The 288,358-nt window shown below is 41.4% G+C and overlaps 1 long non-coding RNA gene across 1 annotated transcript; it reads left to right on the forward strand.

The window, feature by feature from the left end:
* Window positions 1–832: 832 nt before the first annotated feature.
* Window positions 833–109,880, forward strand: LOC128101961 (uncharacterized). The gene is made up of 7 exons (XR_008215259.1): window positions 833–993; window positions 47,419–47,572; window positions 91,146–91,240; window positions 100,182–100,342; window positions 107,928–108,088; window positions 109,088–109,241; window positions 109,676–109,880. It is a non-coding gene; the product is annotated as an uncharacterized LOC128101961 (long non-coding RNA).
* Window positions 109,881–288,358: the final 178,478 nt, after the last annotated feature.

Here is a 288,358-nt window from a genome sequence, read left to right on the forward strand (position 1 = left end):
TTAGTGCAAAGGGTGCCTGCTATAATCTCCACTGTAAAGATGAAGAAACTAAGACTTGATGAGATTAATTGGCCAAGGTCACTGGGAGGGTTTGAATGACAAGCGTCCCACATAGCCTCCGGTATTTGAACACATGGTTCCCAGTTGGTGATGCTGTTTTGAGAAGTTTGGGGACTTGCTAGAAGAAGTACACACTTCACATTCATGGTTGAGGGATGTGATCACTCTGCTTCCTGCTCCAGCCACCATGCCTGCCTGCTTCCCTGCCTCTCTGCTATCGTGGGTTCTCATCTTTCTGGAACCCTGAGCCCAAATATGCTCTTCTACCTATAGGTTGTTTTTGTTCATGGTGCTTTATCATAGCAATAGAGAATGAACTAACGGAGTCACCTAGAAATGGAGTGGGCAAACCTGACTCCAGCTTAGGCCCATCTCCCTCAGAGGAACCTGTAAAGGAAATGATAATATATGTTTTCTGCCTCGGAGAGCACATTTTAACAGGGAAGGAAGGTGGAAAGTGTGAGAGACAGTCCTCCAGTTAAACTGGAATCCCTTGAAGGACCCGAGGGGACTGAGAGATGAGGAAAAACAAGGGCAGAGGTGAGCGGTTACACTAGAAAGTGCTAGTTTCGTCATTTTGCTGACCGGAGACATGGGAAACATTGGCTTAGCTAATGCTTTTGAAAGGTTCCAGCAATTAGGGTGTTAATACTCTGTGGAGTCACAATTATGTTGTAACTACCAATCAGGAGACAACTCATCATTTTGCTGTAATGTAATTACATTAAATAGCCCCAGTCATGTCAGTGCAGAGACTGGGGCAGCCGCTAATTACCCACTGCACCCAGGCACCTCAGCTCGGATCAGGGAGAATTGGTGGAATCCTGGTTAGCGTTTCAGGGCCGGCCCCGTTTTCCTCAGCACAGCTTCAGCAGCTCTCGGATCCTCTGCTGTGTGCGGTTCAGCTGTGTTTGTCATCTGGAAGCAGATAAGGTATTAATAATATCCCTGATCTTGCTCCTTAAAGAAAGCTCGAGAGGAAAATATCTCCGACAGGTGGAGGAGAGCCCTGGGAGGATCGGGGCTGTGTTGATTCATCTCTCCTCCCACTGTTGCACACGGACAGAGTGAGAATAATTAACACATATGGAATGTCTCCCATATGTCAGGGACTGGGATAGGTACTTTACAGGTGTTTAAATTGATTTTCAAGAACATTGCTCTAAAGTGATACAATCCCATTTACCAGACGAGAAGCTAAGGATCAGACAGATGAGCCATTGGCCTCAAGGCATAGAGCTGGACAGTAGTAGAGATGCACATTATACTTTACAGTTCCAAACTCCTCTTTTCCACTCTCTCTCCCTGCCTTCCAGTACTAACCTAAGAAAGGGTGATAGAGATGGATACCCATATTCGTACAAGAGGATGGCCCTTTACTTTCTTGTTTATTTCACCAACTTCTTTAGAACTAAATTTCTATAAATCCATCTACTTTCCTACTAGAGAATCTAAATCCCATTTCCAGATCCTTTCAGCATTTGGGAAGAGAGAGAGAAAGAGACAGAGAGAGAGAGAGAGAGAGTTTTTAAAGTCAGTCAGTTTTGAAGTGTATCTGAGTTTAAGATTTGTGTGTGTGTATGTGCATTTTGCACACGTGTGTGTGTGTGTGTGTATGTGCATTTTGCACACGTGTGTGTGTGTGTGTGTGTGTGTGTGTGTGTGTGTGTATGTATGTATGTATAATGACCTCATAGGAGGTTGTTAGATCCCCTAGGGCTGGAGTTACAGGCAGTTGTGAATTACCCAATGTGAGTGCCCGGAACCCAGCTTGGATCCTCTGCAAGAGCAGCACATGCTCTTAGAACTCCCGGGCCACCTCTCCTGTCCCTACAGAGTGTATTTGAGTGATATCAACTGAGGAACTGTGAGGTGAAGACACCCAAAGTTATGATAAAGCTGAAAATGCTCTTTTCTTTGCTGTCTGAGTTTGGCAATAATCTGATTTACAAACGAAGGGAGAGCAGCAGATGGTTGATTTATATTCACGTGCAAAATGCTTTCCCCAAGTGATTTGGAGACCCTGACAGGTTTTTAAGGTTATAATAGCTATGATTATTTCCTTGTATTTTATTGACATGCAGTGTTTTGCTCTTTCCTGATTGATATCCTTGTATCCTAAATGCATCTCATTTACGTGATGGGGGAACTAGACTGGAGTAGATGATGAACAAAACAGAGTCATGTCTGAAGACGTCAGTTACAGACCTCTGCCGTGAAGCCCTGGCTAGTGAAATTTAGTTCATGCTTGGTGGGAACAGACGCCATTACTGTGGCCGCCTGCACCAGATGCTCACCAGCTGTGGGATTTGTGGCTCCTGGAGGACTGATTGGTCCTACCTTTCCAAACGAGTTTTCACTGTTCATATTAAGTCCCCTCTGGGAGGGTGTGTGTGTGTGTGTGTGTGTGTGTGTGTGTGTGTGTGTGTGTACCTATGTGTGTACATGTAAAAGTGGAGGTCAGAGGGCAACTTTAGACATCATTCCTCCAGAGCCATTCATCTTTTTTTTTGTTGTTGTTCTTTTTTATCTTTATTAAGAAAACTTGTATTCATTTTACTTACCAATCACAGATCCCCCTCTTTTCCCTCCCCCCACTCCCCCCAGGCTTCCCCTCCCCAGCTCACCCCCATTCCCTCCTCCGAAAAGGTAAGGCCTCCCATGGGGAGTTAGCAAAGCCTGGTACATTCAGTTGAGGAAGGTCCAAGCCCCTCCCACTGCATCAAGGCTGTGCAAGGCATCTGACCATAGGCAGTGGGCTCCAAAAAGCCCAGTCATGCACCAGGGATGGATCCTGATCCTACTGCCGGGGGCTCCTTAAGCAGATCAAGCCACAAACTGTCTTGCTTATGCAGAGGGCCTAGTCCAGTCCCATAGAGGCTCCACAGTTGTTGGTCTAAAGTTCATGAGTTCCCATTAGCTTGGTTCGTTTCCCCATCACGATCTTGATGTCCCTTGCTCATAGAATCTGTCTTCCCTGTCTTTGACTAGACTCCTGGAGCTTGGCCTGGTACTTGGCTGTGAATCTCTGCATCTGCTTCCATCAGTTACTAGATGAAGGCTCTGTGATGACAGTTAGGGTATTCACCAATCTGATTGCTGGGATAAGCCAGCTTAGGTACCTTCTCCACTGTTGCTAGTTTAAGCTGGGGTCATCCTTGTGGATTCCTGGGAACTTCCCTCGCACCAGGTTTCTACCTATCCCCATGATATCTCCCTTTATCATGGTATCTCTTTCATTGCTTTCCCACTCCATGCCTGTCCCAGTTCAACCATCCAGTTCCCTTATGTTCTCATCCCCCACCCCCTACCCTCTATTGCCCCCATCTCACCCCCAGAGAAGCTATCTAACAAGGAGGACCTTAAGAGGGACACATGGGTCTCCTGGGGATGGGGAAATAGATTAGATCATCTTGTTTTTGAGACAGCTCTCTCATTAGCCTGGGGACTTGCTGATCCTGCTAGGCTGGCTGGCCATCAAGCCCCCAGGATCTGCTTCTCTTCAGCTCCCCGGTGCTGAGATTACAGGGGTGGCACTCTTGGCTCTTTTACATGGGGTCTAGGTCCCTCATGCTCGCGCAGCAAGCACTTTACAACTGAGCCATCTCCCCCAGCCTTGTTCTGAGACGCTTTTATTGATCTCTGTGGAGTTGGCAAAGTCTGACTCTGTTTGGCTCTGGCAATAGTAAGTTAACTTGCACCCAGGCTTCTTAAATCTTATCCAGAAGGGAGAGGCATGACTTGGAAAAACCCTCAAGCTATTTCAAGGAGTGGGAAAATCAGGACAGGGAGGTGGCCAGTTTTCTCTGGGGAGAAGTGGAGGGTGAGACATTTCAGGAAACCCCAACATATAAAATCAACACCAGTGGGAACATCCTCTGCAAGGCTATAGACCCTGGGAGAACTGATAAAAACAAAACAAAACAAAACAAACAAACAAACAAAAAACCAATGTGAGGATGTCAAATGGCTCAGTGGATAAGAGTGCTTGCTGCCCAGCCTGACAACCTGAGTTCAAGCCATGGCCCAGCAAGTTTAATTCCCTTTTTTGACAGTGAAGAAATAGGCGAGACAGAGAAGAAACTCAGCCTTCTCAGGATTACACATTCCATTATGGTTCAGGCACATACAGAATTCTGGGCTGGGTCTGGTGGGCCAGGCCTATGATACCAGCTACTTAGGAGGCAGAGGCAGAAGGATGAAAAGTTCAAGACTAGGGGCTCAGTGACCTTGCAGGGGACCCAGGTTCAGTTTGCAAGACCCAGCTGTGGCTCACAACTGCCTATAACTCCAGTTCTAGGGGTTTCAGTGCCCTCTCTGGCCTCTGTAGACACCAGGCACACATGTGGTGCACATACATACAGGCAAAAGCATGATTGCTGCTCCAGGGCTCACTGTGGTTTCACAGTGAAATGTTTTCCAATAGCCTCACGTATGTGAATCCTTTGTCCCCAGCTGGCGGCACAGTTTTAGAAAGGTTATTGATTCTTTAGGAGATGGGACCTTATTGAAGGAAGTGTATCACTGGGGTTCTGACTTGAGATGGCATAGCCTGGCCCCACTTCCTGTCCATTTCAGGCTTTTTGTTCTGCCAAGATGTGACCTGAGGAGTCCTAGACAGACACTCCTGTGGACATGGCTTTGCTGCCATGATGCCAACGGGGTGAATATATTATTGACTTATTTTGCTAAATGGACATACTATCAAACCATCCTCTAAATCTGTATATCTATGCCCATAGATGATTAAGGAAGGTCTCAGACCTCATCAGAGAAGGGTCTTTGGGCGGTGGACAATGGTTAACCCAGAAACTTACAACTGACCAAAATGCAGAGAATGATTGTCAGTTGAGTGCTCAGTCACAAGTGGGATTTTATATCCTTGCTGCCCCAAGGCTCAGGAACCATGATTGTCAGTGGAGTGCTCAGTCACTAATGGGAATTTATATCCTTGCTGCCCCAAGGCTCAGGGACCATCTTGGGAGAAGGGGTAGAAAGACTGTAGAAGCCAGAGGTCAGGGAGGGCTGATCATAACTGGAGCACTGCACTTTGTAAGCTCACAGCACAGCTCGAGATCGCAAGATCAAGCCAGTCACCATTCTAGCTTTGGAACAGGAACAAAAGCATGTAATAGAATTGATGTCAGCACCAGGGAAGACAGGAGCCAGCTCTGAGGAAAGGGAAAAGTAGGGTCCGAGTTCATGGGGATATTAGGGGCTGGGGGAAAGGTGGCTTAGACGAAACAGGAAGCCAGGTCTGAATTTTGCTTTTTCAATAAGAAAGAGAAATGGGAGAGGCAGAGCTAGAGTCACATAGACACATAAAAGCAACAGAAAGGGAAGAAAGAGGGATGGAAGATACAGAGACTAAGAAAGAGAAAGAGAGGTAGATACAGAGTGAGAGAGATGAAGAGGGAAAGAGAGGGGTAGGGACGATGGGAGAAAGAGAGATACAGAGAGAAGAGGAGGGGGGAGAGGAAAGAAGAGGAGAGAGCAGAGAAGGAAGAGGAAGAGGAGGAGGAAGAGGGGGAGGAGGAAGAAGAGGGAGGAAGAGAAGGAGGATGAGGAGGAAGAGAAAAACTACCAATAGCGGGACAAAGAGACACAGAGAGTCAGTGACCACCTCAGCAACTCCGATGAGAGAAAGCTGTGACGGAGCCAGGAGCAAAGCCTGTTAAGAAACTGTGGAAACTGTGATGGTTTGAAAAAAAAATGGCCCCCATAGGGAGTAGCACTATTAGGAGGTGTGGTCTTATAGGAGTAGGTGTGGCCTTGTTGGAGAAAATGTGTCACTGCTGGGGTGGGCTTTGTGATCTCCTATGCTCAAGCTTTGCTTAGTGTGGGACACAGTTGCTTCTGCTGCGTGTGGATCAAACACGTAGAACTCCCAGCTCCTTCTCCAGCACCATGTCTTCTTGATTGCCACCTGCCGTGACAATAACGGACGAAACCTCAGGAACTGTAAGCCAGTTCCAATTAAATGTTTTCCTGGAGTTGCTGTGGTCATGGTGCTCTGCACAGCAATAGAAACCCTAACAAAGACAGAAGTCTAACTCAAGGGTGGGCCTTCCCAAAGCATCCTCTTCTGCAAAGGGGCATGTCGGCTTTCAGATCTCAGCACATCTCGGTTCATACTCTCTCCAACTGACTGGCTGCATAGACCTCAACTGCAGAGACACAAGCCAGAGAGGGATGCTCAAAGGAAGCAGAGATGTGAGAGGCCAGGGAACTATGGGTTTGATCGTAAGAGGGAAAGCACACAAGATGTCAGTCAGTCAGAAAACCTTTCTTCCTTTATGGAGGTGTCAGGAGGGCTACCACTTTGAAAATGCCCTGAAGCCCATGGTGACATTTCTTTTCTCTGAGATTTTCTATTTTTTTTAACTAAAAGTTATTATTAAGGCAGACCGATGTACTGTCTTTCAGGGTGTGGATGGGTTCTTCCTGCTAAATCTTGAGGGTCTGGTTTTTGTTTTTGCTTTCTGCTTCAGTTGCTACACCAGATGCCCTCCTTGCTGCCTCTACAATGACAAACAGGAAATAATGTGAAGTGGGAGAATTCAGTAATTTACTCTGTTGGGATATGGTGGGAGCCATTGTGATGAGAGGCCCTCCCAGGCTCTGGCTGGGGGAAGAGACAGAATATTGTCCTCCTATTCCTACACTTCTATTGAGTGACTGCCCAGGACCCCCACTGCTTCCTCTCTCCTGTGCTGAGACCGAAGATTGTGACACTAACCCCACCTCCAAAGTGTCTTCCTGAAGGGGCCACTAGCCCACTGGAACATGTGGCTCTGGCAGGCCTTGCCCTTCTCCCCAATTCCCTCTGCCTTGCTAAAAACTGTTAGATTTCATTCCTGAAGCTAGCCCCCACAGTCCATTCCCCATTTGACCATTTCCTCCTCCTGAGGCTGACTACCAAGGGCCAGCTATCCAAGTATTAAAGTCTAGCAATCACAAGCTCCCTTTGGCTCACTTAATTAATATGCCCAATTAAAATGAAAAAACCGCATTCTCATACAGAATGTACCTTTGTACATTGCCCCTTGTACCTTTATAAACTGCTGTTTTCCTGTAGGCCATGTCTGTCTCCTCTCTATCCAGAGGCAGTCCTTTGTCCCTCCAGGACAAATACCCTTGCCCCTTTCCCTGGCTCTCTTCCCCTTCTCCCATGTCCTCTGTCTCCTGTGTTTGTCTCTTAGTCCCTGCCCCCTGTCCCTCTGGGGCAAATAAACCTCCTTTGTGCTGAGAACTTGGCCTGAGAACTTGGTCTGGGGGTCCGGAGCCCTCTGCTTTCCCTTTCACCTCCACTTCTCTTATATCAGATAAAGAACGGTTAATGGCTGTAGGTTTTATGAAAGGGAGGACCTTGCTCAGAAGCTCATGTTGTTCGTGTATGCTACTAAAAATGGCTACAAACTAGTTTGTCCACTCTTTTGAGTCCAGTAGACCCCCAGAGACTCACTCAACTTGGCTAAATAAAAGCATGTATTTCTACTCTGGTCTGAAAGTGGCAAAAGGTTATTTTGTTTTCCATGAGGCCAGGAGTCAGCTAAAAAAAGATGCCCTTTATAACTCACACCTATGTATCTTCAATTTCCATTATCAATTAAAAGACAGTAAACCCTTATCCTGAATAGAAGTGCAATTAGATCCAATAATGAAATCATCAAGCACTACTGAGGTGGAACTTGGCAGTAATTAGTTTTTTGATACATAAATACAATTTCCAAATGCAATTTGTCCCTAGGCCCAGGCTGCTGATTCAACTCAGGGTGCTTGCTATCATCAGGGACTGTGGGGTGAAGTATAGTCATGTTCTGTTTTCTGTAGAGAATGGAGGGAGTTGGTTAACTCTGAAACAACTAGATAGAAATGGAAAAAGAGATACATAGGTCTTCTGGGATCAGGAGTGGACTGTGTGCCTCCAGGATGTCACTGACCTATGAGTTACACTGTCAGGTAGCAAACTGGTCCTCTCTGCCCTTCCCTTTGCTGTGTTTGCTTATGTTTCCTCCCCCTTCCCACTAACATTTCCCCTTTATTTACCTGTGTTTGTATTCACTGCATTTTCTCTGAGAGTAGACTACACTGGGTCAGGTGCTGGGGTAGAACAGTAAAGGAGCATTCACTACTGCTGCTATTGTGGGACAGGAACCGCACATTTAATTTTAATTGTTGTAGTGCCACCAAGGTCTCATGAGAGAGCAAATGAGGGCTCTATTCTAGTCTACGAGGTTCAACAATAGCTTCCTTGTGTTACTGACATTGTAGCTTTGATCAGAAACATGAATAGAAGGGAGGCAAAGAATTGGGAGAAAACTGGTTAGGGGGAGAGAGAGAGAGAGAGAGAGAGAGAGAGAGAGAGAGAGAGAGAGAGAGAGAGAGAGAGAGAGAGAGCTGTAAGGAAGCAGTGCTAGCTACAAAGAAATGATAAAAATGACTGTGAGGAAAGAGGAAACAGTAGAAGCATCAAGGAGTGAGGGAGTTGAGATAAGGCCATCTGGTAGACCTTGTTCAAGGTTTTAGATTTGATTTAAAAACCCACAAGGAATTCTCTGAAGATTTTACAATAGTGACATGATACAATCTTGTGCTTTAGTTGCCAGGATCCTGTAAAGTTCAACATTTGTGGGCCTCTTACCTCAGAAGTTCAGTTTGATTATGCCTTAAGCCAGTTTCCACTGTTTCTCAGAGCCTTCAGAGCTCACTGCTGGGAGGGACATGAAGCTCGTGGCCCATCTTCCCCAATGACTTGCAATGCCAGAGCTTCAGTGTTCCTAAGCTACAAAGCCATAGCAACGTAATCAGAAGTACTCTAGGAAAAGGTTAAGGATTTGTGACAGATTAATCTGATGAGAGAAAAAGCAACAGTTTCCACATGAATGAGCCTATTTGAAAGTGCTGGTGGGGAGTGAAACCTGCCTCGCCTTTCTAACCCAAATCTGCCTAACAAGTAGTACCCAGATCATTGCTTTATATCCCCCCATGAAGACTTGAAGTGTGTTGGGGGAGAGGTCTTATGGCCTCAAATTACCAGAGTGTAATATCTATTGACCTAGTTTTCTCAATGAATGGAGATTTCATCTTTGTTTGCTTCAGGATATGGGTTAGGTGAAGGTAGACTATTGGAACAGAAACCCCAGCAAAGCAGTTGAAGAAATGAAAAACATTAGTTCTTTTTCATGCAATATTCTAGAAGAGAACATTTCAGATCAAAGAGAAAACTCTACTTCTCTTTCATACTGGAAAACCTGAGTTCCTTGCAATTTGCTATGCCTCAAACACCCCCCTGGATATTGCCATCTACTGCATAATAAATCCCATGTGTTTGCTACATTGAGATCCTCGCTAGTGAAATGGTAGAATAGAGTTTCACATAAGACATTTCTAGAGATCTCAATTGGCACATATCACTTCTGCCTTGACTTCACTGGGGAAGACTCAATCCATGGTGAGGACTTTCTTACCCATGATTGTGGTGATAGTGTCCCCCAATATATTGTGCACCATAATAAACTTATCTGGGGTCAGAGAACAGAACAGCCACTAGATAGACATAGAGGCCAAAAAATGGTGGCACACACATCTTTAATCCTAGCCTTCTGGAGGCGGAGATCCATCCGGATCTCTGTTAGTTCAAAGCCACACTGGAAACAACCAGGCGTGGCGATACACACCTTTAATCCCAGCACTTGAGATATCATGTCTTGCTTGGGAAAGACACATGCCTTTAATCCTAGGAAGTGATGGCAGGAAGCAGAAAGGTATATAAGGCTTGAGGACCAGGAACTAGAGCCTTTGTAAGTGTTTGGATTTTAGCAGCAATTCAGGTGAGATCCATTTGGGTGAGGACTCAGAGACCTTCAGTTCTAGGAAACAAGATCAGCTGAGGAATTGGCAAGGTGAGGTTGGATGTGGCTTGTTCTGTTTCTCTCATCTTTCAGTGCTCACCTCAATACCTGCTTCCTGGGTTTGTTTTCATTAATAAGACCCTTTAAGATTCATGTTACACATGATCACACTTGTTGCAAAAGAGACTGAACTATAATGGATATGGATGGTTGCAGTTATGTCACTGAGGAAGAGGATGGCTAGATGGATGGCTAGAATTTTCTATACCCAGTGTGATAGATCAGTTGCACAAAGATCATAGTTCTTCATATCTCCATGTGTCCACACTTAAAGTGTGATGTTGAGGCTCCTTATAACAAGAATAGGAGTCCATTTTCCTTTCTCTTGAATTCAGGCTTAGTTCTTGTTTTGAATGATCAATACTATATGGTAGATGTGGCAATGTGCTCATCTAGGCCTTAAGAGGATTTGTGCTCTGTCCTAGTCCCCAAGCCAGAATTTTAGAAGGTAATAGATCAGTGGAAAACTGTCTAGTTGTTCTGACTGAGGTCATCCTAGACTAGTGCTGATAGCTGGTTGACTCCCAAACCTGTGAGAATGCCAAGCAAAGATTCATAGAGATGTGAACACACTCATAGATGCCCACACATGCATCATTATGTTCAGTTGAGATCAGAAGAACTTATCAGTTGATTTGTGAATCCAAATATATGTAACAATAATAACTGGGGGAGAAGCTATCAACTTGAGAGGGGGTCTGGAACAAGTTAGATGGAGAGGTTTTGGAAGGGGCTGGAGGAAGTGAAGGGGGAAAGTGTAATTATATTTTAATTAAAAATATATCAAAATAAAATAAATCTTAAAAGGAAAGGAAATGTAAAGAAAATGGCACAAAGATAAAAGGCCATTAGATTGAGACAATGAGATTAATATAATAAATATATTATAATAAATTAATATATAAATATATAATTAATATATAAATTAATATATAAATATATATAATACATTAACATATAAATAAATAATATAGATTTCAGCTTATGTTTTAGTTAATAACCTGGAGAAACAATTTAAAAGGAGGAGAGGTTACTTTTAGCTCATGGTTTCAGTTCATGGTGAGACAGAACCATCATTTCCTGGTAGTGTTAAGTCAGATCTTCACAATGGAACATTGGAGTGTGTGGGAACAAAGTTACTTACCTCATAGTGACAAGAAAGCAGAAAGGGAGACAGGCCGTCAAGATAGACCTTAAGAGTTTGAACATAAGTCAATCTCTCTCCAAGAAGACATATTGGCATGAAGGTTATGGGGTAATAAATTGCTTTCTGATTGGATTTGAGTCCTATGGATTGGCTCTGAGGTGGGAGTTCATGCCTGGTATCATAACTCAGTCAGAAACCCATGATTCAGTAGGTCATAGGCCCTATTAAGGGAAAATCACCACTGTTATTTTGGGAAATAGTCATGTTGTCGAACAGCTTTCAAAATATTGACATTCACAGCCATAGATTAGTGCTGCTCTCAGCCTCAGTCAGAGAGGCTTCTTCCTGCAGTGAGTGTCAGTGAATACAGTGACTCAGAACTGGTTGAAGTGCTTAGAATAAGTGGCTGCTGAGTGCTCAGCCCTAAATGGGACATTTATATTAACCCTTACCCCATGCCAACACTCAAGGAATATCACAGAAGAGGAGTAGAAATAATGAAAGAGCCAGAGGATATGGAGGCATACTATGAAGTGCTGTGTTCTGGACACGACATGACCATGGGACTCATGAGCTCACTGTAGCTGTGGTTACCTGCACAAGATCAATCCAACAAGATCAGTCAACATCCCTGTAGGAAGGACTAATTTGAAACTATCTGCTTAAAAAATAAATAAAAAAATAAAATAAAACAAAACAAAACACAAGTCACCTTTCAAAACTGCATCCTTAGTAATCTACTTCCTCCAGCCAGACACACTTCTTGAAACTTCTATCTAGTTGTACTACACTGTCTGCTGTAGCTGGTTGCTTTTACTCTTTACCCACCATCCAGCTCCCAAATAAATCACACAGAGCCTTATTCTTACTTATGAATGCCCAACCTTAGCTTGGCTTGCTTTTAGCCAGCTTTTCTTAACTTAAATTATCCCATCTACCATTTGCCTCTGGGCTTTTATCTTTCTTCATTCTGCATACCTTTCTTTACTTCTTACTCCATGGCTGGCTGTATAGCTTGGTTGCTGGTCTCTGATGTCCTCTTTTCCTTCTCCTTTTTCTTGCTCCTCAATCTTCTTCCCAGATTTCTCCTCCTATTTATTCTCTCTGCTTGCCAGTCCTGCCTAACCTTTCTTCTGCTTAGCTATTGGCTGTTCAGCTCTTTTTTTTTTTTTTGGTTTTTCGAGACAGGGTTTCTCTGTGTAGCTTTGCGCCTTTCCTGGAACTCGCTTTGGAGACCAGGCTGGCCTCGAACTCACAGAGATCCGCCTGGCTCTGCCTCCCGAGTGCTGGGATTAAAGGCGTGTGCCACCACCGCCCGGCTGGCTGTTCAGCTCTTAATTAGACCAATTAGGTGTTTTAGACAGGCAAAGTAACACAGCTTCACAGAGTTAAACAGATGCAACATAAAAGAATGCAACAAATCTTTGCATCATTGAAACAAATGTTTCACAACATAAACAAATATAACATATCTTTAACGAATATTCTACATTTCTCCCTTTTTGCCTAAATAAAAAGGAAAGGTTTTAACTTTAACATGCAAAACTATATACAACAAAAACAGTTATCAAGTAAGAATTACATTTACAATATTTAGTCCATTTGTATTTAGCAAACAGAGAAAATACTCCATTAGCTATCTTATCTTAGTGATTCCAAACTTTTATACCTAATTTACTTTCCATCATAACTAAGGAAAACTGTAACTCTAATTATTTAGTCTTTAACTCCATCAAAGACCCTAGAAGAAATTAATACTACCTAACAGAGACATCTGGCTCTCTGCACAGTCACCCAAAGTCCCTGTACAACGTTGGTGCATTTGTCTTCAGCCTACAGGCATAGAGTATCTGGCAGACTCTTCTATGAAGTAGGAATTTTGGAGGACTGTCTTGCCTTGTTTAGGCAAAGTTCAGCAGTCACTTTCCTGTGTGTTCTGCTGAATGTCTGGCAGACTCTTCTGTGAAGAAGGAATTTTGAAGGACTGTTCTACTTTGTTTAGGCAAAGTTCAGCAGTCATTTTACTGTGTGTCTGCATGTCTTTATGCAGCATAATGTCAGCAGTCAAGGCAAAGCAGTTTTTCCCCCCAAATAGCTAGCCTTGCCATTTTGAAAGCAAACTCCATAAGGAGTTCCTTCAATGCCCATCATCTTCTCTGAAGTAAATTGGTGCTGCCAGGAGCAGATGTGTCCCATTGTCATGAAAAACCTTATGTTAACAAAACATTTAAAATGCCACATTCTATAGGTCTTTGAAGTGTGTGAAGACCATCTATCTATCTATCTAAAATATGTCTCTGTATGATCTTGAAAACATGCCTAACATATCTACAAATTTGATTATAGATGACTAACTACTAACCTATGTTTCTTGATTATTCCAAATAGTTTATAATAATGGCTTTCAATAGCTAGAATTTTACCTTACATTTTTAAATGAACTGCATAGGTACAATTACCTTAAACAAGAGTAGAAACATATATACAGTATATCAAAATAACTTCAAATTTGTATCAATATGCCATATTTCTCTAAATGATAACAAACAGCCATAACCCACCAAATAACCAACAGTCACCCATACCATTTATTGAGAATATGGGTGTAGTTTTCTCTAGACTGTTTCCTGTTGTCTGTGGGTGAAGCATCTTTTGGTGTCCCTGAGAAAATTGAGATAATGGCCAAGTTCTGGGAAGACAAGTGGTAACCTTTGTTGATATATATCACTTGTCAGGTTTCAGGAGGTCTCCCTTGATCAAACATGATCCATATTAACCCTGAAGGAATCCACAGCCTCTTGTTTCCTGTGGAAATACAAGCAAAACCTCGTCTTCAAAGCATTTTTAACTTCTGTTTGCAAATACATCTTTTGACTTCCATTTTAAAGTTAAGGCATTCTTAAAATATATAGGCTGGTTTATTTCAACAGTCCCTCTTTCAATTCCTGGTCTATTAGCAGCTGTCCTTTGCTTATAAGCAATCAAAAATTTCAAAATCAACACAATAACATACATGATTCAGACTCCCTGTGTATTTCCCATCTTCCATGACTTTTTTCTTCTATATTACTTTTACTCTCTCTTTAAAGACTTTATTATTTTTAAGCTATTTCTTTCTTTCTATGACTGTCAATATCTTTTCATTTCTTTCTTAAGCCTACACATTGTAAAACACACTGAAACCTGTTTAAAGGTTTTTCCATCTGGACCTCTTTTATTGCACATCTTTTAGCCTTTTTTGACCACATGAGTGCTGTGTTTAAATTGCTGAGCAGCATGGCTCAGACCTCTGTGCAGCTTTGGTGGTTTTTCGGATCACCAAGCCTAAAGCTCATGTCCAGTTCAGAGGTTCATTTGACTGAAAACTGCTTTTAAACCCCTAGCTCAGGAATGCCAGTGCCCTGCACTGTGGTGGGCATTTTTTTATTACTTAGGTTTTTTTTTTGTTTCTATTTAACGTGAAAATGTGGAAAAAGCAGTTTAAGTGCTCTACTATTGGCAGAGTTTCTTAAAGGAGCTGTATCTTTTTTTATTTTTATTTTTTATTTTTCAGCTTTCTTAGGCCCTACCTAGGTGGATATTCAAGCCTCACATTGGTATACCAAAATGTAGTTGGTTATTTTAATTCTTAGACTCTTTACTCCTTGGGAGGCCACCACCCAGGTTTCTCCAAAAATACATGGACGCTTATTCTTACTTATGAATGCCTGGCCTTAGCTTGGCTTGTTTCTAGCCAGCTTTTCTTAATTTAAATTATCCCATCTACCATTTGCCTCTGGAATTTTATCTTTCTCTATTCTATATACCTTTCTTTACTTCTTACTCCACAGCTGGCTGTATAGCTGGGTAGCTGGCACCTGATGTCCTCCTCTCCTTTTCCTTTTTCTTATTTTTTGATCTTCTCTTCACAGATTTCTCCTTCTATTTATTCTTTCTGCCTGCCAGCCCAACCTATCCTTTCTCCTGCCTAGCTATTGGCTGTTCAGCTCATTATTAGACAAATCAGGTGTTTTAGATAGGCAAAGTAACACAGCATCACAGAGTTAAAATGCAACATAAAAGGATGCAACATGTCTTTGCATTATTAGACAAATGTTCCACAGCATAGACAAATGTAACACACCTTTAACTAATATTCTACAACAGTCTGTGGTCTAAGCCTTTAACATATGATCTGGTGGGGGGAATATTTCACATTTAAAACATAAATTACCAAAATTAAATATAGTTTAGATCAATTAATAAAGAGTTCCTAGTAGAGGTCTTATAAAACCATTTTAGATATCATAAAAAGAAACTGAATAGAGGTTGAGAAAACTCTGGGGGAAGATTATTTTAGACAGCATGTTGTCCAGGGGAAAGGTTAAAACTGATGGCTGCTTCCAACCTCAGTCTAGTGTTAGGATTTGAACTGGGTCCTCTGAAGAGCTTAATACTTACTTGCTTTCTGAACCAGGGGTCAAGAATTAAATCTGTGGGTGCTTCAGCATAGTAAGTCCTAGAAACTTGCTGCCTTTTGTGATTGATATTTACTCCAAAAGACATTTTAAAGGAAAGTCATGGGCAAATATTTTTCTTCTTCTCAGACCAAATGTGTTTTGTGTCTGGGAGAACAGTATAAGGTTCATTTTAGGTCCTTATACCTCAGCAGAAAGGGAACAGAAGCTGGAGAGATGGCTATCTGGGTAAGAGTGTTGGCTGTGGAAGTAAGGACCTGTGTTCAAATCCCAAATACCCATGTAAAAAGTCAATATTTATAGGCTCCTCATGTAGAATGAGGATGACGATGTTGATGATGATGATGATGTAGTTGGAGGAGGAAGAGGATAACAAAGTTCCCAGCAATAATCATTTTAAATATTTAATTCATCCATTAGTTAAGAATCACAGGGCATTTTGATAAATGATGCTGTCAAGGTAACATAAGTGATAAATAGTTATGTATTAGTCAGGATTCTCTAGAGGAACAGAACTGATAGAATGTATATATGTATATATATATTATTGTATACATATATATGTATGGAAATGTGAATAGATGTATATAGAAGGGATTTTTTTTAGAATGGTTTGCAGGCTGTGGTCGAGCTAGTTCAACAATGATTGTCTAGCAATGGGAGGTCCAAGAATCCAGTAGTTGTCCAGTCCTGGAGGCTGGATGTCTTAGTTGGTCAACAGTGTACACTGGAATCCAGAAGAGGCAGGCTCTAATGCCAGTGAAGAAATGGACTTGCCAGTGAAAGCAAGAGCAAGCAGGCAAAGAGAGCAAGCTTCCTTTTTCCATTTCTTTTATACGGGCTGCATGTGTATTTTTGCATTTTTCCCCACCTCAAAAGATCCAGACTAAAAGTGAATCTTCCCACTTCAAGTTGATGAACATGTGTTACATTTGTTTATGATGTGGAACATTTGTTTAATGATGCTAAGATGTGTTGCATTCTTTTATGTTGCATTTGTTTAACTCTGTGAAGCTGTGTTACTTTGTGTGTCTAGAACATCTGATTGGTCTAATAAAGAGCTGAACAGCCAACAGCTAGGCAGGGCTGGCAGGCCAAGAGAATAAATAGGAAAACTCTTGGAAAAGAGATCGAGGAGCAAGAAAAGAAGGAGAGGAGGACTCCAGGGTCCAGTCACACAGCCAGCCATGGACTAAGAAGTAAAGGAAGGTATATAGAATAGAGAAAGATAAAAGCCCAGAGGCAAATGGTAGATGGGATAATTTAAATTAAGAAAAGCTGGCTAGAAACAAGCTAAGCTAAGGCTGGGCATTCATAAATAAGAATAAGTCTCCGTGTGTGTTTATTTGGGAGCTGGGTGGCAGGCCACCCAAAGAACCAGAGTTAACAAACAAACAAACAAACAAACAAACAAACAAACAAACAAACTCAACAACATCAGTGATTTAATTAAGAAAAAAAATCCTTCATAGGTGTACCCAGCCTCTTGGGTTTTAATTAATTCCAGATATAGTCAAGTTGACAACCAAGAACAGCCAACAAAAGTTACAACCTTCAAAGAAACTAGGCATTGTTCAGGAAGAATGCATGCAGAGGAATTTTTTTTAAGCCAGCCATTATCTCAGACCAACTCATCTGCATCTGTTATGGGCTGCATGAATGGTACTGAGTCATCTCAACTCTAAACAGTGGAGTTCCAGGGTTCTCATCTCTCCTCTTCAGTCATTGCATCTTTTCCAGCCCTCGCCTCTATCTCCCTGTTCCCTGTACATTTGGACATGTTCCACACCACACATGGAGCCCTACCACAGCATTTCATTGACTCCTGTTCTTCCTCTGAACTATCAGACCACAGTAGCTGTAAAATACACAGACTATCATATGTGTATGTGCTTGTGTGCGTGTGTGCGTGTGTGTGTGTGTGTGTGTGTGTGTGTGTGTGTGTGTGTGTATGTACATGTGTGATAGGTGCACACACTACTGTGTACAGAGTCAGTTACATGTTCTGTTTCATCACACTCTGCCTTATTCCTTTGAGATAGGGTCTCTCACTGAACCTAGAGCTGGATTGGCAAGACCCAACTTTCCTGTCTCCATCCTACAGTGTTGGGGTTACAGGCATGTGCAGTTACATCCAGCTTTTTTTATGTGAGTGTGGGGATCCAAACTTAAGTGCTCATGTTCTTTTACTCTTATCCACTGGACAAGCTCCTCAGCCCCAAACATAGGCTGTCTTCTATCCGGTTTTTATTCTGCCTCTTCAAATCAATGGCAAATCTTCTTCCAGGGGAGAAATTCTAAGACCAGCACAGCACATAGAAAGGTTTCTTGAGTAGTGGTCCTTCACAATCCATCTGAGAAGTGTTTGATGTAGTTTAATTTCATCTCTACTATTTTTATCGAAAATAGATTTTTTTCATATAATGTGTCCTTATCATGGTTTCCCCTCCCTTTAGTCTCCCAGATTCTTTGAATTTCCCCTTTCATCTGGATCCACCCTCTTTCTGTTTCTCATTAGAAAACAAAGAGGTTTCTAAGGGGTAATGGTACAACAAGATATTACAAAGACAAACACATTGGAATAGGAACAAGCAAGCAAGCAAGCAAGTAAGCAAGCAAACAGAAGGAAAGAGTCCAAGAAAAGGCACAAGAATCAGATACAGATGCAGAGATCCACTTTTTTGCACACCAAGGATTCCCCCAAACACAAAACTGGAAGACATAATATATATGCAAAGGACCTGTAAGGTAAAACCAAAACAAAACAAAAAATAAAAATAAAAACAAAAACCCAAAAAAAGAAAATTAAAATCAAAAAGTAAAAAATATGAAATTAAAAAAAGAAAAGAAAAAAAAAAAGAAAGAAAAAGCCCAGACATGACATTATGAGACAAGGAATCTCCAAAGATTCCTTTGAGTTCATTTTCTGTTGGCCATCTACTGCTGGGAATGTAGCCTATTCCTAAGAGTAGTGTATTTCCCCAGTGAGACTCTCTTGGAGAAAACTAAATTTTCATTTAGAAGTGATTATCAATGGGAGATAGCTTCTGGGTTAGGGACAGAGGGACAGGGGCATATATGCTCACCTTCCTCATCTCAATGCCCACTCCATGAGATGGAACCCATATCTGACACTGCTTTGGGTGACCAAGAACCTGAGACCAGATTGCTCAAGGAATGCAGGGGAAAATCACATACTACTGGCCTAAAAAAAGAAAAATTAAAGTAGTGGTTAAATGACTCCCAGTGATATCCTGCTCTACTCATAGATCAATTCCTTATCAGCCACCATCAGAAAAGCTTCCTCCTGCAGCAGGTTGGAGCAAATATAGAGACCCACAGCCAGACACTATGCAGAAAGTGAGAGACTTTGGAACACTCAGCCCTAGAGTGTTATTGGGTATATCAGTCACTCCAGGACAGGCCTCATGTTCAGGAGTAGTTGACCAACATGTAATAGACTCCACAGGTTTTTTTTTTTAAATTTTTTTAAAAATGTACTTTTATTTGGTTACAGTTTGGTGTTGTTAAATTAGGGTTTTGTTTGTTTTTTGAGAAAGAATTTGAAGTGGGATGGGTAAGGAGGGGGAGAGGATCTGGAAGGACTTGGGGGAGAGGAAGAATGTGATCAAAATACATTTAAATTAAAAATTGATTTAAATAATAAAAATATAATAAATAATACTGGCAAACTGAATCCAAGAATATATCAAAAAGATCATATACCATGACCAAGTAGGCTTCCTCCCAGAGATGCAGGGATAGTTCAACATATATAAATCAATAAATATAATTCACCATATAAACAAGCTGAAAGACAAAAATCACTTGATCATCTCATTAGATGCAGAAAAGTCCTTTGACAACATTCACCACCTCTTCATGATAAAAGTCCCAGAGAGATTAGGGATACAGTTTCATATCTCAACATATTAAAGGCAGTTTACATCAAGCCCTTAGCCAATACCAACTTAAATGGAGAGAAACTCAAAACATTTCTACTAAAATTAGGAACAAGACAAGCTTTTCCACTCTGTCCATACTTATTCAATTAGGACTTGAAGTCTTAGCTAGAACAATAAGACAACTAAAGGAAATTAAAGGGATACAAATGGAAAGGAAGAAATTAAAGTATCTTTATTTGCAGATGATGTGATACTATACATAAGTGACCTTAAAAGTTTCACCAGGAAATTCCTACAGCTGATAAACACTTTTAGTTAAATAGCAGAATACAAAATTAATTTACAAGCCGGGCAGTGGTGGCGCACGCCTTTAATCCCAGCACTCGGGAGGCAGAGCCAGGCGGATCTCTGTGAGTTCAAGGCCAGCCTGGTCTCCAAAGCGAGTTCCAGGAAAGGCGCAAAGCTACACAGAGAAACCCTGTCTCGAAAAACCAAAAAAAAAAAAAAAAAAAAAAAAAAAACAAAAAACAAAAAAACAAAAAACAAAAAACAAAAAAAAACAAAAAAAACCCAAAATTAATTTACAAAAATCAGTAACTTTCTATAAAGAAATGGCAAATTGACTGAGAAATAAATCAGAGAAATAATTCCTTTCACCATAGACTCAAAAATATAAAATGTCTTGGGGGGTAACTCTAACCAAGCAAGTGAAAAACATGTATGATAAAAACTTTAAGACATTGATGAGAGAAATTGAAGATGGAAAGATCTCCATGCTCATGGATAAGTAGGATTAATATAGTAAAAATGGCCATCTACCAAAAGCAAGCTACAGATTCAATTCAATTTTCGGATATCCTGCTGTTGCCCGGAGTCACGGACATCGTGCAGCTATGGTTCCACAGGGCCAGCAGGTCATAGATGGACATTTGCAAGAAAAGCTGTCTGGACAAAGGATAGACTACATGATACACAGCAACTCCCAAGGCTGCTGGAGAGGCAGGAAAAATAGAGCAGTGAAGTGTTTTTTGTTTTTTTTTTTTTTTGCTTTTTTCTTAATTAACATTCTTATTTGTGTTTTTTAATTTTTTAAATTCAAAATCATTTTATTTTAATTTTTTTAAAGTTTTCCTTTGTGTGTGTGGGAATGTTACAAGAGTGCAGGGCAGACACGAACCGATGGGAAATGAGTGGGATTGGGGTACATGATGTAAAATTCCCAAAGAATCAATAAAAAATTATATTTAAAAAAACCCCATGTACACTAAAACTGATAGAAGAGAAAGTGGGGAATAGCCTTTAACTCACTGGCACAGGAAAAGACTTTCTGAATATAACGCCATTAGCACAGGCACTAAGATCAACAATTAATAAGTGGGACCTCATGAAATTGAGACGCTTCTGCATGACAAAGGACACTGTCATTTGGACAAAGCAGCAGCCTACAAAATGAGAAAAGATTTTTTTCACCAACTATACATTTGGTAGAGGGCTACTATCCAAAATATATAAATAAAAAACAGGATATCATGTAAACAAATAATCCAGTTAAAAATGGGGTGTAAATCTAAACAGAATTTTCAAAAGGAGGAACTTAAATGGCTGAAAAACAGAAATGATCATCACCCTTAGTTATCAGGGAAATGCAAAACAAAACTACTTTGAGAGTCTATCTTATACTCACCAGAATGGCTAAGACCACCTCTACTCTTTCCTGTAAGTTTGATTTTATCCATGTTAGGAAAAACAGGGAGCTATGAATCCGATGGGGTAGCTTATTCATTTTCTAGCACAGTTAAAATCCATTAAAATGGTTGGGTCTTGTGTCATTTCAGAGTGACACAAGGAGAGGGATACAAACCACTGCCTCTTATCCCATAATACCCACACCGTACCCCAATCCAAAAATGCTCAGTACCACTTCAAAACGATCCAGTAGTCACATATAGCCTGTATGCACACTCCCTTAGTACTTGAACCATCTCTTATTTGTTGTACGCAATACAATATAAAAGTTATGCAGCTGGTCATGTTATTTTGGAAATAGTGACAAGGAAATTCTGTATGTGTTCAGTGCAGTCCACCACCAGATCTAGGTAGTCTATTGGTCAAACCCTCGGCTGTGTAACCCCCAGAGGTTGAGCGACAACCTTTTGGAGACACTGACCTAGTACCTCACTGCCAAGGGTACAGATTTGTCTGTTAGAAAACAAGACAACAAATGGATGATTAAATCGATCAATCACTCTTGTAGAAACCAGGTGGACCATTGTTGGGGCTCAGATTAACTTTTGAAATTCTTTCCTGAGACAATTATTGTTTAACTAAATTAATTGATCAAGTAATCCCACAGCTAAATTTGAATTGAGATGGAAGAAAAGGATGGATTTGGCAGTTTCCAAAGGTGTGTGTGTGTGTGTGTGTGTGTGTGTGTGTGTGTGTGTGTGTATGTGTACATGGAGGCCATACATCTATGTTGGGTGCCTTCCTCTATTGTTCTCCACTTTGCTTTTTGAGACAGGGCCATTCACTGAATCCAGAGCTCATGGATCAACTAGACTGGCTGATCAGTGAGCCCAGGATCTTCTTGTTTCCCTCCCATATGCTAGGGTTACAGACCAGATGGATACCACAACAGCTGGTTTTATGTGGGGGTACCTTAGTTAGGGTTTCTATTGCTGTGGGAAAAATACCATGACCAAAAAAGCAAGTTGATGAGGAAGGGGTTTATTCAGCTTATGTTTCCACTTGCTGTTCATCACCAAAGGAAGTCAGGACAGGAACTCAAGCAGAGCAGGAATCTGGAGGCAGGAGCTGATGCAGAGGCTATGGAGGGGTGTTAATTATTGGCTTGCTTCACATGGCTTGCTCAGCCTGCTTTCTTAGAACCCAGGCCCACCAGCCCAGGGGTGGCACCATCCACAATTGACTGGGCCCTCCTCAATTGATCACTAATTGAGAAAATGCCTTATAGCTGGATTTCATGGAGGTATTTCCTTAACTGAGGCTCCTTCCTCTCTGATGACTTTAGCTGTGTCAAGCTGACACACAAAACCAGTCAATAGGCTAAGGATCTGGACTCAGGTCACGCTTGTGCAGTAGGTGCTCTCTTAACTGAGCCAACTCTCCAGACCCCAAACAGTGTTTAAAAGGAGACATTTGTTGTCACAGACAGAAGTTTGGGAGCATCTTTTTCAGCAGCATCTATATTTGTGGAAGGACCAGCATCCCTCTCCTCAAGGTCCATTAGCTTCCAAGAAAAAAGCAAAGGGTCTGGCAACTGCCTTTTACCTGATCTTTGATTCCCTCAAAGGTTGTAAAGTGCTTTTAGGCTGAGCTCTAATGGAGCTGGAAACCATCTCTGCCTTGATCATCTAGTTATCATGCCCCTACTCTTCCAAATCCAACCATGGTCTGGACTCTGGGCCTGGCAGTCACTTGAGGGGAGGAGAGGAACAATAGGAAGCCAAGAGAGCACTCTGACTTATTTCTTCCTGCATGAGTAACCCCGTGTCATTTATATCCTGCATCTCAGTGTTAAATTAAAATGATCTCTTTTTCTCTTTTTTGCTCACAAATGTGCATTCATTAGTGAAGGGCAGACCTAAGAGCCATTTGCCCTGGTCCACTGGAAAGAGTGTGACTGCAAAATCAGAAGATCACATTTTAATCTCCTTTTTATCATTTCCTCCATTTGTAGTCTTAGGTGAGTAATAATGCTGCACAAGCTTCAGTTTTAGCTCCTTGAAAGGAACAAACCAGGACCCATTCAAGGGAGGACAACCCATTCTTCCCACAACTCCTCATCCTCTCTGGAAGGAAAGATGTTCTTCCAGGGATGTGAGAAAGCCTAATGTTTTATTGTTTGCTTGCTTGAAGACTGAGGCATTTTCCTCAGGTGCTAATGATGCCAGGTATTCACAGCTATGCATGAAATTGGAAAAGTGTGTGTGTGTGTGTGTGTGTGTGTGTGTGTGTGTGTGTGTGTGTGTGTGTGTGTGTGTGTGTGTTTCTGTTGGGGTCAGGGTGAGGGTTTGGGGGAAGAGCAGGGAACATTCTGTATCTGGGGTGGTCTGCAGTGCTTAATCTGATATTGGAACATTCAATAAGCCCTTCTCCCATTCTCACTACGCAAAGCTATGTTCTGCAAAGGTGTAAGTGTGTGATGTGAGATCCCAGGGGCTATGCTGGATGGAAGTCTTTGTTGAGCAACCACCTTCCTCTGACTCAATAAAGACCTTCCCATTTTATCACAGGAGTGCTGGTATCAAAGGTAGTTTCTAAAAGAGAGGTAACTTTGTTTCATCTGCAGCAGCTCCTTGCCTGGTGACCAGGCAACAAGAAGGATGAATGGCCATTTCTATAGGATTTAATCTGTTGATATCCACAGATCTTCCAAAGGTAGGTGAGTTCCTACAGAGTCCTTAAACAACCACCCATCTTAGGAAGGAGACTTGCCTGAATTACAGAGCTGTCAGTAAACATAAAGATGATATCAAACGCCTTCTGGGTATTTTCAAGATTTTAAATAAACACGTAGTCATGGATCACAGCATCTAGTCAATGTCTAAGTGTCCTGGTCAGTGTACTAGTTGTCCCATTGATTTGTATTTATTCCATATTTTTGGGCCAGCAAGATGGCTTAGCAAGTAAAAACACTTCCCCCAAGTCTGATGATTTGAGTTGAGTCCCTGGAATCAACATAGCAGGAGAGAAATGATTTCTACAAGTTGTCCTCTGACTGCCACACACATTATTGTGAGATGCACACATGTGCACATGCACATGTCCGTGTACACACACACACACACACACATACACACACACACACACACACACACACACACACTAAATGGATCAATTCAAAATTAAAAGAATATTTGTTCTATCTTTAGGACCTTCTATATTACTCTCAATGTTATATCTAAGAAATAATATGTACTTATGTGTACATTGATTTAACTCTGAATTTTACCATGGTCAAGGAAACAAGTTAAGTTCAACTGATTCACTCTCCAGTATTAAGCAGTGATTTCTATAAACAAACCGGGCATTTCTTCTCTCTTCATTGGAGAAAAGTCAACCCAAAGCCCCAGCAGAGTTTGTTTAAAGTTGAAAGTTAACTGTGCCTAGAGCAAGTTTTTTGAATGTCTTGATGGTTTCATTAGGATACATTAGTAATACTGAAACTATTCACTTTAGGGATGAGAATATCTTTGAGAAGAAAAGGAACTGTAAGTAAATATTCACTGGAATCTTGATTTTCTTCACTTTGAAGAGATTGAGGGATGTATAGAAATCTGGGGGATGACTCACTTGAGAAATATTGCCCAATAGACGCTGAACATTTCTAGATATAAAGTGGAATCAATCTTAAGGCCACTCAGGAAATTGTGAATCATGGGTCACAGGGCTACTGTGCTGGCCAGGACACTAAGTGGATAAGATTAATTGCTCATTACCCTCTCCATCTGCAGGCTACCGTCTCTACTCTGTATTCAGCGTTTCTCATGAAGTTATAGGAGAAAGATATTTGGTGACCAAAAAAAATGCCTTAAAAAGTAAGACTTACAGATAAATTACAGAGTAGATGGAAATAAGAATGGATTGGCATCAACTGCAAAGTAGATATTCAGATATTCTAGAGGCATTACTTTTAATTCAATTTCTATTTCAATTTCCCACTAAAATTAGTGATAAAACTAAACTTAATATCATAACATCTTGAGTATATTAGGTTGCAGGAAAGGTTTTATTAAAATTAAAGTTAATTTCACCCGTCTGCTTTTACCATTGCTAGTGTGACTCTTTGAAAACTTTAAATCACACATGTGGCTCAAATTGTATTTCTATTGGGCTGTGTTGATCTACGTTATTTGGAATCTATCACGTTTTACTTTTCAATAATCCAAGGTGATGATGGTATTTCAAGCTTTGATCAAGGATTAATTCCCTCCTGAGCACTGGGAAGCAAGTCATCTGAAGTTGAGACACTCAGTCCTGAGTCTGCCACTGACCAACAGGGCGATATCTTGAAGTTGGTTCTGTTTTAGGACTCGGATTCTCATAAAATAATGCTGCCTTGCTGTTGTTTATGACTCTAAGCTCCACAGAGTCCTAAAACACTGGCTTAAAAGGCATCTGGGAGAGCAGTGATTCTTGAGAAAAGGGAACCAGACATGCAGAAAGAGGCTGGGGATGGCGTTAGTATGAAGGTAAGAGAGACAGGATCCAGGTTTATAAAAGTAGAAGGCTGGGGGCTTTGTAGCCAAGCTTTGCTTTGCTTCTGGCTTCTTTTCTAGTGGCTTCACCTCTCTCCACGCCATCCCTGTCCAGCTGCAATGCCAGGTGTGTAACCAAGAGACCCAGATGGAAGGCTTCACCTGTTCTACCCATTCCATTGCATTCCCAAATGCCCCATCTCTGCATTTTCGCCCCTCCCTGACCACTCTGCATCCACTGTGGATTGTATATCATCTTTATAGGCGTAGGTACTAAAAACCAGGAAGTTTTTAAAGCCACGTCTGGCAATTCCACAGAACTTGACAGCTCGTTAAGAAGATTCATTTTAAAAACATTTCGATCAGCTCTGGCACCTTCCCCAGATCTGAAAGACAGACAATAGCCACACACAAAAAAGGGAAGCCTGGCTTTGTCATATCAGCCTGCCTTTGTCCCCAAGACTCCTAGGGCTTCCCTAAATCTTGGAATCCAGCCCTGTGACCCTAGGACATCTTGTCTGCAAATGAGTTTCAAGTAATTTCATGCACATATGGTTTGCTTATATTTTTATTAGTCTGCTAGTTACTGTGAGTTCTTTGCCATGGCTCAAATTGATGTTTTAGTACATTTTTTCCTTTGTGCATTGTATATCTTAAATTCTTTCCTTTAAAATATTTTTCTCTTTTATTAAAACTACTTTTTTCTCACATAATATATCCCAATTACAGTTTCCCCTTCTACTTCTCCCAGTTCCTCCTCTCCTCCCCTCCCATCTGAATCTACTCCTTTTCTAGCTCTCATTAGGACACAAACAGGCTTGCAAGAGATAATAATAAAATGTAACAAAACAAAATATAATAAAACAAAATATAATAAAATGAGATGAACAAACAGAAGGAAAAGAGCCCAAGAGAGGGTACAAGAATCAGACTGTGCATTATAAAAGAATTCAAATATCTTTACATCAAATATAATTGGGCATGGTGGCTTATGTCTATAATTTAAGAACTCAGAAGGTTGAGGCAGGACAACTGTCATGAGTTTAGGGTCAGTCTGGGCAATAGAATGAGACTATCTAAAAAAAATGTAAGGAGCAGATGTTAAGAGCACAAGGCCAATGAATTTTTAAGACTCTGTCTCTCTCCCTGCCAAGTATATAGTAGGGCACGTAACTGTTTGGTTTGTTAGCTGCTTGGCTGGATAGTTGGTTTGTTTTGGAACAAAGTCTGTAGCCCAAGCTGGCCTCAAACTCATTACAATCCTCCTGCCTCAGCTTCTAAGCACTGAGATTATAGGCATTGTTTTATGAATGACTGAGTGAGCAAATCTCACTCAAAATGTCTAAATGATCCCTGGCTGTAAGCCATATCAACCAATGGGTGCAGTTTCCACAGCAACAAGCATTCCCATGTGATACAGCAAGGGTTTATTAGCATGTGTCTGGCTGTGCCCAGTGGAACCCACTCTGGGGACCAGGTTGGAGGATCAGCAGTGATCTATCCTTCTCATGGCTGTGTTCAGAAGCTCCCAGAAGGAATAGTAGAAACAGCATTGTCTCTTTGGAGGCAAAGATGAAAAACGGCTTTTTGTCACATCTGCGTACACTCCACTACTAAAGCAAAACGATGGCTAAGCCTGACTATGTGTGTAGGGAGATGTTCTCCATGGAGGTGGATGAAAGAAAATAGTGAGTCCTGGCTGCCAAATAACCTAATCAATCCGAGACTCCACATGTGAGACAGGAGAACTGCAGTTGCCCGAGTGGATGCTTGCAACGAGCCACCCTAGTTTTCTCTTCTGCCTCCTGTGGGGGTTTCTGGGGCACTTCATAGAAACGCGGGCCCCGAAGGATGTACTTTCACGGTGAAAACAAGTGCTTGTGTTTGCCTTGGATGAGACAAAGTACCAGCAGGGAGGGAATCCTAGTTAAACGTTTTGCCTAAAAAGATTTTTATTTCTAGTTCAATATATATATATATGTATTAATTCGTGCTTGAAAACATGAACGAAGGAGGGGCGGCTCTATCAGTAAAGGGTTTGTGGCGAAAGCATATGGACCTCCCCCGCACTCATGTAAAAAGCTGGCTCCAGCATTAGACACCTGTAATCCCAGGAATGAAGTGCTGGAGGCATAGGGATCTCTGGAGCTCCAGGACTAGCTACTTTCATCAAACCAGGAAGTTCTTGGTTCAGTGAGAGACTGCATCAAAAAAAAAAAAAAAAAAAAAAAAAAAAAAAAAAAAAACCCAACAAAGTGGTGACCAATTGAGGAAGGCACCCCAAATTGACCTCTGACCTCATTATGCCTGTGTACGTGTGTGTGCATACCCACATGCATAAGTTTACACATACACTAGCATGCACATAAACACATACCACACCTACAGGCAATAAACATAAAGAAATAATTTAAAGATCGCCGTGAAGACATGGTTTAGCAGTGCCTTGGCCGAGCAGAATGCTGTGTAAATTTTTCATAGTGATTTCTAGTTTAAGCACAAACTTCCTTTTAGTCTTTCCCTTCAAAGCCATTAATGGAGTCAAGGTAACAAGAGATGTTGATGCGCAAATAGTCTGAATCTTGTGCAGGGACCACAGATCGCTTTAAGGGGAGAACTTCATACCTGGTTTGTTGAAATGGGAGAGGGGCCGGAGGAGGGAGGGAGAGAGGGAGAGGGAGAGGGAGAGAGAGGGGGGGAGAGAGAGAGAGAGAGAGAGAGAGAGAGAGAGAGAGAGAGAGAGAGAGAGGAGAGAGAGGAGAGAGAGAAGAGAGAGAGAGAGGAGAGAGAGAGGAGAGAGAGAGAAGAGAGAGAGAGGGAGAGAGAGAGAGAGGGAGAGAGAGAGGGGGGAGGGAGGGAGGAGGGAGAGGGAGAGAGAGCGAGAGAGAGCGAGAGAGAGCTGCTTTTCAGGATCCTAAAATGTATCTGGGAATCACTGAAGTGGTGTGGTACAGAAAAGCACAGCAGTACCCTTAACTGCATATCATCCTTATGCACCACCTGATTCGAATCCAAGGCCCGAGTCTGCTACTCAATCATTTCACTGCGTTTCTTTTGACTTCAGAGCCTCCAAGCTGGCTGACCCACTTTCCAAACTACATACTAGCTGGTTGGAACTTTGTTCAAGCAAGCAGGCCAAAGAGCCTTAAACTCCACCAGCAGCCCACTCTTCCTAGGTATGAATGAATAGGAAAGAGGTGGACTGCATTTATCACCTGCAAAATGACTTCCAGGTAAGGGAAGCCATTGCTGTCAAATTTCCCTCCCAGTTTTAAAAATCTGGACCATTTCCCCAAATCCGCACGGAGCCACTTATGGTTTATCATCTGCTGATAGGAAAAGTTATCTGCACAGCTGTGGAACTGCATTAGTTATGCTCTGAGCAGGACAACACTGTAAATTATTTGCAATATGCTGGAACTCAGCACGGACTGAGTTTATAAATATGATATTAAACTCTTAAGAGGGAGTTGCAGACCTTTTATAAAGCCATTAATTTTTAAAGTGGTTTAGGAGTCCAAATTAGCAGCAGGGTGTGGGGGCCAGCTTCCAAAAAAAAAGACAGATGGTGTTGACTTTTCCAAAAGTGACGAGATCCTGAGATCAAATGGGATGGTCAGGACTCAGATACCTTTTGGAAATTGAGTTCAAAGCCTGGAATAATGAGTAAAATTCAAAGCCCTTCTCCTGGCACCTTTCCCATCCACAATCCACCACCTGGAGCTTCACCTGAACCCCTATTGTGCTTGCTGTACACTGACTCATTTCAAAATCAATCATATGCAACAATGAAGCTCCTTCCAGGCAGGGAAGTTAGTTTCAACAAATTATTTATTTCATGCTTATTTAGTATCTATTATGTATCAGGTGCTATCAGATATAAAATGAATGAAGTAAAAAGAAGCCTCAGATTTTATGAGTTTACCTACTAGGCAAGAAAAAAACCGTGAAAAATTATTATTATAAAATAGTGTGATGGTTTCTGTAATCCAGGGTAACATAGAGCACCATGGAGAAGCCTTTCAGTTGGCCCTCTGGGCAAGGAGATGCACATCTGTCTGATTGGCTCAATCAGCTGCAACGAGATTCATGTTGGGCTATTAAGAAGATGGATATTATGGACACTACCTCCTTACTAGAGGTACCACCATTCAAACCCCTCTTGATCTGCAATCAAGGTTGCTTCATGTCCCTCAGCCCAGATTGCCTCCCTGTGAAGTAAAAATAATCATGCTGCTTCAAACACCAAGAGACAAACGTTTAGCCCCCAAATTCTGATGATTAAATGAGATAATACATAGGATAGCTCCTAAGTTTTTACAGAGGCTATTCAGGATCTGTGGAGGTAATGAGACTATAAAACCAACAGGACCCAGGGAATAAAATCAGCAACTTTATTTTAAGGTTCATCTCAATATCTCTTTGGAAAGCTCTCGAAAAAGTTTCATATATATCCCAAGTCATTTCAGGTCACTTCAGGGAGTCCTAAGGTTATTACAGGGAATAAAAACATGGCTTTAACTCTAGTTCTAATGTCCACTCCTGTGGAACATTGTAAATTTCAAATATGTTTAATAATAAATATTTTTCAGTAGGAAAAGGTGTTGTGGTCTTTCTGTGTAAATCCTTCCCACCTTCCTGTCTCGCTGTGGTTTCAGAGTCAATCTTCAAGTGGCACGGCAGTACTGAGACAGACAGTGGAAACAGGCAGACAGCAGAGTCAAAGAGGTTAGAAACACTTGGATCTGAGTGCATCTGCAGAGCTCTCTGCTCTCTGGGCGTAGGTGGTTTTAAGTTCCCCATCCCCTCTCCTTCTGTAATCCTTAGGGGAGCTTCAACATCACTTTGACCTAAGACAGGGCTCCCAGTCTTGACACTACTGATTGACATTGGGTTTAGCCATGTGTCCTAGTTAGAATTACTATTACTCCAATGAAACACCATCAGTAATCAAGTTGGAAAGGAAAGGGTTTATTTGGCTTACAGTTCCACATTGTAGTCCATCATTGAAGGAAGCCAGGATAGGAAACTCAAACGGGGCAGGAACTGGAGCCAGGAACTGTTGCAGAGGCCATGGAAGAGTGCTATATACCAGCTTGCTCCCCTTGGCTTGCTCAGCCTGATTTCTTATAAAACCCTGGACCATCAGCCCAGGGATAGCTCCACCTACAATGGGCCAGGCCTTCCCCCATTAATTACTAGTTAGAAAAAATCCCTACATCTGCGCCTTATGAGGTATTTTTCTCAAATGAGTTTCCCTCCTTTCAGATGACTCTAGCTTGTGTCAAGTTGACATAAAACTAGCTAGGACACTGGGTCTCTGCTGTGGAAAGCCATCCTATGTGTCAAGCAGAAGAATCAGGTGCCAGCTGTACCTCTTTCACTTATAACAGCCCCAAACATCTCTAGTCATCACTAAGTATCTCCTGGCAGAGAGGAGAATAGCCCTGATTGAAAACCACTGAGCATGCAAATATATTTTATTTCAGTAGTTGCTTCCCCTATGCTGTACTATGCTATAACATCCACCCTCTTTACAGCTCTTTGTGTGTGCGTGACCATGTGCATGTGTGTGTTGTATACACATGTGTGTAAGTGCATACCAGTGCAATGAGTGGATGAATATAGAATCAAATATTTATCAACGCAGTACTTGAAAATGCCATTTCTATTCCAGGATATTTGGTGTTCATTAAAAGAATGCTGCTAATGTTGGGTTAGTAGTTTCTTGGTAATTTAGCCTAGACAGGTACATGGCCAAAATTAGGAAGCCACGGGAAATGGGCATAGATATATTGGTTACAATGACTGTACCAGGGATTGGAAAATTTCTATGGAAGGCTAGATGGAAGATATTTTAGACTTTTGTGCTGGCTAGTTTTCACTATTAACTTAGCATAAGCTAGAATCATCTACAAAGAGAATCTCAATTGAGGAATTGTCTGTATTGGCTTGGCTGGTGGGCATGTCTGCGCAGGGTTGTCTTGACTGTTTCCTGATGGAGGAGGAACCAACCAACACATTGTAGTCAGCACCATTGCATAGGCTGGGCCTTCAACTGCCTATGTATAGAGGAAGCGAGTGAGGAGCAAGCAAGCCAAGTTCCAGTTATTTATTCTCTTTGCTATTCACTGTAGACAAGGTGCTTCAAGTGCCACCTGCCTTCACACTACCAAAATGATGGTCTGCAACCTGCGATTTCAAGCTGAGTAAACCCTTTCCACCTCTCTGTTGCTTTTTGTCAGAGCAACAGAAACGAAACCAGAACGGCTTTGCTTGCCATATCTTCATTGAGAGCAAATATTCAATTACATGTTGTAGTGCAAATTTAGCCACTAAGGAATTAGATGTTGCTACCCTAGCACTCAGTGTCTTCCTATCCCCATGATATCTCCCTCTATCATGGTATCTCTTTCCTTGCTCTCCCACTCTGTCCCTGTTCCAGCTCGACCGTCCTGTTCCCTTATGTTCTCATCCCCCACCCCCTACCCTCCATTGTCCACCCTCACCCCCAGGTTGCTCATGGAGATCCCATCTATTTCCCCTTCCCAGGGTGATCCATGCATCCCTCTATGATTCTCTTTGTTAGCTAACTTCTCTGGAGCTGTGGGTTGTAGTCTGGTTATCCTTTGCTTTACATCTAGTATCCACTTATAAGTGAGTACATACTATGTTTGTCCTTCTGAGTCTGGGTTACCTCACTCAGGATCATATTTTCTAGTTCCATCCATTGCCTGAAAATTTCATGATGTCATTGTTTTTTACTGCTGAGTAGTACTCCATTGTGTATACATGCCACATTTTCTTAATCCATTCTTTGGTTGAGGGGCATGTAGGTTGTTTCCAGGTTCTGGCTATTATGAATAATGCTGCTATGAACATAGTTGAGCATGTGTCCTTGTGGTATGATTGAGCATTCCTTGGGTATATGCCCAAGAGTGGTATAGCTGGGTCTTGAGGTAGATTGATTTCCAATTTTCTGAGAAACTGCTATATTGATTTCCAAAGTGGCTGTACAAGTTTGTGCTCCCACCAACAGTGGAGGAGTGTTCCCCCTGTTCCACATCCTCTCCAACATAAGCTGTCATCACTGTTTTTGATCATAGCCATTCTGACAGGTGTAAGATGGTTTCTCAGAGTGGTTTTGATTTGCATTTCCCAGGTAGATATTTTTAATTGTCCAATCGTAATGTCAAGCCAAGCTTTAGAGAGGCAAAATGGTTTTGCTAAGCTGTTAAGTGAGGTCAAGTCCAAATCCTGGTGTATTTTGCCTAAAAGTTTTCTATCATAATAGTAAGGGAAAAAGACCAATCAGGAATGGAATAGGTAAGAATGTGTAATAGGGTCTTGATGAGTGGAGGGTGGATCACAACAATGAGGCTGCTTGTCAGTATAGGACTAATTGCAAATATTTGATCATGGGCTTTGGAAACCTACTAATGGTAGGGTCTGTTATTTTTGCTACTGTTGCTAAAAAAATGAGCCAAAATAAACATTTCTTCTCTTCATGTTGCTTTTCTCTGGTGTTTGTTACAGTGACAGTAGACAAACACATTCTGAAAGACAGATGTTGTATCCCTTTGATGTAAGGTGTTCTTTTGTCTAAAAATAGCTGGAAGGCAGAAAGTATATAGTCATCTTTCCTATCAGGCCTTGTAAACTGGGGAAGGGCTATGGAGCTCTGATGTGTTAAGACTCTGAAAGTTCTCTTTGGTTTAGGCCTGTCTCCTAAATGACTTCCTGCTGCATATAATATAAAAATTCCTCTAAGTAACACTTTACATTTGATATAAATCTTACTCATTTTTCTATATTCCAGGAATCCTGGTTTCATTTGTGTGGGTGATTATTGAATTGTGGTCCTCAGCCACATTGGTGTCATTTGTGACACTTAGTATAATGCCTGGCACACAGTGTGTGGAAGAAACGTTTTTCTGAGTCCATGGGCCTGACAACCATGCTAGTGAGCTGAAGGATCTCCTGCTTTATGCATATAACTTTCCTTTCCAACTTCCTATTTGCTTTCAAATCTTGAACTGCAACACCACCTTGCAATTTCTGCAGAAAGCATCCAGAAGTTTATATATTAATAATAACAATAGCATTTTTGACAGTAAAAATATGTTTACTGAATGTCTCCCATTTTCCAAGGATTGCTTTGTGTGAGAACACACATCATTTCTAATTTCAAATCAAACAACTGTGACAAAGGTTTCTACACTCTCATTTTATGGACGAGAAAATGTAAGCTCCTATGGGTTAAAATCACTCAGCTGCATGTGCCACAACAAGAAATAGAACCCTGGGGCTGGAGAGAGGGCTCAGTGGGAAAAGTGATTGCCATATAAGCTTGAATTCTGAGTTTGGATCACCAACAGGAGCTGGGGTGAAATAGGTGGATGCCAGGGACTTGGGGACTCTCTGGACTACCAGGATATCTGAAACAGTGAGCTCCATCTGGATTCAGTGAGAGACCCTTTCAAAAGTAATGAAGAGAGATAGAAGAAGACACCTGGTGTTGACCTCTGAATACACACACACACACACACACACACACACACACACACACACACACTCACACTCGAGGCCATCTGTACACATACACAGGTGATGGCATCACACATACAGGTGAGGGCATCTGCACACAGACACAGACACAGACACAGACACACAGACACACACACACACACACACACACACACACACACACACACACACACACACACACAGGAAAATCAGCCTGAGCTGTCTTTATGAGGTGTTCTGATTGTGGGTGTCACATTAAATTTCCTCTTGGAGCTCAAACTAAGGCAATGGGAAGAGCAAGAAAAGAGGCAAGACTAAGAGATTTGTTATGGTTTTGGTTACCATTTGATTTCAAGCAAATTTTTTTAAAGCTACAGCTAGAGCCAATGGTCTTGCACATGCCAGGCAAGTGCTCTACCATTGAGCTACAGACCCAGACCACCAAGAATGATTTGGAATCATTTCTTGTAAACAGTAATGATCTTGTACATTGTAGGTTATTATCTAGACAGGATAATAAAGGTTTTCTGGGATCTCAGTAGGTTCTCCACAGGACATCCCATGAGTATTAACTATTTTTATCATCCAGACACACTGCACCAATTCAGTGTAGACTTAGATCTACTAGCTCAAGTCAAGCAATCAAAGGCTTCTCTTCATGGACGTGCCTGACATCATCATGTTGGTCCCCTCTTTATTTTCCCAGTTTTCATTTGTACTCAGTAGATGTCCAGAAAAGTCCCCAGGGATGAAGAATCAGTTACCTACAGTGCTGGCAAGACATGTAGCTTTATCCTGTGTGGCTTTCCATCTATTCTGTCCTATTCCCACACTCCCTATCTCTTGACCCTTTCTCCACCTAGTGATGACATTTCAAAATAGAATATATATACCCTGTGTATCCACTTTAATGGGGTATCTCAAGTAAAGAAGTACTCAGAGTCATAACAATGATTGGCTGAAATTTGCACAGCATTTTTACAATGTATTAAAGTTCTATTCACAGTTCTTTTTCTTATCTGTACCACAAATGTATGTAGTATACTGTACTATTATACCTGTGTTCTAAATGTGTCTGTGGAGATTCTTGGAGTTCAAATGTCTTACTTCATAGAGGAGTTAATAGAGCTAGAACAAGAATATTGTTTCTTGAATTCTTGAGCCTAGTTGATCTTTCCATTCTGACTGGAAACATTCTTAGAATTAGGTAAAATGGAGTCACATTCTAGAATTTTACATTCACTAGACTTTAGTTGTCAAATCTATGAATATATATGGTATGTACATATACAACAAAGCACTCAATGATGTATAAGCCTATTCACATGTAATTATATATTTCTCAAGTCTTTTCTAAGTGAGAACGTATAGAGGCTTTGATTGGAGGGCCAGCCTGCTTCATACTGTCCTTCCCTGGAAAAACAGGTAGAGAAAAGCACAGCAAGAGTAGGTACAGTTGCTAGGTATTAGCCAGCACTCTAGCTTCTTTCCATAGCTATCTTATTTAATACTCACAATGATCCTGGGGGCAAGTGCCATTACTATCATTTGGAGAAACTGAGGCACATGAAGATTAATTCACCCAAGGTTTCATAAGCTAGTAAGTGGTATAGTCAGAATTCAAATACAGGCAATCCGACTCTAGCTGCCAGTGTCTGAGACATTATGCTATCCTTTCAGTCATTTTATGCTAAATCTTAATTCTACTCCCTGGCACTTTGAGTCTGGGAGAGGGTGATGTGATGCCAGCTCCACAAGCTGTGTTTTAAATACAGCAAGCCATGGCTACACTGAGAGGATTACTTAGCATTAATGTTCACTACCGAGCAAAGGGGAGGGGTGGGGATACAGAAAGTAGAACACTTGTTTAGCATGCCCAGAGCCCTAGGTTCAACCCTACTGCAACAAACAAAAACAAAACAGGTAAGCAGAGTTAGGTGGAGGGTTGTTTGTGAACTTGCTCAAATGAATGAGTTTCTTTCTTTTTTTTTTTTTTCCGAAACAGGGTTTCTCTGTGTAGCTTTGCACCTTTCCTGGAACTCACTTGGTAGTCCAGGCTGGCCTTGAACTCACAGAGATCCACCTGGCTCTGCCTTCCAAGTGCTAGGATTAAAGGCGTGCACCACCACCGCCCGACTGAGTTTCTATTTTTTAAATGTAAAATGGAAGCAAGCTTTGTCAAGGGTGTTTACAAAGTTGTGAGTATGCCACCACACCTGGCTGACTTTCTGTTGGGGTCCAGCCCTGACAGGGTCTAGCCCTGACCTGTCAAAGGGTCCTTGAAGTGGAGAGTGAGGAACTGAGAAATGCCAGATAGGAAAAAATAAAGACATAGATGAAGAAAAAGGCAGAGACACAGGACAGCTTTGGGAGGGCGCTGGGTCAATATCCAGTCGCCTCAAATTTATTCCTAATGGGCTTTTTATACACTAGCAAGGGGAGAGGCAAAAGACCTCCTCCCTTTAGGATCAAAGTATAAAGTACAAACAAGTATAGACTTTTTCTTAATTCTCTAAACACCTGCTAACCATGTGACTTACGGCAAAGCATCTTGTAATTAGGCCTTGAAGCACAAGACACCTGGTAACCATGCCTTTGGCCAAAACATCCTATTATGCAGCCTTGCTGGGCAAAGCAAACTCTGACTCTCTGACCTTGGGTCAAAATGGAAACAAACCACAATTTGGAATCTTTATGGGCACCCACAACTTTCTATTAAAAAAAAAAGGATTCATTTATGTGTGTGTGTGTGTGTGTGTGTGTGTGTGTGTGTGTGTGTGTGTGTGTGTGTGTGTGGTGCAGAAGAGGGCCATAGAGCTGGGATTACAGGTGGTTGTGAGCCTCCAGACATGGGTACTGGCAACTGAACTTGGGTCCTCTGGGAAAGCAGTAAGTGCTCTTAACTTCTGAGCCTTCCTTACAAGCCCTGTGTGGTTTCTTATAGATGTAAGAAAGTTATTTTATGAAAAATACAGGCATTGCATTAAGACATTATTTTATCGACTCTGAATCTTCATTTGTATTAGAAGTAACTTCTAAAAAGGCTAATGGTTTTATATGTTAAAAATCAAATATGAAAGTTATAATGGATTCAAATTTAAAAATTAGGTATAGTATTAATGGATAGCTACAGGTACATTTTAAACATTAATGAAGAGCAATTCTTAGGTAGGGTTGGAGAGGTGGGCCAGTGTTGTATGGTGGAGGGTCACTCTCGAAGGTGATTATAACTAATTTGTACTCTTTTCACCCATGTTAAGGCACACTTACTGCTCCTCTGTTATAGTGCCCCATTCACCCAGCTTTAAAATGGTACAATCCAATAAGCCTAAAATGGAGCTCGTTACTATTGTAGAACAGAATTTCTTAAGAAAGTTGTTTGTGAAAGACACTTTGACCGTAGGAGTTTAATCATGAAGCCTTCTTTTTCTTCTTGTATGTCTATCACTTTGGTTCACCCACTCCAGTGCTACAGGAGAGAAGAGGGCAGGGCTGTGTGGAGCTGCATCTGCAAAGTAAAGATCTTTCAAGATGAAGGAAGGTGTGCACTCAGGAGCCAGGATAGCTAGAACCTCTCCTCTCAGAGATTTGAGGGGAAAAACACTCTTCCATTCCATATTTCCATAATCACTGATGGCAGGAGGCCACCTGAATGTAACTATCCAATACAAGGAAACTGATGTTTTCTCTGCATATCTGGTTTTCTCTGAGTACAAACAGTAACCTTGACTCGTCATGTCAACTACCTAAGTTCTATCTAATCAACCAGGCTTTAATATGGTGATGGGGCTGGTGAACACACACTTCTTTTGTGCTGTTTCCTCACATCATCCACACTGTACAAGAGAAGGTGGGACATTGCACATTTTTCTTTTACTTTTTGACATATGGTTGAAATGAGGTTAGTGATGTAAGGAGCCTGCCTAAGTCACCTTGGTAATAAAGAATGGAGCTTCTAATCCAGGGAAGTATGACTGCAGCTGACCCTGAGTGATTCAGCCTGCACCCGGAGCACCTACTGCTTCTGGTTTCATGGGAACGTTGTGAGAACTGTGAAGATGGGGTACATTTGAATTCTGTCATCGTCATATTTTCTGCTTAGAATAGCTTATAGAGCTTTGAAAATAAAAGAGTGTACATTTCAGCAAATGTTGCTATTGTGGTTGGCATGACAACAGTTGGTTTAGATAGAGGCAGGCTTTATACCTTAGCGCCCCTGGTAGATTCAGTCATGAGGGCAAGGGCAAAGAGATGGTATAGCATAGTCATGGAGAACCCAGACTCTAGAACCACCTAGACCAGGTTTTGAGTCCTGATTTCTTAGGCAAGCTACAACTCTTTTTGAGCTCCTTAGGGTCTAGAGAAAGTGGATTACGACACAGCAAATAGATCTGTGCCATTCTAAATGCTAGATGTTTTGATTTTGTTCTTTTAGGTGAAATTAAAAAAATTATTTTTACATCCCAACCAAAGTTTCCCCTCCCTCCCCTCTCCTCAGTTTTCCTCTCAACCTCCCCCCATCCACTCCTCCTCCAGTTTTCAGATACAGGTGGGCATCCCATGGATATCAGCCAACCATGGCATATCAAGTTGCAGTGAGACTAGGCACCTCTTCTTCTATTGCAGCTGGAAGAGGCAATCTGGTAGGCAGAATGGGTTCCAAAAGCAGGCAACAGAGCCAGAGACATCCCTTGCTCTCACTGTTAGGAGTCCCACACGAAGACCAGATTACCCAACTGAAATGGTCTAGATCTTGAAGGGGGAATGAGGGAGGGAACAGAAGGTTTCAGGTAGGGGCTAGATGGATTTTTGGATTGAACGAGAAACTGCACATAAAGCCTCCGGAAGTGCCGGGTATACAGCAAGTATGGTTACTGGATAGCAGTAGCTGTTGCATAGAGTGGCAGAGGTCAGCTAGTAGGCAACACACCAGAAGAGGTGCCCAAGAAAACTGCTACTGACTTTTGCAGTAAAGGATCCCAGCAAGGAGAGTTTAAGATACACAGTCAAGGGACAGGATTTTGGATTAAAAAAAAATGCCTGTTACACTGGCAGAACTTCACCTCCAGCACAAAGCTCACACCCACCACAAACAGTTCAGTTACTGTGCTCACAAGGCTTACCTCAGAAGGGAGGCACAGGCTTAAATTACCATCTTTAATTTCACTGCTGAGAATATGTCCGTAAGGACACCCATTTCAATGGGCCTTTCCTGTTGGATTCAGAAAAACTTGCAAGTGAGATCTTTAGCTGTTTTGAAGGTTTGTTTTATGTGGTGATACATTCTCAAGTCTTCTAGGGGAAAAATTCAGCAAAAGAAATCCAAGACTTCAGTGACTAAAGTCATAGCGTTTTCACTGGGGTGAGGGTAGGGGAGAAGGGTTCCCTCCACCCCTTTCTTTTTTTACTTCCTCCCCACCTCCCATCTTCCTTCTCTCCCTTTATCCCTCTCTTTTCAGTGTTGGGGATTGAACTCAGAGCCTCACACATGCTAGGCAAGAGCTTTTACTTCTGAGCTACATCCCCAGCCTTAGAGAAGGGTGTGACTTCTGAATGGAGGAGCAGGCATGATGTTTGCAACAATGATCTTTCAGATGATATCACTCTTGGCCTGCTTCCCATGGACATGCTGTTTGTCCTCAGTGCTTGGTTGGATTGGTACTGTGCTTCTGATGCAGTGGAGTGCCTATCGGAGGAACCACTGTCCATTCCTCCACCACAGAGGCAAGCTAACCAACAGCATTGACTAACATCATGATATGTTTTTTTCATTCTGGGATTGTGAATGTATGACGGCTATTTCATAACATGGCAATTCTCCGTTCCCCCTAAAAATCAAGCCCACGTGCGTCAGAGGAAGCAGCTGCAGAAAGAACAGTGGCAGAGGCTTGTGGGGCAGAGAAGAATGGCTGTCAAGAGGAGATGGTTGTTTTTATTCTGTCTGCCTGAGCAGAGAGCCCTTACGATACATTAACTCACACAGAGCAGGCGAGACCTGATGCTCAGATGGGAGATGAGCAGCGAGCAAGCTGCTGCAAGGTCAAATGCCCATTGTCCCCGTGCCTTAGAGAGCTTGATATTGACTACACAGTTTCTTCAGTGATTCCCCTTCCCATCAAACTGCTTTTATTTGAGAGCTACCAGCTTGAGTGCTTCTTCTCTGGGAAGGACCAGATGGGGCTTGGTTGCAGCCGCCACTGGAAATGACTGCTTCCGTCACTCTGTGAGGTGTACCAGGAGGGGGAACAAAGCCTTGAGTCCTGTTGTGAGGGGAAAGGTTACAGTGCCACCCCCCACCCCAGGACTAAAGAGTTTTATGTCTCTTCAGTCATATCCCCCTTTCTTTTCTTTTCAATTTTAAGAAAGAAAAATGGCCAACGCCTAACTTCTACCACAAGAATCCCACCCATCTACAGGCACCTGGATACTCGACCCCACATTGGCCCTTTAGAACCCTTGCCATCTTCAGAACTGTCCCTCAAACTTTTCTCCCTCAGCAAAAATGAACTTTTACTTTTCCACCCTGCTCATGTCCTCCACTTTGCTGAAATCAGTCAGTCTAGTCTTTGTCTGACTCAAGCCCAGCACCCTCTGTGAGTCCAGAGCGACATTTAAAGAACAGGGACACTGTGATGTAATTTGTGCAGCTGGCACCTCTAAAAGGTGGTCAATCTTATGATAGCTCCTTTTAAAACTGTCACTAAAATGTAGAATTCAATTGCTTTTACATACGGCTTTGTGAAATGCTTCTGCTGTCAACTCCATTTCTTTCTCCTGTGCGGAAATCCACAGATGAGGACTGAAGGAAAGATGAAGCAGTTTAGTCCTCAGAGATCAGTTCCCAAATTCTGGACTTAAACCTTTCCCAGAAACTGTTGAACCTAAGGAGTGGGGAACAGGTCTCAGTGTGTGTGCGCAACTCAGGCCCCCAGTCAGACCTGTCCAAACCATGAAGCATAATTGAATCAGCTGAAATCGCTTTACCGGAGAAGGTAGAATTAGACCCCATCTCTTTGTAAGTCACAACAGCGTTTCGCTGAGACATTTGGCAAATGTATGGGGACTTCAGAAATCTAGTGGTTGCTGCATGGTGAGGAGAAACACTATGGGGAGATTCCTGAGGTGAGGACTTGGCATTGCTTAACCTGCCTTCACAAATTCTCCCATACTCAGGATCCTTTCTCCTGTGTGTGGAAGTTCGTTTTCCAATATCTTTTCTTGGGATGGTGTATATTTAATCAGTTTTGCCGAGTAACGTATCATTCCAAAACATGGTAGCTTAACTATCATTTATTTGCCTTTTAATTCTGTTGGTTGGAAATTTGTGCTTGTTATAGCTAGTTGACGTTTTTGGTCTCCATTAAATTCATTTATCTTAAGTCAGTAGCCAGGCAGCGTTGCCACTGCTTATCAGGATTGTTTCAGAGGAGACAGCTTTCTCATGTGCCATACGGATTATCATGCAACTCGGATCAGCCAGGCTTTTTCACATGGCCACTGGACAAGATTCTGAGCAGATGTGAAAACTGCTAGGCTTCTTCTGGCTCATCTCCTGCTGCCACATTCTATTTTTCAAAGCTAGACTATTAGTCAGCTTTGATTGGTGGGGTAGAGAAATATTCCCCATCTCTTGTGAGAGGAATTGTAAAATTCCATATCAAGGGGTGCAAATAGCAGGATGGAGCAATGAAGAGCATTTTTAGTAGTTCTCTTAAAATTTATTTTGAAAGTTTCATTGTATATATTGTTTGTGTGTGGTACTGTTTTACATAAGGGCAATTTCATACAGTTAACATATTTTATGTTGAGCATCTTCCCCCCCCCCACCATTAGCCCCTATTTGTTCCTCTAGAGAGTTTTACTTCTATTATGTCACATATGCATACATGATACATATATGCATGCATGCATGCATCAGAACCACAAAAGAGAGAAGCAGTGACATTATCTGGAGGCTTAATTCCCTTAACATGCTGACTCAAGTTGCATCTATTCTCCTGAAAATAACATTACTTCCTTCTTCCTCCTTATGGCATAAGTCCTCTTTTACCTTTTTTTTTTTCCTCCAAGTTTCCTGGACTAGTGGCTTGGTGTCTAGTGGGATTTAGAGGGAGATTCACAACTATTATTACTTCAAATATTTCTTGTTTTTCCTTTTGGAGGTTCCTTTTAAAGCCAGTAAAGGCTTAGCGTTATGTCTGTAGACCCAAAGAAAATGCCAGGCTGATTTTTTTTTTAGGAGCTCCAACACACAGCTCTAGTGTTAGTCTCCACAGGAATGAATGAAATGCTTTCTTGATCTCTGATTATCAGCTCAATCCTCATCTCCGGTGCTTTACAGAGCTGTGTTCCTAGGCCTATGCAGGTCCCTTCTACCTCTATCTAGGCTTTCTGTCACCCTCAAAGTCATATTATCAGCTGCTGCCAGGAGGTCAACACACTCAAACTCCATTATCTAATTCCCCACCTTTTGATTTACCTGTGGTGACGCCTGCTTATAGGCTCTATTCGTACGCACTGTGCTTGGCAGTGCCGAAAGTATAGATAAATAAATAAAATAAACTCGACAGCACCAAAGCTGTCCCTTGGAGTGTGTGAAGCTTGGCTTGCACTGCTCCCTAGACCGGATCCATTGAGGGGCTGTTTAGTGATTATATAGGAAATCTGTTGTCCTACGTCAGGATTCCTCATGGAGAATACATTTAAAAACTCCCCAGATGTTACATACATCTGAGTTCAATGCAAATGTCAAGGCAAATCTAAGAGATTCTTTTTGAATCATTCTCTCACTTGGGCTATACCGATCTGCTTTCCTGCCTTACATAAATAATTGAGAATTGACTGCATAATACATGTGTGGTGGCTTATTTATAGTCTTTGATAGAACCCCTTGCATGCTTCATTGTGCTTTGTAAAACTCTAATATATTCAGATCATAAATATTCTCTTCTTTCTTGGAGGAGCTTCCTACAGGACCCCAAATGTAGTAAACGTTAAAATGGTAATGCCTGGAAAGCATAGTGTGTGGTCTAAGAGCCAATCTCCCATTGGGAAGATCCTCTGATGAGACAGGCACCGCTTAGGCACTTCCAGTGTGTGAATAATGCTCACCATCACCTTCAAAGTGTATTTGGTGATTGACCATTATTTTATATATGAGGAGAGTAAGGCTCTGAGCAGTTAAGTAACTTTTTTAGAAGAGCATAGAGCCACTATGTCATAATCCAGACTGGGAACAAAGGGCAGCTCCAGACTCAATCCTTTTTATTAAAATAGAGTTCTTAATGCTAATACGTTTTTACTGCAGTGCCACCACCATTCTATAGGAATGTGTTTGCTTCCTCCTGGAAGACTTCATCCCACTATGTTCCCTTCTCCATAGCTTTAAGCTAGAGCTACAAAGTAGAAGTCAGCTTTTAAAAACTCCAATGGGATAGGGATGGCAGAGATTGTAGACATCTAGGGGAAAGACATTGGCAGAGTCAGGGACACAAGAAGGAGTCTCCTTGCTATGCACTTTTCAAATTGAAGTCAGTTACTGTGAAAGCAGCTATCTGCAGGGGCCCATCTTCCTCTACCATGTTTGTGCTTCTCTGTGTACCTTACCTGCAGGGCAGGCCAATCGCTTCTATTAGTTCAGTTGTTGCTGAAAACATAGATCTTGTTTTACAAACTATTGGTTCCAATACAGCATCTCCCAAGGGCATTAGTTTTAGAACATGTCTGGGAAATGTTTAGAAATTAACCTGTTCCGGCACCTATACAAAAGGCACCCAGAAGCACTGCATTTACATACCCACTTAATTGTTTGATTTTGGGCAGAATTAATCACTGACATATGAGCAGATTTTAGGAGACTTGAAGAAGACATCATGCAGGGGTCTAGAGGGAATATGCTGTATGATCTTTGCTAGAACACAGGGCAGAAAAAACTTTTCACCTAGAAGGAATAAAATGTTAATAATGACATTTTAGATGGCAATTAAGATTGGGGAAATGCTTTTGGTGACAAGACCTACTGGAATCCTGTGAATCATGTCATAGAAGTTGCTATCCACATTTTTGGAAAGGCCAATCCAGGAGAGGGTTTCTGAGTCTTAGCTTAGAACAGTGAAGCCTCTGCTCCTTAGAGATGACAGCCAGGGGAAACTTTTGTTGTAAAAAACCAAAGACTACCACCAATATTGTAGTATGTCAGGAGAAATTTGATCATCATCATCATCATCATCCACACACATCCACACAGAGAGAGAGGGTCGGGGGGGGGGGAGAGAAAGAGGGAGAAAGAAGGAGGGAGAGGGTGGAGACAGAGATAGAGACACACACACACACACACACACACACACACACACACACACACACACACACACAGACAGAAAGAGGGAGAGATCCTTTTTAATCCTCTTAACTTGTTTCACATGTAATGCCTTCTTAGACCTTAGAAACTATGCTGGGTTTTGGCTTTCTTTGGTTCCCTGTAGCTGTAATAACAATCCCAGGTCCTTACAAATTAATTCTGATGACACACATTAGGGTTATAACTAAAGGCATCTGCTACATTGGGCTGACTTCCAATATTTCTGAGATACTATCCTTTCTTCTTCTAGGTCTCATTTTCTTCATGAACTTGGGGTAGTCACTGCCTCTGACACCAAGGAAAGGCCAAGAGATGACCAATGTTTCTGTCCTCCATTGGGCTTGTATCTCAGGATGGGTTCATCAGCATGTGCTCTCTGAACATTGTGTTACAGAGCATCATGCCATCTTCTAAGTTGACTAATCTCCAAGGCAACTGGATATTACAGCTGGGGTCACTGCATGCACTGTTGAGTTGTGCCTTCAATGAGAGCACCTAATCAAAAGTCAAGAGAGAGCTAACTCTGTGCCCACACACAGAGCCCTGGACTGTGTCACAGAGCTGTCTTCATCTGTATAGAGAGGTGTCCTTTCCTAATTTACTCCCAGGTAACTAATAATAGTCTAGCAGTGTTCGATTGTTGCTGCAGTTCCTCTAAAGGGATCCCTTTCTCACTCATGCAGTAGAAACTTAGGGCTTGCCATGGCCCTTCCTTTTCAATGATGCACCTTCAAAGTAAACCTCTTTTCTCTGTCTTCCTACATACATGAACAGGCATGCCCATCAGCTTTCGTGGCATCATGCATATATGTATGTTTATTGTATGTAGTTAACAAAACCTTATTTTATCCTCAAATTTTGTTCCCCTGGAGCTGAGTACTGTAATTTCACCTGAAATAATCCAAGGTTGTTCTTGAACCAAACACTTCAGAGTGACTATTACTGAGTAAAAGCAGGTTGATTCACACTTTTGTTTTAATGTTGGACTGCAGAGGGTCTTACCAGGATCCTCTTCCTCCAGGAAGTTATTTATCTAAATCTCTGTCAACAGGATTGTTTATATCAGTATTATTATCATTACCACCCCTACCATCATTATTGTCATCATCAGCATTATAGCCACCTCTACCAGGATCATCACTGCCATCAACAACATTATCACTACCATCCTCATCATCACCATCATCATCAGCATTATCATCACTTCATTCTTGTCCTTATTCCTTTAATGACTTTATCATACAGCCAGGCACTAAAGACATTTTGTCTGCAGCCCTTTCCTCCCCTATATGATCTTTAACCTGCCAAGTTATTCTCAAGCACCAGATTGGGCTTTCTTTGGTGTCTGGGTTCCTCCTGAGTAGACATCCTGGATTTCACCTGCATACAGGCTGTTTCAATTTAGTTGAATCCAAAGTTAACAGATGGCGTGTTCTACAGGAGGAGAGAATTGGAGCTTGATGTGTTCAGGAAAGTAAATCCATAGATGGCAAAAAATAAAATATTGTTTCTATTTACCATTATAAACTGATTTGGATTTGAATTTAAAGAAAACATAAATAAAAGCTACAGCTATTATTTTTCAATATGTATTTGGCTTTAAGCACAAGGCTAGATAAAAAAAAATTACAAGTCTCATATTCACCTTGCTGGCAGGTATTCTGATGAGGAGATATGAAGAAACTGTAATCACAGTAATGACAAATTTGTAAGGGGGATAGCTCATGTCCTTTCTCTGGGATAATCCCCCCCCCACCCATGCATTGGTTTTCAATGACCTCTGGATATCCTTACATGTGTATAATGCATATCTCAGCCTTAGATATAAAGGCATTTACAAAAATCTTCCAACATTTTTTTCCCCGCCATGAGAGTAATAAATACTCAATATACACAATTTTGTAATAATAGATAAAGTGCCCAAGGTCATGCTGATTTGATAAGTGGCAGAGTCAAGGCTCTCTACCACTGTTTGATATGAAATCATTGTCCTAATCTGGTCTTTTTTTGGCTGACTCATCTATGGGGTCAGATTCATTACTGTTTAATACACTGGCACATCTCAGTGCAGGGCTTTTGTTTGTTTTGCATAGTTCCATCTGTATTTAACATAGGTTAACAGTATGGAACTTATCTTGGCCAAACAGGCAGCCAATTTGGGGGATAGAATCATTCTCAGGATAAAAGCATCCCTGGATAAGCTGGTGCTGCAAATAGAATTGATGTCTATACATGACATATTGGCTCCTTTTAAATAAGGTTTTGAGATAAGGTCTTGCTATGTAGCTCCAGCTGGCCATGAACTTGTGGCAATTCTCATGCCTCAGTCTCCTGAGACATGGAATGACAGACATGTACCACCATACCCAGCAAGTTGGCTTCTTGTAAAGAATGCCCAGTGATCTGTAAAGTCATGTTGATCTGTAAATTCTGATGACTGTGATATCATATTGTTTCAGACTGACAAGTTTGCATGTTGCTTGGTGGGGTAGATTCCAGGTCACCTCTCGTTTTCCTCTTGTTTCCCAGACTCTGCCCCTGCCGGTGGGGGTTGTTTGCTGTTTTTAAGGCACAAGTTTTTGCTGTTTTTAAGACACAAGTTTTCTTGGTTTATTTTTCTTTTAGTTATAAATGAATGCAATGGAAGGCCTACAAAGTGATACATAAATATGAATCAGGTCTTTAAACCTTTATGAACTTAGAAATGGTTAGATGGTAGACAAAGCCTGTTCCATCTCTCAGATTCTTAAAAACCTTCCATCGATCAAAACAGTGGGAAAAATCAGAAGGGGGCCTAGACCATGAAATATTGTTAATTCTTTTCTTGCCAGTTGCAGCCAGTGGAAGTTTATGATCTCCATCAATTGATGACTTCAAGGTAACAGGACAGCCTGGAAGCAGAAAGGAAGCTACTTTTTACCAGAGGCATCAAGGTGGCATGCTGTTAGAGGCGGAGCTTATTTCTCATGACTAAAATGGAATAAGGTAAAATCCCCTGCCATAACCACAGTCTGGAAGGTTCAGCAATCTCCAACTACCAGTTATTTTGGCTGTGAGAATAATATTGCATTTGTTTTCTCTAATCTATGAACCTGGATGGAATAGAGACAGGAGTCATGCCACAGTGGTGTTCCTTTGGGAAGAAGCAACAGTAACTGGAGTCATAGATGGGCAGAAGAAGAAAGGCTTGCTTCAACCGTTGGTTACACCCTCGCTGATGCATAGCCTAACTCATGTTCTTTAATTTCTTTGAGCTTACATTTGCTCATGTATGAAATGGAACTAATAAAATGTTCCTGAGAGCTTTAGTGTAAAGATTAAATTTTAATGTATGCAGAATGCCTCTTGCTCAATAAATCTAGCTCCACAGTCTCATATTCAAAGTCTAGAGATCCAAAGATCAGGAAAACTGTTTTCTTGGGACCTACCTGGTTCCTTGGAACTTTCTGTCTGATCTGACCTCATCTGAAATTTCCACCGCTCTTGAGAAGCTACTCATAGTCTTTGTCCCAGTCAATGTGAATGTTAGCGCATAAATAGAAATGTGTTCGATTATTTGTGATAACTTAATCCTTTTAGGGGTGCTATATAGTGTACAATTTAGTTTTTGTTCTAGAGTGTGGAACAGTGCCCGGGAGATAGCTCGGTTGGAAGAGGATTTGCCCTATCGTGCATGAAGCACTGGGCTCAATCCTCCCAGTGTAAATGAGGGATGCTGCAAACCTTAATGCCAGAACTTAGAATGTGGAAGGTTGAGATACTCAAAGTTATTCTTTGTTAATAGTGAGCTCTAGACCAACCTAAGCTAGATGATATAATTTCAAAAAAATGTAAAACCATTCTGGATTCTGAGAATTAGGTCACTGATAATTTTTGATAAGGATTTTAAGCCTACATTCTTACCCTTCATCCAAAATGGGCAAATATGAAATTTTTTTTGTGCTGGATTATTCCCTTAATATCATAGAGTGCCAGTGTGGGAAAGCTGTCTTTAGAATAAATGCTTATTTTTATTGTCCTTAATTATGTATGTGTGCAAGTGTCTGCATGTGTTTATGTGCATGTGAGTGCCCATGGATGTCAGAGTCACTGGATCCTTCTGGAGCTGGAGTTACAGGTGGCTGTGAGCTGTCTGGCTTGGATGATAGGTGTTGACCTGGATGCTCTGGAAGAGCAGCAAGTACTCTTAGGCACAAAGCCATCTCTCCAGTCCTAAGAAAGCAATCTTTGGGACCTTTCTTTGGTCTTTCTTCATTTTATAAAAAATATTTTAATTAATTATTTGAGAATTTCATGCAGTGTATTTTGACATTTATTCCCACAGCTCCCCCTAATTCCTCACAGATCCCAGATCCTCTCACCTCCTTACTTCTAAAACTTGTGTATTCTTCTTTTTAAAAGTAATCAGTTTGTCCTGTCCATACTTTCCTAGGTGTGAGGCCAACTATTAGAACATGTTTGATCCACCAGAAGCCACTCCTGTAACTGGAGGCTTTTCTCTGTCCTGCCCTATCCCGTAGCTGTTTTCAAATAATCACTCAGAAGCTTATATTAATTATGAATGTTCAGCCAATGTCTCAGGCTTATTACTAACTAGCTCTTACATTTAAGTTAACCCATTTCTATTAACCTTTGTATCGCCATGTAGCCCGTGGCTTACTGGTGCTCTGGTGTCTTGTTTCCTTGGCGGCTAGCTGGCATCTGCCTGACTCCACTGCTCTCTTTCCTTCCTTAGTTTGGTTGTCTCACCCATACTTCCTGTCTGGCTACCAGCCAATCAGCTTTATTATTAACAATGAGAGCAACACACATTCACAACATATTGAAGGATATCCCACAGTATTTCCCCCTTTCTGTCTAATCAAAAGGGAAGGTTTTAACTTTAACATAGTAAAATTATATATAATAAAAACAGTTATCAAGTAAAAATCAGTTACAATATCTAGTCTATTTGCATTTGGCAAACTTAAAGAAAATACTCTATCATCTATCCTGTTTTTGTGAACCTAAAGTTTTATATCTAATTTACCTTTTATTATAACTAAGGAAAACAATAATTATAACTATCTAGTCTTCCACCCATCAAAGACCTGAAAAGGAAAATAGTATCACCTAAGTAAACAGGAAGTGCATTGCAAGCAACTTCCAAAACTCTAGAAATGACAGAGACATTTGGCTAGGAGACTGCCTGGACAGTCACCCAAGGTTTTTCTGTAACATTGGAGCATTCATCTTTAGCCTATGGGCCTAGAGTATCTGGCAGACTTTTCAGTGAAGCAGGAAATTTGAAAGACTGTCTCATTTATATTGGCAAAGTTTATCAGTTGCTTTCATCTGTGTCCTGCAGAATATCTGGCAGTTTTTTCTGTGAAGCAGAAACCCTGAAGGACTATCCAGCATTGTTTTGACAAAGGTTAGCAGTCACTTTACTTTGGGTTCTTCATATTCAATTTATACAGTATATTGTCAAGCAGTCTAGGCAGGAGCAGTTTCTTGCTCAAATGGCTAGCTTTGCCACATTGAAAGCAAATTCCATAAGAAGTTTCTTCAATGCCCATCATCCTCTTTGAAGTAACTGGTGGTTCCAGGAGCAGACACTGTGAAGAAAAGTCTAAGTTCCTAAAATGTTTTAAATGCCGTATTCTGTAGGTCTTTGAAGTGTTTGAAGATTACCTACCTAATTGAAATATATCTTTGTATACCTAAAAAACTTAACTAATATGGTTATCAGTTTGACTACTATAGATGACTATTAATCTGTACTTTTTAATTATACATTTAATACATACATTACATACATAAAATGAGCTGCATAAACATAATACCTTAAACAGGAGTACAAATATACACACAGTATGACAAAATTGACTTTAAATTTGTATCAATAAATGAAAATCCATACTAACGTACAATATTTTGAGATTAACAGTTGTATTTTGGATAAAAGTAGATTTAATGATCTACCCTGATTTTCATTATAATCTACCCCTTTACCCATCATTTCTGTATCACACACCCTGAAAGACAACTGACTTTCCCTCTTCCATTAGCGATCAGTTGCTGATTGCTCCTCAGCTGAGGGTGGAACTTCATGCTCACCTCCTCCCCTTGTGCTGGAATTTTCCCGGCTGGGTTTTCTTGTTTGGGTTTTCTGCAGATATGACAAACCCACGATGTCACAAACACTGTGAGTTCATGGGTGCATCTTCCCTGTTGTCTCCTTGTAGTCCTCTCCTGCTTCTGGTTCCTACAGCCCTTTCACCCCTTCTCCCACAATGACCCCTGAGCCTTGGGTGGAGAGAGTGTGATACCAATGTCCCATTTGAGGCTGAGCACACTGGCCTCATATTCTCAGCATGGTGGCTAGTTGTGGGTCTCTGTGTTAATCACCATCTACTGTAAAATGAATCCTCTCTAATGAGGGCTGAGTGATGCACTAATATATAGCAATAAGTCACCAGAAGTCAGGTCACTACTATGTCCATTTAGTAGAATAGTAGTAGCAGGTTCTCTACTAGGATCTATTTTCACATGAATTATAGGTTTATGACCATAACCTGGGTCTTGCCTTAGAGTTCTTTAATTTTTTAATTATAGTTTTACTTGTTTATTTTATGTGCATGTGTGTTCACCTATGTGGGCATGCATGACATAGCACATCTATGGAAGTCAGAGGATATCTTGTGGGAGTCAGTTCTTCCCCTGCATAATGAACTCACTCAGATCATCAGGCCTGGTAGCAGGGACTTTTACCTACTGAATCATCTCACTGACTAGAGTTCTTGGCAAAGGTCTTGAGACCTAGAACTCAGTGAGTTTTAATAAACGGGCTGGGGAAATAGCTTAAATGGTAAAATATTTGCCTTACAAGCATGAATTTAGAAGTCCAATTCCCAGCACCCATGTAAAAATGCTGGGCATGGTTACACACATCTGTAATCTTAGCCCGCAGGAGATGAATATAGGATCCCTGGGGTTCACTGGCCTATTGGTTTAGTCGAGCTAGTGAGCTCCAGGCCACTGACACATTCTGTCTCAAATGAAGTGGATGACATTCCTGAGGACACTGGAAGTTATCTTCTGGTCTCCATATGCAAACATAGACACAGACACAGACACAGACAGACAGATACCCATTTATTGTTCACCTGCATACACATATATAAAAAAAGGTAAAATAATACACATAAATATTATGATAGTATGACAGTAAGGGGAGAAAAGAAATTCAGCAGGCTTACAGTATCTATGAATATCCTAATATCACCTATAAAGATATTAGATGTGCTTTCAGAAGAGTATACATTTTTCTTCCTTTTTTAGTAGGCTTGACTCAATTTTTGGATTCCCTTCTGAAACAAAATAAATCAAGATTTTATTATTTACAAAGACAGGTCAGTTATTTCCTTGATTCTTAGCTACTCACTCAAATACATGCTAATTAGTCTTACCTTCTTAGTGCGGGAGTCTAAGACAAGGATTATGAAACCAAAGGGGAGAACAAGGCTCTGTCCACGGTGCTGAAGTATCCTGAGTCTATCTCCAAATCCAGATGCCCCGGCTCAGCTGTAAGAGAACAAATAATTGGTTGCTTGAAGTGCCAGTAGCTCATTTAAAACAAAACTCAAGTTTAATGGGTCCCATATCAAACAGATCACCCTGCACTGAGAGAACATTTTGTATTTTCAGGGATCCTGATGCGTGTGGTGCACAGGCCACCATAAGTCACAGCCTACTAAAGAGAAATTATTTTGTAAGATACATATCTGCGAAAAATCTAAAGTGACTTATTTAATTTTCCTTTGGAAGGCTCTCTACATTATTTTTATGTATGCATTAGAAACAATGAGAAGCTGAAGAAAAAAACTCCCAACAAATTAATGTCCATGAAAGTTGGCTTATTAATTTTGCTTTTGGGCAGAAATGTGTTTTATAGTGTTTAGAACAATGTAATTTCATAGGCAATGAAAGTGTCTCAACTCACAGAAGGAAGCAAACAAAAAAGAGATGAAAGAAAACATATCCCAGGAGTTTGAAGAGGTGAGGGCTTTGGCCTGCTAAGGTAATTTCGGATTGTTTCTTCTAAGCTAGAGAAGCCCATATGGTCAAAGGCACCAGAGCAGGCTTCGTGTCCAACTGGGAGGTGGTTGGAGTGGGATACCTCCACTTCATCTTTTCTTTCTCACCTGTGGAGCACAAACACTTCTCTCAGCCCTCTTCCTCCTCCTTTCTCAAGCCATCCTGCCAGGAGTGTTTGAACTGGGAACTTTGTATAAAATCGCAGAATGAAAGGCCTTTGTGCTTAATATGATTACAGACAGTTTAGAAGAGGAAGCTTTCTCTTGGTGCCCATGAAATCACCCACTGAACTTGCAAGGAGCCTGTCAGTGGTGACATGGAACTCCATGAATTCCTGCTCAGTGGAAAAGGTCAGCAATGACTGGAAGCTGACAACCTTTTTAAAAAAGTACATTCAAAAATTTTTTGAGATTATAATGATTATGCCATTTTTCCCTTCCCTTTCCTCCTTCCAAACCTTCCCATGTTACCCACCTTATTCTCTTTCAAGTTTGTGGCCTATTTGCCCTTTAATTTTTGTTATATATTTACCCCCACATTTATAAATTCAACCTGCTCAGTCTGTATAATGTTATTTGCATGTATATGTTTTCGGGGCTGACCATTTGGTATTGGATAATTGGTGTGTTCTTTCCTGGGGAAGACTAGTCCTTCTACTCCCAGCATTCCTTCCTTGCTTTGTAGTTCTTTGTGTAGGGTTGAGGCCATGTGGATTTATGCATTTTGGACACAGAACCCAGAGGACTCAGGCTGGCAACCTTTTCTTCCCCTCCAAAATCAAAGTTTGTCACAATGATTCAGAGGAACCTTTTACAAAATACAAATTAAATCATACATTCCTTCCCTTTATTTAAGAAATGTTTAAGAGATTATTTTTTAACCTCAGGACAAAGGCTCAGGATTGACACATGTCTCTGAGGCTCGTCATCACAAGACATCTGTGTCCTCACTATTATTTCCAGCCCAAACACAGTGGCCTGCCTGCTTTTCCTTCTATTTCTCCTTTCTCCCTCCATCCCTTCCTCCCTTCTCTCTCCCCTCCCTCCCTCCCTCCCTCCCTCCCTCCCTCCCTCCCTCCCTCCCTCCCCCCTTCCTCCCTCCCTCCCCCCTCCCTCCCTCCCTCCCTCCCCCCTTCTTCCCTCCCTCCCTCCTCCCTCCCTCCCTCCCCCCTCCCTCCCTCCCTCCCTCCCTTCCTCATTTCTTTCCATCTTATTTGTAAGTAACATTGAGTCATGACTCATGTCCCTAGAAACAGGCATCACATTTTGATATGGCAGTGTTTGATATGCTCATATTTGTTTGTAATACTGCTCACTTTTATTCTCCTGGCTAGTTCATTTATTTTCATTTTAATTAATATCTAACATGTGCATAGACTGGGGCACAGTGTGATGTTTTAGTACATGTATATTTTTGTGTATGAGCAAATCTGGGTAGCTAGCTTTCCCACCCCCTTATCATTTCTCTGTACTCTTTTGAGAGAGTCTCACATTGCTCAGGCTGGCCACAAGCTCACTATACAGTGGAAGATGATCTTGAACTTCTGATCCTCCAGTTTCCTCTTGCTGAGTGCTGGGATTGCAGGTGTGCATCACCAGCTCACTGAGCTCATCATCTCCATGTTTGCTTGTTTTAGGTCTTTAAAAGCGGTAGGTTGGTAGGGACTGTTTACTCATGGCTCTGTTTCTAATGCCTAATACAGTGCTGTTGTCACTAAGTATTCCTTAAGTACATGAATAAAGAAGAATCTAGTTATCCTTGGTGGCACCACTCCCGTTTCTGGCATTGTCCTTTATTCTGAAAACCTACACTAAATCCTATGGGCAAAGCCCTGCACAAGGTGATGTCATAATCACTTTTTTTTTGTTTTTTTTTGAGACAGTGTTTCTCTGTGTAGCTTTGCACCTTTCCTGGAACTCACTCTGTAGCCAAGGCTGGCCTTGAACTCACAGAGATCTGCCTGTCTCTGCCTTCTGAGTGCTGGGATTAAAGGCATGCACCACCACTGCCTGGCGCCATGATCAATTACAACACACAAAATTCAAACTGTTGAGTTCTGAAGGTGTCTTTCAAATGTAGCCAACCGATTTAGATTTGTAGTTTTTGGTGCTATGGATGTGGCTCAGTGGGTAGAGCTCTGGGCCTAACACACCCAGGACCCTGGGTTCGATGTCCACATCATCCAAAATGCTGTCATGGAGGAATATGCACACACAGGTAATATAATTTTTGTTACTCTAGGAGGTTTTGGAAGCTGGAAGAGCAGGACCCCATTCTCATCCTTAGCCTCAGTCAGCTCAAGGCCCACCTTGGTTACATGAGACCCTGTTTCAGAACAACAAGAGGAAAGTGGAGTTAGATTTGGAGATCTAGATATGCGATGATGGTGGGATTATAACCACAGAACTTCTTTCAGACTAGAGCAAAGGAAATATGCAGGGAGTAGAAACACTTAACGTGGAGGTGAAACATGCTGTTTCCTTCCACGAGGAAGATGCTAAAGTCAGTTACTAAGTACGATTGAAGGATGTTGAGGTCTGTGAGGCAGAGCCCTTTGTGGGACTTCACCTGATTCATTTCCTGGTCATTTCATCCTGGGCATCACAGGGCATCACAGGGCATCACATGATGCTCCCAAAAGCCTTTTCCAAGTAGGACGGCATGAGGTGCCTTGCCATTATTTTATAAACACTCTCTGGTGTTCAGAAATTCTTTGGCAAAGACTCCAAATTACCACATTTAAATATGTATTTAAGCATACCAGAGAAAAGGAACACTAGAAAGAAGTTACATCAGAGCTGATACATTTCTGTGAGGGAATTATTATGGAAGAACAATTTAATATTTCCTTTGGATCAGAGAAGATATGTGTGTTGTATGACACAATCTAATTTGGCTTATGGGAAATTTTTTATTTCTCCTTTTAAAAATTAATAGTGTGCACAGGCAACACATGCTTATAGAAATGCTTTGCAAGTATAGGTGCTGTTTGATTTGTTTGCTTTTTTCTAAATGATAATTTGAGTTGGCTATCTGCATACACAGTTGTTTTCTGCTAACAATGGTGTGTGTTGTCCCTTGCTTGATGTCTTATTCATTTTACATTGCTATCACAGAATACATCACACTGAGTCATGTATGAACAATGGATATATTTGGCGCACAATTCTCATGACTGGGAAGTCCAAAGACAGGACATGGCTCTGGTGAGAGTCTTCATGCTCAGTCATTACGTGGCATAATGTACCACATGGTGGAAGCGTGCATTCATTTCTGCTGTGTGATAAAACACTCCGACCAAAAGCAACTCAGGGGAGCCAAGGGTTTATTTGGCTTCTACTTTTGGGTTGCAGTCTATCACTGAGGGAAGTCAGGTCAGGAACTCAAGCAGAAACCTCAAGTAGAAGACGTGGAGTACATCTGTTTGGCTGTCTTGCTCTCAGCTTTCTTATACGGCCCAGGAACACCTTCCCAGGGAGCAGCACTGCCCACAGTGGGCCAAGCCATCCTTCATCTACTTGATAATCAAGTCCACCTCCCATAGACACGCCCATAGACCAGTCTGATCTAGACAGTTTCTCAACTGAGACTCCCTTCTTAAGTGACATTAACTAGTGTCAAGCTGACCATCAAAGCTGACTAGGACAGCATGCAATCCTGGATACTGTCTCTTCTTGAAAGACCCCTAGTCTCATCAGGAGGGCCACATCTCACTGACCTCACAAGAAAACCAATTTAAAGGAAGAAAGACATACTTGGGTGCATGATTTTAGGTCATTGTTAGTGGACTCCACAACTTTCAGGCCTGTGATGAATTAGGACATCATGACTATGGAAGTACTTAGCATATGAGACTAAGAGGAGAGAATGGAGAAGGGGCCAGGGACAAGGTATAGGCCCCAAGGGAACTTCCCACCTCCTTAATTTCTATCACCTCCCAGGAGCCTCTCAAACGACAAACTCATTGATTGATTAATCAATGGATGAGATTAGAGCCCTTATGACCCAATCACTTCAATAATGACCCATCATTGAGTGTCCTGTTTTATGTTTGTTTTGTTTTAGTCAGTTTAACAAAGCTAGATTTATCTGAGAAGAGGGAACCATAATTGAGAAAATGCCTCTATAAGATTGGCCTATAGGGCATTTTCTAAATTAGGGATTGATGTGAGAGGACTCAGGCAGTTGTGGGCAGTGTCACCCCTGGGTGGGTGGTCCTGGATGGTATAAGAAAACAGGATGAGCAAGTTATTAGGAGCAAACTAGTAAGCAGCATTCAGTCATGGACTCTGTATCAGTTCCTGCCTCTAGGTTCTTGCCTTGACTCCCTTTAACATAAAATAACTTATTTCTTCCCCAGGTTGCTTTTGGTCACGGTGTTTTATCACAGCAAAAGAAACCCTAACTAAGAGATTACGTATTTTGTATTGGGACCAAATCTTTAACTCACTATTCTTATAAGACATTTTAAGTCTAAACCCATAATATTGAATCTGATTTTAATTACCTTTTGTGGATCCCACTTCCACTTGCCAGAAACATATAAAGTTAAGGGTTAAATTTCGAATGTGAACTTTTGGGAGACACATTCAAACACAGCACTTGTTCATTTCCATTGGAGCTATATAATTCAGATTTAAAAGTTTAAACCTTAATTTGGAAGTAAAGTTAGGGAAGAAGGATGAGAGCTTAAGGCATGATTGTATTTTGGTTGGTCTCCTGAAAAGAATAATTTGCCTAAAATAACTTTATCATGAACCATGTCTTCATATTTTTTGCACTGCACACAGCACTATTTCATCAAAGAAGCCTTCAGTCTAGTAGGTATTCTAAAAGTAGGCCCAATCCATCCTCTGTATTAAAGGCTGCAATTTCCTGTACCTTTTAGTCAATTTCAGATGATTTCAAATTATAGTTACAGTCTTTAAAGCTGTTCTCACAATTGAACTACCTTTTGTTCAAATATTATGCTATTTTCACCTGACACATCAACAAACATTATCAACCACAGAGATTATAGGGATAAAAGTCCTCTTAGCTCCTGTCTTTTCATATATATATATATATATATATATACACATATATATATATATATTTGCCAATGAATATTGGTCATCATCTGCTATTATATCTATTGTTAAGTGCAAATTTCAAAAAGCCATTATTCTTTTTGGATCATGGGCATTCACCTCTGAGAAACTTATTTGAAAAAATGTCTCTATGTTAACAAAGCCTCCAAGCATTTGTTTGGAAAGTTCTGCCTGATTTCTTAGTACTCTGGGGAATCCATAACATACACGATCAGTCTGTAACATACACAAACAGGCCATAACATATACAAACAGGCTATAACACATACAAACAGTCTACAACACACATAAACAAGCTAAAGTGTCTTAGAAGCACTTCCCTGAAGAGCTGTTCCTTTTCTTCCTTAGCTTAAAATTTCCTGAGCTTAGATGACTTTTGAGCATTTTCAGTAATACACTATTCAATACAGGTTCTTCCAACCTTCATAAATCATCTTGGGACTTGGTGGAGTGAAGGTGTCTATCACCCATGATGGCTGTCACCCCATAGTAACCACAGTGGCTGCTTTACTTGATCTGAGAGCTCAGGTAGGCAGTCGATTCTTTGCATAATACTTAGATGGAACTTTTCAACAATGTTTACTATTATTTTATGTGTATGGATTCTTTTAACCTACATGTATGTCTGTGCACCAGATGCGTGCTTGGTGCCAAGAGAAGCCAGAAGAGGGCACTGAGTCTTTTGTGACTGGAACTGCAGACAGTTGTGAACCACCAAGTGGGTGCTGGGAATCAAAACTGGGTCCTCTGGAAGAGAAATCAGTGCTCTTAACCACTGAGGCACCTCTTCAGCCTCTTGTAATTCATTTTTATTCCACTGAGGAGAATGACTTTCTGAAAAAAGAGGAAGACTTTTCTTTGGAAATAGCAGTCAGATTGTTCCCTTTTCCTAATAAGATACAAATATCCCATCACTTTTGGGAAATATGGATTCGATTCTGAAATACTTCCCTAAGCTTTTTAAGAATGTGAAGGTCATAGTGCCCTTTCCCAGTAAAAATTATCTTCTTAAAGAATAGTGTAAGCACAGGGCAAGGTGACCTGGCAAAAGTTATAGAGCTGAACATCACAGAGTGGTTCAGTCACAGTGAATGTTGGAATCCGTCAGCATGTGAATATTCAAGAAACTTCTAAATGGATATGCCTGTATGCTTTTAAAATTTTGTTTATTTATTCTTTGAAAGTTTCATCTATATATACATAGATCATATACTACTCCCCAGTTCCATCTATTTCCAGGGAGCCCAACCCCCTACTGTTTCTCCTTCTCAACTTCATGTCTTTTTTTTAAACCCATTGAATTCAATGAATACTTTTAGTATGTGGATGGATATATTCTTACAAGTATGCAGCTTAGCTTAACAATAGGTTGAATGTATTTATAAAATATTTAGTAAATTGATATTATACACTATTCCACACTGTGACATTTTCATGTTTGTCTTCAAAGTGTGTTGTACGAATCCTAAACGGTCTTATAATAAAACCTGGAGCCAGATATTGGGGTAAATGTTGAAAGATTAGAGAGACAAAGGAACAAACCACTAGAAACTTCTCACAACTACCGAATCCTCAGACTGAATGGAAGGCGAGATTCTCATCTCCATGAATCCTCAGATTGAATGTCTCTGAGTCCTCAGCTGAAAGGGCCTCTCTAGTTCCTGCCTCCTCATGCCTTGTATGCCTTTCTCTGCCCAGCCATTTCACTTCCTTTCTAGTGCTGGGATAAATGGCATGTGTGTTTCCCAAATACTGGTAGCAAAGGCATGAGATGTCAAGTGCTGGTATTAAAGGCATGTGACTCCCAACTACGAGGATAAGTACTGGGATTAAAGGTGTGTGCCACCATTACCTGGCTTTGTTTCTCTCCTAGACTGAATCAATCTCATGTAATCCAGGGTGGCTTTGAACTCACAGAGATCCAGACAATATATTACTACAAAAGAGTATTCTTGTACAATGTACATCACTGTCTGATTGTAAGGTACCCCTAGTTCACAATGCTTTTGCTCTTAATACCTCTTTCTCAGGGTCTGTCACTCCATGGCTGTTTCAATAACTTTATGAAGAATGTAGATTCCTAATGAGATTTCTTCAGAGTCCCCATTTCACAGATTGAAAATTCTCCCTGAAATAGTATCTGCTTACATAATTGTCATGCAATTGAGCCTAGCGCTGTCTTCTCTTGGTTCAAGGTATGGCTTCCTTTGCCAGAAAGAAGTGGTCATGCCTATCAAATGCTTCTCGCAGGAGCAGTGTGACATATAGATGCCACAGTAGAAGCTAAACAAACGGGTTTGAGTCCCTTGGAGGAAGTGGCTGGCACTGTCAAGTATGAGCGAGAATGGCTTTTCTGCAGGAGGAGTCCAGATGGCAGGAGGAAGATAAATAGCCGTGAATGAAAGGGTGAATAAAACGCTCGACAGTTTCAAATTCCTGTGGAGGAACCTGGGAGTTAAGCATTTTCTTTCTTTCCCCTTTATCTCTTGTCTGTCTCATATTTCAGTTTTACAACCCCTCTTTTGCTGCCCATGGTGCTGAATTATGATGAGCCCCAGACTTAGTTTAACCTTAGCTATTTCCTGACCCATGCTTTCTTTAAGGTAGAAAATGACTAGGATTCCTTCTTTCTCTGCGGTCATGACTATTATTAAATCTTTTACAATAGTTATATCTAATTTCATAGTTTGCTTCCCCATTTCACCAAAGCACCATGCCAAAGGGTTGGCAGGGCAAGCACAGGCACCGTCTTTGAATAAAATGACATCAAAAACTGGAGCTAAGAGCCAGTGAAGATACTTAATTAGACAAGTGTGCTGGGGTGACTGAGAGTACTCACGACCTTTTCCACATAGGCCAGACTCTGCAGAACACACTCTCCAGTTCTGCCTCCACACTTTACAGTCTGGGTCACCCAAAGGCGATTGCCTCAAGTTGCTCTCTCTTGCTTGTCTGCCAGCTGAGGGCACAGTGGTTCCTGTATCATCAGGTTATTCTGAGTATAATGTGAGATAATAGACTAGATTGTGTGTGGTGCTCAATTAACGACAGCCTCTTTTCTTCATTTAACAGCAGTGGTTAGGCCTCACTGTTGTAATGTTGGAAACACTTGATGACCAAGTTAAGAATCTGCTTGCTTTCTTTTGTCCTTCCTCCCTTTTTCCTTCCTTCCTTCCTTTTTTTTTCTTTCTTTCTTTCTTTCTTTCTTTCTTTCTTTCTTTCTTTCTTTCTTTCTTTCTTTTCTCTCTCTCATTTCTTTCCTTCTTCCCCCTCCCTCCCTCGTCCGTCCCTTCCTCCCTTCTCTCTGGCCTCCTATACACATGGTTTATGTTTATTGATTTGGTTCTTTCCCTTGTAGTGAATTATTTCTTCATGAGATTTGTAGAATGTACATTCTCCCTGATTAATAAAAGGCAGAATGATTTACTCTTTATCATTTAATCATGAACAATCTTATGAACACATAAGAGGGTCTAGAATGTTTCATAATCAACATCAGAAGACCTGGAGATCCTTACCCTCTAGAGTTAATTTACATTCTTCTGAAAAACAAGTATGGCAAAGCAGACTGGGAAAGGCAAACATCACATGCTTCCTTCAGGATTAAAAAAAAATGTGAGCAGAAAGTAGAAGGAAGACAATTTGGAGGAGGGAAGGGGACCAGTGTTGTGGAACAAGAAAGGCCAATGAGTGTGACTATAAGCAAATGCATATTATGTGCATATGTAAAGATGATGCATTATTTTGAACGCTAATAAAGAATAAGTAGGGTGAATGATTTTCTAGCTTGACAGAATGTAGTGCAGTTTGACATCTGAGAGCATCTGTCCGACTCAGGCTGCTGGCTTCAAACATGAGATACTTTACTCCCTGCAAGTTTTGTTTTGAGTGTATTACTTTCTTCCACTGCAACTAGTAGGCAATTGAAGCCCTGACTTCCTGGGGTTGTTTGGAAGAATCAATGAATTAATAGATGTAGTGTTTTGGAATAGGACTCAGGCCAGAGAGAGCAGTCACTGAGGGTTATTTCCAATAATTATTACTAACATATCTTCTTTAGGGCTTTGGTATTTCTGAGTGTTGGATGTAATTCACATTTTAATGCCAGCATGACTTCTTACATTCTACCGCATGCTCTTCAGTGGCATTTTCATATCAGTTTTCTGCTTTGTCCTTGCAGTAACCTGTCAGCTAGCTAAAACAGAAATAATTATCTCCACCTCTATTATAGTAATTATTTAACTCTATAGCACTTCCGTCTGCCTCCTCTTACCAGATGGAAGCCTCCCATGAGTGCAGTGTGTAAGTTTGGAATAGTTACCTGGGGGTAATAGCTACCTAAGTAATAGCAGTTTAATCATAATGACATCCATTATCGAGGAAAAAGTTCCAAGGTAGCAGCTAGTGACTGGATGATATTGTTGAAGACCTATTAGCATTTTCATAGTCACAAATGGATTGATTCATCTTCCTTGTGCGTTTGTAACCTTATGCTCACAAGATGACTGCCGCAGTTCCAGACAATGCATCTCCCATAGCCTCTGAACAGGAAGAATGTGAGCAGTTATGCCAGAAGCCCATCAGATGTTCTCTGTGTCTTACTAATCACAACTGAGTTGGAAAGAGAGTATTTGGCAGAGGAAAAGGAAATTTTCCCAGTTCATTCAGTGAAATCAGGATTTATTTTGTACATCTGGACATATTAAAGTCTGATCAGAATAGGTAGAGGTGTGTGTGTGTGTGTGTGTGTGTGTGTGTGTGAAATCTGAAAAACTTTGGGAACAATTTATAGGAAAAGAAATTATTAATGCTGTTTATGGGTAGGAATAGTGCCTTAGTCTTTTAAAATCATCAGAACTTCACACACACACATCCATAAACTTTAAAATGAACGAAACTCTTTTTGACAGATAAACTTAGGCATAGAAAATGAAAAAAAGTATGATTTACCCAAGGTCTCACTGCTAGTTAGAAGATAAATGGACCTGAACTAATCTGTGTTACACTCTGGTGTAGCTGAAGTTTTCCTGTGACCTGCCTGGTCCTCAGCCTCTCAGACTCAAGTCAACACACAGAGGCTTATATTAATTAAAATTGTTTGGCCATTAGCTCAGGCCTACCACTGATTAGCTCTTAAACTTAAACTCAGTCCATTTCTGTTCATCTATATGTTGCCACATGATCCATGGCTTTACCTGTGTGCCATTACATGCTGTTCCCTGGATGGCAGACTGGCGTCTCCTGACAGCCTTCCTCTTCCCAGAATTCTCCTTGTCTGCTTATCCCACCTATACTTCCTGCCTTGTTACTGGCCAATCAGAATTTTATTTATCAACCAATCAGAGCAACACATATTCACAGCATACAGAACATCCCACAGCACCTCTCCTTTTCTGTCTAATCTGAAAGGAAGATTTTAACTTTAACATAGTAAAATTACATATAATGAAACAGTTATCAAGCAAGAAATACAGTTACAATATCTAGTCTATTTGTATTACACTAGGATAGTGAATATTATATCCTAGTTTACACAGATAGGATAGATAGAATATTTTCTTTAATTTTGCGTTACTATAGGGGTTAGGGTTAGGGTTAGGGTTAGGATATGCCATATTCTGTAGGTCCTTGAAGTGTTTGAAGATTATCTAACTAATTGAATTATATCTATGTATACCTAGAAAACTTAACATGACTATAAGTTTGACTATCATAGAAGATAATTATTAATCTGTAATTAACCCTAACCCTAACCCCTATTGTAACACAAAATTAAAGAAAATAGTGTTTCTATCATATCTTTGTACACTAGGATATAATATTCAGTAGGATAGTGAATATTATATCCTAATTAATGCAAAATTAAAGAAAATATTTTATCTATCCTATATTTATGAGTCTAAAGTTTCATATCTAATTTATCTTTTATCATAACCAAGGAAAATTATAACTATCTAGTCTTCAGCTACATCAAAGACTTCAGAAGGATACAGTATTACATAATTAAACAGGAAGAGCATTATAAGCAACTTCCAAAAATCTTGAATGACAGAGACAGCTGGTGGCCTGGACAGTCACCCAAAGTTCTTCTGTAATGTTGGGGCATCCAATTTTAGGTCATAGGCCTAGAGTCTCTCAGTTATTTTTTCCTGTGTCCTGTAGAATGTCTGGCAGTTTCCTCTGCAAAGCAGGAACCTGAAGGACTATCTCGCCTTGCAAAGCTCAGTGGTCACCTTCCTAAAGGTCCTGCATATCCAGTTGGTCCAACATTTTGTCAAGCAGTCCAGGCAAGAACAGTTTCTTGCCCAAATGCCTATTTTTGCCAAGAAGAAGATAAAGTCCATATAGAGTGTCTTCAATGCCTATCTTTCTCTTGGAAGTAAAACAGTGATGCCAGGAGCAGACATGTCTCACTGTCCAGAAAGTCTAAGTTTTTAAAACATTTTAAATGCCATATTCTGTAGGTCTTTGAAGTGTTTGAAGATTATCTACCTAATTGAATTATATCTATGTATACCTAGAAAACTTAACATGACTATAAGTTTGACTATCATAGAAGACTAATTATTTTGTATTTCATAATTATCCATTAAAATTTAAATGAGTTACATAAACATAATACCTTAAATGAGAGTAGAAATACAGCATAACAAAATTAACTTTAAATTTGTATCAATAAACTAAAATTTATACCAATGTAAACCATTTTAAACAAGTTGCTCTTTAAAAGTAAGTTCAACAATCTATCTTTTTATCCTGTCATATATATGTCCTATATTTCCATATCATATCCCCTTTTCTTCTTTTAGAAAGATATTGACTATGACCAATAACAATTTGTAACCAACAACCTAAACAAAGACAAATATCCATAATCCATTTTTTGAGAATGTGGGTGTAGTGTTCTAGGCTGCTTCCTGCTGATAAAGGGCACTGTATTCTTATGGGGACAAAAAGAAAATTTTAGGATTATTGCCAAATCCTGATTGGAGTATTCTGTGAGGCTGTATTCTCTGAGCCAGTTGCCTTGAAGTTGATTTTGGATGCTGGATGGTCTGGACCATAACATCCCATAGCACTCCGGCTTGGAGTTCTTCCTGTTAGCAAAACCATATCCTGACTTATCTCCTGTAGTCCATGCCTAGATAGACCAGCTCAGCTCATACAATCTGGTGATTTAGCTTCAGGCTTAGGTAAGGGAGATGTCTTTTTATGTTCCAACCATGATCCTTGATTGAGTTAGCCACAATTATGGGTAAATTGACTGATGTATGACACACAAACCCACTCTGATCTTGGGAGTTTCTCCTATTTATTGGAGTTACTAAATATGAAAAAGAAGCACTTTAGAATATAAGGATTGATGTTAAGGCCCATCACATGGCAAGTACAGTACCAACAATTTAACACATATTTTATATATTGTGTTTTCATTTTACAGGTAAGAAAATAGAAGATAATATAAGTTGAGACTTGCTCAGGGTCGTAGAATTATAAAGTGGCTGTGCTGGGATTAACTCCTGGCAAAAATGAACTTCAAAATTTGTGCTTTTCCTATTAGCTCAAATTCCTGTCAGGATTGGGGCAGCCTTGTTGTCAGACTTCAGTAAACACCCACCATGGTCTAAGAAGCCCTTAATAGTTAGAGAGGGGCATATATGTCTGAATAATGTTTTGTTAGAGATTGTTTGTGAATTAGCATTTTAATATTTTGCATGTAAAAGGGTTTATGTGTTTTTATAGACAAAAAAGTTTTGTATAACTACGTGTTATCATTATCCTTATATCAAAATTCAGGTTGGTTTCCTTGGAATTTCAATGCAAGGCTTTAAAAAAAATCTTTGTATAGAGTTTTGAAGTTTCTCTGTATTAGCATAAAGAAGTAAAACATACATTATGAGTTGTTTAAAGATTCCAGTGGCTATTATACATCATAATGTGCACTGAAGTTAATTCTAAAGCATATCTATAGCTCATTTTATTTTATATCATGGCATCTTGTTTATAGTGTAGTATATTTATGGGCTAGAATGCTTTTAAATATTCTGGTCTTATAGAGCTGTGTTTTCTTAGCTGATAAAATTTTAAAATGACATTTAATGTCTTAAGAAACATTGTACTTGAGGTGCAAAGCTGTTTTATTGTTTCTGTTACAGGTTAACCCCCCCCCCCCCGCTATAGTTGTTAGTATCTTACTGACCTAGCTTGTAGTAAAGTTTCATTCTTTTGATTTTATGGTTTCAGCTCATAGAGGTCTGTGGTCAAACAAAACAAAACAAAACAAAACAAAACAAAACAAAACAAAACCCCCAAAGTCCTAAGGTGAACGAGAGAGCTTTAAATATAGAACTTTAACATTGCCACAGCAATATCAAAGGGCCAATTATTACTTAGGACATAAGTAATTGGTCTGTGACACCACTACAACACTGGCCACTTCTTCATATACTGAAGTATTTATGTTCGGAGATGTCTCTCCAAAGGCCTCTGTTTTGAAAAATCATATGAACGAAGTGCTGGCTACCTTTATTGTGGACTGCTTCTCAAGCATGCTTTATATTCTGTGATCAGATTGGGAAGACAGCTATAGTCCCCAGGAGCAAAGTACACAATGGCCTACAGCCCTGGGGGACAAAGGCAGTGTCAGACTATAGGCCAAGCAGTCTTACTGCCTGTTCCAAAAGATTTAGATCCCATCAGCTCAACATGACTGTCCCAGGAGTCACCCCTTCCCCTTTATTGCCCTCTGGGAATTAGGTCTTGGGAAACTGGCAGGGATGCAGCTACTACTCGTGGCATGAATAATAAAGCATTTGTTCCTGACCCAGGGTTCATGCCTGCTGCCAGCACTCATGAAACCACGCCAGCGTGTCTTGATAGCTTCAAAGAAGACAAAATGCCAGACCCTTCATAGATTTAATAACTCCCAAACCAAACTGCTTTGGATCCATTACTTAAATTACTTGTCTTAAGATAAGCTAATTGTTAATTTTTTTAAATTTTAAAGATTTAAGCTTCAGAAAATTTCAGGAACAAATATAATAAAAACGCATCAATGCAGGATAAAGTTTCATCACATTTTTATCAACTTAAAAACTAAAATACCTTGAGTATGAGATATGGAGTTGAATTCTACTTTGTCTTTTTCTCAGAACTCTCCCTCTGCTCTTCCTAGAGCCGTTACTCTCATGATTTTTCTTATGTGTCCTTATCATCTACAATGTAATACTTTATTATGTGTATTCTCAAAAGTATTTACTTCTAGTTTGTATTTTTTTAAGTTTCCATATGTACATATTATACATTATATAAATAATATATTATTGACAACATCCACCCAAGACTGTGTATTACAAGTTTATACAGATTTACAACAAACACTTACAACTACAAGATTAATAATTGCCCCCAAAAAGATACAAAATATGACTCCTTATCAATATTTAAGATATACTATAAATTCTATAGGGATATTTCCACAAAAATTACAATTTTATATTACAAAATTAAAAACATTACATCATTAACAGAGGTTTTTAAAAAAAATTCATTTTTATATTTTAAAGTTATTTTAGCTGATTTGTATGTATTAATGGGGCACATGTGTAAGTATAATATATGATATTTACACATTAACTTCTGTGTGAGTGTATGTACAAGCACATGAGGGGCTAGAGTTGGACACTGGCTATTTTCTTCAGTTGCTTTTTTGTTACTTTTAATATTTAACTTTTTAAGTTTAAAATATAATTACATCATTTTCCCTTCCCTTTCTTCTCTCTAACCCTTCCCATGCATTCACTCTGCTCTTTCTCAAATTCATGGCCCTGTTTTTTAAAAATTGTTATTACATATATACATACATTCATTAAAATACCTATATATGTATTATATGTTTGTATGTGTACACTCCTAAATATACAAATACAACCTGCTCAGTCCATATAATGTTAATTATATGTATATGATGTCAGAGCTGACCACCAACATGCTAATATGGAAAGGGGAGAACTCATGAGACCTCAACCCTACACAGAGAACTGTGGGCAGCTAAGGAATGCTGAGATCAAGAGAAACAGTTTTCTCCAGGGAAAAGTATCCAAATTGGTTATCCAGATAGCTTTTTTTAACATTAATTTTTCTTTATTCTTGAGAATTTTATATATGTACACAATGAAACAGGATCATATCCACTTTCTACTCCCCCCAACTCTCCTCAGATTTCCCTGAACACATCTCCATTCTGACTTCCTATACTCTTTTTTTTTGATAACCCACTAAGTCCAATTACTGCATCTTGTATGTATATGAGTCTGTGTGTATATAAGTATACATGCATCCCTATGTATATAAGTATATAAGCACCCTGTATGTATTTTTGTATATGTGTGGGGCCATCCACTGGAAAATTCTAGAGGCCTCACATTAAAGAAGGAATGATTCTCCTTCAGTAATTTATCAATTGCCAGTAGCTCCTCAGCAAGACATGGGGCCCAGAGAGCGCCTCTCTAATGCCAGAGTTCAGCTAGTTGATCTTGCTCTGGTCTGGTACACGTCACCACGTCAGGTTCAGAAGACAGCATTTTCCAGCACTCCTCTCCTCCTCTCCATCCTTTCTGCCTCATCAAAAATATTCCTGCTTTTAAATCAACATATCATTTAAAGAAATTAAAAGAAAATATAACTTTTGAAACTATATTATTTTACTATTATTTTCTTAACTTCTTTTTTTATTTATTTGTTGTGTCTTTCACATCATGCATCTCCATCCCATTCATTTCCCCATCCCTTCATATCTGCCCTTGCTACCACCCTGCCCATTAAAATAAAGTAGAATAAAATTTAAGAGAAAAAAAAAGAAAAGAGAGAGAGAGAGAGAGAGAGAGAGAGAGAGAGAGAGAGAGAGAGAGAGAGAGAGAGAGAGAAGAATCTGTTATGGAAGCTGTAGTGCGACACAGTGAGTCACATAGTAAACCCTTTTATCCATATATCTTTACTTGCAAGTGTTCATTGCATAGAGTCACTGGTCTGGTTTGAGGTCTCTGGTTTCTGCTATAGTATTGATACTGGGCCCTCACTGGAACTCCTCTTGGTTATTCTGCTGTTGCCCTGTGATATGGAAATCCTGCAGCTTTGGGTCTGCAGGACCGGTCCCTTCACATGCTCCAGCAGATCACAGATGGGGTTGATGTTTGGGTGGGCCAGTGCATAAGCCTGGTTCTGGGCCTGGGTAGTTGCAGGGAGGGTTGATCAGCCCACCAACTCTCTGTTGTCCTTACCACCAGGATGAGCTTTCCTGCATTGCCCTGGCTAGTTCACCCCTTGCAGCCATGAGCAAGGGGCGGGGACAGTTCTCCTGCTTTCATGTCCTCAGGATGGATTCTCCCATATCTACACCTTCAGGGCCAGCTCTACTGTCTTGCCCAGGCATGGCACAGGGACTACTTTCCTGAGTGCTGCAGCTGGTGAGGGGCAGGGACAGCTTTCCTGCTCTTATGACCTTAGGGCCAGCTCTCCCACCTGCCTCAGGCACTGATGGGCAGGGAGTGGGATGGAGTGGAGGAGATCATCTCTCCCCTTCCCATTCTGCCACATGACAGATACGTAATGGGGACAGCACTCCCATGCTCACAACTTTGGGGCTGGCTCACCCATATCTCTGCCAACAGGATTAGCTCTATTGTGCTGCCCAGGCAAGGTGCAGGGCCTGCTCTCCTGAGTGTTGCAGATGGGACCACAGCAACGTTTCTAAAGGAAAACATTTAATTTGTGTGGCTTAGAGTTTCAGAGGCTTAGTCCATTATCATCATGGCAAGAAACATGGTGGCATACAGGCAGGCATGTTGTTGGAGAAGGAACTGAGTTCTACATATTGATCCACAGGTAACAGGAAGTGAACTGTGACACTGGGCATAGCTTCAGCACAAGAGATCTTAAGGCCCACCCACACAGTGACACATTTCCTCCAACAAGCTATATCTCCCCTAATAGTGCTCCTTCCTTTGGGTGCCATTTTCTTTCAAACCATCACATTCCCCTCCCTGGCCCACAAAGACTTGTAACCATATTATAATGCAAAATGCATTTAGTCTAACTTCAAAAGCCCCCATAGTTTATCATAGTCTCAATAATGTTTTAAAGTCCAAAGTCTCTTCTGAGATTCATGCAGTCTCTTAACTGTAACTCCCTGTAAAATCAAAATGAAAAAAGCAGATCATATACTTCCAATATATAATGGCACAGGACAGACATTACTGTTCCAAAATAAGGAAGGGAGCATAATGAAGAAATACTGGACCAAAGCAAGACTGAAAACCAGCTGGGCAAACTCCAAACTCTGTATCTCCATGTCTGATGTCAAAAGCTCTTTAGATGTCCAACTCTCTTTTGCTTTGCTGACTGCAATGTACTTCTTTCTCTTGGGCTTGTTTCATGCCTTGTTATTAGTTCTCCTTTGCAGCTTTCCCATGGCTCTGGCATCTCCAACATCTCGGAGTCTCCAAGACAATCTAGGCTTGAACTTCACAGCTTCACACAATGGCCTCTCCAGGCTTCCATTCAAGGACACCCCTGACACATGCCTTGCCTCAGTTTAGGCTTTCTTTAGTTTCAGAGGAAGATTCCATAATCTCTTTCTTTTATCCTTGACTCTAAAGCCAGAATCCCATGCCCAAATCTGCTAAGTTCTGCTCCTTGCTGCCCCCCTCATTCAATTACATCTTCACCAGCTTTCTGTTTTTGATGGTTTCTTTCACTGCCTATACTTGGCTGCTGTGAAACTGAATCTGTAGACCAGGCTGGCCACAAACTCAGAGATCTGCCTGCCTCTACCTTCCCAGTGGTGCCATTAAAGGCATGCACCACTATACCTAGATCTTAGACTTTTTAAAATTCATTTTTTACAAGTTGGAAAGTTATCTGGGTAGGATCTTGCCCTGAGGTCACCACTCCATTTATTCCATTTCTTAATCTGCTTGTCCTTGAACACAGGACTTAGCTCCATCCCACTTCCTGGTTCTCCTTTTCTCTTCAAATTTTACATTTTGTACTTTTCTTTGCTCAGCTTGGTCCTTTTCATTATAAATCTTCATTAGAGTTACCACTAATAACCACATAACAGAGTCTATACTAGGTTGTTTTGAGATTCCCTCTGCCAATGGAATTAATCCAAATTTCTTCGCTTTAGCCTCAGGCAGACTCTTTTGACAAGGGCAAAAACTAGCCACATTCTTCACCAAAATATCACAAGAGTGATTTCTAGGCAACATACTGAAATCTCATCTGAAACTTCTTGATCTAGGCCCCCACAGTTCATCAGATCACACTCAGCACCACTGTCTTCCATGTTCCTACTGGTATGGTCCATTAAGCAGCATTGAAAGCATTGAAATTCATGATCCCAAGGTCCATATTCCTGCAAACAAAAGCATAGTCAGGCCTATCACAGCAATATCCTAGTCCCTGGTACTAACTTCTGTCTTAGGGTTTTGTTGTGAAGAGGTGCCATGACCACAGCAACTTTTATAAAGGAAAACGTTTAATTTGGGTAGTTTATGGTTTCAGAGGCTCAATCCATTATCATCATGGCAAGAAACATTGTGGTGTGCAGGCAGGCATGTTGGTGGAGAAGGAGCTGAGAGTTCTACATCTTGATCCACAGGCAATAGGAAGTGAACTGTGACACTGGGCATAGCTTGAGCACAGGAGACCTCAAAGCCTGCCCCCACAGTGACACATTTCCTCCACCAAGGCCACACTTACTCCAACAAGCCACACCTCCTAATAGTGCTGCTTTGGGAGCATTTTCTTTCAAACCATCACAGTCCTTGAGCCTTGGTAGTAGTGGGAAGGGAGAGTTGAGAAAGATGTTCCCTTTAGGGATGAACACCCTGTCTCTTATTCTCAGCATTTTGACCAGTTAGGTGTCTCAGTATTGACAGTTGCTCACTGCAAAAAGAATCTTCTTTGACTAAGGTTGAGATCAGCCCAGGTCTATGAGTATAAATACAAGTATTTAGACGGCCACTTGACAATGTGGCCATTTAGTAAAAAACAAGAACATGTTCTCCCTGGGGATACATGACCTCGTCATCCTTGGGTATTTGACCAGGATTATAGCACCAGGCATAAAATTCCCTCCTGTGAAGCAGATCTCAAATACAATAAAAATCCTGCAAAATTATCCCATTCAACTTATGACACTACTGTACCAGTGGTGCATCTTTCCTGGAAGGATCATATTGCAGCACGCAGGGTCCAGCATTGGGTAAGACCACCGATACTTTTCTCCTCCAGAAGCCTGCACAGCACTTTCTGGCATGATGAAAGCTATATAACAGGGAAGATGTCTTCTGGTTGGTTCGAGATTTTTCATTTTTCCATGTCCTGCAGCCAAAAGTGTGTGGTGTCCTCAGCAACAGAGTCTTGCCAGGTAGTTATAGTGGGCAACTAAGGGCAATGGCAAAGACTTGTGTTGTTTCAGAGACCTCAGGAACCATTAACACCTAGAGAGGCATCCTATGCCCTGCACCCTGATTTTCATTAAATAATCCTTGTCTTCTGGGAACAGCATGGGCATCTGTAAAGTTTACTAACCATTGTCTTGAGTCCTTAATTTCCTCAGTTTTTGAAGAAGAAGGAACCTTTCTTTTTTTTCTCTCATAGAGAGAGGATAGGATGGGAATAACCTAATTTACAAACAAAAAGCCATCTATTAGAAGTGCTAATTCTGCTGAAAAGCCCTCTCAGCAAGTTTTCAAGGGAGAGAGAGCAGCCTAGACAACTGATCATAATGTGTAGTTCTCGAGCCAGATTTTCTTAGCCTGGCTATTGTTTTTCTATGAGTGTCTTCTCAAATAATTAATTCTTTGTTGTTTATGTTGCACAGATCTATTAACCATCTGTTGCTTTGCTTTAATTTTGTCCACTTCAGCTTTGGTTTTGCATATTAGGTTAATTGTGCATGCATATGTGCATATGTGTGTGCCGTGTCTCTCTGTGTGTGTGTGCATGCACACACACACACACACATGCATGCATGCCCATGTGTGTATATTCATATATGTGTACATGTATTCACTGGTGTGTGGGAATGTTCACGTGTATATACGTGTGTGGTGGCTATCCTAACCAGTGTTCTATTGCTGTGAAGAGATACCATGACCAAGGCAACTTTTGCAAAAGAAAGCATTTAAATGGGGGCTTGCTTATAGTTTCAGAGGCTTAGTCCATTTTCATCATGACAGGGGAGCATGGTGGCATGCAGGCAGACATGGTGCTGAAGAAATAGCTGAGAGTTTTACATCTGCACCCAGAGGCAGCAGGAAAAGAGAGTGATACAGGGCCTGGCTGGGCTCTTGAAACCTCAAAGTCCATCTACAGTGTCATTCTTCCTCCAACAAAACTACATCTACTAATCCTTTCAAATAATGCCACTCCCTGGGGAGCAAGCATTCAAATCCATATAGGGCCATTCTCATTCAAAGCAGCACGATGGCCATCTGTCAACATTAGCTTACCTTATCTTTTGAGACAGGGTTTGTCATTGAACCTGAGATTGCCCATGGCTAGGCTGACTCAGTGAGCCCCAGAGATCCACGTGTCTCTACCTTCTACCCAGTGTTGGGGTTACTCATGTACTTTTTATACTGGATGTCTGAACTCAAGTCCGTGTTCTTGTGAGGCTAAGACCTCAATGACTGAACTGCTTCTGCAGGCCTCATATATATATTTTGCCTAGAAAGCCAAATAGTCTCCACAATGTACTGAATAATTTGTGTTTTTCCAAGAATCAGACATAGTGGTTTTGTCAAGTTCCCATATGTAGCTGACTGTTTCTGGCATCTTCCTTCTGTTCCATGAAGATATATAATACTGAGGTAATTAAGACAGTATGGTTTTCCTGCATTGCTTTTTGAAGCAAAACTATACTGTCCTAATTACTACTGCTTTGTATATCTTAATTTACAGAAAGGTGAACCTCTTGTCCTTCCTTTGTGCTCTTAGAATCATCTTGCCTATTCTTAGTCTTTTTTATGTTAATTTGAGACTTGACTTATAAGTTCAGTGAAAAATTATGTTGAGGTTTTGATTAGTGAAGTCTCTTCCTGTTGTTATGAAAATACTGTGACAAGTGGTCCAGAGAGTGCCTGGACTGGTCTACTCTGGTGACCGATCTAGTGAATAACCTAGCTGTCATCATAGAGCCTTTGTCCAATGACTAATAGAGACGGATGCAGAGACCCACAGCTGAGCTCCGGGAATCCAATTGATGAGAGAGAGGAGGAATTCTGCAGGCAGGGGACATCGAGACCATGATGGGAGGATGTGCAGAGATGACTGGCCACACTAGTGGAAATCCATGAACTGTGGACTGGTGGCTGTGAAACCCCATGGGACTGGACTAGGCCCTCTGGATACGAAAGATGGTTGCTTGGCTCAAACTGTTTGGGGGTCACCCAGGCAGGGGGATCGGAATCTGTCCCTGGTGCGTGGGCAGGCTTCTGCGAATCCGGTGCCTGTGGTGTGACGCCTTGTGCAGCCTTGGTGCAGTGGGAAGGGGCTTGGACCTGCCTAGGCTCAGTGTGCTGGGCTCTGCTGACTCCCCATGGGAGACTTTGATTTGGGGGATGTGGAGATGTAGGGTGGCTTGGGAAAGAGGGCTGGGGGGTGGGAGGAGGGAAGAAGGGGGTCTGTGGGTAGTATATGGAGTGAGTAGAAAATTCCTTAATAAAGAAAAAAGAAAAAAAAAGAAAAAAAAAAAGAAAATACTGTAACAAAAGTGACTTAATGGAGAAAGGGTTTATTTTGGCTTACAATTTGAGGCATAGTCAAAGTAACTCTTTTTTAAGATTTATTTTTATGTGTATGAGTATTTTGCCTGAATATATGTCTGTGTATGACATGCATGCCTGATCTCCATGGAGGTCAGAAGAGGGCACTGTGTTCCCTAGAACTGGAATTACAGACTATTTTGAGCTGCCATGTGGTCCTGGAAACTGAATCCAGGTCCTCTGCAAAAGCAGTAAATGCTCTTCACTGCCACCTCACCATCCCCACAACTAACTCTTAAAAGTTAAAATGAATCAGGTAGTTTCACACCAGTTTAAATGCATAAAGATTTCCAATTAATGTATAACTAAGATATCTCCATTGCTTTCCCACATTTTAATGTAAAGCTGTCTGTTGCCATGACCAACACCTAATGCCAGTATCTCTTCCTAAATATTTGTACAATTAGCTAATGGACCATCTGTGGATACTTTTAGACACTCTCCAACTTAGAATGTGTTTTGTGAACTTCATTTGCTATAAAATTTCCAAATTGTAAAAATATTCTTCATGATTTGGTATGAAACTCTAGTCTCACCACAAGAATTTAGTTCATAATTATTAAAACCAAAACATTTTGGGTTTTATATGCTCCTTTGTTATGGATCACGGTCATATCTTTTCCTTTGAAACAGGGTCTCATTCTCCAGATCATGCTGATCTGGAACTCGTTTTGTGACTTCAAATTCACAGTAATCCCCTTGCCTCAGCTCACTGTCATTTCTTCTGTTGTTGAGAACAATGGGACATGTCTTCAGATGTAGATGCTTTGGGATTTGTAATCATAAAATTTCTTTCTTGAGACAGGGAGATGGTGATGGGAGAATGTCTTTCTGCATGCTGTGAATATGTGTTCCTCTGCTTGGTTGATAAATAAAGTCATTTGGCTTATGGCAAGGCAGTTTAGAGGCAGGCATGAAATTCAAAGTGAGAGATACAGGAAGAAGGTTAGGAGAGACACCAGTGAGCCATCCAGGGAGCAGCATGTAATGGTACATAGGTAAAGCCACAGAACACGTGGCAACATATAGATGAAGAGAAATGGGTTAGTTTAAGTGTAAGATCTAGTCAGTGGTAGGCTTGAGCTAACAGCTGAGCAGTTTTAATTAATATAAGCCTCTGTGTGTTTACTTGGGTCTGAGTGGCTGTGGACCAGGCAGGACACAGGAAAACTCTGGCTACAAGATGGCTCAGTAGATAAAGACTCTGATTGCTAAGTCTGACAACCTGAGTTCAGTGCCCAGGACCCACATGGTGAAAGGAGCGAACTCTTCTGGAAAACTGCCCTCTGACCTTCACACACATGCTGCCACATGTATAGAAACTGCCCCATATAATAAATAAATAAAAAATGTAAAATCTTCTCAGGAAGAGAAAATCTGATATTATTGGCATTCTCTTCCATTAACTACTTGGAATTTGCTCCTATTTTATGTGTTTATTCTGGTTCCACATTTCAGTTTCTATGCCATACATTCATTTACTTATTTATCAGATACGACGGATCCTTCATTATGTTAGGCTTTTGGGTCATGGAGAACAATTAGATGCATGACATCTACAGTGAATCTTAAGTTGGCTTTCTAGAGGTTTCCTTTGGCAAATTTTCCTTTATCTTTTCCTGCATTCATTTCCCTCTGGAGGGATGCATTTGCTCAAGTAGTAGTTTACACACATGTCACTGAGAATACCCTCTCTGAGGTTGCCTCTTTATATTCACAGGCATAATGAATTCTTCATTTCCATGTGTTAAGAGAACATTTGACCTGTGTATTTGTATCATTTTTCTAGGCCCTTCACTAGAAAGTACCACACACTGAGTGGCTTAGAGAAGTATATATTTATTCTCAAATAAACATACAGAGGCTTATATTAATTACAAATTGTTTGGTCTATGGCTCAGTCTTATTATTAACTAGCTCTTTCATCTTAAATAAACCCATTTCTATTAATCTATGTATTTCCACATGTCTTGTGGCTTTGTCTGTGTTCCATTACATCTTGTTCTCCTGGTGGCTCTCAGCATCTGTGCTGACTCCACCTTCCTTCTCCCTGTAGCTCTTTTGGATTTCCTACCTGGCTATAACCTGTCTTACCATAGGCCAAAGCAGCTTCTTCATTAACCAATGGTAGCAACACATACTCACAGCATACAGAAAGACCATCCTGCAGCAGGAAGTGACTTGGCTTATGGCTTCTCCACCCTCATGTGCATGTGTGTCTGTCTCTTCATGTGGTATTTCTTTTGCTGTTGCTTTGAGACAGAATGTCATACAGCCCAGGCTGCGGTCATACTCATTTGTAGCTGAGACTGGTTTAGAACTCCTTCATGATCTTTCTGCCTCTACCTTTCAAGTGTTGGGATTACAGTCACATGCCTATATAGCAGGCATGTCATTCCTTTAATGAGAACAGTAGTCCCTTCGATGAGGAGGTCCACCCACCCATGCTCCTATCTGACCTCATCTTAATGACATTTTTAGTTGAACCTACTTCCAGTAAGGCCAAGGCCTGAAGAAGTATGGGAGTTGGATTTCAATAGAAGAATGAGGGGTAGACTCAATTAAACTCGTAATACATTTACTAAAGCACCAGTTATATCTTATATTTAATATTTTTTTTTGTGCCAGCATCATGCAATAATCCTATATAGGATATAAAGACCTTAAGGGACGACCTTCTTCTTGTCCTTTTTTTATGTTTTTGAGACAGGGTTTCTCTGTGTAGCCCTTGCTAACCTGGAACTTTTTCTGTAGACCAGGCTGGCCTCAAACTCTTAGAGAAGGAAGACTTTCTTAGACATATAAAAACCTCAGTTCTTATCACATTGCCTGACATAGAGAAAAGGAAAAAAGTATTAATTATGGCTATTTTTTAGGCAAGTCTTTGATAGCCCAGAGGCATTTCAAGTCTGGGGTTTTTATCCTTCCTTTATTATAGTGACATTTCAATGTCCACTATTTTAGACATTTGATTGCCTCCATATAAGAATACTTCTATTATTTTTGACAAGTAGCTAATATTGGTTTAATTTAATCCAATAAGACAGTACAGAAAGGAAACAAAACCAGGCATTTCTTTGTTGATCATATCATTCAAAATCTATCTTTACAAATTTCTGAAGGTAAGTGTATCGGAGGAGATGGCTCAGTGGGCAAAGTGCTTGCTGCAAAAGCATGAAGACTTGAGTTCATCAGATCTGTAGGATCCACCTGAAAGCTGAATGCTGCATACATTTGTAACCCTAGTCTTGCAGAGGCTAAGACAGGTCAGTCCAGGTACTCTCTGGCCAGTCAGTTTAGTTGACATTGCGTGCTCCAGATTTAGTGTAAGAGCCTACCCCATCTCAACAAGTTAGATAGAGAGTGATAGAGAAAATGTGAGCCTCTGGCCTCCACTTGTGCAGGCAGGAGTGAGGGCATCTGCACACATGTATACATGAATATAAAACATACACACATCCCCCCTCCCTCCCTTCTTCCTTCCCTCAGGGCATTTTCATTACATCTAGAGATTGACAAGAACATATTTAACCTCAACAGCTTCCATATTCAGTTACCTGCTTTAATTTGAATTTAGAAGTGATTGAACACAGGAGGTCATTAGATCCATGACTACACATTCTAATTTTGTGAATTCAGGTGCTTGAAAATGAGCTCACTGTAACCTTTGGCTATGATGGCAACATGCAGTCATCTCTTGTTTCTCATCACTTCAAACTTTCCTTCCTGCATTTAGATTATCTTCCCTGTCCCCACTTAAGAGTCTTCTTAGCAGAATGAGCTACCTCTTGCCCATGCTCAGCCCTTACTTTTTCAACCTTTGCAAGAAAATCCAGCCACTGTGCAGCAGGAACATCAGCTGCAGGAGTGACACTGGGGGCAGCCAGTGCTCAGTGTGGGCTCTGTGTGACAGTGCCATTGGTACTTTCTAGGGCCAATTACATGGCATATTTTGTGCATAGCTGAATAACTTCTACAGGGCTACCATGTTGCAATGTACAACATAAATGGCTGACCTTGAACTTGATTCTTATGTCATCCTGGCCAGCTTGAGATACCCATTATTCCTCAATCTTTTTTATCTGCTTAATAAAATAGTGAAAACTCCTTTAGTTCCCAACAAAGAAACTTGCTATCAACTCAGTGGTATGATGAACAACTTAAAGGAGTGTTTAGCTTTGTGAACCAAAACAGATTACTCAGATGGTATTTATTATGAAGACTTCTCAAGCTTCAGCACCTGTGACTTGACTTCTAATCTTTCTGACATTTGCATATGTGTGTGTATGTGGATGTGTCAGTGTGTCTGTGCAAGTGTATGTACACTTATGTCCACTGAATGCATGTGGAAGCCAGAGGACAAGTTCAGGTTTTGCTCTTCTTGTGTCAACTACTTTTTCTTTTTTCTTTTTTTGAGCCAGGGTCTCTTCCTGGCCTGGAACTTGGCAAGTAGGGTAAGCTGGCTGCTGGGACCTGCGAATCTCTGCCTCCCCAGCACTTGGATTAAAAGTCCATGCCGCTACACCTGGTATTTTTGATGTGAGTTCTAGAGATCCAACTGAGGTCTTCATGCTTTTAGAGAAAATACTTTTGCAACTGATCCATCTCTCCAGTACCATTTCTGACATTTTGTGTCTCGTTTATTTATTCAATAATTAAAAATACTAGCATGTATTACATATGATAGTGAATTTCATTGTGATATCAAACATTTTCTCAAGTGTCTATGTCTTTTGAAACAAATTATTGCACATTTTATAACTTAAAACAATACTGATTTGTTCTCATACAGTTCTGTAGGTCAGAAATCCAGGAGCACTTAAAGTGGGCCAATGTCATTGTGCTGTTCATGTCTTAAAGGGTCTAAGGAGGAACCAGTGTTTCCCTTTGTTCAGCTTCTAGAAACTGCCTGCATCCCCCAGTCATGATTCTCCCCTGATGTTATTCCAGTTCTTGCTTTTCTCATCACACTGCTTTCTCTTTTTCTGTAGTCAAGTCTCCCCTGCTACTTCCTTCCTACCAGGAACTTAGGGATCAATGGTGAGGTCCATTTGAATAATCCAAGAGAGTCTTCTCAGCTTAAGGTCCTTAATTTAATCACATCTTCAAAGTCTCTTTTGTCACTTAGGGTAGCATTCATTGGTCCCAGAGGTTAGGAACTGGATATCTTTGGGGACCACTCTATAACCACCCTCTTCAGATGTATGCTCTGCATTGGGAATACAATCTAACGTTACACATGTTTGCTTTGCTGTTATAGAGTGAGTGGCACACACACATTTACATAAGAGTCATATAAACACACCCATAACACACATAATGGGATAAGTACGTTTGAATTAAATCATAGTGTAAGTTCACATGTAAGTGCTGGAAGGAGAAATGTGGTGGCTTGAGTTGATATATCTATCTGTACAGTCAGGGAAGTCATAGAAAAATTTCCTAGAAAGCACAGTATCGTAGCACTTATTCTATGTAAACTCAGCGTGCATTGTGCACAGTGAGATTGGGATGTTCATTCGTTTAATCCCCACCACTATCCTAAAAGGAAGCTACTTTTACTATCTTAAAATGAAAGAGTTGAAGCACAGATATTGTAAGCAACCTACTCAATGGCCATGGCTACTAACTGGCTGAGGAAGAAACTTTGAATTGAATCCTCAAACTAGTGGGTTTGGGTTGTTTTGTAAGCCTTCCAGTATGGTGCTAATTGTGTTCTGACTTTTTTTGAGGAAGTTTTACTTCCTTGTGGCACCCAGATTCTAAGTCTCTTCCCAGCTAGGAGTGGATGTGTATGCTGACTGTGGATTCACTGTCCCTGAGTGAGCAAGCAAAGCAAAATAAAATACTAAGGATGGCATGCCCTCTGGAAAAGCCCCATTGTATCCTGTAATTTTAACTCTATGAGCTCTCTTGGCTTCTATTCTTAACAAATCCGTTCCTAAGGAATTATTGTCTTACACTTGATAGCATGAGCTACTTAGCAATTCCAAGGCAAAGGGCAAAGTCTGTGCTTCAGATGACAGACAGTTCATATTTTTGAGGAGATGCCAGAGAGCCACACTGACAAAAGAAACACAGTCCTCACCTCAAAGGACGTATGAGATCGTCCATTCTGGAGGGACCATGGCCTGAAAACACAAATTTGGGTCACCTCAAATTTCATGTTCTCAAGTGGTAACTGCTTCATAAAGTTTTTATAGTCACAAAACAAAAAAAGAAGTGTCATAAGTCAAGACACTCTTCAAATACAGTTGTGCAAACATCAGGTAGGCAAGTTACAGTAAGGTAGATCAGTCCCTGCTGGCGTGCTCAGATGCTGTCTGGCTCATTCTCAGCTCTTGAGTTGGTCTGTTCATACATTCCAAAAGGACTTACCCAAGACTCACAAGAATGGTAGGTGACACACAGAGGTGGGCAATAACGGCTACCAAGAAACTTAGAGATAGCTCAAGATAAGTTGGCTCTGGACCTGCAACATTCCAACCTCTCCATGTTGTTGAGTTCTAGTTAGTAGTTAATCATTCATGTAGAATGTTTAATGTGATATGAGGCTTATTTCTGGGAACTTTTGCTCACAGCAGCATAGCTGGAGTTAATGAGGGGGCAGGGAAGGAGGTGAAGCTTAGAAGATTGTCAGGGTCCAGGTATACATGCACCTGCTGTGTGAGCACTGTGGGCTTTAACTTAGAGCAATGGTCTGTTTCTGTTATGTTTTTAAGTGAGACATTTGTTACTGACACATCTTAAAGCTGGACTCACTGGGACACTGTGGAAATCAGCTTTATTCTTTCTTAACACGTCTTCCTACAGAGTCGCTTCCCCTAAATTCTACATGAGATCTTAGCCGGGTCACATTCTTTTTTGATCCTTCTTGTAGAGGTAAATGAATGTTTCTCTCTTTTCAAGGTTATGAAATACCCAGCTTAGTCAAACACTGAAAATGTACACATTTCCACCCAAATAAAATATTCTGTCTTGGGCCTGGAGAAGGAGTGTAGTGGTAAACCACTTGCCTAGCATGCTGGAGGCCTTGCAGTCAATCTCCAGCACCAAAACCAGCTCTCCTTCCTCTAAGTCTTTGCACCTCCTTTTGGGGAAAGGAAGGAGAAGGCCATTTGTTTCTGCACACTGCCCTTCTCCTCTTTGCCCACTGAATGTACTGTACTGCAGGGGAGAGGTGGGGCTGCCTCTGTCTTGGGAGGTTGCTTAGATGCATTCGCAGTTCCCAGCAGGTCACCTCTGGCTGGGCATTGATAATTCTCCTGTACACAATCAGTTCATGTTTAGCTTCTTTCTGGTGGGCTCATCTTCTGCCCGAAGGCCATTTTTGGATGACATCATTTTCAGGGAAGCTTGGGGCTGTGGAAGGAAGCAAGTGGATTGCAGGAGGAGGCAGATTACTAGAAGTCTCAGCAAACTTCAGTAAGGCACTGGTTTTCAACATAGCCTCAAGTTATTCACTCTGCCATTATGCTGACAAGATTCTTACTTTTAGACTTGTTTTTCAGGTCCCATTTTGCACTCTTCTAAATTCCAAGGCTCAGTGACCACACTCACAAATGTTTTCTTTAAAGCTGCCTTGTACATGGACATGCCTGAGAAACCACCAATGGTTTCCTAGTCAGTCCTCCCCTTGCAGCCCCAAAGCTAAGAAATGCAAAGATTCTGCAGACTCAGTACCTTGCTTTATAGGGCTGATGTTATTGGTATCCACTGTTCTTAAGTCCACAGTTTCAGTTCAAACTAAAACAGTAAGAGAAGCGTGTTTTAACATTCTTTTGGAAAGTGATGAGACCAGATGCCCTTATTTGCATAATCTTAATGAATACAATCTCCAATCATATTACTTCCCCAGCTCCATACAAAATAATAATTTGTCATTATATTAAAAAGGTCAGGCTGTCTTGCACATCTAGCCTGGTTTGAGTTCCTTTGCTTTGGGCAGTATTGAGTTAGTGATACAATTCCTTCCTCAATGGTCTCCAGGAAATGTGGGACTCTTTATCTTCTTTTTTTTTTTTTAAATGAAAACTCAACCAGCTGTCAAGTGCTTGAATGTGGACTGAACATTTAAATATTCAGTGAAAATTTGGATGTGTTGTATAAAGAACTCAGCAAAGTGGAAGGCTCCGTGACCACTTTCAAAATAACCCAAGCAAACATCAATCAGGGATATATTCTTCTTCTCTCCATTTGTCCCCAGCTCCACAGGACATGATGTGAGCCCTCTTGCACATTGGGAGGGAAACGGACAGCACTTAGACCGGTCTTTACTTTGATATGTGACTGTCAAGCTGGCAGATTGTGTGTCTGCGCAAGAAAATTGCCTCCCAGTGCACCCGAAGATGGAATTTTAAAGAAATGTTTCTGCCACCTTCCTTTTCTCTTTCCATTTACTCAGCAGTACGTGACTGTGCTGTTAAGCACCTGTGGGGAGGAAGGGATTGTTTATGGTGGCCCCAGTGGAATGAGCCTGACCAAGAGAAAGTAGGCCACACAGCAAAGAGGTGTTTCCAGCCTTTATTTAGCATGTGCTCATTAAGTATCTACTGGGCATAAGGAACATTAGGGAGGTGACCGCCAGCTAGATGCACCTAATCCAGCTGTGGTAAGAGGACACTGGGGCACGGTGAGTTAAAGTTAACAACTGTGGTACTGGAGGGAGCATCAGTCCGTACTATGAGTTTGCAAAAGGCAAAGCTACATACAAGAAAGGGATAGAAGGTATAGAGAGACAGACCTGGGCTGAATGCAAGATTATATATATGCAATAATATACATACATACATATACATATATACATACGTATCTATCTATGTTATTGAGAGAGGAAGAGGGAGGTTTGTGGAGGCCAAGGGACATCTTTGTGGTGCTGGTTCTCTCTTTGCGCCTTTACATGGGATTTTGGGGGCTGAGCTCAGGTTACCAGGCTTGCAGGCCAAGTGCTTCCGCCTGCTGAGCTGTCTCACCCATCCTACATGTATATTTCCTAAAGCTGTGGCTAAAGGTAGGCTTGGACCACATTTCACAGGGAGTGGGTTTCTTGTCGTGGTCTGTGTTCAAGCCAGTGTGGGTGAGCACTTGTCAGGTACATTGGCAGAGGACAACATTGTATTTTGTGAATAATTGCCCTCAGATAATCTTTAAAACACAGTAGTCCTGCTTACTTGCAGTGATGTTTTTAAAGACCCCGAGTGGATGTCTGAAAGTGCTGGCGAGCAGCTGGAGCGATAGCTCAGTGGCTGAGAGCAATTGCTGTTCTTCCAGAGGACACAAGTTCAGTTCCTAGTACCTGTGTCAGACAGTTCCAGCTCCAGGGGCTCTTATGACTCTGACATCCATGGACACCTGCACACATGTGTTATATGTGCATACTAATGCACACACACACACACACACACACACACACACAAAACAATTTTTTAAAGTGCGTGTAGTACTGAAATCATACATGTGTACTATCTTCCCACCTGCATACATGGCGCACATACATACCTGTGACAGCTATTAGCTTGCAGATTAGACATAGTAGGAGGTTAGTACCATAAAATAGAGAAATTTTTGACTATGCTTTTTCTCTCTCTCAAAATATCTCATTACATTGTTCTGTTCTTAGGATGATGATATGAGATGATGGATGCCTGTGTGGTCAGATGAACTAATACAGTGAATGATAACCCTTGTGACAGAATAGGTTACCTGGATTTAAGCACCATAATCCCTTAACAGGAGATCTGGTAACCAAGAAGTTCATATAGTAACTAACGGGCAGGTAGTGTGTAGGTAGGGGTATACCAGACAAAGGAATGGCTCACTTCCGGGCAGGATGAAGCGGGGCAGAGCAATACTTTATCACATTGTTTGGAATGGATGTCTCCTTTAAAACCCATGAATGGCTTGTCTCTAGAATTTTCCATTTAATAGTTTTAGACTATGATTGACTATGGATCACTGAAACCATAAAGTGAAATCAAAGGCTGAGTAGAGGACTCGATGGGTAAAACACTTGTTGAACAAATACGAGGACCTGAGTTCAGATCTCCAACAACATAGAAAGTCATGCATGGCAGCACACATCTGTAACCCAGAGCTGGAAAAAAAATAAACCCTGGGACTTGCTAGCCATCCAGTTTAGCGAATTTGTGAGTTCCAGGTGCAGTGAGAAACTGTATCTTAAAAACAAGTTGGAGAGTGACAGAGGGAGATGCCTGAGACCCGCCTGATTTCTGGCCTCCACATATCCAGGCATAGGAACATACACTTGTACACCCACGTCCCCCACAACAATATAAAAGAAAGTAAAATTGTGGGGCTGCAGAGATGGCTCAGCTGTTAAGAGCATATACTGCTCTTGCAGAGGACCAGTTTGCAGTACCCAGACACCCAAACACAGACAAACATACATGTACATAATTAAAAAGAAAATAAATCTTTAAAAAGTAGGTGAAATCATGGACTAGGGTGAATCACTGTATGCAGGTGATTCTCTGGTGCCTCTGGATTATTCTGAGTTTTAAGGACAGTGAACATAGTTTGTAAAACGGCCATACAAAGACCCAATGAGGCTAAAAGATGCAAGAAAGGTAGGAGATAGCAGAGGGTAGCTGTGAAATTACTGAAAAGTTTGGGGCCTTTCCTTGTCTTTCTACTGCAAGATAAAATCACTTGATCTTTAGCCATATTTGAATTAGTCATGGTGTTCCAGAGTAGCAGGAGGGAGAGAGGGAGAGAGGGGGAAAGATGCAGTCAGGGAAAGGAGAGAAAAAGGAGGAGGAGGGATGGAGGGAGGGAAAGAGCAGGGGAGGGAGGGAGAGAGAGAGATGAGATAAGAGGAAGTGAGAGAAGAGGAGAGGAGAGGAGAAAAAAGGAGAGGAGATAATGGAATGAATCGTTTTTTTCTTTTTAAAATTTATTTATTATTTTATACCCTGGCCACAGTTTCCCCTCCCTCTTCTCCTCCCAGTCTGTCTCCCACCCCCCTCTCCTCCCCCTTCAATCCACTCCTCTTCCATTTCTGTTTAGGAAACGGCAGTTCTTCCACGACTATCAACAAAACATTGCATATTAAGTTGCAGTAAGACCAAGCATCTCCCCATGTTTTAAGGTTGGGCAAAGTGACCCACTATGAGCCAGCAAAAGAGTCAGGGACAGCCCCTGTTCCCATTGTATGGAGTCCCACAAGAGGACCAAGCTACACAACTGTAACATCTAAGCAGAGTGTCTAGGTCAGTTCCATGCAGGCTCTCTGGTTGTCGGTTCGTCTCTGTGAATCCCTATGAACCCAGGTTAGTTGATTCTGTGAGTTTTCTTGTGGTGTCCTTGACCCCTCTGGTTTCTGCAATCCGTTCTCTCCCTCTTCTGAAAGATTCCCTGAGCTCCACCTAATGTTTGGCTGTGGGTCTGCATCTGTTTTCATCAGTTGCTGGATAAAACCTCTCTGATGATTCTTGGGCTAGGCACCAATCTATGTGTATATCAGATATTATTAGGCATCATTACATTGACATTTTTTCTTCCAGTTATGTTTGGTTCTATCCTAGATCCCTGGCTCATCCACTTTGTGGGTCCTGGTGCTCCAGGCAGTGTTAGGGGTGGGCTTATTCTCCTGGCATGGGTTTTAGCCTCGATCAGTCATTGGTTGGCCACTCCCTCAATCTCTAGACCATCTTTGCCCCAGCACATCCTACAGGCAGGACAGACTGCATGACGAAGGTTATGTGGCTGGGTTGGTGTCCCACTCCCTCCACTTGAAGTCCTGCCTGGTCACAGGAGATGGTCAGGCTACATACCCACTATTGCTAGGAGTCCTAGCCGGGGTCATGCTTGTGGATTCTTGGGAGGTTCCCTTGTGATAGGATTTCACCTGGTCCTTGAGGAATTGGCTCACATGATGGTAGAAGTCAAGTTCCGCTATCAGCAGGATGGAAACACAGGAAATGCCGTCCATCTCGGATTTTGAGACACTGTTGGTTTCTCTCTCTCTCTCTTACACCTGGAACTTACTTAGTAGGGTAGGTTGGCAGGCCTGCATGCCCCGGGGATCTTCCTCTCTCAGTCTTGAAGTACTGGGATTATGAATGTGTGCCACCACCTACCCGTTTGGTTTTTGTTTTTTGTTTTTTTTTAAATGTGAGTTCTGGGAATCAAACTCAGACTGTCATGCTTACACTGAAAGAGCTCTGCAGACTGACCCATCTCCAGGCCCTCTTGTTATTTTCATATGAATGGTCCCCCCCTGTAGTTTTCTCTCTCTTTCTCTCCTTCCTTCTCTCCCTTCCCCTTTTCTTTCTTACAAACATTCACTCACACACACACACACACACTCACACACAAATCTAGATCTTACTCAGGAAGAAAACACTATTTGTCTTTCTGAGTCTTGCTTATTTTGCTTAACATAACGATTTCCACTTCCATCCATTTTCCTATAAATGATATTTCATTTCACTTCACAGCTGAATAAAATTCCACTCTGTAAATGCACTACATTTTTTTTCCCATTTGTTCCTGGACATCTAGGCTGATTCCATTTCCCAGCTATTGTGAATAGAGAAGCAACAAATGGATGTCCGAGTCTCTGTGGTATGTTGAATTAGAGTTCAGGTATATATCCATGAACGATCCAGCTGGATCATGTAGTAGTTCTATTTTCTGTTCTTTTGAGAAATCCTCCTCATACTGATTTCCACAGTGCTCAGGAAGTTTACATCCCCACCAGCAGTGAATGAGAGTCTTCCTTTCCAGCATTCTCTCCAGCATTTGGTGCCATTGACTTTCTTCATGGTAACTATTCTGACTGGGGTGAGATGGATTCTGAAGGCTGTTTTATTTTACACTTCCCCGATAACCAAGTTGTTGAATGCTCTTTGAAGTATGCATTAGTCACTTATTCTTATTTTTGAGAATTTCCTATTTAGTTCATTAACCCATTTATTGATTGGGTAATTTGAGATTTCAGGCATTTAATTTATATGCTTCTTTGTATATTCTGGATACCAGTCCAGTCTGATGTCTAGTTAGCCAAGATTTTTCTCCCATTCTGTAGATTGTTTTTTTCTGGTGACTGCTTTGTGCAGAGAAGTTTTAATTTAATGGAATCCCATTTGTCAGATTTTGGCATTATTTCTTGTGCTAAATAAAAGTCATTTTCAAAAAGTTCTCATTGGTTCTTTTCTCAGGGTCTCAGCCATCACACGTTTTCCAGTCTTAGCAGAATCACCCTTACCCACCAAGCCATCTGGTTGACCTCAGCATTGCTTTTCAGCTCACAACTGACCTGGCCCATTCAGGGTCTTCTCACAGCAATTTCAGAATTGTTTGTTCTCATTCTGTGGAACCCATCTCTGAAATTTTGATGGGAACTGCATCACTTTTGGTAAATACGCATGTTTGCAATACTAATCCTGTCAACCCAGAAGCATGGGAGGTCTTTGCATCTTCTACTGTCTTCCTCAATTTCTCTCCACAATGTTTTAGAGTTTTCATTATGGAGGTCACTTACTTCCTTAGGTTTATTCCTAGATGTTTTATTATTTATTTTTAAGCTGTTATAACTGGGGTTTCCTTCCTTCCAATTTCCTTTCTCGGTACCTCCATTGTATGTAGAAAGGATTGTTTTTTTGTATGTTGACTTCTCATTCTGCTGTATTTATTAAAGGAAGTGTTTTTTGTCAGTTTTAAATGTTTTCTTGTGGCATTTTAAGGATCTTTTAAGCATATGACCACCTTATCTGCAAGTAAGGATAATTTTTCTTCTTTCCCTAGTTGTATAGCTTTTGTTTTTTCCTTGCCTATTTGTTTCACTCCTGATGTTAGAGACAATGCTTTCAATTCCCCTGCTCCCATGATGTTGGCTCTAGGTTTGTTTCATATAGCCTTTATTAAGCTGGGATAAGTTCCTTTTGTTTCTAGTGTGTTCAGAGCATTTATAATGAAGGAATGTTGAACTTTGTTAAAGGACTTCTCTTTATCTAATGTGATGATAATGACTTTTCTGTCCTTAAGTCTGTTTATATGCTGCATTACATTTATTGATTGTGTATATTGAATTATCATTGCACCTCTGGGATAAAACCAACTTGGTTATGGTCCCTGAGTTCAGATATTTTTATTAAGAAATTTTGCACCTGTGCTTATCAGGGAAGCAGGTTTTTTTTTCATTGTATCTTTCTCTGGTTTTGGTGTCAGCACTGCTGGCTTCATAGAATATGGTATTTTATTTCCATTTTTATGCCGTGGAGTACTGAGATGTATTAGTATTAGCTTTTCCTTAAGATTTTGGTAAAAATTATCAGTGAATCCATTCTTGGGCTTTTCTTTGTAGAGAATCTTTTCCTACTATTAGAATATTTTTTGAAATATATTTTAAATTTATTCTTCTCTCATATATTACATCCCAACCATAGTTTTCCCTTACTCCACTCCTCTTAGTCCCACTCACCTCTGCTCTCCCTGAGATCCACTACTTCTCCATGTCCCTTCAGAAAAGAGTAGGCCTCCCAGGGATATCAACTGAACATGGCATAACAAGTTACAATAAGATCAGGCACAAACCCTCATGTCAAGGCTGGGCAAGGCAACTCAGTAGGAAGAAAAGGGTCACAGGACAGGCAAGAGTCAGAGATGCTCCCCCATATACACTCCCACTTTAGGAACATCATAAGAATATCAAGCTACACAACCCTAATATATGTGCAGAGGACCTAGGTCAGAACCACACTGTTTCAATCTTAATGCTTGTTTATACATTCTTGATTTAATTTTGGTAGGTCATACATATTTAGAATATATCCATTTATTATAAATTTCCAGTGTTTTGAAATGTAAGTTTTCAAAATATTTCCTAATGTTTGTCTAGATTTCATTGGTATCTGTTATAATATTCATTTCTGATTTTATTAAATTGGGTCTTCTTTCTTGTTCTTTTGGTTGGCTTAGTTAGGGGATTTTTCAATCATATTTGTCATTTCAAAGAATCATTTGATGGATTGATTATATACTATTCATGTTGTCTCAACTTCATTAATTTCTGCACTGGTCTTTTACATTTCTTGCTTCCTAAGGTAAAATACTTTATTATCACTGTTTTTAAAAGGGGAAACTGAATCTCAGAAAGGATAAGCATATTGCCCAATATGAGTGGATACCCAAATAGAAACTCCAACAATGGCTAAGCCCATTGCTTAGCAACACATTCTAGGTCTTATACCAGATTCTAGATACACAGTGTCTTATGGAGACTTTCAGCCATTGGAGAAGAGATGTACTATTCTTATCTCTATCCTAGATCTAAGAAAACAGAGGACTAGGGAATCAAACCCATTGCCAGAGTCACAGTCAGTTCATGATGAGCAATTATTCAGGCCCATCCTGCTTACATCCAAAGCTAATATTCCATAAGCACCATGCTACCCTCCTTCTCACACTGCTGTGTTTTCCACAGTCTAATTCTGTCGCTGATGTCCATATTTGATGGGTTTCTCCTACATCTCTTTTTCGCTTTACCGCAAATCAAAGTCAATACCCAAACCATTTCAAATATCTTCTTGAGAGGGACAGGAGTGAAGCAGCTGGAAAGAGAAATTCTCCTTAGAATTCTCAAGCTGGGCACACAGTAACGGCAGCAGCAAAGTAGAATGCCATGCTAATTATGTAATTCATGATACTCATGTTTAAAACATGAAGTTGCCTTTGCATGAAAACTCCTGGATTACATGTCATTCTTCATTTTGTCTTGGTGCATGGTAGGTACAGTGTTGAAGAAATTCTAGTTGGAGAAATGATGAGAAGGCAAGGACTCCTCATTTGTTACTTCTTTAGATTTTTAAAGATAGCTTTTAATTGCTTGAAAGTTTCATAAATTTATATTATGAATTTTAGTCATTTTATGTCCCCTTCCCTTCGTTCATCCTCCCTTCCTTCCTGGAACTTTTCTACTTAAGCACTCCTCTGCTTTTCATGTCTCCTTTTTTTATATGGCCCATTTTACAACCCTTTGGAGATACAATGGGGGAAATTTTGACTTAGTACTACAATGGCTAATTAGAGCTCTTCATCTTCTGAGTCTGGTATCATTAGAAAAATATATAGAATGGTCAGGGATTCCTATTTCAAGTTTATTGCTTGGATTGGATGTCAGGCTAGATATGTGGCTAAATCCCTTCCTTCACACTCAGCCACACCTTCACACTCTGCCAACATCACTGTTGGAGCTTGGTGTTAGGACCTGTGTTTGGAAAAGTTTGAGTCTGTGAGAAAGGTCATCACCATGCAACAACTGAATATAGAGAGTGAAGGAGAAAGAGATCTTTCAGTTCAAGGGATGTACAGAACATTCATATCCCTCAAATAAGGGTATGTGAAAGGTGCTACTGAGGTTTGAAGGAGAATGTCTCCCATAGGCTCCGGCATTTGAACACTTGGTCGCCAAGCAGTGGTGCTGTTTGGGGAGTTTAGGAGGTGTGGTGTTGACCAAAGAAGTTTGTTACTGGGATAGGCTTTGAGAGTTCATAGTCTCACCCCACTTCAATTCCCTGCTTCATTTTTTTTTTTCAGAAGAGGAATGTGATCTCTCAGCTTCCTGCTTTGGCCACCATACCTTCTGGCTGCCATGCCTTCCTGGTATGATGAACTCTTATCTGTCTGGAATGGTAAGCCAAAATAAACTTTCTCTTCCTTAAGTTGCCTTTGGTCATTGAGTTTTATCACAGCAGTAGAAACTTAACTAATGCAAAAGACTGCCTGTTAGTTACCATGTCCTGTGATGTATGATTCAGATCTCATCTGTGGAGAAGCCAAACATGCTGGAAAGGTGGTTTATTGGCTGACAAAGACACAGGGAGGAGGGACACACAGTTGTCACTAGGAAGTTTCATTTTGCTCTTTTTAGTCCATTGCCATCTCTGGACTTGACATTTCCAAAGTCATCTTTTTTTTTTTTTCAATACAATTCAGTTCTACATATCAGCCACGGATTCCCTTGTTCTCCCCCCTCCCGTCCCCCTCACCTTCCCCCCAGCCTGCCCCCCATTCCCATCTCCTCCAGGGCAAAGCCTTCCCCGCAGACTGAGATCAACCTTGTAGACTCAGTCCAGGTAGGTCCAGTCCCCTCCTCCCAGGCCGAGCCAAGCAATCCTGCATAGGCCCCAGGTTTCAAACAGCCGACTCATGCAATGAGCACAGGACCCGGTCCCACTGCCTGGATGCCTCCCAAACAGATCAGGCCAATTAACTGTCTCACCCACTCAGAGGGCCTGATCCAGTTGGTGACCCCTCAGCCATTGGTTCATAGTTCATGTGTTTCCGTTCGTTTGGCTATTTGTCCCTGTGCTTTATCCAACCTTGATCTCAACAATTCTCGCTCATATAAACCCTCCTCTTTCTCGCTAATTGGACTCCCAGAGATCCACCCGGGGCCTAGTCATGGATCTCTGCATCCAGATCCCTCAGTAGTTGGATGAGGTTTCTAGCACAACAATTAGGGTGTTTGGCCATCCCATCACCAGAGTAGGTCAGTTCGGACTGTCTCTCGACCATTGCCAGCAGTCTGTTGTGGGGGTATCTTTGTGGATTTCTGTGGGCCTCTCTAGCACTTTGCTTCTTCCTATTCTCATGTGGTCTTCATTTACCATGGTCTCCTATTCCTTGTTCTCCCTCTCTGTTGTTGATCCAGCTGGGATCTCCCGCTCCCCCAAGCTCTCTTTCCCTCGACCCTCACCCTTCACTACCCCCACTCATGTCCAGGCTGTTCATGTAGATCTCATTCCATTTCTCTGTCATTGGGTGATCCCCGTGTCTTTCTTGGGGTCCTGTTTTCCAGGTAGCCTCCCTGGTGATGTGAGTAGCAGTCCAATCATCCTTGTTCCACATCTAGTATCCTCCTATGAGTGAGTACATACCATGTTTGTCTTTCTGAGTCTGGGTTACCTCACTCAGGATGATTTTTTCTAGATCCATCCATTTGTCTGCAAACCTCATGATGTCATTGTTTTTCTCTGCTGAGTAGTATTCCATTGTGTATATGTACCACATTTTGTTTATCCATTCTTCAGTTGAAGGGCATCTAGGTTGTTTCTATGTTCTGGCTATTACAAACAATGCTGATATGAACATAGCTGAACAAGTGCTCTTGTGGTGTGGTTGAGCATTCCTTGGGTATATGCCCAAGACTGGTATAGCTGGATCTTGGGGGAGATGGATTCCCAATTTTCTAAGAAAGCGCCATATTGATTTCCAAAGTGGTTGTACAAGCCTGCATTCCCACCAGCAGTGGAGGAGAATTCCCCTAGCTCCACATCCTCTCCAGCATAAGGTGTCTTCAGTGTTTTTGATCTTAGCCACTCTGACAGGCATAAGGTGGTATCTCAGAGTTGTTTTGATTTGCATTTCCCTGATGATTAGGGATGTTGAGCAATTCCTTAAATGTCTTTCAGCCATTTGAGTTTCCTCTGTTGAGAATTCTCTGTTTAGTTCTATAGCCCATTTCTTAATTGAACTGTTGGGCATTTTGATGTCTAATTTCTTGAGTTCCTTATATTCTGGATATCAGTCCTCTGTCAGATGTGGGGTTGGTGAAGATCTTTTCCCATTCTGTAGGCTGTCGCTTTGCCTTGTTGACCGTATCCTTTGCTCTACAAAAGTTTCTCAGTTTCAAGAGGTCCCATTGATTGATTGTTTCTCTCAGTGTCTGTGCTGCTGGTGTTCTATTTAGGAAGTGGTCTCCTATGCCAATGCGTTCAAGACTACTTCCTACTTTCTCTTCTAGCAGGTTCAGAGTAGCTGGATTTATGTTGAGGTCCTTGATCCACTTGGACTTAAGTTTTGTGCACGGTGATAGATATGGATCTATTTGCAGCCTTCTACATGTTGATATCCAGTTTTGCCAGCACCATTTGTTGAAGATGCTTTCTTTTTTCCATTGTGCACTTTTGGCTTCTTTGTCAAAAATTATATGTTCATAGGTGTGCGGATTAATGTCAGGGTCTTCAATTCGATTCCATTGGTCCACATGTCGGTTTTTATGCCAGTACCAAGCTGTTTTTATTACTGTAGCTCTATAGTAGAGCTTGAAGTCAGGGATCGTGATGCCTCCAGAAGTTGTGTTATTGTACAGGATTCTTTTGGCTATCCTGGGTTTTTTGTTTTTCCATATGAAGTTGAGTATTATTCTTTCCAGGCCTGTGAAGAATTGTGTTGGTATTTTGATGGGGATTGCATTGAATCTGTAGATTGCTTTTGGTAAGATTGCCATTTTTACTATGTTAGTCCTGCCTATCCAAGAGTATGGGAGATCTTTCCATTTTCTGACATCTTCTTCAATTTCTTTTTTCAGGGACTTAAAGTTCTTGTCATATAAGTACTTCACTTGCTTGATTAGTGTTACCCAAGGTATTTTATGTCATTTGTGGCTGTAGTAAAGGGTGATGTATCTCTGATTTCCTTCTCCGCTTCTTTGTCCATTGTATATAGGAGGGCTACTGATTTTTTGAGTTGACCTTGTATCCTGCTATGTTGCTGAAGGTGTTTATAAAGCTGTATCAGTTCCTTGGTGGAATCTTTGGGGTCACTCAAGTATACTATCATGTCATCTGCAAATAGGGAAAGCTTGACTTCTTCCTTTCCAATTTGTATCCCCTTAATCTCCTTATGTTGTCTTATTGCTCTGGCTAGAACTTCAAGTACTATATTGAATAAGTATGGGGAGAGTGGACAGCCTTGCCTGGTTCCTGATTTTAGTGGAATTGCTTTGAGTTTCTCTCCATTTAATTTGATGTTTGCTGTTGGCTTGCTGTAAATTGCCTTTATTATGTTTAGGTATGTTCCCTGTATTCCTGATCACTCCAAGACCTTTATCATGAAGGGGTGTTGGATTTTGTCAAATGCCTTTTCTGCATCTAGTGAGATGATCATGTGGTTTTTTTTCTTTGAGTTTGTTTATATGGTGTATTACATTGACGGACTTTCATATGTTGAACCACCCTTGCATCCCTGGAATGAATCCTACTTGATCATGGTGGATAATTGTTTTGATGTGTTCTTGGAGTCCGTTTGCCAGTATTTTATTGAGTATTTTTGCATCAATGTTCATGAGGGAGATCGGCCTGTAGTTCTCTTTCTTTGTTGTATCCTTGTTTGGTTTAGGAATCAGGGTAATTGTAGCCTCATAGAAGGAGTTTGGTAACGTTCCTTCCGTTTCTATTGTGTGGAACAATTTAGAGAGTATTGGTATTAACTCTTCTTTGAAGATCTGGTAGAATTCTGCGCTGAAACCATCTGGTCCTGGGCTTTTTTTGGTTGGGAGACTTTTAATGACTGTTTCTATTTCGTTAGGGGTTATTGGACTATTTAAATAGTTTATCTGGTCTTGATTTAACTTAGGTATGTGGTACCTATCCAGAAAGTTATCCATTTCTTTTAGGTTTTCCAGTTTTGTGGAATAGAGGTTTTTGAAGTATGACCTGATGATTCTCTGGATTTCCTCAATGTCTGTTGTTATGTCCCCCTTTTCATTTCTGATTTTGTTGATTTGGATGTTCTCTCTCTGTCTTTTGGTTAGTTTGGATAAGGGCTTGTCTATCTTGTTGATTTTCTCAAAGAACCAACTCTTTGTTTCATTAATTTTTTGTATTGTTCTCTTTGTTTCTATTTTATTGATTTCAGCTCTCACTTTGATAATTTCCTGGCATCTATTTTTCCTGGGAGACTTTGCTTCTTCTTGTTCTAGAGCTTTCAGGTGTGCTGTTAAGTCACTAGTGTGAGATTTCTCCATCTTATTTATGTGGGCATTTAGTGCTATGAATTTCCATCTTAGTACTGCTTTCATAGTGTCCCATAGGTTTGGATATGTGGTGTATTCATTTTCGTTGATCTCTAGGAAGTCTTTAATTTCTTTCTTTATTTCTTCCTTAACCCATTGGTGATTCAGTTGGGTATTATTCAGTTTCCACGAGATTGTAGGTTTTCTGTAGTTTTTGTTGTTGTTGAAATCCAACTTTAGACCATGGTGGTCTGATAGAACACAGGAGGTTATTCCAATTGTTTTGTATCTGTTTAGATTTGTTTTGTGGCCAAGTATGTGGTCGATTTTAGAGACGGTTCCCTGGGGTGCTGAGAAGAAGGTATATTATTTTTTGTTAGGATGGAATGTTCTGTAGATATTGATTAAGTCCATTTGAGTCATGACATCAGTTAAGTCTTTTATTTCTCTGTTAAGTTTCAATTTGGGAGATCTGTCCAGTGGTGAAAGTGGGGTGTTGAGGTCTCCCACTATTAATGTGTGGGGTTTTACATGTGATTTAAGCTTTAGTAATGTTTCTTTTACATATGTGGGTGCCCTTGTGTTTGGGGCATAAATGTTCAGAATTGAGACTTCATCTTGGTGGATCTTTCCTGTGATGAGTATGTAATGCCCTTCTTGATCTCTTTTGATTGATTTTAGTTTGAAGTCTATTTTGCTGGATATCAGGATGGCTACACCTGCTTGTTTCTTAAGACCATTTGATTGAAAAGTCTTTTCCCAGCCTTTTATTTTTAGGTAGTGTCTATCTTTGAATTTGAGATGTGTTTCTTGTATGCAGCAGAAAGATGGGTCCTGCTTTCGTATCCATTCTGTAAGCCTATGTCTTTTTATAGGTGAATTAAGTCCATTGATATTGAGGGATATTAATGACCAGTGATTGTTCATTCCTGTTATTTTTTGGTGGTGATGTGTGTGTGTGCACTTCTCTTCGTTGGGGTTTACTGCTGTGGCTTTATCTATTGCCTGTGTTTTCGAGGGTGTATCTGACTTCCTTAGGTTGGAATTTTCCTTCTAGTGCTTTCTGTAGGGCTGGGTTTGTGGATAAGTATTGTTTAAATCTGGCTTTGTCATGTAATTTCTTGTTCACTCCATCTATGATGATTGAAAGTTTTGCTGGGTATATTAGTCTAGGCTGACATCCATGGTCTCTTAGTGTCTGCATTACATCTGTCCAGGTCCTTCTGGCTTTCAAAGTCTCCATTGAGAAATCGGGTGTTATTCTGATGGGTTTGCCTTTATATGTCACTTGGCCTTTTTCCTTTGCTGCTCTTAATATTCTTTCTTTATTCTGTACGTTTAGTTGTTTAATTATTATGTGGTGAGGGGACTTTTTTTGGGGGTCTAGTCTGTTTGGTGTTCTATAGGCTTCTTGTATCTTCATAGGCATTTCCTTCTTTAAGTTGGGAAAGTTTTCTTATATGATCTTGTTGAATATATTTTCTGTGCCCTTGAGTTGGTATTCTTCTCCTTCTTCTACCCCTATTATTCATAGGTTTGGTCTTTTCATGGTGTCCCAAATTTCTTGGACATTTTGGTTCATGACTCTGTTGGCTTTAGTGTTTTCTTTGACTGATGAATGTATTTCTTCTACTGTATCTTCAACGCTAGAGATCCTCTCTTCCATCTCTTGCATTCTGTTGATTATACTTGCATCTGAAGTTCCCAACCGTTTACTCAGATTTTCTATTTCCAGCATTCCCTCTGTTTGTGTCTTCTTCATTTTTTCTATTTCCCTTTTCAGGTCTTGGACTGTTTCCTTCATTTGTTTCATTGATTTTTCTTGATTTTCTTTCAGTACTTTGTTTTCTTCCAGGACTTTATTGATTTCTTCTAATTTGTTTGCCCTTTCCTCTAGTTGTTTACAGCGTTCTTCACATTTTTTTGTCTTTTCCTCTACACAAGCCTCTAGCTTCTTCATGATGTCATTCATAAGGGTGTTTTCTTCTGCTTCTTCCAATTTCTGATGTTCAGGTCTAGGTGTTGGAGGAGGGTTAGGGCCTGGTGATGCTGTATTGCTATTCATTTTGCTGTATGTGTTTCTGCCTTGACATCTGCCCATCTCCTTGTGGTTCGTTTTTGGCCTTATCTGCACACTTGGTTCAGACAGAGCTGACAGATTCAGGAACTCTCTCTCTCTCTCTTTTTTTTTTATTTGTAGAGAAATTTTTTTTATTTTAATTTATTTTGCAATACAATTCAGTTCTACATATCAGCCACGGATTCCCTTGTTCTCCCCCCTCCCGTCCCCCTCACCTTCCCCCCAACCCCCCCCCCCCATTCCCATCTCCTCCAGGGCAAAGCCTTCCCCACAGACTGAGGCTATGAACCAATGGCTGAGGGGTCCCCACTGGATCAGGCTCTCCGAATGGGTGAGACAGTTGATTGGCTTGATCTGTTTGGGAGGCATCCAGGCAGTGGGACTAGATCTTGTGCTCATTGCATGAGTTGGCTGTTTGAAACCTGGGGCCTATGCAGGATTGTTTGGCTCGGCCTGGGAGGAGGGGACTAGTCTCTCTCTCTTGTCCAGATGGGAGCTCTCTTGTCCAAATTGGAAGTCCGGGGCAGGATGGGAGCTCTTGTCCAGAAGGGTAGTCCGGGGCAGGATGGGAGCTGGGGGCCGGCCTCTCAGTCTCAGGAAGAGGCTTGGGGCTCGGGCGGATGGGCTTGGGGGCAGGGCATGGAGACTGCAGGGTCTGCCAGGGGTCTTGGAGAAGGGGATCCTTCCCGGTGGGGCTAGAAGGGAACCTTCCCTGTGGCCAAAACCTGGGGCCAAGTTGGGCAGGTCTTTCCCGGAGTGGCTGGTGCCCAGGGATGGGGTCCGGGGCAAGCTAGGACACTCACCTGTGCTCCAGAAGGGAAGTCCGGGGCAAGATGGGAGCTGGGGGCCGGCCTCTAAGTCTCAGGAAGAGGCTTAGGGCTCGGGCGGATGGGTGTGGGGGCAGGGCATGGAGACTGCAGGGTCTGCCAGGGGTCTTGGAGAAGGGGATCCTTCCTGGTGGGGCTAGAAGGGAACCTGCCCTGTGGCCAGAACCTGGGGCCAAGTTGGGCAGGTCTTCCCCGGAGTGGCTGGTGCCCAGGGATCCCAAAGTCATCTTTTGATGACAAACCTTGGCCTAGACTCTGCTGGTGGAAGGCTGTTCTGGAATATTTGTACACTGTGTAAAAATATGTTGCTGCGATTGTGTAATAAAGAGTTGAATGGCCAATCGCTAGAAAGAGGTTAGATGGGACTTCCAGGGACAGAGAGGACTCTGGAAAGAAGGAAGTCAGAGTTGCTAGCTAAATGGGGAGTAAGCAGGATGGGCAGTACAGAGAGATGTGGTAATGAACCATGTGAAAAAAAATGTAGATTAATATAAATGGGTTGATTTAAGTTATAAGAGCTAGTGGGACAAGCCTAAACTAAGGCCAAGCTTTCTCTTCCATGTCATTATTTGGAAGCTGGCTGGGTGGAACAGAGAAGCTACTACTACATATGGTGCCCAACATGTAGGCTTGAATATCCACAAAGGGCCTAAGAAAGTGGTCCCTCAGATAGGCTTGGTATATAGAGGCATGGCTCTTTTAAGAGTTCCTGCTGTGCCACTGAGCACTTGAACAGTCAGCACTGGCTATAAACACCTGCCACAGGAAAACCCAACAAATCCCTAGATCTGGGCCAGGTAACTGCAGCTCTGCTGGTACTGGCTGGCATGAGGCTAGACTCTCACAGAACTGAGGGGGGCAGAACCAGCTGCTAGCATGCCATATGTTAAGTGGAGTCATATGGTGGTAGCCTAGCAGTTTAAGATTTGGCTCATCTGGTCAGAGAAGGCTGCAGGTGCACAGTCAAGCAGTCCAGACAAAGAAAACCTTTAAACAGATGCAGTGAAAATGGGTATAGATAGTCATAGAAAAAATAGTTTAAAAATAATAAAGTCTTTAAGGAGAGAGTAAAGTAATATAAAATAAAAAAGCCATATAAAGATGGGTAATACACAGTGCATCTGGATCTTGTATGGTGTTTTGTTGACTTTGAATTTTTAAAATGTTAATGTACAAAAACAACAGCTGCTGAGAGACATTGGATTATAAAAACTGCTAAATTAAACCAACCTGTATATTTTAAGAATGTCTTAACTTCAAAATGGAAGTAAAAACATATGTTGTGTTCGGGGAGAGGTTATGCCTTTGTTTTCATGGGAGACAAAAAGTTATGATTCTCTTAAAAATTAGTGAAGAACAAATTTGATTGGGGGAATAGACCTCCTGAAAATCTTGGCTACAGACATTGAAAAAGAAACCAAGAAAGACTATAGGACATGTGACATATATGTTGATTCCTCTACATGGGAACAGCTCTGAGACTGAATGAGACATGATAAATTTTGTTCACTACAGAGTCCTCATGACTTATTATTACATGCCATCCTTTCATATGGCATGGATAGAGGTTTGGTTATACAGTCCATAAGGACTTATAAAGTTAACAGATGCCTTTTACCGTCTCAAACATAGAACCAAAAATCATCTTTAACTGATTTGTGCACACTGCATATTCCATACTTGGGTTAGTGCAGAGATGTATGTTACCTTTAAAAGTTTGTATGTTGGGGCTGGAGAAGTGACTCAAGGTTAAGAGCAGCACTGCTTTCTATTCCAGAGGACCCAGGTTCAATGTCCAGCACCCACATAGCAGCTCACAACTGTCTGTAACTCCAGTTCCAGGGAATCTGATACCCTCATACAGGTATACATGCAGACAAAACACCAATGCACATAAAATAAAACTTAAAAGAATTGTGTGTTTTCAGAAAGAAAAAAGGATGAAACACCAATGAAGACAAGTAGCCCAACTGATCCAGCCTCCCAGAATGCTTCTGTTGCAGCTTCCTCAAAATTCTGCATCCAGAACAACTTTAAAGCTGCTAGCTAAGATGGTCCAACCTTGTAGACTGTACAGCCAAGACTTCAGGTAAGCTCTACACTTTCCCATCACACAGAGACTAAACAAGAAATAATACAGTTAGCTCTCCCAGGACTTGACTATTATCCCAAGTTTTTCAGGGTCCCCTAAAGATGCCATCAACCTCAGACAACAGGAAGAAGTCTAGAGAACACAACACCACATTCCCAAGAGGTGGGGTTGGTGGTTTTTGGTCATTTTCTGGGTTATGGATATTTGTCATTGTTTGAGGGGGGGTGGTTACAAGATGTTATTGGTCATGGTCAGGAAAAAAGCTGAGCAAAGATTTGATTCAAGGATCTCTTTCAGAAGGAAAAAAGGGAGGATATAGTATAGAAATGATGGGGTAAAAGGGTGAATTGATGAGTCTACTTTTGAACAACCACTAGTCTCAAATATTTTATATTGGTATGGATTTTTGTATATTGATACAAATTTAAGGCTCTTTTTTGTTATACTGTATATATGTTTCTACTCTTCTTTTAGGTATTGTACCTATGCAGCTTATTTAAAAGTGTAATGTAAAGTTTTAGTCCTTGAAAGCTATTTAGGATAATAGAGAAAGACAGGTTAGTAGTTAGTCATCTATAACAATCAAACTTATAGACATGCTAGGTATGTTTTCAAGGTTAACATAGATATATTTTAAATACATGGATGGTCTTCAAACACTTCAGAGATGGACAGAAAATGACATTTAAGATGTTTTAATAACATAAGGCTTTTCATGACAACCAGACACATCTGCTTCTGGCAGCAACAATTTACTTCAAGAATGGATGATGGGCATCAAAGAACCTCCATATGGAGTTTGCTTTTTTTTTTTTTTTTCAAGACAGGCTTTCTCTGTGTAGTTTTGGTGCCTGTCCTGGAGCTCACTCTGTAGACCAGGCTGATCTCAAATTCACAGAGACCTGCCTGGCTCTGCCTCCCAAGGGCTGAGATTAAAGGCATGTGCCACTGCCGCCTGGCCTGGAGTTTTCTTTGTGACAAAGTTAGCCACTGGGCCAGTAGTCTATAGTGGAGGTATCTTTATGGATTTCTGGGGACCTCTCTAGCATGGTCGAGAGAGTGCCTGAGCTGACCTACTCTGATGATCGAATGGCCGAACACCCTAACTGTCATGATAGAACTCTCATCCAGTGACTGATGGAAACAGATGCAGAGATCCACGGCCAAGCCCCAGGTGAAGCTCCAGGAGTCCAACTGGTGAGAGAGAGGAGGGATTATATGAGCAAGAGATGTTGAGACCATGATTGGAAAAAGCACAGGGACAAATAGCCAAACTAGTGGAAACACATGAACTGTGAACCAATAGCTGAGGAGCCCCCATGGAACTGGACCAGGTCCTCTGGATAAGTGAGACAGTTGATTAGCTTGAACTGTTTAGGAGGCCCCCAGGCAGTGGAAATGGGACCTGTCCTTGGTGTATGAGTTGGCTTTTTGGAACCTAGGACCTATTCTGAGACACTTTGCTCAGCCTTGGTGTAGGGAGGAGAGGACTGGACCTGCCCCAACTGAATCTACCAGGCTGGGCTGACTCCCCAGGGGAGACTTGCCTTGGAGGAGGTGGGAATGGGGGGTGGATTGGGGGGAAGGCTGAGGGGGTGGGAGGAGGGAGGACAGGGGAATCCATGGCTGATATGTAAAATTAAATTAATTATAAAATAAAAATATTTTTAAAAAGATTCAAATAAAACAATTACACACACACACACACACACACACACACACACACACACACACACAAAGTTAGCCACTAGGCAAGAAACTGCCCTTGCCTTGACTGCTGACAGTATGCTATCCAAATTGGACAAGCAGGATACAAAATAAGGAGACTGCTGTACTTTTATTTAGACAGAAAGGGGGAAATGTTGTGGGATATTTGTAAACTGTGTAAAAATGTGTTGCTGTGATTGGTGTAATAAAAAAACTGAATGGCCAATAGCTAGAAAGATGTTAGGTGGAACTTCTAGGGACAGGGAAGACTCTGGGAAGAAGGGCAGAGTCATCAGCTAGATGCAGAAGAAGCTGGATGGTCAGTACAGAGAAATGAGGCAACGAGCCTTGTGAAAGAACATAGATGAACATAAATGGGTTAATTTGAGTTATAAGAGCTAGTGGGACAAGCCTAAACTAAGGCCAAGCTTTCATAATTAATAAGAAGTCTCCATGTCATTTTTTGGGAGCTGGCGGGCAGGATAGAGAAACTACTACTACAGAAGACCTTAGAGTACAGGAAGCCAGACTATTTCATAAACAGGTCAAAGTGTTAACAGTAGACATGTGGCATGCTCAAGATTAGAGTGTTAGACTTGGAAACTTAAGTCTTTGGACTCTTTCTGGAACTCTTTTCCATTCCTTATAGACTTTTTCCTATCCCAGAGGTATTTGTACTGCTGGAAGCATGATCTACATTGCTTATTTAAGTGAATTACTTGTTGGAATTAGACATATAGAACCTGGAGCCTTTCCTCATCTTCAAAAGAGGAGAAAGAGAATCCTCTTTGTGAAAACCAAATGATTCTGTGCCTGTAAATGTCTGGTGTTTGAAACACCCTATACAGATGTCAGAAGAACTTTGAGGTTGTTGCTCCTGTGGCAGACCTCTGATGGGCTCCAAGTTGAATAACATGGTATAAACATGGCTCAGATGGAACTGAGAACTAGAAAAACAATCCTTTAGTTTTGTCTGTACATCAAAATCCCATGGACAGTTTAAAAAAATACTTATTCCTGAATATTACCCTCAAATGACTATAGTGAATCTTTGAGGGAGAATGTATATTACTACTTTTTAAATGAATTTATTTTGAGGTGTGTTGTTAGGACTGGTACCATATTCATGAAGTCAAATGATGTCCAAATCTCTACCTCTGAGGTATCTGGGGGTACGGGCATGTATCATGGCTGGCTCACTGCAATCTTTAAAGCTTCACAGATATCCTCACACAAGGAAGTCTGAGAGCCTTGGCCCTGGTGATCTCTTTGTCATATTTTGTTCTTCTAGGACATGAGATGAAGGAAGATATTTTCATGTGGTCTACTTGTCTATTGGGGCTGGGTCCATAAATCTAGGCCTCAGAGAGGCCCTCTGTAAGTCTCTTCACCTTAGTAATGACAAGTCTTTGCCTGTGAATAGATTTTGTGCTGTCTTGATGCTATTTGATTTTTTTTTAAACAAAAGACCTGTGAGGTCAATGATTATTGACTCCATTTCACAAAACCAATTCTTACCTAACTCTGCATAAAAGCAGACAGCTTTCTGTTCTATTTAGAAGAGGGGTTCGCCCAAGTAGACTAGAAAATGATCTATTTCCTACCTTTACCAATGATACTTTATCATGAGCAGTCACAGGGAAATCCATTTTAATTTGGTGTTAACAAGCTTGACCAGACCTGCCGTCATTGGTTGTGAATGTTGTTCACTGCCTGAGCCCAGCAAGTACCATTGTGTGACAGTTTATATGAATGGTGCCACAAACAAGTGTGCAGGTCCGTGGCTGTGTGATTATGTGCAGTGACTCCACACATACTTAAAGCTCATCTTAATCAGTGACTATCTCTTGTCTTCAGTGTGAAACATCCTTCACAGGCTCATACATTTGAATATTTGGCCTTCAATATGTGCTACTGTTATGGGGGTTGTGGTTCCTTGGAGGTAGAGGAGGTGGAAAACTGGGGATAGGGCTTTGGGGGGTGATAGCCTGGTCTGGATTCCTGCCATGCTTCCTACTTCCTGGCCAGCACCATAGAATAAATGGTGCTATAATTTCCTTCTACTAAGGACAGAGCTACCCCAGCCACCATAAAAGAAAGCAGCCTCTTAAACTGTGAACCCAAATAAATCTCTTCTTTTTAAAGTTGCTTTTGCTAAGTATCTGGTTACAGAAATATAATAGTAAATAATACACTCACCACTGTGATCTAATGTGTGCAGGGACAACCCTCAGATGCTGCCCCATCACTATAGGTTAAATGCTGAAATAAAATCTGTGTGTACAAACACACATTTGTAACATTATCATTGCAGGGCTTTCTTATTTAAAATACATACACCCCTAACAAGAAGAAACTGTTCTAGATTCTTTTAATGCATTAAGGATTGATAACTTATAGAACAGGGTTTATACTTTCCTTTGCATTGAGTCCTGGATATAGGAATAGTATTCTTCACAATTTACAGATGAGCAAAGGGAGACAAAAAAATGTTCTCTTTCTTGGGGTTTGGAATGGCTTACTTGATATAGTACCTGTGCTAGGGAGGTAGAGACATGAAGGATCCAAACACATACACAGACACAGACACAGACACAGACACACACACACACACACACACACACACACACACACACACACACACACATACACACACCAATTCCTTGATCTGAACAGCCCAAATAGTTAAGAACTGAATGTATTGTGTTGTTTGCAAACTCAGACATTCTTCACTATCCTCTATTGCTGGGAATTAGGCTTTGTTTATAGTCTTTGTGACTATGCTTTTCAGAAATGTATTCGCCAAAACAAGCACTGACTAGGAGCTCTGATCCTGCAGTCCTGTCAGAATGTAGTAGTGTCCTTTGGGGTAATTCTTCCAGCTCAAGAGCTTCTTCACTTGAATCAGTTCTACTCTATTTTCCAAACAGGAAAATTTGTACGATGGACAAGGTTTTATTTCCTTTTTCTTTTTAATTAGTGTGAATGCAAGGAGATAGCATGCTGTGGGATAATGCTTTTGTACATTGGTTTAATAAAACACTGATTGGCCAGTAGCCAAGCAGGAAGTACAGGTGGGGTAAGTGGACAAGGAGAATTCTGGGAAGAGGAAGGCTGAGTCAGATAGATGCCAGCCTGCTGTCCAGGGAGAAACATGTAATGGCATACAGGTAAAGCCACGGAACACGTGGCAGCATATAGATTAATTGGGCTGAATTTAAGTGTAAGAGTTAGTCAATAGTTAGCCTGAGCTAATGGCTGAGCAGTTTTAATTACACAAGCCTCTGTGTGTTTACTTGGATCTGAGCAGCTGCAGACCAGGTGGGACACAGGGAAATTTCAACTACAATGGCATGTGTCAAAGTGTGTTAGTTTTTATAGATACACACATATATTAAAAAATGGCTAGGCTACTTACACAATCTCTTCCTCCACAAAAATCACAGCCATTGTTTAATGAAAATGGGAGTTGTCACTCACAGAATATATATGGTAGAACAGTTGCTACAGTGTGCATTGTAGAACCAGAGGCCTGAGTTTGAAGAGACTTCTCCTGGTTGATGTCTTGTGATCCAAAGTAGATTGCTTGGCATCTTTTAGCCTCAATTTCTTTATCTGCAAAGTAAAGATAATGAGGCTTAGCATAGAAGACAGCAAATCTTAAGTACTTAGCCCATAAAAATCTGTCAAAGGTGTTCACTTATTTTCATCTTTCTCTCATTAAGGATCTATTTTTCTTTAATCAATATAGCTAATTGGTAAAGGATGGGTATGTACACTCACCCAGATGGAATAATAGGGAAGTCAGATGGGTGGGTTAGAGTAGTGTGTGCACATTCACAATCTGGAGAACAATCTTGTTGTTGCTCAGGTACCATCTACCTTTTTTTTTTTTGAGATAGTCTCTCACTGTCCTAAAACATGCTAAGGAGTCTAAGGAGTCTAGGTTGACTGGATAAGGAGCCCCAGAAGCCTGTCTCTCTCACTTCTCAGATCTGGGTTTAAAACACATGACATCTTACCCAGCACCTTTTCCTCCCAACATAATAATGTTATTGATTATTTGGGAATTTGATATAATGTACCCCGATCATATTGACTTTCTAGTCTTCCCAGGTCTGCCCCCAAACCTTGTTACTCCCCAACCCCCAAACCCAAACAAATCCAATTTGTGTTGCCCATATACTTACTGGAGCATGGTCAAACTCCTAGTAGCCAGTCCCTTAAAGAAAACCAAGTTCTTCCCCACACACACCCCCTCTAGAAGCCATATACTTCTATGTGGAGAAGTGGAGAGATATACTTCAGCATCCAAATCACAATTTTAAAGAGTTCTCTTCAATGGCTTTCTGTTTAGGCTGTTACTTTTTTTGGGGGTGGAGTGGGGTGGAGTAGGGGTTGTCACAGAAGCTTTCTATGTCTCTCTTTCTCAACTGCAGTCATCCACACCACTTTAAAAGGAGCTTCCTTGCCCTTTATAGTCAGCAGGAACAAGGATCATAGACTTCCACATGGTTTCTGGTGACAGCATAGACCATTGATATCCACATGACCTTCGGCATCAGCATGTGCCATAGACCTCAGCATGGTCTCCAGTGGCAGTACAGACCACAGACATCGACATGACCCTCTGCCACAGCATGGGGTGTGACATCAACATGGCCTCTAGGGCAACATGGACCTCAGATACCAATATGGTCCTCAGTGCTAGCCTGGACTATGGACATCAACATAGCTTTAGGTGGCAGCACAGACCACAAACATCCACATGACCTTCAATGGTAACATGGACCTCAACATGGCCTCTGCTGCAGCAGAACCATGGGCCCCAACATGCCCCTCAGCAGCAGCATGGACCACAACATCAACATGACCTCAGGTGGCAGTATAGGCCACACACATCAACATAGTCTCTGGTGGTAACTTAGGCCTTATACATCGACATGACCTCCAGGAGCAGCCCAGACCATGGACATCAACACAAACCTAGGGCTTCAGCTCGGCCTAAGCTAGCAGCACAGAGCACAGTTACCAACATGGCTCTGAGGGCAGCACAGACCAGGGAGGTCTTTTAAGGAAGTCCAATCCAGAAAATGAACCATTCTTCATCTTGGACATACTGTCATTGTTCCGAGCCAGGGTCATTGTTTGGCTGGGCAGTGTGTTTGAAGGCTGAGTCTTCACAAGTGGCAGGCTGCTGCCCACCACCCTGATGAACCAACTCAGCACCAAAATGGTCCCCTGTCTGCCACAACCTTCCCTTGTACCTGTCGCCACTGTCACATCTCTAGTTCCACCTGTCTCCACTGAGCATGCACCTTTCCGTTTCTCAATCTTTCCCAACTCCCCATCGCTTATTCATTTGTCTTAGCGGCACTGGAAATTGCAGTGTGTCACACAATATATTTTTTTCCCCAAACATCTTTACATGCAAACATTCATTGCAATGAGTCATTGGTCTGGTTCAAGGTTTCTGAAGCACCGTAAATATTGGACTATCACTGAGACTCATCTCAAATATCCTGCTGTTCTCCAGAGTGTGAGCTCTGTGCTCCTGCACACCTCCCTGCCCTTGAAGTCAGCTGCCCCCGGAGGCTTGAGGCATGCAACCTTTGTCCTTGTAGCCCCATCCACACTGATGCCCCACACTCTGTCTCTCAGCAGGGTGCAGTGGCTCCATGCTTCATGGCCAGACAGCTGGCCTTGAACTGGCTCTATTCAGTAACGGCATGTTTCTGTGGGAGCTCCAGGCCACCATCCACCCACACCCTATCCTTGACCTGGCAGGACTGTGGTGCTCGTAGCCTGTGGGCAGTGCTGCTGACCCCTGTTCTCCATCTCCCAGGCCCTATTCAGTGATGACCTGTTTCTGCAGGAGCTCCAGGCTGCTGAACATCACATGTGTGACTCGCTTCTGCCATCTTTCCTTCCAATTTTGCGAGTCCACTTTTTAAAAACATCACCTGCAGCCACCCTTACCCAACCCTTTTTACGTGGGTTCTTGGGAGATCAAACTCAGACCTGTGTGCGTGCAGGGTAAGTACCTTATCCCCTGTACCATCACCCCAGTCCCATAGCTGTATTTCTTAAAAGGCTGTCTAAAATCCTAAGTCTGGCCTGTGTGTCAGAGTAAGTGTAGCTCGGGAGGGAGTTGCCTTTTCTTTAGACCGGTTAAGTCTCAGGAGTAGACTGGAAAGGCAGCTGTGGACACAGTGGGCCATGGACCACTGCAGGGGGAGGTGGGAAAGGGGCCTCTCTGGCCACTCTCATTCTGAACCTCGTAAGAGGCAAAGCAAGAACTTTGTGGCTTCCTGAGGGCTTCACTAAGTTTTCTCAGAGTTAATTTACAGCCAGCCAGTGAGTGGAGCTAAAGTTTCATGCGACAGAGGCTCATCCAGTGTACCTGCTCAGGAATTCCTGCCTTGTGTCTTATGTGAGTCCAGCTTCTCCCTCACCTCACAGAAACAGCTCATGGAGGAGCTTATCTCAGCCTGGTGGAGCAGAGGGTCACACTTCCAGACCGTCTCTTTGTGCTATGCCTCACCCCCCTTCCTCCTCCACCTTGTTCTGCTTTCACAGTCATGGCCCCTGGCATGCTTAGGGCTAAACCCACACAGTGTTAGCTGGGTTTTATTAAACTCCCTAGCCTGGAGATAACGGGGCTGCAGACGTCTTTCATTCTTTGGTGCAAAGAATGAGCACATACAGGCATTTTGACTCTGTAAACCAAGCAGTTTGTTTAAAGCAAGCATTGAAAACTCAAGTGTCTATAGGGCCAGGGGGAAGCATCCTAGAAGAGATGAGCTGACTGAAGACAATAGAAACCAGGGTCCTCCACACTGGAGAGCACAGGGCTTTCTCACTATGGACCAAAGCTGTCGAGCTGCAGCTTGGTGGGAATGCAGGTTGATAGTGGCCCGATTCCTTGATATTTCAAGGAAAAAAATGTACGGATGAATTTTGGGGTGGAATTTTCCAAATTTTCAAACATTTTCTGGGTCTAAAACCACATCTCTGTTTTGTTTGCTTCCTCAGTTTGAAGGTGGAAAAGCAAGAGAGAATGAACCTGATTCTGCAGCCCCTTTTTAAAATAACATTGATCCACACCTGAGATACCGGAGATGGAGACCGAAACACATCCTCAAAGACCGATCTCAAGTAGCACTTCACTGGGGATTTAGTTTCCAATGTGAGTTTTGGGTAGGGGAACATATTCAGAATGCACGAGACTGGTCCTGTCAACAATCAGTCATGGATGGGGAAGGTCTCATGAGGCCTCACCCCTCACTGCTGAACTATTGCCTACTGATAGATCCTGGGGGATAGGGATCACTATTGTTGGTTGTGCACCCATGGATGAGCCTACCGGGTGCTACTGGATAGCACCTACCCCAAGGTCAGGACACAAGACATCCCTGGTTATCAGTCAGTCATAAAACAAAAAAGACAAGAATATGAGAGATATTTGTAGGGAAGGGGAGGTATAGATAAGGGTGAGGGGAGGTAAGAGAGGATAGAGAATGAGAGCAATCAGCATGCATTTTTATATATGTGAAATTTTCAGAGGAAAATCTGATTTTGAAGAAAAGTAATCAATAAATAACTTGTGCTTATCACACACAGGAGCCTGGGATTTGAAGTCAAATGGATTTGTGAGTTTAAATCCTGTCCAAATTATCATCAGATACAACATATTGGACATATCAGTCCTTCCCTCTCAATCTCATTTTAAAATTCTTCTGGGACTTTATGATGGACAGAGGTAAAACAGGGGAGAGAGTTAGTTCTCCAACTGCTTCTCCAGACTGTCTCCTTGCACTTATTTTTATTACATTTATGTATATGTGTGTGCGTGTTCGGTTTGTGTGTGTGTGTGTGTGTGTGTGTGTGTGTGTGTGTGTGTGTGTGTGTGTATGCATGTTTATGGAGCTCAGCACACAACTTTTGGGAGCTAGCTCTCCCCTACCATGTGGGTCCTATGTTCCAACCCAGGTCATCAGGCTTGGTGGCAAACACCTTTACTCACTGATGTACTCTACTGCTTCCGCATAAAAAATTGTTGATGCTTTCTTTAAAAAAAAATGTTTTAAGAGTGGCTTACAGTTTACAAGAATTTCAAGAAATAGGGCCTGTTTCTGTGTACTTCAAGCCGAGGCTCCCTAATCTGTAATGTCCCATGTCACTAAGACTCCATCTTTCCCTCTTCTTTCTCATCCCCTCCTGCTGCCCTTTTTCTTTTGAACGTCCACTGCTGTGATTCCCCTTCTTCTTCCTTAACACTAACAAGTCTACTCACTTTTTATTACTGTAAATTAATAGCCAAGGTGTATTTCAATGTTTCTCCTGTATGTCACTCTAATTGGAGTAGTTTCATTGCTACTGGACTGGCGAACATATTCCAGCTGTGTGTGCCTTGTGCTGTCGTCACTGGAGTATTACGACTCTTTCTAGATGCAGGTTCCTTTCCTGAGGCTAGATTACTGAGAATGAGCTTGCTGGATGGGAGGATCTGAATGGGTGAAAGGTTTTGGGTTGCTGTATTTGCACAGCAGCTGCTGAAGGAGAGAGTGAATGGATGAAGCTGGTGTTCTAGAAGCTGATGGTGGGTCCAGGAAGGACTCTGTAGCAGAAAAGGCTCAGATTGCTGCTGCATGTCTGCACATGAGACTTGGCTGGAGCAAGGTGCCTGCAGAGACTCAATCTTGTGGGAGGCCCACTCAGCTTCTGGACAATAGTGCAGGGCCCAGGGCTGTGGGTGTTTCTGAGCAGACAGCCTGCTCACTAGCACCTGAGTCATGCACCCCTCCCTTCTGTACCCAAGCTTGGGGTTCTTGTTTTCTTCTTTTAGGCCATTTCACTGAAATCTGAGAAAATGATTGATCATTTTAGAACAAGAGGCAAATGGACGTGCTGGGCAATCAGACCTCCTTCCAACCAGTGTGCATTTATGCAGCTCATTATGGTTACAGTGCCGTCAGCATGCAATGCTTGGCATATTCTGTGTTGTGACAGGCAGAATGAGCCAGTAGTTTATCAGAGTTGCAGCTAAAGGGAGTACAGGAGCACCTTCAGACTCAGGGCTGGATGTTTAGCTCATTTAGAGCAAATAGAAAGAAGGCTGTGGAGTGGCAAGTGCTGAAGTTGGAAAAGGAGAAGTGGACCAAAGTGGTGTTTGGTTTCCCTGACCCAGGTTAGAACCTGTGACTTGCTTGTTCTTAGAGAATTATAGGCAGATTGGGTGCCAAGGTTGGATTACAGGTCTGTTTTTGTTCTTTGGATTTAAGCTTGTTACTGCATACAACACACTGTTCCACAAATGCACTTATAAAAACCCAACTTTCACTGGGCATTTAATTCTAGCACTAGAGATGCAGAAGAAGGTGTATCTTGATCAATTTGAGGTCAGCTGGTCTATACAGCAAGTCCCAGGTCAGCTAGAGTTACACAATGAGACTATTCATTAAAAAAATTCCAACTTTTCATCAACAGCTGCTGTTTATCAATCCACATTTCTCTCTCTCTCTCCCTCTCCCCCCCTCTTTTACACATGACTGGACTACATTTCCCAAATTTTCTTGTGGTTAGAAATTGACAAGTGAGCAGAAGTGATGCCCATCACTTCCCAGAGCGCTTTGCCTTGTGCTTGACTAGAATCGAGTTTCCCTGGAGTGATGAGATCACACCTGGAAGTGGCAGCATCTCTGGCCCTGAGGTATGGAGCAAAAGCACTGTTAATATAGTCCTCTACTTATCTTGATGTCTCCCCGTGGACAGTAGTTGTAACCTCCAGCCCTGTCCTTTGCCCTGAGGGGACTCCAGAGGACGTGGTTGTGGATATTTACAATGTGCCTTTCCTAGAAGATGGCCTGTTGCTGGTGTGTCTGCCATGCTTGCTTGTCCTGGCAGATGCTCTAGTCGCTCTTGCCTCACTTGTACCTGTCCCCCCAAGCCCTCCCCCAAATAGACACTTTCTAGCTTTGCACAGCAGAGAAGGTTCTGTTGTGTTGGTGCAGTGCAGTGGGACAGAGCATCTGAACACTTGACACAGCAGGGGTGGTCTCTTGACCCATGGATTCCAGAAAGAAGAATGAACTTCAACAGGCTGTGGGAAGGGACAGCCCTCTTGGACCAGCATGCTCCAACAGTGGGTGGGGATCAAGAGACAGTGAGAGCAATGGGTCTGTGGGCCGAATCCCTTAGGGTGACCCAAGTGGGTTTCCAAGAGGAGCTCTTATTGGTGGACTTATGAATTCTCTGGAATCATGCTATGGCAGAGAGGTGGTCACCATAGTGTATCTGCATGATGCATAAGTAGTGTGGGGACAGTAGGCAATTTAAATAGGCTGATTCAAGCTGTCCCACAATGAGTCAGTTGAATAAGGCAAATATCTGGCCCAGTTGTCTTGAGGAAATGGAGGACTGTGCAAGGTTGAATAAGCCCTGCCTCTGCTAACAGAATGGTAAATATGCTTAAAACGAAGTCTGAGACAATGTAAACTTGTGAGAAGCCACTAAAATCCTGCACACTCCCTTATCCATGCTCTGCAGTCCTGTGTATATACAGTTCTATAAATAGCACGTAGACTTCATTTGTATTCAGCCACCATATTTTTTAAGACTTTTGTTTTTTCTTTCTGATATTCAGTCATCCAAATGATATAGAATGACAATATTCTCACTTTAAGAAAGCACAAGTGGATCCAGCAGGGCTTTTTCAGTTGCACTGGGAGTTGGAGAAGGAATCTACAGTTGAAAGAGAGCAGTTTCCCCAGGTCTGCACACCAAGCAAGTAGTGGGCACCCTCCCAGAGGGGCTGATGTTTCCAGGTACCCATAGCCTAATGAACTCAAAGCTGCAAAACAACTATGGAGCTCCTGACCCTTGGCCCTTCATCTGGAATTAGCTTGTCCTTTTTTCACCTTAGAAATATTCCCTAGCAGCAACAGTCAGATTTCTATTCCCATTTAGGGAATCACTGACTTTTATGTTGGCAGACACTTAGGTTATGGTAATTCATAATTGTTATAGGATTCTCAGGACTTTATGTGACTGTGTACTTTGAAAAATGTTCTGCACTATTCAAATGGAACCAGAAGGTCATTTTGTATCTCTGGGAATCCTACTGTGTGGCATATAGTAGTTTAAGAGGTCCAGGAGAGCATACGCTCCATTCATAAGATTGGTTCTAGAGCCAAGTTCCATGAAGCAATGGATGGTGCAACCAGATATTGGATTGGAATTCCTTCTACATAGCTTAACTACTAGCTATATGGCTTACCTACTTAGCCCTTAGAGGGGCTAGAAGTTGGAGGCCCTTTTCTCCATCTAAAGATGTCAGAAAGACCACTTCCTGCCTTTGTTTCTGCTTATTCTCTAGTGTACAGATGGCATTAGAAGGTATGGTCATGGTGGTGGGAATGTTAATGAAATGAGGAGAGGAACAGAGGCCAAGTCGTGTTATATGGATGTGAAATTATTTGGAGTAGATTTTTAAAAATTTTATTTTATGATGTGTGTGTAATAAATGTGTGCACATGTTTGTGTGTGTACAGGTGCATTTGTACATGTATGTGGGTACCTGCTGAGGCCCGAAGTTGATGCTGAGTATTGTCTACTGCTGTTCAGCTCTCCACCTTATCTTCTGAGACCAGGTCTCTCACTAAGTCCACAATCAACGACAGTCTTCTTCCCAGTTCCTGGGATCCTCCTATCTGCATCTCCACAGCACTAGACTTACAGATGCATGTGAGCATGCCAAGCCTTTATGTGGATACTGGGGGATCTGAACTCAGGTCCTCATGCTTGTATGACAGACACTGGACCCACTGAACCATCTCCCCAGGCCCTGAAGCATATTTTAAGAATCACAATTCTAATTAAGTAATTGTGGTTTAAATCTCTATAACTAGAAGATCCCCAATTTTCTCAGGAATTTGCTCTTCATCATTACTTCTAGGATTTCCTGATAAGCTCCCTATCCTTCACAAGAAGCTTATTGTACCCCGTGGTATGCCTGAACCACAACCAGGAGCACACTTAGAATAGCACAAAGCCAACTAGTTATTGCCTTCACTTATTTTATTTATTGGTCTGCCAAAAGTTTGTTGAATACCCACTCTCCGTTAGGCAAAGTAGAGGACACCAGGGATACACCAGTGAATCATATGTAAGTAGCTCACAGATTGGTAAGAAGACAGATTGGATCATTTGAGAGAGGGCCTGGTGATGGGTCACATGGCTGAATAGTGTCCAGGGTGGATTGAGAGTTTGTAGAAGCCATCACTGTTTGGGTTTGAGAACATTTCTGGGGAAGTGATGACCCCTGTAAGAGTTTAATAAATCCACAGACAGAAAAGTCTGTTTAAGAGAAAGGTACCCAGCATGGGAAAAGTCATAGATGAGAGAAGTAAAGAAAGAGCAAAATAAAATAAAATAAAATAAAATAAAATAAAGCTTCAAAAGAAACTTAAATAACTCTGGGGGAGCTGAGGGCGGCAGAAAGACAGGTGACATGTCTAGCTTTCCTATTTTCTTTTCTTATGTGACTTACGAATTCTGGGATCATGCTTTGCATTTCTCTGTGTTTCTTGATGTTATTTGGGGATGGTGAGCTTCAACTGTCAACTTATTGGAGTGCCTAGGAGACCAGTGACCTGCACCTCCGAATGTCTTTCTCAAGAGGGAACTAATTGAGGAAGATACTCCCTGAATGTGGCAGCACCATCCAATAGGATGGTGCCCAAGTGGAATAAAACAGGAAAAAGAGAAGCCCCAACAAGGTTCTCTCCTCCAACTGTCACTCCTGCTTCCTGGTTGCCATGACACCACCTTTTTGGCTCTATCTACCTCACCCTGCTCACAGAGTCGGAGTGAAATTTCTGCAACTATGAGCCAAATAAATAACCTCTCCTTTAAGTTTCCCTCAAGTATTTTGTCTCATCAATGAAAAGTCTGACTGATACATGCATCAAAATGACAATAATGTTCTGTTGAATGAATGAAAGCTGACTCTTAACCAGTTACAAATATGTCTGCTGGTCTCATCTCAGAGCTGTTGGTCTGATGTCCATCCCCTTGAACCCTTGAGACAAAAATGGGTGACATGAATTCTTTCTGCTTTCAAAGAGCTGGAAGATTCTTTGCAAATGGCAAGAAAGGAGCACTAAATATTTAATGCTCCAAAGTTAAATATTATTACAAAAGTAATTTAATATAAATGTTTCAGCGACTCCTTATCCATATTTCATGTCAGCAATGGGTATCCGATTGCTAATGTTTGTGTGCAATTAATTTTAATGGTTACATACTCTCAATTCCTCTCAAGTTTTCTCTTTAGAAGACTTCAGGGTCTTCTGGGGAAAATGAAAGGCTAGACATTAGATGTCACCACGGACAGAAAAAAAAAAAGACACAGACTCCTGAGTGGAGGTCTCCAAATGACAAGTTAATAGGAGTTGCTCAGTGATATGTAGGCAGGGATGCTGTAAATCTCTGCTGCACAGTGCTAACCACTGACATGATGCCTTCATGTCTCCACGGTGGTAGGTGCTTTTTCTCTGTGGTTTCACCATGCTTTCTTTGCATTGCTTCATGGCAACCATAACCACCACAGTGACAGTACTGAGTGCCTACAAGGTGCCAGATATTACAATGAGACCATTATATCTCTTTTTTTCAAGACTCTCATCACACTAACCATGAAAAGTTGGCATATATTCTGTTTTTCAGACATGTAAACAGGCTCAGAAAATGGAATTGCTCAAAAGCCAGGAGGATTTTGTTGTTTTCTGACTCTGGTTTGTGAGTCCCCAAACAACACAGCTATCATCATGTTTTTCTTCTATAATTCCAGGAGCTCAGTGAAGGGGTAGGGCACCCAGTCTGTGAAACATAAATGCTTGTGAAATGAATGAGCAGAGACAAGAATCAGTACTATAAAATTATTAATAGATGAAGGACTTGCCATCTCACATTTTTTTTTTTAAACAAAAACCTCTCTGTGGTTGAGGGATGGTTGATTTTTCTGTAATGCAAATATTTTTAAACTAAAGTTTAAGAACACCTTGCATGATACTTTGTGGGGTTTGATATATAAAAGAAAACCTGTATCTTCTTGCCTGTAGCCATCAAGACTCACAGAGTGTGAGGGTGCTGTGGGCATACTGATGCTAAGTCTTCACTTCTGTAGCCCCATTCTCTTTTCATGCTGACAAATGTCACCTTGTGAAAATCATGGATTTTTGTAACATCTGTAAAATCCATAATACACCATATGGAAATACTCTTAATGCTTGGTATTCCACATCCATCTTTTTTGATTGAATGAATATATTATAAATTGGTATGCATAGTTATTCAAATATAGTTATATCTCTAAACTCTAAATGAATTACTAGGGTCACATGGACAGAGTGTTTTTTTTTTTCCAGTTTTCCATGTAATGCCCATGACTTCATTATATAAGACTTTAATAAGGGCCACTGTGACTCTTATGGGGTGTTTAACCCAACACCAGAGAACATGACCCAGATTCCCAAATTAGGTGTCATATCACATGGGGAGGTCATAACATTCAGTCTGTACACATTGGCTGTTTACTTTGGGCCAAGCTATGAGCTGGTTGCTGGGGTCCTTGGCTTAAAACCTGAAGGCCATGATGAGATAACAATGACAGATAGAGGCCAGACTGGGTAACAGCAAGTAACAGTGCTTCCAAGAACTAAGAATTCTTAGCTGAAAAAACATGGGTCAGAAACCTGGTCACAGAAAAGGACTTGGGCTTCTGAGAGGTTAATTGCACATCCAAAGTTACATGGCTTCTAAGGGGCAGGGGCAGGGGTAGGACTGAACCTTTGGCTTTCTCTAAGAGACAGTTTTAGAACTGTTCAGTGATAAAGAATGTGGGCTTTGGAGCCATTAGACCTGGGCATGAAGTTAGCTTGTCTGATTACATATATGTCCCTGACAATGTTACATAACTTATCTGAGCTGGAGTTTTCTCAGCCTGTCTTGATGCTCATCTTCAGAGAGAGGCTGAGGATAAATAAGGCACAGATTGCCTTGGCTGACACTTTGTGACCATCAGCTAAGTAGCAGCTGTTGGAATCTGCTGGCTCATATTCCTTTGTCAAAGACAAGTGTAGGATTGAAGGCTGGAAAGAAGGTTCTACAAGGCCCTATGTGATCAAGAGCCCATGACATTCAAACTGCTGCCCATTAACAGTACCCAGTAACTTCTGAACTCTGTGTTCATCATACTCTATTTTCTCTGCAATGTTTTCCAAAAGTTAATAGTGATTCTCACTGAGAATCACTGGATTGGATGGTCCTAGGAAGCAAATGGTGAAGCCTTGTCCTTCTCACCTGTGTTTCTCAATGTAACCAGGTCCCCAGCCAATGAGCTATCAGCAATGGCCCTTATAGAGTAGTATAGATCACTTCAGAGTATCTACAGTGGGGTCAGATCCTAACTAACTCAGCAGCCACATGCTGTGCCCTCAATGGACATGACAAAAATGTCATTGCTGAGGTCAGGTTCAAGGTTGACATGTAGTGTCAAGCAATGGGAAATCAACCATAGACCAGGAAGGGGCATCCAAGCAGTCATGGTAACAAAACCACCAGTGCATACATATAAACCCAAGCTCCTGGGCCTCTTCCTACCTGACCAACTAGAATTCATTCTCCAGAACAAAAGTTCACAGACATTACATCACAGCACACTGTATGCTCCAATCTTTGTGATTTACACTTTGTTACAAAAATGAAGACATGTCTTTGCAAATTGTTTAAATCTTTACTAAAAATAAATCTTAGAATAAGATGAGGTTATCTCTATTTTTTGTCTTCACCTTTGCAACCAGCTGAGGACAAGACATGAGTAACCATCTCTTGCTCAGGTATCTGAAAAGACCCCTTCCTACTTTTTCACATGGATCCTGACCCTCTTTTCATCTCCCAACAGCAGCTAGAAAATTTTCTTTTATTTTTCTTTCTTTCTTTCTTTCTTTCTTTCTTTCTTTCTTTCTTTCTTTCTTTCTTTCTTTCTTTCTTTCTTTCTTCTTTCTTTCTCTTTCTCTCTTTCTTTCTTTTTTCTTTCCTTCTTTCTTTTTTCCTTCCCTCCTTTACTCTTCCCTCCCTCCCTCCCTCCCTCCCTCCCTCCCTCCCTCCCTCCCTTCCTTCCTTCCTTCCTTCCTTCCTTCCTTCCTTCCTTCCTTCCTTCCTTCCTTCCTGTGTATGTGCACATAGAGGCCAGAGGAGGATGCTGGCTGTCTTTTTTAAGTCTTCACCTTATTTCATTGAGACAGAGATCCTCATTGAATGTGGAGCTAGACTGATAGCAAGCAAGCCCTAGAAATTCTCCAGTCTCTTTACCTTCCACAGTGCTAGAATTGTAGGTGCATTGGCCACACCTGACTTTTAACATGAGTGCTGGGGATTTGAACTCAGATTTTCATGCTTGTGCATCAAGCAGTCTTGCACACTGAGCTACCTCCATAGATGTTCTTAACATGTAAATCAGATCATGTCATTTGGATTAAAGCTTTTGGTGTCCCCCTTTTCAATTCACTAAACATCCCCACTGGCATCTTTCATACCTTCATACCAGAATATTTGAATCCCTGGGAGTACTGAGTTCTTGCCTACCTCAGGGAGTTTGCATCTTTTGTTCTTTGCCTAGAATTCATTTACCTATCATCATAGACCAGGCTCACTTTATAGGGCCTTCCCTGACCACCTGAGCTGAAGGAACTGCCCCCTCCTCACTTCCCTCAGTCTTTCATATCATCCTCATCCTGGCTTCCTTCCTAGCAATGATGACCATCATAGACAAATATTACATTGTCTGTATGGTCCGTGTACACAAGCTATGCTCACTCCTATAATGGAGGTGACACAAGGTAGAGAGGCCTTGTCTGACTTCTTTACAATTTTACTGTTGGCATTTAGCATGGTACCTGACATGCTGCAAACAGTCGATAAATATCCATTGAAAGAAGGAATGAATCATTCAATAGTGCTGTCACTCTTAGACTTACAACCTGAAATGAGAGAGAGACAGAAAGACCGAGACAGACAGTCAGGCAGACAGACAGACAGATAGACACACACACACAGAGGGGTGGATGGATGATGGAGGGAGGGAGGGAGAGAGAGAGAGAGAAAGAGAGAGAGAGAAAGGAATGACAATTAGCTTGGTATAAACTCACATGAACTGGGTCTATCTGTGAAAATGGTCACTTATGCATATGGGATATTTGCTTTGTCCAGGCGTTGCAGCAGACATGGACAATGCCAGTATAAGCATCATGTCTTCTGATCTTAGGATGCTTAGATGAAAGATCAGAGATTATTATAGCAGGCAGTAAATATTAGATAGAACTTTCTCAGTAAAATTGATGTAATTCAGAATGGAAGCTGGTTACTATGGAAGAGGTAGTGCTTTAGTTTCATTCTGTTACTATGAAAAAACACTGACCAAAAGCAACTCTGGCAAGAAAGAGTTTATTTTGCTATATTTCCACAATCCATCATGGTGGGAAGTCAGGACAGGAACTTGAGGCAGGAACCATACAGGAACAGATTGCTGGCTCTCTGTCTGGCTTACACATTCATGCTTAGCTAGCTTTCGAATATAATCCAGGACCACCTGACCAGGAAATGGTACCACTACAATGGGTTGGGCCCTCTTATATCAGACAATCCCTCATGACCTGTTGTCTTAGTTAGGATTTCTATTGCTGTGAAGAGACAACATGACCATGGCAACTCTTAAAAAGAAAAACATTTAGTTGGGGCTAACTTACATTTTCAGAGGTTTAGTCCATTATTATGGCAGGAGGCATGGCAGTGTGCATGCTGGCAGACATGGTGCTGGAGAAGGGGCTGAGAGTTTGACATCTTGATCCACAGGCAATAGGAAGTGAACTGTGTACCACACTGGGCATTGCTTGAGCATAGGAGACCTCAAAGTTCACCCCCACATTGACACACTTCCTCCAACAAGGTCATACCTACTCCAACAAAGCCACATCTCATAATAGTGCCATTCCCTATGAGCTTATAAGGGCCAATTATATTCAAATTACCATACATGTCTACAAACCAACCAGATAAAGACAATTACTCAGTTGAGAGTTGCTAGTTAGTTTTATTGTCAACTTGACATCATCTAGAATCACCTGGGAAGAGGGAACCTCAAATGAAGAACTCTCTTAGTCAGGTTGGAGATGATCTTGATTGATGGTTGCTATAGGAGGGCCCAGCTCACTGCCATCTGGCACCATCTTTGGACAGGTGGACTTGGGTTATGCAAGTAAAGTTACCTGCAAATGAGGCAGAGAGCGAGCCAGTAAGCAGCCTTCCTTCATGGTTCCTGTCTCTGCTTCTGCCTTGAGTTTCTATCTGACTTTCTACAATGATGGATTGTGACCTGGAAGCATACGCTAAAATAAACTCTTGCTTCCTCAAGTTGATTTTGGTCATTGTGTGTATCACAGCAACAGAATAGTGAACTAGAATAAGACTTTTTCAGGTGATTCTAGGCTGTGTCATATTGACAGGAAATGTTAGCTAGGACAACTGGTCTAGGAAGACTTCCCTGGGGAGGGTGTGTTTTCAGAGGACACCAGAGAACATGCCACTTGTAAGAATCTTGTGTGTATCAAAGGAAAAAAAACTTTCAATGTCACTGTTTTTAACAGACACTGTTCAAATTTTAATGAGAACCCACTTAAGTCAGAGTCTATTTTGTTCCTTAGTAGTGATTAACATTGTCTTAGGCTATTAACAGCTCTTAGATTTTGAGAGGGAAGTAATTATATGTCTGACCTTGAATGCTGGGTTAACAGAGATGAAAGGGGCTGGGATTATCTGTGAAATAGAGATAGATGTAGGCTACGAAGGGATCTACTTACAGTCAGGAACCGGATTTCATGCTGACTGCTTTATCGGTCTAGTTCACTCTGGAAGTAGCAGTACAGATGGGCTGCTGCTTGAACATGGCTTGATTGTGTCTCCTGTGTATTCATGAATGGAGAACTTGGTTCTGAATGTGGCAGAGCTGGAAGCTGATGTGGAACCTTTAAGAGGTGTGACATTGTAGGAAGTAATAAGGTCATGAAGGATACCATCTTTAGAAGGAACTGATGTATTTTTTTCCCCCCACGGGATCTTTGTCAGGTCTCACAAGATGAATATTATAAAAGAGAAAGGCTGTTTTCCTATCTCTGGCTTCTTGCCTTCCCGTATGTATGAATATTCCCTGTACACAGTTCTTGGTGTAGTGCTTTCTGCCGTGATCTCTTATAATGAGAGGGGCCATAACCAGAGCCACAACCATGGTGTTTGGGCATTCTCCTTCCAAAACCTGGGATCTGAATAAAGCTTGTTAAAAATACAATGTACTCAGATATATTTTATTACAATGATAGCAAACTGTCTGTTACAGAAAGTTAGTCCTGAGAGTCATGGGGCTGGTAAAGAGTATCTGACAATGTGGTGGTTGGAACTGGGTCATAGACAGGCTAGAAAGTTTGAGGAAGCTGGCTAGGAAAATCCTAGAATGCTGCTAATGGAGCATTGTGGGAAATCTAATGAGGTATCAGATGGCACTAAGGCTATGGAAGACTTAGCACATGGTAGAGATTGCCTAAGTAGCTGTGACTGGACTCTAGTTGCAAATGAATGCTGCTGTATTGGAACTGGGGTAAAACCCATTCCACTACCTGGACTAAAACCCTAGGTGAACCATTTCATGTTCTATAGCATTATTGAAGGCAGAATTAAAAAGGAATGAATTGGAGCTAGGGAGATGGCTTTGTGGGTAAAATGTTTGCATATTCCTGGGCCTTGCTGGCCACTGCTTTCAACTGGGTTGAGCAGGATTTGGGAACTATAATGTGATCCAAAGACAGGATGTATAATTACAAAGGAATTGGAGTGGAAAGATTTGACAATTTTTCTGCTGCCCAGAGGAGTAAAGAAAGACATAGGCATGTAAGGCTGTGGCTTAGTATCAGCCAGTGGAAGAGATTGCTGCTCAGTGGCAAGGCTGGAGGCCTCAGCAGCCCCATTCTGGTGCTCTAGGTCTGGGGAATTCCTGGAGAGCTGCAGGTCTTCAGTCCACACTGGGAGGCTGAAGAGTCTGGGCTCTAATGTCAGGAAGGATGACAGCAGCCACAACAGAATAGATTAATCCACAAGCAAGGAGTGAAGGGGGCAGGCAAAGACAGACATACCTCTCCCTAAGTCCTCTGAATATGTGGGCTGCTGCTAGAGGTGCTGACCCCTCTAAGGGAGAGTCTTCCCTCCTATTAATCCTTCTAAAAAGTGCTCTCACAGACTGCCTCAAGGCATGCTTCCTGGTTGATTCCAGTTTCTTTCTTTCTTTTTTTTTTATTTTTAAAAAATTTTTCCTTATTAAGAAATTTTCTACTCACTCCACATACTATCCACAGATCCCCCCTCCTTCCTCCGCCTACCCCCCCCCCCCCCCGCCCTCTTTCCCAAGCCACCCTGCACCCCCACATCCTCCAAATCGAGGTCTCCCATGGGGAGTCAGCAGAGCCTAGCACACTGAGCTAGGGCAGGTCCAAGCCCCTTCCCACTGCACCAAGGCTAAGCAAGGTGTCACACCACAGGCACTGGGTTCCAGAAGCCTGCCCATGCACCAGGGACAGATCCCGATTCCCCTGCCTGGGTGCCTCCTAAACAGTTCGAGCCAAACAACTGTCTTCCATATCCAGAGGGCCTAGTCCAGTCCCATGGGGGCTCCACAGCCACCAGTCCACAGTTCATGGGCTTCCACTAGTGTGGCCGGTCATCTCTGCACGTCCTCCCATCATGATCTCGACATCCCTCGCCTGCAGTATCTCTCCTCTCTCTCATCAGTTGGATTCCCGGAGCTCAGCCTGGTGCCTGGCCGTGGATCTCTGCATCTGCCTCCATCAGTCACTGGACAAAGGCTCTATGATGACAGCTAGGGTATTTGCTGGGCTGGTCATCAGAGCAGACTGGTCCAGGTGCCCTCTGGACCACTGCCAGCAGACCAAGGTGGGGTCAACCTTGTGGTTGATTCCTGAGAGCCTCCCCAGCACCCTGCCTCTTCCTATTCCCGTGATGTCCTCGTCTATCACGGTATGATTCCAGTTTCAATCAAGCTTACACTCAAGAGTAACCATCATGCTCCCTCTTACTGTACAACACTTAGTTCTGCCTCAAGAGTCTGCTAATGAAGCTGTCATCAGATGAGCTCTCTTAACCAGGGATCACTCAAACCATGAGCCCAAATGAACTGCTTTCATTTAAATGTTCCTAGGTGGAGATACTGCATCATTATCCACAGAAAATGGACTAAATACTTTTGTGTCTTGACCTGGCATGTCCTCTACATGCTACCACTGTGTTTGGTTGCTTCATGCCCACCCAGTATTTAGAGACAGGATAGGAAATACACTGTAGCTGAGCCCTCCTTCCTTTTCTTTTCCTTTTCCTTTATTTTTTTTTCTTTTTTTGGTGGGTGCCCCATTTTATTTTTAATGTTTGTGTCTGTTTCACTGCATTCTTTTCTTTTTTAAAAAATTTATTTATTTTACTTTATTAATAAATGTTTTTATTCATTTTACTTACCAACCACAGATTCCCCCTCTCATCCCTCCTCCCAATTCCCCCCCAGCCTTCCTCCCAACCCACCCAATCCCCTCCTCTGAAAAGGTAAGGCCTCCCTTGGGGAGTTAGCAAAGCCTGGTACATCCAGTTAAGGCAGGTTCAACACCCCACTCCCCGCATCAAGGCTGTGCAAGTTGTCCCACCATAGGTAATGGAGTCCTCCTTTTTTTTTCCTTCTTTGCCTAAGGCAAGCTTGGGCTTGGTTGGTCACCTTCATAAGCTGAGAAGTCTCTTCCCAGAAGGAGTGAGGCACTCTTCACACTCATCAGTTTCTTCTTCTTATCAGTCTCCCACAGCCACAGCCAGACTGGAGAGTTGTAGATGAAGGAGAAGGGATTTTATTCAGTCTTATGATTCTTTAATATCTTTCCCTCTGAATTCCATGGCCCCTTGACCTTCTTCCCTTTCCTTTCCACTTCCATCCATGTAGAGTTTCAGATCAGTTTTTGATTCTCTTTCAATAGATTTTAAAAAAATTATCCCAAAGCCACACTGAGAGGAGACCAGTTTAGAGACTCTATGTGGCTTTGGTCACATCTGCAGATCATGTAGGTATAATCTCTATGGCAACTGACCCATGTTGGATAGGAGCAAATAAGCTCAGAACCAAAGGTTAATTGCTGTTTCATTTCTGCTTTTCCCCCTTTGCAATTTCAGCTTTGTGGAAAGAAGTTTTAATTAGAATCAAATTATTAGCAGATTGAACATCTTTATAATTTTGGTGGTTAAAAATTACACCAACTGTTAGAATAGTAATAGATGGTTTTCCTTGGTCTTGCTGTTCTCTGTCTGTCTGTCTGTCTCTGTCTTTCTATGTCTCTCTCTGTCTCTGTCTCTCTCTCTTTTATACACACAAACACACACACATACACACACATACACACACACATACACACACACACACACACACACGAATTTAGATGATTCAGCTAGATGGACTGGATCTTTTCAGTTCCAAGGAGCAGCATGGAACCTTGTTCTCATTTAATTTTGACATTAGTATGCTTTTAATATGTTGACCAAATTGGGAATTCACTTTGTGCCAGGTAGGTACTCTGCCAAACATATATGTGCATGACTTCATTTGCTCTGCAAAGCAATGTATGAGTTATAGAGCTGAACAGAATTTTAGAGATGAGAATTCAACTTCAGCTATATTAATTCATATGTTCAAGTTCATATAGTCATTAAATCACATAGTGTTTGAACCAATTTATCTTACTCTAATGTTCTTAATTATTAACTAGATCCTAAAATATGTCTTTTAAGAAACCAAGGGGAGATTAGGTGAGAATGCATCTTGGATATTCTGTTACCTGGTTCAAGTTAGATACACTCAGGAGTTTGACTAAATTTGTTCTCTTTTCAATGTTCCTGAAATAGGAATTACAGAATAGGGTACTGTTCTAGTTTTGGTCCTCTTGTTGTGATAAACAGTGTGTCCAAAAACAACTGAGAGAGAGGAAAATGTTTATTTCATCTTATAGATTACAGTCTATCATTGAGGGAAGCCAATGCAAAAACTCAAGGCAGGAACTTGAAGCAGAAACCATGGAGAGATGCTGCTATCTGGCTTGTTCCTTGGCCAATAGTCAGCTCTTCAGCTACTTTTCTTGTATATCTCAGGCCCACCTGCCTAGGGATGGTACTGTCCACAGGAAGCTAGGCCTCTCGATATCAATTAACAGTTAGGAAAACACCCACTGATATACCCAAAGGCCAATCTGATGGATGGAATCCCTCAACCAATGTTCCATTTCTTATAGTGTGTCAACTTGGCAACCAAGATTAACACGAACAGATACCATGTGTAAGAATATAATATTAGAATCCAGCTTCTGATCAGGCCACAATATCTACCTGCACAGTTCTTCTCCTCTCAGATGCAGATAGTCAGACCTCTGAGACATTATCTATGAATCTCTAGCTAACAAACTGCCAGGTGCCAGAGGTTTCCCACCTGGGGAAGTGAGTTTACACCAAAAGGGGTATTGGTGGCCATAGGTGCTGTTCCCACCTCCTTCCCTGCCTCCTGCATGAGAATCAGATGGGCTGGCTTCAGGGTTGTGCAGTGAAACCACCCCATCCTCAGAAAGGTGTAAGAAGGGATGCTTCCTTCTTCCACATGGGCCCTAACCTCCTCTCTTCAGAGCCCCAGCCATGCTGTCTTTATCTGGTGCTAGGGTTTGGACTCTCCAGCTGAGTACCTGTCAAAGTGTTGTCTGTCTGTTTATGGCATGCATACTTCTAATAAACTCCATGCCCCTGAGTCCATTTCAGTCTCTCTTGAATCTCATCTGAGACCTTTCACCATGGAACACATTAAATATTAGAAAGTACATCTCTATGTTCTTAGAATTAAAAACAAACCCACACAACAGATGGGCATGGTGGTTCATAGCTGTAATCCTAGCACTCCTGTGGCCTAGCAGTAGGACTATGAGTTTAAGGCCAGCCTGAGCTGCAGAGCAAGATTTTGTCTCAAAACAAATGAATCAGTCCAAGGTCTTCAGTCATGCTCTGAAAGTACAGAGATATTCTACCCATTTCCTGCCTTTCTTTGTTTATAGTTTTTTATTTCCTTGAAGTCTCCTATTTCTCTTTCCAACACTTTGGTTTCTCATACTTTAAAGCACAGTTAAGTAAAGAAAACCCATTATTGGATGCTTTTTTTCATTTGACAACTATGGCTCATGTTTTCCTTTTTTTTTTTTGGTTTTTTTTTTGTTTTTTTTTTTGTTTTTTTTTTATTAATTTATTTTGCAATACAATTCAGTTCTACATATCAGCCACGGATTCCCTTGTTCTCCCCCCTCCCGTCCCCCTCACCTTCCCCCCAACCCCTCCCCATTCCCATCTCCTCCAGGGCAAAGCCTTCCCCACAGACTGAGGTCAACCTGGTAGACTCAGTCCAGGTAGGTCTAGTCCCCTCCTCCCAGGCCGAGCCAAACAATCCTGCATAGGCCCCAGGTTTCAAACAGCCAACTCATGCAATGAGCACAAGATCTGGTCCCACTGCCTGGATGCCTCCCAAACAGATCAAGCCAATCAACTGTCTCATCCATTCAGAGGGCCTGATCCAGTGGGGACGCCTCAGCCATTGGTTCATAGTTCATGTGTTTCCATTCATTTGGCTATTTGTCCCTGTGCTTTATCCAACCTTGGTCTCAACAATTCTCGCTCATATAAACCCTCCTCATTCTGGATCAACAACAGAGAGGGAGAACAAGGAATAGGAGACCATGGTAAATAAAGACCACATGAGAATAGGAAGAAGCAAAGTGCTAGAGAGGCCCACAGAAATCCACAAAGATACCCACACAACAGACTGCTGGCAGTGGTCGAGAGACAGCCCGAACTGACCTACTCTGGTGATGGGATGGCCAAACACCCTAATTGTTGTGCTAGAAACCTCATCCAACTACTGAGGGATCTGGATGCAGAGATCCATGACTAGGCTCCGGGTGGATCTCTGGGAGTCCAATTAGCGAGAATGAGGAGGGTTTATATGTCCTTTTTTTTTTTTTTAAGCAAATATCTATGAACCATTTTACTTCCCAAATTATCCAGTAGGAGTTAACAGTATAGACTCCAGTTCAGATTTCCAGGATGTGGATCTCATCTCTGCCTTTAACATTTCAGTTTCTGGGTAAAGGCTACTTCTGTGCTTCCTTCTATATAAACTGAGGATCCCAACCATGCACTTTGGATGGTTCTTGTAAGAATTGAGTTTACACAAGTAAAATATGCAGAAGAAAGCAGGGCTCAGTGTGTGTACTCCAGTTGTGTTTTCTTTTATGTCTTGCCTTGCTCACTCAAAGTTTTGCCTTGTATTATCCATGACATAATTTTAATTCAAGCATATTTAAGCATGATAATAAAGGGAAGAGACAGCCTCCTTGACTGGGAAATCCTGAGACACTCCTAATGGCAACATCAACGGGCCTAGAGTGTTGTGGGAGACCAGCTCCCACATTTACTACAGGGTACTCTTGAGGAGTGAGGGATAAGAGATATTAGATAGAAGGATAGAGGGGAGAGAAACAGTTAGAAACCAGGATAGCCTTGGGAGGGCCTGGATCATTACCCACCGGCCCCTTCTGTCTCTTTTAAAGAGCCTTTTATAGGAATGCCAAGGGGTGGAGCAAAATGCTTCCCCCCAGCACAGCCAAGTGCAGACCCTTCCAATCATCTGATAACCACATGTGGTCAAACAATCCTCTAATGCAGCACTGCTTGGTAAAACAAGCTCAGATCTCACTAGGAAATCTCTGTGGGTCTCCACAGAATGTCAGTGATTACTTATCAGTGCCTGATGCCTCTGGTATGACCACAAGCAGGTGCTTTGTTTTGGTGTCTCCACTTTTCTACATGTTCCCACTTAGTGGCTCCAGAAGTTGGGCAGTAAGTCTTGTAGCTTTAGTAAAAAGTCTGGGGTTGTTGGAATTGGCCCAGTTCAAGTCATAGAAGCCAGTGGGAGTCAATTACATCACTGTTCAGGCCCTAGAGAGAGAGGCCAGAGTTGGCTCTACCCATTGAACTGTGTCATCAGGAAGTTATTAGTGCAAATGTCTTTCTGATGTCAGCCATTTCACTTTTAAAACACAATTCTACAGGGATGTTGAACACAACCTTCCTATTCAGCACTGGACAGGAGCTTAAAAAAGACTTCTTGGTAATGAAATTGTATGTGGCTTCTTCCCTGAAGTAGCCTGGACGCTTAGACTTGGAGAGGGAAGGGGTGATGGTAGATGGAGGAAAGGGGAAGCATGAGATGGATGACAACTAAAGGTGTCATCTGCATTTTAATGTTCCTTTCCCCTGAATGAATGGATGGAAAACAAGCATGGATATTCATATTATTTACATTTGCGCATCTTTGATATATTTTATTTAAAGTCAACACAATGACAATTAAACAGCAAAAAAATCAAATTAAAACAAACAAAAACCAAACTAAAACTGCAAATAAACAACCACCCTGAAACATGACCCTAACTAGTCTTAACAATAAAAACCCAGAGTCAGATATTGAGGGTGAAAGCTGAAAGATCAGAGAAGCAGAGCAGCAACTACTAGAAACTTACCTCTACGAATCTTCAGACCAAATGGGACCAAGATCCTGTCTCCATCTCCCTAGTGCTGGGATTAAAGGCATGCACCACCACCACCAAGATCTGTTTCTCTTTCAGACTTGTTCAATTCATGCAGTGCAGCATGGCCTTGAACTCCTGATCTATCTGCTTCCTTCTCCCAAGTGCTGGGATTAAAGGTGTGTGCCACCACTGCCTGGCATCTATGGTTAACTGCCCTTTGATCTCTAGGCAAGCTTTATTTGTCAGAACACAAACAAAATATCATACAACACTTCCCCAATGCCTCAAGTCCAAAGTAGAGTGGCTAAAGCAGTTCCTTCTCTTCTCTCCTCTCTCTTCTCTCCTCTCTCTTCTCTTCTCTTCTCTTCTCTTCTCTTCTCTTCTCTTCTCTTCTCTTCTCTTCTCTTCTCTTCTCTTCTCTTCTCTTCTCCAATTCCCTCCTGTTTCCTTCCCTCTGCCCTCCCATCTCTTCTTCCTTCCTTTCCTTCTCCTTCCATCCTTTCTTTTTCTTTCTGTCCATCTCCCTTCCATGTCAATGCCATTCTTTAGTATATAATGATTTGTCTGCATGTGGATGTTCATGTGTGTGAGTGTAGGTATATATGTAGACATCAGAGAACAACCAGAGGTGTCATCCTTGCCTTCAACTTTGAGGCAGAATCTCTTATTCACCATTGCCAGCTATCCCAAGAGCTTTTAGGGTTTCTCTTGTATCTGCCTCCTATCTCAGAGACTTGGGCTACCATGTCTGTCGTTATACATGTTCTAAGATGCAAACTCAGGTCTCCAGGCTTTCATGGCAAGTGCTTTACCCTCAGAGATGTCTCTACAGCACTCTAGGAAGCCTTTTTTCCTTTAAAATTCTTGGCCCACAATGGAGAGCAGCTTAGAAATCACAGAATCCTTTGGGAGTTTTCTGACTAATGACTTATAAAGTCAGCCTTCCCTGCTCACTCACCTAAGGGAAGGTGTTAAGTTCAGAGTCATATCAAAAGAAAGTTCATCAGCCTCTGGACATGTATAGAAGAAGGAGCTTCATCTAAACCCTGTAATAGGAAATAACAATGCTAAAATTACAATAATCATACAGCTCTCAATAACAATAGTGACCCCACATTTAAGGCTATTCTTTTTAGATATCATGATAAGCACTTAATATACATTGTCTCATTTAATTATCTCTGCATTCCTTGAAGCAAGTGGTGCTATTATTTCTATAATACAGACCAAGAGGCAGAGGCTCACTGATTAAGTCATTCACCCAAATGTACACAATGATTGTGTAACTTTGTCTCAAATCAAGGCTGTCTGATTGCAATGGTCCCATCTAAGTTTATCTTCTCTGTTTATTCAAGAGTAGGTCTGTCTGGATACTAAGAAGTTTTTTTTTTATTTTTATTTTGCAATACAATTCAGTTCTACATATCAGCCATGGATTCCCTTGTTCTCCCCCCTCCCGCCCCCCTCACCTTCCCCCCAGCCCCCCCCCCATTCCCATCTCCTCCAGGGCAAAGCCTTCCACACAGACTGAGATCAACCTGGTAGACTCAGTCCAGGTAGGTCCAGTCCCCTCCTCCCAGGTCGAGCCAAGCAATCCTGCATAGGCCCCAGGTTTCAAACAGCCAACTCATGCAATGAGCACAGGACCTGGTCCCACTGCCTGGATGCCTCCCAAACAGATCAGGCCAATCAACTATCCACCCACTCAGAGGGCCTGATCCAGTTGGTGACCCCTCAGCCATTAGTTCATAGTTCATGTGTTTCCATTCGTTTGGCTATTTGTCCCTGTGCTTTATCCAACTTTGGTCTCAACAATTCTCGCTCATATAAACCCTCCTCATTCTCGCTAATTGGACTCCCAGAGATCCACCCGGGGCCTAGTCATGGATCTCTGCATCCAGATCCCTCAGTAGTTGGATGAGGTTTCTAGCACGACAATAATTGACCACTTCCTAAATAGAACACCAGTAGCACAGACACTGAGAGAAACAATCAATCAATGGGACCTCTTGAAACTGAGAAGCTTTTGTAGAGCAAAGGATACGGTCAACAAGGCAAAGCGACAGCCTACAGAATGGGAAAAGATCTTCACCAACCCCACATCTGACAGAGGACTGATATCCAGAATATATAAGGAACTCAAGAAATTAGACATCAAAATGCCCAACAGCCAATTAAGAAATGGGCTATAGAACTAAACAGAGAATTCTCAACAGAGGAAACTCAAATGGCTGAAAGACATTTAAGGAATTGCTCAACATCCCTAATCATCAGGGAAATGCAAATCAAAATAACTCTGAGATACCACCTTATGCCTGTCAGAATGGCTAAGATCAAAAACACTGAAGACACCTTATGCTGGAGAGGATGTGGAGCTAGGGGAACTCTCCTCCACTGCTGGTGGGAATGCAGGCTTGTACAACCACTTTGGAAATCAATATGGCGCTTTCTTAGAAAATTGGGAATCCATCTCCCCCAAGATCCAGCTATACCACTCTTGGGCGTATACCCAAGGAATGCTCAACCACACCATAAGAGCACTTGTTCAGCTATGTTCATATCAGCGTTGTTTGTAATAACTAAGAAGTTTTTGCAGCATTTTTTCTTCCATGCGAAGTGCCATTAAGAGAATGCAGGAAGCCATGTGGTTCTTGTCTTTTTATTATTATTATTTTTATTAAGAAAAAATTTTCATTCATTTTACACACAAATCAAAGTTCCACCTCTTCCCTCCTCCCACCCTCCCAGCCTCTCCCCAAAGCACCCCCACTCTCCCCTCACAAGAAGGCAAGGCCTCCTATGGGGAGGCACATCCAGTAGAGGCAAGTCTAAGCCCTTCCCCCTGCCTCAAGGCAGGTTCTTGTCTTTTTGTGTCTGTGAAATTTCACATTTCTAATGATGCTGATCTGAATGTAGATCAGAGATTATGAGTGGCTGGGGAAGGTAAAAGAAGGGAGGGAAGGAGATTGAATGAGAAGCACCAAGGAAAAGTTGGGGAGATTAAGTTCTAGTGTTCTACCCCATAGTGAGTGACTATAAGCCAATATATTTTATCATACACTCTATAAATCATAAAAGGGAGAGGCTCAAAGCCTCCAAACACAAACTTGTGATCAGCAAATGGAAGCATTAGTTACACTGAATTGATCAGGGCATAAAGTACTAAAATATCACACTGGGTCCCATAAGTACGTAGAATTATTATGTATTAATCAAAAAAGTTAAAAAATGTGATGAGTTGGACATGCTAATTAACACAAATTGATCATTATATAATTGCTTAGTTATAAAATTACACTGTACCCCATAAAATGTACAATAAAAACCATGGATTGTAAATCCCCAGTGCCTGTGTTATTAGCTATGTGACTTTGGGGGACCCCTTAAAATTCTCTGAACTTCAAGTGTCCATGAGGAAACTGGAGGGAAAGAGTACTTACTTAAAATATTATCCTCCTGAGAATTACATAAAGATGCGCATGTCAACTGCTAAGTACAGTGTTTGGACGGAGCCTGTGTTCAATCAGTATTAGCATGTTTCTCATGCCACTTGTGACAACAGAGGTGGCCTGAAGAACATCCCTAAAACAAGCCAAGTCCAGAAGGATAAATTCTTCCTCTATTCCCTTATATGAAGAATCTAAAGTTGTCAAACCCAGAAGCAGAGACTGGGATAGTCGGTGCCAGGGGCCATAGGATGGGGGAACAAGGAGATATTGGTCTAAGAGTGGGGAGTTTCAGTAATGGAAGAGGAGTAAGTCCTGCAGATCTAGGACAGTGAGGACCCCACATTCAATAGCACCATGTCACATGCTTAAAGATTTGCTAAAATTCTATTCACAGTGCCACACATCCACAGCCTTAACTACTTAGGATTTGAAGTGGAAAGATTACTTGAGCCCAGAACTTGGAACCATAGCAAGGCTCTCTCTCTCTCTCTCTCTCTCTCTCTCTCTCTCTCTCTCTCTCTCACACACACACACACACACACACACACACATACATAGGTAGGAAAGGCCAAAAAAGAGGATCTAGGTTAAATGTACTTAACATAAATAATAAAGGGCTTAATAGTGAGACAGGAAGACACTTCTAGAGGAACTGAATATACTCATACAGAGATGGTGGTGGGTTCAGAGTTGTGAACTTATCTCCATGCTTTATTAATTTGTATACATTAAATATGTACAACTTTTTGCATGCCAAGCATATCTACAGTAGTTTAAAAAGGGTAAAGTAGTATGTTTTGCCATTTAAATCTTTTTCATTGTCATAACTTAACACTTATTTTTTCTGTATGATTTAATATAGTCTAAGGACTTGACAGTGAGTATAATGAAAGTGAGCCATCCTGATCTTGATTCTTTGTTATCTTTGACTTCTTGCTAACATTGAGTCTTTTAGCTGGTTTTTGGATTGTGGACTCTGCCCTCTACACATAACACAGTTGCTGCTGTCCTATAAGGAGAGCAGCTGAGATTGTCTACACAAGACTTTCACAGGACAGCGCCCACTAACTTTCCATCATGGAAATGAGGAGGGCACACAAAGTACATAAGGCCATTTCCCTCCTGGAGGGTCAATAAGCCATTTACAATTGCTTGGGGTGGTCCTAGGGGACTTTAACCCTATGATGCTCATGCTTCTATAAGTTACCCCTCTCCCATGCTTCTTAAAGTAAACTCAATGGTTCACCAAGTTATACATGAGTGGAATAGTTCTTTTTGTCTGTCATCAGGACTCTCTCTGGGGTGACTGATATTTGTCTACTCCTCCAGGTAAAGTCATGAAACACTTGATATTCTAATAGGGACAGAACGAAACCAAAGGTGGGTTTGAGAGGCGCAGTTGCATTGTGTCTGCTGTGGGTGATAAGGCATGCAAATAAAGACAAACTGTGTGGGGATGGAGTATCAATGAGGGCCTTCCTGATATGGCTACCCTTTCCCATGTGGTATGGAATGACATGTAATACCTATAAGGGTCTTCCTGATATGGCCATCCTCCCTTATGTTGTATGGAATATCAGATTTCCTGATATGGCCACCCTTTTCCCTGTAATATGAAATGGCCACAAGGGCCATCCTGACATGCCATCCTCCCTCGTGTTAGGTATGAAATGGCTTCCCTTTCTGTTGTGGTAGCATTTGGTTTGCCCTGCTGTAGGTGGTAATGCATGTTACTGAGGCTGCTTCATCTGAAGGAGTATCTGTGTGTGTGCTGGGGGGTCCCAGGTTGGCTTTCTTCTTTTATTATGTGAAATGGGTCTACATGTGGGTAGAGGGATGTCTTCCAAATGGCTGATGTGTTAGAGGATGCCCTTGAAAATAGGATGGGATTGAAAGAAGGCTGTGACATCAGTTGTGTGACCTGTGCTTTGGGGGATAATTCATGAAACTGAGGCTGAGTGATTAACTCAGGAAGAACTTGCCATCATGGGAGGGGATTAAAATGAGAAAACTGAACAGAGGCTGTTTGCCGTATTCATCTCTGAAATGGCAGGGAAATTGAAAAAATGGAGAATGAGATGGAGGTATTGGCTGGCTTCGTCACTGGTGGGGAGGGACAAATGAAAGAATGTAAAGATTAGGTCTGTGCTAGATAAGTCCTTCTGTAATCAAAACAACTATCCCAAACCAGAAAAACAACAAAACAAAACAAAAACATGGAACTCATGGGAAGAACTATGCAGAGGTGAGGCAGAAGTGACAGGAGATATTCCCCAGGTCGGACCTTTAATACAGACGAAAGAGAAAAAAAAAAAAAAAACCCTATAATTCAGATGCTGACCAGGGCCTTAAAAATGGCCCAAATACAGAAAACTTATAACCAAGGAGTACTGTACCTTTAAACTTCTTGAATGAGGAAAGGTTTTAAAACATGGAATGGAAGAGCCTTTCACGGCCTGACTCACGAGAAGTAAGGGGACCAGTCTGCTGTGAAGGCAGAGAAACTGAGTAACATAGCAATACCTTCCTTCCCAAGGCAAAGGTTAAATAATCTCAGGAGATACAAAATAAATCAGTTCATGATAGAGTGGCTCATAGGAGCCACTAGGGAGATTTGGTTATCACCAGCTGAGGTTTCCCTGAATAGCAGGGTCTAGAGGACAGCACAGAAAGGGCAGGCACTACTGAGGAAACTGGGCGTTGTGGCAGGTAGTTTTTGGTACCCAGTTCACCTGTCTGTATCAGACCACCTTAAAAGGAGAGTTGAGAAAGAAGTCAATTTAGCAAGAACCTTGAGCTTGGTGCCTTTGAGGAGCCCCAAAGTAGCTCATGATCTTTACAAAGCAGAAGCCACTCTTGAGAACCTGATGGTTTAGACTGGTATGCAAATTGAGTTTGTAAGATGCTAAAGCGGTGAGTAAGGAGAGAAAAAGACAAAGCAGATGAAGGAGTTAATCAGGGTCACTCATAGGCAAGAACTTGACCCTCTGGAAGCTTTTAAAACCTGAACAGCAGTTCATCAGAGGGACGAAAGGAGTAGAAAAGAGGGACATACAGGGGATCCCCACTATTCTCCCTACTATGGGGGAAGGAAATTTGCTGGTGATGTGAAACAGCTGTTTCTCTAAATAAGTGGCCAAGATTGCTTGTAAACAAAGACCATACAAGGGAACTAGAGGCCACATGTTGAATGTAGATTTTTTGGTTTCCTATCAGTGTACAACATGACCTGAGTAGATATTGAAGCTGAGTGTTCCTTAGTTCATGTCAGTCTCCCAAAGCACCAAGGGCAATGAGTAGCAGTAGATGGAGATGGGATAGAACAGTACAGATGAAAAGGACTAAGCTTGTCTTAAAGGTGGGCAATTCTTATCGCCTGAGAATATATTGTGTACCTTTCCTCTCTGCCAGAAAGTACACTGGTGGTGGATTACTGCTGGGACATGCCATGCATACCATGGAGAATTTCTTCTGAGAATGCAAGCTGTAAAAAAATAAGCCAATTGTGCATGATTGGGTAAAGTGGAGCCTGCAAAGTTGTGAACTCTAAGGAGGGTAGTAAATAATGAAAATATTGGATGTTCAGAGTAAAGGCAAAATTACAGAAACCATCAAAGAATTCCAATAGGTGGAGATTATTTGCTTACACCAAAGCCCTTTCAACAACCTGGCATGGCCAATAAAGAAGCCAATGACTCGTGGAAAATGACTGTATGCTACAGAGATAAATAAAGTAGTGGCCTTCTTTATGACACAGCATTCAACATTCCTCTTTTAAGCAAACAACTGATACAGGTATGGGCCCTTTTCATGTTTTATAGGATCTTGTAGATAGATTAAACATTATTTATCTATTTATTTATTTGCCATACCTTTAGCTGTTGAATCTTAAAACCAGTTGGTACTTACTTGAAACCAATGGTAGTAGGCCTTTGGAGATCCCACTTACCCTTTGTCCCTTGTAACTATGTTTCAATATAGAGATAGTGCAGTGATGCCCTCTGAGTCTTTTGTAGATTTACAAAACATTTAGAAGGCCTGAAAGCACACTAACAGGGTGAGGCTGAGAAGTCATCATACACAGGTGGCAAGAAAACAGCGGAGAAATTCGCGTTGAGTTTTATGGTTTGATAAATCTCAGATGCCACCCAACAGTGATTGAGAAAAATCCATCCTACAACAGCCTGTGCCTGTAAATGTGAAAATGTCGGTCAACAGGGCCAGTGAGATGGCTGAGCATGTAAAGGTGCTTGCAGCCAACCCTCGGGACCTGAGTATGATCCCTGTGGAGAGGGAGAACTAACTCCCTCAAGCTGTTGTTCTCTGACCTCCAAGCACACCCCACACCAACACCCACACTCACACACATAAATAAAGGTGAAACAATGGTTAACAATTTGAATGAAGTTTCCTTGAAAGTGTGTTAAAGCACACTCTCAGAAGTCATAGATTATTAAAGAAAAACCACAGCAGTAGGGGTGTGGCCTTCCTCCCTACAAGGTATTGATTAGTGTTGCTCCTGGTCTTGACCATAAAAACTTCTTTTTGCCTTGGAATGGGGTTACAGTGGAGACTATTCAAAGCGCTCACAGAACATGATTGCTGCTGAGGCACAGTGATCCAATGTTCAGTCATAAATGGAAGGAAATAATCAGGCAGTTGTATCGCCCTCTCCAAGAGTCAGGAAAAAATCGTGGAAGAGGAGCCACAGGACTTTAAAAGCCAGAAGAAAGAGTGCAGTGTTACAGGACTTTGTCACAGCAAGGCATCGCAGGAGGGTTGCCTTTTTGAGGTCAAAGCAGCTGTGATGATCTTCTCAAGCTTGTGAGGATCCTTGCAAGCTTAGGCCCATTAATATCCTTCTGGAAGGAGAGAACAGCTTACAAGATCCAGTAGGCAAGAATAGCTTACTAGACCTCTCAGGAGTCAGCACCTGAGCATATACCAGTGGTCAACCATTGCTGTGGAGAAAGGGACTCTTTGGTGTTGTAGCTGCCTATAATTGTTCATGGTCCTGTAAGTAGCTCTTTGCCCATTGGTTTGCTCATTGGCTCACCATCTGGTTTGAGTGGAATCTTTTCTTTAAAATGTCGCCTGTGTCCTCTCTGGGCTGAATATGTATGTATATGTGTATATATATACATATACATATATATGTATATGTACATACACATATGCTCCTAGGAAATGTCACACAAAATGAGATGGCATATTTTTTTAATTTCTAAAAAATACCTTTTTTTTTAAAAAAAAAGAATCATTTTATTTAAAATTGTGTGAATGTGTGCATGTCTGTGTGCTTATTGAATATATGAGTGCAGGTACCTGAGCAGGCCAGAGGCATGGAATCCCCCTGGAACTGGAGTTATAAGGAGTTATGAACCATGCAGTATGGGTGCTTTGAACTGAACTCAGGTCTTTTGTAAGATCAATACATGCTCCTGACTACTCAGCTACTTCTTAGGCCTCTATACTTATTTTGAGGTAATTGTAGATTCACATGTAATTGTAAAGAAAAAATACAGAGAAGTCTTAGAAGTCCTGCGAATCTTATATCCAGTCTTACCTAATGGCAACAGACAATAGTAAATTAATAAGACAATACAATCATAGGAAATTAAGATAATATGGTAATATCATTAACAGGATATGGACATTTTGTCACCACAGGGGCCTTTCTGCTGCCCTTCCACAGCTACACCCACTTTCCTCTAAACTCCACCCACTACTTATCCTCTGGCAATGATCTTGTACAGCACTCTATGAATTCATGATTTCAAGTGGTTTCATATGGAGTCACTCAGAATGTAACCATTTACATGATAGCATTCCTGTGTATCAATAATTACCTGCCTCTCTTCTTCAGCTTTGTTATGGTACAACTTATAAATAAAAAATATGAATTTATGGTGTACAATGGGATGTTTTACAACACTGTGAGATGATTGCCATAATCAAGTTGATTAACATATAAATGATCTTAACACATCCATAGAATGGAGAGTCTAAAAATGTGGACATTGGCATCATTCTTCAAAGCATGGATTTTAGGGCCTTTATTAAGAGGCCTTTAATGTCTTTTACTTTAATAATATAAAAATTATGCCATAAATTCCCCCCTTTCATAAGGTAGAATCTCTTCATGTAATTTGTTGCAATTAAAATTTCTTTTGGCCTCTCCTGTAGAGCTCTGGGGATAACACTTTTTCTTGGAGACCTTAGCAGAGTGAATTAATCTACATTCAAGTAAAATTAGAGATTCAATTACGTGATAACCTTTAAAAGGGTAATTATGTTCTTAATGCCTTCAGCTTTGTTGTCGGAGCTGATTTCTGCCCACTCCTGTCCATTTTGGCTTTTTCATTTCACTGAGGTCAGTGATGAAATTTCCCTAATTGTAACATGTGGTTTTGATGGTTTATAATGCATAGTGGCACCCTGCAGGTAGGCACTGAGGCCCAAAGAGGCCTAAAATATTGACTGTTAACCTAGATACTTCAAGATGATGGATCGAGTAAGAACAGCTGTAAGCAATGGTGATTGAAATAGACAGTTGATGAAATTGTAAAGCAAGAAGGCTGCCAACTGGTCAACCTTCACTTCTTGAAAATCAAATTACAGAGGAAAATGACTAATGTTTGTCTAAAACTAAAGGTCCTGTACACTGTGAAAATGTCTTTAAATATACAATTTCAATTTCAATTCCAATACAAATATAATATATACAGTTGAATATACAATTAAATATAAACATACAATTGCTTTCCACAATTAATATCATTTCATAAATGAAGAACCCAGGCTCAGAGAAATAGCTGATTAAGTAGCATATACAAAGGTGGAATTAAAAGAGGAAGGTCTGATCAAAGACGTCTGACTTCAAAGCTCATACATTTTACAAGAACTTGCTCCCTTGAGTGGAGGAAATAGACTTACTAAGATGCAAGTTTTGACAAGATGCTGATGTTAGGGTAGGAGTCTGGGAAGATGGCAGTATGAAAGTTCTTTCAGGACTTTTGGGACCAATTCAGAACCAATCAACTCTAAAACATCTACCCTCATTTTGGGGAATACTACTTGGGGCCAGCAGGTTGGTAAACAGAAACAAGGCCTTGGATTGTGAGGTTTCGCTGGAGAGAACTGGTACAGAGCTTTGTGTGTTGGGGGCTGAATGAAGGTCTGCATATCAGTGAAAGAGATACCTGAGGCACGGACTGTAAAATTGGGATACTGGGAAGAACTTGGTCCAAAGGGATTTGTGAACTCTGGAAAGAACTAACTTCCCCTCTCCATCTCTTTCTCTCTCCCCATCCCCCCATCCCTGCGTGTGTGTGTGTGTGTGTGTGTGTGTGTGTGTGTGTGTGTGTGCGTGTGCTGGGTCTCCATGACAACTGAGATGTTAAGGAATAGCTAAAAATATACATTTGGTTATCACTTGAAGAGCAGGGATGCTTCCTACAGAGGATCACTTTGTCCTTTCCTGTAATGGAATTCTACCTGGTGTGTTTATCCCAATAACATCTGAGTCCCAATTATATAAAACAACAACAACAACAACAAAATTCCCAAATCAGTATGTCAACATGAGAGATGGCAAGGTCAGGCAGAGCATAGGGCGCAATTACAATGTGTCTATGAAGGAGATAGCTAACTGGGACAGAAGAGTAAGAAGTACACTCAAAGAGATTGGAGGGCAGCACAGTTTAGAAGGGAAAGTGTGTCCTGTGTCCACAGATAAAGGGACACAAAACTACTGGCTCAGAAGACTGAGTGAAAGACATTTCCTTCCAACTGTGAAAACAGTGTAAAGCAATGCAAATCACAGGAAAATATAGATGCTTTGGAGGACAGACCAGTGGAACCTGATGTGAGCCTGACAGAAGCTCTGTGCCATGAGGAAAATGTGTGATTTATAAGGCATCAAGCCAGAACCCTAACAATACATGCTGGGGACATTTGTTAAATGAAGCAATATTGGAATAACTCAGAACTTGTCTTTCAGAAATGTACAGGTATGTTCAATCAAGGCTACTCAAGAACATAGCCATTTATTGATGCCCAATTTATACACGTGAATAATACATGTGTCTAATGAGGTATGCAATGTATTTGTGAAATGTTTATAAAAATTGATAATAAATTAAGACACAAAGAAAGTAGTTATAAATCAAAGATCTTATTTTTACCTTCTTAACCATGATTTAATACCCTGAAAACAAAAATAATCTTTAATTACTTACTAATTTCTTTTTAAAATTTTTCTTTCTTTTTTTTCTTCTCTCATACATTATACCCTGACTGCAGTTTCCCCTCCCTCTACACCTCCCAGTTTCTCCCATCCCCCCACCTCCACCCCTTCCACCTCCCCTCTCTTTCAGATCTACTCCTCTGTTTTTTTTTTCTGAAAAGAGAGAAAGAGAGAGAGAGAGAGAGAGAGAGAGAGAGAGAGAGAGAGAAATCAGGCTTCCAAGGGATATCAACTGAGCATGGCATAACAAATTAGAATATGACTAGGCAAAACTCTCAGATCAAAGTTGGGCAAGGCAACCCAGTATGAGGAAAAGGGTCCCAAGAGTCAGAGACACCCCCACTCCCACTGTTAGGAGTCCCACAAGAACATTCAACTGTACAACCAGAAGGTACATGCAGAGGACCTAGCTCAGACTCATACAGGGTCTGTGTTTGTTGCTTCAGTTTCTGTGAGCCCCTATGAGTCCCGCTTAGTTGATTCTGTTGGCCATGTTCTTGTGGTATCCTCGACCCCTCTGGTTCCTACAATCCCTCCTTCCCCTCTTCTGTGGGATTCCTTTTTCTGAGACAGGGTCTCACTATGTTCTGAATGTCTTAGAACTGGCTATATAAATCAAGCTGCCTTCAAACTCACAGGGATCCAAGTGCCTCTGCCTCCTGAGTGTTGAGACTAAAGGCATTTTCCTAATTTCTTATATTATTACTAAGCATAGTCTTAGATGGCTATTACATAAACAAAAAAGGATAATTGCAGTACAATTAAAAGGCAGTGCAAAGGAGATCATATATTTATTTTATTGGACACAAATATAAGTGTTTTTATTATTGCATCATATGAACAATAGTTGTTGGGTGTTATGACTACTGTATATTCACACATAGGAAGAAAGCACACAGAAGCCAACTATCGAGTTTGGAGTTACATGAATCGGTAACAATGGTTTAAAAAAGCCTGTTATTATCAGGATCTTATTTTTTCCATGCATCTTAATAACTTAGCAGAACTTTAAAAATTCATTAAATTTTTCCTCACAATGTTATACATGTATATAATGCATAATTTTTACCTTCATTCCCACCCCCTCTTATTTTTCTGCCACTCTGTCAATCTTCCCTTCTTTCTCCTCCCTCTGAATTTTCATGCCTTTTTGTTGTGTTTGTGAACCACCGAATTTAACCATGGCCATCTGAGTGACTATGGATATGAGATATTCATATTTCTTGAGATATGGTCTCAGTTCATAGTCTAAGTGGTCTAGAACTCACTATGTGTCCCAGGATGACCCTAAACTCATAGTAACTCTCCCACCTCAGCTTCCTAAATGATAGGATTTAAGATCTCATTCTGAGCTGGTAGATTAACTTCCTAGCACTAACATAACAAAGTGTCACAAACTGTGGGGCTTAAGACAACAGCTTTCTTCCCTCAATTCTAGAATTCTGGAGAGTCCAACCCCAGTGTGGAGAATGGTAGCAGAGCTAGGCTTCCTCTAAACATCTGAGGAAGGATGCTTCCTTTTCTCTTCCGGTAGCACCAGCATTCCTTAAACTGTGGCAGCATCATTTCAGTCTCTGTGTTCTTTACACATCCATCTTCCTTCAATACCTGTTTCTCTTCACTTAAAAGAAAGAACACATAACATACTGGTGAAGGCCTAGCTTAATATAATTTTTTTTTGGCCACATTAACACAAGCTAGGGGCATTTGAGAAGAGGGAATTTTTTTTTTTTTGAGACAGGGTTTCTCTGTGTCGTTTTTGGTGCCTGTCTTGGATCTCACTCTGTAGACCAGGCTGGCCTCAAATTCACAGAGATCCACCTGGCTCTGCTTCCTGAGTGATGGGATTAAAGGCATGTGCCACCACTGCCTGGCGAGAAGAGGGAATCTTAATTCAGAAAATGCCTATCAAATTTACTCAAGTTTTCTTGATTGATGATTGATATGGAAGTGTGGTGATATTGTGTACCCTAATAAACTTGCCTGAGGATCAGAGGACAAAGCCAGCCACTAGATTAGACATAGAGGTCAGGCAGTCGTGGCACACACCTTTAATGTCAGCATTTGAGATCCCATGCCTTTGCTTGGGAAGCAAATATGCCTTTAATCCCAGGAAGTAATATGGCAGGGCAGTGTAGTAGAAGTTTTTCTGTGTCCCACCTGGCCCACGTTTGGGACAAGTCCCACAGCCTTTTATAAAATAATCACATAGAGGCTTAATATTAATTAAAACTGCTTGGCCATTAACTCAGGCTTACTACTGACTAGCTCTTACACTTAAACTCAGCCCATTTCTGTTAATCTGTATGTTGCCACGTGTTTCGTGGCTTTACCTGTGTGCCATTACATGCTGCTCCCTGGACAGTGGGCTGGCATCTCCTGACTCAGCCCTTCCTCCTCCCAGAATTCTCCTTGTCTGCTTATCCCACCTATATACTTCCTGCTTGGCTACTGGCCAATCAGCATTTTATTTATCAACCAATCAGAGCAACACACATTCACAGCATACAGAATGGCATTACCCATCAGGGCAGAGAAAGGTATATAAGGAGTGAGGAAACAGGAACTCATTCTTTTTAGGCTGAGAATTTCCTAGAGGTCAGAAGTAGTGACTGGCTGTTGTACTTCTCTGATCTTTCAGCTTTCACCCTGATATCTGACTTTTGGTTTTTTTGTTTTGTTTTTTGTTTTTAATTAAAAGACCATTTAAGATTAGAACAGCATTGAAGGCTCAGCCCACTGTGGGTGGTGTCATCCCCGGACAGGTGGCTCAGGAGTGTGTAAAGAAAGCAAACCAGGTAAGACAGAAGAATCAGACCAGTAAGCAAAACTCCCCATGGTATCTCTTTCAGTTCCTGCCTCCAGGTTCCTGCCCTGCTTCAGTTCTTGAGCTGGCTTCTCTCAGTTATGGATGTCAGGGTCCTGGAGTCATCCCACAGAAGACCACCATCCACATATGCAATCAGTAAGAGTGCTTATTATCTCAAGAGTAAAGGTTCCAGCATGCTGGGGCCATACATCCAGCACAAAGGCAAAATGGCAACCTTGAGAGAAACTTGCAGGCTCCTTTTATACACAGCTAAAAAAATTCTAGAAGCAGTTAAGTCATCCTATCTATGATTGACTAAGCAAGCAGAGGTTACATTAGTACATCTCTGATTGACTAGGGCTAGCAGGGCAGGCCAGAGCTGCAACTCTTCCATCTTTGGACATCTTTGGACAAGTCCCAGGATCTGTCCCTATTGGTCATTGCCTTGAGATGTTGCAGGGGGCTGATTCAGGCTTAGTACATGCAGTTCCTCTCGTCCCTGGAGTCAGGGGTATTGTTGATTGATTTCCCTTTGTTCATGCTTCCTCAGAAATGGCTTGTCTAGTTTTAGGAAGGTGGAACTGAGGCCTAGTTTTTAACTGGGATATTAGGAACCTGTCATGATATTTGCTTGGCCCTCTCAGTGGACTATCATAGGGGCATAGAAGCCAGATAAATCCTTTCCTTCCCAAGTTGCTTTTGGTAATGGTATTTTATTACAGTAACAGAAACTTAACTAGAACACTCATTCAGCATGACCTCATCTTTATTATATCTGAGAAGACACCATTTCTAAAGAAGACAACATCCACAGGTACTAGAGTTGTTGGGATGACACACAAAACTTACCACATAATAGAGATAAGTGCACGTTACATTTGGAGGAAAAGTTTAAAGCCTTAGTTACCTTCATCTGAATATATACTGTATACTGAACTATACACTGAAAAACCAATGAGGTGAATCAGAGCACATAGGAAAAGGAAATAATTAAAAAGTTGAGATTATTTATAAAAAAAAAGATATAGAGTATATTTTAAAGAAGTTTCTTCAGTCTCTCCTAGAAATAGCTGCACAAATATGACTGGAACAATAGCAATATCAATGGACATGTTAATGTAGAAGGTGGGAAATTTCACAGAGTCCCACCCTGAGACAAAGAACTATAGGAAACCAATGGCTGCTGAGTGAAGGAGAATTTGTCCCTCCCAGGGATAAGCCCCTTTATTGGTTGTCGAATTTAGACAGGTCAGTCTTGAAATAATATACACACAAACAACAAAAATGGACTCAGTGGGTTGTACTTATACATATATTTGTATGTATACATATAGATGGATATGTATACAATAATAATCAAAGTAAAAGAGACTATCAGCTTGAGAGTGTGGCATGGGAGGTTCTAGAGGAGGCAGCTGGGAGTGCCTGGAGGGAGGAAAAAAAGAGGGAAAGTGGTGTAATTTTATTTCAGGTAAAACATATTAAAAATGTACCACCTAAAATGTTAATTTAAGAAGAACCACCTAAATCCCTTGTAAGTCTGTCACAGAAAAACCAAATAAGAAAAAAAAAAGCTTCTCAAATTAGAAATCAGCAAAAGTAACATGGTCACAGGCATTAAAAAGGATAAAAGAATAGTATTGTATTTTAAATTGTGGGATTTAGAATTATGGGGATATTTTGAAAGTCTAGAGCAAGAGCTGGAAATTTATGATATATGAGGAAATATGGCCATTGTCTAGGGTAATTAATACTCACAAGAAAGAATGATATTTTTTAAGGAGGATTTTTTTTCTTTGTGACCCATGGGGTTCCTCAGGGCTCCTCCCAAGGGCATAGGTGTGATACTATCCACCTGAGTGAGGGTAATTCATCAGTAGCTATAGTATGAATCCTAACTGATCTTGATAATAAAATCCCAGAGTCAGATATAGGGGTAAATGCTGAAAGATCAGAGAGGTAAAGGAGCAAGCCACAGCCACTTCTTACCTCTACTGATCCTAAGACCCAAAGGACCAAGCTCCTGTCTCCACCCCACCTTACCACTTCCTTTCTCTGCCCAGCCATATCACTTCCTGTTTCTTCCTCCCAAGTGCTGGGATTAAAGGTGTGTGCCTCCCAAGTACTGGAATCAAAGGCATGAGATCCCAAGTGCTGGGATTAAAGGTGTGTGGCACCACTGCCTGGCCTCTGGTGGCTAGCTCTGCACTCTGATTTCCAGGCAAGCTTTACTTGTTAGAGCACAAACAAAATAGCACCACAAGTAGCCCCATCACTGAAGACAGTTACTTTCTTCCCTCCAACAGTCCTTCACCACCATTGGCTCCCTAAGTGTGTGAAGCTTAATGGAGGAATGAGAGCACCAGAGCCATGCTGAGGCTGAAGGACAAAGCTTTATTTTAGGCATGAACTGCTGGTCCATTTCCAAGAGAAGGGAGAACAGCCCACCAAAAAGGGGGTTTGGGATTTTATAGGGTGGTTTTAGTTGGGCAGGAGGGTGGTACTAAGGGTAAAGGAAATGCTGTAAGCAAATCTTCTTTATGAGAGAACTTCTGGTTGTTAAGATATCAGAATGTTGTGGTTAAGCTGCTCTGCTGAAATAAGAGTCAGATGACTTCTGAGAAGTACAGAACATTCAGTTTCCATTTCCTCAAAGGGGCTGTATCCCACACAGGTTGTTCATCTTGGTGTCTTATGTGACTCCGTCTTCTGCCAGCCTAACAACATGGAGTTGGGGGAGGCCATGATCCCTTCCTCCATCTATGACAATATGTCCACTGGTTCAGTTTTGTATGGGTCTTAGGCGGATGCAGACAACCACAGCTCTTGCGAGTTCATGAGTGTCATGGCCATATCATGTCCATCACAGAAGAATTTTAATACCACACCTCATAAAAGCAGTTTGACACCAACACTACTTTGAAAGGCAATGCAAACATTCTGAATAAAATATTAGCAATTAGAAGAGTGACATAGTTCTAAAAATAAACACAGCAATCAGAGATGGTCTCCTCCTGGGGACCCAAAAGTTATTCAACAGGAGAAAACTTACTAGAAAAAAAGTCTTTTTATTAATATATTGAAAAAGAACGTGATAAGCACCACTAACATTTCTATTAAAAATAGGAAGATTGTTGTTTGTCATTGTTATTGTTCAATGTTTTCTTAGAATATTGAGTCGTTTCAATGTAATGAAGGCAGTAAGACAAGAATATTAAGTACCTTTTAAAAATAGTAAAATAAAGGAATAACATCTTAGAGTCTCACTGGATAATGTTTTCCTCATTAAGGTGACCGGCTACGGCAAAACCATTGGTAAAGAAAGTTAATTGAGTATTGAAATAAGTCTGTAATGCAATCAGCTATTCTCCATTTTATCGACAACCAATCAAAAAGCAAAGGAAAAAGACCCCCAACAAAAGTATAAACACTAGGAAGTGCTTATAAACACAAAAGTAAGTCAAATTTCCCTAAGTTTAGGCAGCTATAGGTTCACCTTAGAGTTGGCTCTGTTAAGCCTTTGACTACATGTAAATAAGCAGAGTAAATAATATAAAGTTCTATGAACAATTTGTCAATAGACAAATGGCAACATTACAGAACATAACTGTAATGTTGATGAGAGATTCCTATTTTAATAAACTGAGAGCTTTAAAATGCATAAAATAGTACAAAAGATGCAAAATCAAAACCAGAAAAAAACAGGACTATCTGGTCCAGAATTCAAGTCCAAATGTCCAACCAGCACATGAAAAAGTCAAACCCAACAGCACCCAGTGAAGTCATGAAAACAGCAATCAGCTGTGCTTCTCAATGGTCAGATAACTGGAAGGATAACATTGATTATTGATATGTGAAGGATGGGTATTCTCATGCAATGCATTGGTATGGTAAACATTATGATCTTTTAAAGAGTCGTGTGGCAAGGTTAAATTAAAAACACAGACAGCCTTTGAGTCTAAGATTTCATAGTAGGAAACCTATATTTAGCCACTGAAATTTCTACCCTGCAATAACATATGGAAATATTATCTATTGCTACCCTCCAGGTGGCGAAAATTTCAAAACCAAGTGAATGTTCATTTATTTGGGGACTGGATTCATATATGATTGTAGGTTCACATGATAGGTTGCTAATTAGCTTTTGAGAAGCATGGATAAAATATGTTCTTTTTGAGAGAGAGAAGATTAACTAGTACACATCAAAGAAAATACCGTATTGGAATTAACAAAAAACTATCTACTTACATCTCTTAATGTGGAAGAATTCACAAGAAATTGGAGTAAAGCAAGATTTGCCTGTGATAGTCTATGCATTGGTATCTGGTTATATAAACACTAAACATGAAAAAGACCATAGGACTACTAGCCTATTTACCCACACGTTCTAAGTGAGAGGACAGAGAGGAGACAGGAGTAGTAAAAATGGGTAGAGGAAAGAACAGAACTAATACACTTTTCTGTTTATGCATGTTTGGACAGATATGTTACATTTTAAAAGAAATCACAAAACTGGAAACAGAAGGTGAATGTGAATAGTCAACATCCTACCTCTTCTGTGCCTGTATTTAAGTTCCAAACTCCCCAGCTGGCATCTGATAATGGTTCTAGCTAAGGGTGCAGTTCTGGGTGAGCCCTGATGACTATCAGTGAGGGCACAGTGTGAACTTTACTGCAGCCTAGCACCAGAGATTACAGATGCGCAACCTCAGAACATGCCATCTTCAGAATGGGATTTAGACTCACTCCCTTGGACTTGCTTTGTCTTATTGCATTTGCTTTGCACGTATCCCTTCTCTGAAGACTCATAGTCTGATGGGAAAGGAGTTCAGGTTACTCACTTACTGTCTTTTTGGTGATTCTCAAACTCGAGCACATGCCAGGACCATGTGGATACTGTAAAAACACAGATTTCTAGGTCCCCCCTCCCGACTCTTTGATTCTGTAGGTCCTGAATGGGATCTGATAGTCTGAACGTCTCCTTGCAGGTGCTGCTGCCTGTGGTCCAGGACCAGTCTTTAGAAACCACCTAATTCATCTACTCTAGCCCTTGAAACTTCCTTTTTGCCTCATAGGCAAAAATGAAAATAGTAAGAGGCTTATGGTCTATTGGAGTTGGAAGGAATTACTGTACAATCTTCTTTTGCAGACATTGAAACAATGGTTCAAAGAATTGAGGGGACCACTGCTCACTGACTGAGTCAAGATAGAAACCAAATGACCCTCTGAGTTCTGGTGCAACTATTTAATCTTGTCTGTGTCTAGTACTTTGGATGCTGAATGTCTTATAAAGATCTATGTGCTGAAGACTTGGATCATAGGGTGAGGCTGTTGATATTTAAGATTGGAGCCTTTCGGGTGATCTTCAGGTCACTGTGGCATGTCCTTGAAGTGGACAGTGGTAGTGGGACCCTAGTACCTCTGTGTGCCTTTGCTTTCTGGATCCTGACATGGGCAGTTTGCTCCACAGCATACCCTCCACAATTGCCTTCCTGAACACCCTCCAGGCTTCCAGAGAAATGGGTTCTCCCAGGTTTAAACTGGAGTTTCCAAAACCATGAGCCAAATAAATATTTTTCTCTTATAGGTTAATTATGTCAGGTATTTTATTATATTAATATACTCTTGCCAGTACCACAGCTTTATTAGGGCATGAAATAATGCTCATAAAAGGACTCTACTAAATTCTTACAAAGCAAAAATGATAGTTATTTTTCTTACTGAGTCCTAACAGTTAGTGTGAAGAAGGGCTTTAACTATCTGATGAGCGATGTTTTTCTTTCATGGTTCTGTTCTAAACTAGTTAGTAAAAACACAAAACAGATGCCAGATGAAATGAAATGAACGGATAAGTACCATAAAACAGATGCTAGGTGGAAATTTGATTGTTGACAACCATAGCTTGAAGGAGGGTGGCATTGTTATCTAATGATACGATATTTAAAAATGCTAAACCCAAGGATTAATGTGGAAAATGAAGGTTTTTCTCCATAATGCTTTCCCTTTAAAGGACTCTGCTTGCATTTTTGATCTCATAACCATTTTCCCAACTTCAGGAAATACATTATATTATTATCATTATTTTTGGCTGCTGAGGAAACTGGGTCTTGGGAAAACTAAGCCGCATGTCTAAGGTAGAACTCACACCAGATCAAGAAGCAGTACTAAACACTGCTTGTCTGCATTACTTCCTTTTTTGGGAGAGTAGATTTTCACTAGCCCTAGAAGGTCTGGAAGCCATCCTATAGACAAGCCTAGCCTCGAACTCCCAGAGATTCACTTGCCTCTGCAGCTAAAGTGCTAGAATCAGCTGTGTGCCATCACACCCTGCTTGACTAGTTTCTTTTCCTGTTGCCATGGAGACAGCTGACAGAAGCAACGCATAGGAGGAAAGGTTTATATCATGGTTTCAGAGGGATTTCAGTCCATCATGGCAGGGAAGGCATGGGAGTCGCACTGTGATAGTAGAGCATGTTGTGGGTACTGTGCACATCGTGACTGAATACCAATGGCAGAAAAAGTATGAATAACTCAAATGCCCCTCCCCTAGTGACTTACTTCTACCAGCTACATCCTATGTCCCAACTGAGGACCAAATGTTCTAACAGTCAAGTCTGCAGAGAACATTTCATATTCAAACCATAACATTTCACTATTTCCTAGATGCTCATAGACATAACACAAAATGCATTTAGTTCAGATTTAAGGCTCTCATAGTTATTTTTACAAGTCCATCCTTTTATTGGCATAGATTAATTATATAAAATGATAGGTTTCATTATGACATTTCCTAAATGTATATAGTGCTCTGTGATCATATTCATTCCTCATTAACCTCTTGTTCTTCCTCCTATAATTCCTTCACAGTATCAACATTGTTCAAAACTTTGAGGTCTTTCTGAGATTCAGAGCAATCTCATGGTTGTGAATCCCTGTTACATACTTCATTTGGTCAGCACAAATTGAACTAATTGCTTATTAAAAGAAGAAGGGATGGGGAGATGAAGGGTGGATTTGGGACAAGTTGGTGGAGTAGTAGAGTGTGAATACCATTAAGTTGCACTGTATAAAATTCTCAATCAATTAACAGAAGTATTTTATTTAAAAAAGTTATAAGAGCTGGAAAGATGGTTCAGTGGTTAATAATACTTACTGCTCTTGATGAATTCTCCTTATACATATCAAGTGGCTCACAGTTGCTTGTAAATCCAGTTCTAGGGGATACACACCCTCTCAGGACTCCACCAGCACCTGAACACATGTGGTATACTATTTCTCTTACAAACACACATGAATATAAATAAATCTTTAGAAAGTTATTATACTTTAGAAATCTTTATACTATCAATCTACAATGGCGCAACATAAACCTTTCCATTCTAAAAGGGAAGACTGGGGCATAGCAAGCAACGAGTGGAACAAAGCAAGAACTCCACATAGCAGAGACACAATAAGCCCTGAGCTCGTTGCCCAGCATTCATGGTGGGTGATGGTAGCATCTGAGCTCTGAAGGGCTTGACCCTGCCAAACACGTGTAGCATCTCTCTTCAGCTATTTCTGTTTGGTGCCTGAAACTTTCCTTGGCAGGTTTTTCATGTTCCTGCTATCTCAAGCACACAGATACCTGTATTTTCACATAGGCTGCTCCTCCACAGGTTCACACACAGCTCATTCAGGAGTTTCATGCAGGGAGTGCTACACTGTTAAATATCATCTACCCTCATAGGCTTTTTCTTTGATCGTTGGCAAAAGTTTCCATGACCCCATTTTTCTTACATTCTATATTCTTATAAAACCTTACATTGACATCATGAAATTTGCAGGCAAATGGATGGAACTAGAAAATATCACCCTGAGTGATATAACCCAGACTCAGAAGGACAAAAATGGTATGTACTCACTCATAAGTGGATACTAGATGTAAAGCAAAGGATAACCAGACTACAACCTACAGCTCTAGAGAAGCTAGCTAACAAGGAGGACCCTAAGGGACAAATGGATCACTCTGGGAAGGGGAAATAGATGAGTTAACTGGGGATGAGGGGTGGGCAATGGAGGGTAGGGGATTGGGGATGAGAACATAAGAGAACATGATGGTGGAGCTGGAACAGAGATGGAGTGGGAGAGCAATGAAAGAGATACCATGATAGAGGGAGACATCATGGGGATAGGGAGAAACCAGGTGCTAGGGAAGTTCCCAGGAATCTACAGGATGGCCCCAGCTTAGACTACTAGCAATAGTGGAGAGGATGCCTGAACTGACTTACCCCAGCAATCAGATTGGTAAATACCCTAACTGTCATCGTAGAGCCTTTCTCCAGTAACTGATGGAAGCAGATGCAGAGATCCACAGCCAAACACCAGGCTGAGCTCCAGGAGTTCAGTCAAGGAGAGAGAAGAGTGATTCTATGAACAAGGGACATCAAGATCATGATGGGGAAACTTGCAGAGACAACCGAACCAAACTAGTGGGAACTCATGAAATTTAGATCAACAGTTGTGGAGCCTGCATGGGACTGGACTAGGGCCTCTATATAACGAGACAGTTGTATAGCTTGAACTGCTTAAGGAGTCCCCTGGTGTAGGATCAGAGTCCATCCCTAATACATGAGCTGGCCTTTTGAAGCCCACTTCTATGATGGGACACCTTGCACAGCCTTGAGGCAGGGGGAGGGGCTTGGACATACCTCTACTAAATGTACCTTCCCATGGGAGGCTTCACCTTCTTGTAGGAGAGAATAGGGGGGTGGATTGGGAGGGGGAGGCTGGAGGGGCAGGAGGAGGGAAGAGGGGGATCTTTGGTATGTAAAATGAATTAAAATTTTTTTCTTAAAAAAACCTTACATTATAAAATTGTACATTCTATATTCTTATAAAAACAGATGTAGTTGCACCCCTTTGGACAATGGCTACTGGGACATCTAACTGCCTATACATCTGAACCTTGGAAAGAATGGCCCTAGGTTAAGTTGTCCCTTTGCAGGAGGGACCAATTCAACTATACTATTTTATGTCTTTTTAAAAAGTCTTTCATATGCTTTTGTATTTTATACCCTAGAGCCTTTGATAAGGCATGGTCTCTGACCCATTCAGTGTACAGTGTTCTCTCTAATTGTCCTGAATCCTGAGTATTTAACAGCTACAGCTTTATCTCCTTCTGTGGTGGTATTTTACTTGTACTGAAATGTGATTTTAATTGTATGTTAATAAATAAAGTTGTCTGGGGGTCAGAGCTACTAGAGCCATAGCAAGCGCGTGACGGTGGTGGCGCATGCCTTTAAGGACCTGGAGGGCGGTACATTCAGGCAGTGACAAGGAAGTCACATGTTTGGGTTTACAACCAATGAGAAGGCAGAACAGCTAGAGTATATAAAGACATACACACAGGAAGTAGGCCCCTTTTTCGGAGAGCTCTCTTGGCTGAAGAGGATCCCTGAATCAGAAAGGGTGAGGCTCTTAGCTCTGACCTCTTGGCTTTCTTCTCTGAATCTTCTCTGTGTTTCTTATTTAATAAGACCGTTGGTTACATCTACATCCTTCATTCATTCTGTCCACAGTTTTCAACGCACTTCCAAACAGCACATTCCAAAATACCTTTCGGCTCTTCCTTTTGTTTTGTGTTCTTACTGTAAATCTGGCTTGGATGCAACCAGCAATAACCACACCACTGCCTGAATGTCATGGCCTATTGAGATTTCCTCCACCAAAGTCACTACTTTTGAATTCAGCCTCCCTCACTTTTTCAAGACACTAACAAAGCATAGCTAGTTTTTTGTTTTTTGCCAGAATGTTACATGAATGACATCCAGTCCAATCTCTAATATAAAGTCCTCGTATCTGTGTGAAACCTCACGAGCACAGCCATCACTGTCAGCATTTTTATCATCATTCTGGAATTCCGAACTTCTACTGTAATAGCTCATCAAGTCTGCTTACAGCATCCTAGGGTTTCCATACCTGCATCTCCAAACTCTTCCACATTCCTCCTGCAATTTATTTACAAAGGCCTAAGAACCTCTTGGCTAGTTTTAACTATATCAACAGTCCTACTTATGGTATCAACTTCTCTATTAATTATGTTTCTTGTCACTGTGACAAAATGACTAACAAAAGAAACTTTAAGAAGGAAAGAGATCTTTTTTTTTTTTTTTTTGCTCATGATTGCAGGGGGATTTTAGTCTGCCATTGAGTGGATGGCATAGTAGCAGGGATATGTAATGAAGACTTGTTTACACCATGACTGCACATCAGGAAGCAGAGGATGCTGCTGGAATCAGAAGTGAGTATAATCTTCCAAAGCCTGCCCCTGTGCCCTCCTTCTGCCAGTAAGGCCCCATGTCTCCAAAGTCATACAACCTCCCACAACAGTGTCACAGCTGGGAAACAAATATTCAGACACATGGGGGACATTCCACATTGGATCCTAACAAAATTATGCTAGTATTTTGTTCCCTCCTATGAGTATTCACTGCTGGACACATCTTATCAAAGCCTCCATGGACCATATGCAATTAATTACTGAGAGTAATTTTACACAGTGTAGGAGGCAGAGAAGCAGCTTCTTGGAGATCGATGTCTCTGTTGTAGATGGTGGTTCAAAGTCACTAAATCAGCAGGGTGGACAGTTACAAAGAAATATTTGTAAAGTGTGGGGCAAACTAGAATCCCACCTGTCTTTGAGCCACATGCTCCATGGAGGTGTGGGTGAACTATAGAAGGGCTGAAATATGCCTGAGAATCAAAGCTGAATAAATGAGCCCAGCTAACAAAAAACATTGATGCTGGCAGAGCAGTGAGCACATGTCTGGGCTTCAGTGTCTGGCACTTTACATTAACTCCCAGAGCTTCAGCAATTCCTGCTACTTTGGCTTTCCAAACTTCACCCAAATTTCTTTGTCCAAGACATCCTTACCCAAGACTATTCAACCAGGGCATTTTGAGAAATGTAGTTATGGCTTGACCAAATTGATCATACCAAAAGAACACATACAAAGTATAGGTGGATTTTGCTGTTCCACCAGCCAGCTCCCTTATTAATTATGAAACTTGGCCTGTAGCTTAAGCTTGTTTCTAACTAGTTCTAGTAACTTAAATTAACCCATTTTTATTCATTTACATGTTGCCACATGGCTCATGGCTTTCACCTCTACGTCTGGCTGGTGACACTACCATCTTCTTCCTAGTGTTCTCTGAGCCCCCCAAAATCCTGCCTAGCATTGGCCATTTAGCTTTTTATTAAACCAGTCACAGGGACAAATCTTCACACAGGGTAAATGAATATTCCATAACATTTCCTCCTTTTTGTTTAAATAAAAAGGAAAGGTTTTAACTCTAACATGATAAAACCATAAACAATAAGAAAAATTACCAGGTAAGAATTACATTTACAGTGTCCAGTTCATTTGTATTTGGCATGTTTGGAGACAACACTCCATTATTTATTCTGTCTTGACGAGTCCAAAGCTCTGTACCTAATTTGCCTTATATCATAACTAAGGAAAATTGCAACTATAACTACCTAGTCTTCAACTCTATCAAAGACCCCAGAAGGATATAATGTTACCTGAGTAAACAGGAAGTGCAGTGCAAACCACTTCCAAAACTAAGAAACAACAGAGATATCTGGCTGTCTGGACAGTCACCCCAGGGTTCCTCTGTAACATTGGGGCATCCATCTTTGGCCTACAGGCCTAGAATATCTGATAGACTTTTCTGTGAAGCAGGAATTTTGAAGGACTGTCCCATCTTGTTTTGGCAAAGTTCAGTAGTCTTTTTCCTTTGTGTCCTGCTTGTCCAGTTTGTACAGCATATTATCACCAGTCAAGACAAGTGAAATTTCTTTCCCAAATGACTAGTTTTGCCACATTGAAAGCAAACTCCATATGGTGTTTCCTCGATGCCCATTGTTGTCTCTGATGTCAAGTAAATTGCTGCTGTCAGGAGCATATGTCTCATTGTCATGAAAAGCCCTGTGTTAACAAATAATTTTAAACGCCATATTCTATATGTCATTGAAGTATTTGAAGACCATCTATCTATTTAAAATATATCTCTGTTTGACCTTGAAAACATACCTAACATGACTACAAGTTTGGTTGTTATACGTGACTAACTACTAACCTGCGTTTCTTTATTTTCCTGAAGAGTTTGTAATAATAACTTTTAAGAACTAGAAATTTACACTATATTGTTAAATGAACTGCATAGGTACAATTCTTAAATAAGAGTAGAAACATATGTACAGTGTGTTCTAATAAAAATAATCTTAAATTTGTATCAATATACAAAAATCCATACCAGTGTAAAATATTTGAGACTAATGGTTATTCAGAAGTAGACTCAACAATCTACCCTTTTATCTCATCATTTTTATATTATATCCCCCCACTTTTTTCTTCAGAAAGAGATTTCTGAATCTAATCTTCTTTGTTTAGTTTTTTTCATGAGCAATAACAATTTGTAACCAACCCCCAAAACAATGACAAATATCCATAACCCACTGAATGACCAAAACCCACCCATCCCATCTCTTAGGAATGCGGGCATTGTGTTCTCTAGAGTGCTTCCTGTTGTTTGGGGGCACTGGAATCTTTAAGGGACCCTAAAAATTAGCATAATGGTCAATCCTTGCCTAGGATAGTCTGTGAAGCTGGACCATCTCAGCCAGCAGCCTTGAAGTTGTTCTGGATGTAGAACTCTGAGGAAACTGCAACAGAGGCACTCTGAGAGGCTGGATCACCTGAGCCACCTGTTTTCATTGGTGTCTGGTCCCCTTGGTCCCCTTGTTCTGAAAACATACAAACTTTCAAAGGTAACATACATATCTTCATTAATACAAATATAGACTGTGCATTGTACATAAGCCAGCCAAAGATGATTTTTTTTGTTTTATGTTTGAGCAGATAAAATATATGTCTTGTATCTTATTTTTTCTCTCTATAGCCAGGATTTTCAGGAGGTCTCCCCTGATCAAACCTAATTCTCTTTAACCTTGAATGAATTCACAGCTTTTCATTTTCTGTGGAAACAAAAATCATAACCTCTTTTCCAACATATCATATTTTTTGACTTCCATTTTGAAATTAAGACATTTTAAAAACATATAGGTTGGTTTAATTTAGCAGTTTTCATAGTCCAATCTATCTCAGCAGCTATTGTTTATTCATCAGCAAACAAAAAAGTCAAAGATAACACAATAATATACAGGATCTAGACTCCTTGTGTATTTCTCATCTCTATGTGGCTTATTCTATTTTTATCACTTTACTCTTTCTTTAAAGACTTTATTCAATTATTTTTAAACTATTTATTTATTAAATTTATTTTTATGACGGTCTTTATTCTTTTTCTTCTTTTTCTTAAGCCTACAAACATTGTTAAACACACTGTAACCTGTTTTGAGGTTTTCCTGTCTGAACCTGCTTTAATTTTTTTTTTTTTTTTTTTTTTGTTTTAAAACATCGTTCCAGGCTGGTGGGGAGTTTTATTAGCAATTAAGACAGAGGTGATTACTTAATTATATCACATTATACCAGCTTACCTGGTTTACATAATCTAAGGCAGACATTAACCATTCTTTTTTTTTTTTTTTTTTTAATTTATTTTGCAATACAATTCAGTTCTACATATCAGTCACGGATTCCCTTGTTCTCCCCCCTCCCGTCCCCCTCACCTTCCCCCCAACACCCCCCCCCCCCATTCCCATCTCCTCCAGGGCAAAGCCTTCCCCACAGACTGAGGTCAACCTGGTAGACTCAGTCCAGGTAGGTCTAGTCCCCTCCTCCCAGGCCGAGGCAAACAATCCTGCATAGGCCCCAGGTTTCAAACAGCCAACTCATGCAATGAGCACAAGATCTGGTCCCACTGCCTGGATGCCTCCCAAACAGATCAAGCCAATCAACTGTCTCACCCATTCGGAGGGCCTGATCCAGTGTGGACCCCTCAGCCATTGGTTCATAGTTCATGTGTTTCCATTCATTTGGCTATTTGTCCCTGTGCTTTATCCAACCTTGGTCTCAACAATTCTCACTCATATAAACCCTCCTCATTCTCGTTAATTGGACTCCCAGAGATCCACCCAGGGCCTAGTCATGGATCTCTGCATCCAGATCCCTCAGTAGTTGGATGAGGTTTCTAGCACAACAATTAGGGTGTTTGGCCATCCCATCACCAGAGTAGGTCAGTTCGGGCTGTCTCTCGACCATTGCCAGCAGTCTGTTGTGTGGGTATCTTTGTGGATTTCTGTGGGCCTCTCTAGCACTTTGCTTCTTCCTGTTCTCATGTGGTCTTCATTTACCATGGTTTCCTATTCCTTGTTCTCCCTCTCTGTTGTTGATCCAGCTGGGATCTCCCGCTCCCCCAAGCTCTCTTTCCCTCGACCCTCGCCTTTCATTACCCCCACTCATGTCCAGGCTGTTCATGTAGATCTCATTCCATTTCTCTGTCATTGGGCGATCCCTGTGTCTTTCTTGGGGTCCTGTTTTCCGGGTAGCCTCCCTGGTGATGTGAGTAGCAGACAATTCATCCTTGTTTCATGTCTAGTATCCTGCTATGAGTGAGTACATACCATGTTTGTCTTTCTGAGTCTGGGTTACCTCACTCAGGATGATTTTTTCTAGATCCATCCATTTGTCTGCAAACCTCATGATGCCATTGTTTTTTTCTGCTGAGTAGTATTCCATTGTGTATATGTACCACATTTTGTTTATCCATTCTTCAGTTGAAGGGCATCTGGGTTGTTTCCATGTTCTGGCTATTACAAACAATGCTGATATGAACATAGCTGAACAAGTGCTCTTATGGTGTGGTTGAGCATTTCTTGGGTATATGCCCAAGAGTGGTATAGCTGGATCTTGGGGGAGATTGATTCCCAATTTTCTAAGAAAGCGCCATATTGATTTCCAAAGTGGTTGTACAAGCTTGCATTCCCACCAGCAGTGGAGGAGAGTTCCCCTAGCTCCACATCCTCTCCAGCATAAGGTGTCTTCAGTGTTTTTGATCTTAGCCATTCTGACAGGCGTAAGGTGGTATCTCAGAGTTGTTTTGATTTGCATTTCCCTGATGATTAGGGATGTTGAGCAATTCCTTAAATGTCTTTCGGCCATTTGAGTTTCCTCTGTTGAGAATTCTCTGTTTAGTTCTATAGCCCATTTCTTAATTGGACTGTTGGGCATTTTGATGTCTAATTTCTTGAGTTCCTTATATATTCTGGATATCAGTCCTCTGTCAGATGTGGGGTTGGTGAAGATCTTTTCCCATTCTGTAGGCTGTCGCTTTGCCTTGTTGACCGTATCCTTTGCTCTACAAAAGCTTCTCAGTTTCAAAAGGTCCCATTGATTGATTGTTTCTCTCAGAGTCTGTGCTACTGGTGTTCTATTTAGGAAGTAGTCTCCAATGAACCTGCTTTAATTTTTAACATTTTTTGTCTGCATGAGCAAATCTTAAATGACCATGCAGCATAGTTCATGTCGAGCTGATGACTCAAGCCCACAGGCTGCATCAAGGAGACACATCTCTGTACCATGGCACGCATGAGAGATCATGGGACTAGGAAGCTGTGTTTGGCTTTGTTTTTGTGTCTTTGGAACACTTTTTAAGCTTTCTCAGGTCTTATGTGGAAATATGTCCTTGGTTGTTGGGCATCATTTGTATGTGTATTTTTCTGTTCTGCTCTCAAATAAACAACATGGAGACTTCTTATTAATTATGAAAGCTTGGCTTATAGATTAGGCTTATTTCTAACTAGCTCTTATAACTTAAATTAACCCATTTTTATTCATCTGTGTGTTGCCATGTGGCTTGTGGCTTTTACCTCTTCTGTATGTCTTGCATCTTCTGCATCTGGCTTTGTGACTTTGCCTTCTTCTTCCCACCTTTCTCTCTGCCCTGAAAATTCTGACTAGCTAATGGCCATTTAGCCTTTTATTAAACCATCACCGTGTAAAGGAATCTTCCCACAACAAAGAAATAAAACATACAAATCAGCGCAATGTGAAGTCTCTTTTAACCATCAGTTTTACAGAGATTTTATTAACAAATATAAATTTAAATTATAAAAATTTAAAGCATATAATGTTAACTTTTTTTTCAGTTTTGAGAGTCTAGTCCAGAGTTTCCTACAAGCCAGGCACTCTTACATTAAGCTACATTCCTAATTCAATAGTTTGATAGTTTTGATATGTATACATTACAAAATCAATATATTTATCACTCCATGCATTGTGTGTGTGTGTGTGTGTGTGTGTGTGTGTGTGTATGTGTGTGTGTGTGTGTGTGTGTGTGTGTGTGTGTGTGTGTGTGTGTGTATGTGCTGTAAATATTTAAGGTCTATCCTAGCAGCAAATTCCATATACACAAGTGTGGTGATATTGTATTTCCCCAATGTATTGTGCACCCTAATAAACTTATCTGGGGTTGGAGAACAGAACAGCCACTAGATATAGAGGCCAGAAAATGGTGGCACACACACCTTTATTCCTAGCATTCCAAAGGCAGAGATCCATCTGGATCTCTGTGAGTTCAAGGCCACACTGGAAACAGCCAGGCATGGTGACACACACCTTTAATCCCAGGAAGTGATGGCAGAAAGCAGAAAGGTATATAAGGCGTGAGGACCAGGAACTAGAAGTTTTTTAAGCTTTTAGGCTTTTGAGCAGCAGTTCAGCTGAGATCCATTCAGATGAGGACTAAGAGGCTTCCAGTTTGAAGAAACAGGATCAGCTGAGAAGTTGGCGAGGTGAGGTTGGCTGTGGCTTGTTCTGTTTCTCTGATCTTTCAGTGTTCACCCCAATACCAGGCTCTGGTTATTCCATTTTTAAGACCATTGAGCAATTAGTCTTACATTTCTTTGACTTCAAACTGGTCACAGTGGTGCCTGCTTGTAGTATCAACTGTTGCATGAATCCTAATTGGTCTTATAATAAAGAACTGGAGTCAGATATTGGGGTAAATGCTGAAGGATCAGAGGAAACAAACCATAGCCACTTCTCACCTTACCAACTCCTCAGCCAAAAGGAGAAAATCCTGTCTCCACGAATCCTCAGACTGCATGCCCGAGTCCTCAGCCAAAAAGACTGAGTTCCTGTTTCTTCCCACCTTATATGCCTTTCTCCACACATTCACATCATTTCCTGTCTCCACCTTCCTAGTGCTGGGATTAATGGTGTATGTGCTTCTCAAATACTGGGAGCAAAGGCATGAGATCCCAAGTGCTGGGATTAAAGGTGTGTGCCACCATTGTCTGGCTCTGTTTCTCTTTTAGACTGGATTAATCTTGTATAGTCCAGGGTGGCTTTGAACTCATAGAGATGCAGACATAGATGTCTGCCTCCCAAGTGCTAGGATTAAAGGTGTGTGCCACCACTGCCTGGCATCTATGTTTAATCGAGTGGCTGGCTCTGTCCTCTGATCTCCAGGCAAATTTGATTTGTTAGCGTACAAATGAAATATCACCACATTCAACTACATAGAACTAGGGGCAGGAGGATTATTTGACATCAGGCTAGACTTGAACATACCAAGATATGCTTTCCAACACCAACCCAAACAGAGAAAAGCTCTGAACTGTTAGTCAGTGTGTGACTTTGAACATAGAATTCTCTGTGTGTCCCACTGTGTTGTGTGGTGGTATTGTGTTCCCCAAAATATTGTGCACCCTAATAAACTTATCTGGGTTCAGAGAACAGAACAGCCACTAGATACAGTGGCTAGAAAATGGTGGCACTCATGCCTTTAATCCTAGCATTCCAGAGGCAGAGATCTACCTGGATCTCTGTGTGTTCAAGGATACAGCCAAGCATGGTGACTCATGTCTTTAATCCCAGAAAGTGAGCCTTTAAGCTCAGGGAGTGATGGCAGAAAGCAGAAAGGTATATAAAGCATGAAGACAAGAAACTAGAAGCTTTTGGCATGGTTAAGCTTTTAAGCTTTTGAGCAGCAGTTCAGCTGAGATTCATTCTGGATGAGGACTCAGAGGCTTCCAGTCTGAGGAATTGGCAGGGTGAGGTGGCTGTGGCTTGTTCTCCTTCTCTGATCTTTCAGCGTTCACCCCAATTCCTGGCTCCAGGTTTGTTTTTATTAATAAGACCTTCTAACAATTCGTGTTACAGTGTTGCTTTAATGGGAGCAATGCAATTAATAGAAAGTCAGAGTATATGCAAGATTGGTTCTGGCATGCTTAGACATCCCGTTTCCTCAAAATGTTTTTCTTAGCTTTATATTTTTTAAAAGTGTGTGTGTGTGTGTGTGTGTGTGTGTGTGTGTGTGTGTGTGTGTGTGCACTTAAGTGCAGGTGCTTTAAGAGGCATCCAATTCGCCTGGAGCCACTTGATATGGGTGCTGGGAAGTAAACAGGGGTCATCTGCAAGAGCATCAGGTGATTTTTTCACAGTGGAACCATGTCTCCAGGCCCCTTTCTTATTTTTTCCCATTCTGTAGATCAGTACTTCCTACCCAGGGCACTGTGAGTAGATGGTAAGTCTGCTGAACTACAGACCTAGCCTTCCCATTGTGTCTATCTTTTGATACATCTGAGATGGCAGAGGACTCTGGGAAGGTGCCTCCAGCCTCAGCAGTGCCATCCATGAACTCTCTATGTACCATGGCTCCAAGGTGGAGAAACACTACAGTCTCTGAGAAATGACTCACCTTGCGGAGGCATGCTTCTTTGGCCCCTGGGAAATGAATGTGAGAGAGAAAGGAGGAATCAGGATGTGCACCTCGTTAGTGTGAGAGCCAGCGGAAGAAAGTGCTCATTGATGCTGTCAGGCTTGCAGGTAGCAGCTGGGTGTCTTGGTTTTGATTTCTGTTTTATAAACATTTTCTCTGCCTGTCAGTTCTCCAAATGGAGCTAAATTCATCTCCGTGTCAGCTGAGGTGTAAGAGCCCCAGTAAATATGTCAAAGCTGAGAAGAAAGCTCCAGTCAGAAACTGGCATAAAAGAGAGAAAAGAAAGTGCTTTATCCTTATCATAGAGTCTGGACCGTACTGGGGGAGGCATCGCCTAAAGGAATGTTAAATGGAAAATGTCTCCCTCTTTCTGGAGTCCTGAAGCTGAAGACACTGGTTGATAAATGCTTGCTATCTCCATAAAGAAAGCTGTCAATCACTTCTCTATGCAAGGCTTGCTAAGAGATTGCCACTGACTCCCATCCCTCTTCTCCTGTGCATTGAAGAATGCCTTAGAAGTTCATTATGGCAAAACAAAACAAAACTTCAACCCAAGGTGGGGTTCTCCCAGAAGTAGACCCACAGCCAAAGTAATTTCCAAGTAATTTATTAGGAATGTACTCTTAGGAGAAGACAAGAGAATGAGAAGGTCCTCAGGAAAAAGGAAGACCCAGATGAGGGTGCTTTTTAAGGGCAAGTCTCTGTGTCAGACTGATGGATCCCTACAGAATTTATTGGGGAAATGACCTCTTAGATCTGTTTCTAGGCAAAGGAGCTGGTATTAGCAGTTACTCACACACAGGGCCTTCTTTGCTCTTGCTGCTCAAGGACAAGCCTCAGGTTGACATTGATACTGGTTTTATGAGGAAAGCATTGCAGATACCGAAGGATAAGCTAATAACGGGGATCTCAAGGGACTTCATCATGGCAAAGCAGCAATGTTTTTTACAGACGGGGGTTGTGGAGTAGAAGGCACTTCTACCCACTCCAGTGCTGAGGTCAAAAGAGGCTGTGATATGAGCACTGCTCATGGAGTTTGGGCTATCTGCAGCAACCGGGCCTAGCTTCTCTCACATTGTTCTGCTATGGAGCATTCTCGCTAAAGTGCAAGAATTTTGAGGTACAATTGATGTTGCCACTAGGTTAGAGAATCACCTCCTAAGAATTCTGGGGATGACTTGGATTTTTGTCTCTGAGACTCTGGTGTCAATTACTCAAGTTTGAGTCACAGTTCTGCTGTTCACTAGCTGTGGATTCTTAAGCAGTTTTCCTGTTATCTGCGTTTCACTCTTCCTTTGAGTAGAGTGGAGATGCTGCACCATTAGGGTTCTTTTGAGATGCAAGTCCTTAATCTGCCATATATTCTCTACACACAAAACATTATATCACACAATACACCTAATATATAACTCATATCATGTAGGTTAGACACAGATTGTTCAAAGACATTATGTTACTAGGCATCTTACTCCAGAGATATGGTTTCAACAACTATACAATACTTTGAATGCACAGTGTGTGTATTTTTTCTGCATCATCTTTTAGCCCAGGCTAGCCTCAAACTCCCAATCTTACAATCACTTTTAGAGTGCCAAGATTATAGGTATGCATCACCATCCCTGACATATACTCTAAATAATAAACAATAAAAAAAATCATAGGGGTCATCAGCAGGGCTCTATATCCTAACTTAGCTGATATAGTTATCTATATGGCATTGACAAATGGCTGACACTTTTCAAGATTAGAGTCATATCTTCATTATAGGTTATTCAAAATAACATACTTAAAAACTACAGCAGAATGTCCAGTACAGAAAAAATACTCAACAAAATACTACCATAGCACTCCTCAACCCCTCCCAGATCTTATATTATTTCCAGCTCTTCTGTGATATTCCTTGAGCCTCAGAGGGAGGAGCATGTTATAGATGTTCCACTTAGGATTGAGTACTCAAGGTCACTTACTCTTAGTGTTTTGACTAGTTCTGAATCTCTACATTAACTGCTGCACAATGCAGAAAGAAGCTTCTCTGGCTGGGTTTGATAGCAGCTCTAATCTGTGGGTATAAATATAAACATCCAGAAGGCAATTGAACAGCATGATCATCTAGAAAAGCAATGGGTTCCCCTCTGCAGCCTATGACCACCTGTGTCATGGATTTTTGACAAAATTTATAGTACCTGGCATAAATTCCCCACTATGAGACAGATCTCATCGCAATTCAGAAAGAAGTTGGTTACTTTCATCAGTATTTGAATTGGTTGCTATTATATCTCAATTTGTCTATAAGCTAACCATCAACCAGAGCAGTTTGAACTGGTGTTACTCATTTAAGAATTAGTACAGTTGTGTAGATTGGTCTGTTTGTGGGGCCCCTAGCAGTGGGTCCAGGATCTGTCCCTGGTGCATGAGCTGGAATTATGGAACCTACTTCCTATGGTAGGATGCTCCAATCAGCCTTGATGGGGGGGGCGAGGAGCTTAGTCCTGCTTCAACTAGATATGTCATGTGTTGTTGACTCCTGTGGGAGGCCTTACCCTTTCTGACGAGTAGATGAGGGTGGGTAGAAAGGAGGTGGGGGAAAGGAATGGGAGGAGAGGAGGGAAGGAAAACTGTGGTTGGTATGTAAAATAAATAAAAATATTATGAAAAGAATTTGTATTGTTTCTATCATGTCAGGCAGCTCTGGGCTATTTGGTTCTTATTTCTATTTCATGAAAAACCCAATGACCAGCTTGCTTTCCCCCTTGGGTGACTGTTTAGCCTTTACTCCCAGCTGTAGAAATCTCTCAGGTTGTTCCATGGCCACGGGATGTCCCATTTTATTTGCTTCTTGCTGCTTCCTGTCCTTTTTCCCCTCTGCCTCCTCCAACCCTGAGAATTAGAGGGACCCCAGTGATGTTCTCCAGGCATGACAAATTATGTGCAATCATGGAAGTCTTTAGACAGTGGTTATTTGCTACACAATGCAATTCATGCCTGTAGATATTTATTGATTCCTTTTTCAAGCCAATACCTTAAAAGATTTATTTCTTTGTCTCTGGAATACAGCAAATAAGCTAGCTCTGTTTTAGCACACAGCACAACTCCAAGTCACAAGCATTCTAGTAGACAATAAGGTAACAGCTGCCCTATAACAAGTACTGTTCTTCACGTGGACTTTACTGGCTCTTTGGAAACTGCCAAGCAACAACTATGGTTATTTTCCTAATTGCGTTGATAAAGAAACCAAGTCAGAAAAATACTTTACTCTGTAAAGCTACACACATGGCAAGAGCTGGGGAGACTGATCAGTGAGCATGAACCCTTGCTCTGCCAGCATGGAGACCTGAGTTCAAATCTCCAACACCCATGTGAAAAGCTGGGTATGGCTGTGTATGCCTGTAACCCCAGGATTGGGGGATGGAGACTGGTTGAACCTAAAAGCTTGCTGGTCAGCAAGCTATGTGTGAGCTTCCAAATTAGTGAGAGTCCCTGTCTCAAGGAATAAGGTGGGCAGCAATGGAGGAGGACAGCTAATGCTCTGTTTTGGCATCCTCATGGATTGGCACATGTGGGCATATATTCCCACACACTCACATCCACACACACACACACACACACACACACACACACACACACACACACACACACAGGAGCACACACACACATACACACACATGAGAACACACACTCATACACACACATACAGGATTTGAACGCAGGCATGTCTGCATCTAAAGATTCTTCTTTGAGCATTTTACCTTCTTGTATTGCTTAAAATTTTTTTGTGTAACAAACCATTTTAAAATAAAGAGACTTAAAACAGTCATTACTGTATGTGGCTCATCTACGGTCTTTTGTGTGAAATGGGAGATTTTCTGATCTACTTCTATTTTCTGATCTTTACATAGCATCTCATGTTTGTGGTCTGTCTTCACCATTAATCTAGATGAACTAAGATGGCTCACTTAACATGAAGCTTGACTGGCCATTTGTTGGGGCTCCCTGACTCCCTAGCAGGTACTCCAGGATTAGTCATCTGGTGATCTTAAGGTTCAAACACACCAAGGAAGTAGCAGAGAATACAATATCACTCAGGTATCTATCCTGCAAACCATGCCTCTTGGCTAGGGCAAGTCACATGGCCTACCCAGATTCACTGATCACTGGTAGACAAGGTACTAGGATTTACTAGTTCTATCTGGTGAGGAATAGCAAAGCACAAACTGACAAATAGCGGGATACGTTAGATCTGCTTATAAAGTGGTGGTCTCTTTCACTAGCATCTAAAATGCTCAGGCAACATAGAGCTTGGGATTGACCTCAACGGCATGAGGGTATTTTTGGGAAGGAGCTAGGTGGGTTCAGAGGGCATGTGTCTTCATGGCTGTAGTGACCCAACCTCTGAAGCCCTTCACAGTTTTCTGAGTAAGACTTCACATAACCTCTGCATCACTGCCCTACACCCTGTCCCAAGGATTCTGGCACAGCTGGAAGCCCAGCAGGGCATCTGTTCCAGGAAACACAAAATTAGCTTTATGGCCAGAAAGTACCAAGCCTGTGGTACAATGCAGCTTCAATCTACTTTGGGTGTTTAACATCCTTGGACCCAGAACCACTTATTTTGTCCTATTTGGGAAGCTGTGTCTTTTATTGCTATGGTCTTAGAGAGCCCATTTACCTAAACTTTGAACAGTGTTCTCACATCTTTCTATAAGTGAGCAAGCGGCTGGTGGGGCACATGGTGGGAAGTCAGTTAAGGTTTTATTTAGGCAGTGATGATGCAGCTCTGTGTGCCTTCCAATGGGCTCCAATCCACCCATCACATATCTGTCATTGGAAATGAAAACAGACAGTGCAGTTTACTGTGTGTGCTGAGAAAGACTGCGTTCAAATTCTTGGTCTAGTGTGACTTTTATCTGTTTCTCTCTAAGTTTTTAGTCAGTAAAATGAAGACAATCACAAGGTTATTATGAGCATTAGATGACTGAATGTGTTTTAATCAACTTACAACTAGGCTAGGTATACAGTAAGGACAGATATAGCTGATGTTACCAATAACATTAAAAATTCATACTAGCGTTCACATTAGTGTTATTCAGCAACGGCTCCAGCACCTGGTAGCTTACCAGCACTGTCTGAGAACTTGTTCAAACATTGGTGTCATATTCCTGGAGGTTTTGATTACAGCATGCCCGGGCATGCATACATTTTACCAAGGTTCATTTGAAGGCAGCTAGTGTTCAGAGCAGTATGTGATAATCATCATTTATCTTGTAAGGCTGGGCACATCTCTCTTAACACTCAACATATGAGGATAGTGAGGTTGCTTAGAGAGTCTGTTGGGAAAGACATGTATGAACCAGTCTCTTTTCCTGCACCTCCAGACCCCAAATACAGAGTGCACTCACTCCTCCAAGAGACTTTACAGGAGCCATCCTTGCCTTCAAGACGTCTAGAGTCGAACCTCCTACTAGGTCCCACCTCTGAAAGGTCCATATTATTTTCCAGTATTGCCGCTCTGGAGATCAAGTCTCCAATCATAGTGGGCTTCGAGGGACACTCAAATCACACCTGAGCCATAGAAATATTTCTGAGAAGGGGGAATCTAATGTGGACTCAACTCCCTATTGATGTTAGTCAAAGTTTTGAAGTTACTAAGTACTTCCTGGGGGCCCAAAACTATGTTAAGAAATATTCTTGTATTAGCATTTTAAATCCTGCCAATAATCTAATGAAATTGGTAGTGTGTAAGGGAGCAGCAACTTTGTGAATCAAATATCTTTGCCAAGGTCATCTGATGAAGGATGGTTTATCTAGAACCTAAGTCAGTCTCTCAGCCTCCAGGCCCTTGTTCTTAGCTAAACTGCCTTCTTGGCAGAGAAGCCTGTTTCTTCTCTGTCCTCAGTTAATTATTGTAATGAAAGAACTCTGGAGTTCAGCTTGGTATCATCATTCCTCAAGTAAAGACATTTCTTAGTGTCCATATGGCTAAGTCCTGGTTAGTGGGACAGACAAAGATGAAACACATCTCAATCATATTCTTAAAGGGAAAGGGTGTGCTTTTCCTCCCTTTTAACTTTTTTTTTTTTGCAGGAAGGAAGTTATCATGGTGCACTACCATGAAACTTAGACACGATGGTGATATTTTAACAAATGTCAGGGACACATGCAGAAGGAGCTTGGGCTCCTGATAATACAGTGGGCTACATGTGCACATGTAGATTATTAAAAGAGAGAGAAGCAAACTCTGAGACCAAATTTTGTCAGCAACAATTTGACCCATATTAAAGTTGGAAGGTCAGTCATACTGCTCTTTGATTTGGATCCAGAACTGTACAAATGAAGAAAGGGGACTGAGCAGTGGCTTGCGTCCATTGCTGTTTGTTCCTGACTGTGCATGTCATGTGACCTGCCATTACCTTGACTTCTCCATCACGATTGAATCTTGAGCTAAAACAAACCCTTTCTCTGTGAAGTTGCCTGTCAGGGAATATTACCACAGCACCAAGAAAAGAAGCAAAGACAGAGCTTACTAGCTAGAAAGTTACATTTAACTAAATCTGGGGAAATACTAAATATGGTCTAATTTACTTAATAAATCCATTTAGTACTCAGAGGATTCAAATACACACATTAAAAAAAGTCTAGCAAGAAAAAGGCAAGATCCTCAAAAGGGATAAATTAGCAGAGTCTTATGTAGAATTCACAAGTTGATAAACACTCATTAGAAAAATAAATCTCAGGCAGATGTGCCCTTAAACTAATTGAACAAAAATCCTTGAAAAGCTCAGTGGTAGTCGTAAGTGGAAAAGACAGCTGAAAGAATAAAAAATATGACACAGAGGAGACTATTACTAATGATTAGTATACAATTGGATTGCATTCTTTAAACACTTAGGGGGTATATAATGCCTTATATTGACATTGTATAGGGATGCTCTCTGATAAACTGATAGCCATTGAACAGCACAGAGTAAGCAAGTGAAGTCTAAAGGACTGAACTTCGTCCGAGTGGGCTGAAACTGTTACATTGGTTTTGAAATGCTCCTGTGACATCAAAAATTTAAACCAATGTAGCATGAGAATTGAGTTAAGTCAGCAGTTTATCCTTCCTGCTTATCCACCTCTCAAATCTGTGCTCAGACTTCTCTCATCCAGGTTGACTCTCTTTGTTCATCATTATAATGGTTAAAAATAATCTCACAACACCCAAACAAAAGACATAAAACAAAACATAAAGTAAACTACCAGAAGTCAGGGACCACCTTGTACTCTTCGATTCTCATTTTTCTTTCATTGTATGCTGGTGATTATTTCCCTATCTTACTTTTTATTTCATGAGCAATAAGTGAAATTATGCACATAAAATGCCAAGCATAGTGCCTGGCAAAGAATACAGAATAAATGTAAGTTCCCTCTCAGTTTCTAGTCACTAAATTGACTCTGAAATCATCAGCATAATGATTTTTTCTTGGGTCATTAGTCCACTTGAAAAGCTGTGGCAGTTCCTCCAAGCCTCCTTACATAGTTGGAAAGGCACCCTGTGAAGTAATTTCATTCCTTAGTCTCAGCTACCCTTCTTTGGGAAGTTGAGAAAAATACTGTATTTTGTTGTTGTTGTTGTTGAGATTTCCAATAAACAGAAATGTATTTTTACATTGATAACAGAGGAAGCCTGAGCCATTCCCAAATTGTGTTTGGTACAAGTATTGATCCTTTCCTAATGGCCCTGGAAACTATAGCTATTTATCCATTTCTCATCGAGACCAAAAGTTGTTTTGCTCCAGGGGTGGTCATAGCTCATTTAGACCAAAAATTCAGACTTTAAACTAGGAATTGCAAGATCACAAGGTATTGGAAGATCAAAATACTTGACTAACTTCCAGTTTCTGCCTTCATTACCCAACCTTGGCATTTATGTTCACTGCTCCCCGCTTACCTAATATCAACTCAGTGGTCAGCTCAGCTATATTGAAAACTGCAGCAAAAACAGCACTTCAGCAAATCTCCCCCAAGTATTCAAGATGAATCATTCATCAGCATGCACTGGCTCTCTGCCCTGGTGGTCTTTCCATGGGTTATAAGTGACTAAGCTCAGGGGAAGACCTCTCCCTAGGATAATTTGTCTTCCTTCAGCTCCAGTGAATTAGCATATGTATCTTATTGGGCCATTGGGTTGCAATGACTATTAAGTTACAAAATAAGCAAATTATGATTGCAGGTCTGCAGCAGATTATTCTGAAGCCCCTGTTGTTTTGAGGAAGAGGACTTAACTCATCAGGGCGGTTTGACCTTCAGTTTCTTGATTGGAGGAATAGTTATTTTTTTAATTTTCAAAAATGAAAATAGCCTTATGTTTCTTTCTGTTCACAAAGCTAATAAATGTGCATGTTTAAATGTCAAAGAATAGAGAAAACCATAATGAAGAAAGACAGCAGTAATTAAATCCCAATACCCAGAGACAATCACCGGTAACATTTTCTTGTGTGTGGTCCAGACTTCCCCTTCCGCTCATTCGTATAAATGGAACTATTTTATAAAATTATTCAATAATTACAGAGTATACTTTTTTATTATCAGTTTTATGACTATATAGCATTGTTTTGCATGTGAGTTACAGACTTTATCCTCAGTTGCTTCCAAAGCACTCCCATAAGCAATGAAACTGCAGTGAGGGACCTTAGTCACGTAGGTATTAGCTTATGTCCTTAGGATACAATTCTGAAACTAGAATTGCCAGGCATACCAGAAGGCTTTGATACTCAACTCATGCCAGTGGTTTGCAAAGGATATCTCAGTTTATAGACTGACTAATGGTTCCTGAGAGCAGGCAAGAAACAACGAAAGAATCTACTGAGGGTATGGACGTCCAGGTCCTAAAATGAAGTGACCTGGAAACTAATTTTAAGATCAAATTCGAGGATCTTTAGAAGTAAGGAACCAAGGTGGTAAATTCCGGGAAACAACAAAGCTTTGGGAGCTCTGGGGGCAGAAGGCCATCCTGAGGGAGAGTGTAGGATGTGGGCACAAGGGAGATTGAATCTAGAGGAAGTCTTTACAGGGTCAGCTCTTACCTTGTCTCCCTATTGTTTCCACAATCCAGGCCTGGTACTGCTCCTGCTGGGCTGCCCTGTAAGTGAAGGTGAGGAGTTGATGAAAACAGGCTTGGGACAAGCTATGCTGGGTATTTGGGCCTTCCTTTCAACACTCCTCACAGAACTCTGGAAACTAGTAGTCTGGAGAAATGGCAGCAGACACAGACTGACTCTGTTGGTGTTTTCTGCTTTGCAACTCATTGTTTGCCTTGTCCTTAATCCCTGCATATTGTGACAATGAATAACTTCATGGCTGATGCTTTTATCAGTTCATATGATCAGAATGACTCGCTAGACCTCTAGGGAAGCACAATCTTACAAGCCAAGATAACTAACTGCACACTCGAGGCATGCAATGTCCTCAAAAGAGAGCTGTTACAAAGACGTTTCACACTCATCATCTAAAACACAAGTGTTAGAACAGACAGCAAATGAATCTACCACATGCACAGAAAACATGGTAGGGTCTAAGCACATGGAACCAAATGAAAATATCAGACTGGAAAAAATAGTGTGGCTGAAAAGGGGAAGATACAACTGCCTTAAAAAAAACAAACAAACAAACCAAAAACCAAAACCCAAAGCACAGAGCATGCATATGGCTATAGTCCGAAGAGCTTAAGGAACTGGCACACAGGAATCCCGGTGGGCAGTTCAGTAATGCTTTTGCTGCACCCTTCTCAGGCAATTTAGGCACCTCTGTCTTGGAACAATTCAAGCTTTCACTTAAATAGACAATCTTGGCTAAGTTTGGAGACAAGTTGGCTTGCCCCTTCTCCCACCCCACCCCCTCTCTCTGTTGTGTGAACATGCCCATGTGCATCTGGTGCCTTCCTCTACTGTTTTTCACCGTTTCCCCCCTGAAATGGTCTCTCAACTGAACCTAGAACTCAGCCAGAAATCTCCCTACCTCCAATCCCCAGCGTGGGATTCCAGGCACCAGTGCCAGTCCCAGCATTTATACCAGTCCTAGGAATCCAAATCCATGTCTTTGTGCTTGTGTGCCAAGTATTTTACCAGACAAGTCATCCCTCCAGCCCCTCACCTCATTTTTTTATTGAATTTATTATTGATTCCAAATAATATTACCTTGATTAGATATACTTTTCTCCTTATAATTGCTTTATATATTTTACTTTGGTTAACTTATCAGTGAACAGGAAAACACTTATAGATCACAAATGTTATTGATTTATTCCATCCAGACACTCAACATTTATTTGATGAGTGACAGCCACAGCAGGGGCTGGTGAAGATGTAAAGAAAAGAAAACATTGTCTCTGCCATCAAGGGTATATTTGAGTGACAGTGTTTAACATGCACATGAATGTGCCATGATGATGTTATAGTCAAGATCACACAGATGACTACTGACAGGGTTAGGACTCAAGCCTGGTCTATTTTAGCCTTAAACACTGTTCTTTCTCAGGTGTAAAGTACATTATGTGTGTATTTCAGGAAGGATGCACACATTTGTGCATTTCCAGTATTATGCAACCCAAAAGAAAAACCTGAAGCATGTGTATTGCTTATCTTACTAAGGGGCAGCTCTCCATGAAGACTCATAAGACCTGTGCTATCAGTCTTTCAAAGTTATGGGCACCTACAGAGAAAGCTACTCCATCACAGGAATTTTAAAACCAAAGGGGCAATATTTGAATTCCTGGGACAGAATCAACACTCTAAATGCCAATGTATTGTAAAAGTAAATCAAGTCCAAGGTCATACACGATTTGGCTTCAAAATCATAATAAAGACTTAGTGTCTTCTCAGGGCATACATGACAGCAGAATTTCTACAGCCTGGTGATGGCTGCTCTTTATAATCTTGAGAATTTACTTCTGTTTGAAGAAGATGGATTCTTAGCTTGAGATTGGGGAAAGTTGGGATTACAGGTCCCTTCTGCTTTCTTTTCGGTAAATTTATATTTACATTTCCATCCTTCCATAATATCACTAGACCTCTTCTTCAAACTTTCCCAGACATCCAAGAATATCTGACAAACCTCAAAAATTTGTATCAATGGCATATTAAGTTTATTTAACATATATCATTCTGTAAGACACATATTTCCTAACACACTTGTGTATCGCTTTGGTTGGAGTTGTCTTTTTCCCATTTATTTCCTCCATGACTAGCTTCTCCCTCCATCTTTCAGGTGTCTGTTCAGACACGACTACCGACACTGTTCTCAGACCTAGTTAGTGCTCCTTCTTTTAGCTCCTCATTCTTGTATGTAACTCTTTATGGACACTTCAGCAGCTCTACGCCAGGTGCTGTTAACTACTTTCTTAAGGTGCAAAGTGATAGTAGAGGAGAATAGTGCCACTAGCTAGGTGTTGAGTATTCAACATGTGGGATTGTGGGGAACATTTCACATGCAATCTCTAACATATGACGCTGTAGGGACTCAAAGGTCATGGGCATCTCATAATGAGAAATGCGTTCAGTCCATCTCCAAGAGTTCTCAAAGTGTTAATAGTCAACATCTTTTCTAAAACAAAGACTAAGTTTAATGATAAGCCCACAAACTCAAGGCAAATTCTTAGTTGTGGGCCCTGTTTAAAAAAAGATTATTTGCTTCCAAGATAGAATGACACAGAGTAAATATCTCTATTCCAAAGTGGAGGAATTGGAGAACAGAAGGAATGGTGGGACCAAAGAAAGACTGAATTCCAATGAAGCAATAATAAATCCCGTAGCTCCATGCTTAGCCTCTGGGATAGATAATGGCATGATGTGATCTCCAGTGGGGTTGGCTGTCTACCTCTTCACCCGTGTAATCTGCAGCAGTCATTGTAGAAGAAACAGCTCTTTCATTAAAGAGAATTGATTCTGGAGCCAAGTTTGAGTGACCATGGGTTGGGGGACACAGATTTCAGTTACCTCCAATTCCATGGCCCAATGTGGTCCAGTTTCATAAAGATTTTATAGTTAGAGAATAAAGAAAAACATAAAGTGAATATTTCCAAATACCTTGATAGGTGCTACCTACATCAGACAGATGGGTTGGAGTAAAGTGAAGGAAACTGCTCTGGGCTTCAGATGCTATCTGATGCTCTTTAGTATTTGGGTTGGTGGAAACTAAGGTCTGTTAATATATTCCAAATAATTTCCCTCATAGTCACAGATGTTAGGTTACATATAGAGGTAGGCAATAAACTTGGAGGGACAGTCAGAGGGTAAAATACCCTAAGAGAATTTGAAATTTGTTTCTGCACTTGTAATGTTTCAATCTCTCTACAATCAGCCTCAGTCAAATTATGTACTGAATCTGTGATGTACTTTACACGGCCACTATGAACTCTCTCTGGGGATGGATCTTCTCATTGCCGTTGGCTCTCCTTGGCAGATGTTTCATGCTCCTGGTGGCTCCAATATCCTGGGTCTCTATTGCAGCTTAGACTTTACTTTTTCTGTATTTCCCTCTCAGAGATTGCTGAAAGGGTCTCTGATCCTATGGCTAATTTCCTGGCTTCCCCCGTCTTTTGAAATCAGCACAGAAGACTTCATGATCTCACAGCTCTTCTATTCTACACACCTGGCAGGACTGCATCACATGAACAATGGCAAGGTCCATTGCCAACTTGTAATTGGGCCCCCAAGCAATCCTCCTGCATCAGCTATCCAAGTGCTGGAATGCAGATAGAGCCTGGCTTGCCTTCTCCAAATAAATTTCATTACGAAAAATCTCTAACATCTCTATTCCACATAGAGAAGTATTATAATGAATTCCCGTGTACTACTTTAACTCATGTGGCCATTCTTACATTACCTACATTCTTAGATGAAGATGTACTTTCTGTTGACAGAAATCATCTCAATTTTCTTTTTAAGCCCTATCATCTTCCAGTTAATCTGGGTAAAAGTATTTTCTGTCGTTCTGTAGTGACATCTAGGTTCATATGTTCTATTTATTTTACTTTTTTACTTGAAACATAAATGCAATAAAACTTTATTCACTGAGCTTAATTGCATGAGGTTGGAATCTAATTTAATAGAAATTTGTTAGCCATTTTAAGACAATTTAGTTTTGTTATTTTTAAAGATGTATAATAAACTAGTTATTGGGAAGCCAATGTCTTTTGGGATCAGTTTTTAAAACTATAGAGATATTCAGGAGGCTGCCTTAACCATCTATAAATATATGGTTGTAAAAATCATGCTGTTTTTAACTGGATGTCATTTTGCTTTAAAAATTACATTGTGAGGAAATTCTGTCACTTCAGGTTGTCAGAAGAACTGAGGGGATGGTGGTTTGAGATGAAATGGCCTTTCATTCACTTAACAGCTATGTAAACATTTGAAAACTTTACCAACTATGTAACATCTGTATGTGTTAGTGCTCAACATCATCTCATTAAGACTTTCACTACAGTCTCCCTTACCTTGAGTTTTTAACAAGGTAAATCAAACTCATAGAGGTTAACTAATTTGACAGCTTATACAGGTAAGAACAGAACAAACTAGAATTTGTACCAGTTTTTGCTAACATCAAAACTCATGTTTTCCCTTGTCTTGTTCAACCTAACAGTAAAGGAAGCCTCAAGGTGGCTGTTGGTGGCCAGGTGCAGTGAGAACTTAGGGAGTGTAAGTACAATGTGCTATGGGACCACAGAGGAAGTAAGATAGCATTAGCGGAGCCTAGCACTGATGTGAAGGCTTCCCAGCGAGAAGGATGATGAGCCTTGAAAGATGGGAGGTCTCTTACTGACCTGGAACTCACCAAGTAACCTTGGTTGACTGGTGCTGAGGAACAATCTTTGCATACTGTAAATATGTATTACTCTCATTTGTTAATAAAGAGCATAGCTGGGTAAGAGTGATTGGGTGGGAAAGCCAGACTCAGAGAATTCTGGGAAGAAGGGTAGAGACAGAAGAGTCTCCAGGAGATGCAAAGGGAGCAAGGCATGCTGGGGGACAGGTAAAGCTATGAGCCACGTAGCAGCACATAGATGAATAGAAATGGGTTAATTTAAGTTGTAAGAGCTAGTTAGTAATAAGCCTGAGCATGCTTTCCCTCTTGTTGAGCAGGTCTTAAGTTCAGTTCAGCTGTTGGTTACTGCAAAGATATGAGTGTCGCTATTGCATCATTAGGGGCATTTTACAGGATGTCACAGCTAAGTAGGACCATTGGTCACATCCCCCCTTTGGCAGCTTACATAGCACCTCTGGTACTGTGAAAGTTAGTGCTATTTATGCTTCCTCTCTCCCTCTCACTTCCCAATTAAAATCTCTCTCCTCATTTTTTCCATTTCTCCTTCATATCACTTGTATTTTGCTATTTCTGTTTCTAGGGATCCCCAATCCCATGGTTCCTTTTTACTTTCTTGGTTTATAATCTTAATGAGGTTCATATCTTTCTGTCTTCTGGTAAACCTCATCATTGTCTTCAGCTTTTCTAATCCCCTTGACACCTTTGTATCATTTATTCAACTTTTGAGACACTGTCAAACACCATCCCATCTATGAATACTTTCCTAAAGCTACATGGATGGAACAGAAAAAAATTCCTGCCAAAACCTGAATCCGGGATAGCATACAGCTTTCAGTTTGAATGCTGACTTTAACCAATTGCTTGTGGCTCAATCTTAATGTGATGAAAGATGTCAAATCTGAAACCTATTAGAAGCAACAAACCCTTCCCTGGAATGGGTAGGAGTATGGCATGTGAGTCACTCGTGAAATATTCTTACAACAAAGAAGCTCATCACAGCAGCTATATGACATTAGTCACACTCATTTGCTATTTATTCATTTGATGAATAATAATTGAACAGTCAGTCTTTCATAATTGCAGGTTCCCCTTCTGTGCAATCAACCAACGGAGGAATGAACATAGTATTATTTTTATGATTTGTATTTCTATCAAAATAATACATTATATAAAAACATATTACTGGGATTATTATTATATCTTATTATTTCCTAAATTACATAAAAAACAAGTATTTTAAAATCTTTAGTATTAAATTTATGTATAAATGACTTAAAGTGTATGGGAGAATGTGCATAGGTTACTTAAATGCTATGGTATACCATATTGTAGAAAAGACATTGTACATTGAGCATGTAAGGATTTTGACACCTTTAGAGGTCCTGAACCAATTCTTCATGGGAACCAAGGAATAGCTATACATACTTGCAAGGCTCAATGTGGTGTTTTGATACACATCTACAACAAAGAAAGAATAAATCCAAGTAGTTCGCATATCCATCACCTTACCAATTTATCATGATTTGCTTGCAGATGTATCTTATTTTACACACATAAGGCCCTGGAATAGTTCGCTAGCTTATTTGACTTTTCACTCCAGCATCAAACATAATGTTTTCACTTGTAGTGACTATACAGATTGGTTTTGTCAACTTGGCACAACCTAGAACTGCCTGGGAAGAGGGTAGCTCTGTTGAAGAATTGCCTCCTTCAGATTAACCTGTGGGCATTTTATTGACTGCTAATTGATGTAGGAGGGCCCCTTTCACTGTGGATGGCACAGTAGCTAGGCAGATGAGCCTGGGCTGTATAAGACAAGTGGTGGACTGTGAGCCAGAAAGCAAGCTAGGAAGGCAGCATTCTTCCATGATTTCTACTTCAAGTTCCTGCCCTCCTGGAGTTCTTGCCCTGCATGAGCTCTTGCCCTGATATCCATCAATGAGGAACTATAACCTGTGAGATGAAATAAACCCTTTCTTCCACAAGTGGCTTTGGTCATAGTGTTTACCACTGCAACAGAGAGGTAGAACAGTGACCATTTAGCTTGCTGTATGAATGGATGCTTTCCTCAGTCACCCTTTCTCTCTGCCTTTAATCTGTACAATCGCACATGTTGACACAAGCTGGAGAAATTGTTTTCAAACTGTGTTTACTACTGGAACCTTGATCCAAATGAAATTTCACACTGTGATCAGATGTGTGAAGTGCAAAAAGAAAAAAAAATCTTGTTTTGGTTGAAGGAAGAGGAAGAATGGTGCCAACCTTTGCCACCTTGTGCTCTTCAACTTTCTGCCCCTTGAATTGCCTGGAGTCAGAGAAGGGTTCTTCTCAAAGTGTCCTTAGTTCTAGCATGATTAGCATCATGTTGCCTGGGAAAGTCCATTCTCCAGCCTTCATTTACTAAGCTAGAATCTGCATGAATAGGATCTGGTGGCCTGTGTTTAAATAATAACCTGTGCAATTCTCAGACATGTTGAACTTTGAGAACAGGGTGTGGGAGCACTTGGCAGCTTCCTGGACACATCTCCATTCAGGAAAAATTGCTATTTCTCTGAGAGGTTTTATTTTTCCTGAGCTTACTACAGAAACATTCTTGAAACAGGGACTGATACCCTGCCAGGTCTATAATTATTCAGTGGTTATCAGACAAGTCACTAAATTTGCCATCTGTTTAAGAATTGGCTCAACAAAACTGGGGGTGCTGGAGTATAACTATAACCCCAGCACTTAAGAGGTAGAGTTAAGAGGACCCTAAGTTCTAGGCCAACCTGTGGTAGAATAGCAATACCCTTGTCTCAAACCTCAGCCAGCCAAACAAACAAACAAACAAACAAACAAACAAACAGAATTTCCCCAAAGGAGCCTCAGGGAGCACATACTGTGCTGCACTCCGAGTGCGCTGTGTATGTAATTGGGATCACAGGTATACACTGTCACAACCATCTTGGAAACTCTAATCTGACACCCATCATTTGGCTTCCTCAGATCCCAACTCCTCATGGGCTGCAACACTGGGAACCAGGAGCAAAACTTCTCTATGAAGTGGTGCTTCCAAGCCCCAAAGCTGCCATAACCTCCAGATGGCACCTTAGGGGGTTAAACCATGACAGGCCACTTAGAGTGGGAAGACATGGAAGGTTTATCTGAGGTTCAGTAGAATCTTAGCCTTTGAGAGTAGGTGTGTACATTTCCTCATATCACCACCAGAGAACTCTGACCCATGTATTAGCAGAAGACCTGAAACATGCCAATCTCCTGGCTTTAAAGATGCCATAGAAAGCAGTGAATAATGTGGGAGAGTTCCCTGACTTTTATCTCAGATTCCTGGAAAACATTTTAAAAAGAGGCCACTTACCCTGTAGATCAGAACCCTCTGTAAAGATTTTTGAAGTGGTGTGTGTCAGGTGATACAGAGAAGGGGAGAGGAAAATAGAGTTAAGTTTACAAGGAAGATACCATTCTAGAAAGTTCCTTGCTGGAGAGTATCTGTAAGAGCTTCAGGAAAATGCCTCATGGAAAACCTGAGGCCTGTGCCAGTCTTTGTAAGAGAGGCGAAAACTCAGGAAACAAGAGTTCCCAGAAGTGAGCACCTCAAAGCTGTGATGCTTGTTTCCTGTCACTCACGGAAAGTACACGCCCATTCTGTGCTAGCCTTGGTTCAACCTGGTTATCCCTCCCCTTCCTTTCTTGTTTGAAGTTTTTAAGCACTATTAAAGGAACTGAAAATGTCATATTCTTAGTTAGGGAAGAACTTCTTGAAATAGCTCAGGTCTTTTCCAATTTCCTTCCAGAGAGTGTACCATTTCAGCCAGCCAGGACTGACCCTGGCCATTGCCTCCCTCTCCTGGAAGTGAGATCTCTTTCCAAGCTTTGCCCAGAAGACCTATAGCCAGAGATTCTTTCAGCTGTGACATATGTGGGCAGTCACAGTTGAAAGTTCATTTGTCCTGTGCATCCTTCTATAGCCTTGTGGGGCTCCACTCACAACAGATCCTAGATTTCCTTTGTGTCTTGCTGCATAGTCACATGCAATAAATCTGCTTCATGTAACTTGTTGCATACAGACGTGTTTTGTCTTACAATACTCATACAATTTGAGTACCAGTGAACAGTAAAACTGCTTTCTAAACAAAGAGTATAGGAAGCCATGGCAAGTTCAAGTCAGTCTCTAAATCATTCAGTGAGACGCCTTGGCGTAATGCTTTTTGGTGTTTTGGACAGCAAGTCATTAGATCTTCAAAGGGAATCTGAGGAAGCCAAATGATGGGTGTCAGATTAGAGTTTCCAAGATGGTTGTGACAGTGTATACCTGTGATCCCAATTACTAATGAGGCTGAGGCAGAAGAATTGCAAGTCAAGGGCTCCTGGGTTGCAGAGTGAGTTCAAGGTCATTCTGGAAAATTTAGGGAGACCTTGTTTCAATTTAGCAATTAAAATAAGGGTGGGGCTGTAATCCAGTGACAGAGTGTTCTATGAGATGTACGAGCAGTTTTAGACGGGGCATTCCTAACGCATGAATTTCAAGATTAACCCCAAAGACAATGGGGATGCAGAAATATCTTATGAACAGAAGCAGAGGAGAGAGCTTGTTCTCCTTGTGTTGCTTCAAGGGTACAAGAACTAGTGGGGATAGGACAGTCCCGAGAGAGTCCCCATTAGTGTGTCTGAATTCCTGTGTGTGGCTATTTTCTATGGATAATCTCCAAATTCTAATCTCAGGAGAAAAAGTTGTGAAGTTCCTTTGTGGGAGAGATCCTCATGTGCATCTCCTTTGCTTTTCCCAGTGACTCTCTTTTAACCTTGACAAATACGCATCTAACATGGAGGGTCTCTCCTTACCATGTAGAGTTTCACTTACAAGAACTGGAACAAGAGTCAGTATAAGAAGCAACATGTAACTTCCAATCAGGAGATCATTTTTTTCTATGTTCAGCATTACATACAACGGGGTTTTATTTTCTGAAGGTCATAGATGGGCAAGCCAACTGCCTCTGGGAAGATTAGTCACCTGCTAACTTTCTGGGCTGAAGATGTCAAAGTATTGTGGGCCAGCTGGAGCCCGGGGCACCTTGGAAGGACAAGTGTTAAAGCCATTTCAGGGCAAGCACTGGCTTGGCTTTGAATCCTTGCTCACACATTTTAGGTGATAATTCAGCCTGGCTTTGGATTGCCTCTGAGTCTAGGTTTTCTAAATCAGGATCACTATGTGGAAAAATAAAGTCAGCACATTTTTGATTCATAAGGAAGAAACAAAATTAAAAAATCTACCAACAACATGAAATTCTACTAAGCAGTCTGATTTGTGTTTTCAATTTTCTCTTCTGGGGAGGGGAACTGCACTACCGTTGGAAGGAGAGAGTTGCACATAGCTGGTGACAGCATCCTGGGACCCTGGCAGTAGAAGCTAATGGGGAAAGCAGAACCAAATTAAATATAATGCATGAAAGGATGTGGCTCATGTTAAGCTTGGCAGCTTGTCATTTAAAAAGATATTAAGGAAAAAAATTAATTGGTTGCAACTCTGGTGACACCTGCCCGTGTCATTCTCAGTATTAATTGAGTTAACACACTGTGCCCAATAAAGTTTTAACAGAGCGAAGCATGGCAGAATTGTAGGCCCAGCAGGTTGCTTACTGGAGCTGTACAACCAGGCCTCTGAGATGAGTATGGAATGATGGGTGATCAGCTTTACATCTACCCTCCAGCTGGGCTCTCAGGGGTGTGGAAGAGCTGTGAGCCAGGTGACTAAGCAAATCTCATGCCCATTAATAGTGAATGAGTGCTTTAATAAATTTTGGGGAGGGCTAGTGACCAATTGAGAGACAGTAGGCAAGAACCTAATGGACATCGTGAGGCTCTGTGCAGAGTTTAAATTACTGTTCCATGAATAGCCTCTCATTCTTTGGTAGACCAATACTAGCAGCAGGTTTCCCTTGCACCCTGATGTTGGGCTTAATTATGTGAATTGTTTTGGGGCATATCAGCACAAGTGGTAGGAACAGAGGTTTGAAATATGCTGATTGTTGGGCTTGCCCTTTTGTGCAATGGCTATCTACATAAGAAGAGGTCTAGAGTGGGAGGTATAGACCTACAGTTTGTAGCCTGAAACAAAGTCATCCAACTGAGAGAAGCCAAGACTGGCTGAAGTACCTTACCTGAAGGTTCCTGAGAGCAGACATAAATGATGCCATAAGTCTCTGATCACAGACATGGTCTGTTATGTGGCTGCTGTAGACAATTGAGTACAAATAGTCCTTTTGTTGATGTCTGGATGTATAATTCTGGAGACATACCCTGTACCAGGCTTTTTCTTTTGGGCCACCAACTAGCTCCCAAATCATGAGATGGGGACTTCTTAATAGTGATGAATGTTCAGCCTTAGCTTAGGTTCATTTCTGGCTAGCTCTTTTAACTTACATCAACCTTTAAGTTATTTATTTACCTTTTGCCTGAGGGCTTTTTACCTTTCTTCTTTCTGTGTGTCTTACTTTCCTCCTTCCTCCCGTGTCTGGCTGCCTGGCTGCTGACCCTGGGTGTGGCCCTCCCATTCTTCCTCATTCCCTTCTCCTTCTTCTCCCCCCTCTCTCTCTAAATTCTTCTTCCTATTTATTCTCTCTGCCAGCCAACTCCACCTGTCCCTCTCTTGCCTAGCTTTTGGCCATTCAGCTTTTTATTAGACCAATCAGGTGCCTTAGGCAGGCAAGGTGAAATAAATACAACACATCTTTACACAATTAAACACACATCCTTACACCATTAAACAAATGCAGCATAAACAAATGTAACACACCTTTACACAGTTAAAGTAATATTCTGCAGCATAAACAAATGCAACACATTTTTACATAGTTAAAGTAATTTCCACAACACATACTCTTTTTAGGCCTTACCTACATTATCTGAAAAGTGAGCATTATAATTACTTCCATACAGATCCATTGTATTCACTAAGCAGTAACTGTATATTGGCTTCATTTGAGTGTGTGGCCTCCAAAATCCATATTAAAACTTGGTCACCAATGTCATAGAATTAAGAAGTGGGGTATTACAAAGTTTACTCAATTATGAGGATATAGCTCCGTTACACGAGATTAATGAATTTACAAAAGAAATATGAGGGAGTTCTTGGTCCCTAATGTCCCTTCTGTTGTTTAGTAAGACGAGACAAGCCATCTCTAATACTGAACGCCTTGCTGGACTACACAGCCTCTAGAATGATGAGAAATAAATCCCATTCTTTACAATTTATCCACCCTCAGCTGTTTTGTTACAGCATCAGAACAATAACTAAGGCAGACCTATAAGCAGCATAATAGCTATAATTTACTAAGCACTCTGTAGCATGTGTCTGGAGCCAATACAGATATTTTGTCTATGTCATTTTGAGATTTATCCAACTCCAAGTGATTGTTATAAATCAATCTCTCTCTCTCTCTCTCTCTCTCTCTCTCTCTCTCTCTCTCTCTCTCTCTCTCTCTCTCTCTCCAGCTTACAAATGATTTTTCAGAGAGGTTAAATAACATGAACAAAATTATAGCTCATCAGTTGCAGATTGGGCTTATTTTTCTAGTTTCCTTATCTTGTGGCTTATGTTTTTTTTTTCACTAGGCTAAACTACTTCATCCATCTTTCTGAACTACAGCTACTGACAGAATAGTGTGTTGTGATTAATGAAATATTTTCACATTATGGCATATGATATTTTCAGTAATAAAGTTGGAGATATAGGTGTGCAGTCCATAAAAGATTGTGGGTTTTTTTTGTCTTTTCTTTTCTCTGGGTTCCAGGAAAATCACACTGGGGTCAGAGAAGTCAGGTCACCCGCAGTCAGAGGATAGGTGTGATCCCTTTAGCATCACTTAGGGAATACCCCCTTTGAAGGGACGAGTCCCCAGGGCCAAGTCCTTAGAATGGTAATATTTCCTCCCTCAAATATTTGGGTGGCCACTCCTGGGGGATGAGATAAGAAACTCTGTGTTCCTGTGTGGGAGCACTTATTCAGACTTTTTTTTTAAGCCTTTAGAACCCTAAAAGATAAACACCTTGCTTACTAAGACTGAGGGGAAGATGGATGAATGACTCCAGGTCTGAGAGGCAAAGGGTGGTGAACGAAGCACAAGCCAGTGCTCTTGGGGCCTTGAAAAGCAGGACCATTAAGTACATGTCTGTGGTGGTTTGAATGTAATTGGCCCCCATAAGCTCATAGGGAGTGGCACTAGTAGGAGGTGTGGCTTTGTTGGAGTAGATGTGGCCTTATTGGAGGAGATGTGTCACTGTGGGGGTGGGCTCTGAGGTCTCATGTATGTTCAAGCCATGCCCAGGGTCTCAGACCACTTCCTGTTGCCTGCTGGTCAAAATATAAGAACTCTCAGCAACCTTCTCCAGCACCAAGTCTATCTGTATGCTGCCTTGCTTCCTGCCATGATGATAATAGACTAAACTCCTGAACTGTAAGTGAGCCGCCTCAATTAAATGTTTTCCTTTATAAGAGTTGCTGTGGTCATGGTGTCTCTTCACAGCCATAGAAACCCTAAGACAGTGTCCTTCAGAGGCCCACAGGTATGGGTCGATAGACTTGTAACTGCCAAAAGCTCAACTTGGGGCATCACTGACTGAGTCTAACTTTGAAGGGTCTAGGGTTCACCTTCCTTGAAACATCACTGTAGTAATGCTGGGAACTGGAGCAGTGAAGAACCACAGAGCTGGATCTATGGAAGCTTTGGTAAAGAGCCAAATGCAATAGAGAAAGTATAGCAGAATGGCTGGTGGATCAGACTCTGCTTTCCACACCTATGAGTGAGAAGGATGCTTTTAATGTGTCTTGAATCCCTTGGGTTTCTTTTAAAAGTAACTTTATTGTCAATTATTTGAATGCTTCATACATATTTACAATGTACTTTTATCATATCAACCACTATGTCCCCTTCCAACTCCTCCCTGATGTCTTTTCATACCACCATGTCTCCCTAACAGTTTCATGTCCTCTTTTGTTAGACCACTAAGTCTAGCCAATGTTGTTCATATGTGCATGGGCAGATTCACTGCAACATGCACAACTTAATAGGGGCCCAATCCCTGAAGAAAGCTGACTCTGTCTACTCTAGAGATATGGGTGGAGCTTTGTGAACTGTCCTGTTTATGCTATAACTCCATTGAGTTTCTTCAGTAATTCCAGAGAACGGGCATTTTAATAGCTTGGGTATTTTAGGTTTTTTTTTTTTTGGCTGATAAAGCCAACAAAAGTGGCATGGCTACGTTTGTATCTCTACAGTGTTCATACATCTTATGTAGGGTTGTGGCAATCAAAGCTTGGAGACCTGTAAGGGACTTAGAAGTAATAGGTGCTGAGATTCTGGTATTTGGTGGTGGTACCTTGAAAATGTGAGAGCTCTGCAGGAGCAGACCCTGAATCATTTGCAATGTGTGGATTGTTTAGAATTACTTTTTGGCTTTTAGCAAGGCGTTGTCTTCATGGTGACTGGGAGTTTGTAGGGCTGCAGGACAATAGGAGGGTGAAAATAATTGTAAGACATGCCAGAAAGTTCTGCCTCTCTGAGAATGTCAGATGGGTTTCAATTCTGTTCATCCAGGTAGTGGGGGATTCCTTGAACAATTGTCAAGCCGTTAATCTGCACCCTGCACTGATGTTCCAGAAGATACCAAATGAGACTGTATATTATCTAGAGATATTTGTACTTTAGTAGGGTTTAGGACATTAAACTAAAGAGATTAATGAAAATAAAATTCCAGGGCACTGGGAGTGTCGCATCATGTACCCTGAGAAGGAGTGTATTTAGTACCCTAAAGGACATATGCTCTCAGCTTGGGCATTTATTTAATTGAAGCACTTCAAAGAAGCTATAAGGTCCAATCATTTCTAGTTATATATTTAATGAGAAGCTTTTACTTAAAAGAATAAACTGCAAGGAATTGGCAGTCTTCCAAAAAACCTGGGGTACATGAATTTCTGATTTTTGACAAGCATCTTTCTGTTAATTTTTTATATGCTGTATACTAACCATAAAGGCTAAATATTTCTTGGTTTGGAACATTCAAAATGACTCATCCTTTCCTCAAATGTCTTTTACACACCTACACACTGTTCTAGGTACTGGGAGTTTAGTGATAAAGGGTTAGAATTGGATCTTGCAGTCCTTACTTGGACAAGGAGATGGTTGTGACGTGATGTGTAATTGGCTCAATGTTTTCCATCTCTATTCTCTGTTGTATTAGTAACTTTTCGCATCACTGTGACAAAATACTGGACTACTGCCGATTCAGGAATGAGTGGTTTACTTTGGCTCACCGTTTGAGGGAGTATAGTCCATGACAGAGGAATGCCATGGTGACAGGAACTTGAGGCAGCTGGTCACACTGTATCCATGGTCAAATAGCAGAGAGGTGAGTTCTGTGCTGACATAACTTTTCCTCCTTCTTGTTCAGTCCAGGCCCTTATATTTATGGTGGGTCTTCCAATTTTAATCAACTCAATCTAAAAATTCTCTCACAGATATGCCTAGGGATTTGTCTCTTATGTGAGTTGAGATCCTATCAAGTTGATAATGAATCTTAAGTTTCACAAAGTCTAACACAAAGTACTCTTTCTCCATGTAGACACATACTTCAAGAAAAGCTGATATTACCTTCAAGGGCAATGGCTCCCTTTCTTGCCAGTGGTGGCTCAGTGTGCTTAATTTTGTTCACTGAGACGTGAAACAGTCTGAAGGGAGCTTTGAACTAGACTTCCCTTTTCTGAGAGAACCTCAGGTGTAAAAGGTCTATTTTCTTTTGCTGGGTAACACTGTAAATGAATGTGAGGGGCATTTGAGCTTAAAGCCTGTGCTTAAGGCTGTGGATGATAGAACATAAGGATGCAGGATTCTCAAATTGCTTTCATAATATCACTGGCTGATGTCACCCAGTCCCCAAGCTCATCCTATGTCTATATAGATATGACATCTCTTTATCATTGCATTTTAGAACAGCACAGGTCAGTTATTTGCATCAAAATAGTCTTAATTTATTCTTACATATTATGAAGGCTATTTTCTGAAAGAGACCTGAGAAGTAGACTTGTGAGTATTCACAGTGAAACCCACTGTGAAAGTCTCACAGAACTGCAATTTCACACATTCAGGAACCCCTTTTATTATAAATCCTGCTTCATTGACCTCTTTCCTCCTTCTCCTCTCCTTTCTTTCTCTCTCTTTCCCATCCTTTTCTTCTTCCTCCTCCGTCCTCCCCTTCCCAATATCATTTCACTTTCTCTTCATCCTTCTCTTTTTTCTTCTTCCTCCTGTTTTCCACTCCTCTTCTTCCATCCTCCTCCTCCTTCTCTCCTTTCCTTCCTCTTCCTATTCCCCCTCCTCTTCTTAATATTCCCTGTCCATTCCCCTCTTAGTCCATCCCCTCCCTCCTTTTCCTCTTCTTCCTCCTTCTCTATCCCCCTCTTCTTCCTTCTTCTTGCTCTTATAAATATTCCTCCTTCTGGAAAATTCTTTGTTTTGAACAGCATTTTTCTCTCTGTGTCATCTTGGGGAAGCTTTCTGAACTCATTTAGCCAAGTGCGTGTGCCAAGGCTGTGCTCATGTCCTGTATTCTGCAAGAGGCTGGCCACGTGTTTCAGGCTTTGCCAATTGTTATACTCCAGTTTTCTCATCAGTGATTGTCTTTGGTTGAGAGTAGGCAATAGCTCAAATATTTCTATTTTTAAAAAATAGATTCAGAGCTACAGAAGATTGCATCCAGCCACTGGGATCACAAAGCCAGAAGGAAGCGAAGCTGGAACTGTTGTGACAGCATTTGCTACGGTCAAACATCCCAATCATCAAGACGAGCTTGATAATTTATGGGTGGGTAACTAAATGCTGCTTGTAGGAAAATTACACATGGTAGGGAATTTGCATATCAGTGACAAGTAGGGACAAAATCAGGCTTCCCAGGCAACTTTGTGTTCCCTCTCTCTTTCAAACAACAACAACAACAACAACAACAAAATCCCAAACCTACAAATCACATAAATGAAAATCAAAACAAACAAACAAACAAACAAACAAACAAACAAACCCATGGAGTTAATTTTTGGTTGGCCAACTACTCCTAGGTATAGGGGAGACCCAGATGTTTTATTCATCCATGTATCTATTAGGGCCTTAAGTAATTGTGGAGCTGTCTAGTTTGAAACCTTTTAGGGTAGTCAGCACTTTGGAAATGTTGTCAAGAATTAGCATTTCTATCGACTCTGATGTCTGCCAGGAGGCTTGCAGGTAAGAGACTCAGGGTTTCTGTGTCGCAGTCTGGAGGTTGACTTATTTTTCTCCATAGAGTCTTACTCTTCGCTCTTAAGGTCCTCAACTGATTGAATGAGGCCCACCCACATTGTGGTGGGTGATATGCTTAATCAAGCCTACGGATTGCAAATGCCGCCCCAAGCTAAAAAAAAAAAATGTCTTCACAGAAACATCTGGATGGTTGTCTGAGCATTTAGGCACCTTACCTAAGTCAAGCTGTCACATGAAACTAACCGTTCAATATTTTAACAACTGGAAACTGTTGTTGGATGGGTGGACACGAAAGGGAGAAAGAGAAGCCCTCCGCTTTGTGTGCTTGATACAATATTATTTTCAGAAACGCAGTGTGACTTACTCAATGACTGACTGGATACTGCATGCTGTCTCTCCAAAAGTATTAAAATCGATTATTGCAAAACTGAGGCCATGCTTTTCAGTGCTCGGGCTTAAACTTGGTGCATGCAATACAGGTGCCCTGTCCACGGAGATACACCCCTCGTCTTTTCGGTTTGTTGGTTTGTTTGTTTTTTGCTAGAGGGTCTCACAACATAGCTCTGGCTGGGCTTAAACTCACAACTCCCGTCTCAGCCTTCTGAATGCTTGCTTAGGGTCATGTCCTGTTGTGCTTGGTGTCAACATCATTGTTAAGAATTGGATAGTAATTGGATATCTACCACATAAACTCAATATAAATTTATTAGGCTTTGTGGTGTACCTCAGAAGAACTGTGTTCTGGTGAGTGGTTGGAGGGGGCAGAGGAGAATTGTTAATAACATCACCAAGATAGTTTGCTCAATGTTAAATGTTTTATGACTGTGTTATATAAAAAGATGCAATATCTTAATAGCCCAGGTGGTTATCTAATTATTTTACTTAAAAGTTACAGATTATGCCTCTTTATAACTCCCAAACTTTTCACATATCAGGACTTTTTTTAAATGTAGAAAAACTCACAGACTCTTTTTAAAAATAGTAGTTACAGCTTTAGTTTTTATCGATTGAAGTAATACTCAATGCCCCAAATGTCATATTCTGGATTTTAAAAAGCCATTTCTTTTTTTCTGTTTCCACTTAAGTCTTCATAGAGCTCAAATACCAGCTCAGAAGACCCTCTGCTCTGTGATGTCCAGATAAAATTGGCTCAAATTCACTGGTAATCAGTCCCTTCCTAGGACTGAACATCAGGGACCTGAATGTAAGAGCACCTGTGTTAATGGGAACACACGCCGTTCAGAGCTTCCTGAAGCTCGGGTTATTCTGTAAACGTCATCATTCTCTTCTGCCCTGTGTTGTCCCAGACAGAAACGTCAGCCCCTATGTTTAACATGAACTTAGTTGTTTAAGCAATGGTATGTAATACGCTTGCACACAGAAGGAGCCTAGGAGGTTCAATGCAACAACTTTGAAGGGGTATTATACAATGCTTATGCTAGGTTTTACTTTTCACTGGCTTCCTTGGCCTTCCTGTTAACTGTGCTCCTGTCAACACCATTTTCTAGCTACCCTATAACTTAGCTATTCCCTTTGCCACTCAGGGACCAAATGGATGCCTCTTATTTTTTCACGGTTCACCTCTCTGTTCTTTTGGTTCTTGTTTATACTCATGCCTCCAACACTATGTCTTCTACCCCTAAAGTCTTATCAAACCACTATATCACTCCATTAATATGTATAATCTAATGTATTTAGATATCCATGAAAACAAATTTAATTTAAAATTAATGGTATCAATACCAATGAGAGTATTTTTACCAATAATGTTACTTTTCTTCCTAAAAGAAATTCTGCTACTAGTTTTCAATGCCTATATCAAGTGGCATATGCATTTTATTTATCGAGAGATTGCTTTTTGCCAGGGACTATTTTAGGTGTTGAATATGTGCCAATGAGGAAACAAAGCTTGTGCATTTGTGGAGAGAAAAGCATTTCAATCTGTAAGATGGAAAAACTGCCACACAAGAATCACAAAGCAGGATAAAGGATCTGAATGGGAGTTGTTATTTCACATGTTATTTTACATAGGAAATGACATGTCACCGGGAAGGGAGGAAATCAGTCATATTGAGAACTCAGGAAAAAATGTTCCAGAAAGAGGAAATAACAAGAGTAAAGGACCTGATGTAGAAATTTGTTTAGCTATTTCAAGGGAGACCTGAGTCTAGTGTGGCTATAAGGAAGTGAGAGTAGGGAAGATGTGGGGTGTGATGGGAGTAGATGATATCCCAAGGAACTGTATAAGCATTGGAAAGAGTTTTGTTTCCGTTGGTGGTGGAATAGGTAGCCGCTCAATCATTTGGAGCTGGAGGCAGTAAACTGACTCCTGATTCTAGAGGACTTCTTTGGTTATTACCTGGAGAGTAGATACTTCAAGGTCAAGGACAGAACTAGGGGGGTCAATTGGCAAGGAAGTGATTATCATCCAGATGTGAGTCACAGGTCACTTGGTCTGGAAGGTTGTGGTGGCAATGGCTGGATTCTCTGTCATTCGAGGCAATGTAGTTTTAAAGTACATTGGAGGCATATATTTTAGAGGTGTAACGTTCTGACTGGTCCTTGTGGTTAAAGAAGAAATTATCGAGACAACACAAGATTTTTGAATGAGGACCTTGAAGGATGGAGTTGCCCCTACTAAGTGGATAAGTCTATGGAAATAGCATGGCTAGAGGAGGATTAGAAACTTGGGCTTGGGCCCCTTTTGTTTACAGACACTAGAATGGAGCGGCTGATAACAGAATGGAGTGTTCTGGGCCCAGGCTCAACTGGCAGGCTTTAGTTAGAGCTGCAGACTTGGGGTCCACCTAAAATTGATGACATCAAAAACACAAGGTTAATTTTTATATCACCTGGAGAATGACCATACTTTGGGAAGAGTTTAACAGGGTGGACATTCATTGTAGAAAGATTGGAGAGATGAGGAGGAGCCAGCAAACGAGTGGCCATTTGCCCTTGTTCTTTTCAGAGTGAGTATAGATTACTCGCATATGTGTATCCTTCAGTCTACCAAAGTACACGGGTTGAAAGGTCTTATTCGGTAAATCAAATTTCATTTTATCATTATTTTTAATACGACTTTGAAAATTTCATACAAGTGTATAATGTATCTTGATTTTATATACCTTTACTCCTCGCCTCAACTCCCCTCTGGACTCCTAATTACATCTCCCTTCCAACTTCATGTCCTCCTTTTTAATGAAGTTATTAATTAACCCACTGAGTCCAATTAGTGTTGTCCATATGCACATGGGTGTTGGTTATCCCCTGGGGTATGGACAACCTACCCGTGACTAGCTACCTTCCCTAAGGAAAAAAAAAGATGACATAAAGTTGGGGGTGTGTGGTGAGATGGGGGTAGACCAGAGAGGAGCTCTTGGAGGAATGGGAGATGAGTATGACAAAAAATACATTGTATGAAATCCTCAAAGAATTAACGAAAGCATTAAAAAATAAAAATACGTACTTTAAATAGCTTTAAAAAAGATATATGTTCCAGTATCCCAGCAGTCATCAACTGTCAGTTGTTCTCAGCTGATGGTGGGGTGTCAGAAGATTCCTTCCACTCTCCAGGCTGGAATTTGTAACTGGTTTATCTCATGCAGGCAACAAGAAGTGTTGTGGCCCATGTGCAACAGCTGTCCCTGCCCTGTCCTGAAGGCAGCTCTTCACAGGCTACCCCTCATTCTCCTCCTCTTACAGGGTTTCCCACCTGCTCTTCTGTGATGCTCCCTGAACCTTGGGGCAGGAGGCAGGGTGGAGGGTTGATATACATGTCCCTTCCACAGCTGAACATTCTAGTCACTTATTCTGAACACTTTAAACAGCAATGAGTCTCCGCATTAACTGCCCACTGCAAAAAGGAGTTTCTCTTTGTCTGACCAAAGTTGGGAGCAACACACATTTATGGATTTAAATGTATTTGAAGGCAGTTTAACAACATGACAATTCAGCAAAACAAAACCAGTGAGGTCCTCTCTAAGGCTAATGATTTTTCCAGCCATGGGTTTTGACCTTGTTTATAGTACCAGGCACAGACTCCCCCACCTAGAATAGCCCCAAATCTAATCAAGAAAGCAGTTTGTTATCTTCATAAACAGTCTCCCCACTATGCACCAGTGGGGGTATTTCTTGTCTTGCAGGTCAGTATTGCAGCATGCAGGGTCCAGTGCTGGATAAGGCCACTGAAGTTATTTTCCCTTAGTAATAACTATTTAAGCTAGCCAGTAGAGAGAGAGAGTCTTAGTCGGTTCAAAATTGATTTCTTTACAACCTGGAACCAAACTGTGATGTCTTCAATAGTAGATAAAAGACCTTTTGATTAACTATAGATACATAATAATATTCATTCAGGAAATACAAATAAACACATTAATGAATGACTTCACTATATTTCCTCCAAGTATGGAGCCCATACTTATTTTTGTTATTTTGATTTTGAGATGTTTGTAATTCCTTTTGCCCCGAAATACAGTTCAAACTACAGAAGGAGAATCCTCCCCCGCCCCCCCCGTGTGTGTGTGTGTGTGTGTGTGTGTGTGTGTGTGTGTGTATGTGTGTGTGACTGTCTCAACATTCTGCAGATTTAGGGTGACATGTTAAGGCAGAACTCTGTGCACAAAACACCTTCTGGAATGAATTATATAATTCTTTGGGCAAACAGTAGGACAAATAGATAAGACCATAAAAATCAATCCATAGATAGGAGTTTTGGGGGGAAGGGGTCAATTAAGTTCTGTTGTTGGGAGTCCTTGCAGTTTACTTAAGATAGAGCCCACAAAAGGTCATTGTTCATCCTCACTTAAAAACTGGCCTTATTCTTCTCATCCATCAGAATAGATGGTGGCTCTGAACACCTCCCCATGCCTTCTGTCAACACGGCACCACTGGCCATGCTGATCACTTGTTCTCTTCTGATTGCTGTTGGGGTTCCATCTCTCTCAGCTTAGAAATTTCAATGTAGAAGTAAAAGGGAATTAAAAACAGAATTCTCATTATTTAGGGTTCTAGATATCACAAAGCAAACTTCCTCCTGCTTTCCCTGCTGACTACCTCTGAGATTTTTATTTATTGTTGTAGTCATTGGCAACTCATAGGAACTGAGCTCAGGCAGGTTATACCTATAGTCTATGGTCAACAAGTAGAGGAGAGCCCTTCTCTTTCTCACTCCACATTCTAGCTCCTCTCACAGGAAGAGGAACTCACATCAGCATGCCCCCCGCCTGAAGGACTGGGAGGAACCTTCTGCCACCACCCCCAGCTTCCTTCCTTAACCCTTTTCTTGGGATAATACATGGCTAATAAAGTTGTTCCAAGATTCAAGTGGGACCTCTCAGAATCTTCTAGAGCCAGGCTCTGCTCTATTGCTCTGTGTTGGAGTTGTTGCCCTTAAGGGGTTAGGCAGTCCTTCTTACCGTGTTCACCAGTGCTGGGTGCCCAGAGAGAGCCTGCTCCTACTTAGGCTGTACTTTCTCTGACCTGTGCTGTCTGTACAGTCAAGTAGGTAAATTCAGAGCTGAGGTAAGTGGGGAGTCATGTCTTGACTTCCCTCCTGGTATACTAGCAATAAAGCAGACAGACTAGGCTGAGGATGTTTTGTAACGTCTCCTGGTCTCAGTGGGATAGAACGTGAAGAAGAGCAGTTTATTATTTTTTTTTCTGGAATCTGAAATATAGAACATCCCCCTTAGCCACAGTGGTTTCAACGAGCATTGAGAAACTCAGGTTGGGGCATATGCATCCCAGATATTGCCTTTTGATTGAGAGGATAACTTTAAAAACTGAAGTGATAGGAAGGAATTTTTTTCTCTGAAGAATTGAAGTAGAGCCAGGCGAGGTTTACCAAGAGCATTTGAATATAAAGGACACAGAATATCTAGGTCGAGGTAGGCACGATGGGATGCATGCCAAAACACGGAGGGAATGGGGTTGGGGTGTGGCTGGGAGAGGAAGGCAAAGCAAGGAGTCTTCAAGAGAGAAACAGAGAGGCAGGGAGTTGAGGGCATGATGGAGGCAGAGTCACTTAGTGGCCTCTTACAGTTTTGTTGCTGCTGAGGTAGGTTCACACATCTTTTCCCAGGTGGGGCATGGTGGAATATTTTCCTTCAAGTACCTCTTCACTTGACTTTGTCCAAGAGGTTTCCATTCATTCTTAGCATCTTGAAGTTTTCACTGAAGGACCCTTACAAGAAAAAACGGACTAAGAGCTTGAGCAAAGCCTGAGCAATGGCCTTCACCTCCAAGCAGGACCATCAGTCAGGATTCATCTAACCTCTGTGAAAGGTGAAGTTCCTAGCCGTGTGCTTCCCCTGCAACTACTGGAGGCACGAAAGCTACACCAATCAAAGTTTCCCAGCACTGACTCTTGCTCCCCCCCAGCCTCCTTCACTGCTGTCTCCACACATGTAAGAACTCCCTGAGCGTCTCATCCACAGCAAACGGAATTCTAATGATTAATTGTGGTCACTAGATTTACAAGATCTTGTCATCTGAAAGAGTGATGCTAGGTTGTTGGGCCCTTGAGGATTGTGTGTGACCCCCTCTGACCTCCCACTTCAAATCATAGCCTCGATACAGCAGCCAGATGTGTGCCTCCTGACTGACTTACACAGACCCAGGCATTGGCACTTTACTCCATGTCCATAACATGGCCTCGTGGTCACTGGAGGTGTGAGGTCAGCCTCACTTCTGTGGGTGATGTTAGCTAGCCCTGTAGAAAAGTGGTCAGTATCGAGATCCACAGCCATGTGGCAAAACTTTGAAACAATGTTAGAAAAAGTAGGGAGAAATAATGTGTATCTTATGCCAGACACTGATTGTTTATAGTTGCTTACAAAACCATTTTCTCTTTTTTCTAAGCTGCAATCTGGTTACATGCCTAACCTTCTATGCAGTTATGAGGGGCTGTATGACTGCGTCGCTGGATTGGTGCTAGTTTGATAAGTGAGATTGTAGCTCCGGCACACCTTGTATGAGTGGTTCTGTTCCTTGCACCCAACTTATAGCTGAAGTGGGAGGACCTTAAGACCTTAGGGGTCAGTGAAACCCCCAGATGGACCAGACGGAAGAGTTCTCAGTTCATGAATGGCCTGTGTTCTCACAGCTAAGCCCTCTTGCTCTGTTTCGTTAGAAATTGTCTCTTGCTCTGTTAACCCTCTAACAATTTAGCATTATTATATTATTTGCAGCACCCCCACTGACTTATTGTGAAGTGTTACACAGGTGGTAGCCATCAACAAAGTATTTCTCTCTTGTCTTCATAATCAATACACATGGGAATGTCATCTGGGGAAAATGGGTGCTGGAGAGGAGAGTATCTATGTATGTAACAAGTGGAAGCAGTTCGCAGGAACCTGAAAAGTCCCTACAGACTCATATTTTACACTTATGTTCCCCAGATGGTAGCACAGTTGGAGGCTTTAGTAGGTGAGGGTCTTACCTGACAGAAGTATGTCCCTGGGGTGGGTATTTGGAGGTTATAGCCCGGCTTCTGGTTCTGGCCTTGTTCTCTGCTTGCTGACCCCTCTGCGAAATGAAACTGTAACTATTTTGCCCATTCTTAGTTTCTTAAAAAAATTATTCCCAGGAAAGAAGCCAACCCAGAAGGAAATAGGGCTCAGTGCTGGCGAAAAGGGGGCCATGGGACATTATTTGAGCAGTAGTCTTTGCTTACATCTGAATCCCTGGGAACTGCAGCTTGTGTGCTGCCTGTGGAAATTTGCCTTCTGTTCCTTGTAGCTGAAAGCCCTGGCTAGGGCAAGGAGAGTTGCACATAAGTGAAGTGTTTTAGAAATCTCCTCTCTGCTTCTCACTTTATAAGCATTTGTATTTCATTAGGTGCAATGTGAAAAACTGGGTAGCTGGTCATGGGAACCCCTGATTTGGTGACCCTGGGATTGGTTTCATGAATCTCTTTCAATTTCTAAATCCTTGAAGGGCTTGCTTCAGTAGTAACTTGATATTGTGTCTTGATATTTCTCTATTTCCTAAAACGATCTGGGCCTGTTCCCGCCCTTGCCATTTTCCTCTAAGCTTGCCTTCTCTTTTTGTCAAGCCCCCGAGCAGCAATAAATTAAAGCAAGCATCAATAAACACATTTCCCCTCAACTTCTGTTTCTACTTGCCAGAAGTCATTTCTCTATGGTTGACAGCTAGCAGGCATGATTCCAGCATGGAATACACTGTAGAGTTATTGATTTTTCTGTGATAATAGTAATAGAAATTTATTAAACTACCACCCTGTTTTGGGACCTAAGCCTTTCTTGCAAAGATTACCTTCCCTTCAGTGCAGCTGCTAGGCTTCTTGTGAGTGTCCACACTAATTAAAATGTAAATCTCTTATCTTATTTGAAGCTCAAGATTCTCTACAATCTTTCCAATTTAATTTATATGTCTTTTAGTTAGGTTGTACTGTTTGTGCTCCTAGGACATGCATTCTACAATTCGGTTTGTTTGCTTTTGATTATGGTGTTTCTCTCCCCAGTAACTGCCTTTCTCTGGTCTTCCCACACATATTCATAACTTCTAGGCCAAGCTGATATGCCCACTTTCTTCATAAGACTTGTTTTAATAGTCTCAGTTGGAATGAATCTTTTCTTGGTTGGAACTTGGTGGCATGTTATACATCTTCCTCTCTTTGTGTGTATTGGCATGTTTGTGTGTGTGCAGACACATGTATGTGGGTGAAGATGTGTGTGTGGAAGCTAGAGGTCAGCTTCAAGTGTCATTTCTCAGAAACTGTCTACCTTGTTTGTTGAAACAGACTCCCTCAGTGTTGCAAAGCTCACTGATTAGGCTAGGCTGCCTGGCAAGGTCAGTAAGCCCAAGCTTACTTCTTCAGCACTGCTGGGATTAGAAGCGTGTGTTTGTGTGTGTGCACATGTGCTGTACACACTTGTGCCTGTTTTCACACCCACAGAGGCCAGAGAAGAACATCAGGTATCCTGCACTACAGGATACTATCCCACTCCACAGTATTCCCTTGATTCAAGGGTCTCCCACTGACCCCAAAGCTCACCATTTTGTTTTAGGCTGTATGGCCACAGGCTCCCATGACCCACTTGTCTCTACCTGACAGTGCTGAGGTTAAGGGCATGACAAACCACCTCTGAGATTTCCCCTGTTGTTACTGTCCCCAACTCAACAAGTTGAACAGCACGTGCTGTTACACATAGAGTCATCTCCCTAGTCTATGCCTAGCTTTTGATGAGGGTGCTGGGTCTCAACTCAGACCCTCATACTTGTGCAGCAAGACTTTTGCTGGCACAGCTCTCTCCTCAGCCCTCTATGCCTCTTTTCATTCTTTTCTTTTTTAAATCAACCGCCACCCTCTCCACGTTCTATACCACAGCCATGACCTTCATGACTCCCACAGTCACCCACCTAGTCCAATACTGCCTGATAATAACAGCTGTGGCCATTCTTCTCTCCTTACTTTTTAGCAGCAAAGCTGTCTGAAGCCAAAGCCAGAACCCAGCTCAGACTGCTGACTGAACAGCAGGAAGCTTCAGCTATTATGTGTTACTTCTTTTTCCTTCAGTGTATGACTTGGTATTAAAGAATATATTGTAGTTTCAAGACTGGATTACACATTTCCAAAAGGCAGCACATTCATTTAATTCTTCCATATAATTATTGTAGGGATAGGCAAATGGTACATGATTAATGAATATTTAGATGAATGAATTAGTGAACAGAGATGTGCATCTCAGCACTAATAATTTTAGCAGGAATTGAAAATTATTTATCATTGGTTTAGAATGCCATAGGCAATAGGAGTCTCCCTCCCTAGGTGTATGTGATGTAAATGTGATAATTAAATGATATTTAATCAGTAGTTGGAGAAAAAAAACAACAACCAAACACAATGAATATGAAGAGAAGGATGGTGTGAGCACAAAATTTGAAGCAGGGCGTACACAGCCTCAATAGTAGTTAACTGAATTATTGTGCCATAATTAGCAGAACAGCATGTGATATAACAAACCATGATGGATATGTATCCTGATTTTCTGGCTCAGGATAGACATCTTTTTCACTTTTTCCTCAAAGCTGCTGACCCAACAGATCGGTAATTTTCTGGTGTGACACCTACATTGAATAACTCCCATCTGAACAATTTCCAGTGGAAAGATCGTAATTCTACCTTTCTGCTATTCAGCAAAATGCACCAAAAAGCTAGCAGTAAGAGTGATGGTATTTTAATTGCTGTAATCACATCCAAGTTTATGAAAGAAGCATTGGGGGGCTTTTTGGCATTTTAACAATTATTAATAACAAGTAGGTGGTGACCTTATCTTCACAATGAATAGTGACATACTCTGTCTCAATGCTCCTTTAGGAGAGGATGAATTTGGGGATTACAGTCACAGTGGAAATGAGAATGAATAACACAGAAAGTTTGGGAAGTTAAGAAGAGAAAAGAAAAACTGACCCCTTGTATAATACATGTACATATATACAAGCATTGTGTGTGTATGTGCACATGTGTGTGCACATGCATGTGGAGGCAGAGGTCAGGATGCTATTTACCTTGTGTTTTGAGATAGTTTCTCTCACTAATCTGTAATTTTCCAAATAGACTAGGTTGGCTAGCCCATGGTCCTGCCTCTTGACCTCTAGAGGCCTGGATTATGAGCCTGAACTACCTTGCTTGACTTTTCTTTTTTCCCCAGCATGAGTTCTAGGGAGTCAAACTCAGGTCCTCATGATTACAAGGCAAGCACCTTATACGCTGGGATGTCTCCCCAGCCCCGATGCATTATAATGCTTCCAGGTGTAGGGGAAAAAAACCTAGGAACAAGCTCACCCCACTGCTTCATTTTACCATTGAGCTAACATTGGCATACAGAAAAAGGTCACATTATCATTCTCACATGGGCATAGTCTACGCAGTATTGTTGACATGCTCCTTCAGCATGAGGTGATAGTGTCTTTGCAAACTCCACCTATAAACCCAAGCAGTGTGTGCTTTGCTCTGGAGAGGTGGCTGACAGTGTCACTGGGGTCAACAACAACAACAGAAAAGCAGGCTGTATTTCTGTTGACTAAGACTAAGTCTTACAGCAAGGTTTTTTTGAATGATTTTTTTTCTTTAGAAGTTGGAAGTTGAGGAATGGAGAGCATTATACATGTTAAAGACCTACAAACAAGTGACTACATGGCTCATTGAGTCAAATCCTGCATTTATCCGAGAATGGTTTCCTAACGTAGCTGTCAAGGCTTGGCTAGTGAGGTTAGAATGGTCCCTCTCCATTGTGGGTAACATGAGAAAGGGAGTGCAAACACTGTAAGGTGAAGGCCTGAGCTGTGTCATTCTTTAGGTTTTTTTTTGGCACTGGCAGTTACACACTTCAGGATCCCAAATTTGTTAATGTCCTACTTGGGGTGCTGGGGAAATGGTTCAGTGGGTAAAATGCTCACCACACAAGTATGGAACCTATGCTTAGATCCTATGAACCTATGTGAACCTATGTGAAATTGAGATCTGCAGTACACATGTATAATCCTAGTGCTCTTATGGGGAAATGGGTGGCAGAGACAGAAGAATGCTTGGAAACTCCTGAGTCACCCAGTCTGCCATATGTATCAGACAACAAAGAGACATGTCTCAAACAAGATGGAAGATGAGACTGGCAGCTAAGGTTGTTTTCTTACCTCTGCATGTACAAATGCACTCACACACAGAAATGTGCACACATTTGTACATGCACAAACCTCACACACGCGTGCACACACACACACACCCCAAAAAGAGAAATCTTGAGTTGGGCTATCATTTGATGCAAATCTCTCAACAATTCAGTGAGGGAATTGCTTTTATCCATACCCTGTAGTGAGAATCTATAGACTGCCCTGAATTCCCAGATCTAGTAAACACACTGTATAAAAATAAAGGGGGCTGGGTGGGAAAGATAATGAGGTACAAATTAATACTCTGGAGGTGTTGCCAGATCCCAGGCTTCTGCAAGAAAGTACTTCTGGACAATGGATCAGGCAGACAAGGTGAGAATCACTCATCACCTGGGTAACATTGCTAATAGCATAGGTCAAATACTTATTATAATACTCTACACACATTTGCTAGCAACAGTAATAACTATGTTACTAATACTAACTGGAAGATCTAGGACATAATCTTAGGATTGTTTTTGAATTGAACTCTCTAGACTCCCACACATTTCCTGGATGACTAGATTCTCCCTAATAACTTATCCCAGCCCTTTTTTGTTATGAATGCACTGCTGTGAGTCACTCTAAGGCTAAATGTCTGGATTTCCTCAGTGCCAATGGTCTTTATTTACAATTGTGATGGATGAATCTTACTGATTCCTTTAAAGGCTGTACTTTAGAACCTGGATCTCTGACTGTCAGTTAAGAACAGGAAAGAAGCCCCTTCCCCCCTTTCTTGCCTCAGTAACTGTAGAACTTTGCCAATCATGCTTCATCAATGAGTGAGTATGGAGGATGTGTTGATTATATCGTTGCTGAGTCTCACTTGTCAGCTTTTCTTTTTTCTATTGAGAAATTTGAAGACCCATAGTTATTTGTCTGTATGGAGTAGAAACTTTGATGTTCTCTTATAGAAGAACCTTTCGGCCTTGAAAGATGAATATTGAATGAATTTATAGATAACAAAGATCTATGCTTTGATTTGTCCACAACACAAGGCTAAATTGATATTGACTTGTCTAAACTAAGATTTGGTGGCTTGGAGAATGATACTCTTGAGTTATAGTCTGCATTAGATTTTATCTGAACATTTCTTGGACTTGGGGAGGATCGAGTCATATTTTAAGAACTGTGTTTAATTCTTGACTAGTGATGACTGGAATAGTTGCTTATGGGGAGAGTAAGCCAGAGACCATCTGCTGTAATGATGAAGAGGGAAGACTTCGGGGTCAGGCAGACCTAGATTCTAATTCAAGCTTGGCTGCTCATAGGAGCTGAGTACACCCTGGGAAAATAAGTTAACCCATAGGCACTTCAGTTTTCCCTTCTGCAATGGAAATAAAAATAGTACTTATTTCTTGTGGTTATCATGAGTATTTAATGGGAAATTATTTGTAAAGCGCTTATATAATGCATAGGTCTTAGTAATTAGAAGCTATTGTTATGACTATGGGACACAGGAGACCATTATGTACCAATTACAACCCAGGACACATAACCTCTCTAAATTAACAAAGGCTTTTAAGCAAGTGCTAGGCTATTCTTATTATAACCTATCTTCTGCTTTTTGTGTGGGATTTTGGCATTGGGAGTGTTTCCCTAGGTGGTGGATCAGTTGTCCTGGTTTCCTGGGACTGAGGGGGGTCTTCTGGGATGTGGTACTTCCAATGATGAAATGCACAGACCTGAGATGGTCACTCTACAATAGAAGGCATTTATCAGTATCACTGGATCTTGGACATGGCCATCTTGCATTATCTATATCTTGGTTCTATTTTCTGCTTCACAGATTTCCTAACTTAGTTATAGTTACTTAACTTTTCTATTCTTTTACTAGATTTTAAAATAATGACTTGGTTCTGTGTTCTTCTCTAACATTTACTCAGGAAAATTTTAGCATAGAATTACCACTTCATGTATTTAAATGTACATTTGTGTTTAAAATAGTTAGTTATTATCTTTGTTGATGTTCAGTGATCCCATATTTGGTCAGTGGAAGCCTTTTCAATTTGTTTTCTTAGTCCCTTGGACATCATCCCTACATTTTTATAGTTTTAGTGACATGATAGAAATATGCCCCAGATCTAGACTCAGTGATTTCTCCATGGATCCCTTGCTTCTTATAGGATCCCTGGTTCCTTGTAGTATTCTTAGTTTTTAGGAGAACAATGTGGATATTAGAAGTAATTATTCTGACTGATTGGATTATTGTTTCTAAACATTTGCAGAAACATGGGGGGATATATAATATGTATGCATGTTAGACAGAAAAGCTAATTCATAGACTTTATTAATTATTTCAATTTGTATTTAGGATTACAGGGCTTTTATTTAATCTTATCAGTATTACATCTGTATATTTTAATCCATGATGAAAATCCCAGTACTTAGTGACACCAAGATGATGACTAGTGTGCTTTATACCATACTCCACATAAGTCAGTTTCAGAATGGCAGCACCAGCATCACCCTGTTGTGGGGTATCCAACGGAGAGGACTGCTCAGACATGAGTTCAAGCCAATAGAAAGTCTTGATTTGCCAGCCTGCCACTTGGGTGTTTAGGATCCCAGTGTAGGCCCAAGCCTTTCTCATGGTGAGATTTTAAACACAAAACCTATATCCTGGGTTGACATACCTCACTTAGCAAGAACAGTTAGTCAAAAGCAAGCTTAATACATATAGAAACTTTCCTAGAACTATGGACTTTGATGGATTAGGTCTTTGTTTTTGTTTTTGGCAGGTATCCTGCCTAAATGCTGAGTTTCAAGGCCTAAAGTACTTTCATCATGGCATCAGTTATGCTAAGGCCTATTACAAACCTTATAATATGATGATTCAAAATTATTTTGAAAAATTTTGTTATTTTGTTTATCTCTGTGGGAAAGAACCAAGTTACTATAATTCAAAGTCACTTGAAGTTATTCTTCCTTCATAATTATGTTGCTAACTTGATTAACATCTTAGCATTATTTGTTTCCTTTAATTTTGAATTTTAGGAATTACTTTGATTTTGCTTTATAATTGTATAAAATGTTTTTACTGTTATGAAGGCTAATACCTGACACAGTCCAAGAATGTTACTTTCAAATCCTATGTTTCTCCAACTTATTCCTGAGCCCAGAACTCATTGGTTCAGCTAGACTAATTGCCCAGAAAGCTCTGGGGATCCTCAGATCTTCCCCAGGGCTAGGAGTGCAGGAGTAGCTTGCTTTTTACTGAGCACTGGACATCTAAATTTAGGTCCTCATGCTTACATGGCTGTCTCCTGGCATGTCTATCTCCTCACTGTACTGATATCTTTCATAGCAACATTACTTGTCTTTCTTCTTTTGAAAATTGATTCTCAGCTATAAGAAATACTGAAAATAAGAACTAACCTTTTTTTCCCCCCACTCCTCTTTATATCAAGAAGTATTGATCAGAAGTAGTGTCCTCTCATTCCCAGTTGACACAAGGCAATCAGACCTTAGTCTATTTTTCAAATAGACTGTATCATAACAGCATGAATACTACTATCTATCTCCCTTATAATCTTCACTTAACCTTAGTTTCAAAAGTAGCTACACATTTATGTTTATCTTTAGGCTTTATGTCCATTTATTTTTAATTATTTTATGTCTGAATACTAGTTCATAAGAGATTTTTCAGAAAAGGAATATATTCCCATGAATGCTGTAAGATTCACTGCTTGTAAAAATAAATATCACCTTGAGGACTTAGCACTGTCCTATGCTGTTGGAAATACGATGACTTCTGATTCTCATTTTCTGAAATACTTCTGTTTGAAAATTTGGAGGATCTTTTCCATAAGCCTGAATTCCCAGTTTCACAGTGATGTGCAATTGTGACCATCTTTTTATTTATTATTCTGGATGGTCTGTGTCCTTTCAGTTGAAACCTCAAGCTTCTTTCTGTCTCTCTCTCCTTAGGTGTGTGTCTCTGTCCCTCTATGTCTTGGTCTCTCTCTGTCTCTGTCTCTCTCTCTGTCTCTGTCTCTCTGTCTCTGTCTCTCTCTCTCTGTGTTGGAGAGATAGACTAAACTTTTCTTGAAGCTGACTGGGATGGTTAATCTTCATGTTTAAACTGGATTGAAAATGCCTTGTTGCTTAGTAAAGTACACCTCTGGGCATGCCTGTTGGGGCATTTCCAGGGATGACAAAAGTAAGGGGAGAAAATCTGACTTGCATGTACACTGAATATTCAGATAGAACAAAAGTGAGGAAGGAAAGGCTTCCCAGGGAAGGGCTGACCTCCCTCTGCTTCCAGGCTGCCTTGAGGAGAGCAGCTTTGTTTCAACACTCTTGTTTTCATTACAGTACAGGCAGCTGGCCACAGACTGAAAAGTCAGAAACTTGGAGTCAAAAAGCATCCTTCCTTCCTCTAAGTTTGTCCTTCAGATATTTGTCAATGGATGTATAGCCAGTCTTCATGTCAAACCTGTGACTGCATAACATCTGTTACATCTGGTGACTCCAAACTTGAGCCTTTCTGGGCTTCAGTAAAAAGAAATGTTTTAGCAATGTCTCTTTCTTCTTTGTGCATTGGTGCTGCCTCCTACAGTCTGCTTCCAAAACTTTATGGCAATATTATGTTTACTGGCATTCCCTCTCTTATTCTCTTCATCATTATGAATTTATATTTCTTGATTTCTTTGCTATCATTTTTTTTTGGTTTTTTGAGACAGGGTTTCTCTGTGTAGTTTTACTGTCTGTTTTGGATCATGATCTGTAGCCCAGGCTGGCCTCAAACTCACAGAGATCTGCCTGCTATGCCTCCCGAGTGCTGGGATTAAAGGTGTGCACCACCACCACCACCACCACTACCACCACCACCACCACCACCACCACCACCACCACCACCACCACCCAGCATTCTTTGCTATCATTTTGAGAATTAAGGGAAGATAAATATTTAAAATATATGATCATCCGTGAATACCCTAACTGTTATCATAGAGCCTTTCTCAAGTAACTGATGGAAGCAAATGCAGAGATCCACAGCCAAACACCAGTCCAAGCTTTAAGAGTCCAGTCAAGGAGAGAGAAGAGGGATTCTATGAGCAAGGGGCATCAAAATCATGATGGAGAAACCTACAGAGACAACCAAACCAAACTAGTGGGAACTTATGAAATTTAGATCAACAGCTGTGGAGCCTGCATGGGACTGGACTAGGCCCTCTGCAAAGCGAGACAGTTGTGTAGCTTGATCTGCTTAAGGGGCCCCCTGGTGTAGGATCTGAGTCCATGAGTCCTGGTGCATGAGCTGGCCTTTTGAAGCCCACTTCTATGATGGGACACGTTGCACAGCCTTGAGGCAGGGGGAGGGGCTTGGACATGCCTCTACTAAATGTACCTCCCCATGGGAGGCCTTATCTTCTTGTAGGAGTGAATGGGGGGTGGGTTGGGAAGGGGAGGCTGGAGTGGCAGGAGGATGGAAAAGGGGGGTCTTTGGTATGTAAAATGAATAAAAAATTTTTATTAATAAAAAAAGATCACTTCTCCATACTTAGAAGTCCTAGGGGTTTGTGTGTGTATTTTGAAAGTCACAGAAAGACAAATCTTTGGTTGATGTCTACAGGTGAGAAAGCATTTATTTATATTAGCTATAATCTGGAAATAAAGGAAAGAGAATACAGCTCATTGCCAGTTGTTTAAAGAGACAATGGACAAGAATTGGATTCCAGAAGAGCATAAGTGAAGGGCTGGGGAGGGGGTTGGAAATGTGATTGTGTAAAATGAGCCTCGTAATGCTGTCTGGTGACTGCTTCCCAGGGGAAATTAACTCTCCACTGTACTGTCAGGCACGAGTTTCACGTCAGTGTCTGAAAATGCAGCCTGCTTCTTAATTCAGACTTAGCGTGTTGGTTGTTTATGTCAGGAATATAGCAATTGATGGTTCCATTATAGAATATTGATTGCTTTTAATGAGTATGAAGGAATAGGTTTTAGCTCCACAGGACAGTGAATACAGTGTAATTCAACTCAGTCTCATTCCATTGTGTCTGTGTTTTCCATTCTCAGAGACTGCTGGGCTGTTTTGGGGGAGAGATTTCCTAAAATGTAGCCAAACAGACCCTCCTGTCTCCTGGCATTCCTCTTCTGTTTACTCTCCTGCTGCCAGTCAACATGTTTTTTTCTTCAGTGAGAAATTTTAGTGATTGGCCTTTTTCCGTTCTTAGAAGCTTCACTTTGGGGAGCATAGATTTTAGCCAGGATAACTAAGAATTCTTACAGCTTCAGAGTATAGCAAAGAGGGTCAGGGTGGGTGTCATATGAACAGCAATTTAATGTTAGTATGACAGTTAATGTGAGTCTGCTTTGTCCCCAGTATGGCCATTAAGATCATCCAGTCATAGCCGGGCGGTGGTGGCACACGCCTTTAATCCCAGCACTCGGGAGGCAGAGCCAGGCGGATCTCTGTGAGTTCAAGGCCAACCTGGTCTACAGTGTGAGATCCAGGACGGGCACCAAAACTACACAGAGAAACCCTGTCTCGAAAAACTGTTAAAAAAAAAAAAGATCATCCAATCAGTTTTCACACGTGGCTCTCAAGTTGTTATTGGTTAGGACTCAGGGCAGGATGTAGTTAGCAGAGAGAATAGACTCTAATAGAGATTGATACTTCAATGAATTAAGTTATGATAATTTTATTTTACATCTTGTGTATGTATAATGTGTGTCTGTGTGTTCATACACACACATATTTGTGTACAACTGGAGGTCAAGATCAAGTGTCTGTTCTTGTTTACAACCTTATTTGAATAGTTTCTTATTCCCTCTTGCATATACGAGACTATCTGACCCTTGAGCTTCCAGAGATTTTCCTGAGTCTGTCCCCATCTCGTACAGTGGGAGGCATAGGAACACTGGGATATATAGACACATGCTATAGCACTGTACTTTATATGTATTCTGGGATCTGAACTCTGGTTCTCAAACTTGCACAGTAAGTATCTTATGCATGGAACCATCCACCAAGCCCAAATTTTAATATATATATATATATAGATAAATGTCTCCCTTGATTTCAAGAGTATAACAAAAGATTGACAACTATAAATTCATAATGGTATAAGAAAGGGATGGGACTGAACATAATATTGCAGCACATGTCTGGGGCAGAAAGAATTGGAGGTAGCAGAGGCAGGGTGTGTGAAGAGCAAAGCTTCACTGCACACAGAAAGTTTCGAGGCTTAGCCTTTCCATTTACAACCAATGTCAGAAAGCCACACGGCCTGCAAATAGGAAGATGGACTAAGTGTCAGGATGTGAAACAGGCTCCACCATTCTCAACCTTCGCACAAAGACTTACATGTACCAAGAAATGTTAAAAATCATTAGCTTAAATCATTAGCTAACTTAATCCTGAGGGCTTTCAGCATTATTATCAGTCCAATTTTCCACATAAAAAACAGATTCTGAGTGTTTACTTAACTTTTCCAACATGTAATTATGGGAGTCCAGCTCTGACCTGCTCCCACCTTTTGAAGGGTTCTTAGGTGGAAGAGAGAGGAATGAAGAAATATCAGATAGAAAGAGAAACATAGCCAATGAAAAGAAAGACAGAAGCACAGGATAGCTTCGGGAGGGCCTGGGTCAATACCTAACCAGCCTTGTACTTTATTCAAAAGGGCTTTTTATAATATGCCAAGGGGCGAGGCAAAAGACCTCCCCCTTGCAAGATCAAAGCAAACCACACAGTCAAGTGCAGACCCTTCCAAACACCTGGTAAACATGCCTGTGGTCAAATCATCTCATTATGCAGTCCTGCTGGGTAAAGCAAGCTCAGATTCTCTGACCCTGAGTAATTTCCTCCTAGGAAGCCTCTGTGGGCTCCCACATGTAATAGAGCTGGGAATGGCAATTAAGAAGCCTGCCTCCAGACTTTGCAGGGTGGCAAAGACTTGAACTAAACGTTAGGCAAATATCACGACTTCCTACCCTGTGGTGTTCAGTGTTTTGCCTGGGATCTGTTGTGTGAGGTTGTATTTACCCAGCAGAGTTTCTGATCTGACAATCCTTGCGTTTTGGATTTTATAATGGAGAAAATATAAAACGGCAGCCTTAGAAAGTTGAATACAGAGCTGTGTATTACCCAGCATAGTGCTTGTCTAGGAGGCATGAAGTTGTGGGTTTGACCCCTGTACCTCATACACTGGGAATCTTAGGGTTTAGAGACAGGAAGACCAGAAGTTTAAAGTTACCTTTGGCTGTACAGTGAATTTGAGGTCAGTATGGGCTACATAAAAAATTAAATATACAAATGCATTTGTATATACACACCCATTGCTATCCAGCTACCAGAAGTAGCTGATGCTCAAGGCAGATTTCATTTCATATAAAATGGCCTCTTAACACCTGCAGTAAGACATGAGCAGACTCTAGAAGAGGACAGTAGTGATGCTCTGGAAGACGATATGGCATTCCAAGTTATGCCCAAGGAATATGGTTAATTCCGTGGCTTTGGATCAGCAGCATCCTCTTCTTGGTCCTTTGCTCTTTCCATTTATTCAAGAATGACATTGATTTGATTATTTATAGCGGTTGTTAACCTATTTCTATGGATCACTAGGGTCCTGGGACACTTCTTGTCAGGCTCTTAAGCTGACCACGAAGAAGCTGAACAGAGCTAGTGTTCTTTTCCTCTAATTTGCATGAATAAAATGATTTTAGAGCAGAATCAAGTGGAAGCTTGTGGATAATTTCATTATCATTCCAACATAACAATTTCACCAAAGTTGGTCTTGGTGAGCCAGTACATTTGTGTAGATTACTTCTTAGAGTGTGGGTGATGGGGGGGCACTCACAGAAGCATGGATGACTCAAAGCCATTTGCATCACCAAAAAGTTCACCCCAGCACGGGCAGAAAGCAGCAAAAGATGCATCTTTGGAGCTCCAGCATCTCCTGGCATCTCCTTCCGGGTCGGGGACAGGGATGGGTGTCTGTGTCACTCTTCTCAACAACTGTTGATAGTCAGAGCCTCTCCTCCCACCTCCAGCAGGGGGTGTTTCAATTCAGAGGAAGTTGCTACACAGTTATAACGAGAAAATTTCTCTCCACTATTTTCCCAAGGTCTCTTACTGGAGTTTGTTTTTAGGCAGTTAACTGTTATGTGGTTTAACCTGTGCAGCATTTACTATCTCCCCACGGATTTATTTAAAGGTTTATTTTCTTCTCTGAAAATTTTAAATGTGTATACCTCTGTTTGGTATATATCTGGGTGGCCAAGGTGTATTTATTGAACTAATAACTTTTACCCACAAATTAATAATTTACCCATACATTCTAAAGTTAGAATTAAGGTCATTTCTCTCTGTTGTGCATTTATTATTCTTCCTGTAAAATTATTCATATATATGATTGTATATATAATTATTATATATATGTATATCTTTACATATGACAGATGTAATAGCAAAGCCAGGCGTTGAGTCTAGGTCTATAGAATTTCAGAATACCAGTGTCCAATGACTTTCAGGTTGCCTAGTACCTGGGCTAGCTTCATCTGACTAGGCAATTCCAGGATTTGGCTTCAGTAAATCACAGAGTATTATGTTGTTAATCAAGGCAGCAGGAAATGGCATCACCTATATGTAGACGAAATTCTAAACAGTCTTAGTAAATAAGAAACACAGAGCCAAATACAGGGGTAATAGCCAAAGAGATCAGATAATTAGCGAAGAACCACTGACTACCCTTTAGTTTACCACCAAGCTGTAGTTTCCCACACGAGAGCTTCTTCCTGCCTGACCTGCGTTTTTAATTGCTTTCCTGTTCTGCCTTCTCATTGGCTCTAAGCCCAGTCACATGACTTCCTCGTCACTGCCTGTCTGTACAGACCTCCAGGTTTCTATGGTTGGTACTGGGATTAAAGGCGTATGTCACCTTGCTTGGCTGTGTTCTTGACCACACAGAGACAATGCTTGCCATGTGATCAGTTTAAGGGCATTTGCTACCACAGCCTGACTTCGGTTCCTGGCTTGCTATGACCTCTGATCTCCAGATAAACTTTATTTATTAACATACAAATAAAATCACATTTGAGCACAATCAAAATATCACCACACCTATAAGATCCATTTGTGTGTGTGTGTGAGTGTGTGTGTAGAACCACGATGGAAGGGGAGCAATTACAATGGCATAGGAAAAACAGAATGTTTATCTGGAATATGTTTCCCTCTTACAAAATAGCATTGGTAATGGCAAACTGACGTCTAACAATAATCCTAGCAGTTTAAAACTCATTGAACACAATAAGACAAACATTTAGCCGTCTGGAGAGCTTGAGCAGCATGATGGAAAGAGAAACTATTTAAGAATATGACCATTAAATTTTTTTGTTTGTCTCTCCTCTTTTCCCATCAAGTAATTAAAGTTCTTCACTCATTTGAAAATGGCTCAGATTTAATTTCTTTTTGTTAAGCACCTCTATTTTTCAGCCCAGAAAAAAAGGCTATTAACATTCACATTATCCATTACAACCTCCTTTGTAATATGAAATTTATATGGGAAATGCTAATTGGACGTTCATCATTGTAAAGATAATGATTTCTGTACTTTTGGTGGTGATAATGAAGATGAAAGATGAAAATGATATACAGTGAAAGTGGGACTTTTTTTCATTTCTCATTGAGCGTAGGCCGGGGAAGGCATTCTGTTCCTGCCTTCAGTGACAAAGGAGGGCAGAGACAAGAGCCCAAGGTAGGGTATAAATTATAAGGACCTCGGTGTCCATCTGGGAACTCTACAGTTACCTAATTCCTGTTAATTAATCTAGTTCCAGATGAAGGACTTGGAAAAAATTTGTCTCTCAGAGATGGGTGTATTCCAAGACCGTTTGCAGTCCTGCCTACTACCTTGTGGGTAAGAGGCTCTCTCTCATTCATCCTGTCCCTTCCTCTGTGGTGGGACAGCTGAGCTGACTACATATGAAGAGTAATGGGCATGCTCCAGGGACCTTTTCCACCAAGCTCTGCTGATTCACTGGGCTTTCTGATGTAGTCCAGATTAATTTATGTGGAATTGACTCCTCATGAACATGGTATGGCCAGAGTGAAAAGGGAAAAGAAAAGATTTTAAGTGGAAGGCACTGACTTTTCTATATGTAAGGGACTAGAAAGGCATTTAATTGCATAGACTTGATGAAAATAACATACTTATCCCCTTTTTATTTTATGGTTTTATTTTTTGAGACAGGGTCTCATGCATTCCAGGCTGGCCTGCAACTTGAGATGTAGCTGAGGGTGACCTTCAACCTCTGAACTTTTTTTGTGTCTGCCTCTCACTTGCTGGGCTTATGGCTTGTAACACCATTCCCTGGGTTTTATGCAGTGCTGGGGTGTTGAACCCAGTGCTTCATGTATGTTAAGGAATCACTGACCCAGCTGGGTTGCATTTGCTGCCCCACAAGCATTCTGAAAATAGAGTTCCATTTACATGTTTCTCAACTAACCGAGTAAGCATTTTTCCTCACCTAAGAACTATATTGGTCAAAATTAATTTAAAAGATGTCTAGTCAAGTGTTGGTCTTACACCTGCAGCTATAACTTGGATTCCCTGTGCTCCAGTAAGGGCAACCATGGAGTGACTTTGAACAATGGCCTCACATAGCAAATTCCCAGCCACACTTTAGGCTTCTTGATTCTACTGTGTGGCTTCTTCTGGGGTTGCCCATGTATTCATTTATTTGTTCACTCACTGTTTTACCAGCTATATCTTGCTCTGCATTCCAGACATTGAGTTATGAAATTGTTTTATGAGATATCCTACTCTTTCATTCCCTACTATTTTCTTGACCTACTAGATCTCTTTTAATTTAATGCCATTTCAAGACATGGGATTTTTTTTTTCAAATGGCATAGACTACTAGGGTGTCATGGCCTGATGCAGGTTAAGAAAAGTCCTGAAAAAAAAAGAACCATAAAAATTGGTGATATAGCTATTTCAGAGTTTTCCTGCATTGGAGAAAAAATACTACTTCCAAGGTATTACATTAAGTGGAACCAATGCTTTATTGTGTCCAGGATCTAGCCCCAACATGAGCACCAAGAAATTAAGAGAAGTAGATAAAATTAAATTTAAAAACCAGGGGCTGAAGATGACTTAGAGGGTAAGAGTGAATACTGTTCTTTCAGAGGACCTGAGTTCCTGCACCCATGTAGAACAGCTCGCGATCTCCTGTAACTCCAGCTTTAGGGGATCTGGTGCCCTCTTCTGGCCTCTGAAGGCATTTGCACTCAGATGCATATAATCACACACACACACACTCTCTCTCTCTCTCTCTCTCTCTCTCTCTCTCTCTCTCTCTCTCAAACACACACACACACACACACTCATGCATGTGTGTATGTGTGTGTGACACAATTAAAAAATAAAATCTTCAAAACATTTTTTGAAAAACAAGAGGTAGATGGAAGTTCTTCCTATTGTTTTGTGTTCAGGCAGATTTTTGTAAAGGTCAGATTAAGGACTATTTGCTGTATCGGGCAGTTCTGACAAAATGCACCGCTGACAACAGTGGTCCCTTCACCATTCCGTTGCCTTCTATCTACCTTTGTGTCCATTCTCTCTGCAGCAGCCATGGCATTAATCATGTCTGAGTAGGTCCTTTTCTTCAACCATTGTTATGCTTGGGGGCAAACCCTCACCTTTGGCTTGTTTTCTGACTTCATCTTTCAGTACACTCTTGTTTATGTAGTTGAGCCAGTCTCCAGCAGGCTGAGCATGCCCCTGCCTGGGGATATTTTGCATATTTTCAAAGAACACTATTTCCACAGGTCATTGCAGCATTCACTCCTTCATTCCATTCGAGTCTAAACTCATATGTCACTTCATCAAAGATTTTTTTTCCCAGCAACACTAATGATGTTCCTTCCCAGTATTCTAAAGCCTATAGGCCATCATCTCACCTTGCCACATTATGTGACATGTATATTCAGTTACATGTTTATTGTCTATATATTCTGTTAACATATTAAGTTCCTGAAGGGATGAAACTCATTTCTTTTTGACACTCTCTTCTAGAACCTCCTGTTTGGACCAAAGTAGATACTCCCTAAATAGTGTAGGCATCATTCTTTCCCACTTTACAGAAGAGCTCCTAAGGCTGGATGCTAAATGACTTACTGCCAGGTAGCAAATCCAGGGTCCAAACTCTAGTTTGCTTCAAAGTCCAGACTCTTGTCCTTTCTCTGAGATCATATCTCACGATGCCTCTTAAGGGCCAGGACTGCACTGTATATTGTCTGTATTCATAGGTGGGATTATCTCTTAAATGGATTAATAATAATAGCATATGTTTATTGAGTCCCTTTATTAATAAGGTAATTTTGGTATTTTAAGGCAGCTTAGTTTAACTGAAATATCTCGGAGACGGTACAGATATTAGTTTCTCTTTTCTGATGGCAAAATTAAGGCACAGAAAGGCAGAATAAACCATGGAAGTCCAGGGCTGCAGTTACAGTTCATTCAGTAAATTGCTTCTTTTACAAGCACAAGGACCTGAGATAGATTCCCAGAACACATATTTCAAATACCAAGCACAGTAGAATGTGCTTATAATCCTAACCCTGGGGAGGTGGAGGAAGCCAGATCACCAGGGACTACTAGTCAGCCAGCCTAGCCTACTCATGGTCTCAAGATAGATGAGACCTTGCCTCAAAAAACAAGGTGGATGACATTTTAGGAACAATAGCTGAGGTTGTCCTCTGACCATCGAGTGCACACACACACACACACACACACACACACACACACACACACACAGAGAGAGAGAGAGAGAGACAGACAGACAGAGAGACAGAGAGGCAGAGACAGAGAGACAGAGACAGAGAGACAGAGACAGACACAGAGACACAGAGACACACACACAGAGTCTTGCTGTGGAGCAATCTTTGTACACTGTAAATATGTATTCCTCTCATTGGTTAATACAGAGCTGATTGGCTGATGGCTAGGCAGGATTTTGGGGGCAGAGAGAATGCTGGGAAGAAGAAGGGAAGAGTCAGAGAAGACACCATGAGACACAGAGCAAACATGATAGGAGGAAGTATGTACATGAGGTAAATGAGCCGCGGGGCAGCCCATAGATTAATAGAAATAGGTTAGTTTAAGTTATAAGAGCTAGCTCAAAACGAGCTTACGATATTGGCTGAGCAGTTATAATTAAGATTAAGTCTCTATGTGGTTATTTGGGGAGCAGCTGGTGCGACAGAAACATCTACAGCGTCTCCAAAATTAGTATCTTAAAAACAAAACAAAACAAAAACAACAACAAAAAATGGGTGCTAGAGTTCAGCCTGACTTGAGGCCACTAAGTGCAGTGATCATCAACCTTTCTTTTTCTTATTGCATCTTTAAGAAACTTCTGTGGGATTTTTTCCCCCCAAATGTCCCTCTTCCCATGAAATCTTAATGCCACATGTGTTGCATGCTTATCTACCACAGGTATATCTGTGTTTTATACACAAACAGTGAGATTATTTTCCTGCTGTCCTCTAAGAAAAACATTTTACGTCATGATCTTGGCTGCTCAGCCTCTGCTGCCTGTTCCTATAACCCCTGCACAGCCTAGGCTTGGAGTTCCAGGATTAAGTTTTTGTTCTGCCCTGTTGTTGTTTGATTTAGTCTCCCCTTGGTCCACTGTGAATTCTGTGAAGGGCAGGGCCTGCGTATAGAGTCAAGCACAGCATATGCTCCTGTGGGGAGATTATCCGATGTACTGCCCATGCTGTCCTACCCCTTGCTGTTTGTCCTGCAGACCTTCGTCTGAGCTGCCAGAGCAGAGCTGGCTTCAGCACTCAGTTCAGGTGAATGCTGTCCACCCCGTTCTGACCATATGCATCTGCAGCATCAGCATCCACCCTCCGTTTCTTCCCAGATCATCTGGGGACAGCCGTGACATGGGTGCTCACAGACACTCCAATCTGCAGCAGGTTTCCTGGCAACAGAGATGAGGTCAGCAGTTCTGGGAACACAATAGCTTTTAAATATCCTGGAGTGCCTGAAGGATGTGCTCATGGAAGGTTTCTGTAGGAAGGCAATAAATGAAATGATGCCTGTATCTTGCCATGCTGTCCTACATTTGTGTTGAAATGAAGGAAGAAGAGAAGGGATGGAGTGGAAAAATAAATTCCATCATCATCTTAGTCTGCTCCACCTCCAGGGAATGTTCAGCCTAGTTTCTCTTTTCTCCCTTAGTCAGTCATTGTAGCCTTATGTGGTACAGCTGCAGTGTTGGGTTGGGTGTGACGGTAGATTCTTTTTGTCTCTTCACACACCTCACATCTCTACCTTGTGTTCTGCATGGACTACAGCAAGGTCTCCCTTGTCTTGTGGATTCAATGGGATTCTGTCAATGGGGAGCTCTGAGAAGACATTTGGGGGAAGGGACCAAGACAGCTAGGGTATGTATTTTACATCCTCACTCCTTTTATGTTGGGCCACCATGGGCTGAGTCACAGTTCTAAATGCACACCTCTGTTTTGGGTGGCCCTCTTCCTGTGAATCTGTCTTGAGCTTATAATAGTCATTTTCTTGGTCTTCTTTCAGACCAGCAGTATATACTCATCCTGTTTTTTACTCACCATATCTTAGTATCTTAGCATCATGGTATCTCAGAGCCTGGTGAACCCAGGGAGAGAGGCTTTCTCTCAGAGTTAGCTGACACTTAAAGGCAGGTGCCTTGCCATGAAGCACACCTGTGATAGTTTGAATGTAATTAATCCCCATAATCTCACAGAAAGTGGCTGCATTAGGAGGTATGGCTTGTTTGGAGTAGGTATGGCCTTGTTGGAGGGTGTGTCACTGTGGGGGTGGGATCTGAGGTTTCATATACTCAGAATACCACCCAGTGTCTCAGTCAACTTCCTGTTGCTTGAAAGATGCAGCACTCTCAGCTCCAGCACCACATTTGCCTGCATGACATCATGCTCCCTGCCATGATAATAATGGACTGAACCTCTGTAACTGTAAGTGAGCCACCCCAATTAAACATTTTCTTTCTAAGAGTTGCTGTGGTCATGGTGTTTCTTCATAGCAATAAAAACCCTAAGACAACACCTTTGATATGTAAGGACACTATACCTACTCCACATTCTTTTTTTTTTTTTAACCCTCACCAGGTTGTAACACGCTTTTATCAATGATGCATGGGGAATTATCAAAAAAGAACTGTTGCTAAGCTGATGACTTTCAATGAACTAGCATTTTACAGGCATTTTAGGAAGGTATTGCGGTGATAAGTTAAATTGTCTCATTATTTGGATCCTCTTTGAAAAACCACATCTATATATCTTCTGGCTCATGAGCAATTATACTTGAAAACAAAAACAAAACAAAACAAAAAAACCTAAGTGGGGAAATAGTGAAACTCTAACACAAACTTGAGGGATATACTTAGAGGGAAATGTATCCCCGATGATGCTTATGGCAGGGAAGAAGAGAGGCTCAAAGTATAACCTGTGCTGATAAAAATTTAATTTAGATGAAATGGAAAAATTCCCAGGAAAAGAGGACTTGCCCATAGATGCTTGATGTTAAAATATTACATAGAATTGGTTTTTTTTGAATATCATTTTTTAATTGGGTTATTTTTTTATTTTTTATTTTTATTTTTTTTATTTTGCAATACAATTCAGTTCTACATATCAGCCACAGATTCCCCTGTTCTCCCCGCTCCCGCCCCTCTCACCTTCCCCCCAGCCCACCCCCCATTCCCACATCCTCCAGGGCAAAGCCTCCCCCGCGGACTGAGATCAACCTGGTAGACTCAGTCTAGGCAGGTCCAGTCCCCTCCTCCCAGGCCGAGCCAAGCGACCCTGCATAGGCCCCAGGTTTCAAACAGCCAACTCATGCAATGAGCACAGGACCCGGTCCCACTGCTTGGATGCCTCCCAAACAGATCAAGCCAATCAACTGTCTCCCCCATTCAGAGGGCCAGATCCAGTTGGGGACCCCTCAGTCATTGGTTCATAGTTCATGTGTTTCCATTCGTTTGGCTATTTGTCCCTGTGCTTTATCCAACCTTGGTCTCAACAATTCTCGCTCATATAAACCCTCCTCATTCTCGCTAATTGGACTCCCGGAGCTCCACCCGGGGCCTAGCCATGGATCTCTGCATCCAGATCCCTCAGTTTTTGGATGGGGTTTCTAGCATGACAATTAGGGTGTTTGGCCATCCCATCACCAGCCTACTCCACATTCTTGATTATCTCTTTGATCAGGGGATTGCAATCAGAGACAGAGTCCCCTGACCACATCACCCTGGGCAAGGTACTGGGATTCCCCTTGTTCTTATATCCCAGAGGACACTGAAAATCCCAGCTAGCCAATCTACCATGACAGCTTATTCGGATTTAACTACTCTTCCTTGAGGAAAACAATGAAAAGTTCAGGCCCACACCCCCCCACACCCCCCCCCCCCCCCCCCCCGCCCTTCTCTCTGCTCTCTTACTGACTGTGTTTCCAAGATGCTCCTGTGTGGTGTGGTATACTCCTCCCACCCCACTGCTTAGGAACTGTGAACAATGAACTATCTTTTCAATGGCTGCCATCTCCTGATTTGTTGATCTCACAACGCTAGAAAGAAAACAAAATCCTTGAGGCATGTGAGATGACTCAGTGGGTAAAAGCACACGCCACCATGCAAATTGAGTTCAATTCTCTGGGACCCACATGGTGCAAACACCACCCCACCCCCCAACACACACATGCACTCACATTCGCACACACAAAATAAGGAAGAAAGGAAGGAAGGAAGAAAGAAAGAAAGAAAGAGAGAAAGAAAGAAGGGAAAATATCCTGGGTACATTTTAAAACTCAGGGCAGCCAGGAACTCCCCCAACAGCCAGGTATGGAGAGGTAACAGCTATAGCTGCAACCACAGTGCCAACCCAGGGCCATTCTGACCCAGAGAGCCAGCAGGTGCAGTGGGGAAGAGTAGGAACAACATATTCCCTTGGCCCTGGGTAGATCTGAGTAAATTTAGTCATGTCCACTGAATTCATCAGGTGTGGAGAAATATAAGGAGGCTCTGTGGAAGAGCTCTTTGGAAACATAATAACTCAGAGAGAGTGACTGAGGATTACAGGGAACTAATTAAGTTAGTGCCTCCTATCCATGCTTTGTACACAACCCTGATCTCTGAGGAGGAAGCAATTGATACAAATGGGTGGAACCTTTCCATGCTTTATTAGTCCTTTCTTACCTGCTGTTTTAGTGTCTTCTTAGTTGTGACTTTCTGAGACCACCTGACGCTTGCTCAGAACAGATGACAACAGGCTTCCCGAGGGCTTCACCAAGGTTATCCTTGTTATGTTACAACGACTTGTTATGAGATGGTGGTTCAGGATGTGGCCTTGTCTCATCCAGCCTCTGGACAAGATTTTGTTACATGGATGACATAACGCTGACCTCTGAGTGGTTTGCATGTTTGGAAAGCCATTGGCGAGACAGCCGGTTACAATGGTACCTTCACTTACCTTGCACATCAACTGGGGCTGGGTTAACTGAAAATAACAACAACAAAAAAAGGGTATTCTACATGGATAGAAAAGGACATTCCCAGAGGCCATAATGTTACTAAATGTAAACCTCAGCTACCTCCTTGTGAGTCGTTGTCTAGAGAAACCCCCAATCCCTATTGAAGATCTCTACTAGGCCCCAGCATGGCCAACATGGCTCTGGAAGGCCTTGTCTATGGTGATATATTGTGTACCCTAATAAAATTTGCCTAATAAAAAAGATCAGAGAACAGAACAAGCCACTAGATTAGACATAGACGCCAGGCAGTAGTGGCACACACCTTTAATCCTAGCACACAGGAGGCAGAGATTCATCTGTCTGGATCTCTGTGAGCTCAAAGTCACCCTGGACTACATGAAATTGACTCAGTCTAGGAGAGAAACAGAGCCAGGCAGTGGTGGCATACACTTGTAATCCCAGTACTTGGGAATCACACGTCTTTAATCCCAGCACTTGAGATCTCATGCCTTTGCTTGGGAAGCACACACACCTTTAATCCCAGGAAGAGGTGGGTGGGCAGAGAAAGGTATATAAGGCATGAAGAGACAGGAACTATAGGTTTTTCAGCAGAAACAGCCCTTTCTGCTGAGGCTGTTTCAGCTGGAGGCTTTTTCAGGCTAAAAAGTCCTAGAGGTAAGAGGTGGCTTGTTCCTTTGTCTCTCCAATTTTTCGGCTTTCACTCCAATATCTGGCTGTGAGATTTTTATTAAAAGACCATTTTAATATTCGTGTTACATTTGTCCTTCCACCATTCCATGTTCCTTGCTAAAAACCATTAGATTACATTCCTAAAGCTAGTCACCAAGGTCTATTCCCTTATTTGGCCCCTTCCTTCTCCTGAGGCTGACCACCAAGGTCCAGCCGTCAAAGTGTTGAAGTCTAGCAATCAAAATCCCCCTTTTGGCTACCATAACTAACATCCCTAATCAAAATTAACACCCCATCCTAACACTGGATCCCCCCTTTACCTTTATAAACTGCCATTTGCCTATGGGCCACATCTGTTTCCAGAGGCAGTTCTTTGTCCGTCTGGGACAGATACCCCTCCCCTCTCTCCCTTGTTCCCTTCTCCTTCATCTTGTCTCCTGTCTTTGTCTCTTAGTCCCTGCCATTTTTCACCCTGGGGCAAATAAATCTCTTCTGTGGTGAGAACTTGGTCTTTGGCTGTTCTGTGCCTAAACCGGTCCTTTCACTTACAAACCATAAAGGTTGTTGTTACTATTGTTTGTTGTATGCCAGAATTGGACAGTAAGACCTTACTGGTGAAAACACGGCATGCTTTGACGGCAGGACACAGAGAAATTAATCTAGGACTGAACTGGAAACTCCCACCCTGCAGGCTGGCTTCTGTAGTGCTAGAGGAGACCGTGCAGGTTGCTGGTAGGGAGTGGTCACCAACATTCCAGCTTGGTTATGGATCCTGCATGCTAAATGCCAGGCAGATGTGCCTGTAATAGTAGCTCTGCTATCATGGGTAAGACCAACAGCCTTCTGACTGGATTTAAAGCCCACTCCACAAGAGGGAGTTCATGTTTCATACTGTAAGCCAGGACAAAAATCTGTAGCTGTGGAGGTCATAGGTCCCAATGGGAAAGCAACTTCTATCGTTTTAGGGAGGACATAGGTCCTAATGGGGAAGCAACATCTATCGTTTTACTAGATGGATGTGACGTGACTGTCAACCTGTCTTCTAAATGTGTGTGTTCATACTCATAGGTCACTGTTGTTGTCAGCCTCAACTCATAACCACTGGTGATGCTCCTGAGAACAAGTGACTGTTGCTGCGGCATGATGGCCTAATTCTTAGCTACAGGCAGGCATCTACAGCCAACCCCTTCAAAGTTCAGGGGTCATTATAGAAGATGAGGTAGAAAGATATAAGAGATTCTGCTGTGGGATGTTCTGTATGGCAAATGTGTTGCTGATTAGTCAATAAATAAAACACTGATTGATTGGCCATTGGCTAGGCAGGAAGTGTAGGCGGGACAAGGAGGAGAATAAAGCTGGGAAGTGGAAGGCTGAGTCAGAGAGACACTGCCAGCCGCCAAGATGATAAACAGCATGTGAGGATGCCGGTAAGCCACGAGCCATGTGGCAAGGTATAGATTAATGGAAATGGATTAATTTAAGCTGTAAGAACAGTTAGTAAGAAGCCTGCCATGGCCATACAGTTTGTAACCAATATAAGTCTCTGTGTTTACTTGGTCGGGTCTAAGTGTCTGTGGGACTGACAGGTGAGAGAGATTTGCCCTGACTGTGGGCCAGGCAGGAAAACTCTAGCTACAAGATTCAGGAAGGGGTGGAGTGTTGTGTGGCAGTTTTCTATGGGACTGAAACATTCCATCCTGCAGGGAAGCTCCTCAAGCCAGAAGACAAGCCACTCAAATCAGCTTCAGGAAGTCCTTAAAACTGACTCGATTCTCCAGGCCCCTCCTTCCCACGGATAACTAGCAAGAGAGCAGACCAACTGCCTGGAAGAAGCAGAAACCAGGTGAGCTGCCTGGAAGAGGTTGAGACCATGTGCATACCTTGAAAGGAGACACTTCTACCTGTTGAGCTGCCTGCAGGCTGCTCAGTGCTCCAAGTTCCCAGCTTTTGTGAACTGTCATGGCACTAGGGTGGGCTATGGTGGGGCAGCTGTCTTTGAGTCATTTCTGCTCTTGTAAGTAACTGCTCCTCCATATTCCTGAAGAGTAACCCCAATAAAACTCATTGGTTCACCAAAATAAAACACACACACACACACACACACACACACACACACACACACACACACAACCTCAAGGTCCTTTTTGTTTTCCGACACAATGGCCCCTTTGTAAATAGTCTTCCAGAAGATCCCTCCTTCATAATCTCAACATAATTGCCACCCCATATTCCTAATGTGCCTGCTGTACTTTGCATGTCTCCTGATCCAGAATTTGTGAAAGACAGGTCAACACAATGGGGAAATATCTCTCAGTATGCTTTGATATCATTGTATTTCTTTTATGGACCCTGGCAAACAGTGCCTAGTGCAATGCCTGGTATCTATTAGGTGCTCAATAAAAACTTAAATTAAGATCCCTTCCCTTCATGATATGTTCTGTGCCATACTGTGCATGAATAAATCACACAGAACTGAGCACAACAAGAATGGCTCATATTTTAGTGTTTGAAGGGTCTTTAGAAATGCTTCAGTGCTCCCCTCTTTTCTCCTGGTTGACAGATGAATACATTTGAATATAGAAAGGGAAAATGCCCTCAGATTGGAGGCAGATTCAAGACTAGAATTCCAACTCCCTGTTCAGTATTCTTCACACTGTTTAGAGGTAATAGCTGTAGCAATATGCCCAACATTTCTACTCAGAGATATATGCTAGGCCCTAGGTTAAGCAGCTCTTTATCCATTAGCTCATTTAATCCTCATCCAACCATTTCAAGTACCTATTATGATTAGCAGGAGCCTTACCTTATGTTCCAGAACCTTGACGCACAGAGAGACTAAGCAACTTATTCACAGACACACAGCTGATTAAGTGGTTGACCAGGGCAAATTAGAGAATTTGGCCATAGACACTTTGCCACCAATCTTTCTGGTTTATAAAATCACGTTTTGTGTGCTTCCCCATTTGTCCTGCTTCTTTCAAGAAGGAATACACAGAGTTGAGTCCTACTGTCATTCCCTCCTCACAAGGGGTTTGACATGGTACATGGTAAATGCCAAGTGCCCAAACCAATCGCTCCCACAGTCCTTTGGACTTGTCAGTTGAACTTACGGATGTATGCAGAAGTCAGTGCTAGCTCAGTGGCCTTTGTTTAGTTTCTGCTGCTTTCTACCTGCTCCAGGTAATCTTTAACCAACTGAGTGAAGAGGCCTCTCCGGAGAAAGATGCACGGCCGTCTGACCCAGGCCTCCTCCTTTCGCTGGGGCGAGGGTCAGCCTTCTAGTTGACTATGAGAATCCCTGAAGCAGTTGCTTCCTTTTGCCAAGGAGGGGAGACTGGCATTTTTTTCTTGCCTTGTATTATGAAACATGTAGAATAAGACAATTTAATTAGCACAGCAGTTTGAGATTTTAATAGTTACTGTATTTAAGCAATTTCCTCAGCACTCCTGCTGTTTTATGAAGCTATAATTTGGCTCCCCAAAGGAGAAACAACAAGGGCACATCAAGGAAAAGATGGCAGTGAGATTCTAGGGGTTACAGTCCTCTCCAGCCTGGGGCGAGGGAGTCGTGAGGCAGGATGCCCATCTCTGCTGGCTTCCTCTAGAGCTTTTCTAATCGTTCACTGTGCTTGCATGGAGCTATTTTGCTGAGAATTACACTGTGTGGCTGTTACATCCAAAACTGATAGAATAAAGGATTTGAATTCAGGTTGGTTTGCTTCTGCTTGACCAAACAAGACACTGTTGTTAGTAATGAGACGAAACTGAAAAACACAGTATTCACATACAAAAGATGGTTTGCGGAGCAGAGAATGTAGGAACCATACAAGGCCCTGGCAGACAATGATGGAAAGTGGTTATTATGGTGTACAGGATGGGGAGGTATATGTTACCTGTTCAATACAGGGTTGATTCCAGGTGTGTGTGTGTGTGTGTGTGTGTGTGTGTGTGTGTGTGTGTGTGTGTGTGAGAGAGAGAGAGACAGAGAGAGACAGAGAGAGACAGAGAGAGACAGAGAGAGAGACAGAGAGAGAGACAGAGAGAGAGACAGAGAGAGAGACACAGAGAGAGACACAGAGAGAGACACAGAGAGAGACACAGAGAGAGACACAGAGAGAGACAGAGAGAGAGAGGCAGCCATAAGGTATTTATTTGGGAAGGGTTGGATTACAGCTATTCTAGAGTAGTGGCTCATGTTAATGAAATGGAATAACAGCTTGTCAGAGACCCTGAAGTGGAGGATCATCCTAGATTCTTGGCTCACATAAACTATGAGGCAATAAGGTACATGTTGTTTCATCTGTTTTGTTTTGGGAGTAATTTTTTATGCGGCATTAGATAACTGGTACATGTACTATCATAATAGTGGACAAAAAGCATGAGTTACAGAAACCCATCTCTGATAAAGTTTTCCCTTTTTTTGTCAGACAATACTTTCAGAGAAGCCATACAATATTACTCTGAACCCCAGTTCAGTTTCCATGTTCTAGAATTGGATTTTCTCCTTTTCTGGTTCATTGACTATTTTTTTTTTGAATCAGGAGTGATTTTTTTAAAGTTCAGATAATGAATATAAATAGAAATTATACAAGATAGGGGCATATAATCCCAGCTTACCAATACACATGAAGAAATTGTATACTTCATGGCCTTGATCCTCATGACACCAAATCTTCTTTCCTCAACAGAGTCATGTTACTTGGAAGTTACATTATAAGCAGATCATCAGCAAGTCATTCAACCAGACAAATATTGACTATGCACAGTGCAGTGCAAGGTGTGTGTGATGTGGACTGAGTAGGACACCATTTCTGTTCTCATGAAGTCCATCCTTAAGTTTGAAATTAGAGTGTAAGGAACCTGTGTGATCTTTCTAGACAAACTCCAGGTGTGTTGTGTCAAGAGGGTGCTGTGCATTCATAAAACACATTGAAGAATTAAAACAGTCTTTCTCAACATGGAGTGAGTCGACCACCAGGGGACATTGGGAAATTCCTGGTGAGGAATGGTGGGTCTCTAGTGGGCAGAGCTCCAGAATGCTGCTAAGTGTCCTATGTTGCACCGGACAGTTTCCTAAAACTGCCCAGTGTGTAAGCTGATAAACACAGATCTAGAGAAATTGACAGAGGCTCTCTGAGTTTACTGTCTAGCAACTGGAGAGTTTTCCTTTCTCTTAAGACTGGAAGGGATAGTGGAGGGAGGGATTTCCAGAACCCAGAGAGTGACTGTAGGTGATGATTATAAAAAGTTGGCAAATCAGGCAGAAAGAAAGGGCAGAGGGATGACTATCTTGATCAAACTTTCCGGCTGCCTTTCTGTCAGTGAATAACCAGCGATCAAGTGTGCTCACTGCCAAAGTTCACGCAGGTTGATCTTGTATGGAATAGTATAGGGCAGAGAAAGACTGAGTGTATTCGAGGCATTCGTGGAAGAAGTCCAGCACAGACCACCTCCTAGGACCTTATCTTGGCTGTTAAAGGGATCCTCAGCTGAAGGATTGCCTCCATGAGATTGGCCTGTGAATATATCTTTGGGGCATTTTACTGATTGCTAATTGATGTGGGAAAATCCAGCATAGTTTCAGTGGTGCCATTCCTTGGCAGGTGGGCCTGGCTGACCCTGAGTCTGTGAGGCAATAGAATCCCTCTGTGACCTCTACTTCCATTCCTTCCTTGAGCTCCTGCTCTGACTTTCTTTAAGATGAAGTGTAATCTGTAGACTGAATTAAACCCTCTCTCCCCATAATTGGTTTTGGTTGATGTTTTATCCCAGTAACAGAAAGCAGACTAGAACAGGGCCTGAATTTAGAAAATGCTTGTTACTTGTTTATAGGATGATGCTTCTAGGGGTCCTAGCCACCTCTATGAAGGCTTAATTGTATAATATGAGAGTTATAAGCCAATTTTGTTTTCTTTCTTCTGGATGCTAGCAATGGATGTGAGACTATCATGGGCATAGGTACAAGTCAATATGGTGAAGATTCCAGATTTGAATGTACCTAGCCAAAGCACCCAGAGTACATGAAGACATGCAGAGAAGATAGAAAAAGAAATGGGAAGGAGTTGCATATAGCTTGCTGCAGAATTTATCTGGAGCTGGACCTGGGCCTTCCCTTAAAATTGAGGTGAAACTAGCTAATCTAACTCTTGACCTGGGACAGGAGGGAAACAGTCATGCCTGGGGTTTCATTAGACCTGGCTCAACGATTGAAACAGATTCCACCCGTGTAAAGCTAGTGAGAGGGGGCACAGAGGGATTGTTGGTGGGAAAAGGGGCAGACATCCTATTTTCTTTCTTTGTGTTTCAATCTTAAGATCATGTTGCTTATTCATTCTAGAAGGCCAGATCAGGTACTTTGGACATGTGCTTAATTGCAAGTGATTCTGGGGAAAATTGCCTGTAATTATTTATCTCTTTGAGGGCATGGGTCATCCATGAACCTTAGACTATTGTTTTCTCAGTGAACAGGAATTATGGGTAGTCAATGAGTATTGTTGAAAGAGTGTACAGGAGCTCGTGTGAATACTGGAAGAACAACACTGATCATTGATCTTCCTCCTGTCACGGATTGTGCTCTGTTAATCTTTTTGCTCATGTTCAGGTCTTTTGCTTCTCATTCTCATTTGCAGAAATAGACTTCCTATTCTCTCCTTCCTACCTACAGTGTTTCCTGCTTTCTGAGTGGAGTGTATGCTTTCTTCTTATTAGTGTTTTACTTTTGAGATTCTTCACCAGTGTCCTTTATCTCTAGAAACAAAGGAGAGCAGATTCTTTTTCAATGTATGTCTGAAGGACTGGTGTATGTTCTATACACTGTTGATCCAGGGATATTATTACCCAAACAAGAGACCTCTGGTTGAGGAAGACTTGGAGTTCAGGTTCAGCATGGTGGCAGATATGTCTTGTGAACAAGTTGTGACGCAAGATGTTAATTTTAAGATCTGTTTTTATTATTTTAAAATAGTGTATGTATCTATATCTGTCTGCCTGTCTGTCTGTCTCTCTCTCTTTTTCTGTGTGTGCACTTGCACACACACCCCCCTACTACCCTCTCCCACAACTGAATGCAGGGGTCCCTGGATCGGAAAAGAGGGTATCAGAGTTCCTAGAACTGAAGTCATAGGTAGTTGTGAGCAGCCTGATGTAGGTGCTGCTTAACTGTCTTGTTGGGGATGTCTTTCTGTATGCTGTGAATGTGTGTTGCTCTGATTTGTTTGATAAATAAAATGCTGATTGGCCAGTAGCCAGGCAGGAAGTATAGTATAGGCGGGATAAGCAGAGAGGAGAATTCTGGGAACAGGAAGGCTGGGTCAGGAGTTGCTAGCCAGACACAGAGGAAGCAAGATGTGAAGGCAGAACTGAGAAAAGGTACCAAGCCACGTGGCTAAACATAAACAAGAACTGTGGGTTAGTTTAAATGTAAGAGCTAGTCAGTGGTAGGCCTGAGCTAATGGTTGAGCAGTTTTAATTAATATAAGCCTCTGTGTTTACTTGGTTCCAAGCGACTGCAGGACTGGTGGGTGAGAGAGATTTGTCCTGACCATGGGCCAGGTGGGGCACAGGAAAACTTCAGCTACACTTTCTCTTCCAACCCCATTTGTTGTGATTCTTGTTGGGGACCCTGCTCTTAAGCTCTGTGACATTCCTGTTTTCTGCTTTTCAGACATGAACCTTGAAGTCTTCAGTAGTTTATTTTTTAATGTGTGAATTCCTAGAACCTTTCAAAAATTCCTTTTAAAAATGTGTGACAGTTTCTGCCACTCATAACAATTTTCACTAGAAGATACTGGGAAAAGTCTTGAGAATGTACCCAATATAGGAAGGACATCAAATACAATTTCCATTTGGTGATAAGGATCTTGTGACTGGACTCTTTTCCCTCTGAAGATTTGTTTCTTATGTTGCATGGATAACAGAGAGTAGGAAGTGGGGAGGGGGGAGTCTCCTGTGTATGAGGTATTACATAAGACAGCAGAACTGGCTCAGTAAGGCCTGGTTTCCACTTCACACTGGGAAAACTGGGCCTCAAGGGCAGTGATCACATTACACTAGTCCTTAAGATGGAGTAATGGTTTCTAAGCCAGGAAGTCTGTCCATGCCCCTTCTCTGTGCCAGTCCAGGTGAATGGTCAGTTGCTCTGTTGTGTCCAGCAAATCTGGCCATGAGGTCAGGGCTCTTGGGTTCTTGCATCTTCTAGGGTAAGCAAGTACGGTAGCAGACTGTGTTAGCTTCCTTTCCTTCATTCTCCTCTGGAGCTATTGGAAAAGAAGTATCTTCCTGTGGCACTGCTTGAAGTTTGCATGTGTGGTCTTTCCACAGCTGCTGGTGGTTAGCAATTCTCATAGAAAGGGATTTCAGATAAAAGAGGAAGTTAAGCTCTGGTTAGTAAAGGTGGTCCATGGCGGCGTTCATATTCCCCGCTTCACTTTCATGCTCTAAGGAATAGAGGAAGGATAAAGCAGAACACTTGGGGGCCAATGTTTTGCCACTTTGTAACTGTCAACCCTTGTGCATTTTTTTTCCCCTGAGACAAACGTTTCTAACCTTCATCAGGAATGTTTGATGCAGGCTAATGGTGGTAGTTTCCATTTCAACTACAAAAAATAAATTGGATTTTTTTTCTTTTGGAAACAGTAAATGATACTTACTTTGTTATCCTCAAAATCGAATCTCTGAAGTTTCAGATTTTGATAACTATCGCCAAGCAACCGCTGACACCAGAAATGTAGCCCCACAATGTGGCATGCATTTTATTCAACAAGCATTTATGTAGTGCATATTTTGTGTCAGGTCATGTGATATGCATGTTACATTTAAATATTACATATTATAGTTATACATAATTTAATATACATTATATAATGAACACTAATAACTAATACATTAACCTTAGTATTACATATAAAGTCCTTGACTATGTTGTGAGTCAAGGTCTATTATCCCCATTTTACAAACGAGGAAACCAAGGTACGCAGAAGTAAAAGAATGTGCCCCAGGTCTTGTGTCTCCTAAGCGGCAGGGACATAGCTCACACCAGGGTAGTTTATCTCCTGGGCTCACGCTATTAACTCTGTCCCCAGTTGCCTTTCTGATGTGCCACGGAATGAAAACAACACAGACTCTCACAGCCAGAGGGATTGCCTCTCATGATGCAGAAGCCAACCAAGCACATCATTCTTCTCATCTTGATTAGGATTCTCAGTTCATGCTTAGCTGCCTTTGGTAGTTTGGCTGTTTTTTGGGTGCGCTGATGTTGAAGGATGATTTGAATGAGTGAGCTCAGGCACTGCGGGCATTCTCCAGTGCAGACCTTGGTGTTCTAGAAGAGTTAAATAAGAAAACTCACAGATGTCAACATTGCTGGGCAGGTGATCAGGACCTAAAGCAGGGCATGGTAAAATTAGTCACACACACACACACACACACACACACACACACACACACACACACTCACATGTACATGTACACACACAAATGAAACAAAACCCAAATCGTCGTTTGGTTTGGTTGTTGACTTGACATGATTAAGAGGTGAACTAAAATAGCATGGGATGGAAAGAAAAGTGAGAAAGGAAAGAGGAAAAATTGGTCAAAATGCACCCAGGATGGCAAAAAAAAAAAAAAAAATAGCATGATGGACCTAAAAATAGTGATGGAGAAAATACCTCAAGTCTATCTGGATTTGATGGAGGTGACAGAATCTCAGTGGATTAAGCAGAGTCTGTAGACATAGGAGAGGATAACAAAGGTGAAGGAGACAGGTGCAGGGACAGCCAGGGGTGCATTTTACCTCACGGAAAGATGAAGTTGGAGTATCCCTTATGGAAAGTGGTGTAATTAGATACAAGGTTCTAAGGCATCTTTTCAGGTCTGTTTGGAGAGCTGATGACTGAAGGGAGGAAAGCATGTCTGCTCCCCACTGTACTTTATTCTCTGACTGTACCTAGCTTGGTACCCTTAATGGCCTCTAGGAGAAAGACGGAAGGTCCTAATCATCCTGCCTTCTGCACTCCAGAATAACACTGGCAAGGTTTTGTGGAGGGAGTCAGTCTGAGCAATGGTCAATTTTAATCCATGTGATAATTTTCTGACATTACTGAGCAATGTCTATCGATGTTTAAGATTCACAGATGTGGTCAGTCAGGTTTGTTTGGAACCTCCCAAATGCAGGAGTCTGCCAGGGAAATAATGAAGGGCCATTTATCCTGCCGAGAGTCTCCTTAAAGGGAATCAATAACCTCATTGGAAAGAAAAATTGCATGGTTTTGATGAGGCCCCTTCCAGGTGAGCAATGCTGTCCCAGTGCTTAGCTGTCATTTGTAGCATGCCTTCTGATGACGGGTCCAGTATGCTGATAAACAGGGCCTTTTTTCATCTAGAATAGGTTTCATCATGCCCATTTTTACATACTGAGATTCTGTGAATGTAAAGGAAATGTGCCCACTAGCACACAGTAAATGGTAAGGAATTTGAACCCTAAGTTTACCAAACAATAAAGATACTGAATATGTGTGTGTGTGTGTGTGTGTGTGTGTGTGTGTGTGTGTGTGTGTTGTGTTGTAAGCAACTTGCTTTTTTTAATCTTTGTATTAGTATCTTTACTTGTAAATTGGGCAAAAAGGTGCCACCTGCTGCTCATAGTTGTGTGTTAACAAAATAATGTACTTGAGGAGCATTTTATAGCATGACTTAGAAATAATCATACATTTTATCTATTGACTATTGAATTGCTAAAGGGGTAGGGACCATTACACTTCTTTACACATGTATGGATTTTGACCTAAGTAACTCTAAAGGAGGCTCACTGTCTGAGTAATTTTATTATTTTGGAGGGAATAATAGTACAGAGACTGTGGTTCTGGGGACATTTTAATGATTCTGCAGTGATTTTTTTTCCCCATACCAGCTAAGAGTCTGAGTAGCCTGAGAGGATTCTGAAAAGGTTAATCATCAGAGAAAGTGGTTCTGTTCTCACGTCACTGAGTCAGATCAATATACATTTTCTCTTGGATAATTCCGAGGGCTAGTTAATTTAGTGACACTAATGGTTTCTATGACAATCCTGAAGTTGAAGCTTGCAGATCCTCTACTGAGGAAGGCAGAAACCTGGGAAATCACCTACCACTCCAAAGGAGACCTGTAAAATTCTCGCCCATATAATTAGAGGATTTGCATATTAATTCTCAAGCCGAGGCTGAAGGTGGGGGGTGTTGTAGACTGTAGAAATGAAGATTAATCTGGAAGGAGCCAGAAGCAGGAAAAAGCTGGCTGCCTATTTCTACTGCTGGTTGAGTCTCTAAGAAACTGCCCTGAGGTCATTCTGAAAAGTAAAGAAAAGAAAAGAAAACAAAGCCCCCTAGTCTCATCCTTCATGTGCTGACCTCCCTGCCTCACATTTAAGCAGGACACACACAGCAGTTGGGTGGAATAGCCCTTATTAATAATGCTGATAATGGCTGCCATTATTTAGAACAACAACCGGGATCATTTAGAAAGGCCATTGTTAACCCTTGGCCTGTTCTCAGCATGGATGGCTGATCCTTAGAATTTTGGCCTGGCTTTTCTTGTCAAGGGAAATAGGAAGAGAAGGATTGAAGGTGAGGAGTTAGCACCATGCTCGCCTTTGCTACACACACCACTCATCGCCTCTGCAGACGGTGCGCTTGGAAGGAGTTTTGCAAGCAATTCTATGTGACAGTCATTCAGGGAAATCAGTAGGTTAGTCAAGTAACCTGTTGGATGGGGAAGACACAGTCTGTTTTGGAGCATACCTGAGGACAAGGTAAGTGAAGCCCTCTAAGCAGGGAAATCGGCGTTGATTTTCATTCGCACAGACACAGAAATGTACTAATAGTGGGACAGTGACTCAGTCACATGACCAGCCAAGCAGGCTTGACCAGCAGTACCAACATTGGTCTTTTCCCTTAGGCTCCTTTGGGCTCTAGCCGTTCTAGAAGCTTCTGGCGTTTGTGGAAAGACGGGACGCCTTCTGAGTGGCGAAGTGACAAAACCATTCTAGTCAACGAGAGAATTCTGGTGGCCAGAGTAAAGCTGCATCACACGTGGTCACTTCGTCCTGGGACCAGTTCTCTGACCCCAGCGTTGCATTCTAAGTCCAGACTCCACCTCTGAGCTCATGGTTGCCTTCCGTTCCCTCCCCGCTCACAAATCACAGGGGAGCTGTAGTGTGCAAACACTACAGGCATCTCTCCCTGGGCACTGGCTGTTTGTTTGGAGAATTAATTTATGTTCCTCTAAGAGACTATTGATTCGAGTTAGGTGATTAAAGGCACTCGATAAAGAACCCGCTAAATCTATTCACCTGTGCGCCACTGATTATGGAAAGGGCTATATCAATCTTTTCTCATCAAATGACTCTTCCTTTGCTCCAGCCACTCTTCTGTTTTTGCTGCCCTCGGGCTTTCAATTAGGCTAAGAGGCAAAATTCATAGTTTCCCAGGGAGACATGAGAGGGCAGCTGCCGCGCAGAGTGCTCGGGGAGGCAGGAAGAAGAACGGCTTAACCTTTTAACTAGGTGTACCATCGTGGAATACAAATTCCAGGTTTCTTCTTATCTCTCTCTCATCCAATCATTTTCTGATTCTATATCTAAAATGTTGCTCAAATCGGTTTTCTTTCCTTCTCTGCTTCTGCTGCTGTCTGGGTTCGGAGTCTAATTGTAGCACCCAAAGTACACACAGTCCCTTAAGTGAGTGACCTTCCCACCTCCTATCTCCAGCCTCCCCTCCGTTCTATCACTGGGCTCTTTTCCAAATGAAGTTCTGGGGATGTGGGTGAGATCTCTTGCTGCCCTATTTGAAACCTGCCACTATTATTTATAAATTTTCTTAACTTGTTCTTTCATGAAATACTTAATAACCTCAACTTAGCTTGTGGGGCTGATACCCTCAGCTACACTCACGTGTCCTAGGCTGCAGTCAGGCGATATGACCTGTCACTCACTGGGTAATTTACTACTGCAGTTGCCTATCCATCCTTTGTATTTTCTTCCTCTGGACACTCATTTATTTCCAAGGTCCTCCTAGCACACGCAAATGTAGAACTTTGGCTGATTCTTTAAACACAAAAATACAACAGATTCCTTTGTTTGTCCTTCCCACACAGTATTTTGATGTTTCCTTACTTAGCAGTTTTAGAGTGATCTTTCTTCCCCCCTCCTCATGAGAGGACAGAAATCAATTAAGACTTAATTCAGTTTAGTATTTTCAGAACATGCTGGGGGAGTGTAATGCATACTGAGTGGTAGACTAGATTGTTTTTCAGAAGAAATGTACTTTCTTTTTCCCCTCCGTAGGTGGGGTATACGTTCTTGGCTCCATGGGCTTCAGGCTTGGCAATGTGACTTCTGTTTCCACTAGAATATGACTGAGTGGAGTGTAAGCAGAGGCCTTGGGATACATGGATGACTTGTCTTACCCTGTGCTCTTGTGAGTCCCTGGAGGCAGTGGTCCAAAATAACTGGGCCACATAAGGAGTAGACAAGAACCCAGATCGAAGGCCTGACCTGAGTTCAGCCAAGTTTAAGATCTGTGAACCAGCATGTTGTTTTAAGTCGCCGAGTTTAGTGGTAGTCCATTACTCGGTATTATTTATTATTATGGGAATGGCTAATTAATTCAGGCCTTAAATGTTCCAACATAAATGCAGAATTAAATAGAGCGAGTTAAAAGGAAGAGAGAGGAAGAACTCTGAGGGCATGAACTCGGGCTGGGGAGGTAGCTCAGTCAGTGTGGTGCTTGCCGAGCAAGCCTGAGGACCTGAGTGAGCTCCTTAGAAGCCATGAAGAAGAGCTAATCACAGTTGTGCATACTGATATTGCTGGGGACGTGGAAACAGATGGATTCCCAAGAATTGCTAGGGAGCCAGTCTAGCCCAGGTGGCAAATTATAAATCAATGAGAAATCCTGTCTTGAAAACAAGGTGGATGATGTCTGAAGAATGCAAGCCATAGGTTTCCATGCACATCTCTATGCATACCCATATGCACACACACATACACATGCATATACAAGAAAAAAAAACCATGAGACTAATCCATGTGCATTTATTTTTGGGAAAGCATAGCATTAAGTCTTAGTCATCCATAGGAAACTCAAGATGAGGTTATGCAAAGTTATGGCAGTATCATAAATGTTAGTGGAAAACATTATATTTCAGTTCTGTAAGCCAGGGATGGAGGCTGAAGTTTATAAATTTTAAAACTTTAAGATGGAAATTAAGTTTTTTCCCCCTAATCGTTCTTTATGGAAAGCATAATCGAATGGGAAAATCTTGGAAGAAAGTCGCATAATGAATTTCAAGTCCTAATAGAAATTATTATTGGATTGTAAACTATTTTGGATTAACCATGCCACTGTTCCCCTTCATTAGTGTGGATAATTAAAAGTTAACCATGTATCATTTTTCTTAATATTTATGGATATTGCTGTGCCAATGATGGTGTGCTTTGGATGGTATACAACTATTTTCTTCAGTTGAGGCATCCATGGAAAGACTGTGTATTAAAGACTGAGACTTAATTGAGTATATAAACTTTTCTGTCATAATTTCCAATGCTTGTAAAGAAGACCCAATGGGACTGTGTGACTGAATAAACACTGATATTTAGCCCAAGAGATCTCAAGATCATGTAACACTAGAGACATAGGACCAAGTGCCTTACACACAAGAGATTAAAGTTATAAAGAGGGCTGGGGGCATGATTCAGTCAGTAACGTGCTTGCTCCAGCTTGAGGACCTGGTTCAGAACCTCCAGCACCCATGTAAAAAGCCGGGTGTAGTAGCACAGGTCTGTAACCTCAATGCTGGGAAGGCAGCGAAAAGATGATCCCCAGAACTTGCTAACACAGCCAATCAGTGAGCTCCAGCTCCAGAGAGAGACCATGTCTCAAAAAATTAAGGGCAAAGTGATAGAAGAAGACACCCAATGTCTATGTATGTATGCACGCACTCAAATAAATGAAATTATATAGATGCTGACAAGTGATCACTGGAAAACTGGATCAACTCATGCATAAGGGGCAGCTCCCAAGTTTACTTTTGGAGTGAATCTGGAAGGAGAATGAAGTTTAGCCAGCCACATTTGGAAACTTCATGATGTAGGAAGAACACTCATAAATCTAAATCTACTTTGTGTGTTTCCTACATCCAAAAACTCAGAGTTACTGAGCTTTGTAGGAGTGAACTTACAGATGTTTGAACTCAAGGTTAGAAATTTAGTTGTTTACCTGAACATTAATTTTGTAGATGAGAAAAAATATCCCAAATTGTTGGGTTGATTTGGACTAACAGTGTCACATTTTTGCTTTGAATAGAGAAAATTATACATTTAGAAGAACAAAGTTGTTTTTCCTGTTCTTGTTGGAATGTTGTGGCATTTAAGGATTTTGTTGACCTATCCATCTGATATTCTCAAATTGGCCTGCCGTTAATTTAGGATCTGGAAGTGTGTCATTGTTACTTCAGTGCTATTTTCTCCACAACAGGCACTCCCGGGCTTCTCTCCTTTCTGCCCATCTTGGGCATCTTTCCAGTGACACAAAGCAGCTATTTGTTTACTGAAAATACCACTGGGGACTTGAAGAAAACTTCGGTGAGGTCAGGGGCAATTGGTACTAATGATAATATTGGATTTCTTCCATTTAAGGGCCTGACAATAATCTGCCAAGATACTCATAATAAGTTTAAATATTTTCCCTAAATCTTTTTGTTTTTTATTTAATCAAAGATTACCTTTATTTTCATTTATGCACTTGTGTGGGTGTATGACATGGAGGTCAGAAGAGGGCATCAGATTTCCTGGAACTGAAGTTACACATGGTGGTAAGACACCGGATGTTCGGTCCTCAGTAAGCTGTCTTGACTACTGAGCCATCTCCACAGTCCCCTAAATTGCTTTAGATGATATCTATCATGTAATAAAGTGTTAGAGATGAATTCATGTGTGACTTAGTTGTCACCTTAAACATTGTGGTAATGCACAGAAGACAATAATGTGACAGACAGCACCTTAAGATACTGTCATATGTCTTCATAGAAACTGTGTGATGAAGGGTTACTATAAATCAGGATAGACCTGGTATATAGTATAGATTCTAATAGCATAACCCCAATAAGACGTCACACAAAAAAATATGTTCATGTGATGATTCACTGAGACAAAAGTTAACTCTCCATCCTCGGGAAATTAACATCCAAAAAAAGAATCTCTGAAAATCTGGGCTGCTGAAGACAGTGTGTATATTACACAATGCATTACAGATATTCTTTGCTTTCTTCTTCCCTTTGAGTACTGTGGAGGCTGGGCATCATTTTTCTATCTAACTCAGAGAGGACATAAAGAAACAGACAGTTTTCTCACTGGCTCGGGGTCTTTTGTAATGGGAGAGCTGGGGAAATGGACTGAAATAAACACATGTACTATTGTTATTGATGTGTGGGGATCATAAATACATTTCAACATTCTTTGCTGTCATTCTCTCCCTAAGTTATAGCTTGTTTCAAACACTGTGAAGATTGCTTATACTAATAACGGATACTTTACTGAATGGTTTCCTTGGCATTGCCCTACCTCCTTTCTAGGTTCCATGGATTTGGGCCTCAGTCCTGCGTGGTGGGAGTAAGGAGATGAAGTTTCTTCTTCCATGTAAGCGGTGGAGGTGAGAGCGATGCTACCGCTTCTTCCGACTCTCTATTTCGAGGGAACTCTTTGCACAGTAGGTGTAAGTTATCTCCTGCAGATGAATAGATGTTTATTGTACTTGTCCCTGTGTTGTGATGTTATGAGCATGAGCTCCGAATCAGGCTGGGTAAGTTGGAATCCTAGTCTGATATTTAGCAACAACATAGTCTTTGATAACTCATTTGTACCCAATCATTGTCACACTTGTAATAAGAGAATTAGAGTACTCAGCTCACAGTTTTTTTTTTTTTTTTTTTTTTTTAAACAAGTTCTCTTATAGCCCAGTCTGGCCTCAAATCCACTATATAACTGAGGATGACCGTGAACTTCTGATCCTCCTGCCTCTACCTAATAGGTGCTGGATTACAGGGCTATACTACCATACTCAGTTTTCTGAGCGCTGGGGTCTTTGTGTACACTCGGCAAGCATTCTATCACCTAAAGCTTGGATTCCAGTCCTCCCAGGGCTTTTCTGGATATTAAATTGGTTAATGTCAACAGTCCAATACATGCTAAGTACTACACAGGTGTTGGTTATGAAGATCTGTACACTCTAGTGATAACACTCATGTGTGCATGTAGTGATGGGGAAGACTGTGCCCATCAACTCCACCTCCCTCCAGAGCTGTTGGGTACCTGATAGGTATCTAGGTATCAAGCTGGCCTGCTTTTCCTCCCTCCCTCCCCGCCCTCCCTCCCTCCCTTATTCCTTCTCTCCCTCCCTGTTTCCCTCCCTATTTCCCTTCACTTCCTTTCCTTCTTTTCTACTTTATCGGAGGCCAGAGAGTCACAGTAATCTAGAAAGCAAAGCAATGCAATAGATGTTGTACACATGTATCTTTAGAATTAATAGTGGGGACAAAATCCCAAGTTGGTACTTTTTTAGTAATACGTATTTCTTTAAGGAAAACAACATAGGTTTTAAATTATGAAATATACCATCAACTTGTATCTGTTTTTATTTTTATCTTCTCTCTTTTAAGACAGTTTTAAAGAATGCCATAAAGTCTGATTGTTAGCTTGATACATTGTCTCAAAGCATCACTGCAGAGGGTGCTGAGAGGTCAGGTTGTGGAACTTTATAGTGTGCATGGAAAATGGAAAGGGTGACAAAAACCTGCCCTGATGTAGACAGAGTTGTTAATGGATGGATTGTTATTTGGAGAGGCAGGCCTTCAGAGTGTCTGAGACGGGTCTGGTGATTTGTACCAATTCCAAGATTGTGAGTATGGAGAGGTAGGCATTCTTTCTTCCTGATTTCCTGTGAATCCAGGCCTTTACTCCTGTAGGAGATCCTTGTTCATCTCCAGCATGTCTTCCCTCCGACAACTTCTTCACATCACAGACTGTCCTTGAACTTTTCTCCCATTGTTTTGCATTTTCACCACCATCATCATCATTGCCGTCACTGTAGTCATCATCATCCACAACGGCGATTACAAGCCAAACCTAACAAGCCCCCGGTACTGTAACCTCTGAAATCCTTGGGGGTGACCTATCCCCCTCACTGCTACACATGGCTGCACGGGTGCAGACCTCATGCATACACTTCTGGGCCTTCAATGTCCTTTCTGTTTAATGTCATGCTATTTAGCTATTCCACCATTTTTCATCCTTGAAGATATCAATGATTACCCTCAGGACACTCTCCTTCTTTCCCCATAACTTCAGTAGCTGCTTAGTCTTTTTTTTCTACATCTTCTGTCAGTCTGTAAGTTATTTTCTCTTTAATAAAGCAAATGTGATTGTCACTTTGATGAAAGAACAAATAAAATGAAGAAAAGTTTAAAAATATGTATGTAGTTCAGAGATAACCATTGCTACATCTCTCATCTACCTATATGTCCCATTTTTTGCTCATCTATCTCTGTGTTTCATTGTCTATCAATCATGTATGTATGCATATATGTATGTATATAACCATCTATGTATCTATCATCTCATAAAATGCTACTAAACTCATCTACCTTGTAAACTGTTTTTATTAAACAACAGACGAGTCTAGCTCCTCATATGGTTACATTTTGTCTCATACCAGATTTGGAGTGGGATCCAGTTCTGGTGGGCACTCTCCAGTGCTTGACCTTTGACATCTATCTTTTGGCATCATGATTGGTATTCATTTTCCCAAATACAAATTTCTGTTTTTCTCCTGCCTCATCAGCTCACTCCCTTGTGTAGTAGTTAATCTGACCCAGGAAACAGAGGGCTGATCGGGGTGACTGGCCACAGTTTACCGGGCACAAGCTTTCATTGGAGGAACAAGGACACAGGCATGCCTTTACCCTTTGCATTTCCTCTGACACTTACAGCTCAAGATGTGGGAGAGAGTCTGGGTATGAAAATACGCTTTGGATCAAACGTCCCAGACTGAATTTCAGCTTCTCACTTAACATGTGCTTCAGTGTCCCCATCTGCACCCCATGTGATTGCTGTAAGTGACAAACACATTAGCACCCATTGCAACCACTCTGAAACAGTTGTGGGGTTGACATCACTTCGATCCATCTTCTACACCTACATTCTCGTTGACATTATCTCAATTGAGATTCCTTGTTCCTCAAGCTGCCTTTTAACTGATCCTGCCTACACTATTTTATGCCCCTAATTCCTTCCTCATGCTGCAGCCAGAGTGGGTTTTCTAACATACAAATCTAATGAAGAGCCAGTTGACACCTTTCAGCAGTGCCCTGTTGGCCTCAGAGTAAAGGCTAATTCCTTTTCCGTGATCTATGATGCTCTTTAGGGTTTGGCTCTTGTCCCTCACTCCTGCCTCTCTCTTGTCATGATTTCTACTACCATTAAAGCTGTGCTCACGGGCTGGGGAAGTGGCCTAGTTGGTAAAATGCCCACTAGGCAAGCAGAAGGACCTGAGTTCAGATTCTCCCAAATCTACTAAAGAGCACAGCATGCGGCTGGGATCTCAGCCTTGGGTGAGTGGGGAGACAGGCAGAGCCCTGCTCACTAGCGAGTGAGCTTAAGGTTCAGTGACCTTAGATAAAGATAAAGGTGAGAGTGATCAAGGAAAGACACCCAACTTTGTGCAGATGTGTGTGCATGTATACACATATGCCCACACTGTGTTGGTGGGAGGGGAGAAAGAGAGAGAGAGAGAGAGAGAGAGAGAGAGAGAGAGAGAGAGAGAGAGAGAAAGAGAGAGAGTCAAAGAATGAGAAAGCTGTGCTCAGCTATGTGTCTCCAAACAGACCTGTGTGTTTTCTCTCCCATTGGCATCTCAGTTCTATTTCTGTTTTTAACTCAATCTAGACCATCCTTCCAGTTCTCCATACCCACTAATGGATGACTCCCAGACATTCTTCAGGATGTGGTAGAAGCTTCCATTCTTTCTAGAAGTTCTTCCTATCCCCAAGGCATCCCTCAGCCTACCAAGTTTAAGTCAGGTGCCGCCAAGTTCTCCATAGCATTCAGATCTTTAAAAATAGCATATAGTCCTTTAATCATTGGGCATTATTTTATATATTGTATAATCTGTATAATATAATGATGATCTTTATCTGCCCCCTTTTAATCTATAAACTTCCTGAGGACAGAATTATCCTGTAATTCTGTTATTTAGTACAGTGGCTGGACCATGATTCCCAAAAGGATTTAAGCTCACTGATCAGAATCAGTGTTTTCCCCAATGGCTGAAATGATTATTATGTGTTACCTTTCAACAGCTTCAGTCCTTTTTTTCTTGTGTGCGTGTGTTATATTGTTCATGCGTGTTTTGTTATGTGTGTGTTTATGTGCTTTGTTGTGTGTGGTGTATGCACTTGTTAGTAGAGGTGTGTGCACACATGCATGTGGGTTCATGTGCACTTGTATGTAGATGCCAGTGGACATCAGGTGTCTTCCTCAATTGCTCTCTCTTTTATTGTTTTGAGAAAGGATCTCTCACTACACTTCAAGCTCATGATGGCTGGCTGGCCAATGAGATTCAGAGATCTGCCTGTCTTTTTGTCCTTTCCTCCAAAGTGCTGGGGTTATAGGCTTATGCCACTATGCCTGATTTTCTTACATGGGTGCTGGGGATCCAAAGTTAGGTCCTCATGCTTGCATTGCAGGTACATTAGCAACTGAGCGATCTTCCCAGCCTCAGCCTTGGCCTTTGCAAGTCTATTCATATTGACTTCATTCTCACATCCTTACTTCACCCCCTTCTACCTCCAGTCTCTTGTTTCTTCCTGTTTGGAAACACTCACCACTCTTGTCTTTCTCTCTTACTAGGTGTTTGTATGCATCCCCATCACTTTCCTGCTCACCATGCTGAGGCGAATGAGCTGCTCCAGTGGTTGCTTTCTCTTGAGTTATGAGCCACATGAATGTAGAGACATTTCATCCTTGGCCATTTATCTTCTATAGAACTGTGGTACAGGAGGTTTTTTGACAGATTCAAAGCTTTGAAGGGGCAGGGCAGGAAAACACACTCTAGGATTCTTTTCTCTGCAATCCCATTATGGATGCACAGGAGAGAATGTTTGTAGAGAAGGTGCAAGGAGTGAGAAGGAACTTTTCACTTAGACTTTAGTTTTAATTATTGTTATCTTCTTCACCAAAAAGCTAGAAACCAGACCCCTCCCTGAGCCTGGGAAATTTAAATATGAATTAGAATCTGAATGTATATGGTAAATGTGACATGGTGATGGTTTGGGCTGGTTCTGTGTGACTGCTCAAGTCTATAGTCTTCCTCTGTAATGTGGATTTGGTTACTACACAGATTGTTCTGAGGATTTGAAATGGCAATTCTTATAAATTGTGCTGAAAAAGAGAGCATAGTCCATAGACAGCTTTCATGAAAAAGATAGCTGCTCTTACTGCATGGCAGTGGTGTTATCCACATGTTAACTTCAGTTTTCTGTTTACTCTTCTGAGGGCCACAGATGTCAAATAACTCTTGTGAGTTCATAGAGCAGCAGAGTTGCCCACTGTTCTGAGGTTCCGATTCTTTTGTTCACACTACTCTTTTAGAAGGAGAGCACGCTTGACTGTAGCATCACTTGGGACATGAATCTCTGGTTTATTTAGGCAACTCCCTGTCTCTCTATAGACTTCACTTTTGCATTTTGTGAACTCATATCAGAATCTGAATCTCACCCACTTAGGAGCACAGTTTCCTAGCCCCAGAGTTATTTGTATTTTGGGCTGGATAATTCTTGTTATGGGATCATCTCTTTACTGCAAGATGGTCAGCTTTATCCCCCATGTCTTCCCACTAGATGTTAATGGCATCCTCTCTCCCTAGATGTGACAACCAAAAATGTCTCTGTACACACATGCTTTTGGTGTCTCTTCATACCACACAACCTCTTCTTAACAGCACACAAAGCATATTGAATTAAGGGCCCACTTAAATGATCACATTAAACTTAATCATGTCTTTAAAGGTTTTATCTCCAACTCAGGTCATTTAATAGTACAGTAGGGGTTAGTGTTTCAGTATAGGACATTAAGGAGGACAAGTTTTACCTGTGACCAAATAAATACCTGACACGAAGTGATTTAGGGGAGGGAGTTTATTTTGGCTCATGATTTGAGGACATACAGTCCATTGTGGTGAGCATGACTTGGTGGTGGTGGTGGTGGTCTCCATGTGACAGGAACATGAATTGGCAACTGCTTTCTCATGTCTCAGTGAACTAGGAAGCAGAAGGAGGAAAGGAAATACAGGCAGACTATAAAACTTATGGCCTCCCTGAAAGAAAGATACACTTGCTACCCTAGCAAGGCTCCACCAGAAAAGCTGGGGAACAAGTGTACAAGCACATGAGCCAGTGGTGGTGGCACTCTCCACTCAAACCATAGCACCCTACATCTCTTCTCTACCATAGTATTTCTCATGGACATTTAAAATGCTGAGATAGTTCCTATTTTAATAAAATAAATAAGAAACAACTAAAGCTCATATTCTTATTTGATCATGAGTGCAAATCTAGCTACCACTCCCATTTACATTCTCTCCTTTACCACAAAATTCTCTGAAAGACTTATCAGTGCCCACTCTCTCCAATGCATCCCCCATCAAGGATCTGGTGGCACACAATGGAAAATGATTGCCCATAGCAGTGACGTCTATGATGTTATATTCAATTAGTGCTCATTTCTCAGTCATCATTGTATCTGCTCTGTCAAAGGCATTGGCAAATGTTCTCTATTTTCCTCTAAATGGTTTTTTTTATCATTTGCTTCTGAGAGTCTGTCCTCACATGGTTTTGCTACTAACTCACCTTTATCTTTTGCTGCTATAATCTAAAGATTTTTCCTGGCCTTTAAATTCTAGAGTGACCCAAGGCTCAGTTCTTAGGTGCTTCCTTTATCTGTATTCTTTCCTCTATGACCTCAGTAGATTTAAATACCCATTTATAGCAGTCATTCCAGTGTTGAACACTAGATAACTACTTAGGGTGCTGGTTTCTTCTCACTCAGAGATCTGAACTCGACTGCATGTCTTATCCTTCCTTGCATTTTGATATACCCATTTGATTGGTTTCAGACAAAGAACTCTGTGACTTGACATACCACTCCAGGCACATAGACATCTACCCTTACTCTTGGCCTCTTTCTTCACATCTCTTGCCTGGATGTAGCTACAAATGGAAGGAGGATAGATCCCTGAGTAATTAAACCAAAGACTGATCATCAATCAAGAACATTAGTTTGGACTTTGTTTAAAGTCACTGAGATTTTTGGGGGGATATCAGCCTGATATGTTTCCATGAGAGAAATCTAAACTATGTGGTGCTCATTATTATTCAGGTGTTGGGAAACAAGAGAGCTGATTTAGATGTAGGTGTGATGGCATCTGTATGATGAAGTAAAAACTGCATGCTTGAGACATTTTCTGTGATGCTTTTGGAGGCAGATTTACTGCTACTGAACGTGTACTTCTTGGGAAAGAGTTTGAGAAAGTGTGGTAGTGTATAGTGACTGTTCAGGGATGTTCTTAGCAGGATCCTAAGGGAAAAGGATCAGCATCAGGAGGAGCTCAAGGAAGCCTCTGATTTGTGAGCCCAGAAAAGCCCAGAAAGAACCCAGATATCCAATGGAAAGAGACAACGGTTTCTAGACCCCAAATAATAAGAGACAAGATTGAGCAAGTTTCAAGGGGATACAGGCCCATGATGATCAAGCTCTATAGAAAGAATATACAAATACAGTGCTCTTTCCTAACATAATCCTAGCTAGGTTCAGGTTGGCTTCTGGATGGGACCAATGCTTTGGAGATGAGATTATGCGTGTGTGTGTGTGTGTGTGTGTGTGTGTGTGTGTGTGTGTGTGTGTGTGCACTTGTGCATGTACACTCATGTTCATGAAAGTGAGGAGTTCTGGTTTTCTGGGAGCTAGGCAGGAGTGGAAGCTGGAAACCTCTGCCTTACCCTCTTTCAGTGAGACTGCTTTTGCTCATGTTGGACCTGTGTCCAGAAGACTGGAACTTCTTGTATATAATTTCTCTGGAGATTAAGAATCCAGCTCTCAGTAGTGGGGGGTGGGGCAATGTAGTCAGCCCCTGGGAGAATCATCTGTACTTTTCTTTCTCCCAACTGTCAACCTTTCTTTCCATGAGCAGCCCAGTCATAGGTGGAGCCCATGTGGGTCTCACTCTTTATTGAACAATTAAATGTAAATAGGATTTTTTCCTGAATTCTTCCTCCTCATTCTAAGTCCTCATAAATTATGTGCTCTGCTTTCCTCTAGTCTGCTAAGACATTAGTACTTTCCCATCTCTGCCACCATTCCCAAAACAATGCTTGTGTATTCATTTTTCTGCTATTTCAGATTCTCTTTTCTGTGCATTTACAACTTAAAAATCTCATGGCGTGTTTTTTGTTCTGTGCTTGAGAGGAAAGTACACACACACACACACACACACACACACACACACCTGGCTTGTTTTTCAGCAAGCTGCTTCTTCCTGACACTCTCAACCCACCTGACCTCCTCTGCTACATTGCTCTCCTCTCACTCTCCTTCCTGCCTCTGTTTCTCTGCCCCGCTCTTTTCTTTGCCTTTCTTTCGCAGGTGTGTAATTTGTATTTCCAGTCCATCTCCAGTGGGTTTTGCTGCAATGATTGTGCTGTCTACACTGAGAAGGTGGCCTCCATATTGTTTCCCAGTTTTAGTAGCCCTGTAGGCTAATGACTCATGCACATCCATTTCTTGTCTTGACTTTGTCCTTCAGTTGTACATTGCAATAGCCAAGCATTTTCTGGACACATGTACTAAACATCTTCCCATACGCATCTCCTCAAAATCCATGTGCGTGAAGCAGATACAGCATCGCCTGCCTCCTCATATTGACTCTCCCTACATTTAATTCCAAAGGGACTGAAGCCACAAATGGGGTGTCATCTTGACCTGCTCCCTTCTTTTCACTCCATAGACTCACCAAAGGCTGCCAATTTTCCCTCCTCCATATTTTCTTGAATCCCCCCCCCCCCCCCCGCATTGTCTCAATGACGGTTGCTCTCATAGCCTCTTTTCTGCTTCAATGCCACAGCTGCTCGGCTGCCACCTGCTTCTGTCTTTTCCCTTTTAAATTCACCCTCTGCTCAGGTACTGCAGTGACCTACACAAGCATAAATCTTATCATGTAGTTCCCCTGCTGAAACCCCTCCAATTGCTCCCCTGAGTGGAATGAAATCTATGTTCCTTGGCGTGGTGTACATGGCCTTCCATGCCTGGCCCTTGCTTGTCTCTCTTGCTTCGCTTCATTTCACTTCTGGCCTTGTGTGTTCAATCTTTTACTGAACGACTGGCTTCCCTCCCCTTGCGTCTCCTGCTTCTCTACCTTTGCCCCTGTGAGTTCCTTGGCTGTAGCCTTCCTTTGTTCTCACTGCTTCCAGCACATCCTTCACTATTCACTTCAAGGTTTAATTTCTATCCAGAAAGCAGCTTCTAATTTCTCTGTCCCCCCCTTATGCATATCCTGTGAGTGAACTATCACACACACACACACACACACACACACACACACACACACACCCCACATATGTTACTGAACCCCCCAACCCCACACTATACACAAACATTTGATGTAGTGACTCTGATAAGATTCTCTAGAGAAAGATTTCTTACAAAAAGAATATACCTTCTTCTCTTTCTTGATTTTGGAGCCTAGAACATAGTTGTAATTTGGTAATTAGAGAGTGAATGAAGAGTGTCTTTCATAAGATATTCTTCTTGTTATCTTGAAATAGCCAAGAGCTCAACTGTCAGAGAAGCATAGTGCAGGAATTACTGACCTCATGGTGATAATGGAGTTCCAGTTGACCTCTGGCTGCTTTGCACTGGTCACATGACACAGACTGCTTACTGATGTGGCGGTGTTGTACAGCAGGGAAGGGAGATGCATAGTTTGGATTCTTGATGAACTGGAATGTGCAAAGCAGAACTGGATGGGTCTTCAGTCATCATGGACTAAGTCAGATGAGTTTATGCTGTTGAGTAGTTTAGAGGAGGGTTGTGATGGTGAATCCTGTCAATGCTGGGCAAGTGGGACTGGCTTGGTGGAGGTCAGCAAGGCTTGAAATTGATGATAAGAGACATCTTCTCTCACCTTTTCCACATATAAAAGCTCTCCTGGTTTGACTTGAATGTCTCTGAGCCAGATCTAGTTTGCAGATGGCAATGAACATTCTAATGTCACATGTAGGCATTTTAAGACAGGCTCTCATAAATAGATCCTGTGCCCTGGGAGGCACGCCAAAACACATTTCTGTGTTGACTGCAGAGATGCTTGCTAAAAAGCAAACAGCACATTAGCGACCCTCTGAGTTCTTGTGCAAATGGACTGTGAAATTGTGCCTTGATGCTCCAAAGCAATAACTTTTTGTCTCCTTGATGATGATTAAGAGACACTGGGCTTGATTCAGTTAGGAGGGTGTGGGTGGGTGCAGGAGGGGCTCAGAGGGCATGGGTAGATGGAGGAGGCACTCACATGGGGCTACCTGAAGAACGGCCTGACTGTTGAAGAGCAAGGAGAGGAAAGAACATGCCCTTCAACCAAAAGCTTCATTTGACCTTCAAGAAATTGTCTTAGAGATCCCAAGACTTAATGTTTGCCCACAAATTAACTGCCTCTGTTTGTTCCAGGCATTGGGATTGATGGAATAGCCAGAGGATTCTGACCACAGAATTATAATAAAGGGAGATGTCTCATGCAGTTATTAAATATTTAAAGAATCATCTTGACATTAAGTTGTCAGATAGAATGAATGAAATTGAAGTGGTTTTTAAAATGTTCTTTCTGATGTCATGGGTAGAAATTCAGGTGTGACATTTTCTCTGTGGTGTGAAGAAAACACTGTTTTCAGGAGAGTGGTATCTCTGCATCATCTTTCATTCCAAATGTGAATTAAGGAACAGGACATCCAGGAGGTCAGTCAAATGCAGGATCTGAGGGAAATGGTTTTTCTTTCTTCACAGAATCATTAGTTGAAGATGTGCAGAGGACAAGGGGACATTAATCCCCCAGGCAGTCAAGATACTCTATTTTAAAATAAAGAGAAGTAAGATTTTTGTTTAGTTTTCATTCTTGTCTAGACTGGGCAATGTGAGATTTTAGATTGTAAAAATAGCATTATTTATAAGTGTAAATAACATTATTTATTGGTTAACAAAGAGGCTTTTATTCCCTGGATATATAATAAATGTCATGGATTCTTACCTAACACTCTCCATGGATCAGTCCTGGTACCAATTTTCACTTATTCATGCAAATGTTATTCGATTGTGAGGAGGAAAAGGATCTAGCTTAAAGACTCTGTTTCTCAGCCTTTTGTAAGTAGTCACCATACGACACAATTCTGACTGATGAGATAAAAGAAAATCAAATTATGAGACACTAGGTAAGCTCTTAAAATGCTAACAGGGCAAGTTAACTTGCATATTTTTTTCTTATTTCTGCATGAATTGTGGACACAGTAGCTGGAGCTGCAGTAGTCATGTCTTGTGATAGACAATGAAAGAAAGGCTATGAGTATTGTTCACACCTCTCTTGGCCATTGTATCCTTAAGCCTTTAAATAAATTCTGAACCTTTTCTAGCCACAATACAAAAGCAGAGTGGACTTCACCATTTTGTGTGGGTGACTATTATTTAAGCACTATGTTACACAAGATTAAATCCAGTCCCTAAAACATACTCCAACTACTGGAAGAATAGCTTAGGCTTATATGTGTGAATTAGATTAGAATAAGCAGTAGGAAATGTGATTCCATTGGGAGTATCTAGTTTAGGCATAAACATGTGCTGTCATCTGATAAAACTGACCAGTGATCCGTGCAAGCCAATGTGCTCTTCTCACAGGAAAAGTTTCTTCACTCTGGAAAAGAAGCATTTCAGAAGAGATGGTCTCCCTTCTTTTTAGACATTGCCTGGTTGAAAATACGATGTTGGAAGCCACTATCTTGCAACTCTAAGGGTAGCTAGTTTGGGAGGTGTTACTTGCATATGGATATGTGGTAAGAGCCAGCCTGTAGGTGATGTGGTGATATCATTATGCTGTCAAGTTAGAGAATTCTGAAGGTTGCTCATCTTTAGGCTTTGAAGTTAGTTTTCTTTCTTTCTTTTTTTTTGACATTTTTTTTTTCTGTAAAGGGCCATTCTAGGGTGTGGAGATATGGCTCAGTGGCTAAGAGTACTTGCTGTGCATGGTAGCTGGATTTTGGTTCCCAGCATTCAGCATCCACGTAAAAGTTTTGTGTAGCCTATGTATGCCTATAACCCTAGCACTGGTGGAGACACTAGGATCCCTGAGGCTTGTTGGCTTATTCCCCCTTACCAAAGAACAAGTGTCTCAGACTCAGTGAGAGACCCTTCCTGAAAGGAACAAGGTAGAGAATGATGGAAAACATGAGTCACTCCTTTGGCCTCAGCACACAGGCATGTGTGTGCCTGCAACTCCCGCCCCCCACATACACACTATTCTTTAGACTTTGTAGGCAAATTCTGTCATTATAGTATGGAAACAGCTATAGATAATGTAGAAACAAATGAGCATGCAGCTCTAATAAAGTTTTTTTGTTTTGTTTGTTTGTTTGGTTTTTTTGAACAGGGTTTCTCTGTGTAGTTTTGGTGCCTGTGCTGGATCTCTCTCTGTAGATCAGGCTGGTGTCAAACTCACAGAGATCTGCCTGGCTCTGCCTCTCGAGTGCTGATATTGAAGGTGTGCTCCACCACCGCCCAGCATAAAGTTTTATTTTACAAAGACAAGCAGTGGTGGGGATTTGCAGAACCCTGATTTAGCACAGGGATTTGTCTGCTGGTTAACTTATGCACATCTACCCTGGTGAGGGTTAGATGCTAGAATACATGAGGTCCAACACTCTTCCAACTCAATGACTTGGAGAAAGAAAAAGGGAAGTAGGCACGATAAAAGCCAGCTAGATGAGCTATTAATAAAGCAAAGGAATGCTTGCCTCAGGAGGACAGGGAAGAAAGAATAATCTCATCCATAGGAAAGGGCTCCAGGAAAAAGAAAATGTCATGGAATATAAAGGCATTTGTTGTGAAAAATTTAAATTTCCATCATTTATATGGAAGATAGATAAAAATTATAAATGCATATAATAAGAGTGCTTGATATATTATTGTCAAAATATGAATCTTCTCATGAAGATGTAAATATATATCTCCTCTTTTAGAAAATGCTATAATCTGACCCTTGTTAATGTAGTGTTGGTGTTTCTACCTTAACCTGGGATTCTGACCCATGGATGGGATTTATAAGCAGCAGTGAAAGCCTCGTTTTAAAGATGACATAGTGGCCTCTTGTATGTACCTGGCCTTCACTCTCCTTTCATTCTGACTGACTCTTCTCCTTTCTTCTATGAGTCCTGAAATGCTCTTCTTGAGTTAGGGAGTTCTATCCTCCTTCCTAAGCCCTGTGTTTTTGTTTTTGTTTTGTTTTTCAGATGATAATAACAGGCAAGTGATAAAGAACAATATAAAAAATCAGTTTAGCAGTTAGACACCTCATCTTTTAGTCTGTTCTTATGAAATCCTGAAGAGGTCCTTTCCTGGACAGGAGACTTCAGAGTGTTCAGGAGTTTTGATGTGTCTCTGCCATTACATTTAGATGTCGAATGCTTATTCTCCCACTGTGCTTAATCCTTAGGGAGTGACCCAGAGCTGCCATGGTCATAAGCAGGGGCAGTACCAAGCTCCACGTCTTCCTCCTTGCTTTCCTTTCCACCACTCTTCCTACATCTGAAACTGACAAATCACCTTCAGACATGAATCAACTTATGCTGTTTTAGTCCTAAATGCTCTGATCAATTTGTGTCTGTCACTTAGTAAGTACAAATGTTCACTGGGTTGGCTGGAACAGAAAGCCCATGTCTTTTATAATTAGATGATACAGGAATTCTCTAGTTTATCTATCTTATCAGGAAAGAGGAGTAATATCAAGAATTCGAATGTCCTTTGCATTTATTTAGGCTCATAATGGTATCAGAGATCCAGAAAGAAAAGGACCTTGCCAAATGATGCATAAGTCAGATAGAAATGAGGTTAGGAAGGAACAGTGGTTTCCGAGGACTCATCACTACCCTCCAATGTTTCATAATACACAGAAAGTACCTTTTGGGCAGTGCTCATCTTATGTCCTAGAGATAGAGATCAGGGTGAAAAAGGAAAAATAAGGATAGAGTAGCAGATGTTCTGGGGAAAAACAGAAATAGCAAATATTATCAAGTTCAGTAGATACACATTTACTAACATGGAAAATCTACATAGTAGAAACAAACACATCTTATTGGTAACCAACAACTTTCTACTTGGACTTAAGACCTGCTCAACAAGAGGGAAATGATGCCTTGCTGGAAACCTAGCCAACTACCTAGGGCCAGTGAAGCCATGAATCTTTGAAGAGAGCCTACAACTACCACTTTACCAAATAAGCATAATCTCTAACTACACACTAAGTATTTATCCTTAAACCCACAGGTAAGTATAGTCCTCAACCCTTATCAAGAAAACTTCTCTTTGCAACAGAGACCATTACAGACCACAACCAATCAAAATGAAGAGTTGTGGGAGCCTAGTCCCAATGGACACATCTTCAAAACACTCTTGTATCTAAGATTCAGGTAATATTGTAGAAGAGTGTGCAGAAAGATTATAAAAGATGGAGTACCAGAGAGTTTTCTGTGAAATTGTGTCTTTTAGTAATACACCCAAAAAGTCTGTCTCAGTAACGTGACTGTCTAAACATGAGCTAAATAGGAATAATACAACAGACATGTTAAAGTGGACAGGGAAAAACCCAGGAGGTATCAACCCAAAGAGCTAAAGGCAACTAAGAAATGTTGAGAGTGGTAGAAATCTTCTTCCTTAGTGTAGAGCACACCAATTGGTGATCCAATACCAAATAGTCAATTCTGAAAACATAGCCATACAAGTAACATTTTCAGATTGAGAAGATTGTATTTAGGAAACTATATGCACATCCATAACCATATCCATATGTGTATGCAACAACAATTAATAGGAAACAAAGCCATGAATTTGAAAGAGAGGAAGGAGGGGTAGATCAGAGGGTTTGGAAGGAGAAAAGGAAAGGGGCAATTATGAAATTATGTTATAGTCTCAAAAATAAAATACTTAATTGAAAATCTCTTTTATAATAAACATGTATAGTTTTTCTAATAAGGATTGAATATAATTATTGTAAAAGGCACTTGCATATAATTTATAAGTATGTGAATTTGTAATTCACATACTTAGACATATGGAGAGTGTTATATCATTATTTTCTTTGGGCATGTTTTTACTATTTAGTCCCAGGCTGGTCTTGGACTTATTATCCTCCTTCCTTAGAATTCTTGAATTCTGAAATGAGGGGTATGCACCACTGTACTTGGAACACTATTACTTTAAATGAAGAATTAACTGAAAGCCCCTTTCACACAGTCTGATTCCTTCAAAATCCTTCTTATTCAACAGCCTGGTGATCAGAAGCATTTTGCTTTCTTTGAATGAACGAATAAGAAAATTGAGGCTAGGGATATATCTCAGTGGTAGGACAAAACCTTATGTTTGATTCATTGTATGGACAAATGCATTGATTAAGGCATTAAAGATAGCATTAGAAAGTGGATTGACATTTCATTCAGGAATGAAAACAAAGCAACTTTCTCTTGGATGAGTTTAACCAAAAGTGAGCCCAAATTTTAATTCTCCACTTCTCTCCTCGTTCCTTCTGTCTGTCTGCTGTTTGTGGTTACTGGTTTATCTCTAGCCTGTCTGATGTGTGTGTGTGTATCTGTTCCTGTTCTAACAAAGGACTTTGCTCTGTATTGGTTGAACAGCACAGAAAACGTGGTAGGGAGAAGGAATGATGAATATTTTCAGAAATCTTTAACAGTTTCAGAAGGTATGACACTACTTTACTGACCTTAGCTGACTCCAAATGGCACTTAACAATGCAAACAGATGTTATCAACGTATATCCAGATGTTCCTTTCAACAATTATTCAATATTTGTCTTGTTTAAGGTTACTTTCAACATGTTGGCTGCTTTCAATAAATGCTAACACAACACATACATACACACATATTATTTTGTATCAGACATGAGGAGGAGTATATAACAAAGTTAAAGGTATGCATTTAGTTTAGGTTGTAAAAGCTGATTGAATGGGAAATCTAAGTATAGAGGTTGGTTACATTTTTCTCTTAAAGTCAGGTTAAACTTAAACTGGCTGAGTACACAGTAGGATCGCAGGCTAAATACACAGTCTTAAATGATCTAAAGTCATTATTAACTTGGTGTTCAGGTCTGGAAAAAAATTCAGTCTCTTTGACTGTAAGAGATATTTTCAGAAAAAAATGCGTCACTATAGTCAAGCAACAATTATAGGGATGAGGGTGGAGGGTGATAGAACACTTGTAATATAAAATGGGAGGGGCCGGGGGATACATAGAATGAGCAGTACAGTAAGGGCGGAGCCCAGGGAGATGGAGAAGAGGAACATGAGAGTGATGGGAGCAACTAAAACTAAGTCTGTGTAAATATGCTACAAGGAAACATACTATTTTTAATGCTAATTGAAAAATAAGAAAATAAAGAGAAACTTTGAAAAATATTATTGAATATTAATGAAATTAAAATTAGCCTATAAAATGGTGTCAACAGAAGGTCAAAAATGAACATAGGCGTGATTCTTAAATCTTGGAAGCAGAGTGGGAAAGAAGGATTACTAAAATACTTGGTTTAATTTTCCTCTAGATTACATGTAAATAGGAAATGATCCCCAATCTGGCTGAGCATCAATAAATATGGAAATAATTCAGATACATTAGGACTTATGCAGATAATATGGAGTTGAAAGTGCAGTTATGAGCATGGCATGTTCCAGAAGGGCTAATCACTCTAGATGCACAAGGGAGAACAGGAAAAATGAGTCTGGAGAAATGGAAAAGGAATATTTTGAGAGCTAATGGGAACTTCATAGTATCCCTTGTCATGGGCCATGCATGAGAAATGTTCAGCAGAACTCAAGGAAGTTGAAGAAGTTGGGTTTTCTTCATTTATCTACTTTTAACCTATGCCTGAGTTGGAGGCAACTAAAGGAGAATTGGGATGTCATCAGAAGTCGGGGCCCGTGGCAAAAAGGACCATGTTTTAGTGTTGTTTTTGTTTCTGTGATCAAATACCCTGACAAAAAACAACTTATGGGAGAAAGGATTTATTTTAGCTCACAATTCCAGGGTATAGTCCATTGTTGTGGGAAAACCACAGTGGCAGGAGTTTGAGACAGCTAGTCACATCACATCTACAATAAGATCAGAGAGAAAGGAAATGCATGCATGGTTATGATCAGCTAGGTGTCTCTACTCTCATACAGTCCGGAGTCCCAAACTGGTAATGGTGCAACCCACTATTGAGCTGGCTCTTTGCACATCATTAATGCAATCCAAACACTCCACAGACCGGTTCCCAGCAGGATTTAGATAATCCCACATTGAAGTTTATCTCAAATGATTCTAGGTTGTGTCGAGTCGACAGTTAAAACCAACCATCTCAGACTGGAGAGGTGCTATGTAGAGTTCTGGGAGCAATCGCGGGAAGGATTAACTCTTAGATGTTTGCCACTCAGGCCCTTGTCAGCAAATAGTATTGATACCAGTAATATCCTCTTGAGCTCACTTGACATTTGAAACAACATATACCAATTCCTCACTTCCACACCTCTGCAAGGCTTTGCATAATGTGCCAGCACTCCACCTCCTCTGGCCCTGAGCCTTCTTTGTGGTTGAGCATAGGCAAGATCAGAAAGAGCTTCTCTGTCATCAGATCTTAGTCCTTCTTAAGTCCTCTATCCACTGGATAATTTGCATAAGTATTATCTCAGTTAATTTACACACTTTGAAAATCTCTGGAGCTTAATTCTGGATTTGGGAATGTTTGGGATGAAAAATGTCTGACATGATGGATTTGGGTGGATTTTCTGAGGCAGGAAGGGCTCTAAAGTAAGAAGCAAAAAACTCTAAAGTTAAAATTATCAGCTTGGGTTTCACTATATCATAATTGCTTGGTGCTCAAAAATAATTTTGGTAAAATTAGAGATTTATGTGCATATGTATAGATGTGACAAGAATAAAAACTATAATAAGGGAAAAGAAGTTGCCTAGATTGTCCTCAGTTTGGGGAATTGCTACTGGTTTCCTCTGTCTGGGTACCCATGCCTTAGATCTCTGTTTCCTGGCATGTGCCCTGATTTTCAAGTCACAGCTTAAAGTTCGCCCCTCACCTCCCTCCAGAGAGAATTTCTTCATCTTCTTTATCAACCAGGCTAAAATATGTCATATTGTTCTCCTTATTTACAACAAAACACTTTTTATTACCTATCATTCTATTTGTGTGTGTGTGTGTGTGTGTGTGTGTGTGTGTGTGTGTGTGTGTGTGTGTAAAACATACTTACCTCTGCTAGAAGATTATTCTCAGAGAGAAGAGATGGGGTCGGCTGTAGTGTGAGATGTGTCCTCAGCACGTGGATGGCACGTGATGACATGTGTGGAGTCAATGAGTAAGCATTCTGCATGATATCCATCCTTATTCCAGAAAGTCCTCTGTGTGCTTCAGGCTGACCTTGCTCTCTTTCTATTTTATTTCCAGCACAATATCTATTTTTGAACTCAGAATCCAGCTAAGCTATAAACTTCTCCAACTCAGGCTCAGTGTCTTTCATTTTACACTCTTGTTGCTCTGGTATATGTGAAGAACATGGTGCTGAGTGACTAAATGAGTGAATGGATGGATGCTGTGCTATAACATGGTATATCCCTAGGTATAGCCTTGAAGGTAGAGAATCTAGTGTGTGTGTGTGTGTGTGTGTGTGTGTGTGTGTGTGTGTGTGTGTGTCTATATGTCTGTCTGTCTATGTGTATGAATGGAAAGGGGAGGAGAATTCAAAGCATTGTATTGAGGCCTAGACCTCATCCTATTTAAAAGATAAACCACTGAAACAAAGATGAGACTACAAGGCTAGAAGACAAGTTGTCAAAGACAGAGGCCACTTGAGCCTCTTGTGTTGGAAATCTGAAATGTCAATTTTAGAAGACTGCTTAGTCAACCTGACTTTCTAGCATTTATTACAAATAGAGGCCCTCATTCCTATTCACCCACCTTGGAGAGATGATTAAATACAAAATTCTTGCCCAAGAGAAAAATAAAGAATATGAAATCTCAAGAGATCTCAAAGAGTATACATTTAGAATAGGAAAATTAGAACGTTCCATTTTCTGTGTAAAATCATGCTTCTACTTTCTAAACCCTAGAGTCTAGAGCATTGATGGAGTCTTAAGCCATGGCTACTACTAAGCATATTCGTGGTCAAGAGACACTGGAGTTCATTTCTTTCACTATAATGTTTTTTTGAAACAGGATTTCTCTTTGTAGTCCTGGCTGTCTTGGAACTCACTCTGTAGACCAGTCTGGCCTCAAAGTCATAGAGATCCACCCGACTCTGCCTCCTGAGTGCTGGGATTAAAGGTGTGCACCTCCACTTGTTATGGTTTTTGAATTTCACTAGCTAGCTCTCACAGAACAAGATCCCTGCTATTCGATCTACGTGAGGAGTGGAGGGCTTTGGAGGGTTTTTGTCCCGGGAAGACTAAGATGTCCCACCTGCTACTGATTTCCTTCTCTGACACCAAAGACCAGATAATATGACCCAGAGTGTATTCTAACAGCATTATGTGATATGACACACTATGTATTAAATTTTGCTGTAGGTGATATGGTCCCATGAGGTGCTGCACAAAGGTTTCTTTAAAATTAGTTTGAGAACACAATTTATTCTCTGTTTCCTTGGAGATTTATAATACATGTTACCATGGAAAAGGCCAGGAGAAGACAACAAACTGTTTAGATTCTCAAACTCATTTGGCGATGTAGCTTTCAGATGTATGTGCCAGCACACTACTAACACGTGTGCAGAAATTACATGATAAATGAAGTACTTTGAATACTGGAGTCATAGATGCAAGTTTGAATTAATTTTTGCTACTTAACTGCTGTGTGACCTAAGATAACTGGTTTAGCTCTTCTGGGTTCCATTTCCCTTCTGTAAATTGGATAGCACACTTAGCCTCCTAAGATGGTTGTGAATATTAAATAAGATAGTGCTGATTCTAATATTTGACTGAGAGTCTGGAAGAAAAGTTCTGAGAGGTACTGCTGACTGTACAAGCTAACAACTACACAAACACGCACACACACACACACACACACACACACACACACACACACACACACGTGTGCGTGTGTGTAATTTAAAACATTATGGCAAGATATGTGATATAAATCTGAAAAAATACTATACCTTAAAGAGTTATACCTATTAGGTATTATGAAATATATGTTGATAGTCCTCTGGGTCCCCACTTCCAGGCATCTGGGGGAGGCAGAATTATTTAAGTTAGCAAGGGTCTTGTTCTCATGATCTTGCTGGGCTGCTCTCTGTGGCATGCACATTCTCACAGCTGGCTTTCTGGGAGAACTTGTTCCCAACATCACGCCTAGTTGGCTTCATGTTGACATTAAGAAATAACCTTGCTTGTTTCACATATTATCTCTTCAGGTGCAGGCCTCCAAGGGGCATATTTTAATGCTAGAATCTATCTCTGTGCTCCTTGTAAATGGCATGCGTGAAAATGGAGAGTCTCATGGGTGACAATCAGGTGCTTAGGAACTTGGTAGGAGAAGAATCAGATGACAGTGGGGACCCTGCATATGATATAGAGCTTTCAAGAAAACTACAAGGCAGGCATAAACTTCGTTTCTATTCTCCATCAGGAAAAAGGGAGGAGGAACTCTTCCTAAATTTCAGAAAGAACATTGGTAGTTCTAGTTTAAAGGATGATTTAGCAGCTATTTCATGAGAAATGATTTCAAGACCTAACCAAACTCTCTATTATGAAAACGTAACTGTCCTTCTTGTTCACTCCCCTTAGATTTGCAGACTCGTATTTACATCTACATTGAGAATCATGGCAGATGCTTGGAACCATCAAGAAAATCTTTGAGAAAAAGTTCGAGTTTTCAAATGGGTTGAAAGGTAGAAAGTGATTTTGCATTCTCTGTAAAAACTCTTTAGCTCCTTTATGTACATGCTTAAAAAACCAGGCGTGTTTTATGAATCATTCGGAAGAGAGGATGCTTCCCCGAGCCCCAGGCAGTCAGCAGCCTGCAGCTTCCAGCTACAGCGCTCTCTTTGAAGGCAATAGAGTTTGCTCAGAAGACTTGAGGAGACTTGGAGGTAAAAAGACAGAAAACATCAACCATGTGACTCCTGAGGGACAGTTTCCTATCCCAAAAAGTGACCTTGAAAGGCAATTTAAAACACCAGTGAGAGATGCATGGCTCATTTCAGCTGAGGAATTCATATTCTTAGTAGTGAACTGCACTCTTGGCGTAAGTCTGCTTCTGAGCATGGCCTTAGAGCATGCTGTTGGTGTTGCCCACAGCAGAGCTAAGCTGACAGGAGTGTTATTATTTCTCTGTTCCAGGCTTTTGTCATGTAATACCACTTTTCTCTCTAAGGCATGGAGAGAAGGTGTTAGAAAGACCAAGGAGGAGTGAGGTGAGGAATGAGATTGTCTATATTTAAAAGCCGTCATTGAAATGAGCCAGAGAGACTGCTAAATGCTTAGAGTTCATTTTCGCTTTGAACCTGCACAGCCGCTCTATGGCAGCTCTATCATTATCTCCAATTTACAGATGATCTTCAATTTTCTGCGGTGTAGCACCATGGTAAAGTGATTTGCTCAAAGTCATATAACTTGTAAGACATGGAACTGGAGTTTGAATCTAGGTGCAAGTCTCTTTTTTGATATATATCACACTGCTTATCGGCCAGTCACGGCCACCATCTAGTGATATTACCAACCATGGAGACACCTCATAGCGAGTTCTATGTATAAATGCCATGATGAATTATCTCATTTAATCATTTCTAGTAGGCTTCCTGATACAGATGTCCTCAGGTATCTTCAGTTTCCCTGTTAGGAAATCTGCAGATATTTCCATCTCTTCTACACAAGAGCATAACATCTGCTTGGAATACTGCAGTTTTCCTATATGTTTTAAAACATTGTTAATAGGATGTAAATGTTAGGCAAGTAGTTGTTATACTGCGCTGTTTGAGAATAACAATGAGAAAAAAAGCATATGTATATTCTATCCAAATGCACTTTGTTTCTTCAAGTATTTTTCATCTGCATGTGATTGATCTCTCCAATGTGGCACCTGTAGATTCAGAAAGATTACTGTATTATTATGGTATAGTCTCCACTTACAAGTACAAAAACAAGGGCACAGAGTAACTTAATCCAAGACGCACATCTAGCAAATGATGGCAGCAAACTTAGATTCTGCCTGAGTTGATTCTTAGCATTTTCCTTAGCCATTACATTACCTCCTCATTAAGAAGTTCAGTCTGTGTCCATCAACTGATAAATAGTTACTGATCGTGTGGTACATTTACACAATAGAATGCTATTAAGCTCTTGAGAAACAAGAAATTATGAAATTGCAGATAAATGGGTGGAGCTGGAAACAATCATCCTGGTGAGGTAATCCAGATCCAGAAAGATAAGCATTGCATGTTTTCTCTTATATGTGGATATTAGCTTTTATGCTTTAACTATGCATGTTTTATTTAGAGTGTAGATAGCTAGTAGGGGACCATAAAGGAGGGGGTCTTCCAAGGAAGGGATAATAGAATACAGTGTTACAAAGGGGTAAAGGGGATACTGGAATCGGAGGATTAAATGGGGAAGGGGATGGGAAGGTCAGGTAGTGAATGTTGGGAGGGATAACTAATACTAAAGGTCTTTTGAGAGCCACATGGAAACCTATCATTCTGGAAGCTTCCTAAAATATGTACACTCATAAAAGGAATTTAAACAGAATAATAATATAATAGGGGAGACAGTGCCCCAACTAGACATCATAAACTACCAAAACCCCTATGACTTGGTATGGTTTGCATCTTCTTTTTTTTTTTTTTTTTTTTTGGTTTTTCGAGACAGGGTTTCTCTGTGTAGCTTTGCGCCTCTCCTGGAACTCACTCGGTAGCCCAGGCTGGCCTCGAACTCACAGAGATCCGCCTGGCTCTGCCTCCCGAGTGCTGGGATTAAAGGCGTGCGCCACCACCGCCCGGCGCATCTTCTTTTGAGTCATTGGTCAAAGTGGACCCGTAAACTCTCCCAAATATCAAAGACTATTGCTATTGCCAGTGCTATTGGTTACCTTACACAACATGATAGTAAGATCCTATCGCTGAAGATAACACATGCTTATGCTGAAGAACCTGGAGAGATCTATCTGATCCTCAAATGGAAGCTTCACCACTGCTGACTATCATTTGTAGTATTGGAAGGTGCTATACACAGTACTGGAGGAGAAAAATAATCATTATCTCACTCAGTTATTGCAAGCTATAGTAGTGACCTGTCTGCAAAATATACTTGTGCAACAGTGGCATGAATGCTATGCCAGTGACCAGTTACTTTTCAATTGGATTTAAGGCCTAATCCATGAGATGGAACCTATACCTGACACTGTTAACAAGGCCAAGAACCCGAGACTAAATAGATCATGGGCCTAGGGGGAACCTATTACTATTATTCTACTAAATGAACACAGCAACAAAAAGACTCTTAATGACATACTGCTATACCCATAGACCAGTGCATTGCTCAATGCTTATCAGAGAAGCTTCTTGCAATAGATAGTAATTAATACTGAGACACACAACTGGACAATGTACACAGAGTTAGAAACTTTGGAGCAGTCAGTTTTAAAAGTGATGTCTTTATCATATCCACCCCCCTAAAATCTAGGGATCTACAAAGAAGAGGGAGAGGAAAGACTAAGAACCAGGGGTGGTGGATGACTCCAAGGAAGCGTTGTCTTCCAGACCTAACATGGACTGATGCACAAATGAACTCACAGAGACTGTGGCATCACACTGAAAACCTGCACCAATTCAAGCCAAATGAAACACCAACAAGGGTTTTGAACCCAGAAGGGGTGGTGGGTTCAAAGATCTACCCCCTAACCAAGAAGATATTTGCACTTGATAGCTGATGGGAAAGGGAAAATTCATTTCCTTCAATGGGATGACATTGGGTATATCAAACACACTCCAGGGCAAGCTCATTCTCAGGAGTAGTTGGCCAGTACAAGTCAGTGTTCATAGTTTTATTTTTGTTTATTTTTTACTTTTATTTTTTTCCTTTGTGTGTATGTGTTGTTTCTCCTTTGTTTTATTTTTATTTTTTAAAGAGAGAAAGAACATGGAGTTGTGTTGCTAGGGAAGTAAAGGAGGAGCTGGGTGGAGCTGGAGGAGGGGGAAGTAAGATAAAAATATATTGTATGAAATTCTTAAAAAACAAAAAATATACTTATCATTTTCACATCTACCTATTTACTAGAATAAATACTTGGAATTCAAAAAAGAAATTCAGTGTAATGGACACTGTAGACATCACCTCCTAAAATAAGCTCCCATTATTTCTCTAGAGTTGCATTAATAAATCACCACAGACTAGGTGTCTTCAGTAATGACTTTTGTTTTCTCTCAGTTCTGGGAGTTGGGAGTTTAACTTCAACATGTCGGCAAGGCTGATTCCTTCTGAAAGCTGTAAACTGTGTAAGTGTTCCAGACCTCCTTCCTGGGCTTGCAGATTGCTAACTTCATATTCACACAGTGTTTTCTCCTTATGTGTGTCTGTTTCCAAATTCTCCTTCTTTGAAAGGAAATCAGGGCGATTTAACTGAATTATTTCAAACATCACTCATTCATGCATGCATGCATGCATCCATCCATCCATCCATTCATCTATTCATTAGACTTCCAAAGAGTATCTACTTCATTCTGGGTACTGTGGTAACAGCTGGGAGAAAGTGAGGCCAATGACATTGCTTCTGTCCCTAAGGAAAATACAAGCTTTAAACCTTGGCAACCTCCAAGGAGAAAATTCACTATCCTGGAATTAGAGTCCCCTTCAATATACATAACAACAATTCCTGAAAATGCAGGCTGATCACTGCGGCCAGCAATAAATGAGACCGTTTTTGGTACTCCACTTATATTAATTACCACATGCTCCTAGAGACAACATTTGAAGAGAAATTTATCACCTAAAACAAAGACACATTTGAGTTAAGAAAATGCTGTTCTGTTCTTTCCTCAGAGTGGTACTCTCTGGGAGAGAAGAGCTGAGCCCATCTCCATCTCCTCTTGGCCTCTGTCCTTGCAGCTGCCCTTAAGGAAAAAACAAAAACAAAAACAAAAAAACCTTACAGGGGCCATCTATGGGTCAAGCTGGCTGTTACTTGAAGGTTCAGAAAGGAACTCAACTACCCAGAGCTATTCTTCAGTTTGGTGCCCAGAAATGGATGTGCTTTATGTGCTTTTAGATTTTGAGGCTGATTGAAGACACAAAAGGCATCTTAGGGAACTGCAGAGGGAGGTATGGAGGAAAGAGCAGGTCACAGAAAGACTGCATAGAGAGACTCTCTTGTTGTGAAGGAAGCCCAGGTTCATAGGCCATACTGAGGGTCAGGAGTAGGAACATATAAACTCCAAATGGAGGTCCATGCCAATGACAGTATCCATTGACAAGTACATAAAGAGAAACCCAGCACAGTTTCTATTAAGCATTTGGATCAGATCTCAGTTCTTTTTTTCTTTCCTTCTTTTCCTTTCTTTGTTTCTTTTTGAGTCCAGGTCTTATGTATCTCAGGCTGACCTTGAACTCACCGCAGTGCCAAGGTTGGCCATGCTTTTCATCATCTTGCCTCCTCCTCCAAAGCACTGAGATTGCAGACCTTGGCCACCACCCTTGGCTTGGATGTAGTCTTCTGAAAGAGAGGTCGATTCCAGGCCAGCATGACCAGACACCTCTCCATCCTTGCCTCTTTTCTTCCCAGGGCCACTTGGGTCTCATTGAGATTTAAATTACCACTAGGTAATGTTACCAAAGCTCCACACACAGCTCTGTGGAAGAAAGTGACTGATTTTTCTTTCTGCACTAGGACAGATAATGAGAATTAACAAAGGGTCAACAAGGATTTTTTATGTGTGAAAATAAACGCAGGCTTTGGTTAACTATCTATTTAAAGTAGAAAGGACAGCGTCCCAGAGACTGGTAGTCTATTTTTGTTTAATGAGTTAACCTGTTTAGCCTGGCTTTTACAAAATAAACTTCAATGACAAATCTAAATCTCACTTGTAGTTTCTATTGAAGGCAGGTGGAAGTACAAAGATGGAATTTAATGTCCCTCCTTAGGGGATTGTTTGAGTGACAGCTGTTGGGGAGGAGGGAGTGTGCAGTGCAGGTTTCCAGGAGCAAGCAGAGTTTTCTCTTCTCTTTATTTAGAGACTGGTCTTCTAAGAAAAGTGACTGACACTTTGGTTGATACAGAGCAGTAATTGTGCACAGGCATTGGATTCCAGGGAAGAGCTCAAACCTACAATTTCTCTCTGTTCTCAAAAACATGTTTTGGTGGGAAGGATGGGGGTCTCTCTATTTTGCCCACTGCATGAGAGTTCAGAAGGCATTACATTCAGTGGGGGTTCAGATTCTTGATTTCTCCTTTGTCCCAGTTGAACTAGCTCGGGGTCAGGGAGGATGGTTTGCAGAGCCCAGAGGATGCCTTTCTGGGGCAAAACTTGAACCCAGACATTTCTGAGCCTCTCCCTTAAGCAGACTAGCTACTTAGATATTAAGTGAGTTGTCAAGCTATTCCCATGTGGCTTACATACTGGCAAAGCATAGCTATATGCCTCCTTGAAATCTCTGCACACAGAGTGATTCTTAGTTAGTTTGGATCCTAGTTTTCTGGGGACTAATCCTTGACATTTTTGGTTGAGGAATCGATGTGTTTGTAATGCACATCCAAATTGTCCTGAACTTTCTCTATCTTTGTAGTTACTATAATAAACACCTATTTTAAAGTTAGATATTTAATTTTAAAAGTCAACATGATTCTAAAATATATAATGGATGATTGAACTCACCCACTAATTGATTTATTAATTAAATCATCATTTGATTTGCTGGTGAACCAAATACTTAAACAAATTATAGTCTGTGGGGGTAGAAATGAACGTTTTTTCTAAGCCCATTTATCTCAAGTCTTAACGCTCTGAAAGAATCCACTTTTAATAATTTACAACAGAGATTTGGCAAACTATGACCCAAGGAACTAATTTGACCTTCCATTTGTTTTTGTAGGCGGATTTATGAGAACATGCGCCTAGTCTTGTAGTTAGGCATACTGTAGTAGTCATAGTGCTCTAATCACAGAGTCAAGTAGCCCACAAGGTGGAACATATTTGTTATGTTGCCCTTCATGGAAAAAGTGCTCATTACTAATTTGGAGTCTGATTTTTACTGGGACTTTGTGTGTTTTATACGCTTATATGTATTCATGCTTTAGACTGTGTATTTTACATAATGGGGTCACATTATACTACAATTTGCTACAATACTACATTTGCTGGGTCCTTGAGAAGAGCAACTAGGTTCTTTACTATTGTACCATCTCTCCAGCTCCCATACATTGACATTTTAAAGATTTATTTGTTTTATGTGTATGAGTTTTTGCCTGCATGTATTTATGTGCATTGCATGCATACTTGGTTCAGTTAAAGTGCCGACTCTGATTCATCAGTTCTAGGTTGTGGCAGAAAAGCCTAAGCCTCTAGCCAATGTTTGCTATAATGCTGGTTGATAGAATGTATTTTGAGAGGCATAGCTCTTAATCCAAGGTAGTCAAACTTCAGTTTGACTGAATCATTAGAATCATCTGGAGGCCTTATTTAAATACAGATTTCTAGGACCATTTAATGGTTTCTGATTTTGTAGGTCTGCAATAAAGTCAAAATTATGTATATATGTGTGTATCATGATTGTGGGTTTGTGTCAGCACAAGAGGGCGACATATCCCATAAAATTGGAATTATAGGTGGTTAAGCGCTTCCTGACATGGCTTCTGGGAACCAAACTTAGGTCCTTGTCTTAGTTATTGTTGTGATACACATGACTGAAAGCATCTTGGGGAGGTAAGGGTTTATTTAGCTTACAGGTTACAGTCCATCACCTGGCAAGACTCAGCAGGAACTGAAGCAGAGACCATGAAGCAGAGACCATACTTATTAGTGTGCTCCTCATGGCAGCTTGCTCAACCTTCTTTCTTATAGCACCCAGAACCACTAGCTAAGGGGTACCATCACCCACAGTGGGCTGGGTCCTCCCACATCAATCATGAATCAAAAAAATTTCCTACAGGCTTGTCCTCAGAACAGTCTGGTGGGGGCATTGTCTCAGTTGAAGTTGTCTCTGCCCACCTAACTCTAACTTGTATCAAGTTGACCAAAAAACCTAACCAGGACTGTCCTCTTCAAGAATAGTATGTGGTCTTAACAACTGAGCCATCTCCCTTGCATCAGGGGCTCATATTTCTAACAGATGATGATGATGATATAGCTGTGGTGATATATTGTGTATCAAATAATGAGTGCTTGCCTGAGGATCAAAGGACAGAGCCAACCACTAGATTAAAAATAGAGGTCAGGCAGTGGTGGCACACACCTTTAATCCTAGCACTCAGGATCTCTGTGAGTTCAAAGCCACACCAGTCTAGGAAAGAAACAGAGCCAGGCAGTGGTGGCACACACCTTTAATCCTAGTACTTGAGATCTTATGCCTTTGCTACCAGTACTTGGGAGTCACACACCATTAATGCCAGCACTAGGAAGGAAGTGATGTGGCTAGGCAGAGAAAGGCATATCAGGCATGAGGAGACAGGAACTCGAAGACTTTCTGCTGAGTACTCAGAGGTTTTCAGTTAGAGGATTCATAGAGATAGAATCTTTCCTTCCATTTGGGCTGAGGATTCAGTAGTGGTGAGAAGTTTCTCTAGTGGCTTGTGCCTTTGTCTCTGATCTTTCAGCATTTACTCCAGTATCTGGCTCCGGGTTTTTATTATAAGACTATTTAGGATTCATGCAACATAAGGCTATTTTGGGGACACTGTGAGACTCACTGCTTGAAATCCATGGCACTCGACCTCGGTTCCATGTCAGAATTACAGGTGATCGTGTGTCTCTAGTTCAGCTCTACTCCACCTGATTTAATCACCTGCAGTGGACTCTAGCCCTTGCATGTTCAAAGGTCACCAGGGAAAGGACACTTATGCAAGTTAATTTGTTAGCTTGGCCTTTTCTCAACCCGTCTGTGAATTGACCTCTCTGGATCACACTCTAGTTTGTGGTCTAAACAGCTCCAGTAAAGAATTCATGGGGTTAGGGTAACCTTATAAAGACTCTGTGGTTGTGATGGTTGCTGTGAAGAGTACAGTGAGAAATGGCCCAGTTTGTATCCCACTGGGCTAACAATACCCAATTTTGGAATTTTGGGGGCAGTTTCAGTGTGGTTGGTATGGGCTTGTGTCAGCGTAGGCATTTGGGCCTTTGATAAACTAGAAGTAGCTTCTGTCCGAGTTGCAGTGTTGCTCTTCTTGAGTGACAGAGGCGGTGGTAGATATGCTAAGAGCATCAGCATCATTTTGATGGCACTAGAAGTTAAGATTCGTCCGTGGTCTACAGACTCTGCACTCATTTGTTTCATTGCTTGGTTCTGTTATCAGTCTGTTGGGCCATACCTCACTTATAAGCGTTGTGGCTATCCCAGGACTAAAGGTTGTGACTGATGCATTGTAATACCTTCCTGTTAGTGGGAGGAAGGAAGGATACAAACATCACCAAGTAAGGAAGTACAATCGAGTTGTAGTTGGGGCAGCTCTTATCATAGCATCAGTCTCCAATTCAACCTCAAAGGGGGGTCTTCGGATTTTTGTTTGACCCTCTGGAGAATTATTCAACAATACTGAAACAGTCCCTTATGTACTAATCAGCAATTTAACTCACTCATCCTATTTTCCAGATAGACACACTGAGCCTAGGAGAGTGAAGCCGTCTTTCCCCACCACTGACTTAACATTCAGGGGAGGCGGTTTTTGTCAGAGAGGACAGAACCTCGGCATCACTGCTTTCTCTTTCACCCATCACTAAGGAGTTCTCCAGGGCAGGATAGTAATCACGTTTACACATGCCAAGCACTGTGCTAAGGACTGTACTTTATGAATGTGCTGTCTTCTTCTGATGTCACACTAACCTTAGAAATTGTTGCTTTCCTTTACTCCAGTTCATGAATTAGTAAAACTAGGGGTAGAGAAGCAAAGGCTTATCTATAATCAGAAATTCAATCACTGAGCTCTCCTCCTCCTCCTCCTCCTCCTCCTCCTTCTTCTCTCTCTCTCTCTCTCTCTCTCTCTCTCTCTCTGGGCACACATGTGTGCAACTATATGTGCTTGTATGTATATGTCTGTACTCCTGAGGCTGATATCAGGGGTCTTCCTCTATTACTCTCCAGCTTATTTACTGTGGTTTGAGTTGAGCACAGAGCTTGCTGCTACAACCGATCTGGCTAGCTAGCTTGCCGGCTTGGCTAGTCCCTGTCTTTGCCTTCCCAGCAGAGGAATTACAGGAAGGCAGCCACATCCCCTCAGCATTTATGTGGGTTCTGGGAATTGAAACTCTGATTCTTACCACTTCTGTGGCAGGCAAGGCAAGCACCCCACCTGCAGAGTCCTCTTCCCAGCCCAAGGCCAACTTCTAAACTAATGTGATTTTCATTATACCTTTAACAGGACCATTTAGAGAATTCCCAGAAAAGAAGGGATAGGTGTGTGGGGAAAATGGGCAAAATCCACTGATGTGTTTCTGGTGTAGGCTGCCTCTTTCATGGTACCTAGGTGGTCATGGAATTTAAAACCCTCATTGTACCAGTGTATCCGGCTGCCTGTGTCAGACAGCAAAGGGAGCGAGCTTCTTGCAATTGTTCCCCACACTCCCCACTCAGTTCTCCTCTCCTGTTTGGGTATACATGGTCTTGGTGGTGTGCTTAGAAAGAGGTAGCCTTGAATATAAGGGACTTAGTGACCCTGGAGCTTTAAACTTACAAAGTATTTGCAATGCTCTTTCTTAGAGACCCACTTGAAGTATTTGTGAATCACATTGTGGAAAAAAAATGTAGCAATTATTTTTCCAGTCTAACTTTCTTAGCCTTCATTTATCTTAATTGCTGTTACTGCTGGATCCCAAGGGGCATGGGTGAAGAAGGTCTGCGTGGATGTTAACGTGCTATGATTTTAATGGCTTCTCAGAGCCCCTGTCATTTCCCGTGTTCACTTAATGACAAATGAACGTTTGTAACATTTATCTTCATAACAGAGCAGAAGGAAATACAATGTTTCTGGTGGGGAAGGATCAGCCTGAGAGGGTCAGCTTGAAGGAGCCTTGTGAGGAGAAAGAGTATTCAGAGAGATGCGTGAACTAGCAGTCTCTTTTCTTTGGATATGTTGGTTTAACAGACTGAGGAAAGAGTAAACTTTCAGATTAGACCTGGAGCCCACACACAGATTTAGCCTTACCCCTTTTGACTCTGGAGTATGGTGAGGAAAATGAAACCATTCACTCCTTTCAATGATTAGCTGGCTGCGAGGAGAATGCACAGTAAGGATTTCCTGTCCCCAAAGCCCCAGGAAGCTGCCTTCAATAGCTTTTATACTCTCCGTGCTTGAGACTTTAATTTATTTGACATTTAGTTGTTGAAGATGATTTATTTTCTCTGGCTTGTTTTCATTATCTCAGGCACTTGAGAGAGAGGATATTTATACTAGGAAATAGGAAAGCAGTTCTGTAGGTAGTTGGCTACTCTCTGGGTCCACATCACCTAGGAATTGGGCAAAAACGTGTAATCTCAGGTCCCTCTGTAGATAGATAGAATTAGACCCTGCGTTTTAGCAAGATGCTCAGATGATTGGTATGCACCGTACAATTGAGAAGCATGGCTCAGCTCAGGAATGCCTCTGCCAGTCTTTGGGATGCTTAACAATTGCAAACTGTGCTGATCTAAGGCATGTTTGGTCAGACTGGTATAATTTTCTATGCGTGACGTAGCGCAGTGCCTAGTGTATCTCCCAGCACCTCCTACTATCTACATTGTCCTGATGTGGGAGGTTATTGTGTGCCAAGGAAAGTTGCATGTGCTTTGCAAACTCATGATGTCATGGACTCTTCAGTAAAAACTCTGAGGGCATGATGTTTTTATGCTGATTTTATAGATGAAGAAATGGAGACCAGAAAGGTTGATCAATAGTTCTATTCTCAGTGGAATTGCAATTGAAACACTAAACTTAGAGGAGGCAATTTGAGTAGGAAGAGTTCGATCTATGGTTTAGATTGACATTAATGTAATTTGGATGCATTCTTCAGATGGGCAATATTAATTGTTGTGGAATATTGTTTTAACTGGGCAGACATGTGTTATATTTGTCTGTGCTGTGGAATATTACTTTAACTGTGTAAAGGTGTGCTACTTTGGTTCATGCTGCGTTTGTTCAATTATGTATATATGTGTTGCATTTGTTTCACCCTGCCTGCCTAAGGCATCTGCTCTAATAAAAAGCTGAACAGCCAATAGCTAGGCAGAGAGGGGACAGGTGGAGCTGGCAGGCAGAGAGAATAAATAGGAGGAGAAATCTAGGCTCCCGGGAGAATGAGAGAAAGTAGAAAGAGAGGAGAGAACGAGGGAGACATGCCCAGGGCAAGAAGCCAGGCAGCTGACAGTCAGCTAGACGTGAGGAGCAGTGATAGTAAGATGCACCGAAGAAAGAAAAAGTAAAAAGCCTACAAACAAAAGGTGAATAAAGAGAAACAGGCCAATTTAAAAGAGCTAACCAGAAACACGCCTAAGCTAGGCTGAGCATTCAAAACCAGTAAGTCTCTGGGTCATGATTTGGGAGCTGGTTGGTGGCCCAAAGAAAAAGCCTGGTACATATAATCTTGAGGAGAGAATTACAGATGTACATACATATGTAGGACCTGATAGGTTGCTATGAAGATAAAGTACCATGGCCAAAATCCTGGATCATTGTAGGTACTCAATCCACCTTACCTTCCATTCTCACGTGGTATTTCCTCCTTGTTCTCTCCCTTTACTGTTCCACTCCTCCGCCCCGTGTTAGCCAACTGCTAGCTAACTTCCGGTTAGCTTTTAGCCGTGTCTTTCTGCGCTAAGGACCTCTGCCTAGAAACCCTTAGGGGTGTGGGACAAAGGTTTTAGAATGTATGTAGAATCCAAATACTGCTTAGAAAGGACTGTAAAACGAAAACTTAAAAGAGTAGTCGACTAATTAGCAAGCATTCAAGAATTAAATGCTTAGTTTAAGTGATTACAAGGGTCTAGATTGGTACTGGGGAGGAATTTAGATTGAGGGGCTTGGGAGATAGCTCAGTAGGTCAAGTGCTTTACCAGTGTGAGGTATGGGAGTTCAACTCTCAGGACCCACGTAAAGAAGCCAGGTTTAGTGGCATATTCTGTAACCCCAGCACTGGGGAAGCAGAGACAGGCCTTGCTAACCAGCCAGCCTAGCCTGCTTGGTGAGTTCCAGCTCTGTCTCAAAAGAGAGAAAAAGAAAAAAAAACCCTGAAAACAAACAAACAAACAAACAAACAAACAAACAAACAAACAAAAACAAAATGGTAGATAGTGACACTTGAGATTGTCCTCTGGCCTCTACATGCACACACATACTTGTGCATGAGCATCTGTGCACACATGCACCTATGCACATGTGCATTGGTGCACACATGTACCTATGTACACACACACCTATGCACATGCACATATGCCTCTGCAAAGGAATTTAGATTCTGGTTTGCGTTGAAAGTAAGTAACTTCAGGAGAAATGGGTGGCAATATAGATTAAACAACCTCCCTCCAGTGCCGTCTTGACTAACTGCTGTCATCACGACCTAGTGTAATCTGAGAGCAAAACCATACCGTGTTAAATATCTAGGCTAAATGCCCAGTTGCTTGGATTGGATTCTTGATTCTGGTGTTGAGGAGCTGCAAGAAACTGCCAAGTTGTCTAACCGTGTCTGTGCCTCAATATGCTCATCAGTAGTGTGGGGGTAATTATACTTCCTAGGTTATTGGGACGATCAAGTTCATGCATTTGAAGGTTCCAGATCATCAATGACTCATGTAGATACTTATTTCCACTGTTCATAACCATTTCTGAGTCCTGATTTCCTTGCCTATGTAATGGGGTAATCTGATCTCTAGCACAGAGCTGGGCATGAACAGACACTTGTGTTTCTTCTCTGCTGCACTAGTGATGCACAGGGAACCAGACTGAGGATCCAGCCAAGTATACAGCCTCTGCCTTTGGGGTGAAAGAGGGGATCTTTTCCAGGCCTAATTTAATTTAGTCATTGCTGTTTTCCCATGAGTCCCTAAAGAGAGACATAGATGTCATATGAGCTGACAAATACACAGGGAAGTAGAAATCAGAATACTAGTCATGATGAAATGATGGACTATTTTCCTAATTCTCCTTGGAGACTCACACTCGTCTCTGGGGTGGGGGAGGTGGTAGGGCAGATGTTGACTAAAATGTCATTTAGATAAGGAGTTGCATCCATGGCAACTAATGAGACTGGAAAGAGGTAGGGGAGACCCCACTGGCAGTGGGTCAGGTAACAGAACGATGGAACTGGCCTTCTTTAAATGCTTTCCTGCCAATCATCAGCTAACCTTGGCATTCAGTCTGCCCCAGGTGAGAGGTGGTCACAGTGGGTCTGTCCAGCTGATTTCTTCACAGTATCGGGATGCATTATGACAACATCAACTGTGGCCTTGCGAGCCTTCTGAGAGGTGGGAAGACCAGAATGACATTCTCCTTATTGTACAGATTGACAAGGTTGTTTCCAGCTAACACTGAGGTGTAATTTGGTGGCTGTCTTCTAGCTCCCTCCCCCAAATGTTGCTTGTCCCGAATCCCTCCTCAGGAAACCTGACCCCTCCATTCCTTCGGAAGCTCTTTCTCTGTGTGGTTAAAGTGAGGAGTTTTGATGATTCATGATGGATTTGGAGGATGAATTATACAGTTAAGGATATCTCTTGCCCTTATGTCTTAAGACTAACAACCGTGCTGCAGGACACAGAAGCGTTTCCCTCTGAATACACTTTGTTTATCTTCAGGGCTGCCTGTGGGTTTCAGAGAGGCAGCTATTGCCCCACACAACTTTTCATCTGCCCTGCTCTAAGTCCCGGTTCTTCATTTTTCATTTAGTTTCTTGTCTACACTCAGCCAAACCTCTCAGGTACTCACATGATTCCATGGAGTACACAAGTGGGTCTGAAGACATAAAGGGTTACTAAACTCAGCTTGAGCAACAAAGCCTTAACAAATGCCTCAAACTACATAGTGTCTTGAAGGAGCCGAAGGTAGCTGTAAGGTCAACTGATTAAAAACACACTTCCTGCCACTACTTTCAGCATCCAATAGGCAGAAAAAGAGGCAGGAGGGACAGGAGTTCGAGGATAGCCTGGATGCTTATCAATACTTTGATTGACACCACACACACACACACACACACACACACACACACACACACACACACACACACACAAAGAGGGGGTCATACATACACATATGCATACAGAGAAATGTACATACATGTCTTAGTTACTGTTTTATGCTGTGAGGAGTAACCAGGACCAAGGCAACTTACAATACAAAAGAAAGCATCTAAGTGGGGACTTGCTGACAGTTTATGACTTCATGACTAACTAGAAAGTTAGTCCATGATCATGGCAGCGAGCATGGCAGTAGACAGGAGGGCATGGCACTGGAGTTGTAGCTAAGAGCTTACAACCTGATCTGTAGGCAGCAGGCAGCAGACAGAAAAAGGGTGAGACTGGGTCTGGCATGGGCTTTTGAAACCCCAAAGCCCACCCACCCCCAGTGACACAGGTCAAAACAAGGCCACACCTACTCCAACAAGATCTCACCTCCTAATCCTTCTCAAGCTAACTGGGACCAAGCATTCAAACATATGAGCCTATAGAGGCCATTGTCATTTAAATCAGCACAATGCACACACACACACACACACACACACACACACACACACACACACACACACCACAGTTATTTTCTACTTTAATAGAATTTTAGTCACACATCCTTGGGTATCTCCTTGTGTATGATCTCATTTTAGACTTTGAAAGTAAGCTAGGTCAGTGATCTCTAAATCCAGATCTTAAAGAAGTGTAAAGTTTGTTCCTGAAGCTCTGCCCCAATGTCATGGAGTCAGTCTGGTGGTTGCAGCCCAGAAACTCTGGACTCTTCATTATCATGAATACCAGACATGGTAACTCCACACAGCACATATACAGAGGCCATCAACCTAGACTCCATGCACCAGCATTTAGAAACTGATTCAACACTTCTGGTGTGATCACAGTTGAGACCTCAGTCTAAAAAGTTGGCCAAGTTCACAGTGTGAGGCCCTCTGCAAGGTGCATTCACATCTGGCTTTGCAGTTCTCATTAGCTTTCCCCTCAGTGTGGTCACTAGGAAGTGCTGACAGCCAAATGCCCTGTGTGAGCAGGTGCCAGTGCCTTCCCTCTCCAAGCCCTGAGTCACTCCTTTCTCTGCAAGGAGTATTCATGTGCCTCATCCTGTCTGTATTAGTCAGGGTTTTCTAAATGAATAGAACTGATAGAGTGAGAAATCACACACACACACACACACACACACACACACACACACACACACACACACTCTAAAAAAGGATTTATTAGAGTGGCTTACAGGATGTGATCTGAGTAGTCTAACAGTGGGTGTCTGCTGACAGAAGGTCAAGGATCCAGTAGTTAGTGCACAGGACTGAATGTCTCAGCACTTCAAATACACTGCTGGTGTCTCAGAAGGTTCCTAGAGAGCTGCTGGTCTTCAGACTACATTGGAAGCCTGAAAAGGTAGGTTTTAATATCAGCAGGAGTGCCTCAGCAATTGGATAGATGAACTTGCTAGCAAGACTGCTGAGAAGCAGATAAAAAGCAAAAGCTTCCTTCTTCCATGCCCTTGAATGTAAATTGCCACTACAAGCTGTGGCCCAGATTTAGGGTGGGTCTTCTCACCTCAAATGATTCAGTCATGAAAATCCTTCACGGATGTGTCTAGCTGCTTGAGTTTTAGTTGATTCCTGATATAGTCAAGTTGACAACAAAGATTAGTCATAACACTATCCTATCAGCAGTGACTTTTAGCTTTCTAATGTCCTACCAGGACCACTTTTTATTTAAAGGGCTCTCTATTATGGTTAAAGAATAGTTTATTGTTGCTTAGTTTCCAAATCAAGTGTGCATAAATAATTTATTGATGCAATGTTACACTCAGGTAATTTTTTGATCTCCCTGTGTAACTTTATTAAGTGTGGAAGGTGGAATGTTAATTTGTCCAATTAGAAAGGGGAAAATGATCTATATATCATGGAACCATTCAGGTGGTAAACAACATTACCCCCTACTCTAAAGCCCTGGTATGTTTTTAGTCATCAGATTTAAATTGTAAATGAAACGGTGTTGATGCATTAGGAAAATGCATGCCATGTTTTGTTAACATAATCAGAAAAATGGAGCCGATAGCCACTCTTCCCCCACCTGCCAGTCATTGTATTAAATGCTTCTGCAATTTTATTAGAATTCTCTGTCTCTGCAGATGCCAGTCGGCTGTGAAATTGAAATTGAAAACAGAAATACTACATTTTCATCTACAGTGGAAACTGAGAAAGTCCATTTTTATGGCGGGCAAAGAACCAACATGACCTTGTCAACTGGGTCACTCACTGTTTAGGCTTGAAGGCAGTTTGCAGCTGGCATCTTGAAAGTGAGGAAGGAAGGAGGCCCTGAGTTTGTTGGCTTTCTCTGGCAATCTGACCAACAAGTGTTCTCCATGGTTCAAAGATGGAGCGCTTCAATGCAACCCAGTTTTCTTCCTTCTTTCTCTGAGTGACTTGAGGTTGTGCTGAAGAAGTTTTAGTTCTTGCAAGGGGCAGAAATTTCAACAAAACCTTGGCTCTAAAATGTCAGTGTTTTGGTGGCTAGGGAGGGTGATTGACATAAATGAAAAGGGAGGAATTGTGACCTAAGTTGGGCTTGCATTGAGAGTCAAATTTGGAAGTTGGGTCATCTTTGCTTGGAATACTCTGATCTCTTGTTTCTGTGGGTAACTCTGGAACATTTTTGAGGTCTTACTTTAATGTTGCTTTGTCTTGGAAAGTGTCCTCCATCAACTGCAACCACTTACCCAACACCAGGTATTTGTACCTATGAATATAAGTTCATTTTTTAAAGTCTTCCTTTAAAAGACATAGAACTAAAGCACAGGGTGTTCGGATTTGTACAAGCTCACACAGACAATGAGGAAGCGGTAGTTTGACTTTGACTATTGAATTTCAGAGCTCAACAAATGTTAACTCCTAATAAGAGATTGGCATCTCCTCACAAACCAAAACTGGTGCTTGATCAAACTTCACTTAATTGCCCAGAAGCATTATAGGAATAACAGGAGGGCAGTCTACTGCATGCACCACACAACTCCCACAGTTATCTGGAAATGAGGCAGCCAGGAAGGGGCCTCTCTTCCCTCAGTGGGGGCGGGCGGGGGCTGTTTCTTGGCCTCGGAGCTGTCCAGGTGGCTGGATTTTGCAGAGCTGTCTGAGCTCTTGTTTCTTCCCAGACTTGGAAGGCTGCTTCCTTGGAAACCTAGGTATAAAGAAAGCAGCAGGGAAAGGGGTCCTTCTGGAACATACTGGGTGATATGCCAGTTGTGCTTGAAGCTAGCACATCTGTGAGGTGCCGAGAGAGTGGGGCCATGTGAGGGTTCCTGCTTGCTCTTATGTTCTTATGTAGGTAACCTTTGTTTATTCTCTGCTTGTTGTGATCAGATGAAAGACATAAGATACCCCTTAAAGTAGGGGCGACAAAGAAAAAGACACAAACAGGTAACACAAAGGCTTGCTGGCCATTCTTCCCTTGTCATGAGTTTCTGTGTGTGGATGGCCTCAGTGTTTGCTCCTGATAGCCACCTCCCCTGTGTGTTTGTGTCTGTATATTCAAATGTATGTGCTTGTGTGGGGGGGAGGGGGGCAAGGAGAGGCTAGATGTCTATATTGGGCATCTTCCTCAATCATTTTACCGCCTTGTCTTTTGAGCCAGAGCCTTTCCCTGAACCTGAACTCACCGATTTGGCTACAGTGGCTGGCCAGCAAACCACAAGGATCCTCTATCCTCTGCTGCCCGGGTCTGAAATTTCAGATGTCTGCTGCCATGTCTGGACTTTCTGTGGGTGCGGGAGATCTGAACTCGGGCCCTCATGCTGGTGTGCCAGCTACTTTACTGAGACATCGCTCCAGCCTCCGGATACATTGTTTTCTCCCATCAATTGTCACCTTAAAGGGGAATAACCTTTTAAAAACTCTCTTGCCATGTGTCGTACTATGAGTTGGTTGTCTTATTACAGTGTAATTTACTCTTTACAATACTGTTCTGGTTCAGGAAATATAATTTTTAGTTATAGAAAAAAATTAACATAACTAGACTTAGTTATTTCCCTAAGTTCACGTATTAGGAAATTGTTGGGTCTTCCAAACACCAAGGTCCTTTTGGCTCCAGAGTCTCACTCTAAGGTCCTTAGATCCTGCCGTCATTCAGTACAATGCAGAAGAACTAGTCAGGCAACATCAAGGGGCATGGTCTTATGTATGTATGTGTGTGTCTATGTGTCTGCGTGTGGTGTAGTGCCTGTGTACTTGTGTGTGTAGATGCATGTACCCTTGAACCTGCATGTGGAGGTCAGAGGAGGACATCGGTGTCTTCTATCATTCTCTATCTTGTTTTATTTTTATTATATGTGTGTGTGTGTGTGTGTGTGTGTGTGTGTGTGTGTGTGTGTATGTGTGTATATGTATGTATGTATGTGTGTGTGTGTGTGTGTGTGTGTGTGTGTGTGCCCATGAGTAACACAGCACACTGGTGGAAGCCAGAAGACAACTTGTAGGAGCCAGTTTTCTTCTTTTACCATGTGGGTGTCAGGGATTGAACTCAGGTCGTCAGGCTTGGCAGCAGGTGCTTTTATCCACCCACTGCACCATCCTGCCAGTCTTTATATTTTAAGGTAGAGTCTCTCACTGAACTTGAAGCTCACCTTTAGACCAGGTGAGCTCCTGGGGTCTAGCTGTCTTGGTTCCGCATAATGGGCGCGGAGCCGTTGCTCTGGTTCAGTGTGGAGAGGAACGGAGCTGGGGTACTTCCGTGGAAGCGGGTGGACAGCTATTCTGTTGTTGTTGCTGCCAAGGCAGCTCCGAGACTGTGGCCACCCCTTCAGCAACAAAGTCTGCGCACAGCTGAAGGGCCCCAGAGGCAATCGGATGTTCTTTGCCAAGGGATGTAAAAACAGCAGCAGCTCTCTCTGGTGTCCTGCATAGAGCTTGCTGGACACTTAGCTTCAGCAGTGTTTTTATCCCTGTCAGCCTGATGCCTCAGAGAAGCCTCCCTGGCAGCAAACCCCTAGCAGGCACCTGCTATTTTTGAATACCGTCTTCCTCTGCTGGCATGGTTCTGGAACTTAATTATGTAGCCTGGATTAGTGTAAGGCCATGTTCCATCTGCTACTGTACTTACTTCTTTTCCCCTCAAGAAAAGAAATGGTTTCCACCTCTCTTTTCCAATTTCTATTTGGAGGCAGGCTTGTCAAGGGGCTTAACTAGTGTCTGGTGCAAGCCTTCGCATTGGTGGTATCCTTTCTGATTTCTGCCCAGACTGGCTGCCACCAACCTTGAGCTTTGCTTTGCCTGTTTTATCAGAGCCTTACCCTGCAAGCACTCTTTTTTGTGAAGTCCACAACGGACTTGATTATAACAAACGTCAGGGTAGATCGACTTTTGAACGTGGACAAAATTCTGCCATTTCTCTTGATCAAAGGCATCCGGAGATCAGCAGCACATTTGAGAAGCTACAAATTGGCATCACACAAAGTCCCTTTAAGTATTCTTGGAAGTATGCTCATGCCTCAAAGCCCGGGCTTGTTCTGAAGCACCGCCGGCATGAAGTACATGTTCTGGGCTTAGCCTAGCAGATGGTGGGCTGCAGACTCAGAGCATGAGCCATCAAGCCCATGCATCAGGGCATCTTAATTTTGGATTTGATACATTTTGGGAAACCAAAATTGAAGATTTGGAAAGTTGGACTGACTAAGTGGCAAGAAGGGGATTGTTTAACTTATAGGACCCTGTTATTGAACATTTTAATGTGTGTGCATGTGTGTGTGTGTGTGTGTGTGTGTGTGTGTGTGTGTGTGTGTGTGTGTCTCTGTGTGTGGATTATTGAATTTCCTGGAGTGGGGTTTACCTGCACCAGGGCACCATCACTGATATTAGATTTTGGAGAGTTAAAAGTAATTGTTCCTTTTCCGTGGGGGTGGAGAGATGGCTGAGTGGTTAAGAAAGCTTGCTGTTCCTGCAGAGGGTTGGAGTTTGGTTCCTAGCACCCACATTGGACAGATCACAGCCACCTATAATGCCAGTTCCAGGGAATCTGATGCCTTCTTCCGGTCTCTGATGGTACACACACATATATGTTCATATTTCTAGACATATATGCCCATAGATAAAAATAAATCTTTAAAAAATATGCTCTTTTCCCCAAAATATTCACATCAAATCCCTGGAATTTGTTGCCTTTTTTTTCAAAATGGGTCTTTGCAGACGTTATTAAGGACTTTTGAGATGAGATTATCCTGGATTTCCTGGCTGAACTCCAAATGCTGTCACAAGCATTCTCTGTTAGTGAGAAGGGGCAGCTCACAAGTCAGAGAACGCTGACAGAGGCAAGTTACAAGCAGAAGGGGAGCAGCCTTTTTCTGGGGGGATAGCCTTGTGGATACAGTGTTTTGGAACTTCCAAGACAACCTGTTTCTGCTGTTTTCAGCCACCCAGCATGTCATCAGTTGTTACCGAAGCAGCAGGAAACAAGGACACCTCTTTTATAGAGATCAAGCACGTTCTTCATCATGTCCCCTCGCCTTAAGAGAATGTCCTTCTTTGCCTGTGTATGAATCCTTTGCTGGGTGTATATGTAAGAATGAGTGCTGACTTCAAGACACTAATTTTTAAAGTTCTTTGAGCATAACTGTAAAGCCAAACAAGATTCAAGCAATCATGGAACTCTTAGGGGTTAGATGCCTAGGCTGTGGAGTTTACCTAGATTTGGAGGACAGCGTTGCATAACTTCAGGAACATTACCCTTCTAAACATCTCTGAGCATGTCACTGTTAGACTCTGTCCTCCTTGAAAACAGAGTCAAGGACATGGACCACCAAGAAGTACTTTACAAGAAAGTTCTGAATCAGTTTGTTTGGCTCAAGTGGCTGCCTCCCTTTATTATCAGCTGTGTGTCTTCAAGTAAGTAACTTAATCCCTTTGTGCTTCAGTTTTCTTACCTGTGAAATGGGGATAATACCATCTGTCTCACAGGGCTTTTATGAAGGGTGAAAGATTAAATCTATGAGACACACTTATTCAGGCAGCAGGAAATCCTAAACAATACACCCTTCATGATGAAAACCTATTATTTTTATTAGCATGGTGCCTTGCACCAGAACAGGGGCAAATAAATAGGCTGTATTGCCGTGTCACAGGGAAGGAAACCCAGGCTTAGCAGAGGGCAATAATGTGCCCTGTATTAACCAACAGTGGATAGCAGAGGTGGGGGACATCCAGTTCAGACTCCGGCTCCTGTGAATCACAGGGAAGAAAGTCTTCCTGTATTTGAATTGTATTGAATATTATTAAATCACCTGTGACTTTGTAGAAGCGTATTCTCCAGTTCCTGACCCTCGGGGCAGTTGGCTTTCAGGTTCTGCCTTTCAGTTTCTTGTTTCAGCTCTTTTCTTGGTTACTCATGAATATTACCCTGGCTCACATCCCTCTTCTCTGGCTCTGTTTCCTGATGGAGGTGATTATTTACTCCAAGGTATACATGCCAGGGCTAAAGGATATGTGAGTGCCGGCCTGTTCACATCAGATCCTCTCAGTAAAAGGTCTGCATTTCCACAAGACTGTTTGGTTCATGGCAGTGGAATATTTGGAGGGGGAGGGAGAGTGGGGAAGAGTAAACTAAATTAACATTACCCCTTTATTTTTGTCTTTCCAAATGGGTCCAAGTGAGTTAGACAATTTACTTCAGTACTTTGAGAGCTCCAAGGCATGAGATGACACCTCACTGAGAATACAACCTTACCAGTCCATCTGTGGCATTATAATGCACTTAAGCAGGAACATTGGTTTATTCTCAAGGCAAAAACCAGACTACCACTCACATTCTGGCAAGGGCTTCATTCCCCAAAGAAAACAGGGAGGCTGCTCCTTACTTCATTTGTCAATCAAGGAAGTAGAACCTAATAGCTTGTAAACATCTCTACCCTCCCTCTTAATAGTCAATGCAATTTAATTATGAACACCTGCCAGTTCACTTGCCTCTATCCATGTGGTGGGGTGCACACTAGAATCTAGGAATATTGATCTTGCCTTCAGTCTCTGTTCTTCACTCTGCCCTGATCTTCCCACTATTTATTTTGAAGGTAGAGTGAAAGTTAGTGTCACTACCCTGAAATAATACATTCAAAGAGCCATATAATGTTTATAATGCATATTGGAAATGTGCTGTGCTTTTTCCCAGAGATAAACCTGATCGTTAGACTGATGTAAACAACTGTCCACTTGGGAGAGTTTTAATTACCAACTCCAGATGTCTGGAAAAGGTGGTTCCAGGATGTCAGCAAACTGGTACTCTCACTGCCAGCAGATCTCATCCATCCTTCCCCCAACCATATTTGCACGTTGGCCACTTCACATCTGGTCAGTAAAAGCAAATACTCCAGATATCTAGAAATAAGAAAGATGTGACTAACATAAAAATGCAAGGGTTCCTGGACCATATGAGGCCTCAAAAATTCTTTCTTCCTTTTCTTTGGTTTCTGGGATGTCTAATTCATTCTCCAAAGTAGGAATACTTTGGCGAATTTCTGATATTTTGGCACATTGTTCTTTATGGCCCCATGTAATTGGTAGCACACTTTTTTTTTTCTTTTAAAGGAAATAATCACTGATATACAAAAAAGAGACAGGGACTCTATCACTTAAAGCTGCAGTATGGTAGAGATGTTCACTGCTCTACAAGCTATGGCTGTCAGAATCAAAACCTATGACTTAGGTCTGGAGAGCTGTCACAGTGGGAAAGAGTATTTGCTGTTCTTACGAAGGACCTGGATTTGATTCCCATTATTCACACAGCAGCTTGTAATCACCTGTAACTCCAGTTCCAGGGGATCCAGTGGTCTCTTCTTGACTCTACAGGCAATTGTATGCATGTGGTGCACATACATACACATGGGTACACACATACACATAAAAGAAACTTAATAAATTCATCACATAAAACATACTTGCATTTGGTCCAAATTACGTATCATTTCCCTCTACTCACTCTGCAGTTAATTGAAGATCCCTGGCTTCAACCATGTAGTTCTCAAATCTATGTCTCTAGCTCTGACCTCTTTTTAGAATGTCAACTCAATTGCCTACTATACACATGGTCCTCACTCAGTCTTCCCACTGAAGACAGTGTCTCAGCTCTAAACCTCCCACATATTAAGAAACAATCCTTCCAACATAGCTGCCTGCCTCATCTACTCAATTTCCTTAGATTTCTGCAAAATAATTGTTTTTTAGAACATATTTGCAACTTTTCTTATAGGAGACTAGGAATTTTAATATAAAAAAGTGCATCTTCAGCCTGGACTACCAAGTGAGTTCCAGGAAAGGCGCAAAGCTACACAGAGAAACCCTGTCTCGAAAAACCAAAAAAAAAAAAATGTAAAAAAAAGTGCATCTTTAATAGGGATTAAAAATCCTATGACCCTGTTGAAAAATACAAATGGGTTCTTAAGAAAAAGAACACATGTCAAGAATGGCAAATGAATTGTAACAGTGTGAGAGGTTCTCCATCTTACCTATAGTAAGAGAAATTCCAGTCAGAACCATACCCAAAGTTAACCATCATTGACCATATGCTTTTTTTTTTTTTTTTTTGCAAAAATCACACTTTATTTAAAAGCAAGCAGACTTTAAATTTTTTTTTTGGGGGGGGTTTCTAATAGTCTATACAAAATTTAAAAAGACAGCTAATGTTCAGTATTAATGGGATGGATCCTTTCGGGAAAGCTTGGGGAATCAGGCTTTTTCAGCCACCACTGCTGGGAATTCAGTGTGGTGCAAGCACCTAGAGGGTACTCAGGATGAGGGAAAGAGTTTTCCGATGTTTGTTTCTTTACTTAGAGATTCCACTTGTAAGAAGCCACTGGGATCTGGATTTAAAGGCGGATGGGTTAAGGAGAGGGAAATATTTATTTTGACCCCAAGGTCAACTACAGTGATGGAGCCATTGATCAGTTTGTCCCACTAGCATCCTTCCCTCTGCCCATAGAGAGTGTGTTCCCAAAACCTGCGTGGAGAAATAGGTTAGTCTGGTATGAGGCATGAACTCTTGGTCTCCTATATTTATTTTTCTTCTTATTTGTCATCATCTAACTCGTTACATAGTTATCGATTTATAGTTATCTCTCTCACTGGAATGTAAGGTCCCTAAGAGGGGAGACTCCATCTCCAATTCCTGCATTAACATTACAGAAACAGCACTTGGCTCATAAAGAAGCAACAGTAATATTTTTTGCTGAATTAAAAAAAAGGTTGAATGAATGGACAATATTGAATCAGTGACTTTTATTTTATATTTTGTATGGTATGTACATCTTTTCTGATACAAGTCTTGATTAAGATTTGTAGAAATAGACAATTGTTTTTATTGCTTTCTGCGGTGCTTGGGATCAAGCCTGAATCTCACACATTTTGGGCAAGCATTCTATCATGGTATTACACCCTACTGTCCCTATATAATGATTTTAACTTGTGGATGTATCAGTCTTATTATTAAATAAGAAACACAGAGCCAAATGCAGAGTTAAAAGTCCAAGAGGTCAGAGCAGTAGCTGAGAGCTGAGACTTAAAACCGCCTTCTTACCCTTCCTGCCGCTGCTGCTGCTGTCCTTCCCCTCAGCAAGAGATCTACTTCCTGTGTATCTTTTTTATTGATTTTCTGTTCTACCTTCTCATTGGTTGTAAACCCAACCACATGACCTCCTCGTCACTGCCTGTCTATACAGACCTCCAGGTCTTCTATGGTTGGTATTGAGATTAAAGGTGTGTGTCTCCATGCTGGCTGTATCCTTGAACACACAGAGATCTGTCTGTCATGTGATCTGGATTAAAGATGTGTGCCACCACCGCCCGGCTTCTGCTATGGCTTGCTATTAGCTCTGACACCCAGGCAACTTTATTTATTAACATACAAATAAAATTACATTTCATTACAAATAAAATATCATCATATTAACTATCTAGAAAAGGAAACATTGGTAATAATGGCAAGAATTATTTTCATCCAATGATTCTAGTTTCACCTGTAGTTTTTGTTGAACATATATCATTCTAGCTGAATCTGGCTATATCCACATTAATCCAGCATGTCTGTCTATTCTCCAGCTCATCATAATCTGTGAATCATTCTTTTAATCACTACAGGTGTGTGTGTGTGTGTGTGTGTGTGTGTGTGTGTGTGTGTGTGTGTGTGTATGTGTGTGTGTGTGTGTGTGTGTGTGTGTATGTGTGTGTGTGTGTGTGTGTGTGTGTGTGTGTGTGTGTGTGTGTATGCATGCATGCAATGAATGGTATAGAGAAGCATGTACTGTACAGAGTTTCCTCCTTGGTGGTGGTTCTATTTCACTCTATATGGGTATTCCTTATTTTGAGATAATTACACGGAATTCTGTAACTCAGCTATGGTTGATTTGAATTAATCACATTATTACTAGTGGCTAATTAATATTTTTATTGCTAGCAGTGTTTTTGTATATCTCTTCTCTTGGATGTGGATATGAACATTTAAAATCTTAATTGATACCACTGAATTACTCCCTTATGTGGTTTCACAGACTTACCATGCCGTCTGTGATACACTAGTGCCTCCTCTCCACGTCATTGCTCAAACTTGGCATGGTACTTGAAGGTTGTGTCTGTAAGAATGAGCATGACTTTATATTTTTGTTGACCACTTATGACTTCTGTCCTGTGAATTACTTGTTTATATTTTTGTTCATTTTCCCATTATCTGCCCATATTATTGGTCTGTAAATGTTTTCATATAACCCAGATATTCAACCAGCAATGATAAGCATGCAGTGTCTCCATAACTTGTATCTTGCATTTTTCTTTATCTTTTGTATCTTTTCATGCAAAACTTGAAGATTTTGACCTAGTCAGTCTTTTTCTTAACCTGCAAGTATTTTGCTTTATTTGGGATTAAGGTAAGCTTTGCAGCTTCTAGGACTTAGTATATTCACCTCTAATTCCTTTCCTTATTTTGATATTAGACCTTTAATCAGCCTGAAAACATTTATCAGATTTTCACATTGAATCCATCATATATCTGTCCACTCATATAGCATAATAAACAATAACAAATAGAGTTAATAGTGCATATCAACACCAATGAATTAAATGATAATCTCTAAATAGATATGCTCAAATTTCCTTTTGACAGGTTTTGAAATGATGAGGAAGAAGCCATTGGTTCATTTTCTGTCATGTAGAGATGATTATTTCTCATATCTTTTAAAGTTAAATCTAATATTTTATTAATATTTGAGGATTTTTTACATGTACACAACACATTTTGATCATATCCCTTCCCCATTTCTTCACCTGACTCTTCCATGATCCACCCACATTCACCCCAACTTCAAGTCCTCTGCTTTTTTTTTCTAACAACCCACCAAGCTCAGTTTGTGCTGTCCATCTACTCTTGGGTGTGGGGCTGTCCACTGGAGTGGTTGACCTACTGGGTCTCACAACCTTAAGAAAGCTGACCCTTCCTGAGAAGTCATCGTCGATAGCCCTGCAGCTCGGTTTGGGAGCTTGTGAGCCCCTTCCCCCTCACAGATTATTTGTATAGTAAGCATCTCAGCTCCTAACATCATTTGCATTAATACCTATCTGTGAATGATGTGGTTTGCTTCTTTTGAGTGTGGTCTATTTGTAAGCCTGGACACCTTACATGAATGATGAATTAATTTGGATCACTCTGTTTTGGAAAGATTTTTCAGATATTGGCCCTTCTGGCTTTTGTCTTTTTTCCTCCCTCCTTCTTTCTCCTCATTGATTAAAAATCCGAGACATACAATTAATTAAATTAATTAATTAATCAAAATGTCAAGACATACAATAAGGTAGAGGAGATGCTTCCTACTTACCACTCAGAAGGTGAATATCTGGGTTATACAAATGACTACTACAGATCAATAATACAAACAGATAATAGAAATATGGGCAAAAATACAAACAGGTAATTCATTGGAGAGAAGCTATCATCAATAATATATTTAATCTTATTCATAATTCATTAACCATTGATTAAGAACACAAGGATTGCTATCCAGGCATGCAAAAACCAGACCCTGAAGCATCTCAGGAGCCAACACCTTCCTATTCCACTTTCCAAAGGCTTGCAGTTCTGCTGTCAGGGGAGAGCTGGTGCCTTCCCCAGTTTGAGGAGAAATTGAGTGCACAGGGCTCCAAGAGCAGGCTTATCTTACTGAGGAGTGACCGCTCCTTTGCTGCAAGTGAATATGAACAGGATATGGAAGAGTTAAGTGACAATTTGAAAAAAGAGGAGACCTTGGGGAAAGAACCAAGGTCCTTGCTTGCTCACCTTGAAGACTGGCATAATTGTAGTATCTCCTTCCTAGACTGATTGTGAGCAACTCAGTGGGATACTGAGTGCTCAGAAATTACCATAACCAACTTTGTCCCAGGCATTATAAACAGCATTAAACTGAAATCCACCACCACTACTCTTATATCTGAGAACTGAGGTGTCTTCTGTGATGCATGTATGTACATCCTTAGGCTGTGTAGTTCTGATGAGGATAGCTCAGATGGGTGCCTGTGACCCCTAGGCTAATCAGAGTACTTTATTCTTTTGGAGATAGTCAGGTCAGGGTTCAGTCATGACGCGAGTTTGTCTAATGAGTAGCATCCCTGGAAGTCTAGGTGAAACCACTGGTGGGGAGTTTTCTTTTGGCCTGGCATTGCTAATCTGAGAGAATGGTGTCCTAGAGCTTCAGGCTTGTCCTTGCTTTATAGTTAACTAATGCAGGAGGAAGCAGAATTGAAAGATTTGTGCTGGTACCACTTGAGTTCTGGATGCAGGCATGCCCAGACAAGAATATGTCCAGTTTCCTTGTTACTGGGGACCACAGATATCCTCTCTGCTTATGTCAATGTGGATCGAGTTTCTAGCATAGTGAATTTAAGGTTTGTTCATAGGAGAGTTTAGGGAAATTTATTTGAAGCAGACATGAACCTTTATAATTGCATCTGTATGCAGACTCCCTGTCAAATACAAGCTGGTGCCTTCTATTCCAGTCAGGATGGCTGAGGGCTTCTTGGGGGGTCAGTTGGAAATGAGGGAGTTAAAGAAAACTGGACTCTTAGGGCTCTGTAATATCAGCTTTTATTTTTCTTAGAACGTTAAGAATGCTGTTTGGCAGGGAAATCACAAAAGTGGAAACAGCAGGGTTTTCTTAAAGCGCAGTAGTCTGAGGTTTCCAATTAATTCACTGCCTGCCCACCCACTGTCCATTTGGAAACGCTTTTTATTAACATATAGCACCCTAGGACTTCTTGAAGGTGTCAGGGCTTGAAAGTAATTCATGAGAAAGGAAAAAAAACCTGAAAGAAATTAGGAAAAAAGCTCCATGCCACACACACACAAAAGCTTAATTTAAGGTACCTGCACAGTGGGCTGGCATGGGACACCCGGGTTGCATTAATACATTTTGGTAAGCAGATGTCTTTAAAGTGAGGTTCAGAAGTTGGTTCCTTCCTAGACCCCTGTGGGATACCTTAGTCATCTCAAAGTTTTGCAAAATTATAAATTGATACCTCAATGTTGCTCTTCCAAATTAACTTTGGGTTTGATGGAGGTAGTTTTAATGGCAAGGACATTTGTGGTGATCAACCAAAAAACTCCAGAACTCTGCATGCCTGTCCTGTTCTATGGACTTGTCATTAAGGTGATGTACTGGCTAGTTTTGTGTGTCAACTTGACATAAGCTAGAGTCATCATAGAGGAAGGAGCCTCAGTTGAAAAAAAATGACTTCATAAGATCCATCTGTAAGGCATTTTCTCAACTAGTAATCAATGTGGGAGGGCCCATGGTGGGTGGTGCCATCCCTGGGTTGGTGGTCCTGGGTTCTGTAAGCAAGCCAGAGGAATCCAGCCAATAGGCAGCTCCCCTCCATGGCCTCTGCATCAGCTCCTGCCTCCAGATTCCAGCCCTGTTCTGACTTCCTCCAATGATGGACTATGAGCTGGAAGTGTAAGCCAAATAAACCCTTTCCTCTAAAACTTGTGTTTTTTGGGGGGTGGAGGTGGGGGCATGGTGGTCATGATATTTTGTTGTAGCAATAGAAACCCTATGACAGTCAACATGGTGATTTCCATATGGCAGATGTGCAGTGTTCTTCAGGTGTGTGTGTGTGTGTGTGTGTGCCTGAGAAAGATGTTTCTTGATAGTCCTTTCTGGGCCCTTCCCACTAGCTGGGGTAACTTCCTCTCTGTTCCTGAGTGTTCTTTGACATCACATTAGATTGTAGTTATTCAAGATGTTCACCATTCTCAGTTATCTTTTTAGCAGAATTGCCCTGGACTGTGTTCCCTGTTTGAGAATATCTAAACCTGGAGACTGGACTCCACTGTTTGCAGGATTCTAGAAGATTCTATAAGTGAGACAATAGGAAGATCGATGTTTCTTGATGATGTATAAACACTGGTGATGTCCTGGTGATGCTTACTCATGACTGTTGAGTGTCCTACGAGGGTCACCTATTTGGTGATGTAGGTGACTCCAACTACTGGTAAAGTTTTCCTGGGTATGATAGTTGATTTCAAAGTCAACAGGCCACAAATTAGGATCACCTAGGGAGGGTGCTTCAACTGAGAGACTGTCTTCACTAATGTGAAAAGATCAACCCCAAAATGTGGGTGCCACCTTCTGCCAGTGGTCCAGATAAAAGAGGGTGTATCAGAAGGAAACTTACTTGCCTTTTGCTTGATCAAGCTTCCTTCCTATGACCAAGCTGATTTACCTTGTTGCTGCTGTGGATCCCAAAGTTTCTAGGCTTCCATCATTGACTAAGGACCGGTAGCTCTCTAGGAACTTCCACGTTTTCAGCACCAGGTTGGGACTGCTAAGGTACTCAGCCTCATGAACTGGGCAACCACTGGTTTCTCAGCTTCTCGGACATGAGACACTGTTGATACTGGTTTAATGTAAATCACACACACACACACACACACACACACACACACACACACACACACACACACACACACAAATTCTGCTCCTCTGTACAATCCTGACTCAACATTGGGATTCTCTCATCCCTTGATTACCTGAGAAGAGCCTTCCTGTCCTCTGACCCTGAAGCCTTCTAATGGTCAAGCAAGTCCCTGTTTTTCTATAGTGAAGCAAATGCTATTCTTAATATCCGTTGTCTTTATACTTTGCCCAACTCAGCTTTGAGTGAGGAAATTAGTTGCTGGCTGATTACCTGACCAGACAGTTATGACATCTAATAATTTTAACTTTCTGATTTCTGATAATTTTAATTTTCACATTGGAAAATGTAGCTGGTGAGTGAGCTCAGGGGACATACCAGAGCTACATCTCATCCCTCTCATCCCAATTCAGCTCTAAAGACACTGTACCTTTGTACTGCCTACCAGTTTCTGCCACTGGTCTTTAAGGAGCAGCTAACTAACGTGGTCATATATTCCTTCCCTGAGCCAACATTACTTAGTTGCTCCTATGGGTCAGGGATGGAAATAGAAAATGGATATTCAGTAGTGAAATAGGCTAGCAGTGTTCTGTTCTCTCAGAATGTGGACTACTGAGAAGAAATTATCATTAAAATGTGTAACATGATATGTTTTTAGGGCATATTCTTTCTTATAGATGAATTTCCTGCAGTCTACATGACACAGAAACAGTCAGCAATACAAATGGGGTGTGGGGGTTCCTAGCTGGTACCAGGAGATGTGAGTGCCATACAGTGGGCACATCCTCACCTACCAACAGCAAGAAGGTCAATCTGGTTAGAGCACAGTGCCTGGGTATAGGAGGAAGACTAAGAAGAGGCTGAGCAGGCAGGGTCAAGAGAGAAGCCACCAGAAAAAGGCAGAGTTTATTCAAATTCCAAAAGGAGATCTACAGAAGAGATTATGTACATATCACGGAATTTGTACTTTATAGAATATTTTCCTCTTCTCTTGTGTTAGTGAGTTTTGGAGGTGGGGATGATTCTACACTGGTTTCTGTGAGAATGTAAGTTGCTTTGAAAATCTAAGTCATCTTTCCTCTGTATAGTCGTCACCCAGTGCACACTGAAGACAAGAGACTGATGTTCTACACTCTCCTTCTTCCATTATTGGGCTATACACGAGCTCACTGCCAGCAGATGCTAAATCTTGTCCTGTTTGGGCTAAGGAAACTCAGGTAGACCTGGTAGAGTTTTGGATGTTCAGATGGTAGTAATCTTATTTCAGTTTCTTCAGAGTAACTAGGAAGCTAAAACATCTGATCACTTGGTGAAGTATTTTCTTCTGGGTGGAGTACCTTCATCCCATACTTACTTTAAGTCTTTGCATTCACCTTCAGTAATTGGGTTTCTAATACATATTTATGTTGCCAACTGTGCGGATGTGCTGGGTCTTCTTCCCTTTACCAGGTTTCTCAGTCTGATGCATTTTCCCTGATGTCTACTGTCTAGCTCAGAGACTTAAACCCCACACTCCTCATCTTCAGTCTTGAAGCAGTCAATACTCCAGTTTGTCTCTGCTCCATAACCTCTCAAGTGGTTAATGGCTCATAAACAAGTAATGAAGGCTCAGTGTAAGTTTAAAAGAGTCCATGGTGAGCAATACTTTGTGTTGTGAATAATTACCCAATAATTTATCTCTTTACTAGTATAGATTTGGGGACTTTTTATTAGAGGATGTCCTTGTAGCAGCATTAAGGGTAATTAAAAGAACAGTTTTGGAGACTATTGGTCTAGTAGAAGATAAATAC

The sequence above is a fragment of the Peromyscus californicus genome, unplaced genomic scaffold, assembly GCF_007827085.1.
Source record: "Peromyscus californicus insignis strain IS unplaced genomic scaffold, ASM782708v3 Scaffold_7__1_contigs__length_154581171, whole genome shotgun sequence".
Classification (NCBI taxonomy): domain Eukaryota; kingdom Metazoa; phylum Chordata; class Mammalia; order Rodentia; family Cricetidae; genus Peromyscus; species Peromyscus californicus.